Source organism: Falco peregrinus, chromosome 6 (assembly GCF_023634155.1).
Source record: "Falco peregrinus isolate bFalPer1 chromosome 6, bFalPer1.pri, whole genome shotgun sequence".
Lineage (NCBI taxonomy): Eukaryota > Metazoa > Chordata > Aves > Falconiformes > Falconidae > Falco > Falco peregrinus.
In genome coordinates this window covers 48,294,502-48,564,050 of record NC_073726.1, presented here as the reverse complement: position 1 = coordinate 48,564,050, position 269,549 = coordinate 48,294,502, and the positions used below count along the sequence as shown (strand labels likewise).

The 269,549-nt window shown below is 39.7% G+C and overlaps 4 protein-coding genes and 1 long non-coding RNA gene across 14 annotated transcripts; 1 reads left to right on the top strand and 4 right to left on the bottom strand.

The window, feature by feature from the left end:
* Positions 1 to 23,010: 23,010 nt before the first annotated feature.
* NDUFA12 (NADH:ubiquinone oxidoreductase subunit A12) lies at positions 23,011 to 38,186 on the bottom strand. Its single transcript, XM_055808402.1, has 4 exons — positions 38,035 to 38,186; positions 33,949 to 34,031; positions 32,899 to 32,986; positions 23,011 to 23,290 (listed from the first exon to the last, which is right to left on the bottom strand). The coding sequence occupies exons 1-4, from the start codon at positions 38,121 to 38,123 to the stop codon at positions 23,110 to 23,112; spliced, it is 441 nt and encodes a 146-aa protein (XP_055664377.1). The 5' UTR covers positions 38,124 to 38,186; the 3' UTR covers positions 23,011 to 23,109.
* An 11,627-nt stretch (positions 38,187 to 49,813) lies between these two features.
* On the bottom strand, positions 49,814 to 94,474 carry NR2C1 (nuclear receptor subfamily 2 group C member 1). Of its 4 annotated transcripts, XM_055807364.1 has the most exons (16): positions 94,313 to 94,407; positions 85,186 to 85,246; positions 79,936 to 80,043; positions 74,808 to 75,038; positions 72,721 to 72,828; positions 71,298 to 71,379; positions 68,374 to 68,553; positions 67,046 to 67,193; positions 66,854 to 66,944; positions 65,377 to 65,561; positions 61,789 to 61,951; positions 60,195 to 60,316; positions 56,985 to 57,124; positions 54,893 to 55,030; positions 50,915 to 51,020; positions 49,814 to 50,375 (listed from the first exon to the last, which is right to left on the bottom strand). In XM_055807364.1, the coding sequence occupies exons 2-16, from the start codon at positions 85,237 to 85,239 to the stop codon at positions 50,201 to 50,203; spliced, it is 2,031 nt and encodes a 676-aa protein (XP_055663339.1). In that variant the 5' UTR covers positions 85,240 to 85,246; positions 94,313 to 94,407; the 3' UTR covers positions 49,814 to 50,200. The 4 variants fall into 4 exon arrangements, with proteins under 4 accessions (XP_055663339.1, XP_055663341.1, XP_055663342.1 ...); XM_055807366.1 differs by lacking the exon at positions 72,721 to 72,828 and having other exon boundaries at positions 94,313 to 94,404; XM_055807367.1 differs by lacking the exons at positions 72,721 to 72,828; positions 85,186 to 85,246 and having other exon boundaries at positions 94,313 to 94,474.
* A 3,532-nt stretch (positions 94,475 to 98,006) lies between these two features.
* Positions 98,007 to 172,925, bottom strand: FGD6 (FYVE, RhoGEF and PH domain containing 6). 2 transcript variants are annotated; one of them, XM_055807355.1, is made up of 21 exons: positions 172,741 to 172,925; positions 160,701 to 163,137; positions 143,791 to 143,938; positions 140,261 to 140,328; positions 140,138 to 140,168; positions 131,511 to 131,662; positions 130,564 to 130,720; positions 129,244 to 129,331; positions 123,662 to 123,712; positions 120,525 to 120,583; positions 120,290 to 120,361; positions 119,741 to 119,809; positions 117,947 to 118,030; positions 116,692 to 116,771; positions 111,541 to 111,643; positions 110,936 to 111,079; positions 109,936 to 110,038; positions 107,898 to 108,025; positions 107,026 to 107,154; positions 104,505 to 104,653; positions 98,007 to 101,167 (listed from the first exon to the last, which is right to left on the bottom strand). In XM_055807355.1, exons 1-21 carry the CDS (start codon positions 172,751 to 172,753, stop codon positions 101,131 to 101,133), a joined length of 4,302 nt encoding a protein of 1,433 aa, XP_055663330.1. In that variant the 5' UTR covers positions 172,754 to 172,925; the 3' UTR covers positions 98,007 to 101,130. The 2 variants fall into 2 exon arrangements, with proteins under 2 accessions (XP_055663330.1, XP_055663332.1); XM_055807357.1 differs by having other exon boundaries at positions 160,719 to 163,137; positions 172,741 to 172,924.
* On the top strand, positions 171,619 to 239,791 carry VEZT (vezatin, adherens junctions transmembrane protein). 6 transcript variants are annotated; one of them, XM_055807360.1, is made up of 12 exons: positions 171,619 to 171,903; positions 189,246 to 189,380; positions 196,288 to 196,377; positions 198,848 to 199,023; positions 201,768 to 202,043; positions 206,993 to 207,142; positions 213,084 to 213,231; positions 216,298 to 216,629; positions 217,273 to 217,466; positions 222,706 to 222,806; positions 223,960 to 224,167; positions 228,098 to 239,791. In XM_055807360.1, the coding sequence occupies exons 5-12, from the start codon at positions 201,808 to 201,810 to the stop codon at positions 228,673 to 228,675; spliced, it is 1,947 nt and encodes a 648-aa protein (XP_055663335.1). In that variant the 5' UTR covers positions 171,619 to 171,903; positions 189,246 to 189,380; positions 196,288 to 196,377; positions 198,848 to 199,023; positions 201,768 to 201,807; the 3' UTR covers positions 228,676 to 239,791. The 6 variants fall into 6 exon arrangements, with proteins under 6 accessions (XP_055663335.1, XP_055663334.1, XP_055663333.1 ...); XM_055807359.1 differs by lacking the exon at positions 171,619 to 171,903 and adding an exon at positions 173,050 to 173,173 and having other exon boundaries at positions 207,005 to 207,142; XM_055807358.1 differs by lacking the exon at positions 171,619 to 171,903 and adding an exon at positions 173,050 to 173,173.
* Positions 239,792 to 240,817: 1,026 nt separating this feature from the next.
* LOC129784690 (uncharacterized) lies at positions 240,818 to 255,885 on the bottom strand. Its single transcript, XR_008747689.1, has 3 exons — positions 255,766 to 255,885; positions 253,719 to 253,835; positions 240,818 to 242,582 (listed from the first exon to the last, which is right to left on the bottom strand). It is a non-coding gene; the product is annotated as an uncharacterized LOC129784690 (long non-coding RNA).
* Positions 255,886 to 269,549: the final 13,664 nt, after the last annotated feature.

Sequence of the window (269,549 nt, the reverse complement as noted above, 5' to 3'; positions counted from 1 at the left end):
CTCCTGCAAGCTGTAGCACACCGTCAGAGCTACAAGTTGTTCTCAGGTTAAAATAGAGCCTGATCTCGAAAGGTATTTAGTGCTAATTATGACGCACTTTATTAATATTAAATGCAAGAGCCCGAGGCTCCTGCTGTCCAGTGCGCTGAGGCGAACCGTGGCCGGGTGCGTTGCATCTGCACACACAGCCCCGGGCCAGCCTGAGTGCCCAGCGGCCAAACCCACACCACACAGCAGCAGGTTGCTCCATGTCTCGGGAGGACAGGATCACGCGTTTCAGATTCCAAAGGATGTGGCTTATCTCGGGGCAATCCATTGTTTCAAGTTTTCCTGGTGTCCCGGCATGTTCTCAAGTAACTTTTGGTGAAACTTCAGTCCTCTGAGCGTATAATGACCCACGAATGGCAGATTCATTTCCAGCAAGCCAGTTAGTAAGTACAAAGCAGACAAAGAAGTCAGAGCAAACCGTCATCGCATTTGCATTCAGAATTAGCCTGACAGGAGCGGTTTAGCTGAAGTGGCTGAATATCAGCTGGCAGGCTAACACAGAGCTCATAACCTCGTTTCATGGGGAGCCGGGAGCCACACCATAGTACCCAGCCATGAAATCTCGGCCATCACATTCACAGTGCTGTGCAGACTGGGCCAGGCGCTGCTGCCTTTGGTGTGGCGCTGTAAGGTATCGCTCAGCGCAATGTTGCATTAAGGTGCTAAAATGGAGGGGGGTCACTTGAGCAAAACCTGCATGACCAGTGGGTTTTTATGTTGGCTGTGGTTCACCAATGGTTGGTGACAGCTATGGGGCTCAGATTTGCTGGGCTTCTATTAGCACATTAATTTACACCTCATGGTGCTGGTTGTTAGTTCGCACTCAGGTCTGAATATACGGGCTTCAGCTGTGCTTCTGTTCACTTGCCCAGGTTGCCTCTTCCCTTTCATTTGTCTCCTGAAAATGAAGAACCCCGCGTTTTGACAAAATTTCTGTATTACAAGTACGATACGATGTTTTCATATCCACTGTAGATGACTATTCACAGAAATCAGCGGCATTTCCAAGAATATTGCCTGCTACAGCCACGAACCCTTCTTGTCCCCTGCCCAGTGTAAAACAGTACAGGTCACATCCCTCTTAATGTACCTGCTGTCACCTCTGGTCACGCCAGACTCTTAAACGGCTTTTCTTTCTTCCAGACATTTCTCACTGAAGTGCACATGTCCTTCTTGCATGAGGACTGATTGTGTAAGCTTGATACAATTACTAGTTTACCTAAAGTGAAACAGGATAATCAAGAAGAATAAGAACATCAGCAACAATCCTGGACCATAGGCACATGGGAATGTGCTCTGGGTATTTGGTTTGTTTTCTCTGTAGTTACACTTATGAAGAGACACTTGCTCTGGAATCACTTCTTTTCTGGAGAAGATCTGAGTATGATTAAAAGAGAGTTGGAACCCTAAGATTCAGGTGTTGCAATGCTTAAATTACAGCTATGGGGTTCTTAGAGTACCCCAAAGCTCAGTGCTTGGTACCTTGGCTTTTTATGTATTAGGAGGGTTCAAGAACTCGGAATGAGTTTCATAGCAATCTTCCCCTCCTGATGAGCCACAAACTGTCTAAAGTCACCAACTGAATGTGGCTTTTCATAAGGCAACCCCCTTGGGATCTCTCATGACAGATAGTTGGAAATCTGGCTCCACACCTCAAGGCCAGAACTTTTGCTTTCTCAGAATGCAGGGCTGAGCCATTTGCCCTGAGGGTAGACCCTGATGTCCATATCTTCCAAAAGCTGTGTTAGGTAACTCACCTCCGTGTACATTTTTTATTTGTTTTCTCATAACAACAGGAATACTGCTGCTGCCTTCTTCCACAATTGACCTCTGCACTTTTTTCTGGACCTACAAAAGTTTGAGTCCATCCATTTATTTTGAAAACATAAGCATTTTAAGGTAGATGAAAAGTTTGAAATCCACACCTATGGAGAAATGTGGTGGGCAGGGATTTCTGATACAACTCCAGGGCCCTCTGACCAACCAGCAGTAAATAATTAACCTTGCTGACTTGTCTTGTCTTGCCTGAGATACTATCATTTCAGGGCATCAGGATTGCTTGTCTTTCCACTCTTTCATTTCATCACAATATTCTTTCCTTTTTTCTTTTTTTTTTTTTTTTTGTGATCTTTGTCAGTTGTGACTCAGCATGGCTCTTGGCACCCACCCTTTCCCCTGCCCTTCTGAGCCATAAGCTGTCTCCATGTTCCTCCTCAGCATACTCACTCTTACATCACCCCTTGTGACCCTTTTCTCTTATAGTTTAAGCCCATTTATCACACTTGTGCAACACCATGTATCTTCAGAGAAAGTCTGGTCATGAAGCAATGTATGATTTGTTGGGACTGATCCATGATTTCTAGGAACAGACCCTCGATCAGTTTCCCTGTATGCAAACTTCATTCCTCCTCCAAAAACCTTTCAATAAAAATTATGACTGACAAGTATTGTACAAATATTTTCAAGCTTGTTTTGGCAAAGCCGTGTTAGTTTGCTGGTCTTCAAAGAGCTTTACTCACGTGCAATAATGCCACTTAATCACAGTATGATAGGTGGGAATTCCAGCCCATGCTGGTCAGCTCAGATGAAGCTTGGGTAACTGGAGAGCCACCAGCACTCAGCACAAGCACGCCTGCTTCATATTTCTTCTGACTTTCACTCATATTTTTTGTGTGAGGGTTTTTCCTTCCCCCAAACTTCTGAAATCAATCTACCTCTTCCCCAAAAAAAGCTTTAGGTAACGATATACTGCCTTCTTATATTGGGGGCATTTTACAGTTTTGTGGTGCTACACTACAACAATGCTCTCTCAGCTTCTACCCGCTAAGGTATTTGACAGTAACACCAGCTTTTTTGTTATTCGTAATGTCATTACTTTGCTTCTGAGTGCCTAAAGTCAAACACAGAGAAAAGGTGACTTAATTTGCCATTGAAGTATCACTGTATATTAACATAATATATAACTTAACATTAACTCTATGTGTGCATTTTGTTTGCAGCCATCAAACAGGTGACTTGCCATCATTTTTTCCTGGACCAAACCACTGTGCTTCTGAAACGTGTGTACTGTCCTACTGAGCTGTGTACCTCCCAGAGTGAAATCCTGGATAAATATGTGGAATCTCCCAGTTCTGCCTGAACAAGATTTGTGCTCAGTGAAAGGGCATGTCTGGTGAAAGACCAATGGCAGCCAAAGTGGAAGGGCCAGTTTATATCATCTCCCTTAAAAACTATTACAAATTTCTTCTTCTCTGTCCTTCTTTCCCAGTATTTCACTAATGAACCAAAAGCACTGAAACGAAATATGTTCCTTGTCTTGTCCTCTGTCATTGTAGTCTAATTCCCTCTTCTTTAGCCACAAAAATTACCTGCTACCGTGTTATAAACCTTTACAGTGTGCAAAAGTGCAAAAAACCAGAAACTAACGTGCTTTTGTCCTCCATTCTTTCTCCAGTGGTGTCTTCCTTCAGCAGCAACTTGTATTGGGAAAGACTTTTCTCCTTTGTCCTATCTGCCACTTTTGCAAGAATTCAACAGCTCCTCCCCTACTGCTGCTCCACATCTCTGAGATACAACCTTCATATGGGTTTTATGCTTCCTCAGCCTACTGGCCAGTTCCCTCAAACGCCATGCTCAGTGTCGTCTCCACTGAAGGCAGGAGAAGAACTATTACAAAAGTGACATCTGAGCTTTTGGACTGATTTGTACGTAAAGTTGCGGGTTTTGTTCAGACAAATGATAACAATGCGGTCAGGTTGCTTCACTGTGTGCATTTTACAAGAGCAGTTTGAGCAATGCTCTGTAGCGTGCCTAGTGTCAGCAGGCTCAAGTTTCACATATGGGGATGAAGATTTTTCTTTTTGTTTCTCTGGTGTTTACTAAATAATTCTGTCAGATGCAAAAATGAAAATGCATTGTAGAGCACAGTCCGCGCTTTAAATGCAGTGTGTTTGAAATGTCTCTAGCCAGCCTCATTTCTGAAGGCTCGAATGCAAAATGTTGCTATGGGAACAAAACCTTCTCTCCACCCAATCAGCTGAAGCAAGAGGTGTTTTTTTTAAAAATAATGAGATTGTCTATATCTGCTCTTCACCTAATCAGTCAGCACAAGACAGAGAACAACAATTTTCACAATCAAACAGTGGGAAAATGTGACGCGTTGACTGCACAAAAAACCCTGTAAGCTTCTTAGGGATGGGAGATTGCCATCTTACTGTAGAACATGAACAGACATAAGACAAATTGACAAATCAGTCCCATTTGGCAGTGGAATCAAGGAAAGAAATGGGTGTGAAACTGCTTGAATCTAACTAAATCTTGCTTTGGGAGAGAAAGCTTGAAAAGGTCCTCAAAGAATTTGGAAGAGGAATATTTGTAACAAAGGGCAAGACTTAACATGATCATGTGATTGCCTCCTTTACCCTGCATGCATGTTGAGACTGGGTTTGTGCGGTGACTTTCTTTGCCATGAGCTGGTGCCATCTACTCCAAGACAGCAGCTCTGCTGCTCATCCCACCACAGGGGTGTCCAGGCTGCTCACACAAATGACAGCCTGGTAGCCTGCAAAAGCTGTGATCAACATTGGCTTCCCTCAGTGACTGGTGCGTACTGCTGCTCCACAGAAGCATGGACCAGCCCATCACCGAGCACCAGCTCCTCCAGGGAAAGGGGCTGTGGGCAGAGCTGCTCTCTGAGACAAGGCTCGTACCCTGCTCCGACAAGTCCTTCACAGTGGATTCTGCTTAGTCTCTGTCATTAATGTTTTAATTCAGTCAATGTTAAGTCAGAGACCTCTGTCCACAGCAAATTAAAAGTAACATAACCTAGCTTGATCCTCTCTTGTCTGGAATGATGCATTAGTCTTTTGGCTCCACTGAGGTTTAGCAACCTATTAAGCTACAGTAACCATATATTCAAGTCCTGCCTCTCGTCAGCCTATAAGCAAAAAAGATACTTCCCAAAATTAAAAAAAAAAGGGAAAAGATCAGTGATTTTGGGGTATTTTTCAGACTGATTCTGCTTATTGATGGATAATTTTGTACACTGTCAGTTGAGGAGAAACTACTAAATCAAACTTTAATAATAATACCCTTTAAAAATGTTTTAGGATTTGACTAACACTTTCGTGAATTGGAATACAGTAAGTCTTTATTAATGAGTGATTGAACTGTCAGTCTTCACTCCTTCTTAGTCATTATAATGAATGAAAGCATACCCTTATCTGTCTCGGATTCTGTACACATGTCACATGCTGTCTCCTCCAGGAGCTGTCAATTTAAAGCCGTGAGATGGTCCATAGAAGACAGGAAGTAGCTGTCTGCTCATAAGGCCCATAATAAAAATAAAATAATACTATTACACAAAATAAAATGTGAGCATCATCCTCATTAATTTCTTCATATCAAATGTAGAAGAATGATCTGTGCTTTGTGGTTCTTACAGGTATGTGAAAAATTGTAGTGACATAAATTATTGAATTTCGGATCAGCCTACCTTCACGTCTAATATAAGAATTATTTAAACTTTTTTAAATTAGCTGCACATGATTCAATAGTAAAATTTAAAGCAGGAAAATTTCAATGGTCTATGTTATGATAAGACCTCAGTGTTTCTCATGCAAGCCAGGGTGTTGTCAGACATGGTGCTAACTTCAAATGAGAAGGCAGATTCTAGGCTCAGTCCATTCTGCAGAGATATTAAGATCTTCTGTCGCTGTGGGAAGTGCAAATCCTGGGATGGGCAACACAGGACAGATACACAGCTTCGTTCATGAGTACAACATAAACAGCCAGAGAAGCGGATGAGTTTCCTTAGCAGGCTTCAGCCCAAAATGCTGGGATATCACCAAGTTTGAGCGAGTGGCTGTTATTAAGAGACCTGACTTGAGGAGGGCTTTGACCACTGGAGTGCTCAGCATGCAGGGGACCAAACAGGGCTGCTGCCTCAGTTATATTCCGTGTTGACCTGAGGAGACGCCCAGTACTGCAGCGTATGAATCATAACACCTTAGAAAGGAAAAGGGTCCTGCGGCCTTTTCTATGCATCACGGTTGTATCAGCTCAGTTACTCAGTTAGGAGTATGAGCTCTTGCTATTGCAGCTATCATAATTTAAAAAAATATGGGTACGATAAGGAAACTATTTGGTATAAGACAGTTATACCAGGATGGTGAATATTGATTTTAAGGACAAGTATTTCCAATGTAAGTAAGCACTTCCATTACCAGCATAACATGTTGTTACCATTGTGCCTATCCTTGGACTGTTCCATCAGTTCAGTTCTTACGCTGAACTTGTTCAGCTGCTGTAATACCTGCAGCATCACTGAAAGAAAGAGCATGTGGGGTACAGCAGAGCTGGAAAGGAAGCGGGAGCACAGCTTTAAAGCAGTTTTATTCTGGAGATGCTCATGTGGTGGACACGCAGCTTCGGTTCCTGCTGATGCATACCGGTTGACTGGCCTCACCTGCAGAGGTGCTTTGATGACAATGGCAAATGGTGCACCAGTAATTTGAATTTATTAGTGGTTTTTGTTTTATCATTTGCAATATTGCATCTTACTGTACTATTTTCAGCTGTCTTGCTGTTTGCACTTTTCAAGCTGCATTAAGCAACCTGAGCGGATCCTCTGTCCAGAACTGTCCTTGTCACTATTTCCTGGAAGCTGTCATTCAGAAAAGAGATACAATTAAAAAATACATATTTATTTACAGTGTCCTTTGTTCCTAGAAATCTGGAAGGTACATGTTGATGATCAAGTGACTGTTCCTGTTGCTGCCTGTATGAATGCTTCCGTATGTATTTACATGAGGAATTTGATTGTAACTGTAAAAATGTAGTGTTGTTCCTCACTCGCAAAGCAAAAGAATTGTCCTTGCTAAACAGCATGCTACATAATTGTGCTGTAACTTTGAACTCACTGTGAATTTAGCTGTTGTGTTCAGGATTATTAAAGAGCACTTCATGTTCTTGCTTTTCAGACAGCTACTCAGTTGGTCTTGCTGCTCCTACTGATTTGCCCAATAATTTTACATACACAGAGCCAAATCCTGCTATTATTTATGTACACCTGTGTTCCCATTGAAGGCAATCATAATACCAGGACAGCAGCTGATGGCATTGGCTGAGGCAGATACAAAGCTTCTCATGTTGGGTGTGAATTTAGGTTCTTGTTAGATCCTACAACACCTCAAGTCAGAATAAAATTGCCATATGTTAAACAGCAACATAATAGATTGTGCCTTTCCTTTGCCTGCAGAAGAGGGAAATAATACAATGTATTCATCCCAGCTTCTGTACTGAAGAACATGGCAACTTCTAACAGCTCCGTAATAGATGCCTCATGCATTCCTTAGTCATCATAAAGCAAATCATATATCCAAAACCATATGTCTGTGTTCACTTACCTATGAACTCAGAGCAAATGGCCATCAGCAAGCCGCAGGGAGAGCAGAGAAGTCCCAGGAGCACTAGCCAGACTGACTTAGCTAATGAAGTGTGCATAAACAGCAAACAGCCATCACCATAAATTATCCTCAAACTCCCCTTTCACATGCAGTCACCTCCTTGCATCTCATGCTTCTCAGACAACCTGTGACATCCACGGCCTGAATCCTGCAAATGACTAGACTGAGTAGGAAATGTGCTCTGTAAACATGCTGTTCATTATAGCTATTTTACCTACTGCCAGATGGATTGATTTGAAATGGTTTATTGCTTACTCACCCTTTTGCATATTGGAAGTAGATGAATTAGCAAACTGCCTAGTAGTCAGGAATCAAGTGCTTCAGGCCAGCAAATATTTTGAAACTGCCTTTTCTTTTCTGCTTCCATAAGCTGTTGCAGGGGAGTTGAAAATTTTACATGGAAAAATTTGCATCTGAGCTAAGGAAAGATGAAAGAAATTGGCTTTGTTAAGTAAGCATCACATTTAAAATTTAACTTGTACTTCAAGCCTATTCGGAGGAGAAATAAATACGAAAAAATTGTAGCTTAATAACTGGCTATGGTGTTGTTATTTTGATATATTTTGAACAACAGATAGACAGAGAGATCTAAATAGATAGATCTATCTAGATAGTAAAAAAACTCGTGGAATGTGAGAGAGTTGATACAAAAAAGATAACTTTCCCCAGAAAATAAAAGACAAGGGAGTAGTATTCATTCAGCGTCGCTATTTCAGCATTATCCTTTAGTCATGAGATCAAAATTCTTACAGCGATGGCATTAGTACCAGTTATTAGTAAAGGAAACATAGACCAAGCGAACCACATAAGCATGTATTTTCAAGCACATGAGTAAGCTCAGGGAGTAAAAGCCTACTGAAAATAACAAAATATTCCAGTCAGGTAGAACACACCAGAATTAATGGAAATACATTATCCTGTGGCTAAAGAAACAAGCTCAGCCAGCACTACACTCCAGCGTTTTAGTGGCACGATGGCAGGTAGCTACCCTGCTACTTATGAGATTACCTGAATGTAACTTTGCTGAACTCAGCACACCAAGCTGCATTCGTAGCAATTTCAGTAACTGCCATTCTGGTTCAAGCCTGTAGATTTTCTGAAAGGTACAAAAAGAGTTTGCATTTGGCTTTACCTGCTCTATAGATAAAGTAATTCTCCCCACAGCTGCTGTAAAAATAAACCTAGCCTTTCCCAGAGTTGGCTAACTCAGATACAGCACTGGTGCATCCAGGAAATATTTTGTATCCCTTAACTGCACTGACATTTGAGAGTGCCTGCCCTCTGGAAGGCTGCCTGGGCCGTAGGTCTTTTATCAAACTGGGTTCTGACTTCAGTTTTGCATTCTGGCTAAGCTTACAGAATTCTTAACTTTGTTTAAATGATCAGATATTAGTCCTGGCTCAGGAAAGCATTTAATAATAACCTTGAGTCCCTTAAGCACTTGCTTGAAGTGCTTACTGTGTTGTTGAAGTGTTTCTTGCACTTACACCATACTAGATTGTCCTGAAATGACTTTCTGTCTTAGCATTGCTTTCCACCACTTCTGTAGAAGAAATGCAGTTTAGAAATGTTACTTTGCTGTATTCCTTCCCAATCCACTACCAATATCTTTACCACATGATGGGTATTCTGAGGAGCAGATCATCTCTCGTTACAAATTACCATAAAGGGCACAGCTCTCAACAGTCCTAGCAGATGAGTGCATCTACACAAAACTATACATGTGGCATAACCTGGGGTATGTAAAGCACCATGGTCCACTTCAAAATCATAACAATGACATACTTTTGATAGCAGCAAGGACTTGGGAACATGGGAATTCAGAACTAATGGAGAAGAACTATTGCTCTGCTTCTCCCACTTTCTATACCTCTTAGTGGGTATTCACACGAGACAGTGCCTAGCTCAGCTGCTCGCAAGTTGTTTACCTCTACCTTGCCTATAGAAAGCTCCTTTTATGATGATGTAAATTTACTTAAAGTATGTAGCGTGAATATCCCCTCCACCCAACACCCTCCTCAAGCCAACTGGAGCCAGTTCCCTTCCTACAGAACAGAGAAAAGGCCTTTGTAAACAATAGGAATAATAAAAGTATAAAGTAAAAATCTAGCAAAGAAAATACAACATTTTCCAGAGCCATTTGGACATCAAATCAGGCCCCTTCATTACCAAGTACAAATAAAGCTGTCAGGCCTCTACTGACAGTTTTTAAAAGTGATCTTTAGCACACAGCATGGAAAAAAATAAAACTTCAGTGTGTGGTGTCAGATCAAACAGTTTGTCTGCCATCAATTAGAAGGAAAGAATATATTAAATCCCAGGATGACATCTGGTATTTCAATCCAAAATTGGAATCTCTCAAACTTAAAAAGGCTTTTGTCAAGATAATCTCCATTTAAAGCTCAGTGATGTAAACTGTGATCAGATCAAAGACCACAAGCAGTAGCACACTCAGCAGTGAGATGCTTAAAAGGCAACTTTTATTTAGTTGGCATTTTCCTATCTTTTAACTCAAGGCAGTATGCTATGAGTGGTATATGGGCTGTGCAGAGCAAAATGGAAAGCCATGGATGGCTGCGTTGAATTAGTCAAGTACCATCATGTTAACTACCTCATAAAACACATCATGTGAAAATCAATTCCCATCACTGAGGTAGTTCTTATGTATTTTGGCTGTTGAATGGTAAATCAAATGCTAGAACTATAAGTTCAATATAAAATGTGTCTTGACATAGGGGTTTTTTATTTTTTGTTTTTAGCAGTTACGCTACACAACCGACTGAGTTCTTGTCTTGAACAAATGTAAATAAATCATCTGTGGCAGCATGTATTAAACGGATTCAACTCTTGTAGTGTGGCAGGAGAAGGGAAGGGAAAGGCCATGTGCCTACTGCCATAGAAGAATGGCCACAAAAGATGGCATCTTGGACGGCATGGAGAACTGGTAATGATGAGGCAGCCTTCCACCTCGTGGTTTGGCTTATTGTTTTCAATAGCCCAGCTGATATATGTAGGTAAATACAAACACAGTTGCACAAGTGCTGGAAACAGGGAAGCCCTGTGGCCTTATGCACCCACCAAAATAGCCCTGGCTTTTTCCTCCCTGCGTGACCCCATCATATGCCCTGTTTCCTCTGCACACCCTAAATTCCACCCTGCTCTCAGTGCTCCCTGCCTGCCGTCACCCTGGCTCACACCCCGCACTCACCGGCTAGCTGGGGCAGGGCAGCCAGCGCAAGTGGCTCTGACACTCACGCAAGCAGTCCAGCTCCAGGTGAACCATTAATTCTCCTTTTCTCCTTTAGCCAGGTGTCAGTATTTACAAAACTTGTCAGTACTTTGACATCCCACGTACCAGTACCTCTGGCTTTCTGCTTGGCACCATACCCTCGTTCAAAGGTTAGTGCCAGGTGCTGTATCTTCAAAGCAAAAAGCAACATTACATTGGTGCCAAATTCTTCATGGGGCTCACACGTTAGGAAGCCAATGATTTAGAGAGTACTGGTGTTGATATAAAATCCTGAAGTGTAGCAGTTATCACAGTGAGAAATAGGGGCAGTTTAAATTGGTTTCCTTCCGAAATTTCTGAATGACAGGGTGAATCAAGAGTAACAGAATCAAAATAAAGCTTGTGCCACTAAAGAAGTAAGGCCTAACACATCGGGTAAGATTTATAGAATGTGATATTTTAACACAGTTGGGGATTTTGACAAGCAACTTTAAAGTACTACATTTTCAGAGTCACCAAATGCTAAATTAGGAGTGCAGCTACAGCTGGTGTGAAGCCACCCTGTCAGTTTTGTGGTGGCACCACGTTATGGCTTGCTCAGCGGCTGCCTGGAGCAGCCTTACTGGGGTTTTCAGCCCTGGTCCAGTCTGTGATGTGAGTGCAATGCTCCCCTGTGAGTCAGCAAAGCCTTCTGCAGGGTTATTTTTCACTAAATATATAAACAAGGTGTAATTTTAGCATTAGCTGCTTCCTACATTCTGGCTTTGCTACAGCCTTGCAACACAGAAAAAATATGCCCGCAGGTGCCTGAAGTTTCTCTGATGCTAGTCAGAAGTAAATACACTGAAAGAATTAGCACAAAACATATGCAAGAGGAAAAAACCTTCCTCTTCTTAAATGAAACCTAACAACACAGGAATAGTCAGAGGAAGCAGAATCTAATGAGATTCCTGGCTTTGATTTTTTTGTTTCATTTTAATTGTAATTTCCCATTTGTCTGTATGATTCTAAACTGATGGTAATCAGGGTGATGCAGGGAACATAGCCCCAGCATAGCTCTTGAGTCTGTAGAAAATAGAGAAAACTGGGAACAGTAGGAGACTAAAAGCAGAGTGACAGTTTCCACCTTTCCTTAACAGCCCCCTGCTCTGACTATACCTCCCCCAATAAAAAACACCAGATAGAGCAGTGTGAGTCATCAGTCATTTTAAAACCTGAATTATCCTGTGAGGAGGTTATTATCAGCTGAAATGATCAAGAGTCATCAGAGAGGGGTGGTAAAAGAATGCTGCTGCGAGCCCTGTTTTCCCCACAGCTGTTAGCCTTGTTGTGCCTCTGAGAGAGCGGGTTCCCTGGTCCTTAGGTTCCCCTGAGTGGAGAAACGAGGTGTGCAAGCACTCATCTTTTTGCCATTGACTCTAAAGGTCAGGCAGTTCCTGTGAAGGAGGCTTGCACACCAGCTGTGATGCTAAGGTCAATACAGAAGTACATGAAAGGCCAAATATTGCAGGAGGGTAGGTGCTTCAGAATTGCATAATGAAAGTGCTAATAATATAGAACAGCTTAATATTATTATTTTTTTTAATCTGGAAAAAAATAGGATTCATATAATTTGTATCAATTAGAATTTGTTCTTTGATCATCAGGAACTGAAGATATGTAGGATGAGTGTTACTAACCTGGCATGTTTAGATGCCAGTGAACCCCTGGAGTGGCAGGAGAGTTGGCTAAGGATCCTTCTTTTTCATTGACCTTGATTTTGAAGGTACTGGGGAAATTTCAGGGGACTGGAAGAATACTTATGCTGTGCTAGTATATAAAATGTTGAAGTGACTTAACTGAAATAAATATACCCTAGCAGTGACCAAGAGTGTGGAAAAACCATACTGGTAGAGACCACAGTGGGTAATGATATGCCAAGAATTAATGGTAGGCACAGAGTGTCAATTGTTATGAATTTTCTGAGACTTGCCAAAGAAATCTTATTTCATCATTTCAGATTACAGGTTTGCACAGGTAAATGTGGAGAAGTAACACCCCTAGATGATTTCAAGGAGTTTAATTTGTTACTGTGTAAAACCTGATGAAAAGTTAGCAATATGACATGTCAGTAAATCACTTGCTAAGTGGTTTAAGAATGGGCTAATTCAGCAGTTCTCGTGAATGTATGTTTTTATTTAGCTCTTCCCCCTGTATCTCAAGTATATGTCCCATCTTGTTGTCCCTTTTGGTGTTTGCTAACATCTAACTCAGCAACTCCTAACCTACAGGGATGCAACTGAGAGTGGAGCCAGAGCTGCACCCAGCAGGATGTGGGCGAGATGGGAAGGGCAGGGTAGAGGGAAGGTCTGGAGCCCACTGCGAGCAGTACTCGGGCCTGGGGGTGCTGCAAAGTGCCGAACGACAGCCAAGCTTCTCAGATGGGACCTGCTCACCTACTGCCTTTGGGACAACATAAAGTGAGCTCCCTGCACAATCCTGCAGCAAACACACACACACAAAAAAAGAGTCTAGTACATCCTTGACTCCTTGCTGCAGGCATGAGGGGAATAAAGCAAGAAGGAGGAGAAAGAAGTTTTTTTGTGTTTGTTCTTCTTTTTACATGTTGTATACAGGATTGGTATGGTAGGTAATTCTTATTCTGAAAAGGCTGATGAAAAATCAGGGAGGGTAGAGAACCACAAAAATTGCAATGGAAAAGTGCTTTTCATGGAGAGATGGAGAGTTCAATCTATTTAGCTAGTCAACAAGAAAAGTGAGAGGTGACTTGATTTCAGTGTACAAGTGCTTTCCCAGGCAGAAAATACTGGGTAGTCATCACTTCTCTCAGCTTGCAGAGAAAGACAACAACAGGATCCAGTGGCTGAAAGCTGGAGCCAGACAAATTCAATTAGAAATTAGGCCCAGCTTTGTAACTGTGGAGGCAAGTGCTCATTACAACACGTAACCAAGGAGAGAGAGTTCCACAGGGCGAGGCGGGATGCTTTGCAAGATGATGTGTTTTATCCAAGCCTGAGATGTTTGACTCAACTTTGAGAAACATAAATGCAAGTTAGTAATTTCTAAGAGGAGAGATTAAATGGTCAAATGCCTACTTTAAAAGCAAAAAAACCTCTTCAGTTCATTTTGCTGGGATCATGAATTTCTGTCAGACTAGGAGAGCAAGGGGAGATCTTTCCAGTCTCTGTGGGCTAACAAAAGAGCCACTCATCCTTGAAAGGAAAATGGCCAAGAATGATGTGCTGCCTGAACAAAATGGAAATCTCATCTCTCTTGCTCAGTTCCTTCATAGTGGTAAGTAAGCATATACCTTTCCTGTTAGTTAGGATGTCTGGGTGAAGAAAATGTGAGACCAACTTTGATTAGATTGGCGATTGGATTGATGCAATTTCATTAAGTACTCATCTTTGTCAGCGATGAGCACAGCATTAACACCCAGAAGGGCAACCTTGCAAGATTAGACAGGGGAGGAGAGAGGCAGACAGCTACCATCATGAGAAGGGAGGGCAGGGTCTGATGCAGGGAGTTGGGGGGGGGGGGGGGGGAGAGGCACAACCCTCCTTGGCTGTGGAGGGGGGGAGATACACAGGAGGCAGTGCGCAGACCTGCAGGGCCACCCCCTAGAGCAAGGCAGCACAGCAGGGCACCTGTCTTGGACAGGAGGGGTGTTGGTCCATAACATGCAGAAAGTGGCAGGGAAGCTGGAAAGATGTGCAGATGTGCCTCAGAGCGAAAACATACGAGCCCATCGACTGCTTCAAGAGAAGCAAAACTATTATCTGCAGAGTTTCCCCCTGCTTTCTTCTCAGAAGTGATTACAACTACAAAATCTGTTTGCGCTATCAGCCTCCCACTGCCTGCTACAGTCATCGCTGTAAAAGCACTGTGTCCTGCTGTGGAGAAGCCAAGCTGCAGGGAAGCTCCTGGATCTCACCAGCTATTGCCACAGTGCTCTTGACAGCGTGGGGCTTCACAGAAAAAAATTGAACAAACAAGCAAGTGAAAAGCTTTTCTGTGCCATTAAACGCTGCCCTAAAATGTAGAGACAAAACATGTATGCGCCCCATGGGCTTGGGCTGTCCTGACCCGCTGTGGCATGGCTTTTGGGGAATAAATGAAGAGAAGTGGGAGTTCCAGGCAATGCTGGAGGTGAGAATAGGTGCCCTATAGGCTAAATGTATAGCAAAGCTAAATAGCTACCAAAAGACAATTAAAGGCTCAAGCAACTCAAGTGACAAGCACAAATATTCCCTGTATAACACGTATGTATAAAGGTACATGTGTCTATTAACCCTATTTAGGAGGTTAGTGTCTCTCTTAGAATTATTAATTAAAATAACAAACTATTCTTATTTTAGTATTATTTTAATTGATGCACAGGGGAAGGACAGGAAGGAGGACAAGACAGTCCTACAAATTCACTCACAGCTTCTTAACACTGGCAAGCTGCTCAGGAAAGATATTGTCTAGATGCCTGTGAAACATCGTCTTCTCTGAAAGATTTGTGTGCATTATAATGTACAATTGGCAACTTTTAAACACTTGATTCTAGGCAGCATATGGCGGGTGATAGAAGTTGTTTGTTTCCTTGATATCTTTCTGCACCGAGATGCTATTTTGTTAATCACAGAGCATATAGTTAATTATACTGTCAAATTATGTGTTGTGACATGAGGGCATTCATTTTGCCCAGTGTGGTGTTAGATAAATGGACAAAAGATTTGCTGCCACAATCAGGCCTGAACGGTCAGTTATGGCTTGTGTTTTCCTATTGCTGAGTAACAGCAGCAATTACAATCCCGACTAATAGGAACTACAAGTACAGATGATAACCCACTTGGGCTTTAGAAGAAACAGAAGTTTACTCAATGTAATTTTACAAGTGTTACAGAACAGATTAATTGCTGCCCGCCACTTTTCTTTTGCAGGTATGTAATTGTGCTCACAGGTTGGGTTTGGAGCATCTGGCCTGTGCTTGGCTGTGATGGAATGTTCACTGTTTCTGCTTTTTGGAAACACGTTTGTGCTTTTCTTCAGCTGCCAGAAACAGGCTCACAGCCGTAGCACGGGTGATAGGGCTGCTGGCAGTCCTTAGTAGCTGTGGTAAGGCTGTAGCTGTAAGGTGGTTGTTATGGTGTGGGTTACACAGCAATTACTTACTGTGCTTTCTTTTGTAAGCAGCAGTGGTTAAGTAGCAAACGGCAGAGATGACTGTGTTTCGGAGAAGTTTTCCAGCTCTGAGGATGAAGGCTGTCATTAGCACAGAGTCAATAGACACTCTCATGATTGTTTGGATCCAAGTGAGCGGCTGGCACCTTGCCAGGAGGACAGATTTGTGGGGTGGAAGGGCAGCCACCTCCCAAGGACGTGCACACTGCAGGGGAGTTGTTGCTGCGGATTTGTGTGAGCACAGCAGGGACAGCACGCACAGACCCAGGTCCAATGGGTAATATGGTTCCCCAATCACCACGCAAATCTGGATGTTAGGTTTGAGATTAATCTCTGCCACCTCGGTTTTGTTTCTTACAGATGTAAATGGCCATAGGTTACTGCAGAACAGTGGAGCACCCAGCCACGGTGCTGAGCAGAGGCCGATGCTGAGGAGCCCCTTCCTGGTGCACGCACGCAGCTGCCTGGAGCCAGCTCTGGGTCCCCAGCCCTGCGCTGCCAGGTACCCACCTACCTCCCTACCTACTGCAAGCTTTGCAACCCACTTTTATGAGTGCAAAAAAGAAGCCATGCTTAATTTAATTCTTCATTCTTCATGGGTTACATCAAACGTAGCCAGTTATCAGCTCTGATAATTGGTTACAGCAAGTAACAGTTGGGTGCTGAATTAATTCTTGCCCTCTCCAGCTCTGTACTTCCCAAAGTGTCAGAAGACACGTTGCTATTTACTGCACAGTTAGAAATTATCCTGCCAGGACACATTGGCTTCGGTTGCTGCTTTTCAAAAGCTAAACTTCAATGGCCAAATCAAGCTTTAAAAGCCCAAAGACTATTCGAGGTGTAAGGAATTTTTTTGAAGAAGAAAACCCATCAGAAATAATTTGAAGTCCATCATTTGAAGTCCATTAGAAATAATTTGATACTGATGGAACACAAATTAACATTTCCTGTGGAGTATTTACAGCAACAGCGCTGCAGGACAGAGAGCCTCAAACTGAAAAAGCTTATTTATAAAAATGAAACCAGATCCTGCTGGAGGGGAATGCAAATTAAATAGCATATGTTAAAGGAAAGTGAGGTAGATTTTAATCTAATAGCTAAAAAACAATCTAAAAAATTTTTAAAAAGTATTAGTAACTTCAGATTGAGCTCTTTCAGACAGTGTAAGATTGCGTCCTGACCTGCAGCCCATGGCTTATATCTCAACCCTGCATCTGACTCAGCGTCAGCCCTGTATGACTCTGCCATGGCCTTCAATTCCCACAGGTGATACTGAGTTAGCGAAGAAAGCTTTTTCTAAGGCAGAAGTAAGGCCAGATATTCCTTACACTGTTCTTTTTTCAAACGAGTAAAAAGTTTGAATTTTTACACTTTAATATAAGAAATCTGAATCTTGCTTTACTCTTTGTGATTTCATATCTTGCTCGTTAAAAATACAAATGTGAGTTGGCAGCTCAAAATATACGCTCCCTCTCTGTGAGGCTCATTTTAGTGGCAGGGGTTTTCTCCTCCATTTTAATAATAATTCACAGAAAATTGCAAATTCTTGAATGGAGAGACACATATTCCGACTGCCTGGCCAGACCCCAGCTGGAGAGAACTCTGAAGCCACCATGACTTGCAGGTACAGGGCACAGCTCCTGGTGTCACCTGCACTCCTCCCATCTGTGAGGCAGAAGAAAGAGAGCATAGCTCCCTCATCGGCTTCAGTTTCTATTTTCAGACTTGCTCTTCTGCATAGATTCACAGTATTAATGGGATCTCTGGGGCACAGACATCCAGAAATTAAGCTCTGACGTACCCAGAAGGCCAAGTGTGCTGCCAGGAGTCGGCACCTGATTTAGACCCACAGGGACAAGGCTCAGTTTGAGATGCGGAGGCGACCTCCCCTGCCACAGGCAGAGAGGTCTCTGTCTCAGGGCAGCTTTGTGCGACGTGGCCTGAGGCACCCTAGGCTGGGTCCCAGAGAGACGTGAAGGTCAGACTGGAGATGTTCAAGGTCACTGAGATGTGCCAAATAACAGAGAATGTCTCAACTGTGCCAACAATGGTCTTGCTGCTGTGTTATGGGCAAGCGAGGGGCACCCAGGGTTCATGCTGCAAAACTCTCGCACCTAGCTCTTTTCTTTGGAAAGTAAAGCCACTCTGTGCAATCCCTGACAGCCAGGGTAAATAAATCTTTCCTCTTTTTTAACACAGCTGCCTCAAATTAAAACACGCTACGGTTTTCTTGTTTCCCCTGGCCATTGTTTTGCTGCAAGACATGAGGGAATCATGACAGGGACAGATATTGCTGAATTTGGTTTTGCCTCACTGAATTTTTATGGATGGTTACCCTCAAAAAACAAACTATTAATAGGCCTGTGTCTGAATGCTCAACCACATGAGACTTCATCTGTTACACTCGAGCTGTGTTTTGATGGATTGCTATTCCAACAACTAAAAATCCTTCGGGCTATGAAGGATATAAAATAGTCCTAGAACAACTTGCCTTAAAACTAGTATTTAAGATGTTTATCACAGGGGAAAACTTAGTCCATTAGAGGAGTGGGAAAGAAATTACACTGTGGGCAAAGAGAAAGAACTATATACAATATTCTACAAATATAAATCAATGTAAAACAGATGTCTCTTGAGCTGTAATTTGCTTAAGTGATCCTAACAGTAGTACAGATTGTTTAAATGGATTTTGTAAGCGCTGTTGTTATTACAGTGATGATATTACACTAAGCTATTAATGTAGTTTTTGGTGGGTAATTTACAGAAAGGAAAATATAAGACTCCTTAAATTATAGTTTGCTGCATATCCTTAATGGGGACAAATTTCAAAACAATTTAGAATTTAGAAACAATTTGTGAAGCTCTCCCATAATCATTGCTCCTCTAAACACCCACTTAAAAATTAGCCAGTAACCCTTATTTTTGTTCTTGTGCACACAGACAAAAATATTTGGTTGCAACATCAAAATCAATCTCTTCTGCCTTATCAGGTTTGCAGTGCAGGATGAACTGATCTAAATGAAGTGACTCAGGATTTTAATTAATAAAAAAGAAACATTGATGTGAACATGTTTTTAACTTGTATTACTTATCTTTATAATTTCATTAAGAAAGTTTAGCATAATTTGTTGGAAACTTTGTAAGGCAAATTGCCAGCTAAATATAGTCGTTATACTAAATTTGGTATTTATTTTTCCTGCTAAAAGTGTATCCATGCACATTTGTGTGTACGCATATTGCTTAGCACACATTCTTGTTCTAATTTTTTTTTAAATCTGTTGATACTTAATAGGGGGAAAATTGTGAGTCAAAACTTCTAACTAAAATGTATAGAGAAAATGATAAATGTACATCTTAAAGTCCTTTTTCAAAAACCAAACCATCTTATAGGTGATTATTACATATATAAATTTTGAAGGCACTGTTTTTTTTTCCTCAAAAGCCTTTTTCGTATTCTGCCCTTTGTGTTCATCACATACCAACAAAGCTAAGAGTGCCTGCAAAATTCATGAGTCTGGGAAATGATATTACGTGGGTTCAAGTGACTTGAAGACATGAGTAAATGAAATGGCCAGACCTGGTTTTGGCTCTTCAGCAAAGGGAAGTCTCTAGGAGCTCGGAGATCCTCTGTGGGCTGTGCTCCTGCTGGCAGCTGAGAACGGCACGCAAAGCCAAGCCCTCCCCTTCCTGGACCCTATGTGTGGAAGCAAGAGCCACCATTAGCTCCAACGCATGGGCCCTGCTCTGCTTGGGAACCGGAGAGTGGTGTTCGATGCTCAGCAGGTCTCCAGGAGGAAATCCCTGCTCGGTACTTCCCCGCTGACATGCATTGCTCTGATCAATTCCGCTGAGATAGACTTCCTCCAGCATAATCCAGTATTTACTGTGGGATTTGCATGAGGAACCTGAATGCCATTTAAAGGCTGCTGCTTCCTCCCCCCTCTCTCCCCTAACCTCGAAGTACCTGCTTGTGTGCATCCCTTGCAAACACTGCAGGAAGGATGAGGTTTAACCTCCTAGCAAAGCAAGGATCTGTTCCCTCTCTCCCCCTCGGCTGCCAGCAGAATAAGCCCCACAACTAGGAACTCAAAGGTTTCACTCTGAACGCACCACAGCTGTGGAAAATACACACCCCGGCTTTCTGGACTGATGACTTCCAACAGTATCCTAAACGATAATCCTTGTAATTCCCACTCAAGACTGCTTCCCAGCACTAACCTTAGCAGGAAACACTCCAAAAATGGAAGCCTGAGCTTTTATGACACAGAAACATAAGGTGGAGAGTGTCTGAACATTCTCAGTGTGCCCTCAAGGAGCCAGGTGGGTGCAGCATGCAGGAGTCCGTACAGCAGGCGCTTGCACAAGGCCTCCTCCCCTCTCCTTCCAGACTTCAAATATGGTCTAAGATGTCCTTGCCTGTAAAAATTTCTCCTCTTGCTGTAGCTAGAAATGGTTATGGAATATTAACTTGTTTCTGCGAGCTCTTCAGTGCGATGCTGGTGCGGCCTCTCCCCTCCACCCACCTCATCTGCTGAAGTAACGTTTTGCCAAACATCTACAGTGGATTCATTAGCTGCTCTGAACATCACCACCACCACCAAGTCTTGAAAGCACTTGAAAAACAGCGTTGTTTGTACTCACCTACAGCACAGGTCCTCCATCTGCCAGGCAATCTCCACCTGCTCCACGCCTGTGCAGGCAGCATAATTTTCAGGTTGTAAAGATGAAATCTGGAGGCTTAGCGAGCGGTGTGCTGCCAACGGATCCTGCTAATGGAGCCCGCTTACTTTTACTGTGTTGTGCTCACCTGGGCTGTTGGACTGCCAGGGTCTTGATGAACTCTGCTGGCCAAGGGTCACCCCTCGTGATGGTGACAGGGCAGCCTGCGTCGCTGCACGATGCCAGCCAGCTTGGCAGGGGTGATGAACGCGGTACACGGCAGGCACGTGTGGCTGGCGGTGCAGCTGCTGTAAGGCCGCGTTGCACGCCCCTGTGTTGTCCTATTGTTTCTGGGATCTTCACGTGGGGAGATGGCCTCCTGAAGCTCCTTTCTCTGTCGTTCTCCACCCTGATGTCTCGTGGCCAGTTTTGGCTGTATCAGGCAGTGGCGCAGCCCCAGGCAGCAGCGAGGGATGATGCAGTGCCCCGTTGAGGGAAGGGCTCCACAGCAACGCACGGAGCTGAGCCGAGCATGCCGTCAGCACAGCAATGACCAGGAGGTAGCTACAGCAAAGGGCTCCCCTAGACCATGGGGATGTGGAAAACCACTGGTAAAGACACAATTTTAAAAAAGTGAATTTCAGCACTCTGTTATTGCTGGAAGAGCTACTTGTCTTCTTATTGAGATGGTTCCCATGTCAGGAAGTTGCCTCTTCTAAAACTCACATTTAGTGAAAGGAGAATATTCCTGTCAGTGCTTCAGTTGCACTTGGCTGAAGACACCATCTGCTGTGACACTTGGCTGGCTTGGCATTTAAAATGTCATTTAGACCAGACAGCAACTGAGCCTGGATACTGAGGCAGATGTCACCAGCAAAGGTGAACTTCCATAAACAAATTAGGATTAGGTTGCTGAAAAATAGACTGAATCACAGAAGCATTTACAAAGCACCCTGCAGAAGACTGCTGATTTTTCTGCATATGCTTCATTTCCTGTATGTGCCTTACACAATCTACCTTGGAGAAGCAATGTTACAAAGGATGTCAGTGAAATTCTGCATTTCAAATCAAGAATTTGTGGTTCCTGCTGATTAAAGCAAGATGAGCAGGCTTCTCCTCCCCAGGAACAGGACTGATACTTACCAAACTGAGCTACTAAGTCCTAGGCTTGCTTCAGCCCAGCCAGGCAGGAGGACAAGCCCGTTTTCCTGCCTTTCTGTCGAGTATTGCTGCACACAAAGCTGTTCAAAACTGTTTGCTCCCTCAATGATGTTTCTGTCCCAGCTGACAAAAACAAAAACAAAAACAAAAAAAAAAGGACAAACAAGCTCCGAGGCATCTTTCTTCAGCACAGGAGGTGTAGGAAGAGTTACTGTATCCCTCTCTGTCCCCTGAATAGAGGCTTATTCTCAGCTGTACCTCCTGACCCATTTAGGCTGCAATCCAAAAAAGTCCACAGGACAAAGAAGGAAGAGGAATGAAATAGGTAGAAAATGCATTAAAAAGTAGAGGCTAAAACTAATAGAGTTAATTGCTCTACCCAGGTTTGTGCCTGCAGGGCATGTCTAGATGTGTGTTAGTAATGAAGCTCTTCAGCAGCACTAGGGCAAGCTTGGCTCTTAAGGTCAAATAATCTATCAAGACGAAAATGTACGCTGCTCAGTACGGCTCAAATTGCTTTTGGGTTGTGCTCTGTACTTTTGTTGACAAAGTAAATTAAACATTATTCTTTTTTAATTAGATAGGCTAAGAGATCTCAGTAAGCATTACTTCCTACTAATTTAAAGACTAGAACTAGTTTAAAGCAATTAAAGCTAAACCCCCCAACTTCAAATAACAAATTATTACGGATTTGGATTTAATAGGAGGCAACTGGGGGTTAAGTGACCCTGTCAGGTGGGGATGAGAAGGAAAAGAACACAGCACAGAGCCAATAGCGTGGCCACTGGGGTGGCGATTAGGGAGTTTTATATTATGCATCACACCATACTGTAAACGTGCACGAGTATGCATGCATTACTAAGAATTTAAGAATAAAAACTACAATCCTTGATTTGCCTTATTATTCTAACTTGTCTTATAAATACTCAAAGAAATGGCTTCCTAAAATAGTACGTTATTTGCCACACACAGACAATGTTGATAATGTTATCACATCCTTTGATAATTATCAAAGGATAATGTTGAAGATGAGAATCCTGTATTTCAAATTTATATCTGTATTCTGTTGAATGGTACAAATGTGAGAAGTGACTCTGACATGAACGGTGACATGCTAAAATGAGTTTGAGAGCTGCTTATGTGAAGACAAGAGCCACTAACAATAAGACAAAAAGCCCAGTATCTTGATGAGATTAAGACTCGTCATGTATTCTGTCCTCTACCTCTTCCTGTTTTCTCACTTGTTTTCCCCCCCAATTAAATATACTAAACTACAGCTGTTACAGGAGGCTTTTATTTTGAACAAAACCAGTGAAAATACAATTTACACTTCAGTGTAAATTCAGCCAAAGCTGAGGCAAGTCACATTTTTTGTTGCTATTTGCTAGCTGTTGTAGGTGGGATCCACTCTTGTATCTTCTTGCGAGTAGTAGAATAAGGTACATACTGTTGGGGAGTGCCACTCAGATTGAATTTATGGTTCTCCCAGATAAATTTACGAGCAACTGGTGGATGAGTAGTTGGAGGGTCATCTGTCATTGAGTGAAGCCAGCGATGCCTTAAGAGGAAAAAGACACACTGTTATTAAGGAACATTACACGATCCATTACAAGCCTTCCTCCTGACTCCTGGGGTTCCTCTTAAGGGACACCAAGTATTTATTTTGAGAAGGGGGAAAAAATAATTTTAATTCAGTATGACTTTGAATAAGACTACAGGATACAGATTTAAAGTAATTACACAAACATAACTGGTAAGTAACAGTTCTGCTTGCAAGTTAATAAAAGCACATCTGAGTCTGAATCTCCTGCTCTGTATGCTTAGTATTTGGGCAGAGAATATTTCATTGTAACTTGTTTGTATGGCCTTCACCAGCCAGCCAGCTCAAGGTAGGCACTACAAATGACAAAACCACAAGGTTTCATTTTGTTGTCCGGGGTGTTTTGGGTGTGTGTGTGTGTATTGGTTTTTTTGTTTTGTTTTGTTTTTAATTACCAGAAGACTATGCTGCACAACAATTTCAATACTATCTCCAAAGCACTCATGAGGACATGGATCACTTGGGATATGGTTTAATGATGCAGGTTCACCTAGAACAATCACCTAAGTGTTTACTGACTGTACGATAAAATGATTAATGCCAATCAGTAATGGGGTAAATACCAAGTGATTATAGTGATTATCCTTTACCCATGAACTAAATGTCAATCCTCCTCTGTGCAAAAAACACTAATGATCAAGCAAAGTATTTTCCATAACAATTTACTAAAATGCTACAGCAGGGATCAACTGAATTGATTTAATCTCTTTTCTATTTCAGTGCCTAAAACAACTTTCAAACCTGAATAACATTTTAATTGTTTGCCAGTTTACATGTACTTCATACTGCATACAGTTATGACAGAAGTGAGGTTATGACTTTTTTTGCAAGCTTACGTATTTTTTACTCAGGTAGAATTAAAGAGGCTTCTGCCAAAGACTTGACCTAAAAATAAGAAATCTTCCATTTCAGTTATTAGAAAGCCTAAAAATTGCATCTTCAGCCTTCAGCAACAAATCCAACACACTTCCTTGATACAGCAAAACAGAACTACAATAAAAGCAGTGAGAAATTACTGACAAGTATATTCTAAACCTGCAGAGCTCTACAGAAGGTTGATTATCTTTTCAGTCAAATAGCTTCTAGTCATTTATTTCAGAAAGACTCACAACTTTGGATACAACTGTAGTACAAAAATCTCACTTTAAAAAAAGTCAGCCATGTGTTCATTTTCTGTAAGTAAAAAACAAATGAAAACCCCAAATGAAAGCCACACACTGTAGGACTAGGGACTGCCAGGAAACTGGCTTGAATACAAAACCAGATGGAACCATAACATCCTTTAAAATTAATAAGAAAAACCTTGTGTAGAGGTAAAGAATGGCCTCCTATAGGAAAAATCATCTACTCAGGAGTCTGAAAGTTCAGACAAAGTGACCCAATAACATGAATGCGCAAGAGATGTCTCTCTTCCTCTCCCCACCTCTCCTTTGTAAGTCTGGTGTCATCTGAAGTACACATTTCCCACTACTTCTATTCAATAAAGAAGATGTGGGTAACTATTTCTGTCTGGAAGGCAGCAGCCCCACAGCACTACTAACTGCAATGTGGTCTGAGCATACAGGATCAGGCCTTGCTGGATTTTAAACCTGGTATTACCAGCCTCTGAAATGGCCTGGCCACATTACACAAAGCTCTGACCTTAGGTGAACTCCCCCTCCCCATTCATGCCTATTACAAGAATTCTGTGTACTACCGTGCTTCACACCACCTGAGATAGCACGTGTCCTATCATGGCTAGCATCAAAGTTGGCAGAAACGCTGCAAAAAGCTACCTTGACAGAGGTGGGATCATAACGCTCATAGCCAGCAGCTGGCTCTCCATTGCTGACACAAACACAGTTGGTGGCATGGGAGGAAGGGGAAGAGAACAGTCCATGTACCCATACACATTCTGCCAATACTGACTTAAGTACTGCACCTCAAAACGCTTCCTTGTACACTCCAGAGGAGCCACAGCTTTTCAAAACTGCTTACCATAACATATAGAGGCACTTAGTCACACACCTTCACCTAGTGATGCTTCTGGTAATAGTGGGTAGGGACCCTGCACACAAAACCCTATTCATGCACCTGTCGCCACGCCTCACCACTCCCCCAAGGGTCATGCACACCAACAAGGCAAAAAAATTGTCTTCTCGGACAGAAATGCAGTTACAAAGGCCCTGAAAGACAGGCTGAAGCAGGTGGAGCACAAGAACTATATTAAAGCTCAGTTAAAATCAACTAGATTTCACACCTGCATGACTCCAGCACCTCTGTCATCACAACTGTACTTATGTCACAGACTTGCTCCTTGAAACGTTGGAAAAATTATCACAACATTGAGTTATTTACTCATTTAACAGAATAGTTTTATTTTGTCATTTAAACTATTGTTTGCAGCTTTTCTAAGACAAAATCCATAAAGTCTTTTAAGATACAGTATTTTGGAGTAAATAACGTAGTTGCTTTCAGGATTTTCTGAAGTTCTATGCTGATCTATTTAAATTGGAGCCTGATTTCATCTCAGTATCAAACCCAATCCTTAAACCGCATTTTCTCACTGGAAATTAGCAATAGAATCGCTTGCTTACAAGACATGTCAGTACAGTCACAGGTATTGAAATACCTGAAGAAATTTCGGAAGTTTCTTTAGTCCAACCACTATTAAGTATGATTATATTTAAGAGTTTCAGGGCTTAAGCCTGGTCACAACAGATTCACCTCAGAAGCCCAACATACGACTTACAAAAGCACTGCGGTTTGCAGTCTCCTGTTCTCTCCACTTAAGCAAAAAAACATAAAATCCGAAAACTTTTATTTTGGGAAGGCTTTCCCCTTGACAGCCTCCCTCAAAGAGTCCTTTGAAGCCCTGATGTCTCATAGACTCTACTCCCAGATGCTGAAGAAAAGCTGTTCATGCAATAGATTGAACAGCATGAATAAAGAGATTTTATGTCTTGCAGATGGCCAGATTTCTATACAAACTCTGCCTATAAATCCATGCATGGAAAAACAGGATTCAAAAGGAATTAATGACTTAAAACCTACAAAGAAGCAGATAACTTACATGAAGCAAAGAAAATCAGGCTAGCAGAAGCTTTGAAGAGGCTGAAGCAGCTTTCTGAATCACAGAGCAGAGTCACCACCAAGGACCGAGGCTAGCAAAACCTCTGGACTTTTCCTTGGGTAAACAGATGCAAGACACCTCAAAGTATCTTTAAATGCTCTCAAGACTATGTAGAATTTTCTCCCACATCTTAGACAAATATTTAAAAGCAAGGAGATTTCAAACTGAAGCTACAAGGGACCAAAGCCAACTATATGATGTACAAGCTGTCAAACAAGAACTGAGGCTACACAAACTCCGTAGCTACTACCATATGTGCATCTGCAAGGTTCAGGCACCATCTACGCAAGTTCAGGATATTTACCAATGTGTTAGCATCCACTTTTTTCAACTAGTTAACCATGTTGCAGTAAGACAAATGAGAAGACATGCGTTACTGTCAATGGGCAGAGAAGAATGGAAAGAGAAGGAAAAAGGGAGAAGAAACATGTTTTTATTGGTTTACACATGGGAGATAACTTTGGTTTCTCATGCAAGCCACTATATGATACCACTGTACAGTAATGAGACAGCATCTCATCTACCTGAAAACACCACACTAGGATTTAATCTAGCTATAAACCCCACAGATTTATTGTGAAGCTACTGAAAGGATGGAAATCTTAAAACCCCTTCCTTTTCTATTCATTTTTTTTTTCCTCAGCAGACTTGAAAAGCAGCAGTTTTACAGGAGAATAGCACATTTCTTTACATTTCTTAGTATGCTGGCACTTTCAAGTCTGGGATGCTACATTCCTCCCTTCTTCGGCTGTCAGATCAACTAACAAAGACGATGTAGATTATTAAACTGAAGTTAAATTTGAAATATTTCACTGTATGAAGTTAGCACTCCTGAAGCTTCTTCCAAAGTTGTCAGACTTGCACCACAAGGAAATAAATATCAAAGTACAGGACAGATGTTACATATATATAGGACGGTGCTGGCAACATTAATTGTCCCTGCAAAAGGAAAAAAACTATTCTCAAATTACAGCTCTTCTTTCCCCACAGGACAAAATATATTGAAAGAGCAAATTCTTTTTAACTAGTTTGTACACATACATCAGTTCTTGGTTTGCTTTTGCAAAGTATTTGGCCAAAACACAAACTAAATTACATTAAACCAGATAAACGGTAAATGAACAGTGTGAGGACAGCTACAGAAGGCTTTGAATGTAGCACACCTGGTGTCTAGATATCAGGCCTTAACTTGCTGGATTTTACATACTCTCCAAAGGAAGCCTTACTCCACAGCATAACTGTGTTGAAAGCGGAAAACTGAGTTCCAAGATGCTCCCCCTCAGCGGGCTCAAGCTGAACCTCCCAGAATCCTCCAAGTACAAACTTATGCTCTTCCAACCTTCAGGTACTTCGTGATGACTGAATAGCAAATAGGAGCCTATGGCAGGAATAAACAGACACATAGGGAACTTTTCCGTGAGATGTGAACAAAACCTGAAGATCAAGACTGACATAGGAAATTTGGGGGGTGGGGTGGGGGAAATTGCTATTTGCTCCTCTGATCCCAAACACATTAAGCACACTGAAATACTCAGTCCTCTCCCTTCATCTTAATTGTGAGGATCAAAGAATCAAGAAATAAAAGTCTGGAAGGGAAATGCTTTAGGCCCAAGCAAGCATCAAGTACATCCACACCGCTCCCAGAAGAGACCTGCTTAAGTTGTTACACAGTTGCTGTAACGCTGGCTTGCTCATCTTCCCAAACCAAGTTACGCCAGTGAAGATGAGTAGAACTTTTTAGTGGTAAGGATAGTAATGTCCAACCTGTATCACTTCTTCTGTAGTTTAAACTTACTACTACTTATTCTACCCATCTATCTGTGGAAGGCAAGACTATGCCTTTCCCTTCCGCAAGAGATTAAATGGTTTAAGATTATATCCATGGTCATTTCCCCTCCTTTTTAAGCAATCCAAATTCTTTCCAACTTTCCTCAGATGTCTGACTGTTCTTGCTGCTCTTCCCCAGTCTTCTTCCATTGCTCCATGTGTGTATTTGTTGTTCAGGTTTTTTAAGAGCACAGTACCCAGAGTCAAAACGCTATACCCTACATAAGTCTTTCTGGTAATAAGCAGAAAGGATGAGTCACTGCAGTGTAAGTGCAGGCAGTAATTCTTTCTACTTCTCAGGATGGCATGTTTCTTCTTAGCACTACATGGACTTACTCAACCTGCCGTCCCCGTAACACCTAGATCATCCTGCAGCGCTGCCAGTTGCTCTCCTCCTGCATACCATAAAGAGGCTGTAGGTGCCAGAAGAGCACGGTCCTGCCCTCTGTCTCTGCACACAGCCGTATGATTTCACTCCTTTTCCTCTTGTGATCATGAAGCAAGACAATGCAACTTGCTATGTTGCCAAACTTACGAGTGCAGATAACCTGCAGCTAGTAGTAACGTTCATGAAAAAAGCTGCATAGAGTTCTTTGATTCCTCTATATTTTACACCCCTAATATTTCACTTCCCTGTGCAGTCTTTGATTAAGGTGGGAAAAAGCTAACGCTGCTTTAAGCACACTTCCTCACTAACATTTTAGGCTTCAGCTTGACAGTGATCCAAGCCTGCTTCTACTGGGGCAGGTGGGAGGGTAGATGGAGAGAACTAGAACCCCTACAGCCCTTGTCCTAGGAAGAGAGCAAACTGCATTACTATCAAGTAGTACATAGCCAAGATAGCTGGTTTTTACTATGAAAATTCTGTCTGTGAAAATACTTTAGGCACCCTAACTAGTACTCACGAGCTGCTCAAGGACTCCCAAGAGGTCACATGTTCCTTTTCATCTTAACGCTTTTTCTTCCCTAAAACCTTTCAAAAGCTTTTTTAGAGCCAAAAGTATAAAATATTAAACCTGAAAGTGATTTATCTGTATCATCTTCCTGCTTGATTCTTCATTATTTTTGAGCAAACAGGAAAAAGTTTTGGTTGTAATGAGTGTATCTGTATGTAAGTTGGGACTACCTGTGAACGTGAGCACATGCATGAAGCAGCATATGCCAGTCGTATAAAAGTACCCCCTGGGGCTCCTGGAGGTGATTTGCTAAACTGTAGCATTTTTTAGGTTGGGAGATGAAAGAAGGATAAACTAAAGGAAATAGTGGGCCTTCTAACGTAACAGTAAAATGGAAACAACCTCAACACACAGCCCCAAAATTAGAGCAATCCTGTAATGGAAACATCTATGAAAGCACTAAACAGAGGGCACACAGGCACTGGCATAAACAGATTTAACTTTTATTGTTTCTATGCTTGCAGAGCATGCTCAGTGTGTCCAACAATGGAAGTACTAATTTCCTGCAAACAACATGCTCTGAACAGTAGGAGATGAAACAGGTATTTTGGCTCTTCTGTGTAAAAGATGTCTTTGTGTAGGGGGAAAGAAAAGGTGCCGAATATCTTGTATAGCATTACAAGAAGATTAATACTAGTAATTCCCAATGCAAGTATTGAGGGAATTGTAAAAATTTTCTAATTAACTTGTCTCCAATGAAGTACAACTAACATCTTGACTTTGAAGATAAGAAAAGAAAACCCAGAGCAGCAAAGAGGTTAAATAACACAACTAAATCAGAATAAACCACAAGCCCACATATTCTGGTATGGCAATATTTTAAAAATACAACAGTCTCAATTCCCTATATAGTGGATGTATGTCAAAACAACTCTGTTGATTTCCTTCAGACTGTGGTTTCAGTACATCCGTTGTCAAAAGACATCACATCAATTATTTCAGAACACCAAAAATATTCAGCAGTTCCTAAAAATGATACTACAATATATGTTATTACATAAGAGATGTTTTTTCTGGCTGCTTTTTCCTTTTCTTTAGTATCTGACATAAGGTGGTAAAGGATAGCTAAATGAATTCTCGTTTTATTTTTTCCACAGTTGTTTTCAGAACTTTTCAGTATATAAAAATGTTTTTTTCCAATTCATCACACATGATGAGGTCCATCTGACTGTATTTCAACATCACTCATATTCCACAATCCTGAAGGCACACGACTGACCACAAAATTATACTTTAGGACGCACAGTGTATTCAACATCCATAAACATGGAGAAAAACCTGTAGTATGACTTGTACTGTTCTTCCTGCACATCTGCTAGTGTTCTTTATACTTCAAGAAAATGGTGTAATCAGTAGTGCAATCCTACACAGAGTAGGATTTTTCTAAGAGTACTACAAAACCATTACAAACTACTTAGCATTAACATTTAAAAAAGGAAAACCTGAACTATCTAAGTTAGCCCTAGTCTTATACCTTGATTTTGTTAAAAGGGTCATCTTTAGGCATGACAGTTGCAAACTATTTTCTGAAAGTTACTCCAGCATAAACAATGTAGTAAAACCTGCTCCTATCTGCAACATACATACATGGTACAACATACCAACAGAATGCTCTACTGAGCGGAATTAACTAAAACCAGAAGTCAAAAATCAGTGTTTAGAAGTATTCAGATCACAACCCAGCTGTTACAATGGTACTTCCCAGTTGACCCAACGATGACAAACTCATCCCATGTTTTTGTCTGTTCAAAGGAGGGCTAGTGCTTTAAGAAGTAAACATTTTTTACAACTAAGAGGACAGATACTATTATACTATGGACCAAATTAATCGCTTTGTGAATAGAAGTAATTTCACACAACCTAATTTATTTCCAACAAATGCCTGGGTCCAAAAAACCCTGCACAGCTGCACAACCCCAGTATCACACTGACAGCGATTTTTACAATGTATTAATGGTCTCAATTCAGAAGTCTATACATGTTAAAATTTTAAAACAGTATACCATCTGATGAAAAAAAATACAGTCTCAAGACAGCATGTATTCCTAGTCACAATACTTCTATTTTTAAACATGTATCTAAACAGCATAGAATTACACATCAATTATTTACAAGTGTCACAAAGCTAGGATTCTACATAAGAATAAACATCTAAGGTTGCCATGGAACATACAAAATTATGAGCAACAAAAAAACCCAACCCAAACCAAAAAGCTGAACAGTACTGAAGAATTAAATTCCTTGACAAAAATACCTTAGAACACAGGACTGTTTACCCTTTATTACCCCACTGCACTGACCAGTCTTGAAAATAATGCAATATTTACCATTGCTTTTAGGACAATTTTTTCTACACCGATAGGAAAACAAATTTTTCTACCTCGCTAATTTATGTGATCTAAACAAGCTACTTAATCCTAAAACATCACACTGATACTCTGGGAGAAACCCTTTACTGAGGTTTGTAAGGACACAATAAACAACACATAAGCATGAGCAAAGGGGAAAAAAAACAACAAAAGAACGTGCTTCAAAATAAAGGAAATACTGAGAACTGGCACAGTCTCATAGCAAAAGGATAAAAACTAGAAACAAACAGCAGTTATTATGCAGGTAACAAGGAGTGGCCCCACACTGGCATGAATGTGCCAGTTTTGGATATATTAATGTCACTTCAAAAAAACAATGCCGTTAAGCTCTTAACTGGAGAAGACAGACAAAAGCATTAACTGCACTAAACATAATTTTAAGGCTGGGAGAATCTGAAACAACACTAACTACCTAGCCAGTCTGCCCACACATTTCTCAGATGTTCTAGTGAGAGCCACAATTTAGGAGTTAGATAATCAATCTCAGCCTTGCCATGGAACATTTATCACAGGAATAATAATACTTTATATCACCTTTCACTGCTTTGTGGCTGAAATGCTATTCATATTCTTCAAGAATCGAGCAGATACTGTTTTTGCCAGCATACACTGCTACCTTATTTCGTGTGTGTTTTTCCCCCCCCGAGTTATTTAGGAAAACAAAAAAAGTATTAGCAGCTGTGTGGCCAGACACCTTCTGGAACTGAAAGTTGCACAGAATTATTACTGAAACGCATGAACAGAAATTAAAACCTTAGGAAAAATTATAGTCAAGTAGCAGTCAACATACAGGACATCCCGGCCCTTTGGTGTTCATCAACATACAGCAACATGTATCAGTTGAAAAGATTATGCTGTGATGGCTGTGTATTGAGGAATGTTCCATTGTTGCCTTACATTCTTTAGGTTCTTGTCTACAATGGCTAATAAAAATATTTTTTCTACCTCCGAGTATGCAATGTTATTGTAGGCTTTGAAAAACCATTAAGATGGAATCACAACTGATAAGGAAAACTGGAAAATCGGTTAGGCCTCCTCAACTTAGCTGGCAAAATGCTTTTCTCATTCATTCCAAGAAGCAGCGAGCGTGACTGTCGGGACAGTAAGCAATATAACATCATGAATGCGGTTCTAAATTAAAAGTAATCAGTCTGAAATCTTCTGGTCACATGTAATATAGCTGTGTCCAAGACAACTTTATTACTATAATTTTTTAAAAAATATTCTGCTTTGTAATACAAGAAAATGTACAGGTAATTACACAACTGCTATCTGTCCACATTATGAAGCTAAATGATTTACCATTCAGGGGGCACCATACTTCCATCAACTTCCCAAAAGGTATTTTTGCCATTCATTTCATTAGTATAGATGACCCATCTGTGTCGACCTTAAATAAACAAACAGAAATATTGTATTAGGGGAAAAAAAATTTATGTAACAATCAGAATTCATGAAAACACAAGGAAAAGTATTCTGACTAAAAGGATCTACCATTATGGGCACTTATTTCAAAACCAGTTCAGCCTTTCTTTTTCTAAGTCTTCTGTATTTCTGCTTTACTGTATTTTCCTACGGCTGAATCTAACGCTCTCACAAGGAAGCAATTATTAGCTACTGTATAAGTAACAGGAAATAGGAACTTACAAAACTTTCAGGCAGAGAAACAGGCTTGGGGATCTTTTTTCCCCCCATTATGAGGAATCTTTTCCAAAAGGACATCGCTATCAGTAACCTAAGATTAAACTAAGTTTCAGCTGTATAAAACTACCAAGCGAAGCTCACCAGCACGGCTTTCCCCAGGCACCTTACAAGTCAGCCTACAGCAGGAAGAGCTTGGCCCAAGCAGCCTGTCAGCTTACGTGACACCTTCAGTGTTTTAGGTGCCACCTTTTCAACTACTCTAAAAATGTTATTTAAAATCCCATTACTTAAGGCAATAGGAAGTTTAAGCTACCCTGTATTGCTTTGCCCCGAAGTGACCATGTAAGCAAGTACAGCTGTGAGGCAGTTTGCTTTCTTCCCTCACTTGTTAAGCTATCAGCTTTTAGGTCAAGGACCAAATTCAGCTCTCAATGTTATTATCATATAGGCATAACTCTACAGACAACATCTGACTGGCTTATATTTATCCCATATTTATTATTTCAGATTGACTATGTCAATGAATTGAGGGAAGCAGAGGAGAGACAGAAAATGTCAAAACATTTCTATGAGCCCTGCCTCTAAGGCTCACAAAAGTCAAACGCAAAGAAGCTGGGCAGGCAACAAGTTCTATTTCACTAGCAGAAACTACACAAGCTATACGAAGCTGGACAGTCACTCAGGAGGGATTCACATTAGCATACATACCAAAGAAGTTTCTTTTATCTTCATAGTATTTGTTCCCGTATTTGTCAATTCCTATCAGCGTACCAGTCTTCAAATCATTGACTCTGTGAATTCCCGAAACAACAGTTTCAACTGACATCATCTTAGAATGAAATTGTGGTAGTTTTCTTAGAGGTTGCTAAAAATCTGTAAAAAACCCCTTCTTAAACACATATATGTAAAGCTATTAAAAAAGCTATTTAAGCTTAAGGATTGCAAAACATAACCACCAATTCCTGCAACTAATCTCAGCGTGCCTTAACTGTGCACCCCACTGACAGGGTAACAGTCATATAAAAAGGCTTCTGGGTGCTATTATTTATTTAAAAGCTCTTTATAGTGGGAGATAAAGCAACTCTGCAATATGGCACAATTTAACACCCACAAAACCTTAAATACTGTGGAAGAGAGTCCCAGAAACATGTGTTAATTCACTTAGTTGAAGATATTACCATCCTTCTCAACTACTTGTTACTACCATTTCAGCTTGAATTGCCATGGAAAGCAGTCAGCACCGAAGCAGCTTCTGGAGCTTCACTAACGGGAGGTTAGTGCCTACACAGATGTGTGAGAACTAACCTGCAGGAGAGGAACAGCGATGTTTTAAGACAGTGTAGCTGCTTGCCAAAGAAATACATGATAAACCCTGAATTACAATTGTTAAGTTTTTAACTTTTGTGTAACCGTGAAAGATGCAAGAACATACTCTGCCACTCCAGGAGACTTAACACTGACCCAGATAAACATACCAATTTTGATTCTTTATATAGAACATATTTTAACATTATTATAAATATCAATAATTAAACTGAACTTGTGATTTATTGATAAAACCTTAAAATTACTGAAGTGCTCTTTTCCCCGTACATCTGCACCTTTGTTTTCCTTTTTACTGACACTATATCCCTGGCAGAATTATATAAAGAAAAGTTTACTCTCAAATGTTTTAGTTATTTGTAGTATTATACACATACTCATCTCAACCCCAAGGGACAGAAGGAATGTGCACATGCATGCTTCCTTGGTTGGGAGTTTTAACTACACAGCCCACAAATAAATTTTCCTCTGGGATGCGTGAAAGTGATAATCACTCCACCAAGTAGTCATTTTAAACCTCTGTAGTCCCAGGCAGAAAGATTCTCTAACACAGCTCTCCTCTGTCAAAGATACAGTTAAAGATTTCTGGCTCAGCTACCCAAGCCCAAGCTCCCAGCTTCAGAAAAAGAGCTGTTTCAGTGCTGCTCCCCCTTCCTTCTTCCCCTTTCTTTCTTGCAAGGGTTCTTATGCCCTTGTCATGACTTCACGTCCCAAATACCGGTATCAAACACTAAGAGGTGTTTACGGCTTCCAGAGGACATTTTCCAGCCAATTTCACTGAGTCTTGAGTAAGGAGACTTTCTAGGAATGTAGGCTCTTAATAATTTGACTTCTACTGCATAAAACCTGTTCCAGTCACCTTAGCAGCAAACATACAGAGAAAAGGAGGAAAAATCAGAATAACACCCTTGCAGAGAAAGAGAATCCTGATAAGGGTAAATAATTCTGCCAAGTTGCCAGTAACTGCTTCTTAAACACATCGATTGTTCCAAGAAAGATAAACCTTGATTACTCTTCCTGTGCTAAAGTCTATTCCTTGAGTGGGATGGAAGATTCAGTGGTGTGAAGTGGAGGCAGCACCTGTGTTTGTGGTTGATATGGTTATGAGCATCAGGTGTGATTCTCCACCTAACACACCTCTCTCCTAACTTCAGTCTTCTGAAAGAAAAAAAAGAAAAAACCCACTGCCTCCCGTCTTGCCTGTTCCCTTTTTCTGCATGGCAGAACATGTCAACACAGCCTGTGATCTCTGACTCACAAAACCTCTCTGACAAGACATTCATTAAGATGTGCTTAGGAAGAGGCACTCTGGTGAAACCTAATACTCAAACTCTTCTACACTTTTATTTTCCCACAGTTCCATTTAATCGTGAGAACTGCCAATGTAATAGCTACAGCCTGAGAATGGAAACAAAGTGGAGAAAACAACCTGGGGTGGGGGTGGCAGAGAGTAATAATAGTAAAAATACTAGCCAGGGAAACTGCATATTGTCTTAACTTATACTACTTAACAGCTTGAAATTTCTCTCTTAAAAGTTGTGCAAGAGGATGGTCTCTCAGAGCTGCTTTCTACAGTGGAGAGAGAAAAGCCAGAAGCTGCCTGACACCACAGTTAGTAGGAATACAAAGGCGAGACCTCCCAAAAGTCAAGCTGACTTCAGAAAAGCATTATTGTACCACAAAACAAATCAGAAAATAATTTTAAATGTATAATAATTGTAAAAGGAGCAATACATTGATTGACAGGAAGAACACAACATGCTCAGCTGAAGGAAGATATACAGAGCTGATTGAAGGTTACTAGTGAAGTTCCACAAAGAGTGCTGATGTTAGTAGCCTTATTTAATACTTTACAGGGTTCCTGACCAGAACAAAAACAAAACAGAAACCACCCCCAAAAAGCACCGGGATCTGACAGATTATGGCATTACCATAGAGATGAAGGTCACATCACTGTACAGGAGGTTCTGTACTGTCTTCAGGAGTGATACCACCGGAATGAAACTCAGTGCTATGAAGGTCATAGCATAAGGTGATGCACCTGGAGACTAGTAAGATCTGAAGCACTGTGTGCATGCGTAATCAGAAGGAAAATATCAGGATGTCACAAGGCAATACAAACTGCCAATTAAGTAACACGTACCAGGTGAACTGAGCTGTCTTCAGTGAAGCAAAGAAGTACTAAAGCCACCGTATGAAAATACTAATGAGGCCTATCAGCAACTGCGTAAAATGTTACCTTTAACTGTTCAAAAGAGGTCAATTTAAATTGCAAGAAATAAGAGGAAAAGGGCTATTATGATGACCAGGGAGAAAAATAAATAAGTTAGTCTTCAGCAATGCTCAGAAGACCTGACTTACTTATTCTAGCGCAAAAGAGCCCTTGATATATTGCAGGGAACTTTACTTTGCGAATCCTCCCTATCCCATACCTCTGACTTCCCAGTACTGATTAAAAAAAGGCTTCTGGGCTGTGTGGTCAGGCCTACAACACCCACCGTACCCTGCAGAAATGTTCCATTACCTCCTCGAGGCCAACTAGAAGGGTAACACAGCTTACTGACAGTGCTGAACGTGGATCACGTTCCAGCCTACATCTCCCCAAGGGGCCTGAATGAAAAAAAAGTGCACAGCACCTCCTGCTCGGGAGGAGCTTCAAGGTGCTGCATCACAATTCAAAATACCCTTTGCAAGGGAGGGAGGAGATGCAAGTGTGGGCGGAAAAAAAGCACAGGAGAAAGTTACACACCTGTGAGTGAAAGGTTCTGTGCTTGGGGACCAAAACGCCACTGGGGCTTGAGGGCACCCAAAGCGGGGCACAGGTCAATGGTGACCACCTGCTGCCCAAGAGGCAGAGCAGGGCTCGATACGTTAACGAATTACAGCCGGTAAGGCGGGGGAATTGCCCCCCAGCTTCGCACCGCAGCAGGCCGGCCCGCAGCAGCCGCAATCGGCGGCGCCGCCGGGCCGGGAGGGCGGTCGCAGCGCGGTGTCACCGCGGCAGGCACGGCTGCGGCAGCAGGACTAGGGCGGGCTGAGGCTGGACACCGGGGCAACCTGCCCGGGCAATACCGACAGCGCGGCACGGAGGAACCCACTCAGATGCCCGGAGACGAGAAACCACCCGCCGGAGCCTGTCGGGGGAACGCTCTGGCACGGTAACCGCTGCCCACCGGACGCCAGCGGCCACCGCCCCGCCCCTCGGGGGCGCGCACGGAGCGGCCTTCGCCCGGGCCTGGCCCGGCACCGCACGCCGCTCGGCAGGCCGAGCCCGCCGGCCACCGCGGCTCTGCGCCGAGCGGCGGCGAGCAGCACCGCCCGTCCCCTGCCGTCCCCCCGCCCGCGGCACCCCCGCTTCGGGCGGCGCAGGGCGCCCAGAACGCGGCCGCGACCCGTCAAGGTGACCCCGCGGGGGGCGGCGAGGCGGGAGCGGGCAGCCCCCCCCGCCGCCTGCTCCGGGGGCGCCGTTACCTCAGCAGCTGCCATAGGGCGCCGCGCACGCCGCCATGGCCGCCGAGGTGCTTCAGCGCCCGCTTCACCAGCTGCGCGTACTCCGCCATCTTGGGGCGGTGCCACCCGCTCCCGGGGCCGCCCCGCCTCTCCCCGCGGCCCCGGCCCGGCCCCGCCGGCGGGACAGCGCCGTCTCGTCCCCCAGCGCCCGAGGCGGGGCAGCGAGCTGCCGGCGCGGCCCCGGCTCTGCCATTTGCGTGGTGCGCCACGGAGGCTGGCCCGGTTGGAGGCGGGCGCTGGGGCTGTCCGGGCCCGCCGATGCCTGCCGCGGGAGCGGGCAAGGAGGGAGGTGCACGGCCCCCCGGGCAGCCCGGCGGCGGAGTGCGGTGCTGGCTGGCAAGCAGCTGTTCAGCCATCCCCTCCTCCTCGGTGATCCACCCCGGTGAGGAACGTGGCTCTGTCGCCCATGTAACCTCTCCTGCAGACGGTTGTAGGCTGCGGTTAGACGCCCCTGACCATCTCTTCCCAGGCTGTAGGTGCAGAACTGCCTCAAAAGCCATTTTCACAAATGCACATGTCCCTGGCTGTGGCCATTGCAGCCTTCTACTGGAGCAGGATCTACACGTCCCACTTACATAGGACCCTGGTATCCCTGGTACCACCGCCCCCGCAAAGGGGATGCCAATTTGCCAGGACTGGCAAACCAGGCTTCTCCCAGTGCAGCCACCATGTCGTTGGATTTGTTTGTGATAACAGAGCAACTGTCCAGAAACATAACCAGCCATGAGAGGCTTGTTCTGGCCCTGGTTGGTGAAGGTTATTTTCTGATGAAGACACAGATTTGGGCTGCCAGTCTGCATAATCTAGATTCATAGAGCATTTGCCTACTGCTTACATGTGAAGATCAGCAAGAGACAAAATTTCAGGATAAGGAAAAAAACCTTTTTTAGTAGAAATGTCTACTGTCTATCCATTATTTCAGACAGGCCACAAGATCTGTGATGAGAAAAGTTACCAAGACAGGGAATGAGGAGTCCAGAATTGCCTAGATCAAGGCTTGTATCAGAAGCAGTGTGGCCAGCAGGACCAGGGCAGTGATTGTCCCCCGGTACTGGGCACTGGTGAGGCCGCACCTCAAATCCAGTGTTCAGGTTTGGGCCCCTCACTGCAAGAAGGACACTGAGGTGCTGGAGCGTGTCCAGAGACGGGCAACGGAGCTGGGGAAGGGTCTAGAGAACGAGGCCCGTGAGGAGCGGCTGAGGGAACTGGGGCTGTTTAGGCTGGAGAAAAGGAGGCTCAGGGGGGGACCTTATCGCTCTCAACAACCACCTGAAAGGAGGTTGTAGGCAGGTGGGGGTCGGTCTCATCCTCCATTTAACAATAGGGCGAGAGGGTCTCATGTTGTGCCTGGGCAGGTTTAGATGGGCTATTAGGAAAAATTCCTTCACTGAAGGGGTTGTCAAGCATTGGAGCAGGCGGCCAAGGGAAGTGGCTGCGTCACCATCCCTGGAGGTGTTCAAATAACACATAGATGTGGCACTTGGGGACATAGTTTAGTGGTGGATGTGGCAGTCCTGGGTTAATGGTTGGACTTAATGATCTTAGAGGTCTTTTCCAACCTAAATGATTTTATTCTGTGACATCTCACCCCATGCAGACTGTGGGTGATGGTCAGAGAATAACTTAATAGTTTGGCCTGTCCCTGGCTTTTTCCTAACTCTGGCAGATTATTAAGGAATGTGTCTTACCTTGTCCACCTATCCAGCCTGCCATCTCTGTCTTGTCCCACTGCCTTCTCCTGCTTCTCTGAAATACTTTTGATCACCCTGCTGTGGACATTGGGAGTACTTTATTGCTGTTGCTGACTTTACTGCTGTCACTGCAAGGCTGGTCTGGTAAGGTGCAGAAACTACTTCACTGACCTTCACAAGGCTAAGGCTACACAGGCCAGCCAAAAATACATCCACAGTACCTTGTCAGAGCAGGCAGGACTTGGAAAAGCACCTGGTAAACACACCAGTGTTGCAGCCATCACTGGCCGATCAGCAGAGCCGGGCTGTCAGCCAGCACGGAGAGGACAAACTGCTGGGTGCTGACACCGTTGGAACTGGGGTTTCGAGAAGGGATAAAGCAGGAGTTGAAGTGAAAAATGAAGTAGGTGGTGTTGAACCTGAAAGGAGAATGAGACTGGGAAAAAGGTCTGTCAGCCAAGTTTACAGTGTGGAAATATATACCCATTTCAATGTAAATTCTAGTGGTCTAAGTTTCCCATTCAACATTTTTAAATTTGAACACAAGTGATTTTGTGTTCAAACATAAAACACAAGCCCTGCTGGTTCAGTGGTCTGTCCTCTAATCACAGACAGCATCTGTTTTATGATGTTAAGTTTCAGGGTTCAGTACACTTATGGCAGGTTATTTGCATTTTCACAATCAAACTCCTAGAAAATGTATTTGATGTATTATTAAAACATGCTCAGATAATTGCACGTTAGCAGGCAGAAAACAAGGGGGGAATATTTACAGTCAGAATTCACTTGTTTTGTTGTCTGTAACTTCATACACAGAAACCATTATTTTGATACAAACTACTGATAATGGAGTGTAAAATACAAAAGATATGTAGTTTAAATTAGGTCAACCAACATTTGAAACATCGGTAGATTCATCTCTTGAACCAATTTCTAAACCTATTCCTGATTCGTGTAACTGGGATAATTTTCAGTGATCGAGAGTATAAGTCCATGAGCATTCCTCTGCTGGCAGTGAAATAAAATGTCTTTTGGTTTGTTTTTTTCCCCCAAGGGTTGAAATGATCTGGAACACTTCACTGATCCACGTGGCACCATAGTTTAGACTGAGACCACTGTGGAGGATAGGACATTGTGACACAAAGCTGAAAGAAGAGATCAACTTATTAATGTGACTTTGGTCCTACAGAAGATGTTGTAGAAATACATTCTTAGTAGCAGGAACATTTTACATGATCTTTGAATTACATTTTGATTTTTCTTTGTACTATTTTTCTCCAGTAATCTGGTCAAGTGAGATTTGCCACTGAGAATTTTATTACCTCATAACTGTATAAAGTCCCATCACATCTATGTAAACCGGTTAATGTGTTTGGTCACTGAGCATAAAAAAAGAATCTTACTACTGTGTTCAAAATTATCCCTGAACTTGGTGCAAATGCCACAGTCAAATGCAGTGGAGTGCAAATACAAGTATAGCATCTTCCTAAGAATTTATTGGGGCATCTTTGGGAGACATCAAGTCCTGTCTTGTCACTCAAGTAACTTACAAAACTCATGTACCCATCAGAAACTTTTAATGCCCGGTTTTAAAAACTTAGGACTCTCTTAGATGCTGCTTTTGCTCCCCAAAAGTTAGTACACTGAACCTTGCTGCCTCAAGAACACTTACTAAACACATTTAATGCTGCCTTGTTTTTCTCCTGTGGTCCAAGTAAATGGCACAGAATTAATGACAGAACTCTCTTTCAGGCCTAAACCCCTCCTCTCAAATCTCAAGATGTTTTAGTTGCTTCTTTTCCAATACAGATTCAAAGTGTAACAAACAAGAACATGTTTTTCAAAGACAAACATCCATTTCCTGAATGACTCACAAGGATCCCTCGACTTCGATAGCACACAACAGCCTCACTGAATCCCACATATTTTAGTTTTCCTTTAAAAAACTTTATTCAGTGGTACAGTTACTCTTGAAAAACCTAAGTTCATATATTCTCAGAAAGCGCAAAAATCAACCAGTCTACAGAGTAATTTAGTATTTCCATTTTACTTTAGAAGAACTATTTTCATTATGTTTGTCTATTCCACTGCCACTCCTTCTATTCTTAGTTTGGAAAGTCATATAAATTTATTCTGCAATGGCTCGTAATTGTGGAACATACATTTGCAACATTAAACTGAATTCATTTTGCTAATTAAAATAAGAAACAAATCCAACAGAAGAGAGACTAACAAATAACACCAAACTATGTAGATTTTGAAAATGTTACCACTTCCTGCCCCATCCTGCTAAAATTGCAGAGTTCTAGAAGCAAAGTCCAATCCACAACACAAGTCTTCACGACTCGGTGTCCCATAATACTGAAGTCCAGTCTCTACCCATAGTTTCTCTCCCTTTAGTCTAAACAATGCAAACTCTCATGTTTTCACTAATGGATTTTTTACCCAGTCCTATAATCCATATTATTTCCCAAATGCACAATGAACAAGTTTTTGTCACTTGGGTTCAATTGCTTTAAAAGGTAAAAAGTTAATTTCATAGCCTGGAACTGAAGTGTAATGTTACTAAAACCCATACATATTCTATAATTTTTCAAAAACATTAAAATATGTACATACCTCTGTGACAACAGCAAAACACTCAAACCCCCAGAATCAAAGACTTACTGGCACTTTTAGAAAACACCTGGCATTTCGTGGGAGCTGTTAAGGTTACATCTCCAGCAGTAACTCCACCTTCTTCCATTTCCCAATGGCAAAATTCCACTGGTTACAGGGCGAAAGAAAACCTCATTCTACAGTTGTTCCACGGCTAGCCTTCATTAGCCAGAGTATGTGGCTACTCAGTTTCCTCCCCAGTAAAACCCTTTTAAGAGGAAGCAGAATTGAAGTTGTCATAAAAGGAGCTTAGACACCTCATGAACAGCTCCTTGGAAGGGATTAGACTACAGGTCTGCAGGGCATCAGAAACCTGCAGGAGTGAAGCCACAGTGTTGGCTGCTCATAAGTCTCTTGCCAACCAACTTCCTTGTTTACGAATTTGGTATTACCAGGAGGTTCACAGCGTGGTGGTTTGGTCCTCTGGATGTCCAGTGGACAGTTCTGCTGAGTGAAATGTACTGTAGCAATGCAGAAGAAGCCATGATGGACCAGCTCCATCTAGTTTCTCTGCTCTCCCAGGCAACCTCACCACAGAAGTGTAGTTAAAAGCATCCTCAGAACATTGCTTCTGTGCTATCCCTCTTTTCCCCTACCCTTCCACACAAGCCACAGATACTCTTCTGTCCCCGTTAGCACCCCACCCACCTTCCCCTAATCCAAGCGCGGTTAACCTGAAAGTATATTTGAGCCAGCATTACTACAAGATCCAGTTACTAAAAATAATCAGGAAATGCATTAGTTCAGCCAGTATCAACAGCCACACACAACGTAGCAGCCAGATGCTGATACTTGAAGACAGAGATACTCTAGTGGTCCAAATGATGTGCTTTCACCTCCAACACAGTGACTCGGAGGACACGCTCAGTTCCTATACTGAAGCCAGAATGCACAACCCTGACTTCTGATAAAGATTCACGCAGGAGAAAATTGTATTCTGTTGCGCATTTGGGCTTTACACTGGAGAGCTGAGAGGGTAAGTGAAGGCTGAGGCGGCTGTGCAGGGCTGCTCACAGGCATGTATTGATGCAAGACTTCGTACACATATGAAGAAATGCAGAGGAGCTCATGAGAGGTGGATTCATATGATGAAGTACAAATGTTCTTTGGGGTTTTTTGATAGAGGTATGAGGAGGAGAGGCAAGACTGGGCGCTAGGATGTTTGTTGAGTAGAGGGGAAAAGGGAGATGCCATGGAGAAATAAAGGTGGCGAGTTCCCGGACAAGTTCTTGCCCTTCACCCAAAGAGCACTTTTTTTCTACACAGTAATTCCTCTTCCCTTCAGAGGTGACAAAAAGGCTGTTGAAAAGTTACTGATATGAGAGAGTAATTTATTAGGAATCTGATTGTGGAACAGGGCTGTGTAGGAGTTAGAGGGAGTCCAGAGGGAGCCACAAAAATGGCCAGAAGGGCTGGAACACCACTCCTATGAAGAAAGGCTGAGAGCTGGTTGGGGTTGTTCAGCCTGGAGAAGGGTCCAGAGAAACCTTATTGCAACCTTTCAATAAATAAAGGTGGCTTATAATAAAGATGGAGAAAGACTTCTTAGCAGGGCCTGTAGTGACAGGACAAAGGCCAATGCTTTTAAATGGCAAAGAGGGTAGATTTAGATTGGACATAAGGAATAAATTCTATACGATGAGGGTGGTGGGACACTGGCACAGGTTGCCCAGAGAAGTTGTGGATGCCCCATCCCTGTGTGTTCAAGGTCAGATTGGACAGGACTGAGCAACCTGATCTACTGAAAGACGTCCCTGCTTACGGCAGGAGGCTTGGACTAGATGACCTTTGAAGGTCCCTTCCCACCCAAACCACTCTGTGAGACTATGATTCTAAGTAATGACAAAGTTAAGTTTTTAAAACAGAGGCAGGAGAAAGCCTGGAGTAAGTTGTGATGGGGAAGAGACTCTAAATACTAGTGTCCAGCTCTCATAATGAGTAAACTCATTGCATCATCCAAACTTTATCTTTTACCAGTGTACCTTACAAACATTTTCTCTGCAGTTTGACAGTGGGTAATTAATTTACTTCATGCCAGAAACATTTCAGAATTTAAACATGGAAAGAACAGTAGCTCATTTCTCATTTGGGATGCTGTTCTGGGTTATCTGCACATTCATGTAAACATAATGTTGATTTATAACAGAAGACGACAAAGACTAAAAAAACCACATTTCCAATTATCACTGAGAAATCAATTCTGGAATAGACCAAAACTTGTGATAATGTCACAATTTTAAACATGAATAAATTCATTATTTATCCAGTAATATTTAAAACTGAGATAATTAAACCTGAATATCTGAAGTCTGTATTTCTTTCAAAAGAAAAGAAACTGTGTTCAACCATACTCTTAACTTCCAACCTAGAACTCATCTATAATGAATCAAATAGCCACCTAGAAAATGTAAGTTATTGCATTATATGACATGAAGATCTGCGATCAAGGTTCATTACAATACATACTTCTATGTAGTGTTTTAAAAAGAAAAAAATGGTAAATTAAATTTTACAATAAATTGTTACATTTTTGAATTTGTAAGCTGGAAAATAGTAAGCATGGAAACAAAGGGTTAATAGCACCAGAGAGTACCAAACAGCAAGATACTGCAGCTATCACAAATCCCAGAGACTGAATATAATTGACAATACTACACTGTGTAACGAAGGTGTGAAAGATCCACAGTCTTTGTAATCATATACACTTGTTTAGGTCTCTAAGTCAATCCATATAAAACACTAACAAAGTAACAGGTTATTGCAATTGTTTTCTATAAGAGAAAGTTACAATTTATTTTAAAAAATACAGCCAAAATAGAATTTACCAATTTAGCCAGGTTTCAAGACATTTACAGTGATTTTTATACAACAGCAAGACAACTATGGTGACATTGTAATACTGAAACTGATGTACTAGCAAACCGCAGGGGCTGAACAGAATGAACAAACCAACTTCAAAATGAACAGACTTTCACTGACACTGAAGATCACACAAAGAGAATAAATGTATGGACCAATAAGTTCATAACTGCAGAAGGTATTTCAATGAATGTACTTTTGAAAAAAGTGCAAAATATAACAATTATTTGCACCAGGAAGTTTAGCAGTATGAAACAAGCAACCTAAACTCACGTATATATGTACAACATACACTTCCATGAAAAATGTTTCAACTAGTAAGCTTAATATTTGTAAAATTGCTCCCATCTTTAAATGACAGGATTCTAAAATGTACAAAATTTTTACTTTCACGTGATTTATATTAAAATGATTTTTCTTGCTATTAACATTGAAAATTTTAAAGCTGTTGAAACTAAACTTTGTCCTTTCATTAGCAAACAGACTTCTTTTTTTTTTGGCTAGTAATGCCACAGTTCTGTTGAATCCTGATTAGTATGAAAACTGTCAGACTGCTGAAGATCAAAAAATTGAAAAATAAATGAAAGGTGAAAGGAAGAGGTCACAAAAATAATGGCAGAGTGAGCTTCAATATAGCTGATTAACAGTGTTACTGAACAGTATAAAAGAAACCAGTTAATATCAGCCAGCCTTTCATCCAGTAGTAATAAAGAACATTTATTCTCAACACTGTAAATTACAATAAATCACACAGGTGGTAATGTGAGATCATGTCATCATAAAAAATAGCTATTAGAAACACTAAGAGCCTGGATTGCAGGGAACTTAATATGCTCCATTTAAATGAGCAGCAGTTATCTAAAAATAAACCAAAACAACCAAACAAGAACTTCACTGTTTAGCCTTTCCATGAGCTGTTGCATTATTCTCAGATGACTGTAGTCATTAACTCCAGAAACAAGGAAAACCCATGTCCATCCCCATATTAATTTCCCTGTTTTAAAGCTCCCATTCCTGAGAAAACCCAGTTATGCCTCATTCCTTATCAAGAGCATGACTTTATAGCTTAAGAATTATTAATGAAATTATTTTTAAATGAATAATGAAAAACCTTGATGAGTATGGTCAATAACACTGATGCAACAACCTGCAGTATGGGATCCAGCTACTAGATCATCACGAAGAGAAGAGAAATTACTTGCCAGGCAGCATATAGGAGCTGCACCCTACCTATAAATCAATACTTCTGATGAAAATGTATTATTATGAAAAAATCTAAGAAAATTTTGTGGAGAAAAAGGTTACTTACCAGTAGCCAGAGCTCACTGCAATGCAGATGTACAATTGCAATGTACTGCAATTGTAGAGCAATATACATTTGCTCTACAGAGGTCCAAATCATCGAAGGTATCCAAGATGACAAAATGGGGGTTTTGGGCCCTCACAATACACAAACACCTGAATTTAAACAACCTGATATGAAACACATGACCAGTGTTCTTGTGCTTCAGAGTTACCATATCTAAGAAAGTAGCCTTGACCCAGCAGTCAGTGGTAATGGCAGCCCACGTTACTGAAGTAGGCTAACTTGTATTCAGACAGACTGGAGCACAAGAAGCAACAACAAAAATCCAAAGAAAGCAAGGTTCAGAGGCTATCTCCTCCAAAAGAACGCTCTGACAAAATAAGACCCCAAAAAAGAAAAAAGAGGACAAAAAAGCAGCATACTGGGTATGGAAAGGTGGCTAAGTACCCATCAAGAACTACAAGAACCTTGCTAGGGCAGGCAGAAATATGGTCAGGAAGGTTAAAGCTGAGCTAGAACTGAAATTGGCCAAAGATGTCAAGAACAACAAGAAAGTGTTCTTCAGATACGTGAGCAGTAAGCAGAAGCACAGGGAAGACACAGACCCACTGCCTAACAGGGCCTCACGAACGATGCTGACAAGGCAGAGATTCTCGTTATCTTCTTTGCCCCTGGCTTTACCAGCGCAGCTGGACTGCAGACCACAGGATCAAGTAGCTAAGACAATGCATGTGTCGACCCACCAGCAGTGGAGGAAGGGCTGGTCTGCAGCCTCTTGCAAGGGCTCAACCCACATAAATCCATGGGTAAAGAAAATCCACCCTAGGGTATTAAAGAGAAGTGGCTTACATTGGTGCTAGGCCACCATCTACAATCTTTGAAAAGTCTTGGAAATCTCAACATAAGAAAGAAGTTTTTTATGCTGAGAACAATCGATCACTGCAGCAACCTCTCCAGAGATGTGGTGGAGTCCCCATCACTGGAGATTTTCAAGATGCAATTGGACAGGGTGCTAGATAATCTCATCTAGGCTCCCCTTCCCATGGAAGGTTGGACTGGATGGTCTTTCCAGGTCACTTCAAACCAGGGCTGTTCTGTGGTAAAGATGGATGAACTGAGGGATTCAGTCGCTAAAGATTTATGTCTGTAGAAACATAGTACACTGGTATTTCCTCAGCTGTTTCTGAAGCTGGACAGTAGCATGCAGAAGGCTACATCAGCTGAATCTTTTGGCCAGCTGTAAACAAAGAACTGCATATCACACCTGAGGCTCAAGCTATGGAGTAAAAGATTTCTGCAAGGATGTGAGAGAAATTTGTACAATGTACTGTGTTTAGAAGGAAAACAAGCTTTTATTTCCATCTTACTATAAGCTGGGTTCCATGAATACGGAGAATACTGGATTTAAACTCCCAGGAGTACTGGAATGCCTGGGAAACCACCTTCAAAATACTCAGGAGTAACGTGCTGTCAGCTTTCTTAAAAAGTTAAACACAGAGGATTGTAAATTTCCCATGCCTGTTAGGGGCACGAGTGGGTTAAGGATAGCAGTGGACTAGAAAGCAGGGTCAGAATCTCTAAGGAGAGCTGAATGGAAGAATGAGACACCTCCCACCTGCAGCTTGGTCCTGCAGACAGCAAGATGGGCCTCTAACCCCTGGGGAGAGAACAGGCACAGCATATTGGCAGCAACTGTCTTTCCTATTTCCATAAACCCTGCTGATGAGATATGCATTTCCTGAGATAGAGTAGTTCTCACACTGCTATCCAGGGAACACAGATGAAAAGCTTGAATCCTGCGCCCTTCGAATGGTGGAATGTGGCAAGAGCTCGGTGCCATGGCCAGCTCCAACAATGAAGGGCTGTCCTCCAGCAAGTCAGTAAGTGCCAAGGCAGAGCAGGGGGGCTGGTTCCGTCCCACTGGGGGCCCTCAGCACTGCGTGCTTTGGTCTGCGGTATTGGATATGACTGATCCTGTAGTACAGCCTCTGATCACAGAGCTTGGGTAGAGAAAGATCCAAGCAGCTTAGTGGAACTGAAAAGTACACAGAAATAGTGTCAGAGGCAGTTCTCAGATTCTTTTTGAGTGGTTGAGATCCTCAAGTGCTGAGAAAAACTGCAGAACTCACCCGAGCCTCATCTATTAGTCTCTTGGTGTTAAGGTGGCCTTGGAGCTGCTACTGCAGCGTGGGCAAAGGCCCCCATTTAAGCTGATCTTCTGGCTAAGCAATTTCTGCTTCAACAATGTTTCTTGACCGGGTGAGGCTTGCTCTTCCTCACCCAACATTCCCAGAGAAAGAGAAGGTTCATGATGAGTAGAACTCAGCCTTGATCTCAGATTTAGTTAATCTTAAATGCTAGTGTCAGAGGTAGACCACCACTTTCACAAGGATACTTCTCTCATTTTAGGCAACAGGTATTAAATGTGCTAGGGATGTATGACCTCCTGTTGCAAAAGGAAGCAAGAAGCAACCACATGTCCATATTACTTGTCAGTGAGGCATATGCCTCAAGATAGTAAAACATTTAACCCATCCTTAGATGGAGCTATGGAGTATGATTCAGGTAACATATATGAAGTATCTAGACCCATTTCTAATAAGGAAAGGAAAAGCAGTAGAGACCATGCTCCCATAGGGAGGGGCACTGGATTTGACAAACTCAAATTTAAAAAATAATCGTACGAGACTGGTTGGAAAAGAGAACTACATAGCCCCAAAAGCTAACAATAATAAAAAAAATTAGACATGAACACAAGTTAAGAGGCATCTAGAATGCCTGCACTGCTGTGTACTGAGTATGAAAGAGAGAGGGTAGTGTGAAAAAGCTTTAACTTCCGAGACCAGAAAAACCAGGACAATGCTGTGTTTGAATGCCTGCAGTATACACGTCTCTCTTAGTAATTCCACTGTATCCACAAAGCAGTCAGTACTGACCCTTTGCTGGGTTTGATCAACTGCATCAACATATCAGAATATTTTAAAGTGTGAACTTCCTCTACTTTCCCTGCACTTGTAATGGTGTCCAGTGTTTAATCCAACAAGAAACAACTCGTAATGGTGTCCAGTGTTTAATCCAACAAGAAACAACTCTCTCTTCAAAACAACAGGAAGAACCAAGTTTGATTAGAACGGTCTTGTTTCCATGGAAACACTGGCCTTTTCAGGAGGTTTGATCATGTATTTTCTATTTGATCAGTGAGAAAGAACTAGCAGCAAAACACAACTCAGAGAGGAAGGTTAATTTATTTGTCTAAAACATCAAACTAAGTTGAGATACCTTAGTTCAGTCAAAGCTTCTTCAGTTTCTTCACAAGCCTGGACTTCATAAGCAAATATTCCAAGTTCATCTATCTACAAAAATAGGATGGGCAATTCTTGACTTTCTTCAGACACCAAGTTAATTTACAAGTCCTTGAAGATCAGATGGAAAATAGGAAGCGATCCTATATTCCTTAATACACACTCCACCATGTTTCCCAAGTGCACTGGAAAGGAGGAATATTAGCCTTCTTTGGAAAGCTGCATGGGAAGGCTTATTGCCATCTCTTGGAGACAGGGTATGCATTTACATCACCATGACTGCCATGGTACAGAATCCTTGGCTGCTACTTTTATACGCCATGACCAATTATCTGAGAGTTGTAGTCCGCTGTCTCCATTCGCAAAATATATGGGATGATGCTATCAATCTGAACATTTCCAATTAGTCCGGCAAAGAATAGCTCTTCAGTGATGGCAGCACTCATCAGCCTAAGAGCAGGCAATCGAAGAAGAAGTCTAGACAGTCTGGAAAGTAAGTTTGGTAAAAGGTGTTACTTGTGGTCACAGATTTTTGTGTTATTCACAATCACGTTATCAGTAAGAGAAGAGACAAAATTAACAAGGGACAACAGTGGTCAAAATTCGCTATACCTAGTTCGTGAAAGGCTTAAGTATTTAAATCAGCAGAGTATTAAATTTATGTTCAGTCATGTCTTCAACAGTACCAAAAATGTGAACATGCCTGTCAATTTCATGGACTTTATAATGTTTGGACTTAGACTAAAAAAGGAAATACTTCAAGCAGGTGCAATTCAAAATGAAAACATTTAAAAGTATTTATTTCCACTATTTCACTTCGGAAATTAACAATGAATAAGTGGATAAATAATACTCACAATATGTACGAGTACATGCATAACATTTCAAGTGCTCTAAAGGTAATTTCTTACCTTTAAGGAGGTAAAAACAAAATGTACATATTTATTACAAGAAATACTGTACAAATCAGTATCACTGATGCTCTGAAAAAAGAATCAATCAAGTAAGCATGTAAGTTTACAGACCTGTAAGTATCATCTGGGTATACTTTTGTTACATAGTCTTGGAACTCCATGTAAGCCTTTTCTTGAAATTTCTCAATCTGCACAACATTTTCCAGACCTGGGTGATCTGAAAAAAAAACCAAAAACCCCAAACCCCCCACTCTACATTGTTATACCTGTTCTATATAAGATGCACTAAAATCCATACAGAATATCTAACTAAGCATAGAGAAATCATTATTTAGTAGCTGCAGGAACTTCACAGTTTTAGTGGAGGACACTGCTTTACCTCCTCATATTTATTTTCTTCTGTGTTTATGTTTTACTTAGTTTTTTATAAATACAACCAAACATTTTAAAGAGTTGAAATAAATGCAGTGCTTGCAATGCTTACAGCATTTTGATGATACAGCTCTGTGCTCTGTGTAGCTGTAGAACAGCATTGTTTCAATATACTGACATTTATTGGACTATTGCATACACAAATAGCATTTGGGTGGAAAGGACAAAATGAAGACCAGTGGAAAAAGCAGACTAAAAGCCTACGAACCATTTGTTTCCAAAACCTGCAGAAGATATGTAGCAGATCATTATTTTTTAACTGTTTAGTACAATGTTTTCAAATGTGCTAAACATAATTTTTAGCAGTGATTTAAGCAAGTTGAAATCTAAACATTGCTAAAATGAAAGGATGTTAACCTAACTGTCAAGTCACATTTAGAAATTACTACTTAATAATTCTGAACACTTTACATAATCTGTAATTTTTATTATCCATCTATCTTAATGTAAATATTTTGCTGTCATAGGTAGCATGAAAAATCATGTAGATTTTACTTTTCAGAAATGGGATCATAAATATCATAAATAAGCTGCCAAGTTATGTCAGATAAAAGATTATTTCCAACAGTCACTCCTCCTCTCCAAATATATGGCCTTCTGTCAACAAAACCAGGAGGTTTTGGTCTAGCTTTGCAGATACAGAAGCTTTCAGAGCAATTTAGCAGTTATGTGATACAATGGACTCTCCTTAACGCGTCATTTCAGAGACAAATGTTTTGTCCTATGTATTAATTCAGTAATTCTGAAAGCATTTCAAATTCATGCAGAGGAAAGACGATAGTAAGTTTCTCAAGAAGCAACACATTTTCAACAGCTGTTGATATGCAATATGTATGGCTTCATGATGCTTCTTTTACAGCAATGTCAGAAACACAGCTAGAAGTCAACTTCTGAAAACAGTAGTTTGAAGACCACTGCTAGTAACAAGCGCCATTTATAAAGATGCAAAGCCTTCTAGGCACTCCCCTTACACTCAACTCTTTGCCCAAGGCTGTCTTGTGACAAGCAGCTGCCCTGGCAGATATTTTCAGTAACTGTCAAGTCTCCAGCTATGGAAGACAGCCTACTAAAGCACATGTTCTTACCTTAGGACTCTGCTGCATGTGCAGCCCAGCCCCATCCTATAGTACAGCAGTAAAATCCTTGAAGTTGGAATTTCTGGCCTGTGAATCATCGCCAGAAAATCCCTTCTGTTCAAGGTACTGAACGTGACTTTCAGGTATATGGCTCATAGGATCAAGAATATTGACAACACACTGCCATTAAAGCAGCTACACCTCATTAGGAATGTGATCCTGAAAGCATGTGAGATAAAAGAAAATTCATCTCAATCATGTGACTAGATATAGTCTTTTCCAAAGGTATTTTTCCTTCTACCTTTTGTGTTGTCAAATCTAATCAGAAGGGGGGAAATACTAAACAAATACATAAAGATTGCTTTGCAAGTGTAAGGTTCCTAGAGAAGTATTTTCTGATGTCTGCCAGGACTGACTTCGTCAGAATGGCCAACAGATTCTGTCATAAATGCTAGCAGACACTGTGCCAGAAAAATGGGCTTGAGGTGTTCTTCCATCATTTTGTTTCTTTCCTGGAGCAACTTGTACCAGTTCTGAGTACAGGTCCGCCATGAAAGGACTATTTTGGGGTAAGGAACTATTTTGGGGTAAAGGAGTACCTAAACGAGAGTATCTCCTGCAAGCATTATCTACTAAAATTAAACAAGCGGACACCATCCCACCCTCCACTTACAGAAAGTCTCTGCCTGTTCTGAAATAACAGTGAAAAGTCTGGGCAACAATTCAGTCCTCAGCAGAAAATAAAAATTGCAAACATTTTCAAGCGCTCTTAAATATTGCAATTAAACTTATGCTTGGTACTTCTTACCAGAACACCGAAATCATTCCTGTCTTTCAGTGGACTGTAGAAACATTCAACACATAAAACCATGAAAGATTCTATTAGTCATGAGGACTGACAGCAGGATTATGTCTATAGTGAAAATACTCAGGATCCAATTTTCCTTGGTAATCCACAAAAAAAAGAGAGTATCACTAGAATATCCTCTGGAATTTACCATCTTTCCTGAAGGGTTCTGACACTACTTATACTGCCTCTTACGCAAGAACGTCTTTCTTCTCAGAAGTCTTCCATTAATGCAGTATTAAAAAAGAAAAGGGGAGAGGAGAGCAAAAGAGCCATGGAAGGTATGCAGGGTTTTGTTATGCGCTTAAGATTAACACCAGGAATTCCTGCTGAAGCTGGCACTTCTACTGGGAGACACAGATACTCCTTGTAGATACTACATACGGAAATGATCATGTAAATACGAGGGAAACTGCAAAGCAAGAGCCTCACAATTCTTTTACATCTCAATCTCTGTATTTCTCTATCTCTCTACCTAAGAAAACCCACTTAAGATTTACATTTTGGAAGTGTCCAAGTTCCAGATTTTTTCACCTCAACTAATTTTTCAGTGAAAGGGTGAACTGCAACTGAATGGAAAAAGAAACAACATCTCAGATCTAATAAATGTACAGAACCAAATACCCAGTTCTCCATATCCTACGCTACTGATGGGGGGCAGGTCACCAAGATTCAGACAGCTTTTTAAAATTTGCTCTTATCTTTTTTTATGGAACACTGGCGTCTAAAAAAGGCAGAGCAACGATGATTAAGGAAGCTACTGATGCTTTTAAAACTTTCTAATGTAAAATGGAGTCACTGAAGATTTACTTTCTAAATGTGACAGTGAAAAATTTCTGAAGATACAGAAAGTACTTGAGGTTTATACATTTTTCTTTTATCAAAAGATTTGGTTTTGGTTTTGTATTAAATCCCTAAATTCTCAATGATGAATCTAAGAACTGAAGTAGAGTGATATAATATCTAAATGCCTTTAGTGAAGAGTTAATTGATAAATTAATTTTCAAAAGAAGAAAATTTTTTTTTTATTTTTCTACCATCCAGATGTGTGTTACATAATCTAACTACTCGGTCACTACCTACCATGACTACAGGACTCTTCTTCCTCCATATTAATGTCCCAGAAGGAAAAAAATTAATCGTTTTATCTTATCTTCACTGTCTAATGCAAGTCCATTAATGTTACTTAGACTAAATTAGGCAAATACTGTTCAGAAGACAGAAATAAGGGAATGTTTGTGGTGTTCATTCACCAGAAATGCAATGTGTAATATTTATTTTCAAAATACATATGTGAAGTGACGTGATAAGTTTCTGTAATTTTGCATGTGAGAATCAATGCCCAGAGATAGTCTCTTGTACATTAAACACCTAATTTCAATTTATCTCAGCTGGAAGTCAAAGAGTAACGCTTCTGAAAATTAAACTGCAGGTCCTCAGAAAAAGCACCCCAGAAAGGAGGCACAGAATTAAAAGCAATAAATAAGCAAAATTTTAAAAAACATCAATGGCAGAGACAAAAGTAAAGCTTATGTCTCCAAAGCAGCATTCAACCATTTACATTAAAGATTAACCCTCCTCTTCCTCCAGTCCTCATTTCACACCTTCCAAGATTCCCCAATAAGTGACGCTGTAATTCTATATATGATAGTAACTGCATAAAGTAAAACAGACAGAAGTTATATTACAAAATATACCATAGATTAATGTTTTACATTTGGAATAATTACATACCAGGACTGAAGAGGACGATTGCTTTCAAATATGCATATTCATATCCATCTAGGCAAAGCTTAACCATGCTGTTACAGAACTCTTGCAGTTTGAAGATATGCTCCATTACTAGTTTTCCTCTGTCTGTTGGCAGCTTATCTAAGTCAACACACACATAAATATAAAAACCCCAAGTCAATACACATGTGAAAAATGTGGTCGTGCCACACTGTTAAAAATAATGATCGTAGTAGATTCAAACAGTGGGAAATTCACGTCATCTACAAACTCACACACTAGGTATGAATACTCTTGACACCAACAATTATGGACTATAACAATCTTTTTTTCCCCCTCACATTGTACAAGTAGGTCTCTTCCTGCCACTAAAGCTCCCAGTAATCAAGAGTGCACTAGAGCTTGATCAAGGAAGGGAAAGACTACTCGCAAGTAAAAAATACACTACTGCTACTGCAGATCTGCGCTCTACACCTCAGGGTCAGGTGCCATGAGGCACGTTAGTATGCAGTTTCATAGCTTATTTTAGTCAGTTAAAGACCGTGCCACTGCTGAAAAAGAAGGTGTTCTGTATATCCTTCCTGATGTGCACCTAGGGGACTGTGGCTGGTACAGAGCTGTTCCCCTTGGCTCAGCAATAGCTAAGCAGCCTGAAAATGCCATTCCCTCCACAAACCATCAAGCTACGGTCCGCAGGTTCCACAAACCTGTCATCTCTTGGAGATGCTGCAGCTGGCATACCATACAAATGCAAGGCAGTGGTTATAATTTTTTTATTTTTGCATGCAGACTGAATTCCTAAATTAAATGGCAAAATATATATATATTTGTAGCAACGATAAACCCATGATTAATTATTACCATCATACCCTTTTTGGTGAAGATGCCTAAAAATTAAGAGAGACCAAAGTAAAGTTCCCAAATTCCATCTGTATCCCTAAAGACATTCACAGATTTGTTAGTATCCTTAGCTGTTTTTACCTTTTTTTATCTTTAACTACTGTTATTTACAGGAGGATGTTGTGGATTTTTAACTCATGAAATCCTTCAGAAATAATTCTTTAATTCCCTCATCATAAAAGGAGAGGAAAAATGTATAGTCTGGTGGGCTGCTTTTCCACAGCTTACCAATCTGTTTTTGCATAACATTAACAACAGTGAATTTTCATACACGTAACAGCAAATAACCCAAAAATCTAGTTAAGCCTGAAAAAGCTAAGATTTTTGTATGTGCATCTAGCTTATTAAAAATGTGTTAAGACTACAAACAGATGGAGACTATACTGGTTTTTATTGGTTAGCTTTTAGTGCTGACAACCTTGTGAGTGTTCACAAGCACACAAAGAGGATTAGCTAGAAGACTCCCCTACCACTCAGAAGAACATTTCCTTCACTGTTAAGTAAATGAAAGAAAAGGCCAACTGACATCTCTTTCATCTGAATGAAAAATACGCACAAGATGCAGGGCATAGGATTAGTAAGGTACATAAGGAACAAAGTATGCTTAGTGAAGGTCTGTTGAAGACTTACGTGTAGTCTAAATCTAGTATAAAGAAGTAAAAAGCCAAGTTACGTGAAGGAAATATATCACCAAGTTGGCATTTGGCTGCTTTGTTTCACAGTTATGAACATCAAGGACAAGTGGGTCATTCTTTAATTTATACCCTCAATACAGAGGAATCATATTCACAGTACACTTGTGTTCTTCATGTTGATGCTGTCTGAAATATTCCTGATTTGAGTTTATGATATTAACGGAACAGCAGAACACTATTGGACACTACACAGGCCCACAATAAAAACAACCCCAGTAAATGTTAACCTGTATTAGATAAAAAAAGAAAAAAATAAAACTACCCATTAATTTGGGGGTAAGTACTAGCATAGCTGACTTCTACGAAATTGCTAAAAAATTCCATTCTGTGAACTGTATTGTCTAGTATTATTTTAGTATTTGATACTAACCATGGAATTCTATAAATAATAAATTTTTATTAACAACCAAAGGATAAGTAAGAAGCTCCTGCACAGTGCAAAACATAAAATCCATGAAGTAATTCCCCAAGTCTGGCAATATGCACAGTATACACCTTACCTTGCTGTAAACTGCCATGAAGGTGATTAACAAATGCACTTAATATAGTTGCCACATTCATAACTTGTGAACATTGTGCAAGACCAAGTGTAAAAAGTTCATTCCAGCAGGCTTTCACTAATGATATGCTGTTATCCTGTCTATTAAAAAAATAAAACAATTTCACTTAATAAAACCAGCCATTTGCATTCACATGTTTTCTTTAATTTGAAGAACACTTCATAAAACATTATTCTAATTCAACCATTGCAATCAGTGCCAAAACGAAGCCCTGAATCAAAATTATTTTTATTTGCATGCTAGGATTAAAATACCTGGTTTAGAGTGACATTTAATTTTTGTTTTAATGATGATAGACTTCTATCACAAAAGCAAGCTGAAGTTACAGTAAATGACAACTGTTCAGGCATATTCCATCAAGCTAGTTTTCTTAGGATTTACACTGGATTTTGAATAACATTTACATGCAAAAAAATTTGCACTGTTCTTCTGTCGTGGATGGAGGACAGACTCAAAGGTGTTTTTATTTACTTAAAATTTGGCAGGTTGGTATTTTTTAATTAAAAATACAAGCAAAACGGAACAGGTGAGATCAAGTTCCTGAGCTTCCTGAATGCTGTTTTCTGTATCCCCTTCATGTTTGGAATAAGGTTTGAAATACAGACTTCGAAGTATAAATAGAAGTCACGAGGATTTCTTTGTTGTAAGAATTAGTCCTTAAATTAAGTTGCATGTGTAGTCAGTATTTTTTTTTTCAAATGCTGAAGCTTAAAATTAGGTACACCAATGCATATTCAGACACTCCCATATTAGTAACCTAACTTACAGTACTGCCAAGCATCTCTAACTCGTAGAGCTTAACAAGAGCTCAGTACCTTAAAAAACAGAAATCCTACCAGTGAGGAGTCAAAATTCAGGTACCATGTTTCACAGTTTTAGCCAGTAAATATAAATAATGAGAATTTAAAAGAAGCACAAGACCTATCAGAGAAGAAAAGCATATTAAAGCTAGGATTTCAACTACAAAAATACAATGGAATGGATTTTTACAAGGTGTAATCTTCAAGAACATTTCTGATGATTTACTGCAATGCTAATATGCCAAATAAAAGATTAATGTAGACTTGTCCTTGGATTGTAGAGAGTTTACCCAGGGCACTGTTTTTTACTATGATCAAGTGTTCGTTATAGTAGACACGATACTGTACATTCAGCTTCTACACATATTTGTCACATCCACTTTATCTCCTGTCAAAAGGACTATGCTAAGGAACAGTGAAAATAGGGTGCGCTGGCTACTCAGCTGGTATGGGTGTACATAAATGTATCATCTAGGGTGGTACCCTCATGGCTGATCAAACTTGGACCAGAACTGGCAGCCTCAAAAAGCTAAGAGGCTATAACCAACCTGATGAACGTTTGTTCATCTCTCTTGCCTACAAAGGTCCTCATGCAGGAAAATGAACTAAGCAATAATCTGGTATCACTAACTACATCAGTATGCCAAAGCCAACTATCTTGCTGCAACTAAGGAAAATATTGCCTGAGGAGGGAACCACCTGGATACAATTATCTCTCTTCCTTACAAACCCATTACTATGGTTTTGTTTTGGCTTGTCAACTCATCTCAATTACTAGTACCATGAATTTATCTTCCTTTCAAAAGTGCGTTGAGTCACCCTTCTAGAAGTGAAAATCACAGTACATAATGTGCTCAAACTAAAAAAGCTGCGTTAATTTCAAATAAACCTCCACTTGAAAAAAGTTAGTATTTTAAGCTCTTCAAAAGGAAAACTGTATATTTATGTTAAATGGTGTTTAAATATACTGTTGCCCATGATCTTGACTGCGACTGTAAATGCTAAGACAGGTGAATATTAACACTTAAGACAGCCTTCTGCTCCATTTTATTTATTCAAACAGAAAAATATATTGGGAAGTAACATATTAAAAAATATGCTGATTTTCTATAAGCATATCTTGTTAAATCTTTTTGGAGATACTGCTCTTCTTTACATTTTGTCTTTAAAAAAACATTCCCATTTGTTGTTCTAACACTAACTTGCAGTGTCTCTGTCACATAAACCTTTAAAAAATGTATGATACAATGTACTATGATACTTTACTAAATATTTTGTTGAAATTCTGCAGTACAACAGTTTCTACAAAAATAAAACATATTTATTTGGTATTTTTTACCCTTGCTACTGTTCACAGAATTCTACTTTTTCCTTCTCCAAAACACAGCCTTCAATTACACACAATATAGTGTCTTTCCTTAAACAATGTAGAATCATTTGGCTTAAACATCTAAGTAAACACAAATGGTAATCACAGATCATCCTGCTTTCGACAGTCTTCTTGGAAAAGGGGACAGTCCTTTTTCTTCAAAAAAGGAACTCTCTTTTCTGCAGTCATACACTATTTTGATACTGAATTGAGGAAAAACACTGTAGATGAGAACAGACAATTATAATTTATACTCTATTTGTGTCACAGGTGATACAGTATCTTTATGTTTGATGTGCCTTCATAGAATTACTTCTGAAAATAACATAAATCACTTTTCCTTGTGCTGCTTTGAGATGTTTTCTCATGATGATTGGCAACGGACCACTACATTTAGCTTAAGAATTTTAAGTGATACACTGAATTCTGCTGGAAAAGCAGGATGTTATACCAGCTGTAGAAAGAGGAATAAGAATTACTTTCTGGTTACAGCAACCCCTTGTTTTTGGAAAATCCTTTGAAATTAAACTACTTCACCCTGAATGCTTGCTGAACCTAGCTAACCATTTTCTTCAAGTAGGTTATTAAAGGCAAAATTATTACTACTAATTCACCTATAAAGATAACAGTATTGGGGGATCCAGAGAGGAGTGTATTTTGGTGACTGCCTGATAAGCAACCTAGTTTGGGATGTAGCTATTAAACAAAAATGATAGGAAGTCCTATTTACTAAAAATTTATTAAAGGAGTACCAGTGTGCATCAATCTACTACTCCTTTTTCCTTCAAAACCAAAGGTACCTGAATTGGACTGAAGTTGGGAGTAGTTTTGATTCAGAAAATTTACATTCATGATGAAGGCCTATAAAACAGTTTTATTAAGTAGATTTATATTTTAAAATGCCCCTGAAGAAGACAGTGAAAATAAAAAAGATAAAGTGTGTATTCGCAACATGAATGAATAGAGTAACTGAACACTTACCCTAAAGCTTGGAAAGATGGAATGGAACGTGCCCAGTGCATGGACAAGAAAAGCAACCTGGAGGCAGACTCGCAGATATAGTGAACATTAAGATATTCAGGCATAGGAGAAGGCATGGTGAGCTGGCAATCGAAAACACAAGGAAAAAAACCCCCTGCAAGTCAGTTATTTTACTTTCTTCATAGAAAACATGGTAAGCAAAAAAATCAGTCTTACAGTTTCTTTTAAGTGAAGAAGAAAAATTGTTTTTTCTAAATAACTATGACATAATCCTGAAATAAAATTGAATTACTGCCTTTTCTATTATTAGCCATACTGTTATACCCTATAGTAAACATAAAGCAACAAAAAAGGCAAAAAAACCTGAATCTTGGATAAATATTAATGTCTGAGACACCTGGAGATGGAAAATCCCAAATAAAACTCAACTTTTGAGACATTCTCTAAGAATAAAAGTTTTAGAAGAATCATTACAATTAGAATGAAGTTGCTTACATTTCTATATATAAAAATATATAAAATACACAAATGCAGAGGCATCATTACTTTCTAAAACTTCCCCAAGAGGAGTGGAATAAACAGCCTGAAAAATTAGAGTTACCACAGTTCCTGGGGAGAGTGTCCATATGTGAATTCTGTTTCACAAAACGTCTTTATTTGTACTTTCAATTAATGTTTTACAAATAAACACATAAAAAATCTTTTGAAATGTTAGTAAAATGCCTAACATACAGCCGCTCCCAAGTCCTAAAAATATAATCAATATACATCAGAAAGGACCAGCTCTACCTTTCTCAACATACATGAGTAAAACCAGTGGTGTTACCTGCATATGTGAAGAAAGTGCTAATTATAGTATTGTAATTTTATGTTCAGAAATTAATACTTCTTAATATAATGGTTTGGCTTACACATTTTTAAAAAAACCCTGACATCTGCATTAGAGAGATGTTTATTTGAGTGATCAAAACACATGCTGATGAGAGGGGCAATGTTTCATAAAATGCCTGGTACTGAAGAAATTTTCAGATAAGCGCACTTTTTGATTTATCCATGAATAATAATTAGATGAAAAAAGTGGACAGAAGAGTATCTGCAGACTCACGAAATGTTAAATAAAGCCAGAAAATATCCAACTCACTAACAAAGAAACTGTATTTTCCCTTAATGATGAAAGTCAATTAATACCATACTAAAATAGGGTATATACACAAAGGAGAAACTGAGAAATACACTCAAGAGCCTCAAAATCCAGTTGCAGATTGTATCAGATACACCTGTTAACAAGTAAGAATGTGGATGCTGACTCTGCTTCATGTGACACTTGTCTACGTAAATCCTTTTGCATGGACTACCTAGTATTTTTAAGGTAAGAAGATATAAAATAAATAGTGCAGCTAAACCATAAAGAGCTGTACATTTTCCCAAACAGTTAACCAGTGAACAAAAGCAGTGCATTCATCAGAAATTAATGCCAATACCTGAACAAACAGCTGCTGTTCTAAGAAATTCACACCAAGATTTAATCAGATCATGATTTTATATTACTATGTTAAAATGGTTATAAAGTCAACGGTAAAAAAATATTAAGTACCCTGAATGCTACATGTGCATCACTGAGTAGTGGCCCCTCTATTTCAACGATATTCATGCTTGTTTCTCCACCGATCAGCTGTACACTGGCTTCAATACTTTCAGAGTTCTGGCATGCTGCACTCTCTCCTGGATTTAATGCTTTTGCAAGAGTATCAAATGCCCTGTAAGATCACAACAAGCAAGCAAACAAACAAAAAAGAAAAGAAAATTTCATTTTAGAGACTGTTTCAGTTTTGGGGGAACCTGTGCATGTCTAAAACCTGTATTTAGATGTCTGTTTCAAAGAACTAGATTTGGAAAATAAGTCAGTAGCATGCTTCTCCTGGCACTCCAAACAAAATCCCTGAAAACTCCAACTTACAGCGGCTCTGAAACCAAAATTAGCAGCGGATCCTGTTCACACTAGTTGCCAACAAATTCACAGTTTTGACATACTGATTGTGCTGCTGAATCACAGTTTGCCTTTGAAGATCTCTTTAGTGATGTTTACTGAGAGTGCTGGCATGAGCGTTTTGAGGACATGATCATCAGACTGCTGTTAAAGCAACTTAATGCATGTATAAATTTTAAGAATTTTTGCTGCTATGAAGCACAGAGTAAGTTTATATGTTATATGTTATAGTAGTAAGTAGTGGTTAGGTTATTCAACTTAACTTGAAAAGATTGTTTCAAAATATGTAAGAGAAAGCACTCATGCTTTCAGTACTATCCTTAGTAGCCTTTGATGTACGGCAGTGACTCCTGTCACATGCACAAACATTACCATGGACAAGCACAGATACATTACTCATTTTGCCGCTTGATAACAGATCTGTTGTTTTTCTGTTCACAAATACACCTGAGAATCACAACTGATACATCTTCAATCAAAAATATACAGACTTCATCACTGCCTACAGACAGATGACATATCCTGAGAGCAGTATCATTTGTATATAGCGTTGCATGAAAAACTTACGCACTGAGGTCTGAAAACTTTACAAAAGCTGATTACCGGCTTGTATATATAGCCGATTCTCAATTTAGAGACATACGCTTATTACCACAGAATCTAAAATCACAGATTTAACACCAAAGACTGGAGTAGGACTTTGCTTCCTTCTCTTCCCACACACTCTCTAGCTATCTAAATTCATTAACATGCTAAAAAAAAAATCTAAATGTTTGCTATTGACATAAGTATTTACAACCAAAGGAAACAGCACTGTAAAAGAGCTGTTGACGCTGCCTCAGTTTGAGATGGTAAATGAACTGGTTTCTGGTCCTGTAATAGCCTATACGCTTTGATGTGTACACGTGAGGGTGACTGGGGCATGCACAAGTGGACTACACAGATATGCCTGAGATGTCTTCTGTCTCTGGTATACAGAACATAGGCATAAAGGGTAAAGTCTAGAAGGACTTATTTGACTCCTACTAGGAGATTTGAGTTTCAGGTCCTGTGTGGCTCACTCTTGGCAGCCTTAAGTAGAATAGGCAAAGCCAGTGCTCAGCGGCAGCTGCTTCTTAGGAAAACAGGATCTGCGCAGGGCTCTCCATGTAGCAGGGACAGGAATATAAGAGAGGAATGACCTCTCTCCTTTCCCCAGAAGGTAAATGGCATATGCACCTGTCACAATCCTGGATCTAGTATAGGCTGAAAAGTCCTTTTTAAATAGGGTGGGCAGGTACCCTGGCTAACCATGTCTGCCCATGATACTTAAGTTTCCAACTTACTCTTGGATGTTTGCTTTCAAAGAAATCTTCTCCCTCCCATCTCACAAAACGGCAGGAGTAAGCCAGCAGAAGTCAGTGGAAGCTTTGCTTCCTCATGGCTCAGCACTGTGGGCCCTTTTCACACACGAAGCCCCAACATGAGCAATGATTTCAAAGTAAAACACCAAGGAAAAGAGACTCAAGAACAAAAGCTTGCCTGGAAGCTATGAAAACCTAGCCCACAAAGTGAAGAAAAAAAGGTATAATCAACATTAAAATACATGGTATCGATACCATGTTTCGCTAGAAACAACTTTAGTTCTCTTTTTGTCAGGCTTAGTCACTAACAGATATATAGGACTGCTGATAAACCAAAAAATGGAAATAGATCATGAAGCCATTGGAGAACAAGGCATACAACATTATAATATAAAAGCAGCAGAATGCTCACAGCAAAGTTGTATAGTAAATTTGTGTCAGCAAAAGTGAAAGCTTAACTACTGTAGCTGCAAGAAATGGAATATACTAAAATACACGAAAGACATGGATGGATATAACTTGCTTCCTGAAATCCCTTAAACTCTTTTTTCTTCAGTAAGCATCTGTGTCTGCTAGATCAAGCTGGCATAGGGCCTGGCAAGGAAATGGAAGATTTAGATAAAAATTTTAGTTTCAGTAACAACTTCCCTTTCACAAGAATACTTAACTTGAACCTCTCCACTGGAGATCTGTTAGGTAAGCTACTGGCCAAGAGTATGCATTAAGCACAGTCAGAGCTCTTCCAGGCTCTCTGGCTGAGAGAACTTGATGCCTTTTCATAGGCAGATTTTTAAAACTGAGTGGAAACACTGGATTTTGCAAAAGCAAGCATCTGAAAGTGCCAAGAAATAAAGAAATTAAACATTACTGCATCTTTTTGAACAGCCCTAGTATTGAATGAAGTTTATCAGCATGTACAATGATACTTTTTACCAGTATATTCTTGTATTCTTTACCTGAAAGGACACAGCAAAGGCCCAAATCAGCACCTATATAAAGTCACACTGACTTTCTAAGCAGCATATAAAGAAATGAGCAGAAAAAATACATTCTGCTTGCAATTACACAAAGCAGTAAACACCATAAGGGAAATCCTGTATTTCAGTCAGCACAGACTACTTCACTATATACTAATCTTCTTCCTTGATGGATTTACTCCATATATGCATTTTCAAAACAGCGTGTACAAGGTAGATGGCATATAAAGCAATACTGCTGTGTATTGACAGAAGCTTGTGCAAGATGACAACCGAGGAAGAACACAATTGTGATCGACAGAATAACTGAACACGTGCTACACAGAATATCTTACACATATGCTCACCAAAATGGCTCAGTTAAAACCAGTGCAAGACACAAGTCTGTAAGATAATCAATGAATGTACTTGTATTGTATTGACGGTGAGAATTCTATGACTTCTCCTGTGTAGAAGGCAAATGCTTTTCAAGCTTTTAAGGAGATTAATAGTTACAGGCATTAAACTACTTGCACAGATGAGAACTCTAAGAAAGAGTTTTCCAGGATGACACAAAGTACTAAGACTATAGTTAGTAAAGATCTCACTCACGTTATGAAGTCCAACCAAAAATAAGAAAATCAGCTGTAATATTGACATTGAAATTTGTTTAAAGTACAAACAACTACAAGTATTTATTTCTCAAATGGAACTTCCTTATGATTTCACTTGAAAAATCTTGCAAGATTTATGTTCTACATGAGCTTTGGCTGCTATTACCATTATTTTTAATACAAATAAGTCTCCTACACTGTGATAATTTAATTAATGGTCTGAATTGACAGAGACCTTCCCTTCTTGAAAAGAATACTACTTTCAAGTGTAACACGCCTTACCTTGTAACATCACTACTAGCTTGTTCTTCTTGCTGCAGTTCAGACAATGATGCATCTCCATTACTTAAACTCTCAATCATAGATAGCTCTGTACTGCTTTGTGACATGTCTTTGCATTTGCTGAGATTTGCTAATGAAGTCACCACGTTTGCCAGTGTACTTAAATCTCCCTGACATGCTTCAACCTAAAGGAGAAGTACAACTTTTAATGCTCTCATATTGGCAGCAGTTAACTTGCAACAGAAGAATCTAACTTCTATACAAATGAAGAATTGAGCATGTGAATAGACCTGTAAGAAAATTATTGTTTTCAGTAAATGAGTAATCATATAATGCAGTAATTAGACACTGCACTGCTCCTAAAATAGGAAATATTTAGACATTTACTTTTACAAGTAATAGCTATCTATTTCTCTCAGAAAGAATACTACAGAAGGTAAGCAAGCGCAGAAAGAAATTATCATCTCCGCTCACTAGTCAAGTCACCAGGACTGTAAGACTGCACTAGATTACATTTTTAGCATCTTCCTTCTTTCCTCATGTTAATGAGTCAGGAGCGTAGGAGAATGTTTGAAAAGAAGGAATGGATAAAAAGTCGCCTTTAAAAGCAAGCAGAAAAAGAATTCTGCTGCAGCCTTTCTGGTTTTTATGTTTTTATCTAACTGCAAGGGAACAAGGTGATTCAGTACTGACCAGCAACTCAGGGAGGCAGTAAGACATGTTTCCCACCCTGCCCCATAAAATTAAGAAGGGAAGTGCATGATCACAGACAAGTATGCTGCCGCTAACACCAGCATGCTACATGTCATTTAGCTTGCACAGAAAATGGGAAAAGTGAAATGGAATAAACAGCTTTTGATGGGGCCCTTTGCAGACAGAGCAAGCAAGGCAAAATGCATGAAAACAGTATGAGGTAATTTAATATCAGCTAGAAAAATACAAAAGCTTCCTACTGTGCATGTGTAGGGAAGTTACCACATGGCTCTAGTGGATCACTAAACGTAACAAAATGGAAACAAAGAAAAAACAGCTCAGAAATAAGACTACTGCTGAGATAGCTCTTATTAGCTTTGCAAAAAACCATTAGTGAATCAGGGGAAAAAAACCTTAACAGTATTTACGAAATCCACTGATACTGCCATGCGAGGTTTTGCAAGCACCTCATTTTATTGGTACAAAAGGAATATCCAGGTGTCAGGATTGTCCAATACAAAGAAAAATAATGCAGCCCTTAAAGTTCTCTAAAAATGTGGAGGAAGGCATTTACTTTGTAGAGTTCTTAGCACTTTTACTATGCGAGACTAAAAACATTCTTGTGGAAAGAAGGCATTTGCAACGCTGGCTAATGTTGTAATGGAGCGTTTTAAACATTAAATTAACAAAACAGAAGTACAACAGAATAGAACACTCTTCCCTCCCTACATGCACAATTACAGCAATCAATTCTACTTAATATATCAGTTACATCATCATATACCTTATCTGGAGTCATCAGAACAGTAGGCTCATTTTTTATTGCAGACGGATGAATGTTAACAAACATTCCCGATTCTAGCAGACCTGTTGATCTGACACAAAACAGCACACATTTTAATTTTCATTAATTTTAAAATTGATTTTTCCCGTTTCAGGAAACAGAGATAGCTGCTTCTGAGTAGAATTTACATACCTTGCTGTTTCATTGTCTGTTACAAAAGTTGGAGTTGCAGCTAATGGACTACGGAGATCTTTCCGAATGTAGATCTTTTCTGTAGAAGCTGCACAGTTTGAAGATTTTTCTCTTGACACTTCAATAGGCTTCCTCTCACACTGCACAGCTAACAAAACAATATGCAACTATTAAGTCACATCCCAAATTACTCACTAAGAAATAATCCTTTCCCCCCCCCCTCTATTTAATCTGCAATTTTAATAGTGATTTTGAAAATCACTAAAAAAAATAATCCCTTAAGCAATAAGCTAACAACCTGGGCAAAAACCCAACACATCAGCTTGACTTGTTCTTAATGAAATGATGTAGTAGTCAAAGACCAAACATAGACACTAAATTTTTCAAGTTACAATTGAGAAAGAAATCCCCTTACTATAGTATATATACACTAAATTACATTATTTTTAATTTGGATCTTTAAGTGGAGGCTTACAGCTTCTCCTTCTCTCAATTTCACTATCCCACACACTCTGTAAAGGACTCATGGTACCCTTTACCATGGACTGTGTGTCTGGATTGAACCCACGCAACTTAATGCACTTAAAGAAGTTTCTCAAGTTAGGACCTTAGACAATACAAAGGGAAAGAGACATTCACAAAGTTCAGATCAGACCATTTAAGATCTTGCTAACACCCTGACCTACACTCACTGACTTCAGAGGAGCAGATTCTTAATTTTAATAGCTCAGTGAAAATACAAGGAACGAATCTGGGCTTTAGCCTACAAATACATCATCTTGCTTTGAGTCGAGCAGAAAACATTCAAATGAAACTTACAGTATTATATCCTATGGAAAAACCTCTAGCTCTACAGAATAAAGCCAGAAGACACCAGTTTACACTTTGATTTTAACTGTCTGCAGAGCTTTGCCAAAAGTGAACAGCAATTGCTGGTATGCTGTTGTGGGAAAAGTGGCAAGAAGGTAAACGATTCAAAATGTTCAGTACCTTAACTTACACATAGAAAAACTGAACATCATATATAAAAAACAAAGATGAAGACATGCTTGACATTTGCCACCTAGGAGTAACAGTTTATTCACTTTTACCACATGCAATGCACTTATTAAGCCTGTCAAGCAATATGCACACTTGTAAACATTTCAGACTTCTATACACCAAACTTGTACAATGCTTTAAAAGAGAAAGATACAGCGATTTTAAAATACACAATCAAGATAACAATTTGTAATAATACAATACCTTTTGCATAAAAAGCATACCTTTTGTAGCATAAACTTTAACATAGCTGCCAACTGAAATAATTGACACTTATTCAGACTTACAATCTTGTTTCATCCCAAACGCGATGCATCTCTGCAGCCTACAGTACTGACATCGGTTCCGGTGGTGTTTGTTAATGACACAGTCTTTTGTTCCTCGACATGAATAAACTAAATTTTTCCGTATACTCCTTTTAAAGAATCCTTTGCATCCCTCACAAGTTACTGCTCCATAGTGACGCCCTAGTTACAGAACAACAAAACCCACTACATTAATTTTACACTGTAGTATTACATTTTCAGAGGTTTTATTTATTAAAAATGAAGGATTTACCCAAAATAAGAACACCTTTTATCCCCATGGGTTACAGATCTTAAAATATATTCTGGCTGTAAAACAACATACAAAGGCAAGTGAACCATTTTTCTAGTTCACTTAAATAGGACAGATTTTACAAATAGGCAAGTTGCCTATTAAATTCTTGCTGTTGACAGCAGTGTTAAAAAAAGCTAAGAAAACAGGTTAGCAGGAACACAGAAGTAACTCTTTAATTTACACACTCTGGCAATTTTTTTAAAATGTTGCTACAGTCAAGCCCTATTATTGCTCATTAGAAATTTGGCTGTCAAAATTGTATGCATTAAATCTAATGAAACCATGGTAAGTGCAAACAGGGCATTTGACAGTAGTAGGTAATCACTTCAAAGATCTTACTTTCACCTTTCATTTTCCTAACAGGGTAATGATACATCCTTAGTTCTTTCCTTAAAACTTCAATGAAAGTATAACCTAAAATAGCTAAATAATGTTTTTAAAAAATCAGTTCTTCTGTTAATTTTCTAACACACATATATATGTTTTATATACATATAACAAATATAAAAATCTCTAGGATATACTACAGAAAAAAGTAAAGTTGAAAAAATATTTTTCAGAAGTAAATTGATTCTGCTATAGCACAAAATTCAAATATACTAAAAAGTACTGGTTTTGATTAAGGCATGCTTGGCAATTCCAACAATTTTAATTCTATTATCCTGAAGAAAAAAATAATCCTAAACCCAAAGATCACTGACAAACACTCAAAATACCCACTGCAGAGGCAGTAAGGCTGCTCTTTGACCTAAGTAGGGCACATTGCAGAAATAAATCTCAAACAGAAACTAATTTAAGGGAAAATGTATTTTTAGATTCTTTCCTCACTCCTCACAAACTTTTTTTAGATACATCAATCTTGTCTGCCTGAAGTTTCTAGAAATTCTGACAGGTTTTCTAGGTGCCTTTATCACAACCACACTACTAAAATGTGGAATTTATAAAACATCATCTATATTAAAAGAGTATTACTAAGTGAAACACTTTAACAGCAGTTGAATTGTGAATACTTCATATGCACCCTGCAAAGCACTGGGGCTGCTTCTTCACCGGCTCTTTGATGTAGCTTCTTGGACTCCAGCTTGGAGGTGTCTGCAAAGCAGTTTGCACGACACTGCTTGTCACTCAGGAAGCTCCCCAGCACCTGCAGCTGCTCAGGGAAACATGGCACTCTCCCCAAATTTACTACCACTGCTTGATATCCCTGGGCCAGGACAGGAGGAATAGCTCCTGGGATCTCCAGCCTCTCAAGGAGTACTCCAGCCCTCCGCTGGGGAGCCAGGAGTCCTGCCAATTGGAGCAGACCAACCCAATCTTTGCCTTATGTTTGGCAGTAATTCCCTTTGAGATGGCTGAAGTCTGACTGGGGTTCTAGGAACAATACAGTTCTAGATTCTAGTTCTAGTTTTAACGGTAAACTTTGCCACAGACAAAAAATTTAACTGGTTTTATTTTCTAGGAAGTTTGTTCCCCATCCTACTTATTCTCATTATGACATTTTAACATTAACTACTTCTTCCCCTTGGCCCCCATTTTTATACACTTTATTCTCATCGCTTCCCAAAAGGAGCATTTAACTGCAGCTGTCATATTTTGGTGTTACTGGAGGTCCATCATACAGACTTCATGACAAACCATATGAATCTTCTAATGGAGCAACCATTTCCCTCCTTAACACTAATTTTAGCTAAATAAGTAAAGAGCAAAGTTAAATGTCTCATCTCTCTTACACCCCATTGTCTTTAACAAAGAAAGTGCAAAGAAAAAGGAGCTGTCAGCTAAACTATACTGAAGAGCAAGCCCTTGTAGCTCTCTCTCTCATTTTTTTAAAAATAAAAGACAAGACTCCCTCTCACCAGTTCCAACCCTGACAGACCTAGCACACTGAGTGGCAGGCACATATGCAAAGGGAATGTGGGAGACAAGAGTTCTCCAGTGCACTGCTCCCACTGTGTTTCTTTCCACTGTCTTAATACACAAAATTCATTGCATGAAACATTTTTCTTTTCTTACCTTAGCACTCTCCTTTGGTAAAATATGACTATACCATTATTAAGCTTATTTCTTACTGGAATTCTAATACGTTTTTACCATTTTAATAATGGTTCTTCAAATAACCAGCTGTCCTGCATGAATCTCGTATTAGCATTTTTTTCATATACTTGCAAAATATTCCTTGCCTACTGGTTTCATATTTAAAATAACGAACAGGTTTCTCATATATTTTAAGAGAACCTGTCAACAATAACAAAGTTCACTGCATGACCTTATTTTAAGGAAGGAAAAACTCTCAACATTGTTGCCCAAATAATTTTATCACCAAAGCTTTTCTAGTAGAAAATAAAATATTCACCTTAAGAAAGAAAGACAAAAACTGGTAGAGAGCATTAAATTGACAATGTAAAACAAGAATAAATCTCACCCATGGACACGACAGTATCATTTAGTGTAATTCTTCGCTGAAAGGCTAGCATATCCTTTCTGTTTGTGCATGTACGGTTGTATATATATGCATACGCATGCAAACTGTTATATAGCTTCAGAATAATTTTAAAATGCTTTTATAAAATTGCACGGCTTTAAAAAAAAAGAAAAAGAAGACAGTAAATACCTGATGCCTTGTCTCCACATACAACACACAGATCAAAGACTTTATTTAGGCCCTGTTCACTGGGGGAGTTGTCTGTAAATATCTGGAAAAAAGTGTGAAACAATTTAATTTTTCTTACCATCAAGAAAGATTAAAATATATCTCATGCTTGTGTTTTTTCTCTAAGATAGGGACCAAATCTACAAAATATAAGGTTTTCTTGACTACATTTTACAGTCTTCATCGACACAAAGGAGCCACCTGCTGTGCCACTGTGCTCCTTTTCAAGATGGAACAAAAGTTTTCCTTGTAATACTTCTGAACAGAACTCAAGATTTCATTTATCTAAATACTACTTCTGCAAAATGGAGACATTTTTAAAAACATTTAGCATTTGCATACTCTTACCTTTTGTTCAATTTTGTATTTATATCCTAAAGACTTGTTCATAGCACAAGAGACTGAAGCATTAAACAGACGGACCAAAAAAATCCCTTGTAAAGGCTACTGTATCTACGTTCTGGTTTATTCACTCATTTTTTTATAATACACATAAATAGTGGAGCAACAGAAAACATACTCTGGACACTACCATTAACTATCAAGTGGTATATAGTTTGGCTTTCAGTAACAGTTTGACATTAATACAGTATTCTTATCTTGTCTCATTCATTTATCGCTGGTACCTGTAAAGCTTCATTAAGCACACATTAAAACCCCTGCAGTGCAGGGTAGGTGCTACTGCCTTCCATTTGATCTATAAAAACTCTATCCCACTGCGACATAAATAAAGCACAGCAAAAATTCCACGTAAAAAAGGAACACACATATCACAAGTAACAACCAAATATCATCTTGACAATTACGTAAAACAGAAAAAAAAATTATTATTCCCGTTAAAGAGATTACAGTTTAGAAGTTTTAAGAGTTTCTAACTTGTACTGTGCCTTAATGGGAAATCAGACTCATGCTTGCCTTGCATATTCAAAACAGGACCTCTGATAAAAAGAAAGACAACTTACTGAAAGAAAGTACAGTACCTGCTATGGAAAAAATTAAGAAATTGCTTTTTTAGAAAGTTTGGAAGATAACATAGACAACATATATGAGAAGGTTTAACAAGCATACTTCTTTCTAGTTAGCCTTTGCTAACAGTATTGTCTCAGAGATCCACCTGTTAAGTTTTCTTTTAATAAAACATCTTTTTAAGAAAAATAATATTGATGAGTTAAAAAACATTAACCTTTCCTTCCTAATTTTCATTATTAACATCATATATTTTTCATGGTATCATACTACATATATATATATATCTCTCAACAAATTCTAAGTCCTTCCATAAATGAAACCTGCACAAAAATGGGAAGTTCCACATAAGGAAGGACTACAGAATTGGGCCCATGAGGAGATAAAAATCCAAGACTTAGAGAGCTCATCAACTGACCTTGAACATGAGGAATAAAAATTGATTATTCAGACGAAGAAGAGCCACTGAAAGTACAATTGATGAGGGGACAGAGGGCCTTGCCAAATAAGTCAATGTAAAGATAAGCTGCAATAAAAGAGATGTTTTTTACATAGCAAATGAATGGGCATTTCAAGTGAAGGCTACAGAAGAACAACAAAAAAGGTGAAACTGCAGATGAAAAGATCATTTAGGGAGAAAATATGAAAGATCCCAAAGAGGATGCAGTTGAACAGCAAATGAACAGTACTCTCTATTTTATGAACTTTAAGTGGAAAAAAGAAATCGCTACCCATACATATATACTGACAATCAAACAATCTAACTAAAGTGACAAAATAATCTGTTGCCTCTCAAACTAACCTATTTTGCCCAAATTGTATAATCAGAGTTTCAATTTTTTTGTCCAGACTTCCTCTGTTCTTGAATTTTGCCTTTTAAACCAGTGTGGCACATTTCTCATCTCTTAAGTTGTCTTTGAAAATAATTTTTTAGATGGAGTACTTCAAATCATATCCCACTAGCGTATACTTTTGTTGAGGTTTACCTAAAATACAAAGTGTATGATACCACTAAACATGCTTAAATGCCTCTCAATAGGATTGGCTTTTGCTACTGCTCCCCTATTAATAGCAAGCAAATTTTCTTGAGCAAAAAACGTATGTCCATTTGCAAAGATTTCTAAGTTTCAAAAAAAAAAAATATGTAATACATAATACACAGATGTGTTTCAAGCTTACACAATATGTAAGTAGCGAATCAAGAGTAGTGGACAAGGTCTCAGAAGAGCACAAACTAAAAAGATCAGGGGTCTTCAGTTGAAAAGAGATTACTTGAAAGAGGACATAATAGTGACTTATAAAAACAACAGAACCTTTATAACTGTTTCTTGTAGTGCAATAGACACCTAATTTAATACTTATTTCAGAAGATCAACTAAAGTGTTCTTTGCACAACACACAATTACACTACACGATATTATACAAACCAAAGTATATATGTTCTATATAAATAACAGAAGTTTTTTACACTTTAGTGTCAGCTATCAAATATGATGGTCTCATTGCAGTCTCCAAGTCAGGAGGTTGCTCTAAATCAGCAGCAAATGGAAGTGAAAGGATATGCTTAGAAGGATCATTATTCACTTGTCCAGTTTTTGGTATTTTTCCTTAAGCAACTGTTTCTGGCCATTGTTTAAGTGTAAGATACTGGACTAAATGGACTGTAGCTATCCTAATGTTTTTTGCTCACCTACCACACTGATGTGTTTTAACAGCAGCCTAAATGTACATGGGTAAACAACACGCAATAACTATGCTTTAGCTGGAGCACAGTAATCTCCTGCTTCACGCTGAAGGAGCTCACATCTCCCAAGTCTTGGTGCATGTTATTCACATCAGTGCCATCCCATTCTTTCCAGGTGATGATACGGGGCTGAAAGCTTGGCAGTTGGAGGGTGACGACTAAGGAAGCGGCACATGGGAGTAATGTGCACTGGGGACCAGTTTAGGGAGTTACAACCCTGGCTAGTTACAATCTCACCTTAGCAAACCCAAAATCTTTAGTGGTGTTTTTCCATCCCCACAGAGTCATGTACTTCCCTACTCAACAGTCTCTCTGTGAAACTACCTTGGAGTACAGTTCACACAGCTGAACATAGTTAGAACAGTGTACAAAAAGGAAAACAAGCAGCAGGGGACGTTAAATGATAAAGACAATGGAGAAAAGAGTATGCTTTTTAACAATACACAAAACCACACAGAGAGTCAATGAAGCAGAAATAAAGGACTGTTGTATGGCAGCAGCTGGAAATGGCAATAAAAATAGCAGTATTCTTTCTAATGTCATGAGCCAGGATATAAATTCTAAAAGCAAGAAATTTAGAAAAAAAAAGTTTTCTTCATAATTTCTAAGTTTCCATGCTGAGTCCTAGTGCAAGGAAAAGGATACCGTTACAAAAAAAAAACAACTCAAAAAAGGAGAACCCAGACAGACATATTTGGAAACAAAACCATCTCTTCTTATCCCATTTGAACGAAAATTATGAAATAAAGTGGATTATCTACCTGGATGTGTTGTGCAGATATATCAGGGGATGCAAAAAACAGTTGGTTGACACCTGCAGCATCTGGAGTTGCTAGGATAACTTTTCCTGGAGTGGAATCTTGTCTGGCAAGGATCACCTTGCTTGGGGTAGAGCCATCATGATTTGTTAAGATGAACTGCTTGCCTGCTGAGCTCTGATCAAGTGCTGTAACAATCTGAATCTTCTGGCCCGTCTGCTGATCTGTGACAATCTAATAATACATTTATCTCAAATTGTTACGGTAATTTAAGTTGACCTTTGTGGCCCAATCTGGGCACTTGAAGAAAAAGGGAATTTTGCCTTTGGCACTTGTGAAGCAGGATTGTCTTCCCCTTTGTCACACAAGAGTAAAGTAAACTCAGGCGAAACCTTGGACTTTCACTGTATTTGAAACACATTTCAATCGAGGGTATTTGAAGTCAAAATCTGAGTTCATACTCAAGTTTTACAATTAGCCCATGCTTTTACAACACTACTGAAACCCTTGACAATTGTGGCATCCAGAATTCAATGTATGTCTGTAGCTCAGCCCTAGGACCTGTCAGGTTATGAGAAATTTTAACTCTTGAATTCACTGCATACCACATGAAGTGCTTAGCACCTCCCAGGTTTGGCTGCTTAACAAAAAACTTCTTAGAAACACAAATGTAGACTTCCAAGTGAAAAAAGCAAGCATCAAACAGCAAGAAAAGCAATAATCTTGTTGCCCCTGTATAGACATTTTAGGCTTCATTTTGTGGGGGGCTTTTTTTGTTACATATATATTCCTGAATAAAATAAGTAAACCAGAATTTCTCTCCCTGCCACCTTTTTCCTTTTTTTAAAGTAAAAAGTTATTTTCATGTTTCATTTCATGATCAACAGACCCACAGACTGGTTTTTTCCATTTTATCCTATTGTCAAGCACAAATACAGCAGAATTTTATTGAATAATCCTCCACTAACCACATTTTTTTTGCCAAATTCGTCAGAAGATCATAATCCTCAGAAAAAATAATCAGGATTCTGTGTATCTTCCATTATAAATCTCACTTTTAGTCACCTCCTGCCTTTCTCCATCAAAATGCCTATAGGGAAAACTGGTTTATTCTGGAGACTGAGGAAACTCATCCCACAAAGACTGTCTCCTGCAAACTATTTTTGAATCACAGATCAAAAAAACAGGTCCTTTTTTTTCTTCTTAACCTATAACCAAACATTTATGTCCATCTATCCATCCCTAACATTTATATGGCTATAATTACTGATTAAATTATTTATGTCATGGTCTAACACTTATAACTAGTTTCATGCAATTAAAGCAGCAAGATTCATTATATTTTCTAGGTGGAGAACAGGGGCACTGAGACACTGAACTTCACACAAGTGTTTATCAACTTTGCTATTGCACCTTCACAACTAGCTTGTTATTTTCTCTAAACATTCAATACACCTAAGTTTGTTTCAAAAACCTATGTATATAGCTTACATTTTAAAAATATAATAATTCATATCTCTCGCTGCTTGAGTATCTAATTTCAGCAATTATAAATCAATATTGGCACTTTAAAATATTCAGAAGCTGTGAGTTTCAAAATAGATAAAAGGAATACGTTTCCTTCAGGAGTGGCCTTTTGCTATTAACATGTTAATGGATCAAATTTCAGGTTTTTTCTCTGCAAAACACAATTAAAAGCTTGTTTAAGAGAGAAGTCCAGGGAAGACAATAAAATTCCAGACACTAAAGATATAAGAAAAGAATATAAATTATTATGACATTTGAGGTGTCGGGTGGGAAGACAATACAAAAACCCCAATAGCTACCACAACGATTAATACAGGGTTCTCCATTCAGTCTTCTCAAACATCCACATGCCTGGTACCACAAATGACTACAGAAGTCCCTTTTTTCTCCTTTCATTTCCTTTATGTTGGTTCCATATTCTTAAGGTGGCAAACTTTCTTGCCCTTTTAATTCCCTTACTTGCTTAACTTTCTCCTTCCATTCCATTTTTCTTCATTCACAGCCTTTATTTCTCCTGTGTCATTTCTGACTATTTTCAAAGTAGCTGATGCTCCCTTCCCTTTCTCTGCAAACACACGCCATTTATTGGGATTAGAAATCCACTGCATGTTACCCTCAACAGGGTGCATACACATACAAAAGCCAAACACAGAATATTGTGGTTTCTTGAATTTCCAGACCTGCTGTTCGAAAGACACTCTGAGTTAAAATTTGTCTCCCTATCAAACCCTGTAAGTGCAACTAGGTTACATCAAAAAAGGTGTATATATATACTTGATCTAGTTAGGTTTATACGAAGTATAGTATAAAACTAACTCAAAATCCAGCATGTCCCAAACAGTGAAGATACGAACTCGTATTAAAGTTGAAATTATTTTTTGGATGTATATGCTAAATTACCTTTTTTCCTATTGTAGTCCAGCCCCATAATTTAAAAAAGGTATGTATTTGTAGATAAATATGGCAGGACAGCAGGCAAAAGAATCATTGCTACTTCCCACAATTCCCCTCCCATTTAACACATCGTGTTCTGATTCTTCAAATGGCTTCCTGCAATTCTAGGAGGATACCTAAATATGTAGTTTCCACTACATGATATAGTAGGTATAGCGTTAATGTTAATATCCATACAAAGCTATTCAATCTGCAGAAGTGGTTTCTGCACCTGTCAAGGATTTGTCAACTGACAGAGGCATCAGAGAAAGCGTTTTAAATAATTAAGCACAATCTGTCTGCAGCTGACCTCTTATGGCCATATACCTGCAAAAATTTCACCTAAATTACAACAGGACTCTGAAAAGTGGTGCAGTTCACCAAAGTGTAACAACTGGCAGTACCTAAACACTGAGATAAGAGAAAAAAATAATCGGAAAGAAAAAGAAAACCACTTCTCAATGGAATCCCATCAGGGCTCAGTGACAACACATTGTGTTTCTTAATATACCTGAAACTCAACATCGCTGAAGGGATAATGTTATAAAATATATGAATATATATAACATTAAGATATTAGTTCATGATTGTCTGCTTAAAAACACTTCTCCCATGTATTTTATTTAAGCACCCTGACAATAATGGAGGATAGTATTTCCCTTTATTGCTTTTAAGCCTTGTCTGTTAACAAGTTTTTAATTCCATTTGAATAACATTTCAGTAAATTAAATACCTCAATAATTCTGTGTTCCTGTTTTAGAAAAAAAAATTAGAAAGTGGCTGAACACAGAGGACTCATCCACTTGTTTATAATAAAGCTGCTTTTGAACAGAAATGTCTGTAACAACAAATGTGACATTCAACTTTTATCCTAGAGAAATGTGAGCCTTCCCTAAAAAGGTTGACTACTGAAGCATATTTTAAAGAACATTTTACTGAGGATTTTGTATTTAAAGATTTCAGATAATTATTTACGTGCACTTAACAATAAAAAAGGAAAAAATATTGATTGAAAATATAAACTCAAAACTAATCAATTTAACATATATTTTGAACATTGCACTGAGATGTATTTGCTCCTACAAACTACTTAATTCTTCACATAAATTCTGCTTTGAGGAACGTTTTCATTACTAAGTTCTACCTCATATCTAATTTATTATTATTGATATTGGTGAGATGTTTGTAGATGTCTGTTGCAGGAGGGACGCCATTTGAATGTGTGTTGTTCCCCACATATCAAGAGACAACCATCGCCCCAGAGCGCTTACCATCCATTTTGAAGCAAGAATCTATGAGCATGGTGAAAAGGACAAGGAACAAAGTAGCTGGGTTAGAAACAAGTGATCTCCCAGCTACACGAGACAATTAAAATCTATGTAACGGTCCCTGTCCCTCGAAATACAATTCTTCTATGTTCATCATATTTGCAGTAATTACAGTGCCTAACCAAAAGTAGTTCTCCCCCCACAAAAAAGCTGGCACAGAAGGGTTAGAAGTCTGCCACTGGCTTTGAACCAACAGAACTGTCCCGCTGTTCATCATACAGGCTCATGGGTTTATATGCCATCATCCCACATTCAGACCCTGATGCTGAAATTACCTTAAATGGCTTCACACTACAGGGACATTATAGCACACAGGTATTGACAATGAAAACAGAGAATGAAGAGATGGCGGTTAGTTGATTAACATAAATTAGTTAATAAAAGGAACAGCTGTACACAAAGTGTAGAAAAGGAGTGGAGGTACCTGAAAGAATAAAGATCTACTGGGTTGACAACACTGGTACCATGACTAAAGCACAGGTAGGGGATGATAAAAAAACCCAGAAGATTGTATATGGGGGGGCAGCTGTGAAGAGTCTTGGAAGGCGGAAGAAAAAACTGCACAGAAAATGTTGAAGACTGAAGCCAGCAAAAGAAAAATCAGCCAAGTTTACACTATCAGCTGGCTTGCTTAAATTAGTGCTTTTGTATGCAACAAATTATACCTGAGATTATTTAAAAATGTATTCTGCTGTTGATATTTTTCTCTAGGATGAAACTGAAAAATGAAGCGTTTGCAAGGACTTGCATTGACTTTCAAGGGATAAAATATAAAATTCCATTCCCAAATCCTTCTAATCTCCATCTATGTTGATTTAACTACCTACATTGCTAAAAGCTTCATACCTTCACTTAATTGAGATTATTAACTGGCCAGGCTATGAATTAGTTTAGCAGGACATGTCACGTTGGTTGGGAAAACCAAAAATCAGTACCCTTCTCAGACATTGTTGCCTTGCACTTTTTCATGACTTGTATCAGGGACACAATGCAGTATCTCCCTCCCTCCCTGCTTCCAAATGTAGAAATATTCCAACAATTCAGCTGAATTACAAAATCTAAAAATTATCCAGCTTTTAAAAAGCAGTATCATTACAGTACTGGGGAAAAGTCTTTTTCTGTTCAGTGGTTGTAATTTTTTGTTATCTTAAAATTTTTAAGAGAAAAAAAAAGGCAGGGGGGGAACGATGTTTTACCCCTGTTTATATAGAAATGGTCTCTGCCACCCAGGGCTGAATATTTACATTCAATCAAATAATATGACACAAAAAAATAATTGTATGTGAAAACTGGCAAAAATAAATAGTTCATCTCTGCTTTAAAACATATCAGATGAAGCATACCTGTATACGTTGTGGTAAAGAGAGGCCTGAATCTGCAGGGAAAATCTGTATTCGTTGTGCTGTCCCATCCATTAGTGTTTGTGTACCACCTCCCTGGGAATGGGTAATCTAGAAAGAAGAAACAAACATAATGGATTGACAACGGATAATACTACCTTAAGGATGGATACACTACCTTAATGGATGAAACCTTAAGTTTTCACCAGCTTCTGTTTTCCCTGCACAAGTCTGTGGAAAGTCTGATACCCTTACTCTAGTTAGAAAACTGTTTGTTTCACTGTTTTAAACCCATTTTGAAAACCTTCCAATCCGAAATTTAGAAACATGTTAAGTAAAACAATTCAGTGTTGACAAGTCCATGTAAGTTAACCAGACCGAGTATTTATTACTGTCGATATTCACAAGACACAGTACCTTTCATCATAGCTGTGCTACATTTACACTAAAATAACTTTTACCTCAATGGCTTACTTAAAATGACAAAAGAATTTTTGGTGTGGAAACACAGCAATTTGCCTTTTCTCTTCTGTTTTTCTGTTAAAACAGCAAAACCAGAACAACAGAATTCTATAGTGGGGAACTATCAAGAAAGTTAGAGAAAATTAGTGAAATGCATGAAGTTGGCAAGCAGTGTATCTTAAAACAAATTTAAATCTCTGTGTGAATGCTCTCAGGCACAATTTGTAGTAGTGTTTTAACAATTATCTAAAAATTCGTCACATGCTGTAGCCAAAAGGTATATGGGGGAAGGTATTATTCATTACATTACTTGTCAATAAAATTTAAGAAGTACAGCTACTATTTACAGAGGCTTGATCAAAAAGGCTGGACTTTGTGTAGTACAAAAGTCGTCTGTCTTCACAGAGTTTACAAATACCTTCAAAGTGAAATTTTTGTCTTAAATTCCCAAGTAACTCCCCAAACATTTTGCAGTTCAAAAACTCTGGAACATCCTGCAATTCTGTATTAACAATTCCCAGTATTTACATCATTATAAAAATGATTGTCTTAAGCTGCCACCGCACCCCCCTTAGGAATTAATATAGAGAATATGTATCTGTATTGCAGGAAAGGTCTGTTTCGTAACAGGTTGAGGGCTTTTTCATTCCTTCTGGATCAGCTTCCTGATTTTGCAACCATACCACCAGGTAAATGCTAGTACCAGCAGAAGGAAGCAGGCATGAACACACAGCTGGAAAGGAGTATGAGAAGGGGAAGAAGCAGTGGGTAAGGCTTCACCTTACAGCAGAAATACAAGCTCCCTCCAGCCTAAGCTGATTTTGAAATTTGACCTGAAAAGGCATAACTTTTGGTACCAGTCTCAGCTCTTACAACCTACTAGCTCTTATCTCTTCAGCTTGGTAGGTAAAACTGGTTGGTTAGTCATTCAGTGATCTGGAATAGGACAGCGATGCAGGTTAAAAAGCAGACAAAGAATATTCTTTCCATAATTCAAACCTTCAATCTAGATCTCCAGAATGCTCAAAAGCAGAGCATCAGAGCAAATTAAAGAGTAGTATTAAGCTGCTGGGAGGGATGCTTAAACTGCCAGCACCATCAAAAGAAGAGCTTGTCAAACTACTGTCCAAGCCATTTTCAAACACTGCTTTCTAAAAATATCCGATTTTTCATGAGAATGAATACTTTCAATATTCAAACAATTCATCCACTTCTTTGCTTAAGTAAAGGACAAAGAAATGTTCATTATATAGCAATATTTACTGTTTGGAAGAGGTACTTTCAAGCACTAAAATTCTCCATCAGCCTCTCAAATGTGGTGGTGGTAATGATTTATAGGGGATTGGAGTTTTATGTGGTTTTTATCTTTGCTTTACAAAATAGGCTACATATTCCAGGACTGTTCTATGTATGCTCCCTTAAAATGTCATAATCTACATGCTGTCCAAGGTAAAACCGCTCTTCATCCCCACAAAATGTCAGCTTGACAGTTTTATGTCTATACAGAATACAGGGGGTTTATTGCAGTTTAAAAAAATAAAACTGGTAAGAATAAGTGCAATATTTGTTAAAATTTTATTTTGTATGCATATAACAGACTCTGTTTCAACAAATACAAAACTTTCTTCTGTTACTGTTACCTGGCAGGGCTATCGAAACAAACCACCATATACTTGGTGTACCCAACCACAGATTAAAGAAAGAAAATTGCTCCAGGCTCTTTACAGACAGCTTCCCTACATGAATCAAGAAATGTGATTGTGATGTAGAAACATGAATTATTTCACACTTGGCAAAAGATGATTAGCAGTTGGCAGAATTTGAGAACAGATATAACTTTGCCTATGTGGAGCATAGTGCAGTATTTAAATTCCTTTTTTTTTTTTAGTTTTGATCTTATGCAAAAAAGCCCTAAATTAACAAAAACACATTTGTGATAATCATAAAATCATCTGCCGTAACTTTGTTTTGAAATGCTTCATGAACAAGAAATAATATTATAAAGAAATCAAAACCTATGACACAGAACACTTTTGATGATTATTTCAATGAGACACAGAAGCAGTATCCGTTCTGCTCAGAAAAGGGACATCTGCCTTTTTCCTTTCACATTCTACTGTCCTGGTTTCACAGCTGGGATACTGTTAATCTTCTTCTTAGTAACTGGTCCAATGCTGTGTTTTGGATTTAGTATGACGATCATGTTGATGACACACTGATTTTTCAGATGTTGCTAAGTAGTGTATACACCAAGTCAAGGACTTTTCAGCTTCTCAGGCCTGCCAGTGACAAAGCTGGAGGGGCACAAGAAGTTGGGAGGGGACACAGCCAGGACAGCTCACCTGGACTGACCAAAGTGCTTGTCCATTCCATATGACATCATGCTCAGCATATAAACTGGAAGGAGGTGGCCGGGGAGGATCGCTGCTTGGGGACTGGCTGGGCATCAGTCAGTGGGTGGTGAGCAACTGTACTGTGTATCATTTGGATGGGTTTACTTCCCCCCTTGAGTTTTATTTCTCTTTCTTTTTCTGTTATCTCCTTTTTCATTACTGTTATTAGTAGTACTGTATTTTTCTCTATTTCAATTATTAAACTGTTCTTATCTCAACCCACAGGTTTTACCTTTTTTTCCAGTTCTCCTCCCCATCCCACTGGGAGTGGTGGGGTGAGCAAGCAGCTGTGTGGTACTTAGTTGTTGGCTGGGGTTAAACCATGACATCTACTCATGTAAATTTTTCTTGTAAATTCAATTAAAACTATTTCAACATTCCGAAGAATTACAAATGCTAGCAAAAATACTGCTTGAAGTTCCACAGGCCTTAAACTATGGATTTTAATGCTTACATCAAACAAGAACACCACCAATTACAGCTGGCAGGTGACAGGTAGGTAGGAAGGAACGTAAAATGTTACACAAATGCCCGTGTAAGACCACTTTCCTTGCTGGCTCTACCTTTCAGGCAGTGCACTCGTGCATGGCATGACTTTTAACAGTAATTCTGGCTTCCAGAATCCCATGTTGCACTGCCCTGGGTGATGCTTTTCAATCCTTCTAACTAAGTGCCAGGTTCGGTTGCACCTTGTACCAGGTAAGGGAACTAACCCCAGATGGGGGAGAGAAGACCCTCCTCCACTATCCATAATTTTTTCCAGTTTTGTCCACCACACAATGACATAAAGAGCTTAGATAGCCACTTGGTCTCATGCTACGCTACTCTGGCTCAAGTGAGGACTGGAGAATGCTTAAGTCACACTGCTGCCAAATAAGATGTGACAGTCTTAGGCTCAGTAAAACCTTGCTGAAGGACAAATTCTAATCTACACTGCTGACAGAATGATATCCATGAAAACTGTACGGCTCTAGTTTCACCATGAACAGAAACAGCCAACAGTTCTCTGCAGTGTCGCACCTCCACTCCCTCCATCTTCTCCTCTGCTTTCTTTCGGGTCCCAGCCATCTCCTTTATGCTGGGTCCGGTACTCATTAGAGCCTTCTCAAACCCTAGTCAATGCCACTAACCTGGCAGAAAACCTTTACTTGTTTTCGCTGGGTTGGCTTGCTGTTAGCGTGGAAATTAAATAAGGTGAGAAACAGAAAAAGGACCTTCCTTCTCCCATGGCACTGAGATACTAAGTCAACTCAGTGTCTCATGGAATCACATTATGAAACAACCCCCAGAGAGGCTAAACATCATCACCACACCATCTTGTTTTCTGAGTGGAACATACACTTCAGCTAGCTTTGACTTAATTAAATTTGTAATTTAAAAAACAAACAAAAAAACCAAAAAAAACGCCGCACTCCAGGAATTACATTAACAAAACTACACTAGTAGTACACTAGACACATCATTCTCACCTACAAAGAGGACAAGTGAAAGAAAAACACCATACATTGCACAAATTAAAGTCCTTTGAGACAACCTTAGCAACACTCAGATGCTACAATAAAACCTGTAAGAATTTATACAGAATAGAATTAACTATCTTGCCCCCCACTCCAAATTTTCTATTTGAAATAAAGACTGAAAAGAACTAAAATTACTTGCAAAGTCAGTCCGTGTGTAGATGAGAAACCAAGGGTGGATATTTCAAGCTAAAAAATACTATTTAAGATAATTAAGTTACTTCATCTAATTTAAAATGCTGATTTTAAATTGACTATACTATGATGAAACTTTATAGGTAAGTATGTATATGCTCTTATCCACACTCCCAAACAATCTGTGCATCTCTGGGAAGTTCTCTGGCTGCAGCACACAGATTCTGCACACAGGTTATCGAAAATGAAAACCAGAAGTTAGCAGAAACAAGGGATCAATCTTCCTTTTGACTTACACCAAACACCAGCAAACATTTTACAGTAAAGAGCATGGCAAACCTTTAGCAGCAAAACAAAAAATGACAACTGAAACAATTGCTTAACGGGAAAGTAAAAGCTATGTCCCAACGACTCAGTTGTAAATTTTGTAACTGGAAGTGAGCAAAGCAATTATACAACCAGATGGCTCTCTGAAGCCCAAAAACCAGAGCTGAACAGCTAGTCACATACTGGAAACACTGCCAGATTTTCCTTAGCTTCATTTCTGTGGGGCAAACTTTGGCAAAAAAGACTTTGCAGCATAACTTCAAAACGTACATAGAAGGTTCTTCCAGTCTTCCACAGGAGAGTTTCCAGAAGCTTTGGGTGTACTAAAAATTACTTTCTCTTGTGATTTTGGTTTTTACATACCAGTCTGTACATTTCACTACTCAATGTCTCTTAAATAGGACTCAAAATTTATGTACCTCTCCCATTTGCTGTTCAATAATTTGATGGGCCAGTTCCTCTATGGTTGCCATGAATTTCCTGTCAAAGAAAGGAAAGAAGATGCTTAACTTCTATAGCCTCAAAAGTAAAAATATCTTGGGGAAAATATAGTTCACGTAAGTATGTTCACAGTTGTCTGAAGGCGACAACCCTGCAGAATTTAAATTTGATTATACTATAAAAGTAATGATTTATTTTCTATTTGTAAACTTCTGTATCTTTTTACTAAAGTAACTCGCTTCCTATTTTTCCTCCTCTGCTTTCCCAAAGAGCAACAATACAATAAAATCCCTGTGCGAATGTAAGTGTATTACTGAATGACATCAGGAGGGACATAATTAATATCTTAAAAAATTTAGCTGTTTTTTCTTCTATTATGTAAACTTAAAAATTTAGCACATATTACATGTTTTCTAAAGCTTCTTTTCCCAAGCTACTCCAGAAAACATTCCAAAAGGCTGAACTGTTTCACATGAAATGATGAAAATATTCTAAGCTGGGATCTACTTGAAATTAGGAAATATTCCTTTAACAATTTAAAACAAGTCTTCATTTCTCAGTAAAGAAAAAGATATAAATTAACTATCCCCACACTCTGAGTTTTGATCTTCAATAGCTGGAAGTAATCTTCAAGGTCTTCTCATCTAATGTGAAACTTCCTAATTTAAGACATGCTTCTTATTTCCCCACGCTTGTCTAAACCATGCCACACACCTTCACAGCATCCATCAGGCAATGCAAGAGAAACACTTTTTATTGCTAGTATAGGAAAGGAGTAGATTGAGTCAAATAATTGATGGTTTCTTGCTTAAGAATGCTTTACTCTCAAATGGAATAAGACAGATCAAGATAAACCAAACTATCCAGATGCTAGTTGAAGACTACTAATTACATTTATATTTCCTTTCTGAAGGTATCTAAACCAATGAAAGGTAAGAGCTGGAATTCTAAGACAGACAAAAGAATAGCACATGAAAAAACTGCACTTTTAGAATCTTCTTTATAATGCACTACAATTAAAAGAACTGTAATATTACAGTTATATTATTACTCCAAGAAGAAGGAGAGCCAAAGCTCCTGTCAATTCTTCAAGCACAGAGTTGTTTGCAAACACTGGCCAACTACATCTTACCTCATTTATATCTCACTTTACATATGCCTGCAGAACTATTTTCTTCAGTCTCAGTGTCAACCAGTGAGTCTATAATTCCTTAGAGGAATTACTGCTTAATTGCTCTACTGGTTTCCCTTTTTCACACCAGACTTAAGATCCTTGCCTTTTACCATGAAGGTTTTGAAAACTGAAGGGGTAAGAAATGCTTTGTCACAGGACCACTTTGCTAGTAATACTGTTCACAGCTTATGCTTTCTCCCTTCTAAAATTTTCTGCAGAACCACCGTTAATATTGGAAACACTCTTTCTAAACCTCTATAAAACAAATACATAACCTTTCTTCAATTTGTCTTAAAGGAGACGTGTTGCTGACAACTATGTCAAAACTGACAACATTTAGACAGTCAACATTAGATCACCACCTCTCACACTGTTCAACATTCTGCTTTTGTAGCCTTGTATTCCCTTAATCTATGATGATCCATTTGTGTACTTTTTCATTAATGGCAAATTTCTGGCACCAGGAGAAAAAAACCCCACTTTCTCAGAACATATCCAACACAGTTCGGCTCCTTTTCTGTTGCTCTAGGTATTAGGTAAATATTAGCATCTGCATTATATATAATGCATATATTTAAATATATAATTATATGTATATAATTATACATAAATATTAGCATCTGCATTTATACTGATTAGACTTGCTTTACATGTCTAGTCACTGCATTTGTTCTCAAAGTTGTTTCTTGGATGCTTGACAGTATCACTTCCCGAACAACTGAAAAAAAAAAGTAAGTCTTTCAAAAGCCTTTGAAAAAGAAACTCACAGAGACACAGATTTATATATCCATCTCTTTTCAAAACCTCAATCCCCCAACGCAAATTATTAGAAGCAGCATCTAAAAGCAGGCATTTTAACAAGAGACAGGCATTAGACTTCCTCCCTGTTAATTACAATGCATTTACTGCACCTCTCTTCAGTCTTCAGACTCAAACCAAAATGTAACCAGAATCTCTTTCTGTATGTAAATCCTATGCAAATATTGTTGGTTTATGCCCCTAGTAAATGAGTCAGTGAGCCTTCTCGGCAGAAGAGGTCAGAATTATTTTTAAACACATCATTATCACCAGTGTTAGCCCAAATGTGTTGGTATTGAACCTGCCATCCTTGCCAATGGTTTTCCATCACTCTAGATAAGCACTCCAGGAGCTACCATGTCAGTGGAAAACTTCCATTAGCTTGCATTAATTCAACCACACTACTTTTTGCTCAGTTTTTCTGTGCCACAGTTTTCCCCAATGTTTTACTCTAAGTAACTTAGTTAAGACTTTTTAAATTGTTTTTTGCTTACTTCAACTGCAATGGGTTAGAAAACATTCCCACAAGAAAGGCCAGCAGATGTGAGGGCTGGCAATCAGAAGCACTAACCCCTCCACTAGTACAATTATACCCAGAAGACATTGATGTTTTTAACTCAAGCCCTTCTCCAGGGACCACAGTTACACAACTTTAATTGTCCTAGTAGGAAGTTCCTACCAATAAAATTTCAAAATATTATACCAGTGTAGACTAAGGACTTTAAAAGCAGTAGCAGGAAGAATATTTCTTTATGTTTGGACTCTCCATTTGATATAAATGGTAATGTCTCTTGTTCTGTTGGTATAGCTGCCCCACTATTAAGTACCTTGATTCCGATTTAAAACCCCTTAAATGAGTTAAGAACAAACCATGTCAGTACGAAGACACAACACAAGAAAATTCTGTCCACACCAGAGATCTTCAGTTTACTTTTTTAAAAAAAGTCATAACCCTGACCAGCATAGTTTTACTGGTGCAAAAACAATGCCTGTAAAATTTGAGTAGTTTAACTTACCCTGCTGGCACTGTCAAACCAGTTTGACACTGTCTATGGAATGCATAATGATTCTGGTAATGACCATGTATATGTATGGAATGTGTGTAAATACAGGGGTCTTTCCTAGATTAAATCCACCTGTAGAAGATCAGATGCACATTTAAACTAAGGTGCATAAGAACTTTCTAGATACTTTTGAGGTACAGGCACGTTAACTAGTTATGACTGTAAGTTACTGTGAACTTTCTGTTCTTTTACAGCAGTAAAGACAAATATAGAAAGATCAACATGACTTCCTAGGAAAGCTACTGCCTCTTAGAGGCAACTGTCTTAATCTCTCTATCTAGTCATACTGCTTCAGTGGTAAATTATTTCAACAGATCTCAGAAAATGAACTAAGGATACACTACTTTAGCTCAGGTCATCAAACTGGGCTCACAGCTGCTCTATACCTTAAAATGGAAGCTAGTCCTCATGTCCATTCTCAAACTCATCACGTACTATTAAGAATTCAGCATAACCTGTGCCAAACTTGTTTAGTAAATATCTACATGTAAAATAGAAAGCACTTAATCCCTCTATGATTAGAGGCGCCTGTCAGGGGGTTGTGTTACTTGTTTGAAGCACAAAGATGTCTTTATATTTAGAACAGCATTATGCAATGCTTTATAGATAATAAATTAAGCCAAGGAATCCAAACACATTAGTGAAACAAGTGACACTACTCAATGCTCCATACAAGAAAAGCCCAATGAACACAGCAAGCTAAATGTGCTATTCTTGTATTATTGTTCTATAAGCCATATTGCTCAAGATGGTAGAACAGTTGACAGACTTAAAGGAGTAACATTCTCTTTATCAATGAACTACAGAATATTTATGTGACTCTTGACACCCAGTTAGATACTGCTTATTAAGTTTACATTACATCAAGATTTAGAGAGTACATATGTAAGAGACAGATAACAGGAAAATGAAGCAGCTAAACCTGCAGGCAAGCAAGGAATGAAATGCTTATAAAAGCATAAGGGAATAATTAAAAAGCACACAGCAATATAGGAAGAGATGCATTTGCAGGCATGCCTGCACAATTAATTTAGAATCAATGCTCTCATTGCTTTTTTTGTGTAAGTGAGTGCTACAATGGGAGTAGAGATGAGAAAACAGAATTGCTAGGATAAGTTTTCAGGAGACTTAAATCATTCTTACAGCTTGGGCCACCAAAGGGACAGTCTCACTTTTAGCCCTGGGCTCCTGCTGCTTTTAGCATGCCATCTCTAAAACATGCCTGAACAGTTACAGAGCTGATTGAATTCATCAGCCCCACAACAGCTGGGGAAAGGAAGGAGGAGGCAAGGTAAGGGGGGCTGTCTGCAAGCTGAGCCCACTCACATGAATGCTGGCTACACATGAGAGCTAGGTAAGGAGACAGCCATTCAATGAGGTCAAGCTGCCCTGTGTAATGTCAGTCATGGCCTGCATCTCCACATGTGGCTTGCAAAATCCTGCACTGGTATAGGAAGAAAAAACTCCAAACTGGTTCCCTGCACCAGAGCTGAAGCTGCACAATGAACCAGACCAGGAAGCTCATCTGACCAGAGGCTTCCCCCTTCACTGACCAGGTTCAACCACGTCTGTTCTCCTACCTGGCACACAAAGATTATGCTAACACAGCATAGTGAGTGCAAACCCCTCTTCCCAAACACACCAATGCATTATAACCACTATGGGTGCAAGTACAGCACTTCATGAAGAGGTAGCCTACCTGAGGCTACCCCTAACTCCTGGCTCACAGCTTTGTCCCCTTCTGCTCCCCAACCTTGTGGTTGTATAGCTGCAAGGTAAACTCACCTAAATTTATTCACTCTGCAGCTAACAACTGCTATTTGTAACAAGAAAAGCAGGTAGAAGGAGAAATAAGACCATTACTTTTGGAAAAAAGTCCACAGTGTTACATCAGCTTATGTGTAACACCAAATTGCCCATACAGGTGCGGTGTCAGGTGACTGCTCAGAGTATTCACTGAACTACGGCCACAGACAAGGTAGCAGATACGTGAATATACAATATGGAAAGGACTTGCAAACCTATTCAACAGTGCTATTAATAACTCTCCCCTTACAACTTAGATGTACTCATATCCACAGAAACTTCCTTCAGAAAAAAAAATCCTGTTTCACACACATCCTTCCAGTAAATCACTGTTGACATTGTTTCAGATAAAAATATCCCTTTATAAATATCATCACCCACATGTTCCTCGATTTTTTTCCTTTACCAACACCACAGGATTAGATTTTGTTAGAAGGTGTGTGGGTTTGGTTTGTGTTTTTTTTTTTAAATTCCTATAAACATGTATGTAAAACACTAGTGAAGAAATACTCAGATTAAGTCAGTCAAGAGTGAAAGCATTAGTCATGTTGACACACTGTCCTGCTAACACTTCAAAACAAACATACTACCAAAATAAATGGAGCAGTTTTCACACCACAAAGTTACTGCTAAGCTATAAACAGCAACCTCAACCCATCTGGAATGAAGTAACCATTAATTATTGCTAATATGACAATAGCAGAGGGTTTGGCTTCAGTATTTTGGTGGTTTATGCTTTTCAAGTTTCTAGTTTAACTTCCTACAAAAGCAGTCAAATACTTAGCTTAGCCCAGCCTGTCCTACTATCAAGTTGAGCAAAAGTAATTTAAGTTAAACAAATTTGAACAGCCTTTCAGAGAAGGCCAAACCAACAAAATCTAAATATTGATAAAGAAAGGCAGTTCTCAGACCATGATTTTCAGGAAGGAACATTCTTCATCACAAAGTCTGCACCACTGCATCCTAAGATATATAGGACTCACCCAGAAAGCACAAGCAACCTCCTGGTCTCAGAGAATTGGAAATTAACGAGTTTGATTCTTCAGAAGAAAAATCCTTTGTTGCTTTAAGAGTTTGGTGAGTGCTATCTAACACAGCAATCTCCAGAATCAAAAGCTGCTGACTGAAGGCTAAGAATACAGACAGATCTGCATACACAAGCATAAGAATTTGATTAACTGCACCTTTGCAGTTTTATCCATTATTCTCACAATGATGAAATTCTGTTTTGCAGCAGCTTACCTTATGCAAATAACATACAGGCGCAAGTTTTAAGTGCTAAAAGCAGCTTGAAATGGCACTGAGGTAAAAATATGAGGACTTTACCAGCAAGTCACTTAGGTATTGTTTAATTCTCTCTGATGGTCACTATTGGGTTGCATGCTGCAGCCTGGTGTAACAAAAAAAATATATGCAGACAGCTGTGCCAGCCAGAGCCTGCAGTCCCCCCACCCACCACAGCTGCTTGCCACCTCCTCACAGTGGATGTTAATACTCCATGGGTCTGGGAGAGCAGACACTCACATGAGAGCTCCCTGACCTGTATCAACCAAAATAACTCAGGTTAGCAAAGCTTACCATTAAAACTGCTTAAGCTAGTATGGCTGCTGAAGTAGGAAAGGCACACATACCCTCTGCCAGCTGCAGCACTGCGAGCTGAGATCCACGCTTTGTCCACCAGCAGAACAAACACACAAGTTAAAGATTTGGCACTGCTCTATTCCTTCTACACAGTTAAGGTCCCTACTTTAAGCAAGGGGTGCTGGTTTTTTCCAGGGTTTTTTGACCCAGACATTAGACACAGGTTAACTTCATTCAGGGGGACTACTTTCCTTCACAAACTGCAAGGGAACTCCAGCAATTTCACTGGCTGCACAAACTTTAATTGCATCATATGAGCACGCAATAGATCAAAATGGAAATTGAGTATCAGCATAGGGAACAAGCAAACTAATCTACCAGTATAAATATTTAGATTTCACATTACAGATGAAAGCCAGCTTTCACTGGATGAGCACATCAGCTTTAAGCATTCTGTAGTTATATTTCACATGTGATTTATTCAACTGCATGCTACAGTATCAGTGAAGGGTTTTGTTTGGGTTTGGCTCCCTGTACCCCACCACCCCCACCACCCTCCCCCAACTTTAATAACATAATACAATCATTAAATAATTCATGTTGAAATGTACTTCTGGATGTTGTCTGGTCCAACCCCTTTTCCCCCAAAACAGTCAGCTTCAGAGTTACACACATTGTTTAGGGCTTTGTCTTCAGAGGCTAAGAAGCTTGATCAGAAAAATCAAGATAGACTTTATTTAAACAAACAAACAACCACCCACCACATATCTTTAAGAATAGCCGTGGCCCAGGCTATCAGAATTTCCACCAACAATTCACAAGAAAAATACAACCAGCAAGAAAAAAAACAGAAATAAGAATTAAGGGAGAAAGTTTAAGCTAGTTAATCTACTGCAAGCTCTTTTCTGTAATAAGCCTCTTGATCTGCTGTTGCAGAATGCAACAGACTTCACAACGGTGTGGTCAATCATCCAGCTAGAACAGTCTGCGTGAACTGCAGAAGCAGCTGAGACCAGTACTGATGTCAGTTGTGTTCATTATATTACCATGCACGTGCACATATACAGCTGACCACCACCACATGAAAATACTTGGTACTGTGATAAGAGAGGATCTGCAATGTCTCTGGAGAAAGAGCTACAGACAGAAGCACTCAAATATTTCACAGAGCATAAGACTTCCCTCAAACAAGCGTCCCTGGGGAAAGTTGAACAGCAAGGTGTAAGCTGTTGGACACCTCATTGCACAACTGCTACCATAAACTAACAGGGCGGGGAAACATCTATAGAATTATTTTCAGGTAGAAATGCTGTTATAGTCACCCAAAATTACAAAGCATAGAAGTAAATCACCAGGTGAACACTGCCTCATCCAACACAGTATCATGATGTCTTGCCTCCCCCCTTCCCCAATACTTATATTTCTACTTATACAATGCTGATTACAAAACCAGGAGATTGTCCTACAGAAAACTGTTTGGTTTTTTTTTTTTTTTGCTCTTCTTTTTCTGTGATAGGTGTGGACACAGCTCTTCCTACACCACTTTCCCCAAGTCCACCTTGCTCATACTCTTATCAGCAGCTTCAGATCAGATATTTCAAATATGAAGAACGCCAACTCAGTTTTTCAAGAATCACGTCCACACACTCATTTTGCCGGAAAAACCAATATCAAAAGACTTTTCTTCCTGCTGCGTTAAGTTTATTTGCACAACACATGCCATCTCCTCTCTTGCCTCCACAACGTGTAAATGCAAGTTCATCCCGTGGTCCAGGGCTGTGCTTTTTATGCTTAAAGACAATATACTGCAGCACTGAAAAGAGAAAGGACCCACAAACACTGCAGCCGAGCAGAAAAACCCCACCCAGAGAGACAAAATCAGGAACAGCGACAGGGTCACCTGCCCCAGCAAGGCTAATACCGGGTGCTCCGCAAGACATACCACCTTATCCCAAACACACCCGGGCAGCCGCCAGAGATGCCAGGGAAAAGCAAACCGGCGGGCTAAGGGAGTCAGCAGGCACAAAGTGGCTGGGGGGGGGGGGGGGGGGGGGGGGGGCAGGGGGCACGGTCACCCCCCACCCCGGAGCACTGAGGCTGCGCACGGCAGCCGCGGGGAGAGGCGCGCGGCGGCCACGCTTCAGCCCAGCGCGCGGGCCCGCCCTCCCCCCAGCCCCCCGGCGAGCGCCCTCCCCTCCCGGGGGGGTCGCGGGGCTACGGTGAGACGGCAAGGGGAGGGGGCGGCGAGCCAGCGCAAGGGCTCAACCCCCGCCGCGGCCAGGGGGGCGGCCCAGCAGCGCCCCGCACAAAATGGCTGCGCGGGGCCGGAGGGGGGGGCGCCGCCGCCCAACACGAGGGTGACATCGCCCGTCGCGGCCGCCACCGCCCCGCCGCGGCTCCCTCTCCCCGGCAGGAGGGGCCGGGGCCCGCTGCGGCGGCGGGAGCGGCGGCCGGCGCCGCCCGGATGCGGGGCGGCGGGAGGCGCAAGCGGTTCCTGTAGGTGAAAGGTCGGGGGGCGCGCGGCCTCCCGCGGGACGCGCCGAGGCCTGAGGCGGGACGGGCGACGGGCGGCGCCCTGCGCCACGCTCCGCGGAGGCGGCGGGCCGGCAGCCGCGCGGGCCCGCACCGTTACTGTGCGGCCGCCCCCGCCAGGCCGCGGCCGCTGCCGGGGGAGTCGCTCACCTGGCGGGCTCGGCACCCGGCGGCCACTCCGGCAGGCTTATTTGTCGGCGACGGCTCCTGCTCCCGGAGGTCAGAGTTCGCGACCCCCGCCCCCCTCAGCTCAGCTCCGCTCGGCGCCGCCCCGCCCCTCCCGCCGCCGCCGCGGCTGCGCCTGCGCCTGCGCTCGCGCCCGGCCGCCTTGCGGGGAGGGCGGGGGGCCCTGCGGGGAGGGGGCCGCGCGGGGCAGGGCGGGGCGGGGCGGGGCGGGGCGGGGCGGGGCTGGGCGCCGCTGCCGCGCCCGCCTCCCCTTCCCCACCCTTCCGGCGGCCGCTAACGGAGCCCGGGGCGGGGCGGGGCGCGGTGGCTCTTTGTCCGCGCTGGCGGGCGGTGCCGCCGCCGGGCACAGGCCGCGGGGCGGGGGGTGCTGTGGGGGGCACCGATTGCCGTGGTGCCGCGGGCAGGCGGCAGCGGGCCTGGCCTGAGGCGGAGCTCCCTCGCAAATGGGGAACGTGGCTCTGCCTCGAGTCGTTGTGCCCGCCCTGCGGGGCTGTCGTGCCCGCCGGCAGGAGAGCTCGAGTCTCAGGTCCCCCCCGCAGCGCTCTGCGAGGAAACGGGGACGTGTCAGCTTCGAAGATGACAGGCGCAAAGCGTCTGCTTTCGGCTTTGGGTGGCTTGGTGGGGTCTTGTCACTGAGGCAAAGAGATGAGGCTCGCACCGCGCAACATGATGGAGGCACCAACGCGGCGTCATCCTGCCGGGGCTGCTCACGGGCGGCTGTGGCGGCCCAGCCCGCGGTAGCTGGCAGAGCTGGCCTCCGCCAGCGTGGCAGCAGCAAATTACTTCATTAACCGCTGCTCCGAGAAGGTTTGGGGAAGGTGATGGGGAGCCTGGCCGCTAGCCGCACACCCTGCAGCGGTAGGGCGGCCGGAAAACTGCCAGATGGACAACGCACTGCTCTTCTGGCTGAGTCTCGACATTCGTTTGGACCAAAGTTGTGTTAGCTAATTACGTAGCTTGTGCTAATTATTTTAGCGAGCTTGATTTTAAGTAGGAGTTTTATACTTCATGTTCCTTTTTTCCTTTCCTGTCTGTTCAGTGAAGATTGTGTAGCGGTGGTTAAGAGACCAGCAGGAACTTGTAGCTCATGTAGGTCACCAGGGCTGTATGCACAGTTTCACTGTCTGAAATTCATTTAGACCAGTTTATGCAATTTCTACTGAATCGGGTGACATAAGCATCAGCATCTGAGAAGCAGAGATACAGGAAAAATGCCAAAGAATACAAGCAATTTATGTGTTAGTAACACTACTCATGCACTTATATTGTCAATTCCTTCACTGCTTCCCACCCCATCCCACTGCTGCGCTTGCATCTAGCAGCCCTAGCTCAAGATCACTAGTTTAGTCAGTACTTGCAAGCATCACGTTTTGCTTCTTGATCAAACACATTCCCAAAAGCCAAATGCAAATGAACCTTATGAAGAATTTTTAAATTGGAACAATTATCTTACTAAGCCTTTCATGAAAGTGTCAAATGTAACAGCACTCTCGAATTTGCAGTACTTATCACCTCTAGCCTTCTAAATGAAGGAGCTTACTGCAGTTTAAGTTAACAAATACCAAGGAATTTGCACCAAAGCTTATTTCAGGCAAGTAGTCTGATACCCTCAATAGAGTAGAAATGTCCCTGTAACCAATAAAATGTGTTTTTATTCTTTTCTCAGCAAGTGACCCAATTCATATTAGATTTTATATTTTATATTACTAAGGCATGTCTGTGTAGCTGTGTCAGCCAGGATTACAAGAGACACATCCCTATCAAAAACATGCAGAGAAGCAAAACCCTTTTATGCTGTTACCGCGAGTTACCAAAAAACTGCTTTCAAACATCTGTCACAGAAGTACAGGGAGGCAGCATACCTAACCTGACAGGAAAATCTCTCCTTTACAAGCCCCACTTAAAATACTTACAGAACCATTGAATCGTTTAGGTTGGAAAAGGCCTTTAATATCAAGTCCAACTATTAACCTGGCACTGCCATATCCACCACTAAACTATGTCCTTAAGTGCCACATCTACACCTATTTTAAAGATCTCCAGGGATGGTGATGTAGCCACCTCCCTGGGCAGCCTGCTCCAATGCTTGACAACCCCTTCAGTGAAGGAATTTTTCCTAATAGCCCATCTAAACCTGCCCAGGCACAACATGAGACCATTCCCTCTCGCCCTATTACTTGTTAAACGGAAGATGAGACCGACCCCCACCTGCCTACAACCTCCCTTCAGGTGGTTGTTGAGAGCGATAAGGTCCCCCCTGAGCCTCCTTTTCTCCAGCCTAAACAGCCCCAGTTCCCTCAGCCGCTCCTCACGGGCCTCGTTCTCTAGACCCTTCCCCAGCTCCGTTGCCCGTCTCTGGACACGCTCCAGCACCTCAGTGTCCTTCTTGCAGTGAGGGGCCCAAAACTGAACACTGGATTTGAGGTGCGGCCTCACCAGTGCCCAGTACCGGGGGGACAATCACTGCCCTGGTCCTGCTGGCCACACTGCTTCTGATACAAGCCGGGATGCTGTTGGCCTTCTTGGCCACCTGGGCACACCGCCAGCTCATGTCCAGCCGGCTGCCAACCAGCACCCCCAGGTCCTTTTCCCCAGGCAGCTTTCCAGCCGCTCTGCCCCAAGCCTGTAGCGCTGTGTGGGGTTGGTGTGACCCAAGTGCAGGACCTGATGCCAACAAAAACTGAACTTCAGACATACTTTAAGGTGCAGCAGAATTGAATTTTGCAAAAGGATTTATTAATGTAACACCCTTCATTTGACCTTCACGTAGAAGTAACTCCCTTAATTCTTTAGAACGATGGTTTCTTAGGATGCTTTCTTTGCTATGGGTATGTCTATTCATCAGGAGACTGAGAGAATAACCCTCTCATCCTGTATCCTATGTTCCAGAACTGTCTTATCTTCACTGGTAAATGCCCAAGATTATTACATTAATGAAGTGCTTTCTCTATGGGTTAACGTATCCTAGTCAGCTGTTGCTCCAGCTACAGTTTCTGCTTATAGACCTGTAAATCACACTGCGTTATAATCAGCATAGGGAGCCTACTTCATTACTGGGCTGATGAAGCTTGGAAGGGCCATCATGCCCCAGAGCTGGGAGGTGGCTTCAGGAGATAAAACCCCACTGCTTGGTGTCCTACAGGTGGGACTGCTCAGGCGCAATTTTTTGGATTGTCACATTTCTGTCTGCAAGCCACATTCCAGCACAGGCTCTGCACCCAGTTGTGGAAGGGCTCTGTAGAAAACAAACATCATGATCTCACAAAAGCATGGGCTTTTAGTTTAGGGGGGCCTGAGGAAGAAGGAACAAAATTAAGAACTAAACAGCAAGAGGCAGCTAAGGAAAGACAGGAGGGAAGGAAGACAGAAACAATTTTTGTAGCAGACACACCAGTTTTGGTAGTGTGTAGTGTCTTGGCTGACACGAGCAAGATAATTCACTTAAAACTAATGCTTCAGGTGGTCAAATCCAGCAGCAGTGTCAGTCTGTGCGCGCAGCCTACCTTTCCAGGCTGTTTTTTGTTCATAAGGGCAAAAAAATATTACAAATTTTAAAACAAGACTGATGTGCAGGATGATGGCAGCAAATTCTGCCCTTTGAAAATAAATGAATACACAATACATAAAAACCTGAAAATATTTTAAAAAAGATGCAGACTCAACTAATGTGAATTTATTTATACAAAAATGATACATATTCACAGGAATATTTACAACAACTTTGAACTGTTTTCATTTACAAAATAAAGATTTAGACAGCAAGATTTAGGACTGCTCCAAATAAAAGCCTATTTGGCTGGTAAATGCAGGGGACAGCAGCTACAGCAAACAAATACATTGAATGTGTCTTTCCAAACATCTCTTTATGATGTAATATACATAATTGAGTAATCAAGTTTCCACATATAAAAAATATTTAGTAAAATGCATTCCATAGCTGCTCAGCTATCCGCTTAAGTTTTAAGTCCTCTGGGCACAAAATATAGTTTTTAAGTTAATTTAGAGAGAATTCAGGATCCTAGAACCTTTTCTTTATCCAAGAATAAAGATACTAGATCTAATATTCAATGCTAATGTTTGTCTCATACTCTACTAAACAATCTTAAATTAATTATTAACTATAGAGTCTTATAAGAGGAGGTAGCCAGGTGTTTAAAAACTTCTGGTCTTGTTCTAGTGTTTAGTCAAATCAAGAAGTGAATACTTTACTTTTGATAGTAATGAATCAAAATGGGAGGCAAGCTAGAGAAATAGGGTAAGTCTGAAAAGCAACCATCTGAAAATGTTATGAAAATGCCTACATTGTTGGTTCTTCATGTGACGCAAAGCACTAATGATGGAGAAAAAGGAAAAGAAATATTCAAACATGTTTACAAAGACAATTTATTTCACACAGAATTAGACTGCAATATGTGTCGTATTGTTTTTAAGGCTCGGTTCTAATCTATTTCTGCCACAGGAAGATTTTTCGATTGATCAGCTGCTGCTGGAGAAGTCCTCTGGTTTTTACAGAACACTGTTTTCTCACTCTGCGCCAAATCCTTGAGAGGTAGTTTGACACCATACGAGGCAAAACTCGGGCATCTTATTCAGTATGTGTTTTGACTTTTATTGCTCTGTTTTGCAGCAGGGAGATCAATATCAGACCATAAACTGAAATTAAATTAGCTTGCTCCTAGCCAGATTTCTGATCGATTTGCTGGTTCATGGCTTTCCGTCTTAGCTAGTGTGCAGTTCCTATGAAAATATTAAGAAGCTTGTCCCTTTGATAATATCAACTGGAAAAGCCACATCACATCTATGTTACGTTAGTATCAGTTTGGTTTCAGATACAGTAAAAACCATGTCAGAAATCACCCTGAAGAGACATGCCAATAGCTTACATAGCTTCAGTCAGCAGCTGCTTTTGAAAATTAAGTGAAAGCCCTTTATATTTGAGGAAAGTATTCATTTAATCACATTTGTATTAAAAGATGATAAAGGCTTTGACCAGACGCCCACTGAATTTCAAACACTACCTAGTCAAATCTCTAGCGTTCATGAGGGAAGACAGATCTACAGCCTTAAGTCCCTGATGCAGAAAGGTACTCTACTGAAATGCTTGAAGTCAATGAAATTACTTGTATACTTAAGCATTAAGCTTCCAAGCCCGCTACAAACTTAACAGAAGCTCTGGAAAAATCAAGCTTCTTCAGAGCTATGTTAGTATCTTAGACCTGATCTTGAGGTATTTGAGGGAGTATGAGAATTTTGGTTTGCATTTTCGTTCTTGGCCTTTTTGTGGTAACTAACAACTATTCTATCATCTATTCTCTTTCCTTTGTGAGGCCATAGAATAGCTATTAGCATGGATTCAAACCATTAATTAAAAGGGAATTGCTCTTAATTCTGTTACCACAATTAGCTTGATACAGAGGACTACTGAGAAGTGTTTCATACAGTAAAATTAACTGGCTACATATGCATCTCATTTGACATAAAAATGGCTTCCTTTCACATGTTTTTCATAGTTCTAGTTCCATTTATGCTATTACAGTGTTAAAAAAATTTCAAAAGTTAAATAGAATAAATGCACCAGAATCATCAGTAAGTATTTCCTAGTGAGGTATACTGACAAGTTTCTTAAAGAAAAAAACCAACCACAAACTACCCCAACAAACCCCAAACACCTAAAGCTGAATTGTGTTTTAAAATGTCAAATAGAACAAAACATAGTGTAAACAAAAGATATTTCAAAGAATGGTATGCATTTTCAATGCCATCTGCACTAAAAAAAGCAGGGTTTTCTTGGTATGGCAATTCCAGTTTAAACATAATATTTAAATATACAATAGTTAAAAAAATTGGGAGCGGGGGTGCATATATTTGTTTAACGTTCTTTGAACAATAGTTTATACAGTGTTTCATACTGCATACAGAACTCATTTGACACAGTTTTTAAACGAATAAGGTATTTAATCTTTTTCCTGTATATCAAAAATGTATTTTTTTTTACTGTGCTTTAAACTGCTGCTGGAAACCTAAAATAAAATACATCCTGCAATTACTTGAAGAGAACTCATTCAGTCTCTTTGGCATTTGTAGTACTGTAAAAGCTCTAGTGCCTTATCTCTGTAATTGCAACGTCTGTTTTACAATATTTTTTCCTTTTCTCTTTTTTAATAATTGAACTGTACTTTGCAGTTGCTTCTGTGATACAGAATTTGATGCACTGTTTTAATGTACTGGTATGCAAGAGTTCAACTGCCATTCAAGGAAAGAAGCAGCAATATCACAGCACTTCTTATAAAGGAATTTACATAGCTAACGAAGATCCAAAGTCTTTGAAATTCCTATTCTGTTCTTCCTAAATTGCAAGGTGAGCATGAGCAACTCAATACCTATACAAAAATCATGAGGAACTGTACAATTGCAACAGATTTGACTTGTGGTTTGTTTTTTTAAAAAAGCACAAAGTTTACAAATATGTTGACCAACCATCTGCCATTCTGAAGACATGGACACTTCGGACATCAATGCAGACCTCACAAATAATTCTGACCATTAAAGTAAACATTGGAATTTAATAAATAACACATTTGTATAAACACAGAAATACACACAATACTTTAAAAAAAATATTACCTTACACTAAAGATGCAACAACTCCTAACCCTGGAAAATATACAGTTTTGTGTAGGTTGAGACGGTAGGATTCTGTTTCTTTGAACAGCTGCTGTAGTCTGTTTTACCACCATCCTCGGACATTTTCCTTTAAACTTGTAGATATGATGCTGACACTGCTATAAAATTGTGCCTTCTTGAAAAGCTTCTATCCATCTATGGGAAAATTAAACAATGTTAGGAATTTGCTGGTAAAAGTATAAATCACACTGCTGTGACTAGCTACAGATTCACACAAGAAGTTAACAACATCCTTCCATTACCAGTTGGTCTGTTAGTGCAAATGCCAGGAATCTATCCAATGAGTCCAAACATACTTGCTAGAGTCATATTCTTATTAGGTATCAGTAGAAGGCCAGATGATGGAAATTTTCTTCTGTCCTTCCTCCATACTGAAGTTACATGCATAAAGAACAAGTGAAGCTCAGGAGTCAAATGCTCAAAATGTAAGATAGATGCCAAGGTTCTGCCAACTTTAATAACAAGATTGCATACCTTTGAAAAAACCCCAATACTCCCTCCTCTTAGTTCACTGCAAAAATCTGAGATGAATGAAGACACTACTATAACTGAGGTATCCATCTGCGAAACCCATGCTCTCTGCTTTTGCAGCTGGTGCAAAGGTTATTAGTGGAGGACTGTGGGGGCTGAGGGAGGAAGCCACAGGGCTCATGGGCTGGGCTGGAGGAACGCTGCCTTTGCATGATGACAGAACTTCCCTGTGTTCACACACATGGTATGTGCTACTGCTGAATCATACAATAACAGGTATCTGTGAAAATACAAGTATATGTAAAGGGGAGGGGGAAGATCCCAAACAGCTAATCCAGGGTGTCTCAAACTGGAAATTCAAAGTTAATATTTAGACACTTTTACCCCCTTATCTGTTCCTACTTGATTATGAGAGTGATAAACACCCTTACCTCAAGGACGCTGCAAAAAATGTTTCTGAAGCAGTCCAATGCTACATGGACAAATAGAGTAAAAAAAAGGAATAATTCTGTCTTCCAAGTGAGGGCTGAACTGTGTGCATGTAAAATTATGATGCCCACATACTGATGATTTTTTTCCTGAGTGAAAATCTTGCAAGAACTCAATGAAACAACGACTGTAAAATTATCTTTATAATGGAAATTCAGACCTGTCTTAGTATTCAGAGGGTTTCTAAATGTTAGTCACAGATGTTGGCTCTTCCTTGCCTTAAGTATTTAACTTTGTAACTGTGTGCACATTCTCTGAATTCAAGCTTTTGGTATGAACGTATTAAGGATGTATAAGTGCTCATGCCTGTCTGCACACACAACTCAAAATTCTATCCCTTATTTTTTAGGGCTCACTGTATTTTCCACTGCTGTATATTCCTTAAAATAACTACAATTGAATACAAATACAACTAATTCATAAACAACTTAAGCACTGAACACAGTAATGAACTAAGACATTTAAAAGCTCATCAAAAAGTAAACATAATTTGTAAAGTTAAAATTTATTACTGCACTTACATAAATACATCAGGTATTTCTTGGGCTCTAACAGGAAAAAATAGCATCCACTGATGCAAACAGGCCAAGAGCATGTTCTTTGTTTCTTCTTTGAATGCTATCAAAGCAGCATTTATTCTGGAGATTCAGCATACATCTCCTAAAGATATTAAATACTTGGAGAAAGCTTGCAATTTCAGGTACTTAATGTTATTCATAGTGTCCTGTTTTCAGCTGGACTAGAGTTAATTTTCTTCTCAGTAGCTGGTGCAGTGCTGTGTTACGGATTTGGTGTGAGAACCATGTTGACAACAGACGTTTTTATTTGTTCAGTAAGGTTTATATTAAAGCCAAGGACTTTTCAGTTTCTCAGGCCCTGTCAGCGAGAGGGCTGGAGGGGCACAAGAAATTGGGAGGGGGCACAGCCAGGACAGCTGATTTGAACTGGCCAAAGGGCTACTCCATACCATATGGCATCATGCTCAGTATATAAACTGGGGGGAGCTGGCCAGAGCCGGCCAATGCCTGCTCATAGACTGGCTGGGCATCAGTCGGCGGGTGGTGAGCAATTCCATTGTGCATCACTTGTGTTTTCTCCCTTCCCTTTGGATTTTATTCTTCTCCCCTTCTCCCCCCTTTTCATTATAATTGTTATTACTATTAATTATTATTATTGGGTTTGGGGTTTTCTCTTATTTTATGTTATTATTATTCTTATCACAACCCTTGAATTACACATTCTTTTCTGCTTCTCCCCTGCATCCTGGGATAGGTGGGGAGTAAGCAAGTGGCTGCATAGTGCTTAGTTTCTGGCTGGGGTTAAACCATGACACCTAGCCTCAGCAAAATAGAGTATTTCCAAATTCAAGTTTTCCTACTGATGACAAACCCCTGTCTGAATAGGAAAACAAAACTACTGAACACCTTGGATTTTTTTAGTTTTGTTTTATATAGTGTAAATGAGGACACAGTGGAAACGAGAATAGTATCTTAATTAACAAGAGAACATTTGTGTGCACCTGCAATACAAAATACCCACAAAAATCAAATGGACTTCCAGATTTTGTGTGTAGAGAAGTATCATTAAGCACGTTCTCAGCTGTTCACAATTTTCAGTTGTCCTGGGTACTTTGGTTTTTAGAATATTCCTATTTGCATAAAACTATACCTGCAGCCATGTGAATGCTTAAGTATTAATAATGGACTAGTTAGTGCATGAAATCTATTTTATTAATGCAAAATCCATTTGGGAAAACTGCAGTGAAACCAGTCAGATAAGCTAGGCATATAGGCAAGGTAACTTAAATGTCTTGCTTCTATGCTCATTCCTAGTTTACTTCATGACTCACATAGCAACCGTCTTGCACTGATTAATGACCAAGCTTTTAAGTTATTTTATATAAAACACACACAATACATAAATCAAGAAGTATGACTCCAAACTCAGACACAACAGCAGGACTAGAAATGAAACAGCTTGTGTGAGTCTTCTTTGAATTCAAGCTTTTGGTTTGAACACATTAAATATGCCTAAGTGTTCATACACACCTGCACACACGCATCAAACTTCTGTCCCCTACTTTTTAGGGTTTGCTTTACTTTTCACTGCCATATATTAATTAAAAATAACTGAAATTTACAGCTGGAAATAAAAAAGGGGGCACATCAGCTCATTCCTAAAACACATTTTCTGGATTTCTCCAAAAGGTAACATTAAATTTTCAGAGCAGACCAGTAGAGAAATAGGCTAGGAAAACGAAGGATTTCTTACTTTATCTTAGACTTTTTCATTCTCTTACATTCATTCTTTTGCAGAGGAAAGGCTGCTTCTTCATTTAAAGCATTGTAGAAGTCCTAATGACTTACCAGTTTAAGTAATTGCAAAGTTTTAGTTATATATTATATAATATGCATCCTTTGTACGTATGCTTAGTCTGTGAATATTAACATGCGTGACTTCTGAAATGTTTTCTAGAAAAAAGTAACAAAAATGAATACAAATAGTTTCTTACTTTTGAGCTGAATGGGGATCATCTGCTTTGAATATGTAAAATAAAGTGTTTTTGTGCAGTAAATGGAACACTCTAGACTCTGAGTTTTCATCTTTTACTTCACTGACTGTGAATCCAAGTAGAGGCTGGCTCTCTAATGCTGCCACATCCTATTTTATGGGAAAAAAAGCAAACAAGACAGAATTAGAACTTGTAAGACATACTAAGGAATCCATTTAGACTTTACTCATGCACCATACCATTGCAACAGATTACACAACAAACAAGTTGCTACAAATAGTCATGCACAAAATGCTGCTGTTTATAGCCTCCATGCATGAGGTCCAGGGACAGGAAACAAAAAAAACCTCATAGACTTCAACATTGCTGTTCCTTTTTTTATTTCCCTAGTAACATCTACCTTGCCTTTCAGTGTATAGCCTCACAGTTCTGCCTGGTAAGAATTTGTATCAAAAGATTGACTGCCGCCTGGCAGCAGACCAAAGGTCCACCTCTCTCCAACAACCTTACTACTAAGTTCTCATGTCTTAGAAGTGCTATGGGATGCTACTAGCTGCACTGAGTATGCTACAGGATGAGCTATGGATGTAACCCATGTTCTCAAACGCTGGAGTCACACTCCCAATACTTTTGATGGCTTACTTTGCCTTCTGTTGCTGAAAATTGACAGGACAGGGTAAAAAAAGTTGCTGACTGTTCACAAGTGGTTGGCTAGGAAAGAGTAGCAAGAGAAGCTGTACCTTTTTATTTTCTCTTCATTTAATTTCAAAATCTAGCTAAAAAGGCAACACTTTCCCTTCCTCATTCATCTCAATTACTTCCTGTTTTCGTACTCCTGTCTTTTAATTAATAAATACAATGCACAACATTTTTGGAAGGAAAAAAAAAAGTATTTTCATCCTGTGCAAATTCCAAAACAGTGTTCTGCAACTAGGCAGAGTCTCTTAACACTTCTGAATAGGAAAAATAAACAAAGAATGTACATAAACACTGACACATCAGGTGAAAACTTTGGTAATTGCCTCTGCATTGAAACAGTATCCTGTGAAGCATACTGATATGTTTTGATACTGGAAAACAGTTAAGTAAGGCTTAGCAATATGTTTTACTATTTTAGGTCTTTGTACCACTAATAAGTAGTCTTTTTACCACTAATCTTTATATCACTCGGAACTAATGTAAATAGCCTAAGTGGGGTTTTCTGGCTAAGGCCATGCAGGACCTTCCCTTGAGACTCTAAACAACGTCTCCTGCAATAGCTCATAAAAATGGAAAATGAGGACAGATATTCCTTACAGAAAACGGAATAATTCTGTGATTGCAACGTGCCAAATGAAACTACTCTGGAAGTGTGATATCTCAGAGGAAGCCAAGCAAAAGAAAATTTAAGGTGACTGTCACAGACTAACATGCCTTTCTTTACAGCTGTCAAAGTCTCCTTTGCAACTGTCAGAATAGGCACAATGCTCTCAAATATTTTTCAAATCTTTGCAAAAGTAATTGGTTTGTAAATGATTATTAAGGATACTTTTAGAACTTTTTTTTTTTTTTTTTTGGTACTATTGTCAATGCTGTGGTGGAAATATCACAGATTCTGGACATAATTCAGGAATTCTAAAACAAAGGCTGTCACTACAGCAGAAACAACCCAGGAACAAACCTGCATACGAACCAGGAAATAACTAGAGTGGGGGAGGCATGGGGGTGAAGAAGGGTAATTCTTTACCTGGTCAGGATAGATTGGGCTTTAAATTTTAAAAGAAAGTGAAGGATAGCAATACCTTTAGCAGATGCTTTGGATATTTTGCTCTTGAAAGCTATTAGCAAGCTATAACATATAATACAAAAAAGCAAAACCCCGAGATCTTCCAGTGCTACAATACATCCATATATATTGCAAAACATTTTAAGATGCCATAAACTCCACATCCCCAGCACATGCTGAGATGTGCAGAGCTTATATAAATTGGTTAGAGATTATTCCAAACTGCAATAGAACTACACATTCTAAATAAAAAAGCAAATGCCATTAGATAAGATGCATTTTATTTTTCTACTGCAGCACTGTATATTAAATAATAACTCCAGGCTGAAGACAACAGTTTGAGGAGAAGTAAAGAGTTTTAGTTTGCTATTTTCCAAGCATTTAAGATACCTTATGGAACTGCAGAAACAAGATATTTCAAGATGCTTTTATAATGTTGGCTTTGCCACTATTCCAGCGTGATGCATCCAAACAGACCCCCCCGGTGTACTCAACTGACTCAGAACATACCTACAACTGTGCAATGGTGTGCAGTGCAGAGGTACTCAAAGCTAGGTCTGAAATCAGAAACAGCGTAGCTATATCAGCGTATTACGGTACCAAGCTGACTGGGCCTTTTCAAAATACTACATCGCAATCAGATTACTGTAAGGTGATCTAATTTTATAGGTTGTTTCTAGATCATAAAAATAAACAACTTTGTTACAAAGACAGTATTATCATTGGATATTTGATTTCCTATATGTAGTCTCTTACCTCACTAGCAGCATACGTGTATAGCACCTTATTTTTTATAACAAACCATAGGTGTTTCCATGGTTTCTTACTGCCCTTAGATCTGTGCAGGTAGCCACTCATTGTAGAGTCTTCCGTGTTTGCTGAAACCTGAAGAGAAAAAAAAAAACCCACAAAACCCAAACCAGACAAACAAACCCCAAGAGTATGTATGCATCTGTCCAGGTCTTCACAGTAAAGCTGTTTTTTAAAACACATCTCCAGAACCTTGTCCTGTCAAAGACTCAAAGTCTTACCTGATCTCAATTAATGTTGTTAATTAACTCAGATGGCTGAAAGAAAAATAATTTTGTCTGCCAACATCTGTCTGGTCTGGAAGAGAGGTTTCTGCAGTCACTAAGGTTTGGAACTTAAATTGGATGCAACAGTACAAGAAAGGGCTGCAACACTGAGGACCACATACAGCTGGAGAACACGCATTCCTTTATAAGAAAAATTAGTTCCTCTCATTCCCAAGACCTCCAGTGCAGTAGGGAGACTTTAGCTCTACCTTTCCTAATCATAAGCCAAGAGCTGGGTTGGTGTAGGAGTCTTCTCACTGACTGTTGGTGCAGAAGTAAATCATAATTCCTTGAAACACAGTGAAGCAAGAAAGAAATTATAATCCAGCTATCTCTCTGAATCGCAGTCTTATAGGTATTTATGCAGTTAATACTCTGCTTCATAGTTCAAATCCCTGCCTATAAAAAACTAAGGCCCAAACCCCTGCTGTAGTCAAATATTTGACTTCTGATACCAGAGAAGATAGCCAAAGTATGGAATTATTTTCTTCATTGTTAATATTAACGATATAATACCAACAAGACATTACTTTTGACCAATAAAGCACTTACTTCTTTGAGGGCTGCAGGAATTTTTTTCTGCTTTCTTCCAGAGGGAATACTATGTAATACTGTAGACAAGGCACTTGATGGAGATTTATGGTTGACTGGGGATCCACTCTTAGGAGTGCACTGGTTATCTAAAACGCATAAGATTAATAGATTGTTTTCATGTCACAGATAACTAAACACAGGTAATGATTCTTGGAGTGGGTTTTTTTTTTTCTTAAAAACAGATGACATTTTTCTTCTGATTATAGCGTTTCACCTATCACGTTAAATTCAGTGTTAAATTAACTTCTCAGTATTATTACAACACCATGACTTAGAATCCCCCAAATCACAATCAGACTAAAACCAACCACAAGATATTTAAAACTAAACGGATTGGTCTTGTTTGTTTTCATAGTCTGTTTTCTTGATGTTGAACTACCTTTGGCCATAAGCAGGGTGCAAATCAAGTCTTTAAAACCACACCAGATTTTCAGAGCTGTCCTCTGCAGTTTACTCCGTGCTTCACCTCTGTTGCCCAACTCTGCCCTTCAATTCTCTACGTCTGCTATCTTCTCAGCTTTTTTCAGTATGGATGCTGTAGGGCTCCTCTTCCAGCATCATGCCATCACACACACACACTTCTGGAGATTCCCACCTACAGGGCATGTGCTGTCTTTATCCACTGCTGCAGGCAGTTCCTTCATCTCTCTTGGAAGACATCTGCAACACTTCAGTCTTTTAAAACCCCCTTTTCACCACTATTTTACAGCTCAGCCTGGAACAAGTAACTTCATGAAGTCTAATTCTAGAGCTGTCCGTGAACATGGTGAGGCTCTGAACTAATGAGCAGAGCAGGAGAGTGATTGGATAGCCAGCTGTACCGCACCTGCCCTGCGGCTCCTCCCCTGCTAACAGAGCACCTGCAACTGCAGCAGCACAGCGGCCTCTAGTGCCCAGCGCGGAGACCTGCAGGTAGTCCAGACACCGTCGCAGGGTACCACCCCTACTTGAAGAGTCGTCGGTGTTGCTCGATTATTTCAGGGGGATCACAGATTTCCTGATACCCTAGAGAGCTTGTGTCGAACTGGAGCCTCTGCCTGAGGGACGAGCAGCAAACTGTTTCAGTCCCTTGCTTATGGCTCTTTTTTGTATTTAATACTAGAGTCTTTGGACAGAACTTGGAGCAGGTCTTGCGAGATGAGACTGGATTCCCACCTCACTGGTGGGATTTTACATTCCCACTGATTTTACATTCATTTCTGCGTAAAGATATGTAGCTCCTTCAAAGAGATGGATTTGAGTTCCCTCAGGATGAGAAGGAAACTGACCCTGGACCTCTTCTCTAAACAAATGTTATTACGACCAGGCCATCTAACCCTTGCTTTCCAGCAGGCCTTAGTAGTACCACGTCTCAGTATTTCAATGAAAATAGCTCTAGCTGTGGTGTTTTACATTGAAATCCATGTTGCCAGTGTGCAGTAGGTAATGGTTAGAAGTCTGCCCTCAGAACTGAGGTGCAGGTATGCCAGCTTCTTGAAACCCAGATGAGCCAAAGCTTGGGGCTGAAGAGACTGAGCTTCAGTAAGACGAAGACCTATCTATTTATAGAGCCCCAGAACCTCAGCTATCTCAGCAGCTTAGCTGGCAAAAATGAAGTTTACAGGCATACAAGTTACAGAGAGTGAAAGTACACATGAACCCACTGGGAGGTCACAATAAGCTGCAAGGACTTTAACGTACTACTAGTACCCTGTAATTAATGAAAAGCAAATAACACTAGTTATCTCAAAAAAAGAATGCAGCATAAGCCACATGTCATTACCATAGGGCAAGTGCACGCACATTTCTGGAAAGAAGAGCCAATGTAGTGTAAATTCACTGCCTAGCTCACTTCACAGAAACTTATTTGGGCTCTTGTAATCTCGGATGCCTATTGCTTTTCAGGCATGCTATGGCAGAAGTAGGCACTTGAACCCAGCAGTAAAGGTGAGGTACAAACATACCACGTTAATAAGGGCCACAAAAATAAGACGTAGTTTGTGAGGATTTTCTTTACCTTGTTTCTGTAGCTCCCTGAAGCAATGATCACATACTCTTGCTGGCTGGTTTTTCATATAGTCTAAACCATGTTTATTTGATGAGCAAGCTTGACAGACAATCTGGAAGCAATCAAAAGCATTATTGAACATGATATGCACCTGTAAATCACTAAATACTCAAAAACATTCCCTTCAGCACTGTTAAGCCCATAACAGAATCTGAAATAGGCACTATTTTACACTGAAGATGGTTTAAGGTCTTGGCTTTTCCCCATGTCCTTATGTTCAACACACTGATCTTTCCTCCTCTAAACGATAAACATTTAAATATATAAAAATCACTGAATTAGACAAGTCAATAAGCCAATGGTAACAATCCACGAAATACAGAGTAAGCCTACTGTGTTACTGTTTAAATCATGTTTAAAGAAATAACTGAAAATAGTAATTTTTAGTCATTGCTCTCTTGACAACTTCTCTACAACACCAATGTCTCAGTGCATTGAATTCTGTGTTCTCATTTGATAGAAAGAAAAAAATGAAGGTTTATTAGACGTACCTTTCAGAAGTGTTAAATATAAAATAAGCTTGGTACTAGCTTAAAAACAAAATAATTGTTTATCCTACAAAAGTTAGTAAGAAGATATTTTTCTCATTTCAGCTAGCATTCTTTCTTTGTACTATGTAATAGTGGAGGCAGAAGACAACCATAAATAGTACTCCAAAAAGTAAAATAAGAAACTTGTAACAGGTTAAAAGGTTAACCACTGATCTGTCACAACACCTTAAAAAACCACAACCAACCAACCAACCCCAAAACCAACTTCTAAACACACCCCACACCCCCCAAAAAAAGCAAAACCCCGCAACCTCAACACGTTTTCAATCCACATATAATTGTGTCATAGTACAGTGCTCTCTTTTAAGAGTTGTTGCAGCGCAATTGGGCTCCATCTGTATTTGTCACACAAGGAACCTGAATGACTAATGGAAAACGTAATCACAAAATTGCCCAACCTTTCCGCATGCCCTGCAGTGATGTCTTCTCCACGTCAACGTGAATTCACTTGTACAGATCATACACATAGTAGCTCTAGTATCAGGGATCCAGATGGGAGCTTTTGATCCCAGCGGACTATCTTCTCGTTTCTCTGGATCTGCCTGAGAGAACATACACAGAAGACTACATTCAGTGATGAGAAATGATTAATACTTATCAGTGATTATAGGTTAACTCTAATTATTTTGGAAAGCTGTCTCTGACAAACTGTCATGGTCTGAAAGACAGAGCTGCATTTAATTACTTCCAAAAGGGTGTGTGACTTTCAAGCTTTACCAGCCTACTTATATTGCTAGCTGCTACGTTTTAAAGACTTTTCATTTTATCTTTCTGTTAGCAAGATTATCAAGATAGTTGAGAAAGCAAGTTTGGGGTTTTCTTTAAGAAAATAATTTTAAATTTATGAAGTACATAACATTATATCATTCTGTACTATCATCTGTTCACTTATTTACCATCCTGTTTTATTATTCATCACGGAATGCCTCTTGTTTCTCTAAATATCTGCAAAGAAACTTTATATTCAAAAAGGGAACAAACCAACAATAATAGTGTGATATACCTCTTCAAGACTTTTACTAGGATTAAATGTGATTCTCTTTTTTGTGTATTCTTCAATTGACTTGGAGATGGCTTCTAACCACTCATCTCTTTCTGTAGCAGAACTATTGGAGTAAAAAAAAAAAATCAATTTATTAGTATTAACATTTAAAACTCAGAAGCAAGTGTTGATTAGAATTCCATTAGCTTTATTACACGTTGACTTAACTCTCTTGCAATTTCAGTTTTATATGCCAGTTCCTGCTGAAACTGGCATTTTAACTGTCCACATGGTGCCAGTTGTGTTGATTAATACTAAAAAAGATTTCTGTGTCTGTTGCTATAATGTAGACTCCCTCCCTCTCCTTCCAAAATTGTTTCAAGGCTTGTGTGTCATTGCTCCCTCCTTCTCCCTGGACCTTTGAATAGCTTGAGTGTACTGGTGTAAATGGTGCTCCAGACAAAAGGCATGGGCCCTCCCTCTTGAAAGGGACTCCGAAATTTCAGCAAGCCTTTCCCCCCGCTCCTTCCTTCCGTCTCTGGGTGCAGTTTGTTGTACCCATCGCTGCGAAACCCCAAGCTTCTGTCAGAAAAAACATGCTCTTTCCCAGCCTTGTGCTCCCAACTGTTTGCTCCTACCAGGTCATGATGCTTCTAAATAATTCTTCTTTTCCAATTTTTTCCATTGGATTAGCTAACCCAAAGCGAAAACCAGAGAAGCCTAATGTATCTCTTTATCACACAGCTGGTGGATCACTAATCAATTGCAAGGAAAGCATTAGGCTGCAGGGGCATGGCACAGGGAGCAGGGAAAACAAGGAGTGCCTGGCACAGCAGGAGCCTGCAGCTATACTGGATTACATACACTGCCAAAGCATGTCCTCTGACCGTGGGCACACCACCACTTCACGTAACATCAATCCATGCTGCTGCTGCAAAGGGCAGCCTACATGCCCTCTCACCCAGGAAGTCTTCTATTCACCCTTGTGCCAGAACACACACAGCGGGCTATAAGTGCAGTGGGCTGGACCTGGAAACAGGTCTTGCTAAAGCCAGCCATCAACCTGCCTTTCCTCTGGATCAATTTCCCAACTGGGTTCATCACGCAGCTGAACAACCACTTGTGCAGCACCATGGAAGGTGCTCTGAGGAAGGGAGGAAGAAGCAGTTCTGTGGCAGAGGAACAGCTGGATTGCTTATTTAAGATGCCATGCCAGCTTAAAAAGGGCTTCTAAAGTTTAAACCAGCATCTACCACCAACACTTTTTTTATTCCCCACTTCTTAGATAATATCAAATAAATGAATTTGTTTAAACCAAGGAATTGAACGTGACGCGTACACAAAAAGGGAAGTCAGGGAAGAAGAAAGCAATGATCTACACAAATTGGGTGTGCAACACCAATTATTGCTTAATGGCTTTTGTAGGTGAATATGGAAGCTTTGATCATCTTTGAACCTTTAAGGAAGATACTGTGAGCCAGGGTTTTGAACTGGATGAAATTGTGTTCTCTACAGAATCAGAGAGGACAAATCTGGTAAAGTAAACACAGGAGAAGCCTGTGAGGCATGAGGCAAAACCCCCTGATCTAGCGCACACAGCAACAAAATCAGAACAAAGGGAGAAGAAATAAGATAAAAGCAGGGGCAAAGCATGTATTATTGTCTGTCCTAATATTTCACACTCCAAGTGGAACATTTTTTGTTCAGTTTATTTACTTTTGGTTTCTCAACCGGAAAGAACAACTGGACTGCATTAACCATGTAACATTCATAACTCTAATCAACTCCTTTGGCTTTTTCAAAATCTGTTACATTTAATTATGTTTCTATAAGTGCATTAAATAACGAAATTTAAAAGTTGGCCCCATTTTTGGAGATTAAGCATCCCCCAGTCCTGTGGGGATTGCTACATATGGGGCTGCTTGCACAATGAGATACTTTCACTAGGGAGCTTGCACTTGGTAGATTTCCTAGCAATTGTTTACCACCCTTCAGAACTTAAGAGCAAAGGCGGTGCCATTGGCAACTGAATTGACGTAATGGTTTGCTGCAGCAAAATTGGCAGTGTTTCTTCTGCTGTAAGTCCCAGCCCTCCCCCTGCAGCTGTGCAGCCCTACCACTTCCCTCACCAAAGGTCCAGTGTTTGTTGCATCATTCCAAAAGTCGTTTTGTTTACTAAAATTGCAGTGTTTTCTTAGCTTTTCTTAAAATTATTATTTTTAAAAAAATTATTTAACACAACAGTAGAAAACTTCAACTGCACTGCTGAGAGCCCCAGCAATTGTTATTACTGGCAAACTTGTGCTAGGGGCACACGGCATAGCTGCCCAATGGAGCAAAGCAGCTTGGTGGTCCCAGGAGGGCTCACAGAAACACCCCCCTCTTGTTCCCAGGATCAGAGCCTTAGGCGACCTCTCCCAGCTGAGCTAGTCTTGCATGAGCTATCCTTATGTGAGGGGAAGCGATGCAGCTGTCTGCCCTGTCTGCCCAGGGTAGCTCTTTGCTAGCCTTACTGAGGGGGACAGGGCCAGCTGGCCTCAGACCGTGTCAGGGTGGCACAATTATTGTTTTCAGGACCAAAGCTTTACTTCTGTACAGCACTGCATCATGCAGATGTGCTAACTTGTTTCTCTGATTGAGAGATTTCTAGTACAATACTGCATTGTACCATGTAAAACAATACACATTCCTACAGCTATCCCAGGAAAACCGAAACCTCAGGCCAGACTAGATAAAGCAGAATACTAACGCAGTCATAAAACTAAACCTGAAGTGACAAAGACTCTTGTCTAGGCATTAATCTATACTTCTGTTATTAACAGGCTTACTGTTTATTAGTAGCATTTTTCCACCAGCTTAATTGCTCCCCTCCCCATCTCTGCCCCCAGGATCATTTCAGTATCTCTTTGGTGTACACGCCACATAATGCTTACTATTTGAAAAAACACAGAAGTGAAATTTGTCTCCGATGTCTGTAAGATTAACTTGAAATGTTTTGTAATTGAAATTTTTACTACATAGGAGCCAAGCAGCTGTTAGACTGAGGTATCATTAAAAGGAAGATGCAGTCTGTATTGACAAGATATCCATTCTCTTCACATCTGGGATATTTATCAATAGAAATAATACAATTAATTGGGAAAAAATACATGCAAGCACCTCCTGCTGGTAGTTGTTCACTTGTTTCCCCTCCTACATCACAACAGACCCAGGTTTAGCTTACAGACAAATAATCTGAAAACTGTCATTTACACCCGAGGCCCCAGCACCTCGTTCATCCCAAGCAAATGCAACCTCTCTCTGTCACTGTTGTGTAACTCAGGGTTCTTGCATACACATAGCTTCCAGCAAGAATAAAATAACAGAGCTCAATGCTTTCCAAAGATGCAAGATTAACAACACTAAAAATGAAAGAGCAAAGCAGAGCAGCTTTAGTTGGTAACGTGAGGTTAATGCCAGTAATTTCAAGGTCAGGACAAAAACATGTCAGAAACACTGCACAATTTGGTGAGAATGTTATGTATAGGGGTTTTCCCCTGTGAACCAGCATGTATTTCACAGGACTTGCTTTTAATCTACCACATAATCTGTTCCTCAAAAAGACAAGTCTGTCCTGTTTTGTGGAAAATAAATAGGTTGTATTTCAAGCTGATAAACTTTTCACAAGTTCCAATGATTTTTTTCAATTCTTTAAAACATCTGAATTAAAAATGAAATGCTGTTTCAAGTCAAGCAGAGATAAATCCACAATGTCTACCGCAATCTCATAAATACCTTCATGTATCTGTGCAACACCCAGTCATAAAGGGACCTAAGCAGCACAGACCTGCTCATATTATACTGGAGCAGAACCATACCCTAAACAGTGAAATGCACCTATTTTTTTCCCCAATGTGCAGAAGAACCATAAGAAACATGTAAACTTGCTCAAAAAATATTAAAAAACTGCTTTCAAGTCTGTTATAAATAACTACTGTTCAGACAATTGAGCTACTTCCTCTGGCTACTTTGACAAAGTTAACCTTGGTCAACCCTTCAGCTAGAGATACTGCTATCTTTGTGCAGACATCCTCATGTCCGTATTTACAAGGTCACACAAACAGAAGCAGTCTGCCCTTGCCCAGCTTTGCTAAACAAAAGAGAAAATATGTCTTTCTTCATTGGTATCAGCACTGTCACAAATGTCAGAACATATAAAACTTCAACTCAAACACAGTAAAAACCACAATCCACAAAACCAGGTCTTTGCTAAAGGCACCTCGGTGAAGACAGACCAGAGGTGCTCTGGTTTAGTGGCCGTGTATCCTTTTGCTGCTACACGGAGAATTTGGTTTTCTGGTAAAGACAAGCACCATTCCAGTAATTTCTGCCATTTCCATAATTTCAGGTTCACTGAGATCTATTACTTGTTTCAATTACACTGTTATTTTAGCTGGAAGACCAGGATGACTTATTCCAATTTATATCAGTTACCAATAATAATACAAAAATTTATTGTCATGTTTCATCTCCTGTCCCGTTAATGCACTGACAGATCGCATCAGTAACTTTGGAAGAACGAAAAAATGCTGAAAACCAAAGCCTAAAATTAACTAAATTGAAACTATTTTAATTCTTGTACCTCTCAAGGAAAGGCAGTGAGAGGATAGTATTTCAGTTTACTTAAAGTTTCTGAAGGTGTAGCTGAGCCGAACCAAGCAAGAGTAACGTTCACTCTGATTAACAGTTAACTGTCTTCAGGACAGCAGAATCCCCACCAGCTGCACCCTTAAGCCCAAAGTGCTCAAATACCAGACACGTTTATTATAGTGTTTTTGCTTCTGTGCATCACTTCACAACGGGCAGCATTCCTTACAAGTCAGGGTGAACTGTATTAGAAACTACAAATTCATATGGTATTACTGAAATTTACTACATGTGACCAGGCTTCCTTTCTGCTGGTCCATTTAAAAATAAACTTAAATTTTCAAAATTAGATTTTGAATGTGAACAAAAGTGAACTAGAGCAAAGTCTGTCTTATTTCCAGAAACCCATCTCTCATTCCCTCTACTCTGTAATTACTCTAGCCAAGGGTAACTTTTCATTACATAAATACAAAATAAGCTATAAAAAGCTTATGTGGCCTGTTTGAAATCACATGGTTTTAAAATCATTACTTTATAAAGACTTACCTTGCTGAAAGAATGAAGGATCTCTCTACGCTTTCAATGTTCAGTTCATTCTGATATGCTTCCTGGGTTGGCTTTCTAACCTTCAGTCAAAAGAGGAAATACGACATTCAAACTGAAATAGTACTTTTATAGTTGCTTTATTTTTAATTACTTCAAAAATTCTTACATTTTTATTGCAGAAGGGGTACATTGGAGGGAAAGATCTCAAAAACTGGGGATCATACAGCAATCCAGAGGGCCCAGCTACAGTAAGATTATGTGCAGCCTACCATTTTAATTGACTGTGGCCCCACACAAGCACTGGAGATGTACAGAGGAATGAAGCTCAAGAGCTGTCAGACACCTCCCACTGTGCTTCAACATGCCCAGGCCCGTTGCCCTCTAAGCACCTTCTGCAACTGGGCAAAAAAAAGGCACTGCTGCAGGAGAAGATGTAGCTCACCAGTGTACCCCAGAGTGAGCATGTGCCTCATACCCCCAACGGCTGGATCACCCTGCCAATCCCTTCTGAATAACAAAGTTTCAAACATGAGGAGGTTTAGAAGTTAGGAGCAGTTCTCATCCACCACAAGACATCTGCTGGCAAAAGAGATTTTGCAGCTCTGTCTGCGAAAGCCTGTACCTGGGCACCAGATCTGCACTGCAGCTGGACTTGGTGCTGTTCTCTGACAGGACCAGAGACAAGTTACTTGATGCCTAAGGTGACAGTTTGCTATTCCCACTAACTGTCATGTCAGAGACTATGTCAACATATGGTCATGCATGTCCCTTATCCCTACCCAGGGGCGCTCAGGGCTTAACTTGGATGCTTTTCACAAAGGCTCAGAAACAAAAGCTGTATCTTCCCTCACAGTTAGCAGATCTCTGTAAACCATGGAGATCTGATCCACCAGAAGCTTATCAGGCAGAGGTGCCTAACCTCTGGGTGTGGGCAATAAGAAGCAGTTGCAAGACAAAAGTGAGGCAGTCTAAACAAAATCCAACACAAAAATTAAGCAGGCAGAGTATTTCAGCGTAGAACGATACTGGATGAAATGCAGGTGAGATGATCCTGTGGCAACAGAGTTTATTAGGGAAACCTAGATAACAATACCACAGGCCACATTATACAAGAAACATTAAGCCTGTAGGACTGCTCTGGAATATAAGCATCTTTAACATCTCTTTCCAACAATAAACACAATTGTGTTTTGAAAATCTGAAGGCCTGAGTTTAAATAGATTTGGAGAAAGAGTAATTTTAACAAGTGACTCACCTTCATTCCAGCCAATGACAACATGTTGTTGAGTTTATACATCCCTGACTGAACTGGAGTAGTATACAACAAGGCATCATTGAACTGTGATATAGAAACAAACTTTTTAATGACTAAAGACTATTTAGAGACAGATAATTTCAGATACACTTTACTGGAAGTGCAGAACTCATACAGCACTGAGATCAACTGTCCAGAAGGGCATTTTCTACTTCCTATTATTCCACTTAGAACCCAAGAAACATTTTCATGTATGAATTTAGAGAACAGTAGGTGTCTAGTTATATCCTCCTTGTGTAAATATACATTTGGCACATGAGTAAACAGTGCACGAATGTCAAAGAACAGGCTGTCAAAAAGGACAGAAATATTGAGTCTCATGTACACAGCTATAACGTATAACAAATTACTTCAAAAGGACATTACAATTAACCGTTCAAAACAATGCAAAACCATTAACCATTCAAAAAAAGTTCCAGAAACTCAGAGACAGCAGAATTAAGATTAGCAATTTATGATTATAAGGACAAGCATCCATATGTACCATGTGAATTTTACCAGTTTAAATGTGCATCTACTGTTTATTTCCTGTTCTACCAGACTGGATTTATTCAGTGCACTTACTGAACAGCATTTAAGATTTTTTTCTATTTTCTGTGTTGTTTAACGCACAGATCCAAACTTCATTTACTGCATGTAAACACAGACCAGAAACTGAACTGTCTCATATAAAGTTTTTGCTATCAGGTTCTTTGCAAAATAACCAAATGTTTCACGAGCCTTACTAAATCTTCACAACGTGATCAATGGAAAAAAATCACTGCTTAAGTGTCTAAAGGTATAAAAACTGGCCTACATGATTTATATCTAAAAAAAACCCAAACCACCAAAAAAAACCCAATACCCAAACCCCAAACAAAACCACAACAAAACCCCACCACCCCAAAAAGTAAAAACAAAGAAATCCCTGCTAGAGCCACTGAAATTAGCAACATCTGACTAGTCTAGCTTGAGATAGCACCAGATTTTAGAGAACATTACCTTAAGTGATAAAATTTGCAGATATCTCAGTGCTTTATACGCTACAAAATCATCTCCAGAGCATAAGACAGGTGCTTGCAAGCTCAAAATACATTTTCCACGACTGCCTAGGGAAATACTTATTTGTACTACAGTAACTACAAGATAGATTTCAGCCAGGACCACGGACCAATAATGCCACAAATTACACTGGGCAACAGCTGCTTTACTATCTCAACAGAAGAGATAAAAACAGGTTCAAGTGGAAACAGAAACTTCAGAGATACACAGAAGTTTCAAAACAGTAGCAGAGACAGGAAGTGAACCCAGCACCTAACTTCCAGCCCAGTGCTCCGCACAGGATGCAAGTGGGCTCGTGCAGGGGAAAGAGAGGAAGAGGAAAGATGGAAGGAGGGAGGGCGGGAGGGATGCAATAGCTGCAGCAGAGTTGTAATTTCTAAGACCTGGTAAGGCTAAGTGGGATGGAGTAACTGTGTTAGTTTTTGCACTACCACAGATGATGTCTCTTCATAAATGAGCTCAACTTCTAAACGAGCGTTGTTCAAACCAGTACATTTTAGCAAGAAAGTTTTCTATTAAAATTAGTACGTATGCAACACATGATCTCTCTAAATTAGAACTAAGTAGAACAGTAACAACTGCTCATTTTTTCCACTACCTGAAGGTACCAGTTAGTTACGTTTGCAGTGTAATGTTTCAACCACTTCAAATTACAGTAGCATTAGGCACACAGCAACACACTCAGCATCTTACCAGAAAAAACATTCGTGGCTGCATGACTTTCCGGGACAGCTTCATCAGTGTTCCCTCTTTCAAAAAGACCTACCAAATTAAAACAAGTAATTCAAACCCTAGTTTTTCAGGGCACAAGCTGTACAAATGAGCTTTTTCATCACCATTACTATTACTACGCAAGAGGTGATTCAGAAGTTTTGGGATTTAAGGTTCCCTTTCTGAGAAAGGCTGTTCATCCTTAGGTTTCTCTTAAAAGTGAGTATGAATGGCTGCATTACAGTTTTCCATGCTGCACTTGAAACCCTGACAAATACAAGGTTAAGGTTGAGGAAAAAGCCTGACTGCAAGATCTGGCAAAGAATTGTATTCTAAAACGTGTAAGTTTTCATCAGATAAACATCTAAGAATAACCCTACACATATGGAAAGAGTATTCCTCTGACTGTTAGAACCAAATAATTAAGTGATGGACCATTTTCCTTTTCTGTATATGCCAGCTTCAGTACTTTTCTTGCATATCATCTGTGCTGCACCTTTACTGCAGTGTAATGCCATCTGGAGGACCTACCCTTCCTGGCTGTACAATCTCATGGTGTCCATTTAAACTGTACTGAATCTGCATGAGTTTCTGAAAGTTATCCTACAGGGAGAAAAAGCAAAAGGTAAGTAATTGCCCTTGCATCCATGACTTCCCCCCTTTTCCCCCTCCAACCACCCACCCCCAACTCAAAAAAAAAAAAAAAAAAAAAAAAAAGAGAGAGAAAAAGCTTGAATCAACCAGCTTCATAAGTCAAAATACTTACTCCTTGCTTCATGATGTCATTGGCATGGTTTGCAACTTCTATGACAACAGCTAGAGCATCTGAAGGATGAAGAAATGATGCTTCGGTTATACAGACTAGTTAGCATTGGTATTATGTAAAGCACAGGTACAATATTGCCCTTCCATATCATGCTAAAATTCAGGGACCTGATTTACAGTCACTGCCTTCAGGAGCACTTCCCATAGATCCTAGAGTCTTTGGATCATGGTTTACTAAGTGTGCCCCAGCAAGTCACTGCTTCAACCAACAGCGTCAATCATTTCTTACAGCTAATCAAAAACAGTGTACAAGCAAAATTAAATTCTAGTTTCTCACACAAAGAATTAGTTTAATTTCAGTATCTCTACTTACAGCAGAAAAGTTACATCGTTTTAACTGAGGCTGTATAGAGATTACGTTTTTTCCATTTTACACAACTGCCTCCCGTGCCAGTCATGGAAGGCTACCTAGAAAAATTATCCCAATCTTTGCAATTTGTTTCTTCTGCCTTTGGTTTTCCTGCACCTCAAGATAACAGTATAAAGTATAAATTTCTAAATTTCAAACTTAGTAGAAAAAAATATCTCTGAAAGAGAAAAGTTAGCAAAGACGAGTGATTTTATTAAGTCCTGATATTTAATAGCAACTTGACTGCAATCTATGCTGAAGTGTAACTGCAAAAAGGGGTTACATAGAAGGGTTAGTAAATTACTGAAGAGTGAGTATATATGACACAATCCATCCAAGGATCTTATCCAAAAACCTGTGATTTACTTAAGTAGAATTAGAAAAAGAAGACTCATTTAACTGAAAGCTAGAACAACTGCTCTGATAAAACCAGTCTTTAAAGCTTTTAGCACCTTCTGAGTAACTGAAGTGCAGTCAGGCACTTCAAATAAAGGAACTACATTTGCTTAAAAGTCCACAGAGAAGCCTGGTAGGTAAACCCAAAGCCTTAGGTTTTTTTTCCAGTTAATCATTAGAGTATTAGTACTGTAGGATGTATATACTTCCTTTACTGTTGAGGTCATAGTCAGAAAGAAGGCACGTTAAAAGATACAGCTTTCTGAACTGAAAGGTTCAAAAGGTCATGAAGCCATGTAAGACTAAACGGTGCAAACAAAAAGCTTCTCCTAAGTCAACCTAAGGAGAATTTTTGTTCAAGATTTTCATGAACCAAGGCAATGCAAGCACAGGAGTCAAATAGTTAAAAGGCATAGCACATATCGAGCATTTGATCAAAATTTAAGTTTAGATAGAGATGTCACGATGCCAACTGAGCCTGCTGAAACATAGCTGGTGGCCTCCTACTAGGAAATGTTGGAGCTGCTCCAGCCAAAACACTCCCCAGCTCCCATCCACTTGGAAGAAAACGAAGGGAAATTTAGCTAAATTCACAAAGACAGGAATGAGTACCTGAATTTTTTGTTATACTTTCCTTCATCTATCAGTTATTATATCCATTAAAAACTTAAAATTTTACTGACTGACTTCAAGAAAGATTGAAGAATGTTAGAGAAAATTTGCTGGTTATTTGAAGGGAAAGTTCTACAATCTCAGGGCCACTTACGCAGCCAACACTAAATTAATCTAAACAACAACAGAAAATAATCCATAGGGTCAAAGTCCATAAACAAAGTGGGTTTTGGCAGGGAGAAGCATTCCACTTCTTATACCCCTTAGCTGGAGTGATGTATGCAAATGAAGGTCATCAGGAAGAATTGTGTTGTTTGGGTTTTTTTCCAAGAACACTAACCATAACCAAACTCAGTCTCCCCCCACGCTGCAATGGAATTAAACAACTAAGCGAAGTTAGAACTAAGTTAAGCTTAATTCTCACAGGATAGGTCTTGGTGAGTAAAGGTCAGATTTTCTTTTCTTACCCAGTTTCAAAGATAGACTACCAAACATGTCAAATGCATAAAATTAACAGTTATTGTTACAACTAAGCTTCTGCTTTTATCTTTGACATATGAAGTGAGAGAAAAATACTATGGAAGGTACAACCACAAAAAATGCAGAAGCTGGAGAAATCACAAGAAAATATAAAGTAAATATATATTTAAGTTGCTCACTTTTTAAGTGGTCAATTATTTAATGTGCAGTGCAAGCATCAGTTTGTTCACAGCCGTAAGGAGTACAAGACAAACTTTTCTGTCTCTTAGAGAGTCATCATTTAAAATATTTTGGCTTATGTTTTTCAATATAATCAAACAAATATGGCTAAATTTCCTAGGAATTGTATTTACTCACAAGTTTTACAGTACTATACCAGCAGACAAAGCTGTAAGAAAGCAAACTTGGCTCAGTGCATTGAAGGCACTCATTTATTACAGTCCAATGAACTACATCTGCACAACCCTCCTAAAGATAATGGGCTTTGCACAAATGTCACTAAAGAGACTGGAATAAGTGACAGGGGCTCATGCAAATGAAACTGAAACACTGGCTGGCAGCATTTTTAATACTGCTGAGGCACACACATGAAAGGAGGAAACAGTCTGAATGTCCATTGCATTGCTACACTCAAACCAGCTTAATCCCAAACTACCATGAAACATGTAGCACTGTCCTCTTCCATCACCTTCTATTCCTTCTCCCTTCCCCTTACCTCCTCTTGCCCCACATGCATGCAAACTTGTGGAAGTCACTTGAGTTTGTGCAACTTGTGACAAGTCAAACTGGAGAACTCCTCAGGGTAAATATAACCCAGAGCAGCTCCTTGATCTTGTTCACTCCCACCACACAAACACTTGTCCTGGCACAAAGAGTGAGGAGGCAGCCAGAAAGGCTCATAGCTGGGGGAGACCAGCTGGTAGACCAGACTGCCTATCATAAAAGGTCTACAGATGGAAGGACTGTCTCTTTCAGTGGCAGTGCCTCAAATATCTGCTTCAGCTGCCCGTGGAACTTCACTCTTATCTCTTGGTTTCCACTCAAAAGTAAGCTGATACAAATGTCAGCTCCAAACGTTTTTGAAACACAAGTCTGCAGTCTTTCAGTATCCTTGCTGAGAAACTTAGAACTAAATAGAAAATGTTTCTATTACTGGCTAAGCACTTTGCATGCATATAACATTTAGAAACATTACAATAAGTATGTAAGCTGTTATTTCTTTAATCTAAAGAGACATTTACCTTGAGTATCCCTATAGTCTGCAGATTCTTCTAAAAGATTCTTTAAATAATCTGTATTAAAAAAAAATAGATAGTTTTGTTAAAGAAATAAACAGCACCAGAAAGTAGAAAAGCCCACCTTTTTCCGGTAAATCTGCTTTTCAGGCAGATCTATGCCACAAAGATCTACTACTTAATCTTTTAAATCTGTAAAAGCAATAACAAAAGGAAAACTCGTGCTTCCATAACTAAAGTATATCATAATACCTTGCTCAGGGAAGAGAGGGTTATTGAAGCACTGGCCTTCCCCAAAGACAAATGGTATGTTGTATATATTATTCCAGAACAAAACAAGCAAGTGAAAAATATTTATTGTGCAAAATATTGCAATATTTAAGCTGATGCAAAAATTTTTAATATTATAGATATTTGCCTGAGCACCAAACTTGTCTATAGAAGCGAAGAAAAAAGTAGCCCATTACAGAAGATCTGGTTATGATTAATATTTTTCAACAATGAAAGTATTATACCCCCCCCCTAAAGTTCAGTGATTTTTGGTTTTCAGTTACAAACTTAGTTCTTCAACCACAAGATGGCACCCTCAATCCATGCAAGTCTTGGGAGTTTTAAAATTTATTTTACTTAGTTAAAATTAGCTCCAAGTGTATGACTATACAAGAAAACATCCCCCTCGAGTTCCCATTCCCTGGTCAAGCGCCTAGTTCACCAGCAAGTACTGTATCCTGACAAAGATTAACATATATCCTCAGTAAAAATTCAGTCATCTATTCTCTACATGCTACAGCTTTGAAGTACTTAAAATTGAAAGAAATCAAATCAAAAACTTTCAAAGAAATATACGTGTTAGATTGATAATATCAACAAAGACTGTTTTATAATTACCTTTTAAATGAGGTATTAAGATTCTGGCAGATCTACCAAAACCTAATCATGTGTGATCTAGCAAGCGTTCGATTTTGCTTTGCACTTGTACAAGTTTCATGCAGGGGTGAAATAATTCAACTCCCACATGCTTGCCCTACCCAAATTCATCCTTTTACTCAAGAAGAATCAGGAGCCAACTGTTCCTGCCTTCCTAAGAGGTCTTGCTTCATGCATGCCCCTCAGAGACTGCTCAGTGTACTGTAATCTTTTCCTTATGCAAGAAAAAGGGAATTATGAAACATGTTTCTGCGGTAGAAATGCTACAAAGAGTGAAAACCTTGTCACAGTTAATGAAAGCTTTGAGAAAAACAGAACTACGGGAAGAGAAATATTTGGCACTAAAATTTTATTTTTTGGCAAAGACCTAAGGGAGGATCCAAGAGAGAAGCATGAAAAGCAGGTTGGGGTGAAGGAAGAGGAACCAGATGGGGTCTCCTGCAGGGAAGTGGGAAGGGAGCACTGGGAGGTCTGGCTGGCTGGGCCACAGGAACACCCACAGCTTTCTGCTCTCCTCAGAGTTTTGTCTTATCTTTAGCAGGCACTGGTCAACGTGTGATCTTTTAAGACAAGTCTGATATGGCACCAAAACCTCACTAGCTGTGCTCCATAAATATTGCAGTTTCACATCCCTCAAGATCTTGTGCTGTAGTAGCTACCAGACACTCCAGTGCAATGTTTAGGTGGACGCATATTCCACTAAAACCAAAGGTCATCTTGCTTCACCCTGGGTGATGCTGGTAAGAAACTGGTGTGAGAGTTAAAAAATAAATCAACAGGAGGTATTCTGAAAGGAACTGAGAAGACTTTACATTGTTTTTAACTTGGTTTGACCTGGAAGAACCCATCACACACATGATACCAGCTGCCCTCTCCTGTCCTGCCTGCCCATGGGCGCTCTCTCAAGTCAGATCTGTGCCATACTGCCCAGGCAGAGCACTCCTGGGACTCCACCATAAAGCAATCAAGCTAAAGCTTTACAATTCCAAATAGATCTTCATCAGGGTCAGCACAAAGGACTCCAGTGGGAACCTCCCAGTATAAGAATGAGCGTCTACAGCTTACACAGAAATACCAGCTTCTTAAAGCTACTAACCACACACTCACCCCTACAGGCCGGGAGCAAGAGGTGAGGTGGGTATAATTTACTCATCTGCAAAACATACTGCTGGCACTGTAAGTAAATGTCCCTAGTACATGGAAACATTCAATTTAGCATCCAAAGTGACTGCAGTGGAAACTTAAAACCAGAGATCCAACATGGGAACTAACTGTTTCTTGGCATATTCATGCTTTATGACTTGTTCCCCAAAACAACATGTTATATCCCTCAAAATATTTTTTGATGGCTGTATTCCAGCATTTTAAATCATATGATCAGTGAATAAAAGAGGGAAAATTAGATATTTTTCACTTAAAATTCTGTATTTAAAATGGAAGGCAGCTTTTACATTATAAGACTGAAGCAGCCAATAAAAGTTGCAACTGTAAAATCTTGACAGTGATAAATACATAACTTCATCTTGATACTCTCTATGAACATCTAGTAAGTGGACCTCAGTTCATAGCTAAAACTCAGCTTCAGAGAAGCATCAGAACAGATATTTTTAGTCTCTTCTGTGGATATACACTGGAAGTTTTGTGCTTACAAAAACTTTCTGGAGGTACTGGTTTAAACTATACAGACAAGCAGATTTCAGACATGAGTAACATTGCAGTAAAAATTTAGCAAAAATATTCCTAGATAAAATAAATACAGAGTCAAATATTAAGGTGGAATGGCATCTACTGTTTTGCCAAAAAAAAAAAAAAAATCTTCCCCTCTGAAATGTGCTTTAGTTGTTCAGACCAGGAAGACCTTAAGCATACCTTCAGAAAGGCAGAGTTAGAAATTAAAATCCATAGCTCTGCTGGATACTCCAAAACACAACAAAAATCAACACAAAAGCACGTAACTACTGTTCCTGTGATGAATAAAATTTCCTTATGCCCTGCTTCTACCCCACAGCGGCCAGCAAGTCTCTCTTCCTTCTCACTGGGGGGCAGTGACTATCACTTCTCCTGCTAAAAACTCTCCTCTGATTCATTAACTGCTTTTTGTCTCAGGTTGTCTGATTTAATTAAGTTAAACTCAGAGCAATCGCTCCCCAACACATAATGGACTCAAGTCTGACAACTCTGTTTCTAACCTGCAAAGCAGCAATGCATCCCCCTCAGCATCCCCTCACTATACCCCAGCTAAGGATAACAAAAGACTCACTCTCTGCAAACCTATGTTGAGAAAGAGAGGCACTTATCATGTGACAATGAAGAGCCTGTTCGTATGGTACAGTCTCAAGTCACCTACTCAAATCAGAGCGTTTTGGAAGGAATCACCTCTACTTCATTTCTATTAGAAATCAGAGGCCTCTAATTAACCTCCCCAAAACCCATCTAGTATTTGCTGTATAGAGCTCGGGGCTAATACATGGCAGAAGTTAAAGTTCACTTGCTGGACTGGAGAAGCTGTATAATTAAACAGAAACACAGCTGAGCTGCGCCTCTCCTTCGCCGATTTATGAGCCCACCTGCTCCTGCTTTTGTTCGCACAAAAGTAACTCCACTTCAAAGCACAGCAACCATCTTGTGATGTGACCATGTAGCAGCAGGTTACCAGTACAAAGCTGTCCCACTGACACAGAACATCTAAATAGGAAGAAATCCCTGCTGACTCAGGCCTAGCAGCTTCGTTTCCTGGATTATTTTTGCTCCTCTGCTCTTACCCATTGCCCCCTCCTCCCTCGCCCACAGGTCCCCCCATCTTCAGACTGGGCAGCTGCTGCATTGCAGTGTCTCACCCACTGCAACAACAGGTTCAAGTGTTTTGTGCATCATCCAAGTGTTTTGCAGCACATGTTTACGAAGAGATTGCTCAATATTGCACAGAGCTGCTGGAAGGTAACAGAGCAGATGGGTCATCCACAGAAATACAGAAGAGTGACAAGCTCAAGCACAATGAAATGCATGATAGACTGAGCAGACTGAAAAAGAAACAGTCCAAAATAACACTCCCCAGTTCCAGCACAATTAAATTCTTAGTCTGACCTCCTTTATTGCTCCCATAAAACAAGAAAAAATTACTTTTCTAAATCAGCAGCCAGCATTGCAATCCCATTCCTGTCAATAACATTTGCAGCTGTATTTAAAGCTGGGCAGTCACAGTGAGGTCTGCAGACTGGGGACACCCACAGCAACCGATCACCACAGAATGAGTACTAGCCACAATGGCAGTTAATGATCATGAGGAATTCCCTTTCAACATCTGAGTTTTGTTTCAGTGCCATTCACCCCAAGACCTTTCGTTTTGCCATGTATAACTGGCATGGCATTTACTCCATCATGATCCGCTTTTGAATCTTTTTAATTAAAACTTTTGAACATATCCAAAGCTCCACTGATTTTGGAGTGTATAACAAGCCTATACCATGCCCTGAGTCAGTATCCTTTAAAATAAAGAAATTCCCCAAACATCCTTTTATGGCTTGATTTCATCAATTAAAAGTCACCAAGATCTTCCCCTACAAAGTAGTCCATTTAATAAGGGGTTTTCACCCTTTTTTCAACACCTGTGACTTTATTAAAATGATAAAAGTTAAACCAGTCAATGTTAATATCTTGGTAACTGCTGTAAAACACTTAAGTCTCTATCTCCCACAGCATCACTAGTCTAAGTACTTGCTGGGGAAATGCCAACAAGCTGCTGCAGAGCCAAAAAAAAAAAGGTCACAGAGCATTTTATTTTGCAGTTACTACATAAACACAGGCTATTTTTAAATGGCTCATCAAGAAGCAATGGCTTTAAAAACAATGCCTTAAGTATTTCCAAATCCTTACAGGAGCCATCCCCCTCTTACAACAAAGATCTCAAAACACTTCACAAAAGAGGGCTCTATCATTGCCCTCCTCTTACAGAAGAGAAAGCACTGCATCCTGGAGATGACTTGCTCAAGGTCACCCAAACATGCCAGTGCCAGAACAGGGTATAGAGCCCAGATTTTCTAGCCCCAAGCCAGCTTTTCAGCCTACAATGCCCCTGTAACAAGTCTTAAGCGCTTACTGGTAAACACATACTAAACATGTGTTTTGCCTTTAAAAGTGAATGGGTTTTACAGACAAAACACCTGGGTGGGGGAGAAATGGAGAAGCTACTTGCAGCAGTTCATAGCTGCATAGACATCCTTCATTTCCTTCTCCTAGCTCAACTTTTCCATACTACCTTTTTCCTTCATTAAAAAAAACCAACAAACCACCAAAAAGACAAAAAAAACCCACGCCAAACCCAAAGCAAAACAGGAGCAATTCCAACCCTCTAAGAAAATTACAGGTTTCTATTACCACAGAAACAAACAGAAACCACCACAGGTTTCACGCTTTCCAAGTACTGCTGAATGTTCCATCAGAGGACACACCACAGCGTTGGGTATGTTAGCTCCCTGCTTGTGCATCTGACGGCAATCAATATTAACACAGAAAACTTCTAAACCCATGCCATGTTTCTAAAAATGCTTCACATATCTGAAGTCAGATAAACATGCTTTACAGATGGTTCCAACTGCCTGAAAACAAGTTTCTGGGACGTGTGAAGACTGGCTTCCCAAGCCTGCAAAAGAGCTTGACTGTACCTGTCAACAGGAGCCTGTATTGGGGAATCCTCTGAACTGGCTTGAGCAGATAGTGCTTGAGGGCCAGACTAGCACAGCGGGGGCTCATCTGAAAGAAACACCCAAAATAAGTAATGATTCTGTGGTAATCAAGGATTCCAGCAAAAGAAAACATACCTACAAACAACTACTGATTACACTGGAGAAGCTTTATCTTAAGAAGGTGCAACTACAGCTAAAACACTGCACTACAAAGCCAGCACCCTGCATTAAAAGACACTGGTAAGGACTCATACTCTGTGGATTCAAAACAGGTGCTTTTGCTTATGAGGAAGAGAGATGAAGCTTCCCAGAAATAAAGGAAACATCGGTGGCAAGGGCAACATGCTGCTTCGTAATCCCTCAGCGTCCCTTGGGCAGAAAGGCAGAGAGGACAGCAGTGCTCACTGCAGAAGTTTTAATTAATTAATGCAATTATTTTTAAAATTGATTTAATTAAAGTAATTAATCCACACCTCTAAAGACAACACGGAATTACAAGATCCGTGCTTCAAAAGTGTTAATTATCTTGAGTTTGCATTCAAAATAATGTGCATCTGAAACACTGAGTCCTTAAAAAAGCATCATCTTCTTCCCATTTTTGCTCACTCTACCTTTGCCCACTGTAAGTAGCCTTTTGAACCACTCATAAGCAAACAGAGCAGGGATTACCCAAGGGGAAGCCCACATAATAGGGGGTAAATTCAGTTTGTGCAGATCAACTGCTTAGGGAGCTTGCTCCTCTTCTCTGATTTGTTTTAAGGAAGTTACATAAAAATCTGGCAATGCTCTTAGGGACAGGAATCAGCTTTCATCTGATTCCTGCATGCACTGGGTTTGAAACTTCCAGAAACACGCAGATGAGAAAATTCACATTTATGTTTTCAACTGAAACACCGTTCCTATGAGTAAGCCACTGCCCTATGACGCGGTAGAGGAATCAACCTGGTTATAATAGGACAGTTAATCAGTGCATAGTATGATCAGAAGACAAAACTGGGGAAAAAAAAAAGCAGGTATAGATTTTGTTAATGTGTCTTTGATATAATTTGTAGCAAGTGCTGCACTTTCTGAAAATCAAGGTCCTTTATCATATCTCACAGCGGTAGCCAAAATTAGTAGTTACTTCACCAAATCTGAATTTACTTCTTTCCACTTCCACCCTACAAAGTCTCAAGCCAAGACTGCAGAAAAAAAAAAAAGCCCCCCAAAAAATTGGAGGATAGTCTCTAAGACCTTATGGAGGATCACAACTGCTGAAAAGCCACAAAATAGGATATGTCTTACAAATGACTACAGTACCTCAAAGTCTTTGACTACTGAAGCAAAACCTGCATTCTTCTTACACTGTTCATCTAATAGTGCAACATTTTTATCAAATTCTTTGATGTAAGTTGAATACATCTTCAAGTAGGGACCCTTTTTAACGAATATATCAGCAATTCTTTGATGTTCGAGCCTAGAAACAAAAAATAGAGCAATTAGAAAGAGCTAAAAAGAGCATACATCTTAACCCTGCTGCAAAACATCTATCTTTTTCACAGGAAGATGTGCTACTTTAGGTTCTGAACAAAAAGCTTACAGTTCAGCAGATAGCCACCCATCTCAGTAGCTGTTCTGAGAAACCTTACCAGGCACACCTCCACACGCTAGTTTAGTGTTAGATTACAACCACTTAAGACACAGTCCGTTTAAAAAGGTCTTGAACTGTTTGAACACTTCAGTACAAGCTGGATTTCTGAGGAGACAGATCTTCAAATTTCAATATGCAGTCTCCATCCTCTAACAGCAAGCATGGGACTGCAGTCTTTACCTATTTCAGTGCCTTTGTCAGTAGGTTTTGTATAGCTGATTTAGATCCATTTAGAGAATGGATTTCAATGGGATTGTGGCTGTCAATCAGCACCGTGTCTGGTTAGTAGATCTGGACTACCTTTAAAATGCAATGTCCACTTCTTATGGCCATGCATAGACCAGAACATTCAATTAAAAATTAAATTTTAAGTAAAAAAGCGTGATTGCTAAAAAAAAATTTATATTGACGTGACTTCTGGACTTTTCTGGATACATCTAAATGGCAAAAAGTACAGCTAAACAGAAAATTATCTCCTGTACTTTCCAAGTCATTTCTGTCATTTAAGAAGGCATGTGAAACACAAGAGTCAAACCATGGTCACATAGAGTCACATAAGCCCCACAAATAAATTTCAACAACATCAAAGGCATGGTATCCCTTTATTGATAGTCACCAGTGAGATAATCGCTCTTCCAGTTCCCTCAGGAGGTCCCGATTGAGTTCGTACAGCTGAGGTAGGTAGTACAGGATCTGATTCAGGATTCTGTCCTCAATCACTGGCTTTCCAAGCTGCCTAGAGGCATGGGCCACAGCATCCCGGAAATCCTGCCGGAGCACAAAGAGGACAGAACCCCCCCTTCCCTGAGCGAACAGCCTTCAAAGCACCAACAGAGACAACGGCATTCTCTCCACAGACATTCCAGGCACTGCTCCCTATTACCAAAGGCAAGGCGGGTACCATCTGGGTTATGTTTCCCCACAGCCTCAGCTTACTCCCCTGGGCCTGCCTTAATCCCTTTGGTTTGATGCTGGAGCTTTACTTTCTTGCTTCCGTATGCATAATATGGAAGTTCTTCATTATTTTTACAACATGCCCTTAAGAAACGTGCTTGTACTGCATAAGAGGAAGCTTAGGAGGAAAAAAAGCTTGTATCTGCAAGGGTGTTGCTAGCCTTGAGTATCTTCTTGCTAATATTTGGGTCAAAAAGCAAAAATGTTGTATCAGCTAATACAGTAATAATATTTTTAAATCATTCTAGTTTTCATAAGTTATCTACAAATACCCTTTTGGAAGATGAGCCTTTTGGACAAAAATGTAGGGTCACAACAGCTCTTCTATATACAGGGAAATGAACATCTAACAAAAAGACAGTGTAACTTAGACACATGGGAATAATGAGATTTCAAATGTTAACAAAGATCAAAACCAACACTGGTACCTTCAAAACATTTACAGGGAGACAGAAACCCCTACTTGCACTTGAAGGATCTTCTTATAGCATTTTTATTGTATAACCAGGCTTATTGGTCCTCATTAAACTATACAGAATTAAAATCTGGGCCCCACACAAGTCAGTATGGCCAGGATTGTATCTACATTGAAACTCAGCATCCATCACAAGAGGTATTTTCCCTGATCACATACAAACAAAATTTTCAAAAAAGGAAATTTTTAAAAAAGGTTAACATTTTCATATTTCACTTGAAAACCAACACTGTCTGAACTTACAAAAAAGAAAATGCAAATTAGGTGGTGCACTGTATTATTGTGTCTCACTTGAATTTGGGCAACAGTGGAAAAAAGACAATCTGCAATAGCTCTTTTCACGTTTGTGGTCTGCTAAAACCTGATAGTGCAAGCACAATCTACATGCATCCTAAAAAAGGTGACCAGCAACATGTTTGTAAGTATAAAGATGAATTACATTTTAAATGTGCAGGGGTTCCATACCTGCCTTTGAAAATCTGTATAGTCCTGGGGGGTGGGGGGTGGGGGGGTGGGGGTGGGGGTGGAGGTGAGGAAAAAAATTAGCTCCCTCTTTCCCCTCCCCAGGTTTACTGCTACAGGTCTTACCAGCTCTCTCATCTGTCCAGCATCTGGCACTATTTAGGGTCTCTCAAACTTAAGCCTCAATTTTCCCTTGCCCTCTCTCCTCATTACATCAGCTCTGGGAAACGTGAGCTCCAGACACACTTTCTTGCTTTGTGACCCTCTGGGTCATGAAGGCTGCGACTGGGCAGAGTTATGACAAGAAACTGAAAAGAGATACAGGGCAATGGCTGTGATGGGGGAAGGCTGAGAACTAAATGCAAGGGAGTTAAAAAACAGATGGTGTTATTCATATGGAAATGTTCTGGTTTACATCCTCTGTGCAGACTACAGACACATAGGTTAACTACCAGCTGCATCTTATGGGTTTTCCTGACCCTAGGGCATTGCTTAACACTGAAATGATACATGGAATTACAATGGCAAAAGCTCAAATGAAGCATTCTGAAGAGCTTCATGTAAAATGCATCATCATATTATGATAATATTCTCCCCCCAACCCCCAAATCACATGCACACACAATACACTGTATGTACTTTGCCATGGGATGAAACAAGAATTTTGTCTGAATGTTATAAGGCTACTTGCATAAGGAAAAGAAAAGCAGTTTTGTCTGTAGCGTAATCAACAACCCAGGCTTTTCCCTGACCAAACAATAAAAGAGCAGGGAACCAGGTTTAAGCACCAGTAGATAAGACAGGAATGTCATTTGTAGTTTAAGAGCATTTATTTAACTTCTAGATATAGAACTCAAAGAGTCTGCAGGATGTTTTCCAAATACAGATTTGGTTTTTCACCAGCTTGATTCAGAGTCCATCAGCCTCATCAGGCTTTGGATCATACCATGAAAAACTATCATTAAAACAGCCAACCAAAACTTTGCTTCATCACTCTCCTCATTCCCCTTCCAAAACTGAGTAAATGGAGGAAGCCTTGCAGAGAGGAAACGCAGGGAAGACAGATAAAGTGGAGCTTTCAAATGATGCAAACCAGCCTGCTAAACAACAAAAGAGCTAGATTTCAATGCTTTTTTATCTTTTTCCTTTTTAAAAAAAATTATCAAGTCTTCACTACAGAAGCAGTACAATGAATTTGTCACTGCAATCATATTAAGATTTATTTTTAACCTGGCAGTGGGTGTGAAGTAACTGTCATGCCAAGTTCATCTTGAGATAAACTTAAGAGCTGAAAACAGAAAGCACATGCCTGAGGAGTGGGAGTAGGAAAAGTAAAACATAACAAGACAGGAGTTAACAGTGTTTACACTTGAAGGTGCTGGCCTTCTGAGAAAGTAATTTCTTAACCAAAAGGACAAAACACAGAATAGGTCTGTTTTAATTGCCAAATGTAAAATACGTTAACTGAAAAAGTAAATTCTGAAATTTCACTCCTAAGGGTGACTTAGAAGTTGCATTAATAATCATTTAATGCACCAGAATCTAATCACTTCCAAAACAAAATCCCTACACTGCTACATCAAAACAGAATCACTGTTGCAAATTATACATTGTCTTGATATCTATATATAACTGCAATAAGTGATTCATATTTCAAACATATTTATCATATAGTACTATATAACGCTGCTGAAGAGCATTGCTTTCATCAGCGTGTTCAAAGACAGTCGCCTAGGTAGTCCTAGAAATTATTCTGTTTGAAGCAATGCTGCAATCCATAACAGCGAATCCTAAAGACAGAGATTTTCTAATTAAAAATGAGCCTTTCAAATACTACAATCTTACTCATTAAAAAAGCCTTGTCATGCTTTGGAATTAATGTGCTTATTTCACTGAAAACCACCATTTGCAGCTCCAGACAAAAAGTTTCATATGCTATATGACAGAAAACAAAAGATTATGCTAGTTATACTGAATCATACCAGCTTCTTATCAGGATAATTTTTCCTTTCAGAAGGAGGGAGGCTATTATGCACTTTCTGAAATGCTGGTTTATAGTTTCTAGTTTACATTATATTCTGGTCCAATAATAATCTTCTGATACCACTTTTTACTGCAAAAGGCAATTGTCTTCACACAGCTACTTCAAGAGGACAGCACTCCTTATCATCCCTGGAACACACATTCTTTCCAAACCAGAAAGTCTTAGTTTCTAGACTAGGACAGCATCCCACTGGGTACCTGTCCATATAAAAATCTAGTTTAGGCAGTTATGAAGGCTTCTGAGTACATATTGTTGCTGAATTACTGTCTGATAAAGCATTCCCAACTTGAAAATGTTTAAAGAATTTTATTTATCCTATTAGTAAACACTCCTCCTAGAGCTGCGCAGGTTTTAAACAATATTTGAGGAAGATACCACCATTGCTGCTTCTATTTCCTCCCACCCCTCCTTCAATGCAGCTTCCTTAAATAAGCAAAGAGCAGTGATATCTGAAATAATTTTGACCCTGTTGTGAATCATCTGTGATCAGCCCACGCACTTCCCCTCTGCAAAGGCCCTGACTCACAGTCCCTCTCGGTTCTTCCACTGGAGGATTCCCAGCGTGCAGCAAAGCAACCTGTCTGCATCAAAGGAGCGAAGGAACACATTCAGGTGTAAACCAAAGTAGGTGCTGACCAGGCTAAACCCTCACTCAGCTGCTGGCTGGGTTCAGTGCACCTTCAGGTATCTAATAGCTGAATTAAGATAATTTCAAATGGGTGAAGTTAAAACTTCTTGTGAATTTAACCAGAAGAGAAAAAGCGACACTATCTTAAGTGTGGTCACGTGTTTTCTTCCTAAGGCTTCAACCAATATTCATCTTGGATCCGTTTTCCTAGAACATACCATCAGTAAAGCAAAAATAAACCATAATCCCTTCTGCTGAGGTACAACTCCCAGCTAAATACACCTGCAGATAGCTCAAATATCAGTTTAATTTAAGGAAAAAAATATGGTTGCATTTGGACGCTTTTCAAGGAACACACACACACAAATTCCCTATGCAGGGGGAGGAGAGAAGAGGAGGAAGTTTCACACTCTGGGGAACAGCCAAGCTGCTGTATGTGACAAACTGTAAACAGGACTGCTAGCAATACTGCTACAGAAGACTTTACAAATACGTTATTTAAAATATAAACAGGCAGTCTTAACTGAGGTTAGACTATTAGCCATAAACTGTTAAGTTAAACTACGATGATAGTTAATGTAGACTCTAAGTGTGGGTCATGACATTTTTCAAACATATGAGATCACTTCTGGAAAGCGGCCAAGTAGTTCCGCACCTTTTTTCTCAAGTAGTAAAATCATTTGTAAGTCTTAAACAATATAAGATAGTTAATTTTTTACAAAAATCAATTATTTGACTGTGGCACATTCCCAGAATGTGATTTCAAGGAATAGGCTGGGTAGTAGAACAATGTTTCCTTCTAAACCAATGCTATTTCATTAGCCTTGTTAACAAGATAAATACAGCTGCAATTCATTGTCAAATGTCTCAATCAGCAATTCCACAGCACTTCATGACTAGAAATGTATCAACATACTCACCTCAGACTGGTCAAATATTGAAGCTTTACAGTGGAGAGAAAGGAGTTGAGATTGACAGAATTTTCCACAGCTAAACAGCAGGTCAGTTGTAAGCCAGGACCAGAGGTCAGGACTTTCTTTGCTTCAATACCCATAGCGATTTTATTTCTCAGTATACAGGCTACATTATTTTTCCAAATCTACTATGAATTATTGTTCATAATATTAAAAAGTATACATTTTTATAGACATGTAAAACTATTATATAGTTTGTGTGTGTATATATATACAAATTTTGCAATTGTTTTCTGAAAATGTAAACATACTAAACCAGAATTTCTCACTCTTGTAAGCATCTTGTAAGATGCTTCTCACTCTTGTAAGAAGGACACACACGTTTGGCCTCTTACCTGCCTTCAATAAAGGACTGATCTTTTGGCTGCAGAAGAGTTAGAGGTGCCTCCTGACAACAGCCTACCTGCTCTCAGAGCCCTAATTAGGACAGAGCTGGGGTCTAAGTCAGAAGCCCAGATCTAAAGGCTCAGGTAAAAGCTCACAGGCCTGACCTTTTCTTTGCTCACACAGCACAGTGATACACTAAGCCCTGCAGCGGAAGGAGTCATCCCAAAAAGCACGTTCCTCTGCTTGCCCAGAAATCTCACTGCCCATACCATAGCAGCAGAGGGAAAACAAAATCAAACAGGATAGGAGAACAAAAAGAGTGGTGGGTTTTGGCAAAACATTTGGAACAAAAATGGACAAAAGAACAGCAAATAAGCCAGGCAGCTTACCCTTACAGCAGCAGGGTGCTGCTGAGGAGGTCCTCTTGCTTGTGCAAAGCAAACTGTTTACAAATAATTCCACAACATACTAGTACAAATAGCACCAATCCCACCTTGCTCCTTTTCTGGAAACACCAGGTGTTTTATGGACACAGAGCACCTCAGACAGTAGTGACAAGCTTGCTTCTCTTACATCACCTAGATTTTACACCCAGTTCACTGTTCCTTGGGTTTTTTTCCTGTAAGTGCTCTTAGGGAAGAAACAGCACTTCTCCCATCTTCTCAACCCCTGTTTAGCCTCTGGAGGCCATGCATGAACCATCTCACAAAGGTGCATAGAGATGAGCTGGTCTGATTTGAGCCCCTTTGTTTTCACAAGTTTTTAACAGCATTTTTACTGGAATCTTGTCCTCTAAGAAAGCAATACAATAATTACAGAGATACAGAGAATTCAAGATGACATCTGATGTTTGATTACTCCCTCAAGTAGCCCCATTCACCTTTGAATGTACCTTCGACAGAGCATCAGTGTGCAAAGCCAGTCCCTTATCTCTGTTATGACCAGCTTATTTTGTTATTACAGAAACGTCCCCAAGTGTCTATCATTTTCTAGAGAACTTCTGTAGTCTGTCTTCAACAGAAGTAGTCAGGTGTACTTACAAAGTGTGACAGTTCTTGAAATAGGCTGGCACCCTGCTATCTTGGAAGGGTTGCTCCACTTTGTCAATATAAAAGAAAAAAATGCTAAAAAAAATTCCCATGGTACTTGTAATCAGTTTGCAGTCACATTCCCACCTTCTCATCTGCTTCAGACTCCACTTCAAATGTTCTAAGCAGTAGCAATTTTTCTTACATCAACAGTGCTGTTCCCTGGCTGTACTAAGAGCCATGGAGCTGCATTAACTGGCATTGGTAAAACAGGCTGCGGAGAACACTATTAATTTCAGTTCATCGCTAGTGGAATTAGTCACTAAATTTCAAGTATTTACTCTTTGGAAAACACCAATAGATGGTTCAGAAGGTATAACAGAGCCTCCCATGACCGGCTAAATCTTTACTGTGGGTAATACAGCCCAGCCTGGGGAAAATCTAAGTTTTAATTCCAGAAATCTATCAGAGGTTGCTTGACTGGTAGTTAGCAGTCCTGACACTTGAAACTAGTGAGCCAAACTGGTTCAGTGCATGTGAAATAAAAAGGATAGTTTTATCAACGTTTAAATGTTATCCACATAAGAAACATATGATTAAACAGATTTAATAATGTCTGCAACAAACATACACAGATCCTACAGCATACTACTCTGTGGAAATAAAATAAAATTAGTTATTCCAAGCTCTCTCAGGTATGGCAATTTTTATTTAACGAAGAATGCCTGCACACAGAGCTTCAAAACTGGTGCCCACTCTGACAAGGACACTCGCCAAGGCTCCCACCACAGGCCAACAGACAGGTTATGGGCAAAGTATTTCCTCGACTCCTAGCCTAGCATCTTCTCTGTTAGACCAGGCTGAATACACGTCAATTGTTATTGCTAGCCAACAAAAACATTCCTAATGGTTTTTATATGGCAGCTAGACACTATTATACCGTCATGAAGAGAGTTGTGACTGAGCCATTAGAAAAAAAGAGAAGAAAAAAAAGCAAAACACATCCTATAGCACTGTACGTTTACACTGTGTGGACAACCTTAAGTTTATGCCAGAAACTTCCTGAACTTCCTATTTTCCCTCTCCCGTATTCTTCCTCTGCTTGCCTGCATCCTCCTCACCAACAGCCTTTTCTTCCAGTACCGTGCACATAATCTGACAAACTGGTACGCTGAAAAGCGAAGACTCCTTTAAGATACAAGTTATATGCCTGAAAAATATGGTAACTAAAAATCATATAGCTTAAAACTTGTCTATACTCAGTAGACAACTCCCTTCCTTTAACCAGTGTTTAAGTTTGAGTTCTGTTACTAGAAACCATGTCAAATATAAATTACATATTAGCCACAACTGCCTGACCCAGCTTTTAAAAACCAGGCTTGAACAGAATAAAAAAATCAATTACTAAAATGGAAGGCAAAAAAGGAATCAACAAGTGGTGTAGTCAGTTTTTTGTTTCCTGAAAGATCTCCCTATTATAGGACTGCATACATTCATCTATAAGAGCCTTTGTTCCCAGTTTCACAGAACATGCTTCTCAAGAGACTGAGATAGACCAAAGCATCTGTTTGCAATATAACCACTTCTATTGCCCAAGGAAAAAAAAATCACTATGCTTGCATTTCATAGAGGCACAAAATAGTACAAACACACACACATCACCCAGAAGTCTACAGAAAACAGAAAAACCAGAGCTAGACAAAGCTAAATTCTTCATTAATTTACTATTACCACCTTCAACACAGCATGTTTAAAATGACTGGTCTGCATAAGCATGGATTAAATACTTAACCCTTGCTGTGGACAACACATTGCAGGTACTACAATCACAGCTGTTATCAGAAAGCAAGCATCTGTCAAAGAATTGCAGCCTCAAAAAATATACTGCCATGGTGATGGATGCACCATTAGAGCTAATTAAATTACCTAAAGAATGTGTATTTTTTTATGTACCATTTCTAAAGATGAATTGTTCCTGCATCCCCCTGCTACTTTAGAAATTATTCTAACCAAAGATTTTATTTTGGTTGCTATGGTACAAGCTGGCTTATAAATATGATGCTGATTAACATAAATGGATATGTATTCCATCTTCAATATTCAAGCAATATCACCACTCAGTTGTAAGACTGCATACATTAATTAAGGAGATGCAGAAGGAACCACCAAAATACTCATCCACTACATAAAATCTGAAAATTTAAAGTTATAAAGGTTAATCTAATTAAGCATATTTTGAATATGTAGACAGCAGAAAAAAAAAAAAAGTCACATTCATTACAATAAAGCCTCAACACAGAACTTTAACAAATTAAACAAATAGAACAGGAAACTTTTTTTTAGGTACTTACAATGTGCAAGAGTTTTAGCACATCCACAAACCTACCAGAAAAGCAAGAAAAAGCAAATAGTTACATTTTAATTCCCCAATTAAAATAAACTGAGTAGCTGTTAAGTTTAGCATTGACACTTACACTTTCTCTGAGCTCATGATCTCCTTGGCAATATGGTAAACCTTTGTTTTCTTTCCAGCTGCCTTACTCTGCAAATAAAATTATGTTATACTATGCACCTTCCAAAACTGTCATAAAGATCATTTCCAGCTAGTAGTTCCTCAAATTCAATGTAATTATTCAACAGTTATTTCTAATAAAAACATTTTATACTGCTTTGAAATCTTCCAGCCTTTCAGGATCTGTGAGAAAAATCAATTTAGCTTGTAGCTGGAAACAACATTAGCTAAGAGTAGTTTTTAAAATGCTATGAGCCTGTCTATTTAATTATTACAGGAAGCACTGAAGTCCATAAAGAGTGAAGCCCTAGCAAGTAATGATCACTGTTTAGCAAAAGTAGTAAAGTACAGATAATATTTCTACATTATTTCAATTTTTTTTTATTAATACAGCAACAGTAATACTTCTAGCAAACTCAAATGGGTTTCAGGAACATTTTAAATGAAATACACATTTTCTTTACTGAAAAAGAAGATGAAAGGAGGAAAAAGAAAAAAAATCATACTGAAAAGTCAACTTCTGGCAATCTACTGAAGAAGCTGCTGGAATACATAGCAACTGTACTGCAAAGATGTAGAAGTGTGAGTCTTGTCATCTACCTGAAACACTGTGGAGGCAATGTTGGTTTTTATGCGCACACACTTGGCTTCCAAAAAAATCAATGCTACTGTTCAACATCAGATAGAAGGAACAGGTGTAACAAAGCAAAAGCGGGTAGGTGTCAGGATACAAATGTGTTTTCTACACAGTGTAGCTCCCCATGTACAATTTCCCTCAGATAAAACACCTTTCTCCATAACAGCTTTCATGGTTTGCCATATGCTTCTCTGCTGCCAGCTGTCACCACATCTATTAGATATTCAGGCTTTCATTTTAATGGGCTGCAAAGAAAGAGTGTGGGTGAGGAACACTAAAACATCACAGGATATACCACACGGGAGTGTGATGGAAGTCCTGGGGAGGCTGTATCAGGTATGGTACTATAATATAGGCATTGAACAGTTTATCTAGAAAAGCAGGTATCAGCAGCATTAGGTACATGAACCTTTGGTTCATAAGCACTAATGTTGCGAGATTTGTCCGGCGTTTTAGTTCTTCTCTGAACCTAGAAACAAGCCTCAAATGCTGGAAATCAAACCATGGAACTGATTATATTCATAGATTGGTTTTAATAATATTGTTGTATTAAAAAAAAAAAAAATCTAAAATATTTTTAATTTGAATTTGACACAGTGCTAAATTACTAAATTAAGATTAATTTATAAATTTAATAATTTGGTGTTGCATCCCATATATGCAAAATACATTACTTATTTTATATAGTACATAGACATCTTTACACAGGGCTAGAATTTTACTTGTAAAGTTACACCTATTTCCAAAAAAAATACCCAGTAAGGGTCAATCAGACTCAGGTGAAACTGTAACACCGATCCTCAGACCTCCATTTCTTTTTAGAAAGCACAGCTGACACACTCCCTATGAGACTGAATTCACAAGTAACTCAATTATGCACAGCAAGGTATCTGCCATCACTGTCAGTGTGACAGTTGCAAATGAGATGAAAATTAGTATTTTGAGAACAAGACGCTATCGCTAAACAACTACAAAATGAAGTATCACAGTCTGTTTTCAACCCCATTTGAAAGACTTTTCACGTACCAGCTGGCACTGAAAAGGCCACTTTGCATTTGCTCAGCCAAAGGTACTCTGGGTCTAAGAGAGCCTCTAATGGGAGAACTGAAGGGATGCAAATCTGGCTCTCAGACATGGCACTGGAAAGGAACCCTGTAACTCTTCTAATGGATAAAACACATCAAAACAGCCAGATGCTTGTGGTAAGGAGAAATAGAAACAAGCCCAGCTGATGACCAATGCAGAGACTGCTTCACTCTCCTCTGCAGCTGCTCTCTCTGTTAGGAAGTTGGTTGTTAATCCCCAGCTGCCGGCTGCACGTGCCGCAGGCGGCCAAGGCAAGCCGATGAGCAGATGCTTCACAGCAAGTGCTGAATTGCTCTGTGAAACCTGCCTGAGAAGCCTCCTAACGGGGATGCTTTCCTGTAAAACTCCAACATGAAAGGTTGAGGCCACTTCTAGAGGCACACAGGGTAAGTTAGCTTCTATACAGGTACCATCCTGATTAATTTCACAGGCACAAGCTTTCCCCTCAACTCTCTTTCCCTCCCCCAATTTATTCCTCTCAGAAGGTTTGTTTAAATGACATTCAGGTTTGACACATCGTCGGGTCTTCTTTTCCAGCACTAAAAAGTCTCATTGACTTTCCGTGTTTTGTTGTGGTTTTTTTTAAATTATTATTCATTTTTAAGGAAAGGAAGCGAATATAATCCCTGTCAAAGGAAACACAGCTGCCAGGACTAATGCTGAGGAGAGGCACCAGTCCAAAGGCAGGCTGGTGTCAGGGCATCCAGGACTGAGAAGTAAGACAGTGGGTATCCCCAAGGAGAGGGATAGGACACCCAGAACTTAATTTCATTCTGAAGTAGTGAGCACTGTATTCCTGCTCCTCATCTGAAGAATAAATAAAATCAAAATAGGGGAAATGATTCCAAGCTAGCACTTGCAGAAGCAGAAGGTCAGAACTCAACCCCAACAGCCAAGCGTGGCTTACATTCGCCCAAGGGCCATAGAGGTGGCTCTGCAACCCTACGATGACAGCTCTCTTGCCACACCAATAGTCGCTCCTCAGCACCAAAGGAGTGAATTAAGGAACTTAAAGGCTGAAAAGAGGGTTGAGATCTTTGTGTTTCATGCCATTGAAAAGGAAGAATTAAAAACTGGTTCAGTCACCTGTCCCCTGTGCGCCAAGCAGTGATTTGGCAGGTCAGTATGCAGAACCTGCAAATGCAAGACAGCTGTCTGCACAGAAATGGTTACTGGGATGTGGCCTTTGCTGCATGGCCAAGACCCCTGAAACAGGATCATCCAGGCAAAACTACAGCCTCCCAGAGATTCTTCAGAAGGACCTTCTCAGACCTTGCAACCTTCACCTGTCCCCTTCCCTTGGGTTTCACCAAGGCTGACAACTCAAAGGTTGACTTTAAATGTTCAGTGCAGAAGAGACACTGCACTTCAGGATCTGTGAGGCGTAGACAGCCTCATTAAAAGGTATTTACAGGTCTCAAAACTGAAGATCTCTAAACTTAAATCTGTGCACGTAGCATTTTTAGAGGGGCATGGTAGGCAGGTCTAGAGCTCCACAATTCAGTGAAAGACTAACAAAAAATATGCCAGGCAACACACACTTTGTAGTGGGATATTTCTAAAGTTGACCTCTTAATATCAGGCTAATGTACACATACTAAATTAAAATTTTAGAAACAGAAGCCCACTAAACAATAAGAATGATGAAAATAAATATATAAAGTAATGTTGACTCAATGCCTTTTATTTGAAAATATCCCAACAGGTTACAACTTACAAAATAGCGCAAGAGTGAAGAATAGCTTCAGAGGAGAAAGATAAAAAGATACCTGTTTATCTTCTTGAGGATCAGGCTCCCCTTTGCTGGAATCAGAATTTGTGTCATCATCTTCATCAGAACTGTTCATGATATCTTCTTCATCTGACTGAAGATCTCCAATTACCACGTTAGGATGATCATGGTGTTCTTCTAAGGACCTAAAATTAAAATTATGTATAGTCAATAAATATACCATACCTATTTATGTGAAAAACTTTCTGGTTTACCCCACAATAAACAGTTTACTTGGTATCAAAACATTGAAAACAGTAGTGGATGGTCTGAAGATGACAACAATGGTAGGCTTTTCCACAGTGGACTCATAACTCTGCAATGTTTCATCTATGCTGGTATTGATACAATGCTTGCCGACAGCAAACAAAAGCCACAGTACCTTTGGAATATTTATGTTACATTTGTCCATCAGTTTGCCTGACAGCAAAGTTTAAAATCTATCCCCTTACTGCTATGCACATGCATGGTGCAACACTTGCACTGTGTGTCAGAAGGATAAAGAACAGTCCCAGCCGTTTTGCTCTCCTCTGTCTCATGGCATCATGACTTGTTCCAGATATGGTACTCAGACCGGAGCTTTCTGTCTGAAGTTTTAGATGTCTGTATATATACACAGGGCTGCTCCTCAGGACATACGCTAAACAACTGCATCAGGGATGGCAATATTATAACCATTCTGTCCAATAAATTTTCTTAAAAACAAGAGAGCAGAATCTTTTGTGATTAAAAACTCCCATCCCCCTGAGATAGACACCTTCCAGGTAGCTGTCAAAGCTATAAAATATAACCTTGTTCACGTCTCTCTTCATTAGCTTCAGCTGTATTTGCAATACGGAAATTGCATGAGGCAGGTGCACAACCTTCTTCCTCTAACTAGCCTTGACAACTTCGGTAGAGATTTAAGGAATGCAATTCTAAAAGAAAATAAAAAAGGGGGTAAGGAAAGATAAAGAAGAAAACAGAGACTAGAGGAAACTGAGCCTGAACTCACAGTTATGAGTTACACAGAAACAGCAAATCCCTGGGCTCCTACTTGATGAGCCCGATGTTACTAACTATCCTCCAAAGCAAAAAGCAAATCCAGAAACCCTTGTCCCCAAGCTGTTGCAGCCAGCAGAGATCTCACTATGCTGATCAACACCTCATTTTGTGCAGCCAACACCTGTCAGGGCTACACACTTCTTCAGATAGCTGCCCTCTGCCTCCCCACGCAAGGGATGGTTATGACTGATCTTTTCTTTGCCTAACTTTGAATCACAAGAAAGCAGGGATGGAGGGCAACTCTTTGAGAGTCACCACCTCCAACTGTCAGTTACCAGAAAAAACACTCAGCATGGATCCCATGGGAGGTGGCTGCCAGTAACCTGAACACCAGAAGTAAGGAATACCAGCTGTGTGAGGATGCTTCAGCAGCCATAGCAAGGTGTTGACTATTTAATGCTCAAGGCAGAGTTTAAAAAAAACAACACACCCCAAACCAAAACAAACAAAAAAACCCCAACAATCTAGATACACAAATGCTTATCACAAATAGAAATGTATTTAAAGATGAAAACAAGATAAGCTGGGCTGCACACAGACCTCGGTCAGCCACGAAGACAGGGAAAAGATTAAAAATAGCTTGGTTCTATTAAGACAACACAGGAAGGATGCAGGAAACACCCAAGCAGTTACTGTCTCCCAGAACCAAATGCAATGGGGGGAGGAAGGCGACTGCAAGCTCATCACAGAGTTCAAATGAGACCCTGAGCCAAGACTGCAGCACCCGGGGTGCAGGCAAACCCATTTATTTCAGTCTGGAAATTATCAGCTTCACACGGGAAGAGAGCAGCCACCAGAGAGATGACTGCTGGTGGCAACAGTGCATAGGGTATGCCAGGGACGGCTCCCAGTGAGCCTCTGTGAGCTTTGGGAAGGCAAAACAGCAGCTTTTCACTGAGGCTTTCCCTGGAACCACAGTAGCAGGACGCTAAGACTTCTGCAGTTACTTGTTAACTCCAGCAATCCAGAAAACTCCTTGGCTAGTCTATCTAATTCACAGTCAAATGACCTGTTGGCCTAAGAATGTTTATTTTGACAGATGCCATTTCAGATCCTTTCATTTTATAGATGGCAAACATATTTATTACATCTGTAGCATTACATGAGGTAGATATATCCCCCCGCTTTAGTAAAAACCTGCAACAGAAATAACTACTACTATTCCTTCCTTTACTGTATTACTCAGTTTAACCATCCTCATCTGTCACTGAATCTACATCTGATCTGGGCTATTTTTTTCCCCCCATTGTATTAAGCATTTTATCTCTAACCACAAGGGAATTAACTTTTTAGCCACTTATTCATTAAATATTACTTTTGTTAATGGACATTTCATTGCCCCTTTTCCTAGCCTTAATATTTGTTTTAATTGCTACTTTAATTTCCTTTAACTAAGATTCCTTTCCATTAATGAAACTTTTCACACTTGTGAAATCACAGCTCTTTTGCCTAAGCATATTCTACAGGATGCCCATTCCCAGATTTTGCTGTCATTTTCCATTTAAATTTTTCAGGGCAACCACGCCAACACTTACAAGTTTTAGAAAACCTGCCCTTTCGGAAGTCAGAAACAAGCACATTTCTAGCTAAGGCCGTATTCTGCTTGCACAAACATAACCCCCTCACCACTGAAGGATAAGGATCAAAGTAGCTGACCTGTGCTACGTAAAAAAAATTCTAAATGAAAGATTAATCAGCTTATCTAATAGAAAGTTTCAGTAAGAAAACTACTAAAAAAATGTTAATAATTAACTATTGATGATCACAAATGAGAGCCACTCTACATTTTTTTTCTTCCTGTGAATCACAACAACATTTAAGCTGTAAGCTCCTTTTCTTGCCTTTGTGGTGCATACTATTTGTTTAAAGCAAACAGAGCTGAGAGAACCATATACCAAATCTTGCCTAGGATATCTGCCCCACCAGTCAAGCACATCAGAGTAATCCCCGTTTGTCTTTATCCTGTATTTCCTCAGCTCACAGCCTAACACAGCCCTCAGGTTCTTCCACCTGACATATTTTGTTGAGGGGGTTTTGGTCGGGTTATATTTAATTTTTTTCTTTATTTGTGTGTGTGGTTGGTTTTTTTTAAACCCACATGGATGATTAGATGATTAATGATCAAAAGCCAGTTCACATCCAGCTATTTTCCAGACTCAAACAAGCTACCAGTTCAGGAATAGGACACAATATTGTAGCCACAGACAGATGCACTCCTAGGGGTAATCTGGTTGTGTCCTCTTCCTCAGAGGAGATGGTGATAAAGTCACTATGTTGATCTGCCTTTATCAGTCATGTGCCACAGAACATGTGCCTCTCCTTGGACCTTACGCCATCACAAATACCACAGCTTTTTTCTTGAAACAGAAAGCAGTTCTGTGTTTACTGATTGCTCTTTCTGTACTTTGACCTCTGAAGTAATCTATAATGTAAGTGTATATACAGTTCTCTCAAAAGTTATCTCTGGATGAAGTGAAACCCTTGTAGCCTTTATAGTAAATCTTTAAACAGAATCTTTTCTGCCACATGTCAATTCCCCTTTTGCAAAATACCACAAGCATGCAGTAATGGTTATTTTTAAGCAGCTCTTCTGATCGGTATTTTGGGGATACTATGAACTATCTCTATCTTGTTCCCTCTTCATCACGGTTCTTTGTCCTGCCCACAGCACTACAAGAGAGACTTCTGCATTATCGGTCATGTGAAACACCATCACTGCCAACTCACCATGCTGCCCACTGAGTAAGAATACCTTGCCCTATCTTGTGAACAAGTTACCTAAATATAGATGTGGGGGTTTTTTATTTGACACATAAAATGAAGGGATCGTTAGTTCGCCTCAGAATGAGCAGTTTATGGGACATAGATTGTGCTGTATTTTCCTAATGCAGTAGTAAAATATTAATGAAAGGACACATGCCAGTCCTAGTAAGACATACAGCAAGATAAACTGTCAAACCTTAAGAACGGCTATCAAACTATTACAGCAGAAAAATAATCCTAGTCAGCATAAAACTCTCTAATTTCTTCAAAAGATGATCAAGACTAGTTCAGACTATTTGTATTATTGCAGAAGCTTCAAATACACTCAAGGCTTCACTTGTAGGCGCTGTTGATTCAGACACTGCATAGGACACTATAGCCTGAAGTCACAATTAACATTTCAGTCTCAGTTCCCAATTCATTTAGAAGGGACAGAATCTCTCTGAATCATCTCAGTCAAGCTTGAAATACTATATGCCATGGACTGCCCCAACATTAAGTATTTTATAGTATACTGGAATTACTTCCAAGTGTTAGCATCACCATAACTACTAAAAAGCAAGTTTCCACAGCTCCAACGTATTTTTTAAAATAGATTCAGCCATGCTGCTACTTGTGGCAAGGAAATGCTACACATTTCCTTATGATCTTCATTATTTTTAGATTTTTTTTCTGCTTACAGTAAGTAATCACAAATACGTAGGAACACTGAATAAACAGAACCTTGCACACAACACACTGCTCAATTATTTTCTCATCCGTTATTTTAAAATGAGTGTCCATTCCACTCTTTGTTTTGTAGGAGTGTCCCAGCATCTTTATCCTTCTTCTGCCTCTTCCTCCAGTATTTCATTGCAGTTTTTTGTGGGTGGCGGTGTTTGTTAATTTTTAAAGCAAGCCTTTGTCATACAGGCAGAATTACACACACTGAAGTTCCCACTCAACTACAAGATACACACCAAAACATCAGAGAGCCAATAAGCATACCCTACTATAATATTTCATCTCAAATTCTTTTTGTACTGTTACAGCATTTCACAATCCTTTCACAGCTGCTTGCAACCTCACTTTCCTCCAGAGAGACAACAATTACTATTGCTGTTCATCCATTTTCACTTTTTAGTATCATCAGTCCCTGCAATCAATTTCAATAATTAAGGAACATTCAGCTCTTTTTTTTTTATTATTTTTTTAAATTTTTTTTTTTTTTCCAAGACCTAAAAGCACACTGGCTCTCCACGGAGTCAGTAGCTGACATGCTTACTTATTTTTTTCATAAAGCCTCACACTTGTAATAGCTGTAGGTAAGGCAGCATGCCTCACTGACCGATTCCCTCAATGGATGAGAGTTGTGCACTTCTGGGAAACCCTGAGGATAAAAGACTTTAAAAAGGAGAAAAAAAATGTCCTATGGCATCTTTTCTGTTAGCTCCTATCTAAATTCAGAATCTCTTTTGAGGTAGAAAGGGCTGTAAATACAGAAATCAAGTTAAGAACCCCAAACAACTTAGGAAGCAATTATCTAATTTGGGTGCTCAAGACAACAGAAGACGCTCTTGGAAAGCCAAAGCAAAAATGAAATTATTGCTTGGTTAATTTCCTTGATTTTGTTTTGTGAACTTCCTTTTGCTTTAATTTAATACTTTTATTTAAGTTCAATGTCTTTGTTACTTATTTACTGCAAGTTTTTAGAAAAAAGGAAACCAGTTCTGGAAAGCAAGCACACTTGGCAAAGCACAAAGATAACCATGAATACAACACAACCAAGATCACTAGTGAGCTCCTATGACATATTAAGAAGATATATGACAGGATTAGTGATCAGCAAGGTTAATAAAGGCATCAATTAATGTACTTTTTGGATGAGTTACATTTTGCTGCAATACCTCTGCTCCACAACCATCCTGAAGAAGCAAACATCAGCATGTTTCCTTTTGCAAACCTGTCTGGAAAGCGTAAAGGTGAACTTCGTCTGGCAAGCATAAAGGTGAACTTCAAATCACTCCAGATGCACCTGGACCCTAACCCATCATATTCACCTCACTGTTAAAACCTCAGCTTCTCTGAACAATGGTGACTGTCTACCATTATAGCTAAAAAATCCCCTCCCTCATTGTCCTCTTCACATCCCCTTGCTTTCATTTCTCCTTCAGGCATACCAGACCATTAAGCAGCAAATGAGGATGAAATGCAGCCTAGACCAGGTGGCTTACTTATCTGAGTTATTCCTACAGCATCAGTCACCTCTGCTTTAATGACAGACGCACCAATGGAAAGAACTGAAGCCGAGATCCTGTCTCTCCTCTCTAGGTGTAGTGGACTGTGTGAAAAAGGGCTGGTGGATACTGCTGCGGCTGTCACAGTGCTGGCTTGGCTGCCAGCACTGGGGACTCGTTGCCTTATTGTATCCAAGCTGCTTGGGCTTCAACTTCTCTGCCAAAAATGGTGCTTTTTCACAGTGAAATATAGCAGGGTGTCCTCTCAAATAGTGTTTTACATGATAGCATTAAAGTTATGCCATTTGTTCTTCTGCAGTGACAGCCCAATGATTTTAGTAAGTCCTTCGTATTATTAGGACTAATAACAACACAAAAGGCAATAGACCAGGAATTTTTCTTGATCTGATGCTAAGGAACACAACAGACACTTAATGTTGATCTCCCTTTTATTTATATTTTTTAAGACCACCTGAAGAGATTGCATCTGTGAGATTCATTAGTTCCTTTTGCAAGCTATCCTTCCTTGGTGACATGGCCGAGGAATGAAATAGACGTCTACAACAGTTTTTAAAAAAACCAAAGCACCACAAAACAAGAGGCAAACAAATTAGACCAATGAATCCATGATATTTGCATCACTTATAACTGTTGTGCTATATTCTCTCCAGGCCCGTTAGGGAACTTTAAGGATACAATTACAAACATAAACACTTCTCAGGAACCACAGCTAGAAAACAGAAACAACCAGCATCCAGCTGAGCAACTCGAAAATATTTTGTGCACGTCAGGTTACTTTTTCCAGTTGCAATTTAAAGACTTCAAGAATTGAAACAGCATTATTTTAAACAATGTCATACATACTGTATGCATGCCCAAGCGTCTATATTTTTTTATAGGAAGTCAGGATCATTGGTGACAGTGATATGCTGTCAAAAGAGAAGCTTAAGACAATCTATTTGAAATGGATTTTGGTTCAGAGCCTCTTGTACTTCGAAAGCTGCCTGCTACCCCCTGGGCAACGGGCTGGCTGTAGAGAGGCCAGGTAGGAATGCTGGGAGTTTGTTCCTGCCAAAAGAAATGCCAAGAACTACCCTCTTTGTTCTGGTCTTTACCCCTGGCACTCCCTGCTCACACCTGGGTTTTCTGGGCAAGACGAATATCACAAACACTGCTGAGAGCTGCCACCATATTTAGCCTGTTAGATCATGCCACTGGCAGCTTCTTCTGTACTTGGCTGAGCATGTTGCAAACTGCAATACCTGATTTGCTGGAATGAAGTTATCCTAGCATTTGTAGCCAGCAGCATTTAGTTTAGCATTTGTTATCCTCAGGCCAAGACAGCACTTCTTTCTTTCCTCAACAAGAAGAAATTAAATCTGACTCACATTCCAAGCAAAAAGTAAGGCATTTGTCATATGTGTTTCACACTTAATAAATTTTGTACTTTTTTTTTTTAAGCAATCCGTTGTGTCAGTCACCCTACTTCAGGCACACTATTGATCAGTAGTCTTGCGCATACTTCTTTGCACGATTTTAAAAAGCACAGCTTAAAGAAGGTGCAAACAGCTCTCAGATTATCTCCATATTTAGCTGCGATTTGAACACACAAGCTCCCGCGGGTGGAAGTGCCCAGGGGACCGCTCTCGCCACAAGCAGCCTCCCATGCACAAGGGAGGCATCTTCAGTGAGACCGTTTGTTGACAATTCCTCAGTTCCTTGGAAAGCTCGACATAAACACACATGCATGCTTCAGATGTTTCCACACTGACCATAGAAAAGCCACAATAAAAAAAAAAAAAAAAAACCAAACAAAAAAGACCCCAAAAACCTGAGAGATCTCAGTTTTACAAGCCTTCAAGAACACAGGTGCCCGCAGCAGGCCAGTGCAGCTCCCAAGGCAGCACGGCACAGCTGGTATCATGACAAGTAGGAGACACAGTCACACTGCCCTGCTTCTGCTGGGACAGCCCCAGCAAAAGTGCCAAAAGGAGATCATGCCAGTGTAGCAGAACATAATCGAAGAGGACACAAGGGGACAGTTTCAACCATTGATACTGGAAAGTGAAACACTGTGCTGAACCCCTGAGATTTAAATCCTTGCCTGGAGACTTGTACAGGAGAAGTAGTTGCTGCATCAGTTCTTTCCACCACCACCCAAAGCTGTGAGGGATTACTTGCCTTCTCAGGTAGGTAAACAGGGAAGTCTTCGCAGAATTTACAGCTTTTTGCCTTCCCTTATCACCAGTTCTCATTTCATAGGGAGAGCTGCAATGCTCATGGCCAAGACCTTTGGAAAAAAGCTCCAGGCATGGAAGTGATAAAGAATATAAATCAGGACCACCAAAATACAGCACTCATTTACAATCAGGACATACTATTCTAACTTCTCTCAGTCCACAAAACAGACACATAGTGGGAAAAGGTTTATTGGGAAAAAGACAGCAGGATCAGAAGAAAAATAATACTTTACTTTCCAGTCACAGAACAAAAAGAAAAACCACAACACAACTCCAGCACACATTAAATTGACTTCTAGAAAACTATAATAAAAATGTGACAAAATTTCAAACCAAACACATCAAATAGGAAAGGGAAAACCTATACCAAGTGAGAACAAAACCTCCTATTAATACTCATTTCAAACAAAATTGATCTCACCTTGCCAGAGCTACCATGGAGTTCCATTGTATAACTACTACTCCTCCACTAAAATCAGAATTAAGGCAAGGCCCTAAATATCTCCTATATTGATTCATCATTGTTTTTATGATTTTTGGGTGACTTTATCCCTGAAATCAGGGCTGTGCACAACCTATTGCACTCCAATTTTATGTGTTGGATAGCTAGAAGATGACAAGAAAGTGCTAAGCAGCAGAGTACTCTAAAGGTTGTGACTTAGATCTAAAATAAATGTGGAGTGACTTAACTCTTAACTGCTTAACTTAACACGACTGCCGACATGTGTGGGAGCTGATGCGACTCCAGGCTGCTGGAAAACAGAGGTTGAAACAGTTTGGTTGAGACCAGCACAGACTACCTGTAAAAAATAACTGAGCTGTTAGCAAGATTGGACTTGTGCACTCTCTTCCTCTAATCTTTTGCACAGATTAGAGGAAGAATGGGATTTAGACACTTTTTCTAAACTATTCCGCTCATCTCAAAATCAATACCGAACATCCAGCCCCCAGGAACACCACTGGGGGAGGAAAAACAGAACATAAAAAAATCCACCAAACTCTGCACAGTTGAAATCACTGAGCCATAAGGCTCAGGTTGTAGCTATCAAAATAGCAGTTTTGATAAAAACTCCTTTTATTTATTTACAGGCAAAAATCTTAAGAGATTTTTTTTTAGTCCACTTTGCTTGAGTGAAGCACGAAGATATTTCAAAGAAAAATTAAAACTTGCATAAACTCAGTATTTTTAAAAGAAATGTCTCTGATTCTAGCATCTAAAATAAAGCCTGCATTCCTTAGCATAAATTTTGTCTGAAAAAACACAGCTGCACGGTTTTGTATGTCTATTCGTTAAAACATCTTTAAATTGATCAAATACAGATGTTGGATAAATGAGGCATATTAATATAACTGTTGATATTTAAATAGAAACTGAAGTTAATATTTTGATTGCTTTCTTCCAACATTCATTTTATGCCCCCCAAAATCTTACTATTTTACATATACAATTATATTAGACCTTGCCACAGTTAAAATATCACCATACAAACCAGAGTACCACCGAGCTTCACAAAAATGTTTCCTGAGCTAACACTGAAGAAAACCCACAGGAAAAGGCTGTTGCTGAGCATATAAATGGGTCTTTCATCAGTTCTCATGTCACATTTGACTCTCCATTCTACATCTGCGATACTCTCTGGAGCTATGTGTTAACCTGCAATTTATACCACTGCTGGCAACTGGAGACAGAGTGTGCATGTCAGAGGCAAGGCAGAAATGCCATATATTTGTAGAGTGACAAATATACAACGTTACCTTAGCTTCTCCCATTTTAAGGAAAAGGAAATACATATGAAGAGTGCCAAAATTAGGAAAAAAACAAACACAGAATAAAAGAGGAAAGCAAAAGTTTTTCAGATTAATTTATGAAAGTATGTGACACCTGAGTTCCTGTTATCCATAAACAGGTGGGTTAGGAAGCAGGGTAAAGGACACAGGGGGTTTTTTGTGCTGCTTTGCTTACTTCAGGCTCCCCCACATCATGCTAAGTCACCCTTCAGCTGAAGGGAAGGGCTGACACGCTGAGCTGAGGCGACGTCACCAGGAGGAAAGACGAGGACATCCTTGTATTGTACCAGGGAGATCGATGGGAACAGCACAATTAAGACATTTTTGCCATCTGTGGTGAGCACTTCTTCAATGGGAAACAAAGGACAGCACAGTTTACCCTTAAAATGGCTCTTAATGCAGATGGACTGCGCGGGCTACAAGGTTAGTGTGATGTAATTTTCTGGACTGCACAAGACTGACAAAAAAAGCACCAAATCTTTTGGAGAGTGGCAAAGGGATCTGCCCAGCAGCCAGGGAGCACTCCCCAGCAGTGCTGCCTCATCACCATCGCTGCTGCCACGGTCAGCTTTCCCCGTCTCATACTTACAAACACACCCCACCCAGCCTTGACTACACTTCATGAAAAGATATCAAGAACTTGAACTACATCTGTTTTTATGTAACACTTGTAATGCCATCCAGTAAGTTAGAAGTCTTTCATTATGGCACCTCCAACCCTGCCAAAAGTTTCCCTATGTGCCGTGTCCACATCAACCTGCTTCACCCACGTCTTTCATTTACTGAAACCAACAGGGAGCTCTTGAAAACAGGAATGAAAGGAATACCAAAGACAGAAATTCTCTTTCATTACAATCTTGGAGATCCTCCAACTGTTTTCATTTTGTAAGACCTTTCAAACCTTTTCAAGACTGGATTATATACTAAAATAATGGACTTGGTATTAGAAAAATACAGTTCTCCAACTCCTTTCCCTCGTTGGAGAGGGGAGCATCAGACTTCAGAATCTTCCCCAATGTCAAAACAGATGAAATCATCTCATCTCAAACATTTGGATGAGAATGGGTGAAGATTCTTTCAAAGCAAGAAATTCCTATTTAGTCTGATTTAGGAAAAAAAAAAAAAAAAGGTGAGGGGATGGATTGGCATACCCCTAGATTGCTTTAGAAGATTTAAGTATTGTCCCAAAGGGCATATCTCCTTCTTATAATACATGCATCTTATTTCATGTAGTATAGCAGACTAAACTGTAAAGCTGTATAACCAAAAGACATCCCAAAACTAAAGAAAACTTCTCTTACTGGAGAAGCAGAACATGGAGACACTGACTTGCTTGAAGTTTCTTGCAAGGAAAGGGAAGAAACCCCAAAACACTGCACATGCTTTCCTAAGGGAAAAAAAAAAAAATCACTGTCTCTCATGTAGTTTCACAGGCTATCCTAGTAGTGTATAAAATAATTAACTTGACACTACAAAATAGAGTAATTCCAGACCCAAGGTCAGTGATTTTACTAACCCTCAGGAAAGAGAAGGAACTCCAGAGAGCAGCATACAGCCCCAGGATCAGAGTCCCACCACTGCATGCACCCAGTTCCTTCCCAAAGTCCCTGTGTCAGAACATCAGTATCCCCAAGCAACAGCACTACCACTTCTCACCAATATTTCAGTTTCTCATTGATTTGGACTCTGGTTAGACACACCTAATTTCATTACAGAATTTGTTTCTTCACTATCTGTAGAAGCAAAACGGCACATTCCTTATGCGTGGTAGCCAAGAATTTCTTTGTCCATTCCCTGCTCCGGAGCACCAGAGCTGAGACTGCCAGATAGGCTTTGTATTCAGCCTTGGAGGGGATGGGAAGCAGAGATCTGAGCCTTCTGACTCACTCTTTACTGACAAGCCCTTGGAACTGGCAGAAGCCTGCCAGCTGCATGACATGTACGTGAGAAAGCAGGGGGGTGGGGGGGGGGGTGTGGGTGGGGGGGTGTGTGGAGAAAGAGGCAAGCTCAAGGAAGCAGAATACAAAAAGAAAGCCAGTGATAACATGACCGAAGATAAGGAAGCCTGATAGGAAACCTAAACAGTGTATTATCAAAGCTATTCCACTAAAACCTGAGGTACAATTGTGGAGAAAGAATTTAATGAACAACTAAGGGTGGCAGAAGCCAACTAGAATACAGGGGGAGACTGAACACATGGCAAGACTGCAGAGCTGATGGAGGAAAAGGAACCTGCCTTCCTCAGAGCAGAAAGTAATCCACTATCACCTTTTAGTAGTGTATGAAATCCAAAAAATCTACATACCTGGCATCTACTTTTCAGGAAGTTATATCCTTCAATAAAAAGAAAATGTGGTTTTTAATGTATAAATATAACACCTTCAATATCTAAATTTTATTTTGCGCATTCAAATCTCAGTATAAGTGTTTCAAAACTGTTTTTAAATGCCATTTAGACCCTACAGTATTTTATTAATTTAGTGGTTCTGAATGGGATTTTACAACTGAAAAAAAAGCCCTTCCCTAATGCAGCCAATCTCTAAACACCACCACATTTATCTGGTACAATATTGCTCATCAGAAGCATGTCTCAACCCTAACAAAGTTCAGTACATCAAAGAGGAATATCTATCAAAGTGCTTAACCACACAGATTTCAATACTAAATTCAAGATTCCAGGAAAGCTTTCATGGACACTTAATTGACCTGTGGGGACTCAGTCACCAAAGCAGAATTTAGTCCAAAAAACCTAAGCTTACAAAAATACCAATGGATTATTCTAAATCCACAGGGGTGGGAAAAATAGGAAGCAGTATTTAATTAAACCAACATGAAGATATCAAAAAGGGTTGTTGTCACATGGTACTCCCCCAGCCCTTTGCAAAGATAAATCCTAGCCACAATCACAATGACACAGCTATAAATCTTGTCAAAATCAATTTGCAGTCATGCACATTTGCAACATTTTGAAGGAACGCCGTCCAAAGTAGTCAGTAAATACAATATGCTATTCCCTGAAGGGTGAAGGAGCAGACTCGCTCAACCTGAAGTACAATTCTCTTGCCTAGAACAATGTAACAAAGACCAAAAGGAAGCCCACAAGATCCAGAAAAGTGTAAGTTTCTGTCTTCTGCAGCATGACACACATTCCAGTGCATGTTCCTTTGCATCTTTAGATTACTGGACAAATATATACTCAATTTTATTTTTAGTTTTAAGGAAAATTTTGCTGTTCTCCTCAGTAAAGGTTTGTCACTGAAAAGAGGAGAGCCAATGCATAAATATTTCTTTCATTAGGAGGTTTTAAGAAAGAAAAAACCCCAACAAAACAAAAAGGTGTCCCTTCAAAACAGAACCATTACAACTACCAGTCTCTGACAACATTACAATGCATTGTGGCCATACCAAGCAGCACTCACTTTTCAGGCCTGAACCATTCATTTCTCAAAAAAAACCCAAAACGACCCAAACCAAAAGAGCTGCTTCCCCTGTTATCTGCAACTAGATAATTACATTTAAAACATCTTTCACATTTAACAGTAAATTTTTCATCCCACAGCATCTATTCTTCACTCATTTTGTTTACAGGGTCCTTAGAATAACACATTAATCTTAATTATCCATTTGAAATTGGTAGTCAGACAGGTAGGCTAGGATAAAATAAACCATCCTTAAAAAGCTGTTTCAAGAGACTGTTTTTCCATAGTGGAAACAAAACATGGATTATCTGCTCCCAAGGTATTGTCATTACTTTGTTGAGAATATTCCCCTGAACTACTGAACACAAGAAAAACCCTTCAGTCTTCCCTCGGCAGCACCTGTCCCAGCTCTGTTGCTCACCCCGTATCAGGACCCTAGTTTTCTTCCTTTCAGATCCAAGCCCACCTTCAGCTGATGTCAACCTCCCTTCTAGTAACTCAAAAAATCAAGTGGTAAGTGACAGCTGATATCCACCATTGATTACGCAAGCCCACCATTTGCATTTATATGTGAGAAGGCCCAAGCAAACAAAATTATATGTGTTATTAAATTCAGATACAAGTTAGAATAAGAGTGTCAGATGCTATGTCCATGCTCCATTAAAGCATAATGGTTTCATCAAATGGGATTGGGATGAAATTTCTCAGCAACCATCGAAGTACTACGTACATTATGAAAATTTTATTTCTTCCTCCAGAAAGAGATGTAACATCAGGTAAAAACACCACTAAACACTTCTGGTAATGGCAAGCCTGGCATTCAGACTTAATATACTGCGTATGTGTTATTATGACTAGAAGTGTAGGCAATCAGTCTACGAATTTCTCAGAAGAACAATCTCATTTGTACATCGGCTTTAATCATAAGATAATTTGCTTTAAGATCCCCATTAGCAGTGCATTACAGGAGTTTTATGTGCCATGATCTAGGAAAAAAAAAAGAGCTAAGTGCGTGTTCTGACAGGCTGGGGAAAATGCAAGCCGTAATTATTTCAGTAACATCAGCCTGTTTCTTTAACTGGTTTTATAATACCACCTGGCCCAGGAAATGATAAAAGGCTCTTAAAGAACTATGCAGAAAAGGTAAGATGACATTGATAAAGAAGCTTCAAAAGATTTGAGATAACAATGGATGGGAAAACTGGAGAAGCTGCCTGTCTGGTTCCATCTGGGCAAGGACCCTTACACCTCCCAAGCCAGAGCAAAAGTGAATACCTGTACCTGCTCTTCCAGCAGCAGCTGAACCGGGTTAGGAGACCACTGCCCCATTATTTTCCCTTTTTTTCCTAGGGATTTCTTTGCTCCTAGGATCTACTGAAGTAACTGCATGCATTAACTGCTAAGGTAGTTTCTAACAATATAATTTAGTTTAAAATAAACATTTACATAAAGTGCTCTGGTTATGGGGTTTTGTGTGCTTTTTAAAGAAAACCACAAACCCAGTTATGTCAAGAACATCCAGCTTAGGGAGCAACTACAGATGCAGACGTGCCAGGGTGCAAGAAATCACTGAAACCCTTAAATCATCATTAGTACTGGGCAAGGTTTGTGTGGTGAGGGAATAGATCTCACACACTCAGCCAGGTAAGAAAACTACAGAATTTTACTCAAGGCGCAACTGCAGTCTCATGGCTACCATGGTTCATACAGCAAAACTGTCCTCTTCTTTTCCTAAAGAAAATACAAGCGTTCACCTGGATTCAGAACCACAACACAAACCAAAACAGATAGCATAAACACATAAAACATATCCTTATTTAAGTTTGGTCTCACCCTTCTTGGGTAAATCAAATCAAAAGTATACCAAGAGAATGCAGTGAAAACCCCTAAAAGACAGCTGAAGATTAGACTTAAACAAAAAGCAATCACTCAGTCAAGAACGTCAAGTATACCAAAGACAAAACCAAGAAACACTCCACTGTAAACAAGAAAAATACGCAACAGCCACATGAATAAATCTACAAATATCGAGCCCATAACCAGGAACCTTGCTTCCCGTGGTAAGGCTTCATGCTTTCCATCAAACAGTCCAATGTTGAGAATATCAACTCTATAAACAGTTATTAAGACAGGATACCACTTAAAATCATAGAATCATAGACTCATTTAGGTTGGAAAAGACCTTTAAGATCATCAAGTCCAACCATTAAATTTATCTGTCTCATCCTATATAAAAGGATATGCTCCCCTAAAGAACAGCCAGCTCTCAGATTCTTTGGAGCATGTGTTTGCTACACACGCATCCAAAATGAAATGAAGCTTAGTATCTCTCAGTGAAACATGAAGTTAAACGTGACTATCTATAAGCTAGCTCATTTATTCTTGTCATTATGCATATGTTCTCAACAGTGTAAGGAAGTTTGCTGGGGACTATGAAATACAGAGTCTGCATATTTAATTCAAATCCTTATTGCTGGTTTGAGATAAATCTTTAGGATCTGCAAGACCAACTGAGTCGCTGAAGTTAAGAGGTTAAATGATACTGTATTGGGTCAAAACAACGCTTCATCTGTTACCAAACTCCAACAGACACAGTAAATGATGCTATTTAGGGAGAACACAAAAGCCTGGCCACTCTCTGTGGCGCATCCCTCTTCCCAGCATCCACAGTCACAGCATTACAGATATTAAAGAGATATGTTCCTGCCTATTCCATTTAGCATCTGTTTTGGATATATCTATAAATCAGTCCAATCCCTTTTTTTAATCTGCCAATCTTATCTGTCTTCATCACCTTCTGAGACAACGAAACACGACAACAACCTGCAGAGTCACCAAACCCATGCTTCAGCAATATTCTGTAAGTCACACAGAAGTCATGCATCACTACTACCTTTGCTGGGAGCACAGGGAGATACAGAAGACTCACTACATTCAGGGAGAGGCAGCATCTGTTGTTATACCCAAAAAGCTGTCAAGACCTGATGAAGAATTTGCATACCCAAAAGCCTGTCTGCTTTTCCCAGCTCTATCAGCTGATCTCAAAATATATTCATTCCCCCTACAAACGTAGCAACTATGCACTCTATGGACGCTTGTTCAAGTTCACCCTGAACCTGTGGTAAGGTTTATTCCTCCCCATTTAAGTATTCTTGGATACAAATACATGACTGTATCCGATTTGCTTTAATTAAATCTGGAAAAGCACATACGTTAGTTTCCCAAAGTTTGATCATACATGAGGAATAACTAGCTTACTTTTGACTCTTCACCAAGTGCGAGCACTTCTCAAAACAGCAAAAGCACATGGAAAGATATACAGCAGTGGCTGTCCTGGTGACATTTAATGGAAGGGGTACAACCTCAAGTCATCCTCTAAACATGTTTACAACCAACAGAGTTACAATGGAGAAGTAAAAACTTCTGGTTTTATTTTACCTGCCAAGTCTCAAATACCTGCTTGTAGCTTCACAAAGCTCCTCAACCTCATAGAAGCCAGGGCTCTGGCCTTCCATGCTGCTGGAGTTCTGCCAGTCAAAACAGAGACGTCTCCCAGCACCCATAGCAAAAGGCAAGTTCTCATACTCGGGTATTTCCTCATAGTGACGCACGTTTTCATACTCGGGAGCACAAGTGCTGGTTACAGAATTCAAATGCATTTGTGACAAATTCTCTCCCAAAAGTACATGCCCATCTAAAGACTCCAGTCTTTGGTTATTCCGCATCTCAGGTTGACTTCTGTTTCTTTGCCTCTTCTTCTGTAATGCTGGACTACTTATTTCTATGGAACGTACCTTGGCAGATTTAGCTTTCCTTTCATTGCCTACAGATGCTATATTCCGGTTGTTACCACTTCCACACCCATCCCCGGTGGAAAGGTTGGCAATAGCACTATCCATTGACTGGCTGCCTTTAGACAGAAATTTTTGGAAGTCGCTTTTCATTAAGCAAACTGACAGCTTCATGTTGAGAAATTTTTTCAAGCTATTTTTCTTCTGATGGTCTTTGCAAGGCTTGTCTGTCCTTTCCATGTCCACAGAAGAGAGAGATTTGGCCCTAGGCTTCGTCACGACGGTCAAGTGGGTGAAGCTGGTAGCAATGTTAGCAGTTTTTAACGATTCAGGATTTCCTGAAAACGGAAGAATAGGATGAGGTAACTTCCAGACAGGTTTCTCAGAAGACCGTTTAGGTATGTCACAGGATGACAGTGCATGTGGCTCCTTGGCTGGCAGATGCGTGAAGTGAGATCCTTCCAGAACACTGTTCGATTTGTCCTCACTGGAGCTGTAAGAACTTTTCTCCACCAGCTCTGCTGATGCAGCTTTTTTCAGCAGGCCAGCAGCTGGAAGGCTGTGCCTCTGTGGTTTCTTAGGAACTGTTTTTGGAGAACTTTCATCCTTTATTTTAACTTCTTTATCTTCCAATTTTTGTGGGGAAACATGAAGGCTATTGGAAGCTGAGTGGTGACTGCTAGTTAATTTGAGTTGCTTTGGCAAACTCATGGACAAAGCATCACACCTGACAAAGTTAGTTCTTTTGTCCACAGCATCTAGCATACTGGTATCATCTATCATCTCATCCATGGAGTTAACTAAGTTATGGTCTGCACCTAAAGAACATTCAACACTTTCCACCAAATCAGAAGTTTTGTGTGACAACTGAGGCAAAAGATTTTGTGAAGCTGACTCTTCCATAGCTGGTTCCTTCACCTGATGCTTTTTGTCTGCGTTGCTTTGAGTTACCTCACATTTTTCAGGATGAAGCACTTCTGTATTATTGTTATAGCAAACACTTTGACCAAGGATATTAATTTTTGCTGGCTTTTTAAAGCTTTGGTCCACAAGCCCAAAGGAATCTTTCTCTGCATTAGATGGTTCTTTTGTTCCTTCTCCTGTGGTGTCTATGCCATCCTGACGGACTAGACATGCAGCACGTGGCTTTCTTGGCTTAGGGATAGGAAGCACTTTTGAGCTCAGGACTGAAGATATTTCAAAGGAGGCTTTATCAGCATCTGCTTTCATACCTATTTCACCTGACAATGTACTATCACTATTTAAATTTTCATTTTCCAGGTTTTCCTGGTCCAATGGGCAAGAGCAACTATGGTTATTTTCAGTCAAACCAGGACAAATTTCAGACATCTGAAACTCATCAGCAGTGAGCTTACCATCAGTATTTTGTTGCTTTCCTTTAGCTACCTCAGAAGACAATGAAGACTGTATAAGTTCCATAAACTCTCTTTTAACGTCATTCTTGGAACTGCTGCCATCCCCTTTGTCAAGTCTGTCTGCATGCCTGTGCCTCACAGGACTGTTATTAGGAAACACACTATGAGTTAGAACGTCCTTAAGTTTCTCTTCCAAAATGCTGGCTTTCAAAACCACCTGATTTCTATTTACTAGTTTTTCATTGTGACTATTGCCCAGACCTGGTGTGGTTTTTTCACCAACTTTGATGTTTTCTAAGTTTTCAAATTGCTCAAAAATAATCTGAGTTTTACAGGCGTTCTCCCCATTTCCAAGCTTCTGAAGGCATTCAAATTTGCAAGATGACATTGGTAGAATATATGCTGTGTTACCAGTACTCCCTTCCGAGGCTTCATTTTTATAGTTCAAGTGGTCTAGCGTTTGAGAAGAATCTCCCCTGTGCTCCTCAAAGCTTTTTGTGCTTTTTTGTATAGACGATGGAGGTTTAACTTCTGGAATGGATGAGCTCTTTAGAACCTTTGGTTTTGGTGCAATTGCTGGCTTGGTTTTCCTTGCTGCTTGTATAACACCAGAAAGTACAACATCGGGCTTCGGTGCAACAGGTGGAGGCGTTGCCTTGTGTCCTACCACAAATTTTGGTTTGGGGGCCACTGGTGGCTTCTTAATTTCTAGAAAGGATGGAAAACAAAGACTTTAGTCACCGTGAGCCCACAGAACAACTTCACTTGCACCACAGTATTATTAGAAGTTCTGCAAAACATTTAAAGCATGTGATCTACAAGATGTCAGTCTGTGTATGTATACATTTTCCTCTTAAAAGCATGCCTCCCTTCCCTACCACTGCTTTTTTACTAGTTGCCTTTCTTTGTTTTAACAGACGCAATCAAGGAATTGTAGGAAAAGTCTTCAAGGGTAACTTATTTGTTAAAAAGCAGTTTAATTTTATGAAAGTGTATCTCCTTGCTCAGATGCTAAGTATGACGCTAATAAAAACAGGGCAGATTAACCTGGTTTTGCAGTTTGAACTACTAGAATACTGTTTAAAAACTGTGTAAATACGTTAAGTGCCTCATGTATAATAAGCCATGAAGATAACAGAACAGCTAGGGTAACTACCAGGACAGTTCAGTCCCTTCCCCTGCCACCTTTGGAAAATGTGTAACCTAAATTACCCCTTTCCCTTCTTCTTCTTTTCAAACAATACTGAAATGCATTATTGTATCAGCTGTAGAACTGGCACGTCATTACCATCAGCTCAGTGAAATGAGCCCATGGTGTGAACACATGTAACACAGTAATGGGTAGCAAGTCAGTACCCTCCTTCCGTGCATCTTATAAAAATTACTCTTCCGAACATGTTACTGTCTGACCTAGAAATAGTAACGACTGCTATGACTTATGACCTACTTGACAGCAGAAGATGACAAACCTGGGGGAGAGTGGACAGCAGGAAAAGGAGTACATGAGGAACTTGGAGATTATAGAGTTTTGATTGTGGCGTTGGTTTGGGGTTTTTTTGTTTGGTTGTTTGGTTTGTGGGGTTTTTTTATTTAATGGATGCCTGAAACACTTTAATATTGCAGGAGATCTTTTATGACCAATTTATTTCCATATGCTGTAATAATTTCAGATTTCTAAAGTGCTCTGAAGTGATTTTTGACATACCAGAACTCATTCATAAAGTAAACAATCTTCTCATTCTGTTTTTTTATGTACTACCTCTATTTACCTTTGTTTTGAATAATATGTTGGTATACTTTCAGGAAGTCACACACATGTTAAAACTCTCAAGAAAACATGCTAATTAATGTTTCACATGCAAAGAGATTGGGTAAGCCATGGATTTATTATTCCCTTTGAACTGTGGTTTTGGTGTTTGGTTGTTTTTTATCACCAATATTATTATAGATGTGCAACTATATCTTAATCTCTAGCCTAGAAATACAAGAACAAAGTTTCAGGCTTGTTTTTTTGTTTGTTTTGGATTTTTTTTGTTTGAAAGAAAAATAGATGTTTAAAAAAAAAAAAAAAAAAAAAGCAGATGCCTTCAGTTGTAAGCATTTCCCAAACACAAAGCCACTGCCCTGGCAATGACAGCCAGAAACAATGTGTCTACTATAGAAACAGGAAAACCATGTTTTTCTAGGACATGAATCATTAAATGGTATCCAGACTGACTCCACTTAAACTCAGAATAGCTGTCCTTGCTGCAGTTACATCAGCAAAGAGGTAAACCCTATAGCAGAGACAATTTTTGAGACATTTTGCAACCAGGAAAGCAGAATTTCTTTCCAAATGTACAGCTCCCTATAGCCACTAACAACAGCCAACAGTGACCCAACTACCAGCTACTGCAAAAGCCATATCGCCTTCTGTTTCCTGTCCAAAAGCCAGTTTCCCCACAGAGTGAAGAGTCAACACTTTGCTAGGAAAAAAATAATTAAAAAATTAACCCTTTGGATAGGCACCTACTAATCCTGAAGAGCAGAAGAGTTGTATGCTCACTTTCAGACAAGGCAACTGCCTGTTCAGATGGAGAATGAAGCAACAGCAACAAAGAAGCCTGTTTTCTGTGGTAAAGGATGAGGAAGGGATACCCAGTTTGTCACAGAACATAACACAGTAGTAGACCTGGGCCACGTTCAGTAATATTTATCAAGGTATTAAAGCTTCCTGAAAACAGGAGAGAGACAGTCTGCTTAGAAATCCTTCCTGATGTGCAAATGAGAGAAACAGATGGCAGAAGATACAGGAGATTAAACACTGGCTAGATAAAGTGATATCCTGTGGCTTATTTGTCCCACTCCGCAAACTGAGGTCCTTAAACCTTGGAAGTTTCTCTCTGTAATGGGACTGCCTGACATTTTGGATACCGATCAAACTAGACTACCCTGCAGGGCTTTCAACTAGCATTTATCAGGGAGGACATTCCGAAGTTGTATGATACCATTACCTGAACATAAGATTCAAAACTAAAACATGAAAATGTAAAGGGATGCAAAGAAAACAAACCAGTTGTTTATACACCAATAGCGGAAACCTGGATAACGAAGAGAGCAAGAAAAATCCCCTTCTGATAATAAGTGTGATTCAGAAAGCCTACTAGAATGTTTCAAATGACTGCAACGTTAAAAAGCAGTGGGTCAGACAGAAGAGTCTGGCAAGTTGCATGTTACAATAAAGACACCACTATCTGCTTTAAAGTGATTGCTCATTCCATCTAGACTACATATGGGTCAATGTATTAACAGGCACATTATAGTCTCAGTATCAATACAGATTTGCAGTCAACCACTCAATCAGAAAGGAATGTGATGAAGAGCCCTTTCAAACACAAATATGACGTGAGAGGAAAGACTCCAGGAAGGGAATGCATACCAGCAGTTTTCCTCAATAAAATACCTTTAAGTTTCTGAAAAATGCAAGTTATGACTTTTTAGAAAAACACACAGCAGGTAGGCAAGGGCAAAAGGTTTTGATTAGGAATCAAGAATTAAAGTTCAGTTGATTGTAAACTAATAAATCATGTGTGGATAAAAACCAGTTCTACATAACACAGTGCTTTAAAAAGTAAAATTTCACATCCCAAACAGAAAGAAAACTAAGTAGGAGGCAACTGTTTATATATAAAGGTGTAAGGAATGACTGGAAGTCATATGAGGATGACTTTTTGTTAAATGACAAGCATAAGCAAGCCTCTTTGGTGAAAAACAATAAACATAATCAAGGAAATGTTACACAACAAAAGCATGAAGTGGCGAGTTGTTTGGACAAGGGTCTTTTTCCTGGTGCCATAGGGAACTGTTCACCTAAGAACAGAGATGACTGGTTATGCTTAGGAGAGTAAAAACTGAAGAGAATTTGGAAATCATTGTAGATAGTTATTTTATGAAAGCTCCATGCAGGTCAGCAGCTAAGCAGTAAATAATCCTTCAAATTACAAGGAGATAAATATAAAAAGCTGAAGAGAGCTGAAAATATTTCTGTACGCAGCATCTGCCAGACTGTTAGTGACATGCTACATCACGTTCTGGCATTCTTAGATGAAAACTTGGGATGAACGCAAGAAATAACCACAGAAGTATCCAAGGTCTAAAAATCATGCCTCAAATCCCAAGAAAGCTCACCCTGCTTAATTTAATCAAGAAGTTAACAAGTGAGATGGTAATAGCATTTATACTTATGCACATGTTAAAGATTTTTGATAACAGATGTCTCTTCAGTCAGAGGAAGAAGCTGACCACTGAAGTTTGACAACTACAAACTAGAAACAAAGCTTTAAAATTACTATTAAACCCAAAGGATCATTGACTACAGAAACATCTCACCTAGGGCTGTGGTGGAGCCACCAGCACTTACAGTCAACCTAAACTCATTTTCCAAGATGTGTAGAAGTTTCAGAGGAAACTCTGGACTGGACATTTGATTCTCTGGCTTATCTTACTCAGGAGATCAGAACAGAGAATCACTATGTTTTCCCCTGCTCCTCCCTCCAATCTTATTCTATTTCTCAGAGAGAATCCCTGCTTCCAGACTAGCATCATGGGTTACCAGTAATAAACCCAAATGTAAGAGCAGAAACACAAAGTTTTATTTGCATAAACAGATTAAATTATTAGGAGCCAGAGAAGCAGCCAGAGATATCCTCTGACTTGCTTGACTAGGCAAAGGGAGAAATCCATAAATAAAGTGACTTAAGAAAGCTGCCATCATCAACAGGAAATCTACTGCTCATCTAAGAACAGCCAACACCACGTTCAGCGCTGAAGAAAAAAAAAAAATCCTTAAAAATACCAATACACCCAACACCCTTAAAGTGGATTAAGAAAGGCATTATTTTTCTACCAATAACGATTAGCATCACCTATGCATGTCAATACACATGCTCTTTGCTCGATTTTAGGTCACAGCACAGAGAACAGACATTTGACCCTCTAGTGAGTTTCCTTCTTCAGCTGCTGAGGAAAAAGCAGCACCCGTTCCCATCCTGCTGAGCTCCTCTGCAACCAACACTCGCTATTGCTCAACCAGCACGTGTTCCTGTCCTACCTCCAAGCTGGTTTAGAGGAAAATGAGAACACCCTGGAGGAACTACTATTCTCAATGCTTCGTCCTTAAAGTGTCCATTTCTGTTCTTCAGATGACAGGATTTGGCAACCGAGGACCTCACTTAAAAATGCTCATGTCTCTTCTCCTGTGCAGTACCATGCATGAGCAGGAAAGCCAATCAGACAGTGCAGTCTTAATCACTATTATTACAGAGCTTTAAATTTTCTCCTCAAATTTTTACATCGTTATCTTGTCGGCCCAGCTCAGGAATAGGCAGAAAAGAAGATATATAGAGTTGATCTGAGGCAAAACCCCCAACCAAATAGCAATACCCCTTTGCAATAACCCTGCTATTGCTAAAGTTATCTTTAAGCCCACACTTCTGAGATTATGTTAACAACTTCTACACTTAGGAACAGCAAAACAACAAGTTACGTTCACCTGCATCTGTCCAAGAGACAGAGAAATTAAATCTGGAGGCTGTCGTGCAAACACAAACTTGATATTCATTTCCTTGCAATGCTCCTGGCATTCAGGGTCCCCTATGGGACTGTCCCTAGTCACAAGAGCTAACCCCGTGGCAGGATCCTGCAACCCATCCTAAAGCAATAGCCTTTTTGAGACACAAAACAGTAGTAAAACAGTAAAATAATCAGTGTGACATAAGATTTTGACAGCAGCTGGACCTAAACTTAAGGTATAAGTACACAATCTATGTTACTATGGGGTTAGCAAAGGTGTGAATTTAACAGATCAGCTACTTTAGAGAAGGAGGCCATATGTATACTCTTACCTTACTGCACAGTATAGAAGGTAGTTTATTCCTTTTCACCTGTGTGAGGTGAAATCCATTTCATATACTACTTCACATATCTAGTACTTTCACATGTACTAGGAAAAGAAAAGGAAAGGGCTTGAAACAGCTACCGCTTAGCAGCTGGCCCACTGCAAGCCTATATACTGCCTTTCTCATAGCACCTTGTTTACATAAGCATACTGTGTTCTCAGAGTTAGGAAATCACATCTGTAGGCTATATAAGAAAATAATACAATGCCCAGAAGGTATCTACCGAGGGATTGATATGCTGTTCTTGCTTAGGTGAAGGAAAAGCTCTCTCCAACAGTCAATTTACTATTCCTGGGACTACTTTTGGCATAAAACACTACCACTCACAGACACAAAACAAGAAAGCCAACCCAGCTTTTAAAGACCATGTAGGCAGAGAGAGAATTACTGATGTATGTTTGGGATACACTCAGAAATTACTGCAATGGCAATTAATACACTGCACAGAGAAACAGAGAAAGTATTGTAAAGCTCCTGATCTACAGCAACTTAAGTTTTAATGACTCACAACAAGGCTTTTCAGTTCAATTACTCTGCTTTCAGGTACAGTAAGTTTCATTAAGTAAACACCTCAAAAAAAGTATTCAGAGATCATTATTTCCTGCAAATGTGTATTTATTTTCTCATTATACAGAGGCTCCGATTTTCTCAGGTGCCACAATGATCAAAAGGAAATAAAAAAAAAGAATGAGTCATGACATCCTGGAAGATAACACATGTAGTTTTTAAAATACAAGGGAAAACGACGGTTTCCAAACCACTACGGTTTTAGAAAACATCCTAAATAAACTGCAAAAGGAAAACATTAATTTCAAAACCTCAGGTTGTTCAATGACTTGTTGAAATAAAACAGGAAAGTTGGGGATAACTTTAGAGTAAGGGCAAGAGATGAATAAACAACCTTTTAAGATCGTATGTGGAGACTGAGCTGAGTAACTGTAATGAGACTTGACATATTAGAGGGTTAAAGGGACGTTAAACCCCGTAGGCCTCATTTTTTCAACCCTTGAAAGCAATGAAGTTTGATTGGAAAAGTCATGTTGATTTTGTTTATTCTGTTCCTGATGGTTTTTTTCCCTTCAAACTACATTTTTGACATTAAAATACACTACATATTTCTCATTGTTGTTGTCAAATCAGATTTCAAGTCTAAGATATACATTCTATCCACATTAAATAAGCTGTATAGGTTCACATATAAGGACCGTTTCTCCAGCAAGAAATAATAAATGTCAAACTCATAACTGAGCTTTTGTTTTTCCCTTTTAAAGGCAATGTGCATACTTGAAGGCAGCATAATAGTTCCAGGCAGAAAATGAGTAAATGCACATTCATCAGCATTGTGTATAAAGAATATGCAGCGCATGAGAAAGCAATGAGAGGAGAGTAGCTATAAATGACAGTTGAAACCAACATACAGGTTGATCACTACAATAAGATAATTTTTAAATTATCTATAAGTATTCTAAATAAGTGCTATAGTTCCTTAGTTCTAACAAGTCCAGATTTACACATACCTTCTCAAATATGTATGCAACAGCTATGGCAGAACTCCTTCACCTATCACTGAATTACATCCAGCTCTGGACTGAGATGCAACTGAAACAATTTTGTAGAGGAACTACAAAAGATACACAGCACGAAGCTGAATATGCACTGCATTATTTAGAAAGACAGAAGGCAAGCTGGAGTGGAGTTAAGGCTGGGTTATCAATATTGGACCTTTCGCAACTTCTGTTTGGGGACAGAAGCCGTGTTCGGTATCTCACTCCCTACCGCAGACCCTTCAAATAGCACAGTATCTAAGACTCTTGCACATAAAGCAAAAGTCAGTCATATCTTCAAATCCTACTTAAAAATATTAAAACGATGCTGATGATGCTGTACCAGGAGGCTTTATTCTAAAGGTACATTAAAAGAAGAACAACACTCAAGCCCTTCAAGTTAAACTGAAGGGAGAGCAGAAGGATTTCTAGGCATTTCAGGTTCCACCTGAAGCCCTCACACATAGTAACATTTTTACTGAAACACTGTATTACCAGTTTGTCAGAAAGCTAGCTTAAGTAGCACAAACCAGAGTAATAACTGAATTCAGTTAAATGATTTCAACATAGGAAATAGATCCTATAGATCACAGGACTTAAATTAAAATACAGGAGTTGGTTTTTTATGTGTGCAGTAGCTTTACAAAGCGTGTTTCCATATTTCAGGAGCTAAATTCTGCAGCAATACAAAGAGACAGATATTAAACTTTCCAAACTGTCTACTGACAATCCTCAGTCTTTTCATACCCTGCCCATGAGCTTCTTAACTGAAATGTCAAAAGCTGTAATGACACTGTCACCAGAATCATGAATCTCCAATCCTGTTTTAACTGTTGCCCGTATATTTTTTTATCCTCACATAATCCATTACACACAAAATACTCTTCATCCCTGCCTCAGCAGCCTTCACATACCTCTCAGCTTCCCCCTTCCTGCCCTCCAGGACACACTCTCTGCCTTCCTCTTCAAATCCTTTGCTAACATTCACATTTTCCATGAAACTGTCCCACTTTCTTCTTACTGATATTCCTCAGCATCCCTTTCTCTTTTGCCTTCTAAGTGACTTTGTTCACCAGAACCCCTTCCTCCTCACTCACCTTCCCCACAAACACCATTACAACACCAACGGCAACAGAGAGACTCAGTCACAAAACTGCAGCTCTAGAAGTCCTGGAATCACGGTTTAGGGCTGAAAATCTACCCAACTTTCTGAAACTTAGCACCGTACCAAATTTTAACAGCCCAGCTCTAAGCTCTTGAGCACCCCCTAACACATCTTTTATTTGCACAGCTGTTCAACTCAAAGAGAGCAGGGGTGAACTGCCCTACCAGCGGCACTAGTAAAGAACATGAATATGCAATGCAGCTGTTAGGTAGAGATGATATCCCGCTTTACTGGATGCTTTTAAAGATCTAAACGAAATAAGTTCCATCACATGTATATATTAAAAGTTATATATAAATATATATATATGTATAAAAACTGGGAATATATTGAAAGGAGAAAGATGCATTAAATAGCATTTTCCAGTAAATTAATTAGGAGAGCCCAGCTAATCCGGTTAACGCTGGACCCAATAACAATTTGACATATTTGAGAGGAAAACACTGAGAATTAGGCAGATGTTTTTGGCTGGTGTCTGTGTGTTGCTCTGTTTGGAACAACCCCCAGCCCTGTCCTCCCAGGAAGCACTTTGACGCTGAAGGTATGTGCTGTAATTAGTCGCATTTTCACCCCGCACATCATAACTTCAGCGTGACACCTCTTCAGCACAGAAGCGACTCCTGTTCTCATCTGCAAGTGGACTAAGAAAGGAATCTACTGATCTAACGGACGGGCGAACTAGGGTACTAGCAGCACACCACCGTGCAGCCAAATAAAAAAACGTGAGCAACTCCCTTAAACACGGGGAGCTCTCGTTTTAAGCCAGGAATTTGCCTTGCAGCTCTTCTAGGGATAAAGTTGGCAGCGGTCAGGAAAAGGGGGAGGAAAGGTAAGGAAAGCGCTGGGGTAGGTCGGTTCAAACCAGCTGGAGAGGCCGGCAGCAGGCACTTTCCAGCACCCCTGGCCCTGCGTGAGGGCTCCAGCCGGGGCCGGCTCGACCCGGGCAGGTACACCCCTCCGCCACAGCCGGGGCTCGCACGCTGGCTAACTGGCCGCCCCACGAAGTCAGACGGAGCGACACCCCAGAACCGGGCGCTGGCTCCGCTGCCAGCAACACCCGGCCCCGGCTCCCGGCCGCTTCCACCCGCCGCCGCGCAGCCCCCAGCGGCCCCGCCGGGAGCGAGTCCCTCCGCCGGACACGCGAGAGCGGCCGGAGCCGCACGCCGGGCGGGGAGCGGGGAGCGCCTCAGCCCCGCGCAGCGCCGGCCGCCCCGCACAGCCCCGAGGCCAAACGTGCCGGGGGCACGGGGAAGCGGGGCGCCCGTGGCGGACCCCGGGGAAGGGCCGCCCCCCAGGGCGGGAGCAGGGTGCGAGGATGCGCCCCCGCCTCGGCTCGCCCCCCGCAGGCTCGCCCAGCCCGCCTCCCCGGGCTTCCCTCGGGGCGAGGGGAGGACGCAGCCGCGGCGGCGGAGGAGAGCGGGGCGCAACCGCCCAGCGCTGCCGGGACAAGGAGCGCGGCGACGGCGACGGCTCCCGTCCCGCGCCGGCACGGCTGCGGCGCAGCTCCCTCACCTCACCTCACCCCCCCGCCCCGCCGCGCCCCGCCGGCCGCCACCGGGTGAGGCGAAGCTCTCCAGCCGCGGGGGCACGCGGACGGCCCGCGCCTGCCGCCGGCCGGGCGGTCGGAGCGGAACCGCCGCTCCCCAAACTTTCCCCGGGCACTCACCGGCGGAGCTCATGGTGCTCCCCGAGCGCTGCACCGGCCTCCCCCTCGTCCCTTACGCCACGGCCCCTCTGAGGGCCGAGGAGAAGGAGCCCATTGTTCCCCCGTGCCACCACCGAGCAGCAGCAGCACCGCCCGCCCGCCACTGCATAACAGCCCGCGGCCGGCAGCAGAGTGAGCACCCGCCGCCAGCCCCGTCGCCGCCGCCCCGCGGCGCCCCCTGCCGGCCCGCCGCCCGCCCCGCCCACAGGGCGCCCGGAAGCGCGCGCTCCCGGTGCCTTCTGGGGGCTGTAGTTCCCCCCGGCGCCGGGCAGGGCCGGGCGGGGAGGGGAGGGGCCGTCGGCTGCGCGGCGGACTCCGTTTCCCAGAGTGCCCACAGGGGGTGGCATGGCGGAGAAGGATGACACCGGAGTTTGACGAAGAAGTGGTGTTTGAGGTGGGCGCGGGGGCGACCCGGGGCGGGCTGGGCCCGTGTCTCTCCGCCCCTCGCCGGGGCGTTGCGCCGCGGCCCCCGGGGACGGCGTGCGCCGGGCGGGCCGAGGTGACCGGCGGGCGTGAGCCGGGCGCGGGGCCCGGCCGGGGGCAGCGCCTGCCGCGGGCAATCGGCGGCGGGCGGGGGAGCGGGGGAGGGCGGGAGCCGGCGGGACGGCGGGGGTGTCCCGCGCTCCGGAGCAGCCTGCGGGCCGGGAGCCGCGCCGCGCCCCTCCGCGCAGGCCGAGGGCGGGACCGCCGGCGGGAGCGGGAGCCGGGCCGGGGCCGGGAAGGCTCGGCCGGGGAGGCGGCGGTCGATCCTTTGTGCGGCGGCCCGCCGGGGCTGCGCGGGTCGGCGGCTGCCGGCGTTGCAGTCTCGGTGAGAGGTGCCGGGAGGCCGGTGGCGGCGGGTGTTCCCTCAGAGCGGCCGGCGCCGGCCTGTGAGCACCGTCGGGGGCTGAGGGGGGGCGGCGAGCGCCCTTGTACCCGCGGGTGCAGGCGGCTCGGTGCGGGTGGGATCAGCGCCGCGCCGTGCTGACCACCGACCTCTGCGGTCGGGGCGAAGGTGGTAAATCCCATGTGCAGCTAATAAATCTGGCTTCTGAATCGGTGTAATCCGCGTAAAAGGTACACTTCAGCACGCACTCACGTGTGTAGTAAGTACCGAAACTACCTTATCTTAACAGTATTTGTATTATTTACATAAAACTTTTACGATTGTATTGCATATCTCGTTGGATAACACAGCAACCATATCATTTTGGCCTTATTTAAAACAGTGGCTAAATGTATCAGTTGCAGTTTGGTGACAAAATCAGGTTAGTTTAGAGTGGGTAAATGTAATTGCATCTTCATGGAGGGCACACCTGTTTTTGCAGGTGTACAGAGAAAGTAGTTACGGAGAAATACTGTCTTTAAAATTATTAATTATTTATGATAGTGATAATGTGTCTGGTTTTCCCAGGATGCAAAAAGCTCCTCACATAAGGAATGATTTTTTTTCTCAGCTGCGTAAGTACTGCCTGTATATGGCTTTGGTTTGTACCACAAAGTTTAGTGTTTATCTACAACCAACCTTGAATCCTAACAATAAAATCTGTTATTTATAATTGCTGCTATGTTAAATCACTTCCTTTAATAGCATAAATCCGTGGTGAGAATTTATTTCACTGGTGTAATGCCTGCCGTCTGCATTTCCTTTTTCAGTAATAGTGATACTCGTTTTATAGTTCCACAGTTCTACAGTTCATGCAGTGGTTACCGTTTTGATTGAAAATAATGGCCGCATAGGGAGTAAAAGATAACTCTGCACGTGCATATGCACTTCGCTATTTTCTTTGTGTTTTGGGAACAGATTTCCATCACTAGTAAAGGCTCTTTGGTACATTACTGTATTAAGTGTGTGTGTGTACACACACTTATAGGTATACTAAGTGTTATATCTTTCATATATGAGGGTACAACTATAACATTGGATAAGCAATGGTAGGAAAAATACATATTTTTTTGGTTGGTTGGTCGATAGGTTGGGGTGCAGAGCTGCATGAGATACCCGCTGATAATAATTTTTTCAGGTATTTCAAGATACCCATTATCTTCAAAAGTGCTCAGCAGGGTTCATGTTACTGTAAAATGAAGGCTCCACAGAGAATTATGAGTATGTTCCACATAGATGAGCCAGAGATGGGAATTAGCAAGGAACTGAAAAGTATTTGGGTGGTTAATGTTACAACATATTTATTTTTTAATTAGCATTTGGATTTTTTTCTTGGGCCCCAGACTCTCCCCCTTAATTATTTGTGGGGTTTTGTAAGCAATTACAGTTTTCTCTGCACCTTAGTAGGTCACTTCCCATGTTGTTCTTTCAGTGGTCATTCCTGCAAGGCCCTGAGCATTTACATCTAGATTACTGCCAACACCTGTTTTCTTTGTGCTTTTGGAGCTCCTGTGAACAAGGTATCAGTCAATATTGTAAGCAATAGTGGTTTGCTAACAGATGCATAATCAGTAAAGAAGTGGTCCTTCATATTTTTATGTGCAAAAGAATGAGTAGAAGGGGCAAGAGAAGCAATGGGGTACGCTTCACCTGTTCCACATCACAGTTATGCCCTGTGTTATTTTCTGCACGTTTTTCAGGTCATAGCTCTGTCCAGCAGGACAGCTGTCCACATTACAGATTTTGCAGCATCACACAGATGATGGCCTGCTGATAGATATTTATGAGCTTCCAAGGACCAGTCGTTTTTCTCACTGTCAAAGTATCTTATATTAATGTATCTCTGAAGCAAGGGAAGCACAATCGTGGCATCACTGCCCTGGGAAAGCAGTGTTACCCATCCAGTTCAAGAGCCATTGCAGGTCATTTTGATTGAACAATAATGAATGATGGGCATTTTAATCTATCCAGTAAGTGCTGCCACACTCTATCCAGTTTATAAATTAATTCTTACAGCAGCCAGTGATTTTCATTCACCGACTGCATAGCCCTCAGCACTTCAGTTCTTGCATTTGTTACAACCAGTTGATCCTGTAATTAAAATACTATAAATATTGAGGGGAGGGGGCAGAACCCAAGAAACACAGGGGTGCCCCTGATCTGCTTAGCCTGGGCTTGTCCGCCAGCAGTGTGTCAATAATTTTTGCAATGTGGAGCAGATTGTACTAAAAAATGGACGAACAAAGAATGAGATTCTTTATTAATGTCTGTCTTAATTTATTAAGGGAGATCATGAAATAGGAAATTTGATGTTAAGTTACTTGAGATGAGCTTTTTACCAAAATGGGCTAGAAGACAGAATGCTGCAGTTACTGTATACCCCAGAGTCCTCTGGAAAATTTGACTGTTTTGTGTATTTTGATGTGAAGACTGGAATTGTGTGAGGGTTTTTTGTTGTTGTTTGGACAATGACATCTCCTTGTTTTCTTTTTCTTTTTTAAATGTATAAATTAAAGAAGCTCCTTGTTCAAACTGGCTAAATTTCTGCATCATTATTCCAGGGGGAGGACTATGTTAGAACTTCATTGCTTTGGTAATTAATAACTGCCATCTAATTTCTGACTTAAAATTTATTCATGGCCACTTAATACCTACTTGCACTTTTGTTAATTTTGCCCATTAGCATATATAGTTCTCACATTTCTTTAGAATTTACCTCTCTTTATGTAGTCGTAGAAAGCAACCCCATCCTGGCTAAGAATTTTCCTAAACCAAATAATCCAATATATTTTAGCTTCCTTTCTCAAAACAGATTTTCCTGTTCTTCATTTTTGGTTCTGTTTTTTTATTTGTTTGGGTTTGGGGTTTTTTTTGCGTTCTCTTCAGTTTGAATCTATCTTTCTTGATCTGAGCTTGCAGCATGGTACTTGGTGTTCTTGATGGGGTCTTGTACAACTACTTTCACTTGCTTCTGCTGGGAATACTTTGTTACTTGCATCCTGGGCCTGCACACAACTTTTTCAAGTCTTCATACTGTTTGACTTGGTAGTAATGTGGTAGCGTAACCCCTTACTTCTCATTTTTATCAACAGCTTCCATATTATTGGAGAGTTTGTTTTTACTAGTCCCTGCGTAAGGTCTGGCTGTTGTCTAATGTTAAATTGCATGCCCATTATCAGTACCCACTCAAGGTCATCCAGGTTTTTTTGTATGATGTTTCAATCGTTTTTTGCATATGTGATGTTATTTGGTGTTATTGGGAAATTTCATTAGTATGCTTTTTTGGTATAGGGTTAATTAAGAAAATTTAAAAGCTTTGACCAAGGACTCATTCTTTAGGAAATCCATTAGTAAGCTACTTTTGATCTGATACCTTTCTGTTCAACATAACCCACTTTTATCTCTGCCATCTACATATTTGGTTCCTTTCCCATCTTTTTTGTCTTAACTGATACAACATGGTATCAAAAGTCCATACCCCATATGGCACAGTATAAAAAGTCCATATAAACTTCCTGCATTTCCTTTATCTAGAAAAAATTAGCTTGTCTTTCAAAGAAAGATGTCAAGTGGGTTTGGCACAATTTACCTCTGGCAAACCCATGTGATACCATCTTTGATGATCATCTGTTTTCTTCTTTGTCTTTGAATTTTGCCAGAGAGAATAATTATTCTCAGTAGCCTGCTGGCTTTTAATCATATTCATAGGCCTGACATATTCCTGATTGCCTTTTTCTCTTGTAAATATAGGCACTATGGTTTTTTCCACTTTTGAGTTTATAGATTTATGAAAAACCCTTTCTGCTGGTTCTGTTATCTCCTGTGCCCATTCTTTCAGAACACAGGGGTGAAGGTGATCCAAATACTGCTCTTTGAGTGCATTTTCGGCTCTCAGTTTCTACTTCCAGCTAAGTCACCTGTCCTATATTTTAATGAGCTTGTGCAAGTTGGTTTGGTTTTTTGTTACATTTGGATAGATATCAAAGCTATGCTCACAGAAACTAGAGAAGATTATAAAGCTAGAGTCACAGAATGGTTGAGGTTGGAAGGAACTTCTGGAGGTCATCTGGTCCAACCCCCCTGCTGAAGCAGGGCCAGAGACAGCTGATTGCCCAAGACCATGTCCAGATGGCTTTTTAATATCTCCAGCAACCTCTCCACAGACTCAACAACCTCTCTGGGCAACCTGTGCCAGTCCTTGGTCACCCTCACAGTAAAAAAGCATTTCCTGACGTTCAGAGGGAACCTCTTGGGTTTGAGTTTTTTCCCAGTGCCTCTGGTCCTGTCGCTGGGCACCACTGAAAAGAGCCTGGCTCTGTCCACTTTGCTCCCTCCCTTTGGGTATTTACATACACCGATGAGATCCCTCAAGCCTTCTCTTCTCCAGGCTGAGAAGTCCCAGCTCTTTCAGCTTTTCCTCTTGTATGAGATGCTCCTTTCTTCAGGTTTGCCCAGACCATCATTGGAACCTAATCCCAGAAAGACTTCCTGTGTCATGTGCATGGTACTGCTGGAAGGATTGGAGCTGACTTTTTGCTGTTTTCCATTTTAATGCTGTGTTTGCAGAAGAAAGTTAATCCATGCAAGATTTTTCACCAGATTGCACAGAAAAAAAAAGAGATTTTGACACCCACAATGTCAAACTGCCGCCACCTTAGATTTTTAAGGGCATTTTCATACACAATGTTTGAAAAATAAAGCTTTGCATGTAGAATTGTATAAAATATACCACTGGATTAATTTCATTGCCATAAACATCTCTCAAGTTTTTAAAATTTTAATTAGGAAAGTAAGTTCCCCTCACTTGAGACATTGTTTTAATTAACTCATGAGTCTTGTGCCATTCCTGCAACCAGTTCTGTCCATATTATTTACTTAATATTGCTATTCACTAGCTATTTCAGTACTAATGGAAATTCATGTTAAATAATAGCCCCACTAAAGGCTGGCTGAGTGTGGTTGTTGAATCTGATATTTTATTCTAGATCTAGAGAATCTGATCATAAGTATGGTTCCAGACTTTTAAATTTGGGATTTATTGTTTGTACTGTTAGAAATCCCAAACTGAAAAATACAATATAAATTGTGTGTGTGAGCTTTCCTGACTTCAAGTTTTGTTTTGCACAAATAAGAGAATAATACCAAATTAACAAAATGAGACTTTCTTTGGCTAGCCTATCTGCATCAGACCTCATATCCATACTAATCTGTATCTAAAAAGAAAACAAGCTGGGGATGAACACAAATTGAGGAAAAAAAATCTCGTGTCCAAATTCAAAAGTTTGTATCTGTGTGAAATACTGAACACAGCTGTACTGAACCTAGAATTGGAACCCACAAACTCAGAACAAAGATTTTGAACGTATAACAGGTGCTCTTGTTTCCCAGCCAGCCCTTGCTCAAGCAGTCATCATCATTGGCAGAAAATATGCACAGAAATGGAATTACCCTCTCCAGGGTTTGGAGAGACATGGTCTGCATTCTTTGTCTTCTTGCTGTGGTGGAAGAAGCTAATGTGAAAAATGAGGCCTGAAAGCAGTGGAGAAGTGCTCCATGAACAGCGTGCCATCCTGAGAGAGAAAGGAAGCACCAGGGCCCAGCAGAGCTGGCAGCTGCTTGGCACTGGGTCTGGCCTCTGTGGGGAGGTTGTAGGAATGGTGGAGTCTGTTTAGGAGGGGCATGAAACAAAAGTGCTTGGGAAATACTGGACAAGATCATAATGTGTTCAAATGTCAGGTTCAGAAAGACAGCACTCACTGCTAATTTAGGCTACAAGCCAAGGAACTGCTTGGTGCTGAGAGGCATGGAGAATGCCTACGTATAATGATCTGATATACATACTTCTGTAAGATTTAAGATTCCAGCAAGAGACACCACCTTTCCCAGCATAATACAACTATCTTCAAAACAGCCTTTAGCTGATTTGTTCTCTGCATGCCTACAGTAGTAAAACATGACTCCAATAGGTATTTCTTGGGAATACTGTGCATCATTAAATTGAGATGTTCAAATCCTCATCTGAACCCTTATAACAACCAAATGTAGCTTTTATCGAAACACTCAGTGATGTTTGTTTTCACAAATGCTTTCTCCACCTAAATTGAGCTGTTCTAAAATTAGTTTAAAAAATGAAACAAACCCAGATGAAAACTCCAAGTAACCTAACCTCAGAAACTTTTTGTTGTGATGAAAATTTTAAGTCACATTCATTCAAAACCCTGAAAACGTCAGTACTTGCAAAGTAATGTGATTTTTGTCAAGCATCGGGCTTATAAATGAGTATTCTAAAAAATAACATCTCAAATGTTAAGAGGAAGCTGAAAAAGAACAGTCAAACAATGTCAATGGTAGTGTCAGTAATGTTCCCTCAACAGGATTTTTCTCACCAAATATTGGGTGGGCTAAATATGTAGTGTTTTCATTTCATACATAAAAAGCTGAAATAAAGTCAGTTTTAAATGCACAGTTCTGTCACAACCACCGTTCACTTGTCATTCTGATGAGGTGGTTCTGAGACTATGCTTTGTCTGCCTAAGTGTGGGCTGTTGCTGGAAGAGGTGTTCAGGCTTCACTCCTCTTTTCAGGCTTAGTCCCATCCTCTTCCTTATGCTGGCACCTGGATTTGTGGGTGATACTGTAAATTAGCTCCGGAGACTGGTTAGACTGTAAACTAACCTGGCTAAGAAAGACAAAAAAAAAAAAAAAAAAAAGAGTTTTTATTTTTTTTACAATCAGATCAGTTCCTTGTTCCATCTCACCATTTGACTATATAAATATTGCCATTAGTGTTCTAAAATGGTACTGCAGCTTTCATCTGCACCCACTGGTAATGGCAGCTTAAATTGACCATGTAAATGCAGCTTGGGGAGATATCCCTGCTGCAAATTGCCGTGTACTGTGGAGGTGCCTGGACTAGTGATGGATGGACTGTTGCGGGTATTTTGCTTCTCAGCAGTCCACTAAGAGGAAGGGGAGGACAGACAGTGCTCCTTTTCGTCACATGACTAGGAGGCAGGTGATACTGGAGAGAAAAATAAATGAAACTGCAAATTTAAAGCTGTGTAAAAAACATTCTTGTTGTGGAGGCAAGTAAATTCATCAGATGTTTTTGGATCGCACTGATGTCATATCTGAAAGGATAGAGAAAAGTATTATATAGGCCATATGGTGTGTAAACCCATATTGCCTTTATTATTTTTAATAGAAATTTTGAAGCCAAAAGTACATGATGATCCATAGTACATTTGAGGTCTGTTAGTCCAAAAATTTTTTAATCCTCCTCTATATTAATTGTTCTGAGGTCATGTTTACAGGAGGGTTAATACTGCAGTACTGCCCTCACAACTTCAAGTCATGAATAAACTTCCTTGAGACACATGAATAAAAAGAATGACTCACTGTACTTTTCTTTTAGTCTTTATCATGTGACAGTCTCTTTAGTTTCTTGGATGTTTTTCATTTCAGTAAAGATATTTGCTTACACTATATTGTCATTAGGAGTCAGAATTAACATGATTTATAATGGATAAACAAGTTAATTTTTTGGAGCTGGTGTTTTAAAGAGGTTTCCAAAATGTTTCAGAAATACTCCACTGGTTTACAAGAGGCAATAATTTAATGAATTTAGTTTTGAATGTAATTGAGGGGTAAAAATCTGTGAGTTGTTAGTAAGTGGTATAAAACAAACCAGTTTTCCTGTATCAGCCTAGTCTGATGACCTGCATGATCAGTGATTTCCCATTCAAAACTCCAGGTACAGAGTCTGGCTGGCCTGTTACCCAGTCTTGCACTTTTATTTTCAATTGTTCAAGGTATTTTTCATCTCTGTCCTTGTCAGAAAGGTCCTGCTCAACTTTTCACCTGTATTCACAGGTACATTTTTGATAAGGTAAATAGTCCAGAGCTCTCGGTGAGTTTCAGTGCTTTGTCTAGTACGTACTATTTTTTTCTAAGACTTTTCCGTTATGGCAATAATATGCAGTCACCTGCTGAAAATGCAAAAAAAAAAAAGAGCTTTCCTGTATTACAGATCCAGTGATAAGGAACTATACACAGGCTATAAAACTTTCCTAACTCTTCGGGACATTTGGGTGCATGCAGAATTAGATGCATATTGTGCATTGGAAAATATTTGGGAACAGTAATAGATTAATGACTTCAAAGTAGTTTTCGGAGCCTGTTTCTAAATCAGATGATACAGTGATGCTGGAGAAACCAAGGTCTATGCTCCTGTGGCAGTGAAAGCAGAATAGGAAATTTAAATGACTCTTTCACTGCCTTGAAGTCATTGTCTAATATTAGCCCTGTCAGCGCCTGGCTCTTTGTCAGTCGGAGCACAGGAGGAGGTGGTTACCAGCCAGGAGAATATGACCGTGGCTTTTAGATACTGTTGCTTGGAAAGTCTTATTAATGGCTGCATATAAGATCGATGTGCAATAATTCTTTCAAGCGGTATCTTTTTAAAAGCCTTTAGCAATCTGTCATCCTTGTCTCCCTCCCCCAAGTTAGAAAGGCACATTAGTCAGGAGAAATTGCACAGTCCTGGGAAGTTTCAAACTGCATCCACTGATGCTGTCAGGAAAATGCTACTGTGCAGGGGCACAGGTGCAATTAGACTGACGGCTGCTTCTCATCCTCGGCTTGGGTCATCCTGGAGGGACAAGTGGAAAGAAACGGGGAGGTGGGCGAGTTTCTATCAGGTGCATGGGAGCAGTACCGAAGAGAAAAATGGAATACCCTATTCCAGGAGACAAAGATCGCGCTGTCTGTAAGTGTTAGCTCAACTTCTTCAAATCTGTGTTTCGAGAGATGGGGGAAGATTGAATACTGTTTATTTTGTTCTGAGTTTTGCTACCTGTTCAGCATATCTTAGCCTTTGCTGTCTCTGTGGTAGAAATGTTTAACAATAAAAAAAGATAATTCGTATCTTGTAGTTATTTTGGAGGTGGTTTAAGCTCCCACTGTGTTTTGGGCATATTGGAAACCTCAGCTTTGGAAAAACATACCCATATTTTAAGAGATCTTTAAACCTCTTATTTTGTGCAGTAGCATTAAATATTACTTTTAAGGTTAATCTGCTCCATTACCTATTCTTGGAAACTAAAGCAGGGGGTTACTAGGTGGTAAATTTTATCATAGTAAAGAACATCGGGTGTGGGAAGCTCCTGTCTCTAATGGAGAAATCCTGAGTCATTTACTTCATGATGCATCAGCAAAAATAATTTGGGTGTGGCTTTGATTTTCAGATGCTACTGTAAAAAGACTGAAAGCTAACAGTGTCTTAATCTGATGTGTGATTGCAAATATTTTTCTCAGAACATGCACAAAATGCCTTTACATATTTAAGTGCAGTATCTGTGCTTGCAGGGCTGCAATAGATGTAAGTATTTGAATAGACATTTATCAAAAGTAAGCTCTTTCCTGAAGCTAGGGAATTCACTGCTGTAACAAGCTTTCCATCACATAGCAGTAGGCAATTTTATGTATGTTTGATTAGCTTTCAATGTTTGGCTTGGCTTTGATTTTTTGTATTTGTTTTTACTGTAGGCTTAGAGTTGCAAACACAATGTTTGGTCTTCAGTTTAGGTGATGGCTTTTTCTAACCAAGTCAGTGCTGTATTGCAAGCAGCACTAATAAGCATTGGGAAAGTGTTAAAGAACAAAACTAATTTAGTGGGCAGTTCTTTAATCCTGCATAATATATCTTGGGTTTAGAATGAGACTCAACCACTTCCAACAATGAAAAATGAGAGTTGCAATTAAACATATGTATATGAGTGAAATTTTAGCAGTATGGATCTAAAATAAAGATGTTCAGTGAGTTATGAATGAGGAGGAAAGAATTTTCTTTCTTGATTCTGGAAATGGGATTTTATATAAACCTATACTATACTGTACTATAAATGTCTAGTTACAATTGAATGGCTTTGCATATGACTGACTGTAGTAAATTAGAAAAGTCTCAGAAAGATGGGTGAGTTTTTTGTTGTCAGTTTCTGCTGAGTCCCCAGAAAACCCTAACTCTTCAAAAAGTATATTCTTACTCAGTACATCAGCTGTTTCTGACTACATTGCTTCACTTAATAACAAGATTTTCCATGTATAATCTGTACAAAGTACACCAAAGAATAATGCCATTTTTTCTTCTGTCTGTCCTGGAACTGTTTTCCTTTTGCAGCACACATTTTGAACAAGTAGCATAATAAAAAGATGCCCTGGCTGTAAATGTAATGCCTATCTTTTGTGTCTAGGTGGTCTCAGAAAGTGACTTAGAAGAAACGTAGAAGAAACTGCAGAAATAAATACAGCATACTGCTGAAAAACCTTGTCTTGGTACCCTCACTTCCTTTAGATAGTATTTCCCATCAGTAACTGGCAGTATGATGGTAACATAACAATAAGCTTATTATTAAACCTTTTTTCTTCTTTAATTTGTACATTACCTTGTAATTCTGCCAGAGACAACTAGAAATAAATGAACCTGACTGTCAAACATAAGCAATACTAACTATTCTAGTTATTATCTAAGTTGCGAGTGGTTGAAAGTAAAGATCTCAAAACACATGAAATAATTCCTGTAGAATAATGTGATGCTGTATAAATAGAAGATGAGATTTTATATTTAAATTTCCTTTTTATAATGGCCGCTGAAACAAATTTGCAGTCCTTTTCATTCACATAGTAACATAAAAGCTTTCTCAAGTAAACCTCTTTATTTTTTTTTTTTAAATTATAACCTATCACTGCTTGCAAGGATAAACTTTCTGGTATGTCCCGAATTTCTTAAACTAAAAGTATAGTATCTGTAATACATGCAGAAATGTAAAATCAGTTGTGCTGCTTTTTTTTTTTTTAATGTTGGACTGTTTGAAAAAGAATGCATGAATTTTGGGCAAAGAAAATTAGGAGGAAAAAAGACAGATCCCTCCTGTTTTCTCCAGCCAAGAAGTACATTATTTTAATATTATCACAGAATTTGCAGCTGAAAACAGCTGAACCTGACAATGCTGATGAATGATGGCATGAATTTAAACCAAGGAACTTTTCTCACAGTTAGCAGTGCATGTGCAAGAATATGTGCATATCTGTGATTTTTTTTTATAGCAAAGAAGGCATTTACAAGTGGAAGGCTTGGGTAAGGATGTAAGCTAGAAATTCAGAGCTATAATTTGTGGGACATCAGACACATTATGAAATTTAATTATTGTTTCTAAAGCTTTGTGGAAATGAAGGATGGTTTGTAAGCATTAAGTGTCTCTTGTACTGAAACAAGCAGTATATAGAATAGGGTATTAAGTATCATACTGCAGTTCTGTAGTTGCATAATTGATAATTTTCTGATTCTTTGATAATATTGGAACTTAGTGTGAATGTTCACATATATAAAATCTACCCTTCAACTTTTTAAGATTCTTTTACTGGATTTTCTACCTGTTATACATGCCATGGGAGAAATTTGCTGTAGACTGGTGGAGATATCCTCAGTGAGTTATACAGACCAAACAGCTTTACAAGAAACAATATTGACAAGGCTGTCACTTGTAAAGCTGTATCTAGGTTGTTGAGCAGTATCTAGGATGTGAAATACAATCAATCAATCAATCCTATGTGCTTTTATGTTAGCATAGGCTAATATATGTATGCCATCAGTGATATTTGTAATGGGAGTGCAATCTTCAGATTATCTGAGCAAAATATAAAGCTATGTGTGCTACACAAAAGCCTTCACTCTTAAAGGAAGAATTTTATGATTGGTTCATTAAGGTATTTAATAATCTAATTTCACGAGTACCTCAACCCACTTCTTATTCAGTGCTTTCTTCACCCACATCTTACATGCTTCTGATGGATTCAGAAAGAGGAACAATGGTGGTTTTACTTACAGCATAAGGGATTTTAGTTGCAGCATAGTTCTTGGTCATTTAAGTTAATAAAAAATGAGATTTTCCAATGCATACTTAAGTTCTGCTAATAATCTTTTAGAAAAAATGTGGAAGAGAAAGCACGTGGAGCCAGAGAAATGTGTTAGAGGAGGATTAATGCACCCTGAGTACTTTCTGAGAAAGCAAAAGAGAACAACCTTTATCTACTTGAAGGAATATGTGCTAAATATTCAAGTTAAATTTTAATTATAATTTGCTAACTCAATAGTCAGAAAACTGATTTCCAGTTCTGAGCAGTGATAAAAAATTGCAATCTACCCATAATGAGACCCCATTAAAAGCCTTCAAAAAGTTAATCAGAAGGGATTTACGTAAAGCTAGTAAGGTGCTTGTATTCTACCTTGATTGCAAGAACAAATAAAATTATTCTTCCTAGCTAGGGGCTGAAGTTTCATTAGCACTTGGAGAGATGGTGTATTTTTCACTATTTCTGTAGAGCAGAAAATGTACTAATTACAGTTAAATGGGAGGGTTTGATGTTGTCAAATACGCAGTAAGAAGGAAGAATTGGGCTCTTATATTTGTGTAATTTTTCACTTCATGTAGCATTCAGGATTCTACCTAAATCTCTCTGTCTTCAGTGGACAGTCTCCATCTGTGTCTCTCTTTCTGCCTTTCTTCATCCATTTTTGTGAGGAAATAGAACCACTCTAAACAGCATTAGACTGGTTTTCGTGATCAACTTCTAGAAAGTTATCTCATCATGGACCCCAAAGCCAGGTGTACCCTGAGATACTCATGGAAAAACTCTGTGGTATTTTTGGATTGTTTTGCCAGCTGTCTGTATGTAGGCGAGTACCAGTAAAGTACAAGAATAATCACGTGTCAAATGATGACTGGCCTCGGTTATGACAAGTATGGTCATAATGATGGACAGGTCTGCCAATAGCATAGATACGGTTTCCTTAGAGTCCTGCCTGGAGTGAGCATCAAAACTATGAGTTTGAATAAAACATTATCTGTTCATCCACCATTTTGTCTATGTGTCTTCATCTAAATGGGGAAATTCTGGCTGGTTCTGACTGAAACCTCCATGGTACCCTAAAGTCTCTCATGTTGGGGGTGTTCAGGTTGTTCCAGGTGTGCTGGCAGCATGCAGCCTGGCTCTCTATGGAAACCATTTAAGATAACGAGGTCATGCATATTCATTCATATTCTGAGTTTTGTCCTGAAGTTATTAAGCAAATTTAACAGTGTCTTAAAGAAGAGAAGTATTCTAGTCTTTTATGTTTTCTTTCCCATTTTAATTAAGTAATTCTGGTAAAGTGGCATATTCTGCTTAGAGAAAAACATACCTGCTTTCCCAGTCCAGAGCAGCACATTTTTTAATTAGTTAGATGCATTTGAAAAAGTACTCAGCCATGGAGGAAGGGTACTTGGAAAAAAGATAGGACTGAGTTGTCACACTGGCAAAATTCCCACAAGGAAACAAGTCATTAACCTGTCCTAGCATTTTGCACAGTCATTGTCATTGTGGGTGAGGGGTATTGTGCTTCTGAGTTGGTATGAGTGTTTTGAGTTTCGGGTAATGACTGGACAGTGAATCTGTTGTGAGTAACTCAGGCAGAGCATGCCAAAGTATGAATTTGCATGCTTTAAATAGGTAAGAGTGATCAAAAGAGCACTTTGGTGATGGGGTTAAAAAAATTCCTAGAGGTAACAAGTTAATTTGTTTAGCTGGTATGAATGGTGGCTTCCAAGTTTTATTGTACAGCAAGCAATTGTTTGAGATTTGGCCATGTTGGTACACAGTCACATTAGATGAGCTGCCTTCACAGCTTGCACTAGCAAGTTAATGACAGTTAATGTAACAATTTGTAGTAGATGTTCTGTTGGTGGTTTTGCAGACCTCCACAACTATGCATTATTTACCGTAAAGTTTTCACTTTTTATTTACAGTATTTTTGTTTTCTCATTGATAGTGTGTTAATGGTTTGTGTTCTTCCTATGTGGTTTGCTAGCGCGAGATGTTAAAATTTTTCAAAGGTCAAACTGAATCCCTAACTACTAGGTTATTTAAGACTGATTGCTGAGAGGTTTTCTTAAAAACAAAGTCTCTTCACATGTCCTGAGTAGAACTGGAGTTAACATAAGTACCCTTTCCATCAAATCTGTCCCAGATACTGCCATATATGTGGTTGTAAACAGAAAAATAAGTTAAGTAAATCTAGATATTTGATGCAGATGACAAGAAGAAATTTCAGAAGTCTGTATGAATACCTAAACATGTAAAAATCCACTCTCTGGAGATCAGAATTCCATACTTTAAGAAGTTTTATTAAGGTCTATTTGTAAATCAGTAGTTTTGCCAGCAGCTTAAAAAAGTTGAGGGGTTTGGTTGTTGTTTTTTTAAATAAACCGTGATACTCCTTTGTGAGAAGTGCTAGTACCATCCTTGGAGAGAGCAGAAGCCTTTTTCTAATTTGTTTTTCCATTTCTGTAAAACACTCTCTTAAGTACCTAATCACATTACACTGAGGCTTCGTTTATTGAAATTAGAGAAGTGCTCTAGTCTTGAAGTTTATTTCAGTAGAAGTGGTTCAAAGTGTAATCGGTTTTTATAAACTGTAGGAAAACGGTGTCATTAAGTGTTCTGGAGCCACACAATAATATTTTAAAATATAGCCAAATACATAATTTATTTATTGAAAAGATGGAAGTTATAAGCTAAAGAACCCTGTCAGGTAACCTAAAAAAAACCTTGCTGTGGGAAAAGTTGATCGGTTACGTGCTTACTTCTCATCCCATTGTTTTGTATGTTGACTGCTTTGCAGCCTCTTTCATTATGGTCAGGAAAAGGAGATATTTAGAGCAAAATTTTGGTTTCTTTGCTATTAACTGTGCTGGGTTTTTTCCTGTTACATAGAATCACAGAGTGGTTTGGGTTGGAAGGGACTTTCTAAGACCACCTAGTCCAGCCCCCTGCCATAGGCAAGGACACCTTCCACTAGATCAGTTTGCTCAAAGCCCCATCCAGCCTGGCCCTGAACACTTCCAGGGATGGGGCATCCACAGCTTCTCTGGGCAACCTGTTCCTGTGTCTCACCACCCTCACTGTAAAAAGATTTTTCCTTGTATCTGATCTAAGTCTGCTCTTTTTTAGTTTAAAGCTGTCACCCCTTGTCCTGTCCGTACAGGCCTTGGTAAAAAGTCTGTCTTTCTTATAAGCCCTCTTTAATTATTGAAAAGCTGCAATAAGGTCTTTCTGGAGCCTTTGCTTCTCTGGTTTGAACAGCCCCAGCTCTCTCAGCCTTTCCTCATAGGAGAGGTGTTCCAGCCCCCTACCTTCACGGCCCTCCTCTGGACCCACTCCAACAGGTCCCTGTCTTTCCTGTACTGAGGACCCCAGAGCTGAATGCAGTACTCCAGGTGGGGTCCCACCAGAGCGGAGTAGAGAGGGAGAATCACCTCCCTCAACCTGCTGGCCATGCCTTTTATGCTGCCCAGCGTATGATTTGGCCTTCTGGGCTGCGCACAGGCATTGCCAGCTCATGTCCAATTTTTCATCTGCCGCTATCCCAAAGTCCTTCTGTGCAGGGCTGCTCCCAATCAATTAGTTGCTGGTTGTGTGGCTGCTGTATTTACAGTTGTGTTTTGTGGGAAATGTGGAATGATTTTTAACTTCTTTTTCTCATTTTTCTTTTTAAAATCTCTTTTAGAATTCCCCACTCTACCGCTATCTGCAGGATTTGGGACACACAGATTTTGAAGTATGTTCATCGGTGTCACAGAAGGCAGAGCAATGTGCAGCAGTGGAAAGCCAAAAAGAGCGGACTGTGCATGCTGCCCAGAAAGTGAGCATTCTCCTGTTCCTGAGTGTTTATCTTCTCAAAAGAGAACCACATTACTTCACAAATAGGCAAAATCAGAGGGGATAAAGATAAATCTCTTAGTGTATTAAAAAGAAGAAAAAAAAAAGAACTCCCACCCAAAAAACAACCCCAAAAAACAAACACAAACCCCAACCAGCTGTCCTGTCTAGTCTGGGAATGTGTTTGGAAATGCATGGTTTGCCGGTATAGTTTGGAGTGTTTCTTTGCACTCATGTAAGCTAGGGAAGCAGGAGACTTTGTTGAGGAGGTTTTTGAGTGTTGTAAATTATTTTATTTACTGGATATTATTATGTTAGCCTAGGATGAGATTCTGGGAATAAACCCGGTAATTTTCTGGAACAGAACATTTACAGTTCCCAGCCCTTCTCAGGCATTCAGTTGCTAAATATAGCTTACTCTGTGACAAAACATATTAAGAAAGAGGATTTCTGGGAAGTATAAGTACAATAACTAATATGAATGAGGTAGTAGAACTCTGCTTATGTTATGGTGATTTCCTAACTGTAACAGCTGACAAGGATCATCAGCTGATTAATTCAGACTTCCTGTTTCTCTATCATTTTAAGTAAAAGTTTGTGGACTTTTGGTGTTAAAATGCTTGAGAATTTGGCCATTTAACACCTACTATGACCTACACATTTTTTCTTTTCCTCATTAAAAATGTTATTTTACTGTTAGTAGTAGTGTACAGGCAATGTGATTCAGATGAGGAGCTGTAGTGTGGGTGAGGAAATTCCTCTTTTGAGGCAGCTGATGTAGGAATCTGTTTGCAACAAGTATATTGAAAATTCAGTAGTTGGTCTGTCTTCTCCTTAGCACCTAGATGGAGCATGCAAAGAGCAGTTATGTTCTGCCTGCCTCTCACTTCCACAGTGGAGAGTTCAATTTTCAGTGGACATGCTCCAACTATGTGCCAGGGGAAAGAGAGGCCTCCATGCAGACTTCTCTGTCCTGACCACTCCAGGCTGAGGTGGGCAGCACCTCACCGGTAAGAACCCAAACCAAGCATTCATGGGTTGATGCATTGCCTCTGAAGAATTACTATTTCTTTCTCCTTTCTCCCCATCATGTATGGTAGCTTCCATCTTTGTGCACCTTAGGGCATCTGATTCTTGCCTTCTGTGGCTTTTAACTTTCCACTGGAGCTCAGTTTTCCAGTTATTCGTTCCTGCTTTATATCTTTTCAACCATCTTCAAATTAGAGCTTCACAACCACTTTCCTCTTGTTTGTAACTTTTTCTCCTTTCCTGCTCCACAGTGTTCTACCCTCCCAATTAACTGGCGGTAAACTGAGGAGAGCATCCTGTTTTTCCCAAACACAGGCAATATGATATGAGTGGCCCTGAGATCTCCAGATCTCTCTGCAGGTTTTCGTAGATGAGTGATCATATGGCAAATAAGGAGAGCTTATGCTTTAATTAGGATATTTTCTCAAATAATGCCATCTTGACGTATATCTGCTAGTCAGTTCTCAGATGCTGCAAGGAGTTAGCGAAGTAATGGTGGCAGTTAAGCTTTATTTCAACTAAATGTTTTCAATTTTATACATGTCCCTCTTGTTCCTCCTTTGTTTTAGGTCAGAAGTATTTTTTTCTTGTGGGATTTTTAATCTGTTCTGCTCTGTGTAGTATCATAGGTGCGGTAGGATTCAGAAGTGTATTAATTGATGTGGATAACATTAGTCAATATTTTTCTGATCTGGGGGAAGAATGTGATTTTTGAAATGTTTACAGTCGCATGGTGTACATGCAAGGACTGACTTGCACAGTGTTTGAAGTGAAATTTTAGAAGCTGCAGTGTGAAGCTTATTCATCTATCAGTATTTAGGGAAGTGTTGATGGATCATTCATCTATCAGTATTTAGGGAAGTGTTGATGGATCATAGTTTCATATAGTGATACTCATTTCAGCTTCTTTCTGCATAGACTATATAAGATTCCTCACACACTCATTAGTCATTTGAAAAAGTCTCATGTGCTGAGGATTTGTAAGCCCAAGAAACAGATTAACTGAGAGGAGGAGGAGAACTGATTCTTACAGTGTCTCCATGCTTCCTTGGCTAGTAATGTAAGATTATTTTAAATTTAATGAATAAATTGATTTCTAGTTACTGTTGGTGTGGGTAGCTATTGCATTTGCAATAATGATTGCTTCTGTAAGTGGTCACAAGACAAGGGTGAATTTAATTCAGGGTTTAACACCATTTTTATACTTTTAATTTAAACTACCTTTAAAAGTATTCATGGAAATATTAGGTACACTGCCCTCTTCAGAATTGTCAGCTGGCATTCACCATAACCCCCAAGAAACCACATGAAAATAAATTTTCCCTTTAAAGCTCTTGGCAATTTTGTGGTCCATTTACATTGAAGATACCTATTCTGGCTTAATGCAGGAAGACTTTAATTAAACCACTGTTAAATGAAAATTAGAGTGACATATTTAATTGGCTGATTATCTGTTCATTAGTATGAAGCAATGCACGGACTATCACTTGTTAGCTGCATTATTTTATTTTGCATAATTACTTTTGTGGAAGTCAGTAAAAGCAGTATGATGCTTTGTTCACGTATATAATTTCCACTGAATGTAATACAAAAGTGCTGTGGGGTTAAGAACCTCAAAAATATTAAGATATGGTGCTTTTAAAAGCTTCAAGTATTCTGGTTTTTCCCCTCCCTTCCCCTCAGGCATTTTACACTTAATTTTATCGTGTTGGGAGCAAGTCCTCCAGTATTGTGTCAGATGTAGAAGTCATTCGTCATGGTTTGTCTTGCAACTTGAAGGGAGTGGGTGTGTGAAATGGGCTGTCCATTTCTTACAAATACTAGGATGACATTCATATTATCTCATCTCTGTCTAGACAAGGGTATGTAGTGGAAATAAGGAAGAAACCTGTGTGTCATTTCTAGCGATAAAATGTCATAGGTTCTTCCTGCTGCTGTTCCAGTACCACTTTAGGAATGTTAACACTTGTCTTTTGTAATCTGATACCAGAAAGTCTGTTTTTGTCATTTGATTTCGATGTCCCATTTTTGTAGGGTGTCTCAAAAGGAAAGAGAATGAGGCAGGGGCAGTTGGCCACACATTTACAGAAGTAGACTGGATTTTGGGGGATCTGAGGCTTTGTTGCAAACTTTTTGTGACATACAGGCAAATTGTTTACGTTCCCATCCAATCATGTGCTCATTTTTACATGAGACTATTACCACTTCCCTTCTGTCAGCCTTCACTAGCCTAGTCTATTGAAATTATGAAATGTCTGGGAAACAAATGGTTTCTGAGTTCTGAATATGTACCTACCCACAGTCCTAATATAAAATTATCTTAGTTGAGGCTTAGTGTAGTGCAAAATATATGCACAGGGTGTAGATGATGTTCCATGCTGAGTGATGCTTAGTGTGTGTATCATTTTCGTTCTGTTCTGAAAAGCAAGTTTACAAATGCCTTTAACACTTTATTAAGATAGAAAAGCTGCAGTATTGCTTTTTCTTTGAGTTGAGATTGTTTACTCGTCTTGTACTTTGTCAAGTAGGAACCCTGTACGGATGCAATCTGGTGACATGTAGCAAGATTTTGGCAAGGCAATGATATAGTTTGGGATCTTCAGTGACTGAAAAAATGAATCTGGAAAAAAAAGAGGACCCTAGTGACTGATACAAGTATTGCTGCTGTGTCTTGCTGTCCTGCCAAGCAGAGCGTATGGTTCAGGTCTAATGAAAGGCAGAAAGCATCAGCTGAATTTGAAGCACATCTTAAATAGTTCTCTGTGTGTGTGGTTTTAGTGGATTTTTTTAATCGGAACATAGTCTTAATGAACATTGAGCTGAAAAAGTGCTTCAAGGTTGTGTTCTGAGGGCTGATGAAATGCCAGTCTCCCATCTGAGGGAGTACAGAGATGTGATTTAGCATGGTATTTATAGGTGCAGTGTTCCTGGCTGTACCCATCTCTGGAGAAAGTTACAGCTAAAGTTCTGGTCTCATGATCACTTGATACTCTAAAGCACTTTTGCAAGAGTTCCTAAACTTGTTTTCTGGAGTTAAATTCTATTTGAGTAACTCTGCTTGATCTTCAAGGAATGTCTTTCCTCCTGTTTACATTTTTCTTTTCTCAGTCATTTTCCTAGACTGCTGTGCATATCTGAATGTTTAAATTGATTATACTGTCACACCTTATCCCATCTTAGATGTGATAATATTTCATCACTAGAACAGGGCTGGTGCTGGAGGCAGCTACTAAGGATGGTGTTGAGGCTAGCTAGCCCTCAGTGGCTGTGCAGGTGACCTGATGAGGAAGGGCAGAGGGACCAGTCCTTTGCCTTTGTCTAGGGCTCCCACTCACTTAATGCTAGCTCTGAGTAGCTGGAAGGCATTTCATATGTAGCATTATCTTCTTTCTGAAGTGCACAGAACTGAAAGCTGCCAATGTGAATGATAGTATTTCAGATACCTGCTAGTTTGCCATTTCAGGTTCATCCTGTACAAAAGAGAAATAGTCCTTAGAATTTTATTTTAGATTTAAATGAGCGTACCTAAAATGTGCATGTCTTATGCTATTTCTTTAAATGTTAGGAGTTAATACATCTTTGTTACTCAGTTTACAGAGAGTTTGAGTGGTGATCTAAAGTTGTAAGAATACTCCAGAAGCATTGCCAACATGACCTGACTTGCATGTTGATGAAAGTTGTTTTACTTGTCAGTAACACTCCCAATGGGAATGCAAACTGTGAGACACTGTTCCAAAGATCTGAATAATTTAATGTGTTACTGTACTCTACTGGGTCACGGCCCAAGACAGTGGGTTGTCTTGTTTTGTGTTTTCAAGCACTGACATGCCTATTGAGTGTTTATGCAAGCTCAGGTTTTTATTTTTAAACTAAAACACAGAAAATAAACCAAAAGGTTACTTATGTAGCACACTAGTATGAGAGTTTCTTTCAGTAATTCCAGTCTAGTTTAGTCAGCTGGCAGCAGTTTAAAATTATCCTTGGTGTAGGTTTAAATGTTTATGATGAAAACTCAAAAGACTTGTGAAGGCTAAGCAGTTGAAAATGGTAGGCTCCAAGACATAATTTTACATAGTAAATGGACAATTCCTTCTGTATTCTGCTTTCAAAGTATGGGGAAGAGTATTTCTGAATGAAGTATCTGTCTGCAACTCAAACGCAGAGCAAGGACCTTTGCTTATTTAATCTTGATTTTCCACAAATCCTAATCAAAATGTTTTATTTTATTTTGCACCACTTTACAAGAAATTTGGAGGATAAGCTAGTGCTGCAGTTTGTGACACTTATTTTCCAAATTCTGTCAGTGCTCTTGAGCAACATCAAAGTACAATCACTTGGATTTATTCCACAGTCTTAAGAAGTGTGGTTTGCTGGGGTAGCTTCGCCTAATAAGCCACGGTGATGTCTGTATATCGGGAAGAGCTGTCGTTATCAAACCCCTGTTTTTGGTTTGTCTCTCCACTGACCTAAAAACACTTCTTTTGGCATAGGTGTGCAGTTCTAAGTGTACACAGAAAGATGAGGCATACATAAAGGAAAGCTTTATATATAGATATAGATATATAATATAGGAATTAGGTTACCTAAATGGACACCAAAGTTATTTCAAAAATTCTTGAAGCATAAAGGCTTTAGGGTGGCAATTCTGATGTTACTTAAAACCATTCTTCCCTGCTTGCTTCATCAAACTTGTGTCACACTGCCTTTCAGAGGGCTGTCAGGCTGATCACAGGGCTAACCGCCAAGCTCCAAGCTTCAGTTGCTTGGTTTTACTCTCCTATTTCCCACCTTAGAGTTGGGGGAAAAAAGGAAGAAAAAAAAAAGGGGGGGGGAGAAGAAAAAGAACAAAGAGAAAAACCAGAAGAAAAAGAAGCTGATTTAATGCAGACACCCTTTATACATTAAGCTATTATAATCTGTTTGGTTTGTTGTTTTTTTTTATTTTGAGACAGTATGCCACAAAATGTAAGTACTCCACAATTATGTTTTTTGGCATACATTTCATTTGATTGTATTACAGTGTCAGCAGTCTGAAGATTAAGAGGTAGGGCCTTCATGAAATATATGTAAGTAGATATTTTGAAAAATACTTCCTGTCAGCTCAGTCTGAGGAAAGTAGATATACAGTGTGTGTCAAAAACACTTTTTTTTTCATTGAATGGCTGCAGAGTGAAGCAAAATCATGCATCTATTTAATGATGATCTTCCATGCATCATATTTTAGAAAGACACATGAGTAAAATGTGTGATGACCGAGTGGCAGTCCCGCCAACTAATGGTGTGCAAAGTTGTGTTTTCAGCTCAGATGAAAGTGTGGATTTAGGTTGCATGTGAAGCAGCATGGAGACAAAGTACCAGCTAACACACCCTGGTTGGGACAGGGAGTTTCCTCCAGAGTCTTGTCCTCAAGCTGTGGTGGTCTGCCAAGGAGAGGTTGTTCCTCTCCTGGTCTTTTACTTTTCTTCAGTCCCTGTCAGCAATTTAACCTGCCTTTTTTATACTCAGGGAGAGAGAAAGTCTTTCATATCAATGCAGTAGCTGCCAACTTGAGATCAAACTAAATCTAGCTGTAGTTATTTTTAACAGTATAACATAACAATCCATTATGCTGCAAATAGGTGGGGTTACTGAAAGCTTTATTTCATGCTCTTGTGTACAGGCAAACTAACGGGAAGCAGATGTTCCCTTAGCGTACTCTGAAGTTAGGCCAGACACAGTAAGTGAAACTTCCTTACAGGTACTTGAGTCCCCGTTAACAAGAAAAGCAAATGCAGAAATAAAAGAGTTGTCTGTTGTTATTTATGTATTTTTGGCTTTGGTTGTTGTTTTTTTTTAATTGGAGTAATTTCTGTTCCCTTCAGCAAGGCATCCTGTCAAAACTAGTTGAGTTCTTTAGAAGTTGGTTTCCTTTTCCACAGTATAAGAAAAACGATGACATACTTCACCGACTGGTAAGTGATCACTTTTTTTTTTTTTTCTTCCCATTTCCTTTCCTAATCCACAAGTCTTCCTTCTCTGTACCTTGTCCTCTGAGCACCATCTTTAATCTGTATTGTTAGTTTTGGGTCTAAGAGTTTTACTTATTTTTTGGATAATATTTATTTTGGTTTTCAGTGTGTCAGGTCAATTGGACACACGAGAACAGGAGCAATATCAGTAGCCAGGTTGAAGATGTTCAAAATGTGGAAGAGGGATTAAAATAAAACCTGTGAGAAATTAAGGAAATTCTGGAAGGCTGAAAGGATTTAAGTTACAGTGTAGCTACCCCCTTTGGTGAAAAGCAGTGTGGAGATGTTGCCTGAGCAAGTCTCTATGTTTCAGTTTAGTGCCTTGCAGACACATCTCAAGACAGAATGCTCTTGAGCTTCATCTGAGTATTGCTTTGCCCGCTTTTTCAGCTTGCCAGCTCAGGTGTAGCACCACTACAGTGCAGCAGTACTACCCCTGGACTCATACTGGCATATTTGTTTCTGCACTGCTGTCCACAGTGCTTGTGCATGTGGGAAAAGCGAGGCAAACTAAGGCACCTCCGTTATAATGCTTCAGCAGTATTAATGCATTAAGAGCAGATGACATCTGTGTAGTGGTCTGGCTGTAGGGAGAGGCAAGAACAGTTCTTTGTACTGCCTATGTGCTCTCATCTCAGCAGTTCAGAAGCAGGCTGGGTATCCATCTGCCTCACCAGAAGTTGTATTCTGCTACTCCTGGAGCATGCAGAAACTTATAGGGCCCAAGTCAGCCTGTGTGGGGCAGACCTGAAGGGTGATAGTTTTACCCCAGATAGTTAAAAATAGTTTTATGCTGCCTTTACACCTGTTCTTCGCAGTACCACTTTCTATCCACTTCAGTCTCTAGCCTGGGCTTGCTGGAGATCTGCTTTAACCTGCACCCAGCTGCTTCAGGTTCCTTAGTCTAGCTTGCAAATGTTATATTAGTCAGACTGTTCCAGAATCTAAAAGTTAGATTTTTGATATTTTTTTTCTACTGTGATGGAGGGATGATGTCTTCAAATGTATCTTAAAAAAAAGAAGTGAGCAACATGAGAAGTTAGGGGGTTCCATTTCTCAGACAGTTCTGCCAAGCCCAATTGGTGTCACTTCTCCCTTATCTTAAGAGGACAAAATTTCCTCTGAAACCTCTCATTAGTGATCTTTGATAGTCTTTTCTTCCTCCCTCTTCCCCTATGAATTATAGTTATTATCTTAACAGCTTTTTATAGCCTTACTTTCATGAGATGGAGACACAACCAAAGAACATGGAAAAGGTGTTTCTCCTGCCGCATGCTACAGCAGGGTACTGAAATGACACAGGATGCCTCGGAGGATGGCAGAATTTCCTTTTGCATACAGTCCTGAAGCAAATGTTTTCCATTAAAAATAGAATGCAAGTTATCTCAAGTGATATCAATGTGTGGAATTAAACTTTTGACTAGCTGTTTTATGGTTTCATAAAGAATCTCATTCTGTCAATGACAGAACTAAACAGATTTTGTACTGTGAAATGTCATACTTATGTTAACAGCTTCTATTAGAGGTTTTTCAGAAATATTCTGCTTCCCCTCCTGTAATCTAGCTAGATGCAAAGATGCACATGTTCAGTGTTACTTGGGTTGTGTTATGACATTCTTAACTTAAAGTTTTGTAAGTACAGTTTGGTGCGGGATGCAAATTAAAATTTCAAGGGGCCATCTTGGATATATTTGTCTTCAAGAACTGTGTATTTGTCTTGAAGAGCTGTAGTTGCAGGGAAAAAAATAGCAAATGCTTATCACGGCATCAAATCCACAAGTAACTCCCTGAAGTTTACCTGGAGTTTAGCAAGTGTGAGGTCTTCAGAGCCCCTGCTCTTTCATGTTTGGATCAAGTTCCCTTGGGAAAGGCACAGAATCCTGCAGGAGAGGACTTCACTGCCTTGACTCAGGGCTTGAGTCTGGTGCATTGCCCCTACTGTAACCAAGTGTCCCAACAGGTTGCTTTTTGTTGACTACTTTATCTCTCTTCCTCTTTCAATTTTTTGTTGTTTATTAATGACTTAAAATATGTCATGATGTTAAAAAAAAACCCAACAGTGTTTGCTGTTTTATTAATGATCTTCTAATAGATATAGTACCTTTCTGATTCTTACTGAAATATATTGGCATAATCTGTGGCATGTTTCCAGGTATTGTTACTATCTAGGTCAGATGACAAAGTGCAATGCATCCTACAAGTCTAAACTGTTTGGTAGTATGTGAGTTTTTAAAGTTAAGCAAGTTCAAGAAAAATGATGTAGCTATTTGTCATATATCTGAAACATTCCTGTAGTCTTTGGGAACAGATTGTTGTCAGTAAATTGTAGAGTGTCTGGGTCTTTTCCTTGTTCTGCTAACTTAAGAATTTGCATATTCTTTATTAATGCCTGTTTTTTCTCCTTTGTGGTAAGGATGTTGGATTTCGATTTGACACACTCCGAACCATCCTGCAACAGGAAGTTCTGCTGCAGGAGGATGTGGAACTGATTGAGTTCCTTGACCCCAGTATCCTGTCTGCAGGGCAGTGTAAGCAACAGGAAAACGGACAGCTTCCAACACTACGCTCCCTAGCAACTCCTAATATTTGGTATTGTATAGAGAATATCTACCACGATATTCACTGTAAAACAAGCAAAAAATACATTGTGTGGTCTTTATATAAAATGTAGCAATAAAGTAACTACTTTTTTTTCTTAGGTCTTTGAGTCGTTGGTCGAGTAGTCCCCATACTGTTGTATAAGCATGTGGGTTTTTTTTTTCCTTGGGTGTTTTATTGAAAGAGCAAGTTTTAATCTGAGATCACTACACGGACATGAATGGATACTTCCACTCCCTAATATGTGCTATACGCAAGAACTAGCCTGGTGGATTAATTCTTGAATTTCTAAAGCTGTGCAGTGGTGATTTTGATAAATGAGACATGATTGTGAAGTCTGAATTGGAGCGTGTTTTCTTTGCTGTGGTCTTCATAAAATATGTTGGAGGGGATGCAGTTAATTTTCAGACATAGAATACCGGAAGAACAGACTAAAGAATATTTAAATAAGATGCATTCAAGTCTGCAGTGGCTGGTGAAATTCACCCTAGAATACTGAAGGAGCTAGTTGCAGCAGTGTCTGAACAGCTACCACCTGTGTTTGAAGAGTAACAAGGGTGGTGGGTCTTCTGACAGAGTGGCTTGCTCAGAAATGGACAGGAATCAGTAGATAAAAATATGTCATAACAGAGATCCGTACTGTGTTTTCATACATATCTTAGGAAAATAGATAAAATTATTATAAAGCCACAGCAGGTTAAAAACCCCAGCTGTTTAAGTTGTAATATGTCATTATTGATGCTCTCAGTCAAACAAGAGGACTTTTGAACCAGATTTTTCCAGTGGTCCTGCTCCTATCATTGTTTCTTTAACTGTTCAGATGATGAAGTACACTTACAAAATTTGTGAATATTGCTCAGCTTACAGATGACAACAAGTTTGTGTTATGGTAGAATGGAGTTCAAAAGTAGCTTGGAGAAATATCTTGAAGTCAGCAGAAAAGTCAATAAAGACAAAAGTCTAAAGCTAGACTTGGGAAGGAAAAATCAAATTAAAAAATAAAGTAGTGAATAACTGGGTAGGCAGCACTACTTCAGAAAAGGGTCGGCACATTGTTGCAGAGTGTAAATGGAATGTGTCAGCAAATTAGTCAAAAGGCAAATATCATCCTGGTGTCCTTGTGGCACAGGGGTTTATTTTTCTGTATGTTTCTAATCCTTGTGTTAGGCTACAGTATCTGGGTTTGGATGCCACACTTGGAGTGGCATAAGTAATTTAGAGACAGTCAAGAGCAGAACAAGATGAATAATGAGTGTATAAAATGTAATCTTTCAGAAACATTAGAGTGTGCTAGGATTGTATGGCCAAAAGAGAGAAAACGGAGGTGGGATAGAACAGTGTTATGATGTGCAGAAGGTAGCTGGTGAGAAGGTGGTCATCTGTCATTGTCTATTCTGTTCAGAAAAGGGAAGGGGATGGGGAAAAATAATGTGATGAATTTACCAGTAAATCAGATAGGACTTTGGGAAAATCGGAATAGTTACCTGGGTGGATTGTGGAGTCTCCATTTTCTCCTTCAGTCTGTCTGTGATGGTCTGGATTAACCAGAAACTGAAAATGGACAAAGTGAGCTCTTAAATCCCGTCCAGTCTTTCATATTGAGATTCATTTTTTGTGTGTGTGATTATTTTTTTTAATGCACCAAGGAAGTTCTAGAATGCCTGTCTGTCCTTTTTAAAGTTAACTACATATCTGGAATATTTTAACCCTGGACCTTTACTGAAGCCTATCAGTAGCCCTGAAGAGTCAACACTTGCAAAGCTTGTTTAAATATGACCACAAAACTGTCCAGAAAATAGAAACCCAGAGATCATACCTTATTTTAGAAATCGGAGAATATTCCTTGTGAGTATTTCCAAAACTAAATACAGGGTATACAGCTTAAAGGGGTGAAGACATTGAATATTTTTCTTCCAAAAAATTCTGGAAAAGTAAAGCTGTTATGTACCTTGAAGCCCATATCCCATTCATCTCTGTGAAGACTCTCACAATTTTATAAAACTGCAACTATAATACTATATATGAAACACACTGTATTTTCTAGCAGGTTTTTTTTTGTTGTTGAATTTTTCTAGATGAAAGTAACAGCTTTATGAAGTTTTTAAAATTTCCTTGAGAAATAACTGAACTGAGATACTAGAAGATCTTTTCTTTAAAGATTTTCAAAAACTGCCAAATTATTCCAAATTATTATTCAAGCCATCTTTATAAAAATGAGTTAAAAACTAGTGGTGCGTTTGTATCCAAGTTAAATGAGTCAGGGTCTGGAAAAAATAAAGCTGGCATTACTTGAGGGTTTTGTTACCAAAAGAAACATGCCCTTCCCTACTGTACTCTTGAACCTGGAAGTACAGATACTCCAGTTCCTACCCACCCTGTCTTATAATGCTGAGTAGTCAGATTTTTTTTTTCTATTTTCTTTTCTTTTTTTCTTTTTTTTTAAAGTATCATGTGTAAGTGAAACTGACATGGTGCATTATTCTTCTACTACTTGTGCCACAAAAAAGCAGAAAAATGTTTCCTTAGAGTATATTGACCAAGTAATATCATGTGCTTATGCATCTAAATCTGCCACTAGGAGTAGTTTTTGGTGTTTACAGCTCCCTTCAGGACCTACATAAAAGCCCTGTAATAAGATGGCGTAATCTCAAATGTAACCAAAAGCTTCGTGATTTTTCCCACTTGTTTGACTTCCGGAATCTGTTGATGGTTGATGGTACTTTCTCTGTTTGCAGGGATGTCTCGCTGTTTCTTGCCTTTGTAAGTGCACTGTTTATGCTTCCTTCGTGGTGGAAGGAATCATCGTGGCTGCCATGGGGACTAGTTCTGCTTGTCTATGCAGTCTTCAGAGTGTGGGGCACATGGAGGACAGCCAAGCTGCAAATGTCCCTGCGAAAATACTGTATCCAGCTGGAAGAAACAGTGGCGAATAGCCGAGCTTTTACTAATCTCGTGAGGAAAGCTCTACGACTCATTCAAGAGACTGAAGTAATTTCCAGAGGATTTACCCTGTGAGTCTGTATTTCACTTTATTTAATACACAGATCCATTCAAGCAAGAAGTCTTCTAAAATTGTCTTGTTCCACTATCACCAATAACAAGTGCAATTCATAAAAAATATAATACTTAAAGCTTTTTGTTTACCTAAAATAGTATAATTACCATTCGTACTAGAAGTATGAATTCTAATAACTCAGTGTTAAAACCCTGTATCCTGAAGGAGAATTAAGTCTCACAAAACTCATATGCCTTTGGAATCTCCTGCTCTGCTAGCAATGAAGTACATGAAAAAATGGAACTTAAACCAATTTTGTTAATTATTTTGGGGAGTCATTTAGAGGGTAGTTTGAGGATTTTTTATATCGTATATTACCAAATCTATGTAAATAAATTGACCTCCAAGTAATCATTCTTATTTTAGAAAACAAGATGACATCAAAACCATCCTATTTTTATGTAACAAATAACAGCCTGAAGTAATAAGAATACAGCAATCAGCAAAGACCATCAAGGTCATTTCCCACCTCAAATAAAGTTTACTCTTTTTTTCTTCCATGCAGTTGTTGAGAAGTTTAGATTCTTAAATTATTTACTGCTGAATTTTCCTCTCATCCACTTAAGGGATGTGAAAGTGTTCCTGGTTGTTTAGCTTTTGTAGCTATTTGGTAATATTTGCATAATTCTGTGTGAAAGGACATCAGAAAATGTTCGGTGTATGCAATGATCCCAAAGCCAACAGGTCCGCTCTGTGTACTCTCATTGCCCTTATGCCCTTATAACAACCTATGGTTAGGTATGTAGCTTTGCCAGTCAGACTTAAGGTTAAGGGAGGTGGGAAATGCCAACAGCTAAAATGCAGTCAACTTCTTTCTAAAAACAATAAAAAATGACCTTGTGTGCACCAAGAAATTGTTTGTTCATGCCAGACCAACTATTCTGCAGTCAGGCACATGTTTTTACATGCAAGCTTGAAACTGTAGACTTAATATTTTGAATTATTTTTCTAGCTTGAGATACCTTCAGTATGCTTCATTAGAAGAAATGTTTCATTCTCCCTTTGGAATGCATAAGCATGTCTTCAGTCTGCCTAGCTATGTGTTTTGTTTTTGTTTGGTTTGTTTTTTTGCTGAAGAAGCATATAGTTAAGCAATAGGCAGTCTTATCTTTGCAAATGGGTTCTTAAAATAAATTATTGTCAGGGCTTGTCCAAATTACAAATAAGAAAAACATTTGGATTTTTTCCTAAGTTTAAGCAAATGAACTTGTGGTCAGTATCTAAATTCCTGGTGCCTTGTTCTTTTACTACATATCTTAGATAACAAATTAACAGAAAACAGACTGGTCTTTAAGTTGAAGCTTGATCTAATAGCCTCTTTACTTAAAACTTTGGCAAGCTTTTCAAAAGACTTTGGAGTATGGATGGAGTAGAAGTCTGACTGTGCCAACATCCTCACTGGAACAATTGTGCAGTATGAAGAAGTCATTGCTGTATAGGTTTTGGTTTGGTTTAGCCTGGAGGAAGTTCTAACTCCAGTGTCCTTTTCGGCATCCATGTATGCAAGAGATGCTGCTTCACATGAAATTCTTTGCTTGAGGTAGCACTTCATGTATGATCTAAAAAACTAGCTACGCCTTTTTTCTTCCAGAATTTTGCTACAATAAACCTTAGCAGAACAAAGTTCAGTATATTGACCTGTAGTATCCTTGTCAGTCTTAATGCTTGTTCAGAGTCACATAGCAATAGAAATGGTTGCATCTGAAAAGTTAATGAGTATCTTGTGTCATTTTACATCCTTGAAGGAATGGGAATTCAAGCAGGTAGCACAGTATCCAGTTCAATGATATGTATGCTGCTGTTTTAATGTACTGCTAGCTCAGCATAGTTTGGACTGCATTAATGATGTCGTGAATGGAAAGATACCAAAGCTGACATGTAAATAGTACTGAGTTCAGATTTTGGCTAGCTATACTTAACTCTGATATGGCAAGCCCAGGTCTGTAGATTTGGCTTGAATTTCATTGCATTCCCCATTGTACGATCCATTGCTATATTCTTGTAGGCTCATTTACACATGCTTTGAAGTATCTATGTCTTTGCTTTATTCTACCCTATTTGACCTTGTTAACTGATATTTGACTGTCTCTCTAAACGTTAAATTATTCTCTATATGGTTTTGGTCAGTTGTCTGCTGGTTCCACATCTTTTTGCCTTCATTCCCCTCCCACCCAAAAAAACTCACAGCAGCCACTTAGAAAAGGTACTAAGAACCCTGTCAGGCCTCTATTACCTGCTCTCAAAGGCAACTGGACATTTTGATTTCAGAATGGCCATCAGAAGTGTTTAATACTGCTGTTGGCATTGCAGGTATGACTTTGTGGTACAAGCTCTGTGATGCAGAGATGACTGAGACCTCACCAGGGTACTTTGGATTACAAAAATCATGTAGCCAAGGTAGGGCAGTGTTTCTGCCTAACTGCTTCATTTGTAAATAGACAAATGAAGCCTGATCACAGGTTGTGGCCTGAAATTTCCACTGGGTAATAAAAGTATGTCCGTTGTCTTGCACATTATAGAATGAAAACTATAGGAATACCCAATGAAAGGCTGCAGCAATAAGCAGCAAGTAGTTATTTTCTTGTCTGTCATGGAAATAATTAGCATTTTCTCCAAAATACTCCCTTTCTACTATGTTTTAAACTAGAATCAAGCTCTACAAGCACATATTGGTGTATAGAGCATCTTTGTAGAAATGCTTTCTTGTTGGAGTGCAGTAAAAGGTTTTTATTAATGTGTCTATACAAGTTTGTTAAAAGTTGAGAGCCTATTTAAAATTTGGCTTGTGAGGTTAACGGAGAAATAAGTCACTGTTCTTTACAAGTAAAATGGGTTTGGAGCAGTAGAAGAGAGGAAGTTCACCCTTAACCTTTTTCCTTCTTGCTATTTGTGGCTGATACACAAAGCTGATAATGTTTTGTAAGTCAAATTAAATACATGTAAGACAAATGAAACATTAGGAAGTTGGGGTTATGGCATGTCTGGCACATAGACATTTATAGCAAGTTACATTAATTTAAGATTACTGGAATAAAGAAGAATTATTTTATAAAGAACACTGAGACAAGCCTTCCTAGAAGGAAAGCAAATTGTTTTGCTGACTACTGGCAGTACATGCTGTGCATGAGTTGTGCTGTATTTGCTCTGTGTAGAAGCTGGAAATGCTTATATTGCTGTAGCAGAACATAGATGTATCTCTCTTTTTAAGGTAGAAGAATTTTGCTCATTTTCTTTCAGCCTGCTTCTGATGATTCACCCAGGGCTTGAGTCTACAAACTAATGTCAGAGTTTATGGATAAGCACTTCACCTTCAAAAGCTAGGGAAACGTTAGAAGATTGGCATGTACTATGTTACGTTCTGCATTCCCTAGTGAAACATATGGCAAGACTAGCATTTTAAATTTACATTTAGAAATTGAAATTAACACAGTTTGGTTTTATTTTACTCAGATTTTAAAGTACTTTAAGACATGTTAGATAAACCGTTTAGTATCACTCCCATAATTTAATATGGTACACAGATATTTTGATAGAGCATTTCAGCTAGTGTATTCAATATACTGCAGTAATTGGCATGAATCTTCTTGTGTTAATCATATTTAACAAACTGATATTGGTCCAGCCTTGCTCACTGGGTAGGCTGCATTGCTTTTCACATTTGACAGTGAAGGTGATAAGCTGTTTCCTCTCCTGGTCCAGCTCAGCACATGCAGTAAGACTGACGTTTTTCCAGCAGGGTCAGGTCTGCTGGCTTAGTGAGATGGGCTACAGAACTAGATACCAGCGTAGCAGCCCACCTCATTCTTGCCGGGTACCCTCTATGGTTTTCCTTTTTAAGTGACTGTGGACATGAAATCACCTCCCCACCGTGCCCTGGGAAAGGTGAGAGCAGAAGCAGGCTTCCAGTCCCAAAACAATCATAATTTATTGTCCTGTTGTCCACACTATGTCAATTCCTGAGTTGATTCTTGTAAAAACAGTCCCAGCAAGTAAGAGTGTACCTAGGCTGTTTTCAGTATCTCAGTTATAGGTTTGGCATCTGACTGTCTATGAATACATATAGCTGGAATTAATCTTTTTTTCCCTTTTCTGCAGTTTAATGTTACACAGACATGTGTAATAATCACCTAATTCACAATTCAGTTTACTTCCAGATGAGGCAATTTCTTAGAGTTCTAAAACCATTCTGAAGTATATTCTAATAGGCAAATGGCAGTTTCTTTTAAATGGTATATTCACCTGAATGTGGACACCAAAATGTATTTTCAAATATGCTTGTATAGTTGCATACATTTCATGTGTTTACCTGTCAGACTCCCACAAAACAGCTGTCATTCATTGCATGATGATAAAATCTGTGTCACCTCTCAAATAATATTTCTATTGATCCAGAAAAGATTCTGCATGGAGAAGGTTGAAAGAATATAGTGTTTTGCACGAAAACCAATATGTAGTAGCACATTTTTTTTCTGCAAAAATTATTGAAGGAACAAATTTGGATATAAAGAAGTGTATGTTAAATATCTGTATGTTAAAACTTCTAAGGCTTACAGAGGGCTTGTGATATCTTGGTATCAGAGATAATGTTAGGTGACCTGTCTACCCTTAGTGTATCATTTTATAACATTTTGGAGAAAACAGATGTCCTCAGGAGTTTTGCCGTGGCTTAGATGAGAAGATGTTCAGGCTGTCTACAGAGGAATCCTGGCTACTTATTGGAAATTTTGATTAAATATATCATTAATAGGATGGACTTTTTTTTTTCCTTTTTTTTCTTTTCTTTGTTCTTGTAGTTACTGAGGGTTTGAAAAAGTTTTCTAAGTAATGGAATAAGGAAACTGTTGTACTGTCTTTTAAAAATACTTTAGGACATCTGTACAGTTGTATCACATTTTACTTTTCAAGTTTGCTTGACAGGGTCAGTGCCGCTTGCCCATTTAATAAAGCTGGACAGCATCCTAGTCAGCATCTTATTGGTCTCCGGAAAGCTGTTTATCGATCTGTCAGAGCCAACTTTCGAGCTTCAAGACTGGCTACTCTATACATGCTGAAAAAATATCCTTTTTGTAAAAACCCACAAGTTCAGATATATCATGTTACCTACCTGTAATTGTGCCAATGTGAGTTATGTCTAGAAACATACAATATCTAATTGCATATCTAAACAAGATAAAGGGTAGCATAGTGAACTGGGGCTTATGCTTGGTTTGAAACACTCTTAAATTTGTCTTTTTGTGTACTGTGCAGTGTGAGGTAAGATTCTGTGCACTGAAAACATTGTCCCCGTTACTGACACGCATGCCTTTGGTGTAAGTACTGATAATGTGTTTCAGGGTCCTTCAGGATTTTGTTTTATAATTCCTCTTAGCCATCTTTTTCCCTTGCACCAAAATACATTTTTCTCTGAACAATGTAGTCTTTCAGTCAACACCCCTGTGTTCAAAGGTAAGTGGATTTCCTGCTTCAGATAAGCTGGGTGAAACTCTGATTATGTTTATTATCCAGAAGGCACATTTAAGAGTGAGGAGTTTCTACGCTGAATCAAAGCAGAAGAATTTATTCAGATTCCATTTTGTGAACTGCCTTCTGTATTTCCTCAGTGAATTGCATACGTTAATGGCATTAGCATTTCAAGGATTTTTTCTGTTTCTTGTACTTATTGTACTACATAGGAAATAACCATGTCTTCACCCTGTATTATAGCAAAAAATAGAACAGATATATCCCTGATGTGAAAAAACAAATGCAGGGAAACAAAAGCTGGTGGTAATGCAGGTGTTGAAAATCCGACATGACAAATTACTTGGTTTGTCTTCCTGGAACATAGTATTTGACTGATGCATCTTGCCTGGCAAATGGATGGATGTGTTGAGTGATGATGTGTACACATACAGAGGTACATGCAGTGCTGCAAGTGCATGCATTCAGTTTGAAGGAAATGAGTATTTGCAAAATAGTAACAACTTGTGTAGGGATAGGCATCCTCTGTCTGGGCTCAAGACTTTACTCTTGGCTGTAAGGAACGAGATGTATTTGCTATGCAAAGAAAGAAAAAAATACTGACTGATTGAGACACATTGATAAGAGCAATTGATACCTAGGTTGGAAATAATTGAATATGGGAATATGGGAAGAAAGATCTGAAAATGGATCAGTTAACGTGGCCTTCCCAAATACGGAATATTAGTGTGTATTAGACTGTGCATTGGCTTTGAAACTACTACAGGAGTGACTTAAATAAAAGAATGGGAGAGAAGAAAGTTCTGTTTACTTTGAATAATTTGACATTTATATCTGTCTTTGTAAAATTTTTAACATGGAAGTTCCATTATACTAAATTATCATGCAGATATTGCAGCAGTAAGAAATAAATGGCCAAGAATTTATTAAAGTTGCATGCGTAAAGTTCTTGACAAATGGAAAGAGAAGCGTTGTATTTGTGCAGAACATAGTGGCAAAAACAGTGGTAGCCTGTGAGTTGAGATGCAGGCTGGGCCAATTCTGCAGTGCACGAAAACTGCAAGTAAGGCATTTAAGTGTAAGGAAGGTGAGTAAAGGATTCCTTCTTCCCACCAGGATAATTAAGAGCAGCTTTAAAATAGTTCCAAGTTGCCTTAGTTTGAATTTTTCCCTGAGTATTGTGAATGTCTGAAAATGTTATGTGTATTACATGGGTATTGATGGCAAGGAGCATCTTTCAAATAAATTCCAATTAAATATTACTGTTATGCTGGAGGGGCCAAAGATTCCTTCATGTCAAAAGCATTCACAGTTGCCACTTGTGACAACTTTAATGCCCTTGTCCATCATCAGATTGTTAGTGCAAATCTGGCCTAGAGCAAGGAGAAAGAGGAACTGGAGAGATTAAATAAAGGAGGGAGGTAATAAATTGAAGGAACAGAATGTTGATAAATTAAAGGAACTTATATCCAATGTCTGGAAATGAGATCCCAATTCCAACTTTTACAGTTCTTTTTAATAAGTTCTGCTTTGCACAAAATCAGAAGATATTGTCGACTTTAACTCCTCTAGGTTATTTGAGTATAAATTAATGAATTGCTTTTTGAAATGTTTCCTGAGCATTGCGAGAGACATGAGTCCAGTAGCACTGCTAGTGATTTACACTGGCAACAGCAAAACAAAATGCTTTTATTAGAGAAAAATGTATTAGAGAAATATTCCAGATATTTAAAATTTGGATTAATATTACAAAATTACATTTAAAAACCCCAAAAACTATTTTCCCTGGTTGGTTGTAATACTGTTTAAATAAACATTTTTTGCTTTACTGGATATTGCTTTGTACTTTTGTTGCAGAGCAGATATATCTCTCTGCATATTTAGGCAAGTGAAAAACTGAATTATTTTTGCTTGGAACAATCTTCAATAGGAATTTAATATGCAAAAATCTAGTCTCAAGGGCAACAAAAATTGAATTTTCCTAGATTTTTCTGTTTAAGGAATAAGGAAGCAGTAATTTCTTAAGACTGTGAACAAATACGTGGGACAGGCACTGCTTTGAACCACAGAGTGTGCATTTCATGGAAACATTTATGTGCATGGGAAATAAATGTCTGTATTATAGTTTGCTTTCCTTGGTTGATGGCATTCAGTTGGTGCTGCAACATGGGCATGGTATTTGTCATTCAACAACAGTGGTGATCCTTTGACTCCAGGGATCATTTCTGTGTGATGTCCAGATATCAAAATAAGGTCCTAGTCTGTGACTGGGCCTTCTGACTGGTGTACAGGCCTGCAAAAGCATGATGATGTGGCATATGTCCTATTTTCCTTCATCTTTGTGTTTCTTAGTATCAACCTGGAAATCTGAGATTGAAGTTCATAATGCAGTGAAGATAACTGTTCCCAATTAGGCATTTTGGGTTAAGTATTTACAGGATGTTTTGCAGACTAGTCACTACTGGTTCAACAGATCCCTGCACTGTACTCCATTGCATTGTGTAATAACTCAGACAGTACTTCAGTTGGCGTGCTAGTTGCTTAATATTTTTATACTTAAGAGCCTTGTGTCATGGGAATATTGTTCATTTATTGATTTAATTATATGCAAGCTAGATGGAGGAAATTTTATAGCTTATGTTACTTCATGATGCTAATAGTCTCATTGTCAGCTGATGCAAGACGGTGTGATACTCCTTTTTCCATTGAACTATATTGATAGGTATGACCTGGGCACTGGACCATCTAAACTGAAAAAACTTTTAATTTTGTTGTAAGTGTAAGGTGTTGTTCTCTGGTGGCCAGGCATAAACAGTATTACAAACACAGTCATTGGATAGCAGTGTTTTAAATGGAATGATATCTTACCCCATTAAGGTGGAATGGATATAAAATGCATTCTGTGTCTTAGAGATGCACTGAGCACAGGGCAACTTGCTAATTTTCTCTAGTAAATCCAGTAAAAAAGTGTTCCTTCTCTGTAAAAATTCAGTTATTGTATCATGAAATGTTAGAAAAACACATACCTTTTTAGTTGGGAAAAAGAAAACAGTAAGCTAAACAAAAAGTAGTACCCTTTTGGGGTTAGAAAAGCCTAAATCAGAAATCTGATGCTGGAAGGCCTGAATAAAGATACTTGAGCATTTTTCAGCGTGATGTTTCTTTCTTGACCACCTGTTTCATCACACGCTTAGCTCATCCCTTCCCACCTGGTGGGCTGGTGAGAATTTTATAAAAGAGCAGCTTGGATTTCTCAGGGATATTGTGAAGCTGTTCTTTAGATGGAAATGTGCTTTTGAAGAGCCAAGTATGAATGTTAAATTTCTACATACAGGGGTACATTAGTGTTCTTGATTTTCTATATATAAATAATATTGGCCCAGTGGCAGAGGTTAGACATTCACTGGACAGATAACTTTATTCTGGATTTGTCAGTTTATTATTAAGAGCTTTGCCTTGTCTTCTTCCAAGCTAGTAAAGAATGTAAGTTAAACAGGCGAAAGATATATTTTCACAAAGACATAGAAAAATTTAACTAACCTAAGGTTAATTACTCTATTTTGGCTTTAATAGAAAACATCAACACTAAAAATACTTTTGTTTTACAGCAAAGCACGTGAAGGAAATGTCTTTGTGTGTATGTATATGTTTGTGTGTATGTGTTTAACCTTTCTAAAGGTCTAATCTTTGGGAAGCTAATGGGAGCATGGGATCAGTTCTCTGCTTTCATCTATCCCATAGAGATGGGGGTGGGAGGGCTACAATAGAGGAGGGCAAGGCAGGAGATGTGGGAGTCCACTGGGAATCCCCTAGCTGAGATGTAGTATTGGTAAGTGGCTCCTTTGGTCAAACCACTCATTTGAGATGTTGCCTGGAATTTTTTTAGCATGACTTAGAAATTCACATGTCCAAACTGGTTTTTATGTCTTGTTGTGGGAAAAGAATAACAAGAGATATAATTAGTCCCAGAGATAACTGGTTCTGAAGGGGTTTGACCTGACTTTTCAGTCTCTAATACCATCCTCATCCCATGTGCTCCATCTGGTGGGCATGCTATCAGGTTAACTTAGAGTAGACACTGCTTATGAGGCAGCTGCTGGTGGCAACAGTAATACTTTGTTCCTAATTAATTTGCATTGCAGGTTTTTGTCTGAACACTTAATAGGCTTCTTTCTTCATGGACTTTGTGGAGAAATTAGGGAAGAGTGTGTGTGTGTGTGTTTGTTTAGAGCCTGGACACTTATCATTGCTGTATCCTGTGACACAGAATATGATTATTTCTTTTTATACAATGTTCTACTCAAGTGGTGAAAATTTTCTTGAGCAAATCACTTTTACAAGTTCAATCCTATGAGAATTTATCACATGGAAAAATTGGGAGTGAAAGTGGGTGGAACTTGTAGCTTCTCCAGAAAGCATAATAGTTGGACAAGAGATAGGTGCTTCTAATCATCTTTATGTGCCCCAAGAGATGAGAGTATTCAGTTTGTAAATTGAAATATAAATTAAAAAAACCCCATAGTTTAAATTAAGGCCTTATTTTCATGAATGCCTTACAAATGTGTTTTTTTCTATGGAACAAACGTGCTTATGACCATAAGTTATAAGTTTCAATTTTAAAGCAAATTTTACTATTTTGTGACTGGGTGGCTATGCAAAATGTGCAGAAATCTTGGACTGTTCCTCCTCCCCTTTTCCCAGCATGAGGTTAGCCTAAAATTAATGCTATTTTAAAATAAATGCTGCTTTGTCTATGAATTATTTTTATCTGTCTTCTGGTATCAGTTATATTGTGCTTGCTCCCTACTTTTTAAGCATTTCTGAGGACTGGAAATGTACATTTTCCTGCTGAGAATTTAAATGTGCTGAAGAATGTTGATAAAAAACAGTTCACTGCTGTTCCTACCAAGATCATAGTGGCTTTACAGCAATGTAATCAATAAAGTTAAAGGTATGACATTTGGGGAACTCCTGTTCTTCACGGTACTATCTGAAATGTCAAACACCAATTATTGTCGAGATCTCTGAGCAATTTCTCCACAGACAGAACTTGCTTGGAATTCCCATTGTCCTAAGTTTGGTCTAAAACATAGGCTACCTTTGAAACTTAAAATTTTACTATTGTTTTTCTCTTTCCCTTGGTTTAAGATTGACATGAATGAGCTACGTCCTGGGAAGTTAATATTTAAACATAGAGATTTTATCAGAGAGAAAGATACTTAAACATAAGATGTTTTCCTCACTTGAAAGGGATGCAGGGATTTTTCATCAGTCTGTTTTGTTTCATGTGTTTGTGTTTATACCTAGGTGTTTCATCAATGTCTAATCTCTCATCCTTTTAAGAGCCTTTAAAACTTGTGCTCTGAATAAGGGTTGCAAAATGTTCAATTAAACAGGATTGAGGTGGATTTGGGTGGAATGTATGTGCTTTCACACAAATTGCCTGCAATAAGAAACCTTACTGGGTGGGGTTTTTTCCTTTTTTGTGTTTTTAATGCAAAAATTGCTTTGTTAACCACCTTAACTCCAGCTAAACCTACCCTCTGAACTCGGAGAGTGATAATGTGACCAGCTACATCTGTGTAGTCCCCTTTAAGGAGCTGGGTCTGGGACTGAGTGAAGACCAAGTTTCTGAAGAGGAGGCACACAATCTAACAGATGGCTTTAGCTTGCCTGCACTCAAGGTAACCTCTCCTAGAAGGACATCTGCACCAGCACAGGGTCCTAATGAAATTCTCTTTTGGTTGTCATGGAGCCCTGTGGCTTGTATGTACTAGCCTGTAGTAACACAGTTATCTGAGGGAGAGATGTAGTTGGTCTCCTATGATGTGTTTCCACAGTTATTGACATTTAGATGCTTTCTTTTTGCATGTGGTCAAAGAGAAGCTGCACAATACTACATTAGGATTTTTTTCTGCAAATCATGTAAATTGAAGCCAATGTTTTATAATTAGCTTGATCAATCTCTTTCTTAAACATTATTTTTACTCTCCGATTTCACTTGATACGAGCTGAATAAAATAATTTACAGATTTGTACTTACATCTTTTTTAGCTTATCTCTTGACTTGGATAGAAAGAGAGACATCAGAAGATGCAAATTAGTTGTAATTGCCAAAGGCAGTAGCTGCATTTAGTTACACTGAGGAGTAGAAATCATAAGCTTGCACCCCTGCTGCCGTGAGCCAGTGTGGTTCTTTGATCTTTGAAAAACATTTAACTGAACAGAATGACAACCCTATAATGGCCTTTTTATCTATTTGTTTTGAGATGTTAGGTATTTTTAACTTGTATGAGGCAATGTTTGCAATTGAAAGATCTAATTTGAATGCAAAACTTCTACACTCTGGTGGTTCTTTGCTGTGGCAGTTCCCTTTTAACATTGTTTTTCTAGTGGAAAATTGCACATCATTATTATATGACTTCTGTGTTTCTGTGGGGTTGGCTTTTGTTGCATTTTATGCACTTAATTCCTAGATCTTGACTTCTTTTGTTCTGACAGTAAATATTACCAGTAATAGTGATTGCTAAGCTTTGAGGCTTGGTCTAATTAGTTGTAAGCTAAGAGCTACATCAGTTGTAAGCTTTTGGGAATTTTTTCTTGCCTTTTCATTAGCTGAAGTTCTAATTGCAACCATACAAGCTCACTTATTTACCCACTTCTTTTTAAGCACAAGAATTCAGAGCTGCCCAAACTCGTAAGCTAAATCTTTGTTTACCTGCAGTTTGCAGTAATTTGACTAAAATCTGTTTTAGTTAAACTAGTTGGGACTCTTTCTGGGTTACAAATTGAATATCTCAATTTGTGTGAACACATAACTGACAGTAATGTAGGCTGGATGTGGTGTAGTTGAACCAAGCTAAATTAACATAAATCAGTCCTAAGCAGATTCTTGCATATATAATAAAATAGGTATACTTCAATAACCTTGGGACATATTTATGCCCAGACCTCTTCAGGTTTGTTTTTTTTTTTAATTTGAGAGAACTTGTCTTTATATTAAAATGCAGGTAGAATATAGATGTGTATCCAGATTTGCTTAATATTTTAATTTTCATTCAAGCCCATGTCTAGACCATATGACAAATGTAGTCTGTGTGTTTCGGCTACTTTGTCCTTGAACTGAATCAATTTAAAGAATGAAAAATTTTGGCTTAAGAATAAATACCAATTCAAGCTGATGAGAGCCAGTAGGATGTTTTGGGTGAAGTTTAAGTGTCAGTAAAAATCATCAGAAGCCATTGGCAGAACAAGCTATTTGCAACCCTAAATACATCTGGAATTCCCTTTTCTCATCATTGTGCATATTTTCAGGTAGGTTTTGGATTATTATTGTCACCTAAAGTCCACTACTTTTGTGTGCTACTTTTTCACTGCTTTTGCTTTATGTCTCATGGAAGGGATTGGCTTTCTTTTGTGCTTTATTATAGCATGAGCTCTTAACTTTCTATCCAGGGCACCACACCTTCAGGGAACTTGGGTGATCGCTGTCCATTTGTTTGCTTTTTGTTTTAGCACCCAGCCAAATCAGTCTTGCACATGTGCCCCAAATTATTGTGTATCATTCTATGTTCTTTCTCCTGACCATCTTTTGTAAATCAAGAATTATTTCTTTTCTTTTGGAATATTTTATCAGCTTGCATTCAAGTATTCTTTTATGTACCCTTGGGGTATATCAGACCACATCTATCTGAAGGCATTTAATTTTTTGTGTTACTGTTCTGAATGTTTTGTTCTTGATTGTTTGCACACTGGAAAAAACTGCTCCTTGTCCATAGTCATATGAATACAAAGATGCAAATATATTATTCAGATCTCAGAACAAGTAAATTGTTAGTCCTGTTCTGTAGCTGAGGAGGTGGAAAGAAGCATGATAAGTAGTAACTTTGTCTTCTTCGGTGTGGAATGCTTGAGAACAGATTTTGGACTACGCCGCGTAGTGACAGACAGTTCATCCCTTTTAATAAAGGCCACTATTGCAGAGAAAAGTGTCATAACCTTTCCTTTTCATTTTAGAGATATTAGATGCTACTGTTCTGTCATGGTCTACTGAGCCTACAGTCTTCCCTAAACTAAGACAACAGTTCTTTTCATTTCATTGGAAGAGGAAATTCTCAGGAAATTGAAATTGTGGGTTTCCTTGCTCCCAGATGGAATGACCTCTTTTGAACCATATATAACATTGTGGCTCGATTCATTTCTCACAAGCTTTTCCCTCGTTAGTGGTATTGGTGAAGTTTTACTTTGGCTGAAAGAAGAATTAAGCTGGCAGCTCAACTTTCTTCAGATGTAGGATGTGTTTTGTTGAAGTACAGTGCAATTAGACTTGTGTTTCAGGGTTGGGTGTGGGGCAGTGCAGTAGTTAGAAATTGTAGAAACGATAGCTTGGCATCATAAAGGAAAAAATGTCTTTGCTGCCACTGGAATTTCTGCAGCCCTTTATGAGCTGTAGGATATGTGGACATTATAGCAAATAATGAAACTACCTGCTGAGAATACGAGTTTTTAGGCCTCTGACAGCCTTCTGAGCATAATTGTATACAATGTCCTTCATCGACAAATTAACAGTCGCCTAAGGTTCACAAGATCTGAACCTCACATGGTCTGGGGTGCCCTTCAATGGATTTTTGCAGTTTTTCAAAGTTCCTGTTGCTATCTGAGGAATGTTTTCCCGTGGTGCATCTGTACATTGACTTTGGAGGCTGGCTGTTTTCCCAGGTGCGCAGAGTTAACCCTGCCCTGTTCTGCAGGTCCTCTTTCAGCTCTGGGTCGGGCAGAGCTCAGAATTCTTCAGAAGGCTGGTGCTGCTCCTCTCCCCAGCCAACGCATCCCCCAAGCCCTTGGTCTCCCCTGAACGGCTGCCTCATCATATCTTGTCTGATGTGACTCAAGGCCTACCTCATACACATGCTGCCTGCTTGGAGGAGCTTAAGCGAAGCTATGAGTTTTATCGGTACTTTGAAATGCAGCATCAGCTGGGTTTTGAGCGGCCGGCCAGGACAAAGCAGAAGTCAAGAGAGCTGAACAGTCTTCAGACAGCAGTACGCAGCTTGCAGCTTCATCTCAAGGCACTGCTCAATGAGTAAGTTTACACATGAATTAAGAGGATATGCTGGTAGGAAGAAGGCTTCAGTCCTGAGTTCTTTGGGTTGGCAGCTTGTATCCCAGATTAAAAACAAAAAACTCATTGTAATCATAGGCATATATTCACATAGTATGGGGTCAAAGACCCTTGGTTCAATATGGAATCTGATATTGTTTCCTGGTTATTCTTTAAAGTATCTGGTGAAAATTCAAAGCTAAGCAGTGCGTTAAGATCTTGCCTTGCTTTTGCCACTCCCTTGAAAAAATCTGAACATTTTACTTGTCTTTACATACTTATCTTTCATTGATTTAGCAACATACCGAATGCTTTATAAAAAAGTTCAGCTCATAGTAACTACCTAGAAAATGTTTTTAAATATTCATCACTGCCTTGGTGACAAAACTGTCCTACTCATTTAATCTTACATATAAGAACTACTATAACAAATGCAGGTGAGCAGTGTATCTTGATGTGGAGACACAGTTCTTATTTTTAAAATTTCAGGGCATTTTTGAGGAGTTGGCTGAGTTAGATTCTTAAAACTTGAAGAAAGTAACAGGATATTAAATGAAATACTTCAACGAATGGTCAAGTCAAATATTTACTATTACTTATTTCTGTTAATCTCCTTGTCACTTAGGGTAATAATTCTTGAGGATGAACTTGAAAAACTTGTTAGCACTAAGGAGACACCTGAGTTGACAACAGAAGCCCATCAGGTTCTGGAACAAAAACTAAAGTTTATTCAGCCTCATATCCAAGCAAGCAACAGCTGCTGGGAAGAAGCCATTTCTCAGGTGGAGAAAATGAGTGGAAGAAACCCAAATAAAAAAGGTAAGTGTGAGAGATTAATTTAGCAATGAATGGGATACACTTCAGAGATGGAATGGTCAGATGGATCAAAGACAGGATTCAGCCTGTATATTAGAATTTTAGCTGAAGAAGGTTTTACAACCATACACTTTGAAAAACTATGCACATATGTCAAACTTTTTCATTGTGATGACCTTGGAGTTTTTGTCTCAGCAAAAAATGTAATTTGTTGGTTCAGTCTGTTAGACCTGTGGATTCAGATTTTTACATTTCCAGGTGTAGACCAATAGCGGCTTTTTGCCTTTGCTTGGTGAATCACATGTGAAGGGGTGGGATTTTGATCAGTTGTCCTTGAGATTTTCATTTATTTACTGCATAAAATAGCTAATTGAAATCACAGTGGCACTGTCGTGAAACTTTTTTGGCAACATTTCCTGGTACATTCTAAATTGTAGAGAATGTATTGAGCATATAGTACCTGTTTACCTGCTCTCTCAGAGAGGGTGAGCTAATCTTCTGTGTGTTTAACGGTCATACTGAGCAGCATATCCCAAACTTTTGCCTTATGTCCTTCCCCTTAATTGCCTGTACTGCCCATGCTGTTTTCCTTGTGAATCACAACAAGCTTAAATAATGGATGTGAACTTGGGCTCCTGATACGGAGCTGAACATGTAATTTCTGATCCTTCTTTTTTCCAGGAGCTTTTTTACTGTCTTAGGCAGGCACAGCCCAGCATTTGAAAAATGCTGGTAATGGAGACTGTGTTAGGAAAATTATGGCTTGGGGTTCTCAGCAAGTTACCTGCAAAAATCCAAATTTGTAGTGAGCTATGCTCTTAATGATATATAGGTCAGATATCCAGTAGATGGATGAATATTGCTGTGGGCGTAGAGAAATACAGGCTGACCTTGTTCATGCTTACATCAGAACTGGGAGCACTGAGAGGCCTAATGCAGGCTCTGTGCAGGTCCAGACATGGTGTAGCTACATTTGTGTGTACTTTGCCTGATAGTCCAGTCTTACAACTTCCCTCTTCAGTCCTGCGTAAAACAGCCTATGAGGATATTAGGTGTAGTCTGGTACATCTGCCTGTGCTAGCTTGTTGTGTTTTGTTGATGCATTTCACAGCCAGCAGTTCCACTGATCTTTTTTTTCTCCTTTACTTAAATGTTCGTTCTAGACTGCATGCCACTGTATTTTTAGTTGTTTAAGTTTTATTTTTACTTTGTGTATAAATTTCACAGCAGGCACTCTTATTATAACATCTTTTAAAGTTCAGTATAAAAATAACCTAGTGTGTGACCTAGAAGGGAGGGATTGCATGGGAAATATATAAAAATAAAATCTTCACTTTCACTTCTGCGCAGTGACTTTCCTAGAAATGTGCTGGGGTTGAATCTCTATTTTGCAACAAGTTTACTGAATTGCTCCTTATGAGCTATTTTTACATTTTGTTGGTCATTGAAAACTATTGTTATCTGACTGCATTTTACTTTCCCGATATATTTCTGAGCAGTCCAGCTTCTGTGAGTTGACCTTTTCAAGCTGTGCATGAAATTAAGTCTAGTTCTTCTGCTGTCTTTCTACAAATCTTAACAGCTGGTCTGTCAGTCATGATTATGTAAATAGCTTCATTAAATTATCTGGGGTTTTTTTCAGTGCTTCCTTCCTGCTGAAATAATATAGCTGCTAAACACATCTTTCTTTTGTCTTCACACACTATTAGCCAAAATCAGATGAATCTTTTGGTAAGAGCTGTAGCAAGAACCCCATGATAGTCAAAAATTGTGTCTAAGTGGATGCCCAGCTCTTTTGCTGCAGTAGATGTTTAGTTCAACTAACTAGTTTGACCAGTAGAGCAGTGGCAATACCATTTTCAGTGTCAGTTGTGAGCACTGTTGAAAAGGGAGCTATTTCTGATGGCTTAGACCCAGTTTTGAGAGGAAATATTTCATTACATAAAAGCTGTATATATTTGTTAAATATTTTTAGCAGTATCTCATAATTGTGCTTAGTATTTAAACAAAATAAGTCATTTTCCTTCTTCATATATAAATTCAAAATGTATCCAGTATTTAAATTTACTGTTTGCTTGGGTTTCGTTCTTACCGTGTTTATATTATGAGCACAAATGTATCTTTGCTTGTTCTTCTTGGCTCCTAGTGCTGTCAGCACGGGAAGGTTTCCTTGCATAAGTAGAAATCAGCTCAGCAGTTGCAGCAGCAAAGGGTCTGCAGAGAGGAAGAAATTGGGAACTCATTGGTCCGTTCAGCATCAGAGTGCTGTTGTTGAACCAGGAGTTGGAAGTTTCCAGCCTCTAAGGAGCTGCTTTGAACTGTGGGCTAACCTAGTTGTGGCATTCTACGTAGCTGCCTATCACTACTTTTCAGAGCCCTTTGCATATCTTTAATTGTTCTCTGTATAAACATATGAGTCTCTTTCAGCAAGCACTACCTGCTTCTTGCCCTAAATCATACTGGGCCAGAGCAGGTTTCTTACAGCTACATTAAATAGCTCTTTGTGTCAAGCTCTGTCAAAGCAAAGCCTTTCAGTCTAACTGATTGAACGTTCATACATTCCCATTGGCCTTTCATGGGTGGTGATGCTAACATGTATTATAGCATATGGTTACTTTAGTAAATGCCGTTTGGCTTCTTTGTTTACAGGACTTGGTGTGTTTCTAGAACCAGAGCTGTTAGTCACTGATCCTGTCAGATACAGGACAGACCCTGAGAGCAAATGGGGCTTTAGCACCTTGAGGAGAATTCACCTCTACTTAAATGCACTGGGCAATGGTAGACTTATCTATCGTTGATCTACATGTAGATCTTTGCTCATTTCCAGCATGAGTTGATTCTAGACTTCCAGCCATCATCTCTTTACTCTTCGACATCTTTTGTCAATAAAACTGATCTACCACTTAAGGCCTCAACAATTCAAGCATGTAGTAATCTGCTGGTAGTTTTACATAATGGAATATCCTCAATGGCTAGTTACAGTGTTGGTTTAATGATCTTTGAAATAATATCCCTCAAACTGTTTAAATGTCATCCTTTTTCCTTTTAAACTGTCTCTGTCTTTGCAAATGTATACAGCTTTTTTTATATATTTATGAGAGCAAGGCCATAGGACTGCTGCAAGATCCTGGATCTTGATCTGCTGGAGAGGAACTAAAGCAGCAGCAGTTTTAGTTAAACACTCTGAATTTGTGATCTTGAAGCATATCCTTAGCAAGGGAATCATCCCATATAGGTGGCAAACAGCTGGTTGTACATACTAGAGCAGCTGTTTCCCTCTGATTTGGGAAGGCAAGCTTTTAATTGGTAACTTCCATATACTCTTCCAAATTTTTCTTCATATATGTCTTCATGGAACATATTTCTATTGTTGCTGTCATTATTATTAAAATGTTTATTACAAGGCAGAGTTAGGCAATGGACAAGGGGACTTGACATGAAATATTTATTTTATAAATATCAATTTTCCAATACAGATTTCACTACGTGCTTCACCTTTCTTTTGAACTTTGCATTTAGATATTTCTGGAACATCAAATCTTTAGCTCAGCCCAGGCAACTAGGGAATTACATACTTCCCTTGTTTGCAAAAGCAAGTAACCGAGCACCACTAAAATTGTCATTATTGTCATAACTGCCTACTTTCAGAATACCATCCCTAAGTATTCCATCCATAATTAGAAATTGAAAATAGGGGTATGTGGGGCTTGGCAAGGTCATCTAGCCCTTTTCCCTACTCAAAAGTAAATTAGTGTGCGTGGCTGAAAGATGTTTACCTATTCCTAAAGGCCTCTCTTTAGAGACATTTTACAGTATTTCCAGGCATCTATTCCAGCACTTAATTCCATTACTCGTATAAAGTTATTACTGAATATAAATATTGCTTGCTGCAATTTAAAAGCAGTACTTTTTATCCACCCACAATGGAAATCCATTTCCTCTTTGTAACTCTTACATTTTTTAAGTCAGTTAATATGTTTCTTTCTGTTTTCTTTACATGACTATACTTCAGCTCTTCCCTGATGACTATACTTTATTTAGTCCTTTGATCATTTCCATTTTTCCTTCAGATGCCCTCTAGTTGGTCCACAATATTGTTGAATGAGAGCCCCAGACTGGGCACTATGTTCCATTCACAGCCTGATCAGTGCCAGAGTAGAAACGTAATTTCATGTGTCTTAACAGTCTGTTGTTTATATGTTGGTATGTAGTTTGGCTTTTTGCTTGCAGCAGGGTAGAGTTGACTACTAGGCTTCTCACATCTTTTTCTTGGTGGTGCTGCTCAGTCAGTTGTCATATATTTCTGCGTTTTACTATTCCAAAGCACAAAAATTCGCAGCCACTGTCGTGAAACTGCTCTATCTAAAATCGAATTCTTCCTGGGCTGTATCTCTGATTTTTCAGTATTATTTTTTATTCTAATCATGCCCTTCAGTATCCTTGCAGATTATCCCAATATCAGCAGATTTAATGAGCTGAAACACTTCTCTTTCACCCATTGGAAATATTGAAGAGTATTGGGTTTGAGACAAATACTCACTCCATATATTGTTCCTGTCTGAAAATGGTAACTGCACTGTGGTTATCCAAGAGATTGTCTATGCACCCAATAGCAACTTCTCCTGGCCTATGCATTTTGCTTATGAGTATGCCATGATACCGTGTCAAAAGCCATACTGAAAACAAAATGCAGAACATCTTTGGCTTCTTTGTATTCATAAGACCAATTACTGCATTGGGAAATGAAATTGGAGTGATTTGACATCTTTTCTCAACAAACCCCCATTGGCTGGCACTTACCTCCTTGCTACCTTCCAGATAGTTTCCTGTAAATTTTGCTTGATTGTTTCTTCCAATATTTTCCAATTATTTGAAGCTGATGTGCCTGTAGTTCTACTGTTTTATTTCTTTTTCTAAACTTGGGCACCAAGTCTCTTTTCTGTTTTTACCCTTTTTTCTTGCCATCTGCAGGTTTTCAAAGTCTATAAAAATTTTGAGATTTGTTAGTTGAAGTAGTTCAAGATGAGTTTCATCAGACCCAGCTTATATTAAAATAGCTGAGTTATTTAAGTGCTCTCTAACAGTGTTTCAGTGTATTCTAACCAGCTGTCTCACCATTTTTTGTATGTACCAATCCTGCCTAATGAAAATGCCGGGATCCTACCTGAGTGAGGCAAAAACATCATTCAACACTCAATCTTTTTCTTTTATTTTTAATCCCTTTTATTCTTTCCTCGTAAAGGCAAACTTGAAGTTTCCTGTGACAACCTACAGCGTACTACAGTACCTTTAACACAGCCTGCCATATACATAGAAAACAAAGATCCAATCCCTGAGGAGCAGGTAAAAAAAAAAAAAAAAAAAAAAAAAAAAAAAGGACTATTTAACATAATAATTGAGGCTTGCTTGCTGTATCCATTCCTTTTTCAGTTGCTTGTGCAGCGCCCTTCTTGCCCAGACAAATCAAGTAGGTAGCCATGTGCCATTTCATAACTGGACATACGAAGAAAAAAGATGTATATTCCTTTTGCTGTTCCATGGGGAGGTATTCCTAGAAAAAAGAGCAGTAGCATTCACTTATTCTCATATACATCATTAGAAATAAGTGACAAAAGGAGAGCAGCAACACAAGTCAGAGTAATATAGAAAAAAAAGTGTGAATTGCTAAAAGGTGGTATATAAAAGAGAGTCCTGCTTGCATATTGTTAGGTAAACTGACACAGCTGCAGAAGTGACAGGCTTCAGAGCAAACCAGCCTGTTTTCAGTTTGAGTAATCTGCGTTTTTAGATACCTAAAGCAGACTGACACTGAACAGCTTTTTAGGGAACTTGTGTGTGATGGTTGGGCTGTCTTGAAGATCCTCCATCTCAGAACTGAGTGGCAGATGCACTCTGAAAGCAGACTGGAACAGCTGTGCTCTGCTCTGTCCCTCCCTGGCCTTCTCCCAAGCCTACCCCACAAATATTCTTTCTAGATTTTTTTTCCATATCAAAGAACTGGGACTAATAACTTTTCTGTCTGTCTGTTATAACATAAATGCAGCTCTATTTTTTTCATGCTTGTAAGCCAATATAGTTAAAATCAGAGGAGGAGTTTGTTATTATCAGCATCCTCTTAATAAAGATTTACCTAAGTTAAATTAGCAAGGAGGAAGAATTTCTTATTGTGTAAATTAGAAACCTGTATCAGCATTGCTTATCTCCACTTGTAATTATGAGGAAATGGACTCTCATTTTCAAGGTATATCACTTGATCATGGTGTGTATGAAAGTAAATCTTAGGTGACTGCAATAATGTTAACTTTTCAGTGAGTGTACTTGCTCCAAAACTATACAAATATGAGAGCCTTGTCAGATCCACTGACTCTGCTAAAAGAGGGCTCCATCCTAATACTGTCATTGACTTGTGTTGAGATCAATTGATCATGCATCAGATTGTAGGACATGGTCTACACTGACAGTGAAAATCAAAGATTTTTTTTCTTTCTTTCTTTAGGAATTGGAAGCATATGTTGATTATTCAGACACGGAGAATGAATATAAAAGGGAAGATTTTTACTGCTTTTCCCAGGAAGAAAGAGAGAGACAAGAACGAGAGAGACAGGAATCTAAGAGGGTGTTACAAGAACTGAAATCTGTACTGGGATTTAAAGCATCAGAAATAGAAAGACAAAAATGGAAACAGCTGCTATTCAGTGACCATGGTAAGCGTTCTTTTGAAAACTAATTCCTTTCTAAGAAAGGGTAGGTGTCTGTTTGCCATCAGCTTCTGACTATGTTAGAATTCAGACAGTACTTAGCTATAGTAGTGTCATTGATAGAGCTGTGTGGTCTTTATTGCTATTCCATCTCTTGATACTCTTTGTAGTAATCATTTTACTATATATTGGAAAGAACTCAGAGAAACAGGAATTTGGCTTTAAACAAAATATTGAGCTAAAATATTAAACACACAAAACATTAAGACAGTGCAAAGAGAACTGTCAGGCTATAAACCACACAAACTGAACTGGCTGGCTTTCATGGCTTTCCAGTAAATATGAATTTTAATTGGGGTGCATAAATAGATTACTTTTCAGAATTTAAAGAAACCATTAGAAATCATCTCAGTCTTACAAAAATACATTGAAGTGGAAAGCTAGACTTTGAAATATTAAAGACTTCCAAAAGAGTAAGACTGGCTTTTGATTCCATGAGTGTGAGTATATAGGATATGTTTAAAAAAAAAAAAAAAACAACCAAAAAATCCCAACAAACCTTGCAAGAAGAGTTCTTCCAAACTAGCCTTTACTAACTGTGAGGACTGCTGGGTTGCTCCATCTACAGGCTGCTAGGTTGCGCCATCCACTTGCACTTGAAGGCAGGAATATGAAAATTTCTCTTACCTCAATGAGACAGTCTGTCTGTTCCAGCAATAAGACTGGATGCAACTTGATTCCTTTCACTGCTTGAGCTGTTTGATTTATTATCTTTAAAATTGGCAGTAATTTGTCTTTTCCTTTTTCCCTTCTTTTTCCCATTTTCAATCCTTCCTCTTAGAGACAGGTTAGGAAAAGCCCTCTAAGAAATTTCATGCTCTATGTTATGCAAAACAACCTTCAAGTCTGGCAACATATCCAAGGATTCTGTCTCTGCCAGTGTCTACCAGAAAGAAAGACCATGGATAGCGTCTTTCTGTACTTAAGTGAGAACACACAGTAACAGACCATATTATTTATGAGACTGTTTCTTTTCTTTTGACGTCAAACCCACAAAAATATCTGTTCTTCACAGCTTTCTTCATGTCCATTTAGCTACAACTATGGTAGAAGTCACTTGGCTATCGGTTTTGACTTCTAGCTGAGTCAAAAAACCGTGAGACATCAGATTGCATCATAGTCTGCTCAAGAGTAGGATTTCTGTATTATTCTTCTGGCGTTAGATGCAACAACTCACAACTCTTCGGATGAACCTCTTCAACTCTTCCTTTCCTCCCTGTTAAGGGCAGAAGGAAGGAAGGAATCCTACCCCCAGTTTAAGTGTTGACAGACCTAGTGACTGCTGCAGAAAGAGTTCTTGTCAGGAAAGCTTGCACAGGATGTTCTCTTATCTAAGTTAGCAGCTGATACCTGTCCACATCAGTATGTCCTCAGGCCATTTGCAGCCATAGCTGAAAAGAGTCAGCTGACTCCTGTAGTCATCAGTAACTGTTCACCTGAAAGCCTTTGTGGCTAATGTTGGTTCCTTTCCATGTATAGATATTACATTGTTTTAGCATTAGAGATTCAATGGCGGGGAGAGAGGAAAGTGTGATTTCCTCCAGCTGCCTAGGACTAATCATTGCGTACTTCCGTCTATACAAAACTGGAAAACATGAGGGCAGTTCATGAAAGTAATTAATATTGTTTCTATTTGGCTCAGAGACAGTGTGTCTAATCTGAAAGACTGATACGGACAGCAGACATAAGATCTACTGTTTTTTAAGGACTTTCTCCATTCTTCAGAAGAAACACAAGTCATGTGTTTATGACATACAGCTGCAGACTTTAAGGAATGACTCGTGCATATGGATAAATTAAACATTTTTGTGAGCTGTGCTTTCCAATTTGTGGCTTGCTTTATCTTGAAGATTTAAACCCACAAAGGTTCATATTCTTGTCTCTATTGGCCCAACCCAATGGATGGCTGTGATACCACACTTTTCCATAATCCTCTTAAATACTGTTTTTACAAAGCAGTCATATTCCAGAAACCCTGTCTTCTCCTAAATTGTGATTATCGTGAAAAAAGATCCTGAAATATTCAAAGACTTTAAAATGTGTTAGTCAAGGCACCCAGCAAGCCAATCTGATTTGTTATGGTTTTTGGTTTGTTGAAGGAGGGGCTGGTGATGGTTTTGACATAAAAGAGGTCAGCTCCAAACAACTTGATGCATCTGAGGAACACAGCATAAAGTCAACTGGAGATGACAATAGGTTGGATTCCAGAAGAAAAACATTATCTTAGCAGAGCACCAGACTAAAGCAAATTTGCCTGGGCCCAGCACCATGGCAATAACTGCTTACGGGCTGGGCAGTAGGCAATTTATGGGAGTGTTAAGTGAGCTTCTGTTTTTGGTCCTTTGGCATCCTGTTGAGCCAGTGAAATGGAGATGCTTTTGAAGAGGTCTGTGAAGTTGTTAGTGGCTTTGTTCTCATTTGTTAAACACTGTAGAACAACTTTCTTCTGGTGCAAAATCACTTCTGGCCTTCCCCTAATCTCTCCCCCAAAAAAAGTTCATCCTGTCGGTGGCTGCATTGTACCCAGCTGTTTGCCTTTCTCCCACCTTGTCCATACAACAGTTCTTATACAAATATTTCTCAGATTTGGAAAGCTATGCTCTAAGAATTGATGAATTCCACCTTGCTTATTAACTAGTCAACTCAGCAAATTGGCCAGCTACCAATCTGACGTATCTACTTTTTGAGAAATTTTGGCTTTGGAAGTATTCTTTGGAGGAAGTAGGCAACAAGTTTGCTTCCAAATGATTACTGTGCATATTCCTGCCTCTTCAAGCAAATGGGCAGAAATAAGCAGCAGCATGGTTTTTACAAGTTGGGGGAAGAACTACCCCATTAACAACTGAGATGGGTCTGGTGCAGTGCTCCTTCAGTCTGTAAGGTTTTAAAACAAACAGTACAATACAAATTCGAAGCCAAGGTCTTTCAGTGTGCTAATGACAATAATTATCTAATGTGACAGCCATAATGATGCACCTGCCTTCAGCTAGCTAAAGTGAATATTACTGAAATAGGATGCAATGGAAAAATCCTAATACCATAAATTTTGTTTCCCATGAAAAGTTTGTGTATTTCCCAGAGTTATTTTCATCTCTGCTTACAGGGGTAAAGTCAGAATGGAATTAGAAAGGGAAATGCTACTTGGGAATCTGCTGTTGCCGCTCTCATTTATGTTCGTGCTGCTACTGTAAAGGAGCTGCTGCAGTTTAGGGAATCTGTTACTTGGAAATGGACATTATATCGTTTTCTTAAAAAGAAAGACGTCTGTTCTTCAAGAAGTGATTGTACGAGTTATACTAACCCTTAACACTGGGAGGAGAGACTTCCTGGCAAGCATCCCGTTGCTGGCAATGGGACTCGCTGCTGCTACTAACTTCAAGAGAGGCTAAATTAAACCACACTTTATTTGTGAGGACACCTTACTTGACTGTATGAATACGTGTTGTATTTATATGTTGTGGTGTATGAGATCAGATATTGCCTATAAGGACTTTTCCATGTGTCAGCTTATCTTTATTGGATTAGGTAAACTGTTGTTTAAAATGAAGACAGTTCAAATCTGTATACAGTGCAGTAGTTTTACTTGTTTTTTACTTTAACATTGAATGCATCATCTGTGTTTGATGCTGGTTTTAAATGTGCTGCCTCTTTACGTCACAGATTTTAAGAAGTAGTTACAACACGCAGATATCACATTTCACTTCAGCTTTGTGATTAGAAAACACTGTTATTTTAAGTTTTGTGGGTTTTGTTTCTGTTGTTTTGAGGGGGGGTTGAGCCATTTTGACAATCTTGCATCTTTTCAAACACAAATAAATCATTTATATATAGCAGTTTGCTTTTAGTTATCATTTAATTTTTTTCCCCCTTTTTAAGCTGCAGTGAAACCCTTGTCTCCTGTAGAACCACTGAAGCCACTAAATAATTTGGAATCACATATGAATTCAGATACAGAAAAGCAGGACTGCAGCCAAAGCTGTGATAAATCTGAAGATGACGACTCTAATCCAAAAGTGAACACTGCTGATACAAGCAGGACAGAATATTTGTATGAAGATCCTGAGATGGAGAAAAACAAAGACGGTGCTGCTGCTGAAGGTATTTCTACAGGGGCCGAAGAAAGAATGTGCTATCAGCGTGAAGGGGAAATTGAAGAACTCAAGCCGAGCAATAGGGATGGGGTAAAGGTTTCACAGTCTCCCTCTAAGGATGTGTTACATTCAAAAATCAAGCATAGGCTGGCCCAGCTCCACATATCAACAGATTTAAACTTCACATCTGGTCTGGCTGCACAAGTTGCTGCCAGGTCTTTTGCTTTTACTACAATGCAAGAAGAGACTTTTGGAGATGAGGGGGAGGAGGAGGGGGAGCAGGAGAAGACACAGGAGCATGAAGTCCGTGTGGAGGACTGTGAGAATGAAGATAGAGGCTCTGAAAATGAAGGAAAAGTATAAGTCTGAGCTGAACTTTATTAAACCAACAGCAGGCAATTTGACACAAAAAACTAAGGTAGGGGTTTGAAGATGAAAATACTGCACGGGAAAAAAAGGAGACCTAAGTATAATACATCTTGTTCCCTAAGTCTGGTACACTAAATAGGACTTCTAAGTATATCAAAAATTTGCAGGTAAGAGAAGTTTAGGCTGCATCCAAGAAATAGTTGGCTGTTCCCTTTTTAAGATCCTAGTGGTGGGTTTTGGAATTTACCTTTGTGTTTTCTGTTTTATTTATTTATATTCTAATGTATTGTGGTTTTTGTTTCTAAAAAGAAGGCAAAACAATGTCTTGAATTACAACAGACATTTTTTTGTTCTCAGATTCCGTTATCGTGGTATCAATGTTTGTTCCAACAAAAAAGCCAGGATGTTTCTTCTGGGAGAACCTGAACTGTTCCCTGCGATATTCCCCCACCACTTTCATTTCACTTCTTGTGTCTGCAGTGTGTTGGCTAAGCCACCGTAGGCATTTGTGATTCTGTGGCTAGTGATGTGGCTCCCAACTAAAATGTAGAATTTTAAATAAAAACTTGAAAGAGCTAGTATTTGATGTGTCTTGGGGTATGGGGCTGACAGTATGAAGTTAGTCATGCTTCAGATTAAGGTTTACTTAGAATTTTATGAAGGGTTAATAAATGATTTCTAGATGTTGTAATTCCTGTTAGAGAAATGTGTAGTATATGTTAGGGAGGGTTATAAGCACGTTGGTAGAAAGTACTGTAGACAGCTAGAAGCTATCTGTTGGATTGATAATCGTTGAGAAGTAAATACCTATTTATTAAAACAGCTATTAATTATTTGTTAACCTTTTGTAAATTGAACCTTAATATAATTGTTTGGTTTGATATTAGAATTGATTGTACATTTTTACGTCCTGAAGTAATTTTCTTAAAGCAAAATTATCTGAGCACTTAACAACATACAGTATTTTGTTTAAACAGCATACTTGCTTTTCCCTAATGTTCTTTCATTTTTCCTTAGATCACACCTGTAACCCGTGTGATTAAGAACCCATGAGAGAACAAGAATTGTGTATTTTCTAAGGTGTATCTTGTAACTTGGTTGACACTGAAATCTGGATGTTTGGTATGAGGTTATGTGGGTTGTTTTTTTTCTCTGTGGTGGCGTTAGGAGGAGCAGCAAAGTGATGCTAACCTCACAGAGGAGCTGGTCAATAGTTTCACTGCCTTCTCTTCCTTTTGCCCTCTGACACAAAATGAAGCAAAGGTCTCATGTCTAATGGCGAGAGAGCTGCCTCTTTGTATGGAATACTCTACTTGCACCTCGATACATTTCCAGTCACAAAACACCTCATCAGTTACTTAGGGTATTTGTTGTCTCTTGATGATTCTATAGAATAAAGGGGTTTTTAGATGCAAGTTGTTCAGAGGACGCTGTCATGAGAAGTGGGGAAGCTAATGAAGGTCAGCAGGTTAGGGTGGAACTCTGACCATATGTCAGAAAACAAGCGCTTTTTTTCAACCTCCGTCCCTTATATTAGTGATTTTGTATGAACGCTGTTAAATATGTGGATTTTTTTACAGACCATGAAGAGGTAAATGTCAATTGATAAGGCAAAGGGAGTATGTGACTTACACTGTTCTTTCACAATATAATGCCTGTCTTCTCCCTCACACACAGATTTTGGGAAGAGAATGTTTTGCCGTTCTTTGTTAACCAGTAAGATGGTGTTCTGTGCCCTTAATTTTGTGTAAGTGACTGGAAGCTCAATGGATGATGTCTTGGGGAACTTGTAAAAGAAAAGAGAAGAAAAATGCTTCTCGTAGTGTATTTAGAAGCTAAGCCTCCTCTTAGTGGCGAAGGATGTTCTTCTGTAACCTGTAAAGGTTAGGCTAAAATGATGAAACACTGTTTTATTTTCTCTGTGGTAAGCAATTTATTTTTTTTATCAAGTCTGTTCATGCTTCTGAAAAAGAAGTCTTCCTCATCCTTGGCTTGAGATCCTTGAGTTCACAAAGTGCCCAGATACTTTTTGTTCCTAGCTAACTGTTCTGACTGTCTAAATGTATGTTCCATTAATATTTTTCCACTAACTCATCCACCAGCATCTCGTGATCTTATGTTGTGTATCCCAGAAATGATGTCCTGATTTTTTCCTACGGGATACAAATCTTAGTTTACAATGTGTATGGCTATGATACCAACCTGGAAAAATGATCAGATTTAGGATATTTATTATCTCTGTCCTCACAGTTTTGGATTAAGTCGGTAGTAACCTGAGTGCTTTGCATTGCTACTAAAATAGGTTTCAGATCTCACATTTATAAAAGTTGCTATCTCTTACTCCTTTGCTACAGTCCTTAGCAAAAGAGCTGGAGAATCTACTTTGGTGACTGACTTTGGGACCTAGTTTTATAATACACTGGTCTTGGTGATGAAACTGGCCTAAGAAACCCCATCCATCATTAGTTGTTCATCTTCACCCATCAGCTGTGTCAACACAGGTTTTTGCAGCCATGTTATAAACCAGCTCGTAAGTCCACTTGGGTCTAAATTCCACTCCTTTTAGGGGCTACTTTTCACTGTTCTTACGCATGATGCAGTTTACAGTGTTTACCTCCAAACAGCTGTACCAGCACATACTGTGTTGCGGGTATGAGACTCAGGATTGTTCGCATTTACATTATTGGCAAAGATTGTATAGTGTGAAGTTACAGCCTTGACATTAGACGTGGGTTTGACCAAAGCATGACTTTTCAGAGCAAGTTCTGATCCTACTTTGAACAAACAGATTTTCTACAAGCAATTTAACTGCTTTCCACGGTCTGTCTTAGTGCAGTCTTAGAAACTGCACACATGAACATCTGGGCTCACTTGCTTTTTCTGCCTCCCATCACATCTATATATAACAGCCATCAGGTCATTTATTTTGATTTTTTTTTAATATTCCCTCTGCAGAAAAAATATGGCTAACAGTGTAAAGCACACAAAGCATGACTTCCCTTAATTTGATAATCAGGTTCCATTTACATGTAAATAATCTGTTATAATCCAGGTTTCCTCATAATTATTCCATTTGAAAGGACTGTGCATACATGCTATAGATTCCGTCAAGAACCTGACTGATTTATTGGCAATCATAATTAATTGTTGCATTTAAAATTACATATATGTGAACACACTGAAGTGTGAATTGGCACTAAAGGGTTGTGTGAATATATTGAGCATGTCAAGATCTGAGTGCTGTCCTGTGTTCTTTGGCTCATTACCCTAGGTAGGGATTTTTGTGAAAACAAAACATTTGCTTCTTAGAGCTTTGTAACTTTTTGAAACATGTTAATCAGGAAATCCATACTAAATAATGGGTTATGCCAAAGGATACCAGCGGCAAAAATTATTTGTGAAGAGCAGGGCTAACACTAAATGCATTTTCCCTATTCTATTTCCAGTTAGCAGCTCTGTGCCAATTAGCGGCTCTGTGAAGTTGTAAAGAAGCAAGTAATTATATAGAGTTAAGTAATTTCTTCTCCTGTCCTACCTGGAAGGCACTCCAAAGGAGATACTTGCTTCTTAGGTTGGATTGCAATCTAGCACTACATCTTTTATGTGACTTTACAGCTAAAGATCTAGGTAAAGGCTTAAATAGGGACAAAGATCTGTGATATTTGTCCTCTTTTTTTAAGTGTATGTCTTCGTGACAAATGAAACGGTGGTGTAATGGAAGCAAATTTTGAGAATTACAGATAACTGAGCATCTTTCAAATAGAGTCAAATGTTCTGTCAACTATAAGCAAGATTCACAAATGTGAAGGCTTCTGCTATCAGTTGCAGTAATGGGACAGTTTTACTCCCGACAGGATTACTAGACATCGCTGAATCCTGTGTTTATTTTTCTAAATACAAGATGGAATCTGGCAGAGTAGCCAGTTTTACTGAGGTTTCAGACTTTGTCCTGAGGACACCTATCTGTGTGTGACCTGACTGTTTACAGTATTGGAGATTTTATGTGTATCTAAAGTGCAGAATTTGCAACTGTCTTAATAATTTCTTTGGTAGTAAAAAAAGGTATCTAAACGGTGGATTGTAGAGTTGTTGGCCAACACTGAACTTCGTAATCTTGTAGTCTATCCCTTTTTATCTTGCTTTTTTTTAAATAGAAGCAAGGGGTCAAGTGTACTAAACTGCCCCTGTTCTTTAAAGTACTTAGTGAAGGGCTGCTGTTGCTATGCAAGTGGCTTGTTCCCAGACCTAACTATTTTTTAGAATTAACAGGGTTTCATACTGTCTCATCTGAAAAAGCAGGCAGTGTGAGAAGGCGCTTCATCAGTGGAAAGGGTCAGGCTACACTGGGATCTTGTCTGTGGCAGAGACTAATAGCAGATGGTGAGGGAAGAGTGTGAGGAAAGGCAGATCGTGTAGTGATGTCTCCCCAGGCTGCTCCCCAACAATTTGTGGCTTAGGGACTCCTTGAGCTAGTGGTGGTGGTGGCTGTCAGCTTTAACAGGTCCTGATGGAATTCTCTTCATAAATTTCTTCAGTCTCATGCTTAGTCAGTCATTACTAGTCCCGATGCTGCTATGTGCTTATCTTTATTACAGTGTTTTACAAAGGAGGCGATTTGTCAATAATGGTTTTTAAGTTTCTTTTTTTGAACAGAGCAAGCCCACTTCTCTCAGTCCTTCTGCAGAGGTCATGTTTTCCACCTTTCAGTTGCTTTCCTTAGAAATCTATCCAGTTTTTCAAGTATAATGACCGAAGTGTGGTGCAGTACTCCAGACGTAGCCTCAGCAGTGCCGAGTATGGAGTAATAATCACCTCCCATAAAACACTGAACCATTCAAATATATTTAAGTCCATATAGGAAAAAAAATCTTTTCAGATCTTTTACCCTTAGCTGTTCAGATGACAAATGAAAATATTTGGTCTGAGAGAGGAGAAATATTTATTCACTGTCATCAGCAGGATTTGGCTGGATAATGTTTTTCTTTGCTAACAAAACAAAAAGTTGTTAAATCAAAATGAACTTCCAGCAGCTGCCACCTGGTCTAACAGAAACTGAAGATGCCAAACAACACTTGTTTAAATTTCAGCTTGACTTTTCAGCAGTGTTCTTGGTCTCTGATGAATAAGCATGTATCAGAAAATGTATTATTGCACAAGAAATGTGGCAGTGGATATATAGATATCAGAGATTAAACTGAAGGCTTCTGTGGGTAATTTTTAAGGTGCCTGGAGGTGTGCTTTATTCATACTCTCATGATATTTAATTCCCTCGTGTATGTGTTTTTATTTTACCACTTGAATTTTAAATGCCAAAAAGTACACTTTGATTTATTTGACTTGGAAATTTGTGCAGTAAACACAGAAGTGGTAATGGTACTGTAGCTGTGATAATAAGACATGTTCACAGGTAGGGGTGAAAGCTACCTACCGTGAACTTTGCTTTGTAGATGGGTAGAGCAGTGTAGTTTGAGCTACAGATCAGTACGTAACTGTTCTCGATAGTCTGCCACACCTTTCACGCTGCCGTCTCTCAAGGTTTGTCAGAATAAAACTTGACTCAACAGCTTGGATGTTCTGTTAGCCCATGTTACACTTTCTGAATCGAACATAGGATTCTGAGGAGGTGACTATAATTTAGTAGATGAGGAAAAAGAGTTTGCTTCTGTTACAAATGGCTTATTTTAAAAGGGTTTAATAGGACCAAGACTTGAATACTTTCATATGATCAGCATATTTTGACCTTTATACCTTCTCACCTTTAAATCTTAAAGGCTTCATAGACAGTCTGCTTTAGGGGATGCAGTTCTATAGCAGCTTAAACCAATCCAGATCCAGGCTGCCATGGCCATGCCACAGCCATGCAATCTCGGTCCCTCCTTTAGGCTGGCTTTTGTAACCACTCAGTGATTTAGGACGTGGATCTGGCTGAAAATGCACCACTGCTTTAACTTTCACCGGGCTCCCTCAACTAATTCATCATGTGGTTGAAAGAGTTCTAGTAGCATTTCAGGGAAGCAGGAGGGAATACATGCCTGGGTGCTGAGGAGGAATGCCATAGATCAAATTTACATCAGTTTGAATTAATATTTACATGAATTACATCATTCGTGTATGCAGTGAAGTGGGATAAACTCAACTCCGTATGTTGCTTCCTTCATCTCCCTATTTTCTGTTGACCGAGGATGATGCCACTCATCATTTTCCTTACTCATTTTGACTCCATGGGTTTTTGTTCTTCAGGCTTAGGCTGCCCAAGACCTGTTCTGTTTTACTCCACAGAGTTTCTAAACTGTTTATTATACTGCCAGTAAAACTGAAGTTACAATGCATGGTTTTTTCTGCTTACTGTTTTCACCCTTCTGGTCCTCTGACACCTATGGTTTTCCCTTTACCACCACTCTTAAGAGGTCCAGATTTTGAAATAATACACAGATTCTTCTTGTGTGTGTTTGTGACACAGCTTGATTCTTCTGCATCTTCAGCATTGGAATGTCTAGACCTAGATGTGTATACTGAATTTGAGAACTGAACCAGAAGGTGGACACCAGAACGGGGAGTACTGCAGTCAAAACAGAAATAATAACATATAGCAGCTCAAATTTATACCACATTTTTGGTGTGTACACCAGTTTTGTTTTAGAAATAACTGCGATTCCAGTACAAGGTCCCAAAATAGGTGTCATTAGTTGCCTTGATTTGTGCTTGTCTTAATATTTAAAGTCTGCTTCCTGACCTTCTCCAGTTGTATGGACAAGAACAGAAAATAATCTCAAATTTCCAAATAGAGAGTGAGCAATGCATTCCATTACTTTGTGCTATTAAAAAGAGGTCCTAAATAAACAAAAAAAGTCATTCCTGAATATCTTCAGTAGTCATTACTAACACAGTCATGCATTTGATCTCAATAGAAGCACCATAAATGAGGGCTCTTTATAATGTTTGATATCTGTGTTTCTAAAATAGTATTAATAATAGGCTTTAAATGTATTACGGGATAAAAGCCAAAAACCTATGGATTGTCCTTCAGATCTTTCATCCAAAGCCACAGCTGGTCAAATTTAAACAAGTTCATGCTGTCTGTTCCAGCACTGCTCAGTATGAGACAGTTTTTAATGTCCTAACATGAGTGCTTACAGACAGTTTGCATGCACCTGTACGCCCAAGGTCTGCAAAGCTTGTAGAGATCACGGAACAGTGCTGAGGGAAACCTTTTGGGTTTATTGTCTCTGTCATGCTCCGTTGCAGCACCCATGCCACATGCAGTCCCACTCATAAACTTTTTCCTTCTCAGCTTTCCTCTTCACAGGCCACACAAACTAATTGTGGATGTTTTTTTTTCTTGTTTCTCACCTAGGTTACTATGCTATAATGCACCAGGTAGTAGACCTCCAATGAAAGCTTAAACATTCATGGCCATACTGCAGAAGACAAGGCCTGGGCACACGGGGTGGAGAAGCTCTTCTGGTCTGACCACCTCTGGGAAGAGTTGTACTGAGGTGGTTTGACTATGGGGGTGCTGAGCTACGCTTGATGACTCTGCTGGTGTCTTTCAAAGCTCCAGTTCTTGCTAGGTTCGTTCTTCCCTCTGGTGGTCTCTCTCTTCACTCTCAGCAGTCTTCAGCCCTTCTGCAGCATTCTGCTCCCAGCTCTTTAGGAACTTAGCCACTTTTTCCCTTCATTTCTGAACATGTTCTCTGAACTTTATGAAATGGCAGGCTAGAGGGAATCCACACCAAGGCGCTGCTGTGCATTCCCAGTCATAAACTCATAAACAGAAGGATTCTTAGGGCTGGTAACTTGTCTGTTATGACTTTCCTTCCAGGGAGCTTTGACCTACATTTGAACCTGGCCCTCCTGTTCCTTCCTGGACTTCAGAACATTCACTTCCAGAAATCTCCCTCCTTAATGATCTGATAGTGGTAATGATAATGAGATAGTAATGTCTCCTTAGCAAGACTGATCCTTGAACACATGTTCCTCATTACATGAGCTTTACTTGTTCTTTCCAAGAGGAGGGTGGCACAGTTATGGCTGAGCCTGTGTTCCTCTAAACATGTTTGCTTCTTCCTGCAGGACAGGCTTAAAATGAGCTCTCCAGCTGCTACACCAATGTGCTTTGGCTCCACAGCTGCCTCACCTTGAGCTCTGGAAGCTCTGGGATCTAGCAGTTGTGCTTCGGTCTTTCCCGCTGTCAAAGACCATGTGTTTTCAGAACATAATTGCTGCTAAATCTCCTCTGAATTTTGAACCATTTTGAATTTTTATTGAGCAGTGTTAACGGATTGTTTCTTAACTTAATTTGAGGGGTTTGTATGAGGTATTATATATATATATATATACACACACACACACACTCTTCATATTGTACATGTGTATTGCCAGGTATCCCATTTAGTGGTTTGTCTAGCACAGAGACTGTATCTTTGTCACATCAGATGTTCCAGTTGCTTACTTAAAAGATAAACAAAAACTTAATTTTTGTTATCTAATGGCAAAAGAACTGAATTCTGTTCAACCAAGCAGGCTGTGTGGAGGTATTTAAAATGCATGCTGATTTTACACCCTGAATTAGAAAAGCTATTTAACCTTGTTTTCTCTTATCAAGGCTTTCCACTGGAGCTGCTGTGAGTGCCTGTACACCCATCTGCCTTGCCTTAAACATGTAAACAAATACGTGTTCCTCAACATTTTCTGCCTGCTACGTCTCAGTACTTCCCAAAACGGGGCCTAAGGGCACCATAGATTGCTGAGCAAGCCAGAGGGAAAGGAAGAAAAGAATCTTGATAAGCTGCTGTTTAATTGGTTAATAAATGAGAGCTAAAATATAAGAGGAAATGTTGAAAAGAGCAAACTGCAGCAAAAAAACCTTGGCAGGGCTACAGAGGGAAATCACATGTGATACGCTCTGAAGTTTGCAGACACTGGGAAGGATCCACCAATTTCTCTTCAGTGTGGAGACAGGAAACATTCATCAAACTGGTAGTCTTCAGCCGCTCTTAAAAACCCCTCTATTTTATCTACATTTCATTTCCACAGAAAGACTCAGTCCTGCTGTGCTGGTGTATCAAGCTGTATGTAAATCAATCTCCATATCTCTTCCTTTAAGCTCTGTATGATGACAGTCTTTCCTGACTGTACTGAAAACCCATGTGGTTTGGCTCCACCAGGAGCCTCTTCTGCACTTACCCTGCCAGTTGCTGATGCTGCTTTAAACACAATTGATGAGATGGGCCTCAAGCAGGTTTAGATCAGGAAGTCTTTAAAGCAGGTATGAAGCCTGGTGGCTGGCTCTGTTACAGCTCCAAGAACTGAAGCTCTGGGTTGGATGTAGGCAGTAGCAGGAATACATTCCTGGGTTCTGCCCTTTCTGTGTGACAGGTTTTTTTGCCTGTGATATTTTCCCGAACCCTTTTGTTTCTTTTTTTCTTACTTTCCCACTTTACCTCCTTAGTTTTTCCCATGGCTATGAATCAGGACCTAAAGGTTTTTTTGACATATTTGATGACGTGCACCACCAGGATTATATTGAAGCCATTTCTTTACATTTTTGGCTGCATTTCCCTCGTTTCAGAAATAGTTTGCTTAATTGTAATGCTAATCGCTTTCAAAGTCTTTTTGGTTGCTATTGTTTCTTCGGCATCTGTAGTAAAATTCTGCCTCACTGCTGCGTGTATCGCTTTTTCTCCTCATCCTCTATGCCTGACAGCTGCCTAGGTGGCATAGATGTGGCTTATCCATCCTTCAATTAGTAATGATTGAATGGAATAGGGAATGCTTTTACAGGGACACGTAAATGGTGTATCAGCACTTTGTTTGATCTTTTAGACAGAAGTTTATTTATAATTCCTCTTTCATCCTGAAGATGAAATTAATTTTAAGCAATCCTGGCAGTAGTTAGTTTCTGCAGTATATTTTGCTGGCTCCTTAGTACAAGCACTTTAGTAATGAACACTGGTTACTCTTGTCTAAATAAGTGATGACTGTAGAAAGAATGTTTTCTGTGTGTCATGTGCTTCCAGCTGCACCTTCCTATCATCTTTCAGAGGCCTGTATGCCATGCAACCATGGGGCAACTATCAGCAAAATCCCTTTTAGCATCACATAAATAGCTAGGTAAGTGAGGCTTTAGGAAGAGAATAATGCGTCACTTGAGGACACTGGTAGCAGGTCGATCTTTAACCTGGAAACTGAACTTGGGTGCTGTGCAGGAGATGTCTTCTACTTGTCTAACTGGATGATTCCTAAGAAACAGACTTTCTTTGTACACTTCAGAAGTGCCAAAATAGTGGCAGCAGTACAGACTGGCTTCTTTTATCTGAAGCTTTGTGGCTCCCTCATAATGCTTAGGCTTTATTATCAGAACAAAGGCTGTATTCTGCTGATGTCAGGAGCTGTGGCTGAGGCACACCTCTTCCTGTGAGCTTTCCCTGTATTGGTTTTAAGGTTAACAGCTGTTGACCACTCTTCTCACTGAGGTATGACTCACCTAATTCATATCCCCAGGAAAGAAAGCTTAGAGATGACTGGGAAAGAAGGGAAATAATTTCTGCTTGAATGGCAAGGGGATGCTTAGTGAGGCAGGAGTATTTATTCTTATGTATTGAATCTTGCTGCCTAACTGGTGCATAATTTTTTGTGCAGTACAAAAGGTCTTGCTTATTCTTTACTGTTTCCAGGTTGGTTGGTTTGTTTTCATATGGAATACTGAACAGATCCAATTGCTGCTGTTAGAAGGAGAAGCCTGTCTACTAAGAGGGGTCCGTAATGTTATCCTTGGAGATTTTTTTGAATGCTAAATTGCCTGTGTGTATTCTTCATAATGTACCATATGCAAATATTCTTCAGGAATTGATACTACCACGTCAGACAGTCAATATTTTCTATGTAAGAACTGTACGTTTCCTATACTGCCAAGAATGTATATATATATCTATGAAGACTTAAGATTGTATCTTTTTGAGCAAGCCTCTTTCTTCAACCATCTGAAACTTTCTTCCTGTTTCTCAAGTTCTCTGCTAATTTAATAGACACTTGTGTTATATTGTGTACTTTTTTGTATCAGCTGTATTGCTGTATTTCTCCTTTCTCTCATTAAAACCTGTTCTTCTCATCCTTCTGCTATGCTGCTTCTTATTGGAAATTCTTGTACTGTATCAGTTAACCTGGTCCAGAGTGGTGTGGCTGGCTGAGATGGAATCAGACCAGTCCTAAAAAGCCAGCCATTCAGACTTCTATTATATCATTTCATTGATCCCAACATGTAATCAGTTGTACTGTATTAACCTTCCCTAGCATTATTTTGCAGCACAGTCCATACTTTTGTAAGACAGTGAAGAAGAAACCTGGAATGGGATACTCGTGATATAAACAAATGGACAGGACACAAAACATGTACTGAGAGATGAAGCCCATAAGTCTCGTGGATGGTTGTTTCTGCTGACATATGCTAAGACACCGGTGGTCTTCCTGAGTGAATCAAGTTTTGAGGAGAGATTTGAAAGAGCAATCTAAGGGCATATTTCTTCTAGAAATGTGGCCTTCAACTTAAGTCAGTCAATTCTCTTTGCTGTCTCCATGCTTAACTCATCTTCCAGGTAGATGAAGAGGAAAAAATGAACGCAGGGTAAGATCTGCTTGCTTATTTCCATTAGAGAAACACCTGATTTACAAACAAGAAAATGCCATCTCCCAAGAAATAATTTCGTGAACAGATAGAGCAATGATAGTGCTTCTTTTACCCTCCCAATGAAAAGCAAGATTTTCAGTGTTTCACTGATGCTAATTCCTTTTTAGCAGTGCAGGATCTTCCTTGGCCTCCAGGTGTACTCTTAATAGTACCTGTTCCGCGGCATGGTATCCAGGAGGAAAGAGTTCAGAGGTCAATTACAGTGGACCCGAAGTATTGAAATAAAGAAAAAGAACAGAACATGCACATGCACATATGTGTTGAGTATTTGGCAATTTTCGAGGGTGGGAGATACGCTGGCAAGAGGGAAAATACCAGGAGCATCAGGTCTTGGAGAACTTACTGTTTCATCTATAATTAGACACTTACTTAAGGATTAAATTAATCACATCTTTAGCACCACCTATATAATTATAGTAGCGTATATGGAAATAGCTATGTCACCTAGCCTTGGTTGTCTCTCAGACTCTTCATCACCCTCTCCTTCATTAAGACTGTTTTTGTGCCCCCAGCTGCATCTGCTTGTGTGCTCACAGCCTGTGCATGAAAGAACCCTGTGGAGTGTCCCATTTAAGGATTTCTTGTCGTGGTGCTGTGGTAGCAAGGGGAAGAAACACAGATGCAGAATAACCATGCTGGCTCTGACCACATGTGGCATCAGTTATACTTAGACGTAGGTTAGGCAAACACCCTCTGTGCGACTGCATACATTTACTTCTAAAGTTGCATTTAGGGATGATGCCACAGTGGGAGATATTTAGGAAAATTCTGGTGTAGAGAAGAACCAGCACAGGGAATTCCACAGGCCAGTGCAGCCTTCCCAGTCACTCAGAGAAGCATTTGCAAAAACACCCAGCCTAAAACTAATCTGTCCTGACTGCAATCAAGAAAGCTTGCCACTGACTGAGGGAAAACACGGTAGGCCGGTAATTAATACTTTTGAAAATGCTACTGTTAATTACCTGTCATACTTAATCCCTAACTTCTCTACTACTCCAGTAATTGTTCTGTGTACACATGTGAAGCTTCCTTCAGAGAAGAATGGACTGCAGCTATAATATGTGCTGGTTTCTGCGCTTCAATATAAATGAAATACATTGTTTTGTTAAACCGAAAAAGACAAGACAGGAACAAACTTTCCGTGACCTGTCAGAGCTGGCTAAGAGCAGCTCGGCAAAAGACTGCACACTTCATTTTGGGTTATATCCTGTGTTCTTTGTTGTCACTGCTAATAACTGCTTCCCAGCTATTAGCACTCATTTAATAGATCATCATCATCATCACACCCTGCAGAATTTATTGGTTAAATCAGTAGTGGAATGCGGTGGCCTTTGCATTCATACCAGGCACTCTGAAGTTCCGGTTGGATTACTGGTTTGCAGCACCACTAAATTAAAAGTAATGATATGGTTCCCAAACGCTATGTAATAAATAAATTGCAAAAGTTGCAATTATTTCCGCTTTCTGCCTGTCATTGTTTCTGCTCTGGAAACTTCTATAAGAGAGCTGACTGTTGCAGCATATGCTTTAACTCCTGGGAACGCTCCCTCCATGAGCTGTATGCTCGGTGTGCAGCTGTGAAGTAGTGGACCATCTGCTGCTTTTTCTCCAGGTTATGCTTCTAAAGCTTCCCTGCTACTTTTAATTAAATGAAGCAGCTAGCTGCCAGAAGACACCTGACTAAAGTAATTGGTCCTTTAATTGCAATTAAATTTTTATGGATAGTGCCAAAATGTAAATATAACAGCCCATAAAATGTGTTATTCAGACATACAGAAAAGAAATGGGGGATGAGTCCAGGACCTTCATCTGTTTTCTCATTTCCTCCTTGCCAGTAACTGCCAGTAAAGATTCTGTAGCTCAGCGGTTAGGGTTAGACAGCCCTAACTGTTGAATGGGACAGAGAGGAATATACGAGATGGAGAACTTGTAAACACACAGAAAAGGTGCAAATGCATTGATATTGAGACTGCTGTACTTGCTGCTCAGAGTCACGGTGCTTTACATTTAAGAAACTGAACAAAGAAGCCAAAGGTCTCAGGATAAAGTCATTAAAAACCATCATGATAGAAATACCTGAACTTGAAATCGCTCGGAAAACACTAACCCATGTGATAATCAATCCTCATCTTGGCTGTTTTTGAAGGTCTTTAGTTGACTTGCTGTACCCATTGAAAATACAGTTGGCAAAGAGTAGCTTTCCTTGAACGTACATCTGCCAAAGAAGAGAACAAAAAAAACGTAGAATTGGCAAGAGCAACCATTATTCTGAATGATGATGATAGGCTGAGAAACAAAGGTTGTTGGGTAGCCTGACTTACAACTTTGTTATGGCTTACAGCTTCATGACTTCGTTATGTAAAATATTTTATTTATTTTATTTTTATATATATAAATATTTACATAATATTAATATAGTTAAGAAATCAAAAAATAGAACTCCTGTTTTTTCTAGTCCCTCCAAGACTGTGAAACACCGCATACTGGAGCACATAGAACAACATTTATCATGTTGCTTCATGGGCTACCAAAACCCACTACCATCCGTCCCAGTAATATTTCAGTTTAGGTGTGGCATAATATGACATATTTGAAGATGAACACAGACAGATATGTTAGGCATAGGAAAAAACAGCTGTTTATTGGGGGGGGGGGGGGGTTGCATATGTTAACTAAATATTATTCTTTTTTTTTTTTTTTTTCTAATGGGTAGAAGTAGAATCTCGTACTTCTAAACTTTTGTAAGTAGCAGTGACCTTTCCTGTTTAAATACTGTATTTCATTGGAAATGGTCTTCCAGAGAAGAAGGGTGACCAAGGCCATTTAACAAGTGATTGTAAATCTATAGGAATTAACTAGGCCTGACATTCAAAGCCATATGGATTCAAAATACGGGCAAAATCTGAAACTTTAGCAATTTTCTCTCCCTGGAAAAGTAAACCAGGAGACTAAAGCTAATTCAGAACTGTTCAGAAAGATCCAGAAACATTTTCCAGCTCTATTTCCACTGTTTCAATCATGCTTTTGATTCTGAAGTATATTTCACGGCGTCTCAATCATTTGCATGTTTCCCAAAACTGGCATTTGTAGATTATTATCTTATGACATCCTCAACAAAACAGATGAGTTAAAAGCCAAATTCTGTTTTGTGCTAGAACTTAGAATTCTTAAACAAGGTAGATGATGCATTTTGTACTGAGATCTCAAGAAATGAAAGGGGGAAGCCTTCTGGATTGTTACACTATTTCAGTTTGGTTTGGATTGGCTTGTTGAGTTGGGCCTTTTGGATTTAATGTCCCCAGACTCAAAATTACCACAGGAAGTTCAAGAAAAGATAAATACTTCTTCCACATGTTGCAAAGACAGTTCCACTAAGATACAACATATGGATAATCTCCAAATTAGGACTTAAAAAAAAGACTGTTGAAATAGTAGATATAAAAAGAATGAAGGCGAGAGCATCAGCCTTTTCTCGGTCAGTAAAGAAGCAGTAACGTAGCTGGGCCAGATTCTCACTGATGTGAAAGCCTGTGTCGTTCTGGCAATGCACAGGAGCCTTTGTGTAAGTGCAGATCGGCTTCATTGAATTTATAAGAATCATTTAAGCTGATGGACTATCTAAAGCTGCTGGTGTTGTGGGATGTCCCCAGTGTTACACAACTGGAAGCATCTGGCTTATTTCGTTCTCAGCATGCAGGACTCCAAGACTCTTTGAATACTTCAGGATAACACACATCCAAGTAACAATGGTTGTATTGGCTATGAGAAGATCCAGAGGACCACTGAACTGTTTTCATCGTATGCTCACACCAGTACGTACTCATCTGTAATATAGCCAGTAATGAACATGATGTAGAACACTGCCTTTACTTGTGGGAAATTGAGAGGGAAAAACCATTTTACATCATGCATTTTTCAGTTTTATAGGCAAAAGTTATTATGACAGCACTGTTGTACGCAGCTCTGAAACATTTTGCTTTCAGTCAAGTAGCTTGTCTCATTATTATGAAGAGGTCTGTTAACCTGAGTGAGAGGAGCACTCGCAACCGTGCAGATTTGGAAGTGATAAGCAGTATAATACAGTTACACTGTGACACAGGTCCTCATTTCTCTGCTCCCTTGCTTAAATCCAGTGTTGTGAGCAGCGTCAGCATCTCACCAAAGGGACTCCTGTAAGCTCCCTTGGGGTACAGTTTTGAGTGTACATCAGCAGGTGGAAATGACAGTAACATTTGGCCTCAGCTACTGATTCTCTGGCTATATGTACCCCTTCATGTCTGTGTGCTTTCCCCTTGAGGCAAACTCTTTCTTATTTGCCCAGACTTTCCTGACTCTCTCTTCATTTTCCTATTCTCATTTCAGTTTCTTCCTCATACTTTACATGTATGTATGTTTCTTTCCCTGCTTCTTACTTTTTTTGTAATCAGTACCTCCTCTTGCTTCCCACAACTGGTCTTACCTCCGCTTCCCTATTGCATTTCTCCTTACACAGACCATCCTGATCTGACATCCAGTCTCTCATACTTTTCCTCTGTATCTCTGTTATCATTCTCCCTCAGTTGTGCATGTTCTTTCCTTGCCTATGGTGGGAGCACAGAGAGCAAGAGAAGAAACCTGCAGCCACCTGCAGCCATATGCCAGGGATTTGTGCTCTGGTTTGGTCACCACTCCCTGGTCTGTTCTGGCCTTCAGGTTCCTGATACAGATAATCAGAACTAGCTGCTGCTTGCTGCTGCAAACCCTTAGATGTTGTGTTGTCCATTTAATTGCCTTTCATGGCCACATGAATGAGGAAGCAACGCACAACACTTTGGCTTTGTCTAACCACTGGCATTATCGTTCATTCTGCCAAAATGTGGTGTGGTGTGTACCGGTTCTGTTATTTCATTCAGAGCTCTGAATCTGTTTCAGTGTGGCTAGTGATGAAAACTGTAACAAGCAGATAGGGAAGGAACCTTTTGCCACTGCAGGGTTGCGCACAGAATGCCTTGCAAATAGCACCCCTGTTCTCTGATACGTATGTGTTCTATAATTGTACAAAATGAAGAGGCTGATAGAAGGGGTAGATAAATGTATTCCAAAGATGATCTGATGCATGAATACACAATACATTGCAACTTTGCTAAGTGAAAATAAATGAGAAGGCTGCCTCTGGCAATCACCATCGCTGTCAGAGGAATGTAGCCCTTTCCATTACAATTCACCTGGCTGATTCTGTGATGTTATGACATGGAGGAATTTCATTATTCCTTCCACCACAAGCAATCAATTTGTGCCTTCAAGCATAAAATTCAAGTATGCTTGAAGCTTTGCTTGCTTGCATAATACATAAATGTTACCAGTCAAAGTTTTCCAATGGTTTTCAAATTCCTGTCACTCTCATTATGGCCTTCTGTAGCATGTGACTTACACAGGCTGGCATTTTATGGCATGAGTAAGAATTTTATCTTCTACAAGGTATCTTTCTGGCTTGGTTCACTCCTAAAACACAAGGATTTTATAGAATAAGAAGGTTCATTAGCAAGTAGCTCTGAAGGTCAACTTTTCTCAGTGGACACAAACAGGTGTAGCAAAACTCTTTTACCCCTTACTGGGGCAAATTTAATCCAGAGTGTTTTAAAACCCAAGACTTTAGTGAAAGCCAAGAGATAAACTTGGATGGCAGCATTTCAGAGTAGGGGGAGGTTCCTTCTCCTCTCAGAGCTAAACATAGTTCTGGCAAATGGCCTCAGACTGAAATTCTTGAGGGAGTCATAATAAGCAAGCCAGGGCAAAGAGGAATGGTTTTTTTCCTCCTTGACTAATTCTTCCACATAAAAAGGCAAAAGGTCAAAGATGAACTTTAATACTAAAGAAATTTTGAACTTCAGAGCAATAATATGTCAGAACATTAAAAAAAGCCAAAATAAAAGATGTTTTATTATTGGCCATGGTAGGTTGGTTTTATAAGCATATATATCTCTGTCCTGATTCCTTTTAACCTTTGGGAGAAAGGGAAATTTTAGATATTAAACACAGACATTAAGCAATCCACAGTAGAGGTTTTGGGAGTTCAGCCCATACTTTTCCCCTTATGTGCCCTTCAACATCTTTCTAGCTGACGGAAGGAGTAAAATGTGGCTGTCTTAAAGTTACCACAAGTTCTCTTTCCCTGGCTTTTTTGACTGAGACGGTCATTCTCAAGGTTAATTTCCTTCTTCCTTCTGTCGAGGAATATTTCATGCAGATTAGCAAACTTCACACGTTCGTATTACAGAAACAACTCTGTTCATTCAGATTGCCCCTTAGAGAAGCAACTTGACAAATTCATGTATATACATGCATGTGCATTCAGATGTTCAAGTAAAAAAAGATTTGCCCATGCTAAAGTTCATTTAGATTTAATCACCAGCATTGAAATACATTCAATGAAAGCTTTGTTATCTGTTTGGGTTTTGTAGTACCACCCTTCTTGGGCTGGTAATGTACAAACAAGATAGTTGAGCTGTCCTTTTCATGTTACAGATTATCTGGGCTGATGATGACATATAACTTTTAATCGTTGTGGGGTGTGCAAATAGGAATCAACCTGTGAAATACAAAATATAACCTGTAAGCTCAGCAGTGCTGAAGTGGCCAAATGCATATCAACCAGAAAGAATCTTCAGGAAAGCGAGGGGAATGACTAGAGGTCCAGAAAATATGAACTATCAAGAAAGGTTGCATAACATCTGTTTGTTTGATATACAGACATGAAAACTGACTATGGGAGTATAGTTATAGGAGACAGAAAGGACACAAAAATATAACCTGCTACAGAAAGGAAGAGAACAATCTCTTTTCCATGTCTATGATAAAAAGAGCAAGAAATAATGGGCTTTAACGACAGGAAGACAAAATTAAATAGAAAAAGATGTCAAGCAATATCAGTATAAAAGCATTCAGAAGTATTTTTGTAAGTATATTGTGGCTTCTCTGTCACTGAGTCTTTATGAACAGGTTAAACAGCAAGAGTGGAATTCACCTCACCTACGGCTGAATCCCATGGAGGAGAAAAATGCATTTCCAGCATGTGATTCATTTGACCCGCTTCCGTTCTACACTGGAAGGAGATTAACTACAGTACGGAAGTGCCCGTTTCCCTTTGGGGGCTGTGAAAGACTTTAGAAAACCAATTCAAGACTAAAGGTCTGTTTTGTAGGTGTGTACAGCTCTGTCAGGACCGTACCATCTCTTGTCTCCGTAATAGCACTGATATAGTTAATTTTGTACTGGTGAAAATGGCAAGGCTAGGTGGCCTCTTGAGGTTGTTTCTAGACCAGGGGTCCTCAAACTTTTTAACCAGGGGCCCGGCGCGCGGATGCAGTGGCAGGCAGTCACCTGCGGCTGCTTGGTTCCCCCCCCTCAACCCCCGGCGGGGGGGGGTGGGGGTGTCTGTAAATACCGGGGGCCGGATTGAGGACCCTGGGGGGCCGTAGTTTGAGGACCCCTGGTCTAGACTATGGAGGAAATAAAGAACCGTCATTGCAGAAGATCTGCCAAACTAGAGACCTAACTGAAAACAGAAGTTCAGTAGGATGACAGTAACAAAACTTTGTTACTGTTTGACAGCTGCTTGGCTGAACAATTTGGAATGAGATAATGAATAATCTAATGGTTAATAAGCAAACATGTACGTTATCAGCACACAATGAGCAAACTGGTGTTCTTATTTAGTCAAAGAAGTTTAAGAGTAGAAGAAGCATAGAGACTGATTATCCTGTAAGTCCCTGACAATGGCCTTTCCAGAATAGGTTTTGTGAAACAGAAGACTGTACAAACAGTTGCTGGGTGTGTTGTTGGGTTCTGTGTACAAATAGGGGATCGCACATCCTGGGCTTATGTCATAAGCGTTATTTTTACTGGAGAAGAATTACTAAAAAACATTGTAATCTTGATTATCTGCGGCAGAAAATGGCAGAAACAATTTTGAATTATATTCCGAGAAGACTGCCATCAGCTCTTGAATCCAGAGAAGTCCAGACTCACTGAATGGCCTCAATTGCATGAAATCCTTCCATGCTATTGATGAGCTGCACAATCAGCTCAAAGCATTCAGCCTGTATTGCAGTGAGTGCACTGAAGAAGCTGGCAAGGCTGCAAGGCAAATGCAATTATAGAACCTAGCATTCCATTAAAAAGTTTTGGAGATCATCTGGAATGAAATGGACTGTCGTGATTTTCCCTCACCTTTTCCAGGACAGTACTCTATTTTTCAAGGGAGAAGAATCATGAAAACCTCATCTGTCAAGTTTCTTATACTGATAGTTTAGCTTGGCTTGTACAACCAGTTATAAATGTGTACTGCCCCTTATGGCTAGGCTGTCTCAATATTTTCAGCCTGTAGGAACGGCAATAAGAAAGTCACTAGTGGATTTAATTAACTGTGTTATGTTTCCCATCTCAAACCTCCATGCCAGAACACTGGTTGGGGATGGGAAGGTTTGGGTTAGGTTAAAGTCAGGCTGTGGTTTCACCTGGCCTTTTCTGGAAGTCTTGTACATATTCCCATCTTGGGAGGAAAAAAACCATGGATTCTCCTGCTCTTCGTCCTAGGCCTTGCATCTATGCTTGGATGGCTGATTTCTCCACAGATGTCTTACAGGTGTGTATGAATTTCACCACTAATGGCAAACGCAGCAGGTGTTGATGAGGGTAAGCTTTCTCCCCTTCCTGCTTTGTTTCCCTTTTTATTTTTCCTCTTCTATCTTCCTTACGCATTTGGGAAACTTCTTGTTTCACACTTAGCAGGTTACCACCAGTGGCACAAACTGGGTACACTGCTGCTTGCTGGAGAGGCCTGTTACCTTTGTGGTTTGGGATAAACAGAGGATCTGGACTAATGGATTGAAGTCTAAAGCTGCTGCTTTCCATCTGTTACTGCATAGCCGCACCGCAAGTGAGAGCTAAGTAAACATAAGGAACTTTCACAGCTCATGTTGCAGTCTTCGGGGCAGGAACACATTTCCAGACCCATGGATCTGGTTTTGACCTTAAGTTGCCTTCTCCTCTCCATTGCATCACAGTGTCAGTCTGACATGCTCCAGAAACTGGGAAATGCAATCTTTAAGAATTATGCTGCTAGCCCTCAGTCAGTGACATCCAGAGATGATTATAAATCTAGAAATCTAATTATTCGATGCCACTTCCCCTCAGCTAGCTTTCACCGTATTTAACCACCATTCCGTGTAGTACAGCACTGATGGATTAAAGCAATTACATCGGCTTAAGTTCATTCTTAACCTGCAACAGCAGTGTGTGTTTGCCTATGTATGCAAGCACACCATGCTTTGTTATTGTTAGCTTTATGTTTGTTGTCCCAGTAATTTCTTCACATATCATGTATGATTTTAAGTTTGTAAATTACACAGAAAAGGTATCTACTTTAGAAAAAAGAGGAATGGAAATACTATGGGAAAGAAAACAGCAGGAATGTTTGGTGTTTAGTTGTTGGGTTTTTTTAACTCAGCACAAACAATGCTTTTGAAAAGCCACTTCTTGTAAATAAAATGAAAACTTTGGTTCCCTTCTGCCTCCTGCCCCTCAAGCACACAGCTCCCTAACATTTTGAAGGCACAAAAATTAAGTCCTGGCTGAAGATCTTTCAATGGGGGGCAGGGGGAGAGTGGGATTGTCCATATGGCAGGAAGTGCATGCCACGATCAGAGAGAAGCAACTGCCCCTGGGAGCAACTGCATTATTGTAACGCTTCTGTAAAACCATTTCCTTGAGGCATCTAAAAGGCTATATAGAAAGCTGTCTAAAAGCAAATGTTTAATATCATACAACATTTCCTTCTTGCCTTTGAAGCCACAAATTCCCTCTCCTAAACTCACTTATATTTATTTAGCTGAACAATAGTTATTTTAGTAGGAAATTAAGGATGGACTCTGTCCTTCTAAGTGTACTAAGGGTAGCCTTTTGAGTCATTAGGCACAGAGGACAATTGCGTTTTATTTTGAAGTTTTTTTCCTGATCATCTGAGGAAATTCCCAAGGAACAGAGGAAATTAGTTATCTGCCTCAAGAAGAAAGCAAGTAAAATTAAGTAAATTTTTAATCCTACTTTTACACAGTTTGAGAGAGACCTTCCCTTCCTGGGAACATTAAATGTGCATTATTGACCCTTTACAAATGAAAATATATACAGCATTGTTTGATATATGTCACTGAGCATGATTTCAGAGGCAAAGAACATTCTTCTCATGACCTCTGTGCGTTTTCCCCCCTAATCCTTTTATTAAAGTTTTACCCCAATTAAAGCAATAACCTTGCACATACTGGTGTAAAAGCAGCTGTGCAAGATTATACCAAAGGCTCATCTAACCCATCCAGTGTCCTGTCCCTGTGAGTGGTTGGTAGCTGGGGGAGGAGTGGAAGAGCTTTTATAAGAAAATCCTGTTCTTTGTGACCTGTTATCAGCCATAAGCAGTTAACAATTCAGGGATTTCCTCAACCAAAAGCTGTGTCTGGGCCACCATGTTTGATAGCTGCCAGTGGAGCTAACCTTCAGGAATGTATCTAATTCCATTTTGAACACACTTATGCTTTTGGCTTCCACAACATCCTGTGGCAAAAAGTTCCACAATTTAATGATGTGCTGTGAGAAAAAGAACTTCCTTTAGTTTTAAATCCCATGCTTATCTCTTCATTGGTGTCTGATAATTTCTGTGTTTTAAGGAACAATGAATAATTATTTCTTATTCTTTTGCCACACCACTTTTGCTTTATAAAGCTTTCTCATACTCATCTTAGCCTCTTCTGTAAGCTGCCCTATTTGGTCCTTCCTTATACAAACAGCCATGCCATACTACACCCTTTTTTGAGATGTAGTGAAGGCAGTCATGTGCTGTATACCAGAATCTCAAGAATGTTTTATCTACCCTTTAATTAACATTCTGTTTACATTATGACTGTGGCAGAGCACTTATCAGATGTTTTCAGGAACATGTCAGTGAACGAGTCTTTGATCTCTTCAGTGTTAAGAACTATTGTGTCCATCTTTGCAGCTATATAAATAATTACCATGCTTTTCCTCCATGTAAATTACTCTGCAGTTACTGACAGTGAATTTCACACACCAACTGATCATTAGTTACTGAGCATTGCACAATCCTTTGGAGCTCTCTCTGATCAGCTTTGAGCATTCCAGACAATCAAGCATGACCTGGAATTTTGTCATCTCTGACACATGACTGATTTTTCAGAACTGCAAAAAAAAAAAAGGACAGTTCTATTCTACCCTAGATGTAGTGACTTCATTCTTAGTGATTATTACTTCTAAAGTGCACTCAGGCTAGTCCCAGTTCCTCAGCAGAGGTCATGCTGTTGTCCAACAGAAAAGCACCGTAGCCTATTTTAGGTTCCAGAATTTCTGAATATTATTCATTATTTTGCTTTTGAGCTGCTCTGGAAGTGACTGTGGTCCTTTCCAATTTGTGACTTCTGGTAGAGTTGCATTTGACAGCTTCTCACTTTTCTCCTGGTCTTTGCAAGTCACTGCTGTGCGAAGATAACATGAGAGCTGGAGCTGCTACCTCTGGCATGTTTCCTTAGTGCCCCCTGGTCCACAGAGAATGTTTGTATCCTGCAGTACAGCTCTGGTGAAGTCTTGCTCTTCAAAGCCAGTCCTGCGAAACAGTTCTGAATTGCTACTGCTTTTGGTAGATAGAGCTGTTCTGGCTGAGCATGGTAACATCTGAGTATGTCTGGGATCTGCTTGAGGATGGGGCGAATAGCTCCCTGTGAACAGCAAAGGTGGCTTCATCTGTATAGAATGCTCACTGTATCATTTGAAAGGCTTTAGGGGTTGTAACCAGGTGAAATACGGTTCTAGGATTCTATGACTTTTTGTTTGCTTGGACTGATTATTTACCATCTGAAAGTCATTAGGAGTACTGATAGCAAGGACTATTAACACATTCCTTCTTAAAACAAACTCCATTCTTCCTTAAGCAATGGTTAGTTTCTTGTTCAAGCAAAAGAACTATTCAGTTTTTACAAACAGTAATTAAGACCATGCTGACAGGCTAATTAGGTTTCAGGTTTTACTCCTCATGCATCTTTTATTTCCATCTGTATGTAGGTACTGACTGAAACTGAGCTTGTACTGGTGGCTTATCATTATAGCAGCGAATTACAGGTAAAGTAAAAAAAAAACAAAACCAAAACAAACCAAAATGCTGCACATACATACACCATAGAATGTCTTCAAATTATTTTCAAAACAGAAGTAGTTTATGAGCTGTTCTAAGAATGAATCAGTTCATCAGCCACAAAAATTTCTTGTTATGCTGATTTTTCTTTCAAAAATAAGTCATTTGCATATGGGAATGCAAAAAGGTAACATGGAGCAGAATCAAACTGCACCTCTGTAATTGGTTACCTGTGTTCCTCAGAACTGTTAACAATCATTTTTTTCAGCTGTGGGTCATTCATACTAAAGTGTGTCATCATCATCTTTTTTCTGCAACAGGCTCTCAGTTCATTTTGTATTTTACAGAGTATTTTCCGCTTTGTCTTCTTCACTTTGTAAACTACATGTAAGAGGTTTGGGAGAAGTTTGGTTTTTTCTGCATTGTGTTTTTCCTATTTATTTATATCACTTTGCCACCAGAGAGGAAAGAAATATTAATATTACCAGGAAAAAAGAAGCTGTGTAGTTAAGAATTTAATCTTCAGACATGTGTTCTGTGGTACTATACACAGCTGAGCAATGTCAGATAGTCTGCTGGTGTCACCCAGTGGACAGAGAAGTTGATCACAGACAGGCGTCATGTAGACAAGTTTTTCTTTCTGCAGGAATAGCTCGTTCCTAACTGACCTTGTAAGGTTCTAACTGACCTTTTAAGGTTCCTAACTGACCTTAAAGTTCTTAAAACCTTTTCCTAATTTGCAAAAAGTACTTCTAGAATGTTGGAAAACGGAAGTGTTTTCTTTTTTTAAAGACCAGAACATGCTGTTGTGTGATGTGCTTCAAGATTTTTTGCCACAGATGAAGCAGAAATGGGGTTAAGTGCATATAGATGGCTAGATCTAACCCACAGAGTCTAAAGGAAGAAATCATGTTCCCTTTCTAATGCTGTGGCTTCTTGCCCCTTGCGGGTAGAATGAGAATGACCTGATGCATTGTAAATCCTGAACTGCTAATAGACAAAGAGGAGTTGGGGCTGCTGGGACAAGTCAGTACTCCTGAAGAAGGAATATTAGCACTCCACTCTCCTGACGGCCCGAATACTCATGACATGTGACAATCCCAAAGTCACTCTTTGTAACCAGATCACAGTAATAGCATTAAAAGTTTTAAATAATTGACTGTAATAGTTTTAACATACCAAAAACATGCCAGGAGCTACCCTATGTCTTGTTTCCAATAAGGAACCCTTACAATCTGTAAATGCATCTGCAGGAGTGATACCATATTTGAGGAGACGAAAGGAATCCAGAGAACCCTGAAATAACAAGGGAAACACAATTCTATAATTAAGCAGTAAATTTTTCCTGAACAATTAAGCTAGTAACATTCCTTCTAAATAAGTCCTTATGAACTCAGCTGAATTACCTTTCTCTTTCAGACCAGGTAGCAGTGGTTCTTTAGACTCCAAGTTTGATGACAGAGGCTTCTAAATTTCTCAGGTTCTTTGTGAGTGTATTTCTCTCTTCTTAAAAGAAACATCTCCTCTGACTTATAAAACTAAACTTCATAGTTGCAAGAACAGAGGTGGTAGCTAGTCATTGTGCAACCTCCTTATGGATTCCATAATCCTCTGGAATCCTGGCTTCCAGAAGTCTTGTGCTCCTGCTGTTAGTGGACAGGGGCCAACTACAGGACTACACTATGAGACAAGGAGGCAAGACACAAGTCTTTTTCCCACCGATTTCCCAATAGGCTTTTGCGGCAGGCTTCCAGGAGGAAACAACAACATGAAAATTTAGATCTGGAAACACCCTTACTTTCTTCCTCTTCTCTTTATATAAATTTAGCTATTTAATTCAGATTTAGTCTTTGCTTCTTGGACTAAAAATCCTGCTGGTGCTGAAATGCATGGGAGTTTTCCCAAAGACTTCATGAAGGCCAGAATTTGACCCCTTCTATGCTAACTTTTTCAAATGCAAATCAGAAATTATAGTTGCTGTGTGACCAGCTTCTCAAGGAATGGACAAATAAGACAGAGTGAAAGAAGTAATTTTAATGCCTTAATTTGTACTGGACCTGCATCTACGCAGACTCAAATCCTCTTAACATTTTAATTTCAGTGCAGCTCCACAAATGTCTAGTGACAAGGGGAAGATTTTGAATACAGCAGTCGCTGGTGTTCACTGTTGTGCCCACTATGTCAAGATGATAAAAATGCCTGTTGAGTCTCTACTACCACTTCCACTGTTAGCTTTATTGAGAATTTTTCAGGTAATTATGAGAATAGACAATGTCAGGGGGACATTGAAACAAAAAAAAAAACATCCCTTGTTTTAAAGTATTTCTCATATTGCCTACTTTTGCTTTTTTGCCCTTCTGAACTTTGACTTACTCATATTTCCAGTCCTTCTAACTACACTTACACAAAGATACTCTGTGCTGCATGTTTCCTTAGTATTTGGCCATGGGAATGTAAGAACAGAGTCTTGTATTAAATCACTACTCAGTACGTTTATACTGTAAAGGAAAATGAGCTGGTTTGAAATGTTCTAGCAGCATGCTTCTGTGTAGAATTTTTAAAATTCATTTTTATTAGAAAGTGCTGATTCCTGGAAACCAAAATGTTTCAAAAAAAGATATTTTGTCACACTGCTACCAAATCACAGGTTTCTGCTCAAATGATGCAAAATACTGTTGTGGTTACTAATCCTCCGAGCTGGCTATGCCGCAGTAGCCACCCACCATCACCACCCCCAAGGTTTTCTGGCACTCTGCCACAGAGCTAGAAAGCCCCCCAGACTCAGTTCTAGGGATTTTCAATCAACATTTGAGGTCCCTGGTCTACATCAAGGGATTATTCAGGGTTACTCCCTCAGCTGTTCCAGAAAAAAAGAATGATGTGAGGAATTCCTTTAAGTTGGGAATAGTGATTTTCTCCATCTTCAAAGATACAGATTCAAGTAATATTTTGTTTTCAGAAACAGTTTTTTTTTAAATGGCCTTTTTTGGTAGGAAACCCTGCATTTCTAAACTTTTTTCCTACTTTGGAAGTATTTTTTTTTTTAATATTAAATTCCCTGTAGAATGCACATTTGAAGTTGTATCAGTTAGCCGTTTCTGGTGAGACAACTTTTCAGGTATTTTAGCAACCAGATAAACAGAAAATTATTCCAAAAAGACTCTTCAAAGTTTTCAACTTAGCTGATAGTGTTGGAAAAACTATCTACTGTCTGATGTAAACCCACCTGAGCACAAGGCATACTTCTGCTGATTCTCTCTTTTATACAGCTGCTCTATCTTGTCTTCATTAGGATCCTTGTTTGTGAAGATGAGACACAGACCACTATAATCTGCTCCTTAAAGGACAACTGATTGTTAATGAGGTGATCATACTCCAGATCTGACACATATGGAATCTGATGATTACTGCACCTGCATGTCTTTCCTTCCTCGCCAGTCATAATTCTTTGAAGCACAGCAGGACAGTCTGCGATGTGACCCACAGCTTGTCCCTGCCACAAGGAAGAGAAAATAGGGGAAAGTGTTAGCAACTTAGATTGTAAAATAAATCAAGTACAGATTGAAGAATAATTTAATATCAGCCCTATAAATGACAGGCCTAGGCCCAGTCATCCATCTAAGGCGTGCAGTTATCTACACGTTTCAGGTCTTTCTTAAGGTTTGATGCAACCATGAGTGCTGTGGAGACCCTAGCTTCTCCCAAAACACAGCCTCTGAAATCAAGCCAACAGGAGAAAGAGGGATGGGCTTTAGCCAGATGAGCTAGCCAGGCTAACTTTGGTAGCAGCTAAGGGCAGACTCCAAAGGCTACTCCCTAATTATTTGAAGGTCTCATAGGCACCTCTTATCTCAGACAGCTGATTGTAGTATACTCGTTTTATATTCATGTGTATGTACTATGTGTGTTGGTATTATTTATTTTTCATGAGTATGGTGAAGACTAGTTTGTTTGAGAAGTCCTTTGCCATTTGGGGGTGGGGGTGGTGGAATTCTGTAGGTTGTTTGGTCCTGTAAGGCAGGCAGCAGGAGTGCCAAGTTCCAGAGCCTTATCTTCACACCTCTAGTGAAGATGTCAACATTAAGAAACTGCCACGCCTCTCTAGGTGACAGTATCTTTTGAACGAAACTTCCTCATAGTGAGAGCAAATCCTACGAAAGTTTTGGACCAGGGAAAAAAAAAAAAAAAAGAAGACTCTAAATCCCACAGGCCTCCCCTGTGCCCTTCTGAAGCTAATGGAAAGATTGATGCTGTATTTAGGAATGCTGGATCAATCCCTAAATGGCTGTGCCAAGAGAAAACCATTAAAACAGAGAGAGCTATGAGGAGCACTGGCCTGAATTAGATGTTTGCTTGGGGTATATTGTGCTGGAAGGAGCAGAAGGAAAAAGGAAATAATTCTAAAATAAATGGATCAGGGAAAAGAGACCACTAGTGATCTCACAGGCAGCAGGAGAATGTGCAAAATTTTGGCTTTCAGCTTCAAATGTATGTAAAACAAGATTACAGTTTCAGTATACTAGGAGCAATAATAAAATGCTTGAGATTTATGGTATTTCTACTTTATTAGTTGAGCTACAAACTAGTTGTATGAAATTAAAAGTACTTTGCTCCTTTTATTTTGCTCATTTTTAGATATCATTGCGTTGGAAAAAGCACTGTTGCTATTCACCTGTAGGAAAGTTATCAATAAAAGCAAACGCCTCAAAGACGCAAGGGAACCTTGAGCCACCAAAAATACAGTGAGGAATCATGTCACCTTTTTTTCCTGTTCTGAGAAACTGCAGGCACAGCATGAATGACAGCTGTAGATTACTTAGGTGTGAAAAGTTACTACTGCTTTTGATCCACATGCAATGCATCCCATGCAATGGTGTAACAGCTTGGAAGCATAGGTGAACTCCTTAAACCATATCCAGAAACGAACTGCCCGTAAGCTATTACCATCAAATGTTTACATCATTGTCCAGCCTTAGCTTAGATATCCTTGCCATGAATTAATGACATACAGTACCTTCCTTCTGTTTACATTGAACTGAGTTGTATGCACCTTCTCTGATTTGGTATTTCTACTTAGTAAAACAGGATCCCCATATGAGAAAATAACAGCAAGTAAGTGAAAGTTTAATGGCAAAACAAAACACACAAGCATCTTGCATTAGCTTGTGTGGATAGGTGGATAGGTGAAGTCAGGTTTGAGAGAATTGCTAAGGATATTGTAAACCTCTTTGCTTTAATGGATTGAATAAAAAGACATTTGTCTGAGACTATCAGATAATTTGAAATCAAATACAGACCGTCTGGTACTTGAAAAGGCAAGGACTCAAGAAAGATATTGAAAACAACATTCCTTCCATTTCTCTGACTTCCCTTACACATTTTCAAGAAGTGAATCAAAGTAGTATGACTATGACTCTAAACAAACTCTTAGAAAATGAGTCTGAAGCTCAGATTTTCTATATATTATACTTGACAGGTGGTGGCACTTGGAAGAGCAAAGCATCATTCAAGCGCATGACACACAGGGCTTGCCTCTTCATAAATGCTGGTATAGATAGGCACTGCTCCCAGACAGAGTTTTTAGGTTCCTACTATCAAAATGTTGATGATAATAAGAAAAAATAATCTTTTTTGCCAAAATAGTATTTCAGGATCTAAGGTGGGCATTTTCCCAAACCTTTGCAATTGCTGCTTCATTGTTGTTGCTGCTTTTTGAGTATCATCCAAGTATATATGAAAGCTCTGAGGTACTGATAATAACATCTCATGGAAAAAGAATGCAAATTCTTACTGTGTGGCATAAGTAAGCAATCATAAAAGAACCAGTGACTTGGGGGAAAAGTAGTTCTTTCATCTCCTCCCCTTGTCCCCCTCATTTACCTGACAGGATAGAAGTATGGTTCCTGCTGCATGCTGTAAGGAGGAGTCAACTGCATTTGATTTAGAAGAGGGATTTCTGACTTGGAAGTTTGGCTGGGCTTGTTCCTCTTCCCTTGTGATCTCTGCATACCTGAAGTAACTGACAGAGCATCTGTAGACTGAATTATGGCCTTCCTTAAGGGTCACAGAGGAAGGTCAGACATTTTCTGAAGGTGTATGTGGTCCGTTCCTGAAATACACCACCAATGCTGAAATCAGTGACAAAGCAGGCCCAGTAACTGATGGTGGTTTTGTACTTATAAATGTAACTCATTTGCTCTGTGATCCAAACTGGAAAATTAATCGTGAAAGTTAATCACACAATTACAGAACAACAGAATTCTTGAGATTGGAAGGAACCTCTGGAGATCATCTGGTCCAAACCCCTGCTCAAGCAGGGCCATAGACAGCTGATTGCCCAAGACCATGTCCAGATGGCTTTTTAATATCTCCAGCAACCTCTCCACAGACTCAACAACCTCTCTGGGCAACCTGTGCCAGTCCTTGGTCACCCTCACAGTAAAAAAGCATTTCCTGACGTTCAGAGGGAACCTCTTGGGTTTGAGTTTTTTCCCAGTGCCTCTGGTCCTGTCGCTGGGCACCACTGAAAAGAGCCTGTCTCCGTCCTCTATGTAACCTCCTTGAGGTATTTACATACACCGATGAGATCCCTCAAGCCTTCTCTTCTCCAGGCTGAACAGCCCCAGCTCTCTCAGCCTTTCCTCATAGGAGGGATGCTCCAGTCCCTTAATCATCTTCATGGCCCTTCACTGGACTGTCTCCAGTATATCCCTGTCTCTCTTGTACTGAGGAGCCCAGAACTGGACACAGTACTCCAGGTATGGCCTTCCTAGTGCTAAGCAGAGGGGAAGGATCACCTCCCTTGACCTCCTAAAGGCCAAAGTCTTAACTGAAGTGGTAGATCTTAAATCTGATCCTCAGCCTTTCATATCTCCCTCTTCCTGCCCAAAACCAATTCTCTGCTGTTGGATTAGGTATAACTAATTGGCAGGTTGGCAGGTTTTTCTGGTGGCTAGATTGTAATCCAGAAGAAAACATTATCAGTGTTGAAAACGATGTCAACAAGGTAGAAAAGGGAAAACGAACCATGCCAAAGGAACAAAGTGAAGCTCAAGCTGTCTTCCCTGTAAGAGGACTCCAATATATGGAATGTGTATTCTGCTAGATTAATCAGAAAAGAAACCAGATTCAGGCAGTGCCTGAATTTACTGAACAACATTCTGTAAACCAGAACATGTTCTTACAGCTTTTGCTTGTATTATTAAGGAGGCTTTTATGTATCAAGCACTCACAGAATGATTCCCATGGCATGTAATGCACAAGCATGAGCTCTCTAAGTCAATTTCATTCCATTCAAGGCTGAAATCAAGTTTATATTAGCCTTCTGCCCAGGCCTGGCTTTTATGCTGTCAGGAGTTATATGAACTCACAGTGGATTACCTTATCAGATAGTTCGTTTAAAAGTTATAGCTAATGGATATAGAGCAACAGTCTTCAAAAATGTTTTTTAGTTACTACACACTTTTTTCCCTCCTCTTTTTTGAATGCTTCTTCCTCCACTTCCACAGTCTCAGTCTAACAAAAGTTGCACTAAAAAGGAAGGAGGGAATCAGACAGGTCATTGCCTGTCTTGACGTCCCCAGTAGTTTCCTCAGTACAGGACTGGAAATTGCTGTCTGTCAACCCAATTATATCTCAAGGATCTACACAGGGCATCTGTACTGCGCAGTGTACCTCGCTGCAGCAATCCCTGACCGAGTCGATGTGCTTGGCTCGGTGCAGTACCACACAGAGGTATTAGCCTGGCCCCGGGAACAGTACAGTGTGTTAACATGTTGCTGTATTTGCGCTAAACGGCCCAATTCCTGCATGACTTATCAGTCCGAATGCAGTGGCGCTCTGATGCAGTTCTACTGCTGTCAGTTGCGGGGTGGGCTTCTTCAGCTTTTGTCTGGCAATTTTAATGCCGTGCTGTACGGAAACAGCATAGAAATACCTGCTGACCTCAGAGGAACATGTATCCCAAGTACCTGCTCGCCAATTTGAGTAACAGGTTCTAGCTCAGTGTTCAAGCCGGCAGTGTCTATATTCCCTGATGGTCAGTCTGGGACTGCCTTTCATAGCACTGTTTAGTCTACTCTGGTACCAGCTGATATAGAAGTAAGCTCATAAAACCGTGTCCCCAGCTGGTTTATGACCGTGCTTGACCTAGGGTTGTGTGATAATACTGCAGCCAGTCATCCACAATGCTCCAGATCTTCCTCTGCAAATTCTTCCGTTCTCTGGCTGCACTGATGTCATTTATGTGGCTTGCAGTTGCCTCTGGAACTTCTTTTTTCATCAACAGCTCCGTCAACTTTGGCCTTAAAAAATAACAATGGGAAAACAAATTAAAGGAGCTAATGATTCCATTTGGTGTTTAATGGTGCCGACACTGACATAACACTATCAAATGCCTGAAAGATACAAATAGCTGCAAGTATTTGTACAAAGTACAAGTTATTGATAGAACAAGGTATAATTCAAAAAGAAACTTTTTTAGCCAGCTCAGCCATCACTGGAGAACAATTGCAATAGTGAATCCTGCTCTCTTCTAACCTGGACAAAGGAGACTACAAATACTGAAAAGCAGAGTAAATAGTCTTACTATCTGTCTGCTTGGCTGGGCCCATGAAAACTCTAGTGACCAAAGAAGATAGCACTTTGCACTACGCAAAAAAAAAAAAGCACGTGAACCATATATGACAGCTAGATTTTTCACTGAATCTAGAACCAATTAAATCTTTGCATTCCAAACAAATGCTCTACCTTTAGTTTGTTCTGAACATACAGTAATGATGTGATATATGTAATAACATTTTACAAACAGTAAGTCATATATCAGTGCATGTTTGAAAGAGCCCCTGACAACTATGGAAAATGAAAATTAACAACAAAGGCCCCTCTGAAAAATATAAATGTAACCTCAAGTTAATATAAAATTAATTCCACACAGAATATATACTTCATATCTTAAATGAAATGCTTTTAGAATGAAAATAAACATTTTTAATATTGCACCCCTTGAGATTCTTTTTTTTCCCAGAAGGTAGCTATGGCAGGACTGCTGTGGTTTTATTTTTGTTTCCCTAATTCTTTAAATTTGAGTAGATACCAGGTAACCCACTATTCTCCAGAGCTGTAGGATTCTCTCCAGTTAAGACTGAAGTATATTTTCCATTCTATGCAGTTCTTGTCTTGTTAATTTCTTGCATAAATCAAAATCAGTCTGATACCTGCCTCTTCACTTGCAATCTGTCACTTTACCCACTGAAGGTTAATGTAATTATTTTTTATTTCTTTTTAACAAAAGCTTAGTTTGCATGCCAGCATTCTGTATTCTCTAAAAATGCTGCAGATTCTACCATGCCACAGTGTAACTATTAATTTAAATTTACCTGAAAATATTCCTCCTTCTCTTTCAGATTTGCCCCTGTGAATTATATATTACCTAGACCTTTCAGAAGAAATGAATGTAAAGTCTCTGTGGCTAAACATATTGGAGGGCTAGGGAGACAAGAATCAGAAGAAAATTCTCAGAATGAAGTCTCGTCTCCTCTAAATAGCAGGTCCTTCCAATTATCCTCTCCAAATTATCTCAGCTTTGAAGAAAATAATTTTCTGCTGGTAGAAAATACAAATGCAAGGCAACTACTAAGTGACAGGTAGTGTCAATATGTCTGGTTTTAATGATCTCTGATTACGCTGCTTGCTCAGGCTAAAGGTGTAGCCAGCAGCAGGGTATGGATTATGTTGTCTACTGGCCAGCTCCTCATAACGAAGACCATGTCTAGGGCAAGAGAGTTCTCGGGGTGAAGAACCTTCATAGGGAGCGCGGACTGATGTGAAACTGGATGCTAAATGGGACTCCAAAAAGAATGATGTTAGGCTTAGAATCTACCACTTGAAGAAAGACAAATACCCGGTATGCTCAACTGCATTTAAAGAGAGTATTCATCATTTCTGCTATGATGATTCACAGTTTTCATTGCACGGCATTTAAATATTTGTTGTTTTATGAGGTTTTACTGTGTACTGTCTTTAATTATTTGAATTGCTGACAACTCTAAGAAAATAGAGCTATTTTAATTGCTATAAAAGGAGTTTATTTGATTTTTGGAAGAGAAAAAGATTGAGAGAGATATTCTTGTTGATTATAAGTAAGAAGCACTGTTTGAAATTCAGAGGAAAGATAATTTTCATTAATAAGAAACAAAGGGCGAAGTACAAAGACAAATGCTTTACTGTAAAGTTTAGACCATTTTTGGTGTGGTCAGTTAATCTATAATTAAATAACATGTAGAAGTATTTAAAATGCCACTAACTACAGCTGATATTTCTCATGTAAGCAAATGCCACCTTCTCATATGCATTTTCAAAAAAGTCTGACCTTTCAAAATAATTGGTTCTTTTGGACCAGTAGTGTTTAAAATGACAGATCTGCTTGGAGGAGGGAGGACAGTAAGATTGCAGAATATCATATACATTTGGTGTGTGTTGCTGGGGTACCTCTTAATGAGTTGGTGTGGAGTCTTAGAGGGTACAGACCCATAATCAACTAAAATAACTCAATAAAAGCTTCTGGTCCTACCTTCTTCATAGGTTTTTACTGACACACCCTCATGCCAGTAGAATAAGTGAAGACACAGGTTCTCTCTGACTCAGAACTTAGCTGTTCGCCATATATTTCCTATAATTTTTTGCAGGTGGAATTTTCCATGTCAGCTATTTAAAGTCAAATCCTCTTAAAGCCAAACTCTCCACCTCAGTGCTGTGTCAAGGAAAGCTTTATGTGTAAAAAAGTAGGTCTGAACAGAGATTTGGATAAAATCTAAACACCTACTTAAGGGTGTGAATGAGCCAAAAGGCTTATTCCTGTTAGACCAATCCTCCCTGTTCCCTTGTTGTCCCTCAGAGCAGTGGCCCTTCCAATTCCACCAGTGAAAGACACCCAGGAAATTCCTCATGGTGCTTCATCTTCCCTAATTCTGCTTTAAGAGAGGCTTAGATTCTCCATTTTTTTGCACAGGAAGAAGAAATGAGAGAAGAAATTCTCTAATTTTTTTGAACATTTTTTTGTTCTGTTGGCATTTCAGATGGCAGTCTTACAGGGTCTCTATTATAGTAGCTCTATTATTGGTACGGCCCAGCCATTTCCAGAATTAGAAGGAATAAGGTATTGTTTCTCATCCCACTGTTACAAATCGTTACAGCTTATTAGGGAGGTATTAAGAGCACCTCAATCTTCTTTTATCAAAGAACTGTTTAAAAAATCTAGGGTTTAGCTTATGAAACATAGATTGATTTTTTGTTTCCAAACAAATAAAAAATAGATTTTGAATACGTTAATTCACTACTTTTATCTTCCCTCATTTAGAATGTTTCCTTGCCCATGTAAGCAGAAAGGTGTGCAAATGAGAAGCTGGGAGTTTTTTTTGCTAATGACGGTGATGTTAGTTGCGGCAATTTCACAGAATGTGTTCTAATATCTAAGCCTAGGAGCTACACATTGTGAAACTCTTAAAAAATAAAAAATGACATTTAATAACTCTGAAAATTTAATTTCTCAGATGTTCGGGAGTTAATCTAAATTTCTCTTAAAATCAATGAGACGTATACATGCCTTTTATAGGCCTGCAATGCGTGCTTTTACTTTTCTTAGGTTAAATGCTTTCATATATAACAGGAAGGAGGAAATAACCTCTGAACAAACAGAATTTTATTTTTGTTTTACTTGGATCATAGATTTCTTCGGCTTTTCCAACAACTGTTTTGTAACTATCTTTTGCCTGACCTCCAGATCACACCAAAAAAAACATTTTACCAACAGTGTATTTCAATCCAATATAAGACAGCATTTGCTATGAAGATGTAGAGGTTTGGCTGGATGATTAACCTAGCTAGACAGGCAGCTCACTGCATGGAAATGAAACCCAAAAAGATTTAGACCAGGATTTCTTGGGGCTTCATTAGGTGTAGGCTTGCCACCTACACTTAATAAATTATACCTACATCAGAATGGGCTGTCAATGCACTTAGTGTTCTATCTCATAGACTAGAGAATTCTAGATAAATTACAGGTAATATTTAACCATCCTTTCTGAGCAAAAAAGAAGATTAATCTGTGTTCTAGCTGCACCTATAAGCATTGGAAGTAGGGTGGTAGGGACTTAATCACCAAAAGTTGTGAATAGGTGTTAAGAGACTGCACCGGTGAGACCCACCATCGCTGCAGCAGATGTGTTGTCTGCCCATGGCTATGGCAGGAAACTCACGCCATCAGCACAGTGAATGATCTATACATTGTTAAGGCAGGAAGGTAACACCACTGCCACAGAAAAGATTTAAAGTTAGGAAGATAACACCACTTCCACCACAGAGATTTATCTATACATTGTTAAAGGAGAAAACTGATTGACGCCATGGAGCAACAGAGGAGGCTGATCCTGCAAAACTTAACCAAACCCCTGTGCATGTGCCCAGGCTTGGAGTCAGGGGGGTCAAGGTGCCTGGAGGCCCTTGAGGAATGTGGGGCTGGTACACCATTGCCAGGTGGAAGGTGCGGTTAAGCAGAACAGCTTGTAACAACTCTATAAAAAAATGGAACCAACTAACATCAGAGGGAACGTTCCCCCACCAGACTTGGAAACAAATCGGACTGTCGGGATGCCACAGCTCCAGGGTGGTAGCTATTGCTTTGAACTCTTTCTTTTTCTTTTTTCTTCTTTCTTTCCTTCCTTCCTCTCTCTTTATCTCTTGCTCTCTCTCCCTTTGCATTCGCAAATTTATTGTTGGGCAAATAAAGTTCCTTGGCTCTTGACTCCGTTTTGAGTCTTAATTCTGTTCCTGAGAATACAAACAGAACCATGCTCTGGTCTCAGACCAGCATGCAACAACAGGAATACATCAAATCATTAAGGAAATCAGCCAGGAAAAAAAGGCAGCAAAAGGAACCTAAGTACATAGGAATAACTGTCCTTTTGGGCCAGACCTGTAGTAGGTGGACATTGGCATAAATCCACTGGAGTTTACACTTAAACTCTGTAAGTTCTTCCTTGATCACTGTGTGACTGCACTTAGCACACTTAAAAAGAAATAAACTTGCAAAGTGTGTTTTATGGGAAAGCTCATCAATTCCAGAGTTCACAGAGCAAATAATATATTTAAAGGGCCTTCATAAAATGCATTACTGTAGCAGTTACAACATACCAATTCTAACTGTGGGAGAGCCGCACCCTGCAGCGGTAACAAAGACAAGCACACACTTTCATGTTGCTACTTGTAGATCAAACTAATTGCAAAGCACCCTCCAGTCATCACTGGGATGTATTCACTAACCTGAAAGAGAAAAAAAGGAGATTGGAGATTTACAAATTCCAACAAATTTTCATATTTATCTTTGGATGGAAGAGGCAGACTGAAGTCTCAAAGGGTGTCCAAGACAGTTGGTCATAGGTGAGGGAACCATCAGTTACTCTAGGCCTAAGTCTACAAACAAGTGCTGTCACTGTCATTTGAAACCTGCAAAGTTAGCTTGTGGTGTAAGAGCTGTGGCCAGAGACAGCTCCCAGCCCTTTATGTGGATGACCCCTGCCCAAAGCAAATGTGCGTGTTTTGGAAGGTGATGCTGTACAGCAGGAAGACCTGAGAAATTCTCCAACTCTCAAACCACGTAAGGGAAGTTTGTGTACTTCTGCAGCAGAGGCTGTGGAGTCAGACACGGACCGATTCGGGAAGGTCTAGTCCTTGCTTGCCCTTTAATTACTGTTGCTGGTGACAGAGAGCAGGATTTGGTCAATGTTTAGTCACCAGTAAAGAATTTGTATTTTGACACATACAAAGTACTTTCTTAAAATCACAGTCACTGAAGCCTTTAGCATTGTCTGTGCACACAGACCATGAAGAATGCCCTGGTGACACCAAGCAGGGGACTCAGAATCACTCCCATTTAATCCAAAAGCCAGTTTGCACCAGCCTTTACCAGCCTCTGACACTCTTACCCATTCAAATATTATGTTGCAAAAACTAACAGCTTTACTAAACTCATTACCATTTCCATATGGCTCTTGAAGAACGTCAGATGAATTTGATACACCATATAATTCACATTCTATAATCTGTAACATTCTATAATCTGTATTTGATGACCCAAACTGTTTCAATAATTATCTGATTTAATTTTTACAGACTTTGTAAAAACCAAAACTGCAGATACCTCATGGTATTTTGCAAGTCTCAAAGTCTTGCATATTTTAAAGAACAAACAAAAGTCGGTTTACAGGAAAAAAATCCAACTCCAAATAAGAATATCTGCCTGCATGAAACAGCCATGGCAGCTGTTAAGAATTTTATTGCCATTTGTTTGAAGTTATTCCTTCATGTTAGCTGCCAGCCTAGTAGTATGAGCCAAGTAAAGAAAATGTGTTATGGGTTTGGCTACCTGTCATTCAGTCAGGGTTTTATGTATGCCTTGTAAAAAACACTAAGCATGATGTCAGTAGCTCTGTATTAGGTAGCAAGGAATAAAAAAATCACCTGACCCAACCCTTGAAAATAATGGATGTGTTTACAAACTCTGTGCCTGAAGGCACGCTTACCGACTTCGGTCACAAATGTTTTACCTTTGTTTCTGGTATTTTTGCAGCATTCTAGGCCCAGCTCTGGTAACTACAAAGCAGGAGGAAACTTTTCATGGATGTCAGTGGAAATTGGATCAGGCCTGAAGTAAGGCAAACAACTGCCTACTACTGAACATGCCCAAAAGAAAAATGAGGAATTGCTTGTTCATATTCCCAAGCTCAGAAAAGATGCTTCCAAGATGCTTGCAGCAGGGAGGATGGGCCTCTGCTTTATTGAGATCATGAGTTACAGCACTGCCAGGCAATTTGCTTTTCTTTCTTCTTGCTAAGATGCCACACGAGTAAAACAGAGGTAAAGGTACTCACTCATGTAGAGGCTGCTGAGAAAGCCATTCTTTGTAAAGAATGTGTTAAAGGAGAAGAAATGTAGGTACCATGTTCCTTGCAATTAAGACACCTCAGAGAGGCCAGAAAATGTGCAATTTAAAAAAATAAGAAAAGGTAAGAACATCAGTAAGAAAAGCAAAGCAATAAGTATTACCTGTGTTATAGCTGGCTGGGCAAGCTTGCTATCCCAAGGCCATTTCCATTCTCTGACCATTTCTTCATTAGTCACCAGACCTCCTTCCTGACTAAACATGACTGTTACGGTGTTGCTGTAATCAAGTAGAAATATGAAACCTGTTTTTCCTGGTGTATCTCAGTAAAGCCTAAGCAATCCAAGAAGCTCTCTTTGATCTAGGAGTCTTTAATTCAAAAGCCACTTTGCATATCCGCTCCCTCATCAAGCTTTTCTCATGCTACAGGCCTGTGAGGCTGGTATCCCTGTGATACAGACAAAAGAGTCAAGTTAAATTCTTGTTTTAATAATACAAATTAAAAAGGAACTGATGTCAAAAGGTGTGATTTTAATGCCATTTCCACTTACTAGGACATTCCTAGGAGTTCTAAAACACTTGAAATTCTAGTGTAAATTTAAAGGAAGAAACAAAGTAAAACAGCACATAGGTGCCATTCATGTATAAGCCTTCAGCTGACAGTTGCAGCAACATTTTTTATGTCTCTATCCTTAATATTTGTTAAGAATAACAGTATTCTGATACTTCTTTTATCTACCCATATGTAAAAAAACACCTGGTGACCTGCAGAAAGACATAAATTTTGAAACACATGGAAGAAGTCCTCAAATCATCAAAAAAGGGTTCTTAAGTGTATTCTGTGTATCAATGGTCTTCCCTGGACACAGGGGATTGGAAAATTGTGGGACTTACTGTTTGAAGCACCAGAGATAGTCCTAAGTTCGCTGATTTTTCCTCACAATTCAACTGAATACAGCAACTGAATTTTTAAGAAAAGCTATGTTTTCTTGAGTTGCCACTGTGTTTTGAAAAATACATACATATTAACAAGGACAAAGTAAGAAGCACCAGGAATCCTGAGATTTGATGCTTGCACTTTATATCTTCTGTGTATTTTTGCTTGCTTTTCCATAATGTAAGTTTGGCCAGTGTAAGTGAATTTGCTTGATTTGATTTTTTAAATCACAATTGAGAATTGTTTAACATGGTTTTGTGTTGGGAGAAGGGTTCGCCGGAGTCAAGAAATTACTCAATATGAGTTATGCATCTTGCTCAACTTTACTAGTTTCTAACACTACTTATATAGACTCGATACACATGCATACTCCCAAAGCAAAAATATAATTGGTTATTAGCCTCTGAGCACGCGCTGTTCTCACACCCCTAATTATCATGACTAAAATAAGCATTCTATCCATGTAGCTAATTGTGTTGCTGTGCTTCAGCCTTGCGGTTTGCTACTCCCTATTTTCCCATACTGGTCCCTATCTCTCTTGGCCCTGCACCTGCTTTCCCAGCAGCTGTAGCTTGTTACAGCCACGGCCTGTTAGCACAACATAGTTACTTGGTCTCAGGATTCAAGAATAGCTCAAGGCTACCTTCTTGGTAACTTCAGCACAGCAGCTTCAGCACAATTCTAATTACAGGCCTATTCTAATACCAGGCCTGGATTGTGCAGATCTTTAGAGATTCTATGGCCATGCTTCTGCAGCCATTCTTCTACAGTTTCGGTTTTTATATTTTGGACTCCTAGACTTTTTTTATATATATAAATAAGGGCCAGCTCCTTCCACTAGCTATGAGGACATTAAACTCCTCCTGAAGTCTTTCTATATGAGCTGAATAATCCTTCTCTTCACAGCTCCAGTAAAACATATTCCTCCAGTCCCAAGATCTTAGTCAGGATGGTAAACCAATGAACTTGGCTTCTTTAAAAATGAAGGCAGTTGCAAATTAATGTGTCCCTCATTTTTCGCTACTGTTCCTCTCTGCAGAGCATGATGCCAGATGCCTTGAGTACTCCAAAGTCACTAAAGGAGCATAAAAGAGAAAAACTGAGGAAAAGACTGTGCTGTAAGTAGGAATCAATGACA

Bases quoted from the DNA above. Each gene is read 5' to 3' on its own strand.
- NDUFA12 (XM_055808402.1), bottom strand. From the start codon at position 38,123: ATGGCGGAGTACGCGCAGCTGGTGAAGCGGGCGCTGAAGCACCTCGGC. The intron at 34,032-38,034 runs GTAACGGCGCCC...GGGAATTCACAG, and splicing joins GCCCTATGGCAGCTGCTGAG to AGTCAATGATTTGAAGACTG. The intron at 23,291-32,898 runs GTAAATCATTTA...TTTCCTCTTAAG, and splicing joins AGTATGGTGCCCCCTGAATG to GCATCGCTGGCTTCACTCAA.
- NR2C1 (XM_055807364.1), bottom strand. From the start codon at position 85,239: ATGGCAACCATAGAGGAACTGGCCCATCAAATTATTGAACAGCAAATG. The intron at 61,952-65,376 runs GTAAGGCGTGTT...GTGATCTTACAG, and splicing joins GCTAGTAGTGATGTTACAAG to GGCATTTGATACTCTTGCAA. The intron at 55,031-56,984 runs GTAAGGTGTATA...GTGTTGACTTAG, and splicing joins TCATGGCAGTTTACAGCAAG to ATAAGCTGCCAACAGACAGA.
- FGD6 (XM_055807355.1), bottom strand. The intron at 140,169-140,260 runs GTAAGTGTCAAT...CTTTTCTGGTAG, and splicing joins ATCATGAGCTCAGAGAAAGT to GTTTGTGGATGTGCTAAAAC. The intron at 129,332-130,563 runs GTACTGTAGTCA...TGTTTCTTTCAG, and splicing joins CAGTAGTCAAAGACTTTGAG to ATGAGCCCCCGCTGTGCTAG.
- VEZT (XM_055807358.1), top strand. From the start codon at position 173,138: ATGACACCGGAGTTTGACGAAGAAGTGGTGTTTGAG. The intron at 207,143-213,083 runs ATATCCTTTTTG...CTCCAGCTAAAC, and splicing joins ACTCTATACATGCTGAAAAA to CTACCCTCTGAACTCGGAGA. The intron at 222,807-223,959 runs GTAAAAAAAAAA...TTCTTTCTTTAG, and splicing joins ATCCAATCCCTGAGGAGCAG to GAATTGGAAGCATATGTTGA.